General features: G+C 42.6%; 4 protein-coding genes across 8 annotated transcripts in view; 2 read left to right on the top strand and 2 right to left on the bottom strand.

Annotated features, from left to right (window-relative positions):
- PRSS12 (serine protease 12) overlaps nt 1–35,324 on the bottom strand; it is a 51,051-nt gene extending 15,727 nt beyond the window's left edge. Inside the window, exons 1-8 of one of the 2 annotated variants that reach the window (XM_081876783.1) lie at nt 35,282–35,324; nt 22,155–22,293; nt 17,851–18,029; nt 15,097–15,247; nt 11,943–12,121; nt 11,474–11,615; nt 10,320–10,516; nt 5,347–5,488 (exon numbers count right to left, since the gene is read on the bottom strand). In XM_081876783.1, the coding sequence (XP_081732909.1) occupies nt 5,347–5,488; nt 10,320–10,516; nt 11,474–11,615; nt 11,943–12,121; nt 15,097–15,247; nt 17,851–18,029; nt 22,155–22,293; nt 35,282–35,309 (1,157 nt within the window). In that variant the 5' untranslated portion in view covers nt 35,310–35,324. Of the gene's footprint in view, nt 1–5,346; nt 5,489–10,319; nt 10,517–11,473; nt 11,616–11,942; nt 12,122–15,096; nt 15,248–17,850; nt 18,030–22,154; nt 22,294–34,511; nt 34,978–35,281 lie in introns of those variants that run through there. The other variant, XM_081876782.1, reaches the window with a different exon arrangement.
- Nucleotides 35,325–62,579: 27,255 nt separating this feature from the next.
- Nucleotides 62,580–79,937, top strand: METTL14 (methyltransferase 14, N6-adenosine-methyltransferase non-catalytic subunit). 2 transcript variants are annotated; one of them, XM_081877023.1, is made up of 11 exons: nt 62,580–62,740; nt 64,181–64,269; nt 64,893–64,986; nt 65,621–65,701; nt 66,263–66,350; nt 67,482–67,572; nt 68,981–69,122; nt 69,245–69,337; nt 71,566–71,682; nt 76,599–76,809; nt 78,389–79,937. In XM_081877023.1, exons 1-11 carry the CDS (start codon nt 62,675–62,677, stop codon nt 78,691–78,693), a joined length of 1,377 nt encoding a protein of 458 aa, XP_081733149.1. In that variant the 5' UTR covers nt 62,580–62,674; the 3' UTR covers nt 78,694–79,937. The 2 variants fall into 2 exon arrangements, with proteins under 2 accessions (XP_081733149.1, XP_081733150.1); XM_081877024.1 differs by having other exon boundaries at nt 62,581–62,740; nt 64,893–64,980.
- Nucleotides 79,938–80,224: 287 nt separating this feature from the next.
- On the bottom strand, nt 80,225–139,877 carry SEC24D (SEC24 homolog D, COPII coat complex component). Its single transcript, XM_081876720.1, has 23 exons — nt 139,689–139,877; nt 133,428–133,608; nt 132,471–132,597; nt 129,827–129,954; nt 126,793–127,044; nt 124,820–124,941; nt 123,373–123,484; nt 121,246–121,373; nt 108,528–108,666; nt 106,191–106,306; nt 102,951–103,075; nt 100,663–100,854; nt 99,137–99,230; nt 94,333–94,449; nt 92,926–93,096; nt 91,808–91,904; nt 90,683–90,828; nt 89,010–89,148; nt 88,285–88,403; nt 85,747–85,926; nt 84,166–84,357; nt 82,261–82,350; nt 80,225–82,069 (listed from the first exon to the last, which is right to left on the bottom strand). Exons 2-23 carry the CDS (start codon nt 133,576–133,578, stop codon nt 81,929–81,931), a joined length of 3,078 nt encoding a protein of 1,025 aa, XP_081732846.1. The 5' UTR covers nt 133,579–133,608; nt 139,689–139,877; the 3' UTR covers nt 80,225–81,928.
- An 8,876-nt stretch (nt 139,878–148,753) lies between these two features.
- On the top strand, nt 148,754–259,588 carry SYNPO2 (synaptopodin 2). Of its 3 annotated transcripts, XM_081876636.1 has the most exons (5): nt 148,754–149,042; nt 225,077–225,228; nt 229,665–230,437; nt 234,006–236,323; nt 254,095–259,588. In XM_081876636.1, exons 1-5 carry the CDS (start codon nt 148,938–148,940, stop codon nt 254,665–254,667), a joined length of 3,921 nt encoding a protein of 1,306 aa, XP_081732762.1. In that variant the 5' UTR covers nt 148,754–148,937; the 3' UTR covers nt 254,668–259,588. The 3 variants fall into 3 exon arrangements, with proteins under 3 accessions (XP_081732762.1, XP_081732763.1, XP_081732764.1); XM_081876637.1 differs by lacking the exon at nt 254,095–259,588 and having other exon boundaries at nt 148,756–149,042; nt 234,006–239,762; XM_081876638.1 differs by lacking the exons at nt 148,754–149,042; nt 225,077–225,228 and having other exon boundaries at nt 230,327–230,441.
- Nucleotides 259,589–288,358: the final 28,770 nt, after the last annotated feature.

Below are 288,358 nucleotides of genomic sequence, written 5' to 3'. Positions count from 1 at the left end.
TGTTCAGCAACCACTCGCTCAATCACCTTGCCCAAGAATGGGAGGTTTGAGACTGGGCGATAATTGGCCATCGTGGCCGCATCTAAAGATGGTTTTTTAAGAAGCGGTTTAATAACCGCCTCTTTCAGCGGGTCTGGGAAGGCTCCCTCACGGAGGGAAGCATTCACCACCCCACGAAGCCCATCGCCCAGTCCTTCCCGGCTAGCTTTTATAAGCCAGGATGGGCAAGGATCCAGGAGACAGGTGGTTGGCTTCACTCGTCCAAGCAGCCTGTCCACATCCTCGGAGGTAACAGATTGAAATTGATCCCACACAACTTGACCAGACAGGACTCTAGCACTCTCCCGCCCCGGCCCTGCTCCCACGGTGGAGTCTACTTCTTCCCGAATCCGAGCGATTTTATCTGCAAAAAAAATTGCAAAATCATTGCAGGAGAACATGTGGCCCGTACTGGGCCCCGATGTTACAGGTGGTTCCGCTAAATTGCGAACCACCTGAAAGAGTCTCCTGCTGCTGTTTTCTGCAGATGCAATAGAGGCGGTGAAGAAAGTCTTCTTCGCCGTCGCTATCGCCACTTGGTAGGCTCGACGTTGAGCTCTAACCCGTGTCCGGTCAGATTCAGAATGAGTTATCCGCCACCGGCGCTCTAGCCGTCTCAACGATTGTTTCATTGCCCTCAGATCCGTGGAAAACCACGGGGCTCTCCGGGCTTCATGCAATCGGAGAGGGCGCTTCGGAGCCAAACAGTCAATAGCCCTGGTTAACTCCACATTCCAGCGGGCCACCAGGGAATCGGCTGAAAGGCCATCAACATGGGATAAAGCATCCCCAACCACTCTCTGGAAACCATTTGGATCCATTAAGTGGCGGGGGCATGGAGCAGAAGGGGGTCACAAGACACAGAGCTGCTAATTTTCATGGCAGCCGTGCATTTGAGAAAGGCTGTAGCTTAGCTGTAGTGCATATTTTGCATGTGAAAGGTCCCAAGTTCAATTTCTGGCTTCTCCAAGTAGGATTGTGTGGTTCATTCATTAAATGTACTGTAAGTATTTATACATGCTGACAAGTTCTCTGGATTTTTACCAAATAAGTTAATTTCTTCAGTTTAAGTGGCACAAGTGTAAATCAAAGGTATTTAAAGAAACCTCAAGACCCTCTAGGTTTTCCATACATAGCTGTGATTTATATCTGAGCCACCATAAGTAAGGTGAGGAATTTGTTTGCTTTAGATTGTTTTTCTTGGGAAATGTTGAAGCTCCTAGACCACATAAGTGATATATAGTGGAATTTAAAAAGAGAATGAAGTTATTATATGCACATTTCCTCAAAGCTGGGCAAGCTTTTTTTCCATTATTGTATTTAATAAAATGTGGCATGAATAGTAGCATTTTGGACTTTTCAACATTTCATGGCAATACACAATTTGTCTCAACTGAATTTAAGAAAGCCAGTTTTGAAGATACACCAGTCCAATGTTTCAGTGTTCACATGAAAACAGGATTGTCATCAGATGTTTGGCTTAGGTCCCAGCCAGACTTGCACTCTTTTGTGGGAGGGATTCCATTGCATACTGGAGCATATAAGTTTGCTCAATTAAAGTGGCTTAAAGAACTCTGGGCACACATTGGTGCAACAAGCCCACTCTTTGTGTTAAAGAAAGCAATGCGGAAATGCACTAGAAAGTGTGGGATAACTAGGAAGTCATATAACCTGTCCTATAATCTCCACATAAACCAGTCAGGCTTCTCAACTGATTCTCTAGTGGTACTGAATGCTGACCACCAGAGAGATTTGTAAAATAGAACAAATGACACTCTCCAAACTCCTCAGGCACCCTGAATGAAAAGTGAGCAGAATATAAACCCTGAATCCCACCTATGAGATATAAGCACATGTACAATCCCATGCACAGCATTCCTGGGGGAAACTATATAAGCTTGTATCGAGGCACAAGAATATCCAGTCTTTTGCTTCTTCTGCAATTCTCTGGTTCTGTGTATTAAAATATAATATTTTCTACCAACAGTGCAATGCATCTCTGTTGTGGCCCCGCTGCCCAATTTTCCTGAGTATTTAAACACTCAGTTACTCAAACTTTCTACCACATTTAAGAAATTCAGCTAACAGCAACTGATTGCATCAAACTTAAACCCTGCCTGTTTTGTTTATCATATGTTGATGACTGGAGGCATCTGGCCCAGTTCTTCTGAACTAGAAACAGCTGGAAATTGGGGGTGATCCCACTGAACACAAGCTGTGTGAAAGGAAGGAATATATTTGCTAAGCTGGACATTCAGCAAAAATACGTGGAAATAGAAGGAAACTCCTCTCTTTTCCCTTGCAAGAAATATTACTTCCCACAGCATAACTTAGCATGTGTAAACAAAGGGAGGAAAAGTCTTCATCAGGTATTTAATATGGTCCTATGGGAAAGACAAGATAACACAAGGCAAATTCCTTTCCCGAGCAATGTAAATCAAAATGGCACAAAACCTAATAGGGATATCCTGCAACACAAACTCTCTGAACTTTACTAACCATTAAGATGATGTAAGAGAAATTCAGGGTGTTCATTATGGACTAGTATGAGATAAAAATGAGGGTAAATGAGCTGCATAGATGGCAAATGACATGAAATTGCTGAATAGTTGATAAGACTCTCCAACCAGCTGATTGTGCCAAAAAAACAAACCAGATAATTATGTAAGTAATGACATAAATATGTTCACTACTTCAGGTTGGAATTATGTTTTTGGGGTATTTTGAAAGGCATTTGTTTTAATGCAACTTTTTTTCTTTTATTAGAACCGCTATGTGATTATCCTCCCATTGCCGCTACCAGAGGTTTAGTATCTAGTCTTCAGGCTGCTGTCTAGTATGTAAGGTAAAGGTGAAGGTAAAGGGACCCCTGACCATTAGGTCCAGTCGTGGCCGACTCTGGGGTTGTGGCGCTCATCTCGCTTTATTGGCCGAGAGAGCCGGTGTACAGCTTCTGGGTCATGTGGCCAGCATGACTAAGCCGCTTCTGGCGAACTAGAGCAGCGCATGGAAACTCCTTTTACCTTCCTGCCGAAGTGGTACCTATTTATCTACTTGCACTTTGACGTGCTTTTGAACTGCTAGGTTAGCAGGAGCAGGGACCGAGCAACAGGAGCTCACCCCGTTGCGGGGATTTGAACCGTCGACCTTCTGATCGGCAAGTCCTAGCCTCTGTGGTTTAACCCACAGTACCACCCACGGCATGTAGCCTGCAGTTATTTATGCAACTTTTTTCTTACTCAAAAGTTACCATGGGGAGGGGAGGTTTAATCCTCCTTCCTCTGCACATAACTGTTACTGATAGTAAAGAAGTCCCCATGGGCATGAATGGGAGGTGTTTTACTATCCGTAACTGCTGGGCTGGGGACCAGGTGCAGGTAGAAGTTTCCCCTCCACATGCAACCGTGCTTCTGATCTAGACCTGGGCCTCCACACTTACTTTTGACTAAGAAAAATCACGTATGCAGCTGCAGGCTACATGTCCAACATAATGTGCAGTTTGACTGACACACAGGACTTAGGGGAGTGCTGTACCTTGAACAGCAAAATGTAATTTTCCTGCTAAATCACACTTCAAGCTTGTTCAAAGTTTCTGTCATGCATCCTGTGACCATACTCTTGCATTATAGCTATGTCCAAATCAGAAATAAAGGTAGAGACAACTGTGTCACTTGCTATTTTAACAACTTGTTGATGGACTTGTTGTTATGCTTTTTAGGATTTTAGAAGCTCAGTATATATATGTTAAAAGACAAGGCAGTCCTTGCCTGCAGGCTCACAATTTATTGCCATGATACAAAAGGATTTTTATTTTTTTAATAGCAAGAGAAAGGGAATCAGGAGGTGAAAGGAAAGCAGGCATTGAAGTAGCTAATGGATGGGGCAGGAAGCAGGAGAGGCAGCACCCCAATGGTCCAGAGTACCTTGGCTGGTGACAGACATAGATCCCTTGATCTTTGAAGTCCCTGGACAGCTACCAGTTGGAACACAGTATACTTCCTTGCAGGGAAAGGGAAGCATATTCCTTGCAGCTCATTCTCTGAGTGATACATGGGGGCAACTTGGTCTGCTTGCCATGATGAAAATAACAATGCAAATTGTACTACATCTGCTGGTCATTTTTCCTGTGGTTTCAGGCAAAATTACCAGCAATGCCTTCTGGTGTTGTCATGCATGCTACTAAACTTGTCATCTTTTGCTGTTTGGAAATGCCCCATAAATGTTGCTACAGTTTCTGATCAAGCACCAGAAGGCATTGAATCAATCTAATGGGCGGCACATGAGCAACATATAAACTACATTATGCTTCTTTCATATGAAGCCTGTTACACTGATACTCTTGGCAAGTTTCGAAAATCTGTTTATATTGTGCTGGAGAAAAGCTCCTTGGCAGCTCCAGCATGAAAAGTATTTTAACCTCTTCAGGAAGGTTGCTTTATTTTATAACACAATGTAAAGTCCTGTCTTGAAACTGAATGGAGTTTTAAAGGCAAGTTGAAATATGTCATATTTCAAGTGAGGTCTGTTGTTCAAAGAAACAGCCCCACCCCAGATAACTCACCAGAGCTGAGTGCAACTTACTAATAATGGTGTTATAGAATTAAATAAAAACCATGGATTGCAGCAATACTAAATTAGTCATGCTTTATTCCCACTAAAATAAAGGGGGGGGGGTAATATTAGCATTTGATTTCAATAGGACTTAATTGTGATCCAACTAACTGTGATGAAGGGTGGCATATTAAATAAATAAATAAATAAATAAATAAATAAATAAATAAATAAATAAAAAATAAATATTTAACATTAAACATTAACATTAAATATTTAACATTTGACATTAAATGGTCAGTGGTCCCCTCCAGATATACTTTTCATTGCATAATGATTTGTGCTCATGATGCAATTGGGGTGGCCATATGTGATCCTGCTTTCAATACCATTTGAATCTAGTTCCATTTCTAATCAGTGCAAATCCTGCAGCTTGCTGCTGAAATCCCACAAATTTTCGTGCCACAAATGTTCTTAGTTGTTGTTTAAATCCACTTTTGTTGTGCTTCAGCCCCTCCAAACAGCAGTAATGTGTTAGAACTGGGGAAGCATCACAAAACTACTAATAAAGCAGAACAAATCTACTACCAATGTACTATCATTGTGTCAGTAACATGTTGCCGAATACACCCACACCACAATAAACGCCAGTCTGGAGGGGCCCAACATTTAATTCTATGAACTTGCACAATCTATAGACAATAATGTGTGGAAACCAGATAATGTATTTAAGGACTATTAAATAATTTCTCTTACTTGAAGCCAAGTTGTCGACATACCACAGCTGCATCCTTATCGGACCATCCATCATCACAAATTGTCCCCCACTGGCCGTGGATAAAGATCTCCACACGGCCCTCTTTCTTATTTTCACCATCCATCAATCTGATAGGAGGCCCTGGGAATAAGTTACAGCTGTTAACACACAGCAATAGTAGCAAGAACCATTACCCTAGCTAATTTTCATCACATTGAAGGAAAATTGTCAACTGGGGCTCAAGTTCAAGCATTCCAAGTTTGTACACCAGTGATGAAAGCATTTTAGTCTTGTAACTTGTATGACATCAATGCCAACTTGTTCAGCAAATCTAGACTCTAATGTGAAATGAATTTCCTCTCTGGTATCCACAAGAACATATTGTCAGTCTGCTGATTCCCAAATCTATTCCACTTTTCCAAATTTAGAGGTCCCAGGCTGAATGGGAGAAAATGTTACTAAAGAGTCTGTGAAGGATTTAGGAATGTAACACAGGAAGCTAACTTTCCTGCAAAAATTGTGCACCATATTTTGACACGGATGCAAGCAAGGTGTCCAGTTTAAAGAATCTTGTATCAGTGGAGAATGTAATTAAATCCTGATACTAGCTTGATCCAGACTTTATGCTGTCTTGCACCCCCAAATTCATAATAATATGTTGCTATACTGTACCATTTCAGGTGGCAGGTGTGGATCACAGCTTGATTCCTCTCTTTCATGGACAAAGAGAGAATGTCAGCCAGAAGTTTATGCTACAACCTCCTGCTTGGAATTCTAGGGTTTTTTAATGTGCTATGAGCTGCTGTTTTTTATGGGGGTGGCTACTCAAACATACAGTTAGCTACGCACAGTCTAAATCACCCTTCCCCAACCCAGTGCCAGCACATTGTGGTCCAAAATATTGGATGGTCATCTGGTTGGGGAAGGTTGGTGAATATGGCAGAGCCTAGTTGAAGATGCACATTATAATTGCTCTAATCAAACCCCTTTTAGTTCCGTGACTGAGTATAGTTGCTTTGTTTTGTAGTTTGTTTCCTGGCACATATATAGGACACTCCCCTGTTTGAAGCTTTTCTGTAGCACTACTAAACGTTTCTTGGGTGAGAGGGAATTGAAAACCTTGACTGGCTCAGTTACACTTTAATCTTCTCTGAAGAACGGTATGGCAGACTGCCAATTCCCAAAGGCCTTTACAGCCAAAGGCTGATCATCATTACTCGATGAACTCATAAATGCAATCAATACATTTTCTTCTAACCTTACATTTCCTCAAGAGTTTAGCAGCCAGTGTCATAGAAAGGTCTTCTGCTATTAATAATGTATTATTGTTGCACAACAGCTCAAATTACATTTTCCTAATGCACAACAGAGCATTAACAGATGAAAGAAAAGATGAAACTAACAATTGCTCGCATATTGAAATCAAACAAAGCAAATGTCACATTATCCTTGCCTTTGAATTTATTATATATATTTTAACATATGCAAGCTGAGTATATCCAGACTGACTGGAACTCATTCTGTATCATTGCACACCCAGCTCACAGCTCTAACTACACTTGGCCACAGTGCAGCGATCCTGGTTGAAGTTCTAAAGTGACTACAGGGTGAAAAAGTCACACAACAGCTTCAACACAAGAAAGGATCCGTTAATAGCACTTCCTTGGCACATTAAAATGACTCATTTGGAAGCAACCCTGCACGTCGTCTACACGTGATAAATCCCACGGATGAAAGGCTGGGCTTGCTGGCACTTTGTTTGGAAATGGATTGTTGAACTAGATGGGTCCTCTCCTAGGGCCAAAATGCACATTATGCTAAAAGTATAGCTTGCATGCTACTACATTTGGGTTTTCTGGTTTAACCAATTACAAGAGTGGGGAAGCCAGGGCTGGTCCAAGACATTTGGGCACCTGTGGCAGACCCCAAAATGTCATTTCCCACACCCATGATGAAGGGGCGAGGGAAGATCTACACAAGGAACAAAAGGGGAAGAAATATTGACCTTGGGATCAGCTGCCCTAGTGGACCCTGCCACCTGGGGCAGCTGCCTCACCAGGCCCCATTGGAGGGCCAACCCTGAGGGAGGCCCAATTGTGACCAGCATGTAGAGGCAGAAGGTTTATTCCTTCCCTCCCTGGCTGCAATCAGGAAGAAAACAGCCATCCTCCCATGAGGCTGTTGATGTCAATGGAAGGCTTTTCAAGCATCAAAGCTACACTGGGATGTGGGGGTAGATTTTCATTCCAATTGTTGCTGAGAAGGAAGGGAAACCTCCTGCTGGCAATTGTGTTCCTGTGCCATAACTAATTACAGGGGGAGGGAATCCAGATACAGCTTGCATGCCAGGCATTTAGCAGTATGTTTTGCCCTCAGTCTGATCCAGCAAAGCAATCCTTAGGTTCTTAAGAATATTTGCAAAAATCAAGTCTTAATGCTTATTTTTATCTAGCCGCATTGTCTAATTTTTCCATAACTGTACAATTTTTTAAAATCTTTCTTAAACTTCAGAAACTGTTTATGAGATTCATTCCAGCCAAATACCGTATATCACAATAGATATGAAAAGAGTTCATAATCTAATTACTGTAATGTTTGTTTATATCAATGGTTCTTCTGTAGGAGCCTCACCTAGCCTCTTTCAAATTTACGGAGGTTAGGCTGTGCAACATCAGTGCTTATGACTGCATCCAAAATGTCAAAAATTTCACCTCATTTTTGTCATCATCCAGAAATGCTTACTCTACAAGGATATAATTTCAGTTCAGACTTTACTCATATTACCTGGGCAGCAACACGGGATATTAGCTGTAAAATGGAGCAGATTTTATTCTCAACCAGCTTGTTACTACTTGGAAGTTTCATTCACAACTGTTAAATTAATACAATTTTCAGGTACCCAAAGGGAATTTTACCATCTGGCAGTATTTAACCATATTGGACCCTTTCCAGCTCAGGTTAAGTTCCATAGTTTCATGAACAGAGCAGCACAGATGTTCATTTAGTGTCTATGTGAATGGCCACTATGATATGAACCCCAGCTATTCGGGGTTTAAGTGTTCTCATTCTCATTGTCTCACCCACGCAGAAATACTATTTACATTATACTGCTGGTGTAATAAAAGCTTTGGAATATTAAGAAGTGTAAAAGAACAGCAATGAAAAGAGATGAGGGAAAGAGTAATAATATTACTGGAAATTCATTTAGCAAAGCATGCAAGATGGAAAGAAACTCTAGTTCAATAATGCTGTAAACACTATAATTTGTTTAACAGTATGCCTCAAGTTATAAAGTTGGTATGGTACCAAGAGATACTTAATAGAGCTCTTTGTTAAGTTGAAAGACATGATGCAATTCTTAAAGAAATTCCTTATAAGCTGTCTAATCTTCATTACTATGTTTACTTCTCATTTAAATGCTGTTCTTTGGTTCTTTGACTCTGTTTACCATTTCCCAACATAGGATGAAACCTATATTTTTCCTCCTCATAAACAGGGGTGATAAATGAGATCAAGCATTTCCATTCTTGGGGGTTAGGTAGTCAAGGTTCTTTAAACACCTGTAGCTGGCTGTTGAGCTATATTATACAAATGAAGTTCTCTTCATTGGTCCATATTTGCCCAGTACTGTCTCTTGTGATAGAGAGCATCCAAGGCCTCAGGTATGGGGTCTTTCCTAGTCAGGCTATCCATAACACTTTAACTGGAAATGCCAAGGTTTCAACCTAGGACCTTCTGCTTGCCAATCAATTGCTCTGCTCTCTATTGCAGGGGTGGCAAAGAGAGCGGTGAATGGGCTGGCAGAGAGAGTGCACAAGAGCTATGCAGTTCTGCAAACTCCATGGATCTGGCCCTGCCCATCAATAGCATGCATTGCATAGAAGACTGACCCTTGGCAGAAAAAAGATCTCAGCTCCTTGTTCTTTGGAATAACTATAGTTCCTTCCCAGACACTTCTCACGTTCCAATTTTCACTCTGCAAGTTGTCCGAAAACTCATACCTATGGGGAGGATTTATTCACATGCATATTTATATGTCGGGTGGGACGTGGGTGGCACTGTGGGTTAAACCACAGAGCCTAGGACTTGCCGATCAGAAGGTCGGCGGTTCGAATCCCTGCGATGGGGTGAACTCCCGTTGCTCAGTCCCTGCTCCTGCCAACCTAGCAGTTCGAAAGCACGTCAAAGTGCAAACAGATAAATAGGTACCGCTCCAGCAGGAAGGTAAACGGCATTTCCGTGCGCTGCTCTGGTTCACCAGAAGCGGCTTAGTCATGTTGGCCACATGACCCGGAAGCTGTATGCTGGCACCCTCAGCCAATAAAGCGAGATGAGCACCGCAACCCCAGAGTCGGTCACAACTAGACCTAATGGTCAGGGGTCCCTTTACCCTTTACCTTTATTTATATGTCACACTTGGGTATGTGGAGTTCACCATTACAACCATACCAAGGCTTCACTAGAAAAATACTCTAGTTCTCTGTGAAATAAAAAAAACTCAGCAACTCCAGTACTCAACTGCTTCAGAACAAGCCTGTGGTAACCAGATTAAAAATGTCCTCTATTTGCATGACAAATAGCCTGTTCCTGTACTAGGTAGATATTGTTCTGTATTGCTCTTGCAGCTCTCTCCTTCCTTGCCTTTCTAAATTTAACAGATTTACCTTTTTAAAATGGATACTCAGTATAACTATTCTCTGTTTCCAATCTTGAAAGCTGCTTTGTATCTTCTTCTAGCTAGAATGTGGCCAAGATTCAAAGGGCTACTCACTGGCTTCAATATGCCCAGCAAAAGTTCAGACTTTTTGCCTGTAAACAACACATTCCGTGCCATATCAGAAGCAGCCTCAGTTTCCCAAAAAGGTTTGCTATGTGGCATGATGGACTGGTGCTCAAGAACCACAAAACTAAAGGACCTTTGGGGTCCCTTGGTTCTCTGTATCCAAGCTTGCATCTACAGAGAGGAGCTTACCCAGTGAGGCTCTGTGGCTGTCGTTATCTCTATAGCAACTTATCCCAACATCCTCTTTGTGGCTGCAATCATGCTTTCCCCATTCCCTCTTTGAACACTGGAGGATTGCAGACTCCTTTCCTGAGCAGCTGACATCATCCAGCCAGATGGGTCCAATGTTCTCTTCTGGGTAGTGTTCTGAGACACTTTTCCCATTCCTGTTTGCACATAGATAGATTGGCAGTTGTATTGTGAGTGAGGTATTGAACATATGATCAACATAAAAAACAAACAATAATATTTCATGTAATAACAGTTCCAGTGTACACGCCACAATTAAGTTCAACTTCGATTAGCATCCATTTTATTTTGAGTAACATTGTCCAGTGTCCACCACCTTTAAATAAATCTTGTTGCTAGAAATTCATGGATGTTTTACCTTTTAAAGGCCCTGATTCAGCAGAGCATTTAACCACTCATTTGACACAATATGCAGAATTCTATTTCATTCTCTGACACTAAAGGCTGCTATAGACATAATCCTGCTGACCGCTTAGCCTTGTACAAACACTTTCCATGTTTTTTCCTTCTGGAGTGTGAATTCCTCCCTCCCTCCCAGGACTAATCACATTTAAGTCAACAACAATGTTCCTGAGTTCCTTCTTAATACAGCAAATAAAACTTTGAAATACACACAACACAAAAGTTAGATTTGTGGGAAGGAGTGTACAATACCACAGCACTGCTCAGTGCTATGTCTGCACCAGCCCAGATTATCTCAATTCCTATTTTAAAAATTGGCACCTGCCTGCTCTGTTGGCAATTTAAACATTTGTTCCAGTAGGACTGTTTTCAGACATGGGTTGCTGAACTAGAGACTGGTAGCAAACTGATTCAATTGATAAAGTGCACCTCCTTCCCAAACCAAAGACAACTAAGAAATGGGTTTATTTTTTTTTTTACAAAAATAAGATAATTAAGATTCTTAATCTAACCATTTTTCTTTTAAATTGAAGTTTTTCAATAATGTTTTACTGCTGATAAATGCACTCCTGATTAGGACATAACAGTGAAGTTAAGTAGGCACCTGTGAAATTCTGGACAATAGCATTTTGCAGAAAATTATCAGCAGTGATCTGCAAAGTAATTAACCTCCTCACATAAATGGACCTTACTTAAAGCCCAGCTGGCGGCAAACCACATGTGTGTTCAGTTCAGTCCACCCATCATCGCAGATGGTGCCCCACTGTCCGTTGTAAAGCACCTCCAGTCGTCCCTCATGACTGACTTTCCCACCTGCCAGTCTGATGGCACCATCTGTAGCATTAAAAATAAGAGCCAGTAGTGTTTAAGAGGCAACTTCGGGGGAAAGAATCTGTGCTATAAAATGTGCTGCAACAGATTCATTAAACAGCTAGACACTAGTAATTTGCAAGGTTTTATAAAAAAAGGAAAAGGGGAGAGAGCCCTAATACTGGCACATTTCCCATTGTTGCTCTTATCCAACTTCATAATTTAACCCCAAAATGGTTGTACTATATACATTGAAATGTCACCCTGACGTGGCCCCACATCCCATGGCTTCACTCCATCTTGACCCAAAATCTATAGACTTCTAAGACTTCAGCAACCTTTGTTGCCTACCTGCTAGAGGTGTGCAGGAAACTCCTGCATCTTCTTTGTGGCCACAGTTGTGTTCTTGCCAGGAACTCTTTAGACACTGTTCTATAGACAGCTCATTTCCTGTACAACGCACTTCATCCAACAGCACAGGACCTGAGCCTTCTCCAAAATAAGCCTGGCTCCATGCCTTGGCAACCCCCCTGCACAAACATGAACAAACAGAGAATCAATGATGGCAAATGGTCAGAAAGTGCCTCTAAATTAGCTACTGAAATGGTTTGTATTGCTTTGGTACACATGCTACAATCCAAAGCAATATTGATCCAAGTAGATGAACAGAGTGGTTACTTAAGATGCTTATTTCTTAGAAGAACCCTTTGATACATTTTGCAATGCCCATTAAATGTGTACATTTTTATCAGGAAATTAGAGTGGTTCTGTCATAACAGAAGTAAAATAAATATTCCACCCCATGTTCTTCTTTAGTTTAGTCAATTGTATGGAGAAGACAAAAATAAGACTATTTTTGCATTCCCCCCCCCCCCCGCCAAATGAAACAAACAGCTAATAGACAATAGAGGAGATATACCCCAAAAAAGCAGGAAAAACATGGTCATGTGTAAAGAAAACTGGGAGAGTAGAAAGCAAAGCTCATTTTGTATATAAAACGCCAGACACTCATTTACGACATCTATAGTTGAAAAATCCAGCCTTAAACATAACAGTGCTTTGCACACCATGGTTTCTTTTTAGATTACTTTCCCAAAAACTTCTATCTTAATGTCCTTCATGACTCATAAAAATATGCTGTGGTTTTTCAATCTGTTTATAAGACATCTGGCAGTCTCCTTCGCCCACAGCCTAAAGCAGGTTGAGATTATCAAAAGTGAGTATCGTAAACTCAGAGGACCTGGCAGACACAAGGGCTGGTGCTAGATTAAGGGAACAGGATCAGCAAAACAGAGATAAATTAGATAATTCAGCAAGAAAGAATGTACTTCCTGTTGTAACAACACATCAATAATAAAAACTTTAAATGTCTCATAGTGATTTACAAAGAGAAATTAATATAAGGATAATAGATTCTGGTTTTGGAAGAAAGGCTCTTGTTTCTTACAATTTAAAGCAAATACATCAGACTGTTTCCTCAACAGGGGTTTTTTTTTGGGGGGGGGTTGCCTCTTTTGGTAATCAAGGAAGCAACCCTCAGTGTCACACCTGCAGAGTTTATGAATCTCTGAGCAAAACATATGATCCTTTTGCCACCTGCCAGAAAATATGAAACAAACGGGCAAACTAGACATTAAATTAAATTCAAAGACACACTAAATATGCACTTATTTATTTAAAAAACACAGCTAGCAGCTACAGGGGGTGTACTGCAGCAAACAGGAAATGATACTTTAGGTGTTTCCTCCCCTGCTGTGGTCTTGCTGAAAATTGCTCCCCCAAATCTCCTATTTGCAGTAGGAGGAAAGCTACCACTAATGCCAGTGGTTTGTTGTTGTTGTTGTTGTTTAGTTGTTTAGTCGTGTCCTGGGGACTTACATTGCAATGCATCCCTTTTCATTTCTAATTTATAACTCACTTTTCCATACACATTAAAATGTGTGCCCAAAGCAGCTTATATTTTTAAAAAAGAATCAAAACAATAAAACAATGCAGATCAAAACCACACTGTAACACCAACATTTCAAAAAAAAATTCATCTAAATAATTATTATATCAGTGGAATGAAAAAAATATATATCAAAGATGTGTGATGATGTCCAACTAAGTTGGAGGAGACTCAATGATACAAAAAGGACTTAATCTCCACTCGTTACAATAGGTGCATTCTGAGTATGACTAACTCTGGATATTCTACATGCTCTGCTGAAAATATACTTATGCAGTGCCTCACAGGCTGGAAATCCATATGCTATAATGGGGAGGGGTTAGCATACAGAAAGTATTTAATTAGATGAGCAGTATTCTCTTCTTGTCACTGGCAAACTAATCCTGGTGGGTTTTATTGCACAGTAATGCCAAGTGAAAGCTGTGAGAGGATAGGAAGGTCATTGCCAAGAGGCTTTATTTTATAATTTGCAGAACATTTCCAGCTGGATTAACTGAGACGATATACATACACACACAGCTTGGCGTCTCTTCCTAGCCCATCCACCCCCAGCCACTATATATTTCCTCTCATGGTAAATTTCAGTCTAGGAATGATGAGCCTACCTGCTAAGGCATCTTGCTTTTTCTTCTTGAGCTCACTAGTCCTTAGGCTCCCATAAAAGCATATGGCTAGGGAATATTTAATGGCAACTATAATTTACTATACTCATGGGACAGAGGCAATTTAGTCAACCTCAAAGTAACGTAAATGTAACTCTACTTTAGCATGCGGCATATGTTCGAAATTACAAATTACCAATAAACTGTGGCACACTAACTGTTTATTTGGGCTGGGCTCAAAAGAGTGATGCTGCATGTGCACGAACCTTCGTCTCTCTTCACGTCAACACAGATGCAGTCCTCACTCCATATTAGAAACCAAAGATTCCCAATATCAGGAGCAACATGCTAAACATCAGAAGTGGGGGCAGTGTTTAGAAAATGGCCTCAGAAGCTCTATTGAGCGCAAGGGGCTGCTCCCTGTGCAGCTCTCAGGCATGAGTTCAAATCTATCCTCATGTGTGATTTCCACTGATTACTTCCAATATACAACCTACAGCCAACATGAAATTCATGGCGAAACAAATCCGAGAATTGTCATGCAAATAAGCCACACTGGGCTACTGATTTTTCCTAGGTGGTATGTGGATACTCAATACATGGTGTGACATCTTTGCCCTTAATGATGGCAAGGATGATCCTGCAAGTGACATCTGTTGCACCACATCACACACGGACTATCCCTACAAGTTGCATGGGAGAGAAGGAGAACAAAACATGAGATTGCCCTTTTAGCTTAGAGTCTATACATTATCAGCAACGTTTAGTTACACCCTGAGGTGGTCAAAAGACTCTGTTTTGGCTCAAGTGGTGCTGCTTGTTCAACCATGCTAAGTATCAGGTCCATTTCAAACCATGGTGCAGGCATTTGACTTTGCTTTTGCATCTCAGTTCATTGGCAGTGATTAGCTTTCTTTTTCAACTGAACACAATATACTGGGGTGGGAAAACTAACCCAAGGCCAAGCTGCCTGCAGACTACCTCAGCGTCCGCATCATCCCACTGGTCGTCGCAGATGGTTCCCCAGTGGCCAGCATGATACACTTCTACTCTTCCTTCATAAGCACTGCTTCCATCAGCCAGTCGGACTGGGATAAAATCAGGGTCTGAAATGAAACACATAAGGAAGGGAGGGAAATGAAGTTTTCGTTTCCCCGCTATTAGTGATCAGCTGCTACCAAATGGACAGCAAAGGCTTTGTAATTTGAACAGAAACAACCTAGTAATATTGTGGCTCATTTCAGATCACTAACAGCATAACGCAACAGCATGCCTGGAGTATTAATAATTCTTGCAGCTCTAAAGCAGAAATTTCAACAGCAGAAACAGAAACTAAGAATTCCACATCTCCTAAACTTGATGTGAAGGAAACCCCATCAGTAGTGATCCTTTCTTATAACTGAATATAACTGAATAACAATAAAGGAACTTAAGTTTCAAACAGGGGCTAGCCAGTTGCCTCTGCGAAGCATTCTCAACAATGGTTATCACTGAATCACACCTTCTCTGTGATGGTCAAAATGGAAATTTGGAAGTATTGAAAGCATGAAGCCCTTGTGCTTCCTTCTCTGTTTGCAACAAAATAACCAGGGTCTTCCATATGTACATTCTGTTACTTTGGACCATGCGTATTATCCTCAGTCTTCTGCATTATTTGATGATTAAAATTTGGGGTTTCATTTAAAAACATAGTTTTATCCAGTGCTGCAAAAGCCAGGTTCTGGTTGCACAGCAGGACTTCCCCTTCCTTTCTTCTGTCTGTGTATTCCCAAGAACTTAACGGGAGAGTCCTCCAGCCCTCTAGAGCAGATTCTGAGAGTATATTGGGGGCTATAGGAAAGGGGAAGTTCTATTGCACAAGCCAAATGACAAGATTGCATACAATTGTGTCTTACTCGAGAGAGTTGTTACTTCAGTTTGCAACACTGCTGTGTTCAGAGCCATGCAGGCAGCCCCAATCTATGATTTGGCACACACTCACACAGAGCAATGTCCATATACGCCAAAAGGTGCATTTATACAGCTGAAGCAATCCACATGGTGACAGTAACTAGAAAAAGAGCTCTTGACCTGTGGAAATAGTTGCTGGTTGTATATGCATACAGTCCATTTTGTAACTTGTTTCTCCATGGGATTACAAAGCCTGCTTGTAGCTAAGGAAATGTTAGGATTGCTCATAGGTAAAGTAGTTGCAAGAACTAACCTGCAGAATTCTAAGCAAAGCCCAGACTAGCCCTGCTCACATGACTTTTTCAATCCACTGTACTCAACGAGTTCTGTTTTCCCTATACAGTACCTTAGGAAACAATCATTTTCTGCATTACATTTTTGCTCCTGTATATAAATATACTGGAGGCTGGAAAAAGATGCCACTGAGGCTCTTCGTATGATGGTCTGACAAAGAACAAAGCAGCCCTAAAAAAAAATTCTGCATATCTGTGCAGTTCCTATACAGCAACATAATTAAGGGTGTCAGTACTGTACACTCCTCTAGCTGGACAAACTCACTGAGGAGCAGAATGGTTTGAATATCATCAATCATGGTGCTTTATTTGGAAAGAGAAAAAAGTACAGAATGCACTTTTTCAGAAGGTGACAAATTGCAACACCAGCAAGTATTTTTGGCCTAGACAAGTGCATATATGCACACAATGAATTCTGGAGGCATCATTCTCAAAGGGTGAGGCATGCCTTCCCAAGGAGGTGCAGGCAGCTGTTCAGGGAGACATGATGTCATCTTGCAAGCAGCAATGTGAGCCTCATAAGTGTTCCACCTTCCATTGATGAATAGTGCTGTGTGCCATGTGGAATCCCTTATCTTTTTTTACAGGCTTGGGGGTTTGATTCTCTGGCACCTTTAAGGGTCCTGCTTTGAACTACTTTTGTCTAGATCTCAAGAGAGAATGAATTGTGCTGGTCAGCTTAATTTTGTCTTTGCTTTAGTGATGCTCAGAGAACTTCAAAGGTATTAAGGAAGCTCACAGATATTTAGCCATTGTATTACACAGTCAAGAGTGCAGGCAAGTGCCCTGAAACACCACAACACACCTTTAGGTAGAAGGACTCAGACAAGAAGAAGGTGGGCAATCATTACATAGGCCACAGGTGGTCAAACTGCAGCCATAGGGACACAGATAGTCCTCAGCCCAATCTTATGTGGTTCTCAGACCAATTTCATGTGGGTGGTAAAAGAAGGAGGAAAAGTGGTGGAAGGTACAGCCGAAAGAGAGACAGAGAGACAAAGAGAAGGCAGTGGGCCACCAACAGTAGCCTCTGGACCTAGTCACTGTAGAGTCCAGTCCTGCCCACTCTGGCCCTGCCAGAAAACCCCAGAAGGGAATGTTGTTATCAACCTGTCCATCCTTCCGCTGAAGAGTTCCTTAAAAGGCTAGTGAAAACCACCAAAGAACAGAGAAAGGAGTCCTTGAAACTATCATCATTATCCCTGAATACCAAACCTTCTGCATTAATGCTGTGATACTGACTTCAAAATCTCCATTGTGAAATAATTCCAGCTAGTTCAAAGGGTATTTTGGCCTCAATTAAATACGACTTGGAGGAGAATAATGACGCTATTATTTAGCACACCCCTAACTACTTTGCCACCAACTGTTCTCAACAAAACTATTTTAAACTAAATCGTCTCTGAAGATAACTATGCTGTTTACATAAAGCAAAACCAAATTATGTATGTGTACTTGTATTTTACCATGGGAAAAGCCACATGCAACAGCAGCTGCCATATTTTGAGGACACATTCCATCCTGCCAGACACTTTTTTCACAAAGTAAGATGTTTTCTTCATCGCCATGGCAATGTACATCACTCCAGTAAACAGGGATAAGGCCCGGTCCAGAAAATGGGGTGTGCTTCGCTGTGCCTCTCTCCCTGTGGGAAAAGCAACAAACATAGGCAATGAGGAAGGCAACTGAGATAACTAGAAACCCCTTGTTAATGTACTATTCCAAATTAAATAGCACATGCTTCACTGCAGTTTCTGAGGCACAACTAAGCCTTTCAATGGACATTATGTATATGCATGTGTACTGGATCTGAAATTGTTTTCATTTTTTTATTGATGCTTTATGATGTTTTTATGATTCATCACTCTGGGATGTTTTGTGAAGAGTGATTCATAAATTAAATGGGTTGTTTTAAATATTCCCTTATCCGCAGTGAACTCCAATATCGCTTTTAAAATTCTCACATGAGCTGCCAATAGAGACAGACTATTTCTTCAGCAACTTTCCCAACAGGCAACTTTCATGCCAATCCCCCAAGCTGTCTCTTTTAAATGTACATGAATTTTAAAAAACAGCTTAAAGGTTCACTCGGAGCACTCTTAAAATACTACAAGTGCACTGTAGTGCACTGCGCTAGCACACTGCACTGGATCATGCTATAGAAAATTCTAGAAGCCACTGGTAAGCCCCATAAACTGAAGCACAGAATATGAGTTCTAGTTCCAGGAGCTCTAAGTCAGCTCTAAGGTTCTAGATGAATGTACATGAATCAGCATCTCTTCTTCAGTCTTCTCCATACATTGTACCAGGTATTCACACTCGGGTGAAGGTTGCAGCCTAGGAGAGCCCGATGTGTTCCATTTTTATATGGAAATTAGTTGCTCATTTTGAAACCATCCTAATATCAAACAGATAATTCAAGCAGACTCGCTGGCAGCTTATATCGCTCATACCTTGAGAAATCTGGGAGCAAAAACCTTTTTACATGAAAACCAGACAGAGAAATTGCACGTAACACACAGCTAAAACCATAAGCAAAATTGCAACCTCCAGATGGGCAGGACTTTGATCTCATCTAATCCACATATCTGTATAAATTGGTTTGGCATGTGCAGATTAATATTAGACATTACAAAACAGCTCAGAGTCAGTTCAAACTGGCCACTCTTTTAAGAAGAGTAGAATAATCTCTAGTTAACATCACATTGCATGTATTCTAAGCAAACCCAATAAAGCTTTGGTTTGTTTGGTTTTTTTAAAAGGGCCATAACACAAAAGAACAATCAAGGCAGCCTTACTCTGTGGGATGTGACAGGCAATGGAAACTGCTCCATGAGGGCAAATGGGACACTGCCCCACCAACCTCAGTCTGAGCTAGCCTGCTTCCTTATGCACAACCAGTCCAAGGGTGGACCTGGCTGCCAGATTCCCCAATGGTCTCAGGTTTACCTTTGTAGAACTTAACAAGGAGAAAGATGCTGACAAAACTCTGCTTCCACCTACTGTTGGCCTCCCTGTCCTCTGCCCTAGCAGTACCACTACTGGTGACACCATTGTAATATTCAGTATGGGATAGGATTAATAAGAAGCACAGGTGACCTTAGCCAGGAATCATAGCTTGGCTATAGCAAGCCACAGCAGCCCTAGAATTCTCTTCCATCACATAGCACTCTGCCCTGCATTAAATCCAGCACTGTACTTGTCATGCTTTCTGCCATTTAACATTCCCCAGTCTTTTCTTACAACTTGAATTTAGCAGAGTTGCTTTCAGTTGAAAAATACACATATTCAAGCATCACCCTCTTAAAAAATCTTTTTACGATCAAATATGTATTGAAGAGAGGTAAATAACACAGTAGGATTAACAGATGAATACAGCACTTGGGTGTTCATTATTTCCTGAAAAACTCCCTTGAAGTTGCAAATGGTTAATTAATCACTTCTATAATGTATCCATAGCAACCTGCTGATTTTTCATTATTTTGATGACAACCTGTCACATGGCATTAATTAAATATTTATGTTCCAGTCTGTCAGAGAAGGATCAAATGTGAAATGGTGGGCTTAAAGTTTATTCATATAAAATTCCCTACCATTTTACTAAATAATGAGCTTGCTTTAAGAGTTTGTACTCCTGATTCTTTTTTGATGGCATCTGTCTGTCTCGAGAGAGAATGAATGCCCCTACAGGGCTGAGGTCAAACCACTGCGTTAGCAGCACTGAAGTAACCTTCCCAGGGTGCAAGCCTTGGCAGTGTGCATGGAAGTCCTGGGCTACCTAGATGATAAGACTCCTCCCTCAGCCTTGCTGATGTGGTCCAAAGGAAAGCAGAGCAATACATTTGGCACCAGCTTGCTTGTAGGAGTTGCCGGAAGGAGGTATACAAGGTGCCATCCAACCGTTTTAGGCTATGGATTTGTGTAGGGTTTACTCCTTAGACTTTTCTTTTCCCAAATATATCCCACAAGGCAGCAGTGGTTTTTTTCTCCTAGATGGGCTGCCTTCCCAGGTTGACGAGCCCCATCTGCCCCTCACATCCTTCTACAGTACATGCTGTAACCAGCTTCTTGACTGTTGGACCCACAATGTAGAACAATTCTTCAACTGTGGGATTTTTTTCCCCATAGCATATATGAAAATGCAACTCTCTGGGTAGAACTTCATGTGGGAAGCAGTTCTCTACATGGTTAAGGAAGATGTTAAAGCAATGTATGGTTCAATAAACTCAAACCAAGTTGAGAACGATTCAAATGCATAGTTTATATTTACAGTATAATTGTTAGTTTCATCAACAACAAGGAATTTCACAGAGTACAGTGAGGCTGGATCTGGGCTAGGTTGGGCCTGGGCAAGTGTTGGCCTATCCCAGTTGAACAGAACAACAGTCCTTAACATGCTTCTTTTGTGTTCAGTGGTGTGTGTTTTCATCCACCCTCAAGATTTCATCGTCTTCTTTGTCGTCAGATTCTCTTCTTATTCTAAAACCACCACCTGCTATGTCAAGGCAAGAACTGGTGTTACAAATTATTCTAGGGAGAACCAGTTCCACTGCACGAGATACAACAGGCAATCACCCAAGACCATAAATACAAAGTTATATAACAATCTTTGTGCAATCCCGCCATAAGTTATTTGCAGGTCAGTGCGATTGATTAAACTGGGACTTGTGCATGAATAATATAGGACCACTTATATCCAAACATTATGGGTTTCCTACATGCGGATCATATCCACGTAGGTAATTGTAGGCAATGCAAGTATAGATTGTCATGCTCCCAACGTGGTATTTTGCCTCAGTTTATGAAATGAAAAAAATAATAATGTTGCAACAATCTATATGCTAATTTAATGCTATTTCGTATTCTGTGCAGAAAATCTGTAATGCATGCAGGACTGTAGCATCAATACAGATTCCATAGACCTAATAATTCTTTTCTGTTTTTCAGTGTTCCTGCTTTAAGCATCACCTTTCACTTTTTTAGAAAACTGTTCGAAATGAAGCCGAAAAGAAGATTAGTGGCATAGAGTACAGAGAGAGAGACTATGTGAACACCAGAGGCAAGGGCACAGAAACAAGGCAAGTTGCTATTTACGGGGTGCTGAGATGGCAGCAGCTGAACTCCACAGATTTCTAGGCTGTCTCTGAAACCAATACAGCTGGAGAATTAAAAAAAAGAAAAAAAGATGGAGAATGGCAATTACTCTGAAATGCTTCATCAGGAGTCTGATCCTGTATTCCATTATACAGCTGCAACACAGAGCTTTTCAATCACCTATATAAAATATTGTTTGTTTGTTGTTGTTGTTGTTGTTGTTGTTGTTGTTGTTGTTGTTGTTGTGTTTTTTTAAAATAGGGCATATTTCCCTCAAAAAAGGATTCCATTACTAGTGTTTTGCTTTGTTTTAAAAAAGAAACTATGAACAGTTTCATAGTTATGATTAAGATTTTGTCCTTATTTTAGAGTGCCTTGAGAAAACTAGTATCCCAATTTTATATCTTCCTTCTAGAACCAGAGCACAGAAACTGTTTTTTATATTAAAGTGAAATTTTCAGAACTTTCTTGTTTTGATTACTTAGTTATTTAAATGATTTCTAAAGCCACTGGCTTTCTACTGAAGTCAATGACTACATACATTCTATTATTTCAAGCAATTGTGACATCCGCTAATACAGACAACTGAGAACTGACCTCCATTTTACTCTTACAATGTGTAGGAGTAAGGTACCATTTATAACCCAATGTGAATTAAGAGCTATATAGCACTTACCCAAGTTCAAGCTGCTGACATATCACTGATGCATCAGTATCATCCCAATGATTGCTGCAGATCGTTCCCCATATTCCATTCAGATAAACTTCAACTGTGCCTTCAAACTCATTTTTGCCACCTTTAAGTCTCACAGAACCTATATATTAAAAAATAATAATGATAAGCTATGTGTCTCTGTGTTAGAATCCTTCTCATATATGAAATATTGGCAATGTCTACAGCAACCATTTAAAAAACAATAACCCTGTATCCTACAGGAAAAACCTTCTCAATAGCATTTGCTGTATTTGGGGTAATGGCAAGTTCCTCATGGAGACAGATAGCAGTAGATTAAGGAAGAGGAGGAAGAAAAGATGCAGTGTTCATATTACTTTGGTATTAAAGGTATCCATATCCTAGTTCCATAATGTTTTCAGTGTTTTCTCCACTGGCATTCTTTGATATATTCAGCCAAGAAACTACTTTATTTGGGTGGTGTTTGATTGGTGTTGGAATTGTATGTTAAGTTTAAGGCAAATTTGTAAAAGTGTTTGCTGTTGTTTACCAACCTTGAAATAGTCTTTCAATGGAAATCTACATGGAATGTATTAATATGGTGAACAAATTTGTGTTTTGCTAACCCCACTTCTAAACTTGCTGCTAGGCATGCCAGAGGCTAGCGATGAGGGAGCAGAGTAACAGAGGTTACCAGTACTTCCAAGTTGCATACAGCCAACCTGATATACTATTTCTCTACAAATGAAATGAACGGTGACAATACCATTTCTTCCTTGGAAGCTCAGTGTCTATATAGGCACAGAAATATCAGCTTTACAGAATTTGCAGTTCCTTTTTAAAAAGGCATTAAAACATACACACACACACCACAAAATATAGCCAGGGATGAATACCTCTCATTTAATTCCATCATGTTAAAAGGCATTAGAAAACAATCACATAGATTACATAGCTTTTTCAGTGACCCATATAATATTATACATGACAGAGATGCCAGGAGTTTATTTCAGGCCAAAGAATGCATTTGTTCATACTTGACCACAACCAAACACCACTTCACAAAGCTCATGTGAATTTATGGTCTGTACTTCCTCAAGTCTAGCAATGAAATAAGAAAACACCCCCACCCTTAAAACACCCCCATGGTTGGGTAGCAAAACAACACACGCATGGCAGATATGGAAAAATGAGAAAATAGTTTATACAAATGAGAAACTTGTTATCTTGTTCAACGAAGCTGAAGCATTTTATATATCACCATTGGGCATTTATGTAACTGTTGTAAAAGCCACTATAAATACAGGTTGCACGTTATATCCTGGGCAGAAGTGTATTCCATGTGAGCTTTGGCTAAATTTAAAGGACGTAAAGGGCTGGAGTTTATGGATTTCGTTAAAGGTCCCTTACTCTTTCCCTCTATAATTTGACCACTCTCGGCCAAATAGGATTACATTTTGTACCAGCCTGAATAGCCAATATTACATACAATGAATTTATTCATTTGCTCTGCTCTTTAGCCACCAACATATTTGTCCTAATTAGAGCCACAGTCCTCAGTATAACCTTCAGCTAGGCTTAGTATTGATCTGTGGGCTGATCTCTTTTTTTCTAGAGGGACCATTGACCATTCTTCTCTACAAACAGCACATCAGGAAGGCAGGCCACTGCCTTGTTCACTATGTTCAGAACAGGGAAGCTGAACTCCTCCATATATTGTTGGACCACAACTCTCACTTTCTCTGATCATTGGCCATGCCAGAAGAGGCTGATGAGAGCTGGAATCCAACAACATCTGAAGGATTACGGGTTCCTCATCAAAAGGAAAGGAAGATGCCACGGCACATAGTTGAGGTCAGAGAAGGAGAGATATGGATCCCATGTAATTGCGACACTAAAAATTCCTGACTGCATTATCCTAGCCCTGAGGACTTGTTTACACAATCAAGATCCATAGATTATTTCAGGTTATACTGAGATAGCTAGCCCTTAAATCCACAAGCAGTTTCAAAACATTCTAGCTACACACCCATGCAAACTATTCAGTTCTATGCAGAACATTATATGGGTTGTTTCACATGAAACACAAAGTTAACCCTGGCTATGGTGCACATGAGGGTTCCCTGAGAGGACATGATAGCTGCTTTGGATGTCTTCTGGTCCCGTTACTGCTGGAACTAAATGATGAATGTCTAAAAAAGTGTGTCACCAACATGAAAAGTTTGGAAAGCTCTGGCGTAAGGGATAAAATCAAGCCTGGAGAAACCCCACATTGAAGGCTCCACCGGGCCAAACATTCTCCAAGCATCACTCCCTTGGAAATGTCCATCCAATTAGGGCTGGAACCACCACAAAGCACTGCTACTCACCCCCCCCAACTCAGGCAGCCACTCCAGAAAGATACCATGGTTGATGGTATTGAAAGCTGCTGAGAGGTCAAGGAGAATGAACAAGGTAACATTTTCCCTGCGTCACGGCGCTGTGGGTAAAACCTCAGCGCCTAGGACTTGCCGATTGTATGGTCAGTGGTTTGAATCCCCGCGGCGGGGTAAGCTCCCGTCGTTTGGTCCCAGCTCCTGCCCACCTAGCAGTTCGAAAGCACACTTAAGTGCAAGTAGATAAATAGGTACTGCTTTATAGCGGGAAGGTAAATGGCGTTTCATTGCGCTGCGCTGCGCTGGTGCTGGCTCGCCAGAGCAGCTTCGTCACCCTGGCCACGTGACCCAGAAGTGTCTCCGGACAGCGCTGGCCCCTGGCCTCTTAAGTGAGATGGGCGCGCAACCCTAGAGTTGGACACGACTAGCCCGTACGGGCAGGGGTACCTTTACCTTTACTATAATAAAGGGAATAGTCATTCTAGCTGCAATGTAAGGAAATTTAGTTGTGTTTAAGCCCACTAAAATCAAAAGTATTTCAGTGGGACCAGCAGATGCACTCAGTTAACAACCTGATTCTATACATTGTTCCTTGCAATTGATTCCTATTATTTACTTTATATAACATAATAGAAGAATATGGCACCTTACATAGAATAGACTTAACAAACCTCTAACCCAAGAGGCTTACTAAACAAATAGATACAAGAAGAAAATAATAAGGGGGAAATGGAGACAGGAGTTAACAGGTAAAGAATAATACATGTTATACAGTGGTACCTCTGCTTATGAACTTAATTCGTTCCAGAGGCCCGTTCTTAAGCTGAAACCGTTCTTATCCTGAGGCGTGCTTTCGCTAATGGGGCCTCCGGCGTGCAACTTCTGTTCACATCCTGGGGCAAAGTTAGCAGCCAGGAGCAGCTACTTCCAGGTTAGCGGAGTTTGTAACCCAAAGTGTTTGTAACCAGAGGTACCACTGTATTTCAGTTACACCATTTCAGCTTAGTTACAATAGAGTGTTGGGACAAGGAGTTGCTCCAAATGCTTCAACGAATGAAAGACCGTGCTTTAAGCAGCCATGCTTTGGATTCCAATCAGTTAAGTTTCAGTGATTTCAGTGGGTATTCTGATGTGCCTTTCTCTGGACTCCACCCAAACCTTTAAACTTGAAGTCACCAAGAGTCAGTTCACGCTGTTTATATTCAGCCTGGCAATTAGAGCTCCTTTGGAATGGCCCCAAGCAGAAGTATTTGATACCTCCTGTTACCCTTTAGAGAAGATTGTGTTACATTTTCCAGTGCAAGCTGGAAAGGGGAATTCAGACTAGCATGGATGAGATTTACTTGGTTAACACTTGTCACGGGCTCTGCATGAGGCAAGACCAAGCATAGAACGTAGATGAAAGAGGGCAGACAAGAAGAAACTCTCAGCTGATTCCAACCTGTTTTACTGCTGCTGAAAATCAATGTCCTTTATGCATACAATATAGCTCTATCAACCTCCCAGCGCGCGCGCACACACACACACTCACACACACAAATGAGGGTTTCTGAATTCCTATACATTTATCGCTCCTGAAATCTGAAAGTCCCAAAGCAATGTGTGCATTGGCTGTGTACTTGTCTGCAATAGTTCCTTCACAGTGCTACAGCTCATTGATCAATGATCTAAGATTCCATGGAAATAAAAGACATGCAATGGCCTGTGACCTAATTGTCTCATGTGCTATTGAGCTGGAAATAATTAAAGTAGGGGAGGGAGTTAGGGGTATAATGAGAATGGCTCCCAAGGAGCCATCTCACTTTCAGGAAAAAAAGTAAAATACAAATACTTCCATATTAAGTTGGCCTTCACCCTGTACTCTTTTAAATTTGTTCAACGATTTCTGGATTAGAGAAAGAATAGGAAAATAATTCTACTTTGTTAGGTTTTTAGAAGATCAGCAAAGGTTTATTTGACAGGCCTTTGAGACCAGACCACTGAGAGCTGAGAAATAGTTTTAGATACTGCTGTTGCTTTCACGATGAGCATATTCCTGTTGTTCTATTATTTTGTTATAAAGAATGTGTACATTTCATTGTTATTTTTAACAGGCTAATGTTAGCCACTTTCATTACCAAAACTTCAATATGAGATTGGAAAGTATTTCCAAAAAGTATAAAAAAATTCCTAGTTACATAATTGCAGATAAATAATAGAATTATTCCTCCAGAAAGAGTCATCTATCATTCATCCAGCAACTTCTAGCTTGAATGACACTATATTCCAGAATCAATTTTGTAACAGATCTAAAATTACATGCATTTACATTCCTAGATGATCTCAAGGGGAAAACACTTATATTGTATTGTTATGTGCTGCAGGGTAAATACATGAAGGTGGAAATTCCAGGCTGCAGGGGTTATTCTTTCTTATTCTGCCCTGGCCAGTTTGCATGACACATTAGACCATAATTAAAAATAAACTATGGTTAAATGCAAACAAGCAGCATGCTGGTGCATGCTGCTGAAAATCCCTGCTTTGCTCCTTGCTTTGGTGCAAGACAGAGGAAACAGAAACAAGAAGATGGTTTCATATTACATGTAAATCAGCAATCATAGTTTGTTTCCTTCACACAGACCATGAGTGGTGAACAAACCACAACGATAATGTTCACACATAATGTGAAGTCATCCTCTGGGTTGCTTCCACCCTGCAGCGCCAAAGCATTCTAGAGCGAAGCGGAACATAAGAGGTGACCTTTGAGCCACATGAACTAGCATGCAGCTCATTAAGCCAGGAGTGGCTAACTTGTTTGGCCTTTGGTCAACCTCCAGGGGCTGCACCATCAACATCATCATCTGTCACCCACCCTTCACCATAATGTCCCAGTGGCCGTGCCCGCCTCACGCTCGTAGCTCTCACATTTATACAGGATAAACACAAGCAGACACAGTCACACACGACCCATGAGCTGTCCTGTGCTGATCCAGCTGAGGAGGAAGGATTACTGCTCTCTCTCCACTTATCAAATAATCAAATTGACGATGAGGTAGGGAGAAACTGATATCTCCATCAGGGCACTGGCCCCCAGTACTGTGTTCACATTATTTTCTTTCCTTTTTGCTCCCACCAAAATTGGTGGTGCTGGGGGGGGGGGGCAGAGCATTCAGAAAAAATTGCTTGTGGGACTGAATCGGGCCCCTCAACTGAGGGCTAGCCACCCATGCTTTAAACCATAGTTTATTTTTCATGTGATGTGTGGACCAGGCTATTATCTCCCAAGCATTCTAAGGAACAGTGTTCTCCCTTAATAGTAATCGTGTTGCAATCCATTTCTCGAAGATCGGAGGTAAGAGGTATGACCTTTGGCCTTACGATAGATTATTAATCTGTAGTATATGCATATCTGTAGCAAAGATATACCCATCACAGCTGCCAACTAGCTACTGGGCTAAGTTGAAGGTGCTGGAAATGGTCTTAAAGCCCTAAACTGCTTGAGACCAGCATACCTAAAAGATCAACTCATCTCCAATATATTCATCCAATCCTGCAGATGCAATCTTTTGAATGGGTCCATTTCCCACAATGTCAAAATCAGATGTTTGGTGTAGCAGCACCTACCCATTGGAACTCCCTCCCATTATATATCAGACAAGCATCATCTATATGCCACTTTAGGTGCTTATTGAAGACTTTCTTCTTTCAACAAGCCTTCTAAGTAGAGATTGTTGTCCTAGTCAGTATCTGTATTGGATTTGAAATTGATCTTATTTATGCGATAGTTGTTGCTTAATTGTTTTATATGTAATTGCTTTAACCATTTTATTTATTTATATTTTATTTTTATTTAAGAACCACTTACGGTAGTTTATGAACAACTTGGATTAAGAACGCTGCAAACCCGGAAGCAGGTGTTTTGGTTTGTGAACTTTGCCTTGGAATAAGAACATGTTTCACTTCCTGTTGAGTGTAACTGAGTCCCCCGCTGCTATGTAAAAGCACGCCTTGGTTTAAGAACGCTTTGGTTTAAGATCAGACTTCCTGAACGAATTAAGTTTGTAAACCAAGCTACCACTGTATAATTGTTTTGTGTTTGTTTTTGTTGTATTGTACCTCACTTTAAGATGACTCACAGGAAGAGGTTCATAAATGAAATTAAATAATAACTAACTAAATAATATAGAATATGTTCCAGTTCAAAACCACATTCTTGCTTCCTAAAGTACCCTGGGAAATACCATGTTACTCTTCAAGAATATGTTCAAGCATGGATCTATCCACATGTTTATATCAAGATGCATATGGAGAAGTGCTTCATGCTTCATGCTACAAGTCTGTTGTGGAAGGAAATGTTTACACCTAGCGTGACAGTGCTTACCACAAATAAATGTAATGCCATGGAACACAGCCAGACTGACGAAACATACAGCTGGTTTGCTCCTGATGGACTCTGAAGAGTCTTGAAGAACTGGCTCACAAAGAAGCCGATGAAAAAGGCTCCATATGGAAATAAGCCTCAAATGACTGTAGCAGTTATTTGTTCCAGTAGCTACCAACGAACACTGTAATGTAAAAGAACTCATTTCCAACCCTCTCTTAGTGCCTCCCACTGAGATCCTCCCTCTGACATCAACCAGCATCTTTTTGGATAAGAAGCAACAAGCAAGTCTCAGCAAGCAGCTATGTCCTTGTTCTTCTCTGATGCTCTAAGCCCAAAAAGAACCCGGGTGCTGCGAGAGGAAAGATGAGTGAGCCTAGCTATCAGAACTACTAGCTACAACAGTCACTCAGAAGCTTCTTACTAACTAAATGGAGCTTCATTTGTGGGTTTCTGTGTGACATGGGGCATGATCTAGCAAAACAAGAGTATGCAGTGGGTGCTGCAAGTGATATATAAGAACAGCACTACTGGATCAGGCCAGTAGCCTATCTAGTACAGCAACTTGTTCTCACAGTGACAAACCAGATGCCCACAAGCCATTCCTGAGGACAACAACACTCTCCTCTCGAGCAGTTTCCAGGAACTGGTATTTAGAATGATACTGCCTCTGACTGTGAGGGCATGTGGAGGAACACTCCTAGACAGGTTCAGGAGATTTGGCTGCAAAATATGAGCCTGGCCAACATACCTTCCCCACCTTTCTGTACTGACCTGTCAACAACAAAGTCAAACCAAGGTATGAGGGCAGGGCTGTGAATCTTACCTTGGATTTTACTTGTGGAGTGCAAGAGATTGGCCACCTCTGCTCTAAAGTACAGTAAACTGTAGCATGGAAATGTAGTTGCTGGTGAGTGCAAGCTAAATTGCCCAGCCGTATCAATAAACCTCTCTCATCTTTAGTATCTCAAAAACTTTGTAAATGATTATGCTGAAGAAAGGCAAGGAGAACTTCAAATGACGTGGCATCTGTCAGATATATGAACAGTATATTATTACTAAAATAATAACAGTTTAACCTTAGTGGTGATGAAACCACATATATCAGTACATCTGTTGCACTATTTCTGATAGGTTCTTTTTATTAATATAATTTTTCACCCCATCGCCTGCTTATGAAACTACCTGGGAGACTTATTGAAAATGAGATCCAACTTAGTTTAACATTTACTACAGTCAATACATTATACATCCAAAGGATTTGTATATTAATAGACGTCACTACAAAAATTACATTTTCTTTTAAAATGGATAAATTTAGACACCGTCTCATAATTATTTTGAAAAATGAAGGTACAGTACACCTGTATATATGGAAGACATCATAGCTCCTGTATGTGATACAAATGAATAACCCTGCTGGATCACAAATTATGCAGCTGAGTTTCCCACATTTGGAGAAATCACTGGGATTAACAAATTTAAGGGTTATCTACACTTACCTTTGCCGCCGCCCCACTCTTTCCAGGCACAGGTCCACACTTAAAAGGCCTGTGTCCAAACATTTCATTTCATTGCCCTGGAGCTTTCCCCATGAAAACCTACCCTTTAGCACTCAATCGGAACAAGCATCAATTCAGGTTTTCCGTGGGTTGCAGTTTGGTCCACTGAGCTTTAAAGAGCAAGTTTTCATGGGGACTGCTGCACAGCAAAAAAGAAAAGGGGGTGGGGGAGCTGCTTGGACATGCAGCCTTAAAGCATGGACCCTGCCCGGAAAGGGTGGAGGAAAGGTTAGTTTGGATAAGCCCTTACTTAGAGTGCAGTGGATGAGCCTCACCTTGGAAAAACCACATTTGTGATCATGATTTGTCCCTTGCCAGGTACTGTAATTATGCTGTCCTCAATGCCAACTGTCAGAAACCATAGGAGGGAAGAGTTCTCTTGCGCTTGGGTTCTGTTGGCAGACTTCTCATGGGGCCAGCTAGATGCCTATGGGTACAAGATGTCAGACTACATAGGCCACTGGCCTGCTGTAGCAGGTCCTACTTATGTACTTACATGTTGTTACACCCTCTTTAGTGTGGACCCATAAAACAATTAAAGGGAGTGGAGAAAGAGAGAAGAAAGGCAGGGCTAACAGAAGAACCTTTTCATTTATCCTTTTATTTTTTTTCCAGCCTGCACATTACCCTATGCTGAATCTTTTTTGGTTCAAGATCTGCAGGGTTAAGATGGATCCATGTTAGAGCTGTAACTAGTGATTACAACTAGGATGAGCATTTGGATGTGTGCCTAGAGTGCACACCCCCTTGAAAGCAATGTTGTGCAGATTCCTGCTTGAGCAGAGGAGCTCAAACTGGTTGTCAATGCAGAGAAGGAAAACCTGGCCCGTTGGGTGTCAATTCCTTCCCACTTTTCAGGCATACAAACTGCAAGGTTGGAGTCAGCCTTCCAGTTTAAATAATTCTGGAAGAAATTGGCTTGGAAAACACACAGATCACCTTTCCACTGGCACTTTAAACAACAGGAGACATTCTGTCGTACACTTGAAGTTTACATGATCTGATTCCTGGGGGGACATTGGAGTCAGAGAGTGCTTGCCCTGTGGAATCAGGCCGACCCCTTGTTCCCTAACAACTTAAGTTTAATGTGCATAAGCAGCCTTCACTGTGTCCACCTGGGAGGCTTACTTTCTCCAAACCTTTTGGCAAATTCTCCTCAGTATGCAAGACTGCTGTCCAGCCCTCCCCCTCTTCCAGCTTTACGGTACTTACAGGGCATCACTACATGGCATTGTCTGAAGGGACATGATGCAGCAGCCTAACCAAATCTGGCTCTGGTCAGTGTCTCAGTGGGAGATCACCTGAGAACCCTATTTGCATTAGCTTGGGTTCTACAATGGAAAGGTAAGTTATAAATGAAATAATAACCCATGTAAAAGTGAAGGGGATAGCTGGTAGCAGTCCATTTGCATAAACACAAGTAACTAAGACTGAAACCCTATTCACACTTACATTGGCTTAAGTCCCATTGGACTTACTTCCACATAAACATGTGTGGAATTGTACTGTAAAAAAGAATACCAACCAACACACATATTTCACACATTACCAGTACACAATATGCTGCCCCCCCCCCGAAGATCACAACTAACTACTGTATGCTGCAATCAGTCAATATACATTACAGTAAATAATTCATTAGCCATGCAATCTAGTTGTAGGGTTTGGTGCCTTTTTTTTTTTTTGCAAAAACTCACTAGCTAACACATACATCATGGCTGAGAGCTTAAGCAAGATATTGAAACAAATACAAGAAGTAAAAGTGAAGTAAAAGGTAAAGGTAAAGGTACCCCTGCCTGTACGGGCCAGTTGTGTCCGACTCTAGGGTTGTGCGCCCAACTCACTTAAGAGGCCGGGGGCCAGCGCTGTCCGAAGACACTTCCGGGTCACGTGGCCAGCGTGACAAGCTGCATCTGGCGAGCCAGCGCAGCACACAGAAACGCTGTTTACCTTCCCGCTAGTAAGCGGTCCCTATTTATCTACTTGCACCCGGGGGTGCTTTCGAACTGCTAGGTTGGCAGGCGCTGGGACCGAGCAACGGGAGCGCACCCCGCCGCGGGGATTCGAACCGCCGACCTGACGATCGGCAAGTCCACCCGCGTCCCTAAAAGTGAAGTAGTCAACAATAAACATACCACTAGGGTATTGTATAACAAATGGCATCTTCAAAGCAGTATTGTAAATCACATAGAGACTATTAATATTAGGTGATTATTAAGTTTAATATTGTAATGAAAAGTCGTAAATGAAGGCACACAACTCAACAGTCAATACACATCAATTAGTACAGGCAACATGTACATGAGCCAAACTTAAAGCATGTCATCAGAGCACACATAAATTCCAGTAGCCAATGCACAAAACACCACAGCGGGTATCCTCCCAACCCTGGGGCAACCAATATGCATACATCCAACAGTCACAACTTGAATTATCTGCAAGCTGCCTTAAAGGTTCATTTTTTAATTCAAAGGTGGGATATAAATGTTTAAATAAATGCATACTGCAGGCCATACACACAAACCTCACAACACAAATCCATGCCCCCCCCCCGAAACACAGGAACTTTCAGTCTCCAGACATAATTTTTAAAAACAATATACATTCGAATGTATTCATCTGAATGCATTTCATCAGCCATTTAGAAATCCACATATCATTCAGAAAGAAACAATGCATTCTAATAGACTTTCAGCATTCGTCTTTAGCATCTCTCTCTCATACATAAATCGCAACAGCTGACACACATACACAACACCACTACACAGTACATGCTGGAATATAAACAGTTTCAAAAATCAACCAACACGTACTTCCCAACAACTAACAAGGGCAACAAGCACACAGAGACCTCAGCATCCAAGCAACCAACTCGCCTAACCAACTCAGCCCTTCTTCCAGAATTAACCTTGTCCCATTAGAGCAAGCTAATGAATACCAGCTCAGCAGTGCCCACCTGAGCAATTGTTCTCATAGCCTGAAGGATGCAGGGCTATGCTTGGTAGCCAGAGAGCATCCACCACAACAGTCTCACAAACTTCCAAAGTTCCACAGGGATGAAAAAAGGGGTAGTCTTGTAGACTTGCAACAACCCTATTCTCACACCAAAGATTATCACACAAAAGTTTACTACCCCACACTTTATGGCTTCACTATGCAGGTTTTGAACAATTTAAATAGCAGCAGCTGTGATGGTTGTGCGTTGTTGTTCTCCTAACTATTGAGATTGGGGCAGATGTATAGAGAGACACTGGTGTCCTTGGGAGAAAAAACACTGCTCTGAGTCTGCAATTTGCTTTGGGCCAGGGGTGAGGGACCTCTCCAGCTGTTTATGGAGCCCAACATCCATTTGCGCCAGTCAAGATTGCCATTGGTCAGGGATGATAACAACTGCAGTCCAGCAACATCTGGAGGCCTGCAGGATCCCCACCCTGGCATGGGAGGGGGAATCCCACATTGGTGCCAATGGGAATCCTCACCCCACCCCAATTCAAATATTAGCTTTGAAGGAAGGTGGGTTTCTCTTCCCCCTCCTCACTCTGGCTACTTCCTTGCCTGCTGTTGAGTGCCCTTCTACACCTCAATCCTTCCTCATTTACTATCTAGTTTGGCCCTGGAAACGAGGAAGAGACAGTTGCAGTGATTGTATCAAACAGAAGGAGCCACTTGACTGTCTGGTTATAGGGAAATCAGAGGCAGTGTGGCGTAGGGGTTAGTGCCAGATAAGGACCCCAGAAATCTGGGTTTGAATCCCCGTTGTCCTTGGGACAGCTTGGGACAGTATCAGTTTCTCAGCCTAACTTATCTCCCAGGAATGTTGTGGAGGAGAGGGGGGGGGGAGAATCATGTATACTACCTGGAGCTCCTTGAAGTACATACCTGTATTTCATCATCATCATCATCAATGCACAATTACACTCCAAAAATGGGCGGGGGGAGAGAAATAGACGCAGGGGGAGGTAGCAGAATACAGAAGCAAATAGGTCCCTTGTTGGAGGGTCCCTTCTCGCTCTCCCTCCTGTCACCTGCCCCCCCCCTCCGCCTTCCTCTTCCTCTTCCTCACCTTGCCTGCAATCACAGTAGCCCCAGTCGACCCTGCCGCGGCTGTTCCTGAAGAAGCACCAGGGCCTGCTCCTGCCGTCGGGGTTCCTGCAGAAGTTGCGCTGCCCTCGCAGCCCTCTGCCCTGAGGCGTCTTCTCCAGGAAGGTGGGCACGTCCGCCCAGGGCAGGCACTCGGCGCCGGACTCGGTGACGTTGACGAAGCGCCCGCCGCCTCGCGGGCAGCCGCCGGCGGGCTGGTGGTGCTGGAGCGGCAGAGGCGGCGGCGGCGGCGGGGAGCGCGCCTGAGGCGGCTGGCGGGCAGAGCCCCGCGGGGCGAAAGGGAGAGGCGAGCGAGCCGGCTCCGAAGCGCCCGGCTCAGCGAGCGTCCCCAGAGCCGCCGCCGCCGCCGCCAGGAAGAGGCGCGCGAATGTCATGGTGCCAGTCGCGCTCGCTTTGGTCCATCGCCCCTCGGCTCTCGCGCCCTGGCTGAGGGGAAGGAGAGGGCGGGGCCGCGCGGCCTCCCATTAATCCTCCCCCACCCCCACCCCGGCCGGGGAGCGCGCGACGCCTTCCCCCCGCCCCACACGCTCCCGGCGCCCCGGCCCGGCCCGCGCCCACCGAGCTGCCTCACAGCAAGCTGCCGTCGTCCGCCCAAGGACATGGACGACGACGTGGTTAATAATAATAATAATAATAATAATAATAATAATGTTGCTTTTTAAGGTATTCGATTTAGACATAGTCGGAGTAAACCCACAGAAAGCAGTGAGACTTAAGTTAGTCGTGACTAACTTGATTTCAGGGGTTCTCCTCTGTGCATGATTAAGTCTGGATCCAACCCATCATCATCATCATCATCTGTATCTTCCCATTTGGCCTCCAGACGTAGTCATAGAGGGAAGCCACGGGAATCAATAAGCCTTGCTGGTCAGGATTCCATTATGCCAGTTGGCTTCAAGGGGGTCTCCTTCAAGTCTGGATCCAACCATCGTCTCGCCCTCGTTGTTCATATTTTGAATCCAGACTTCCGTCATACTCGGGGGTAAATCCGCGGAAATCAATGGGGCTTAAGTAAGTCATAACAAACCCATTGATTTCCGGGGGGGGGGGTCTCCTCTGAGAATGACGAAGGCTCGATCTTCGCATCGCCATCTGTGTAACGTGCGAGCTGCCCCCATGGGAATGTTCTTTGCCGCCCACGACGACGCCCCTTCCCAGTCCCAGTCTGGGAGATTCACATATGCCTTTCACAGCTATACCAGCATCTGCAGAAATGCCACTGGTCAAGCGTTTCCCCCTCCTATGCTGGCAGGAAAGCCGCACCATTTGCATCTCTGCCTGTCCGGGAACTATTCAGGATCCTTTCTGGAGGCTGGGCGAGCTGACAAGCCCATCTTCGGAGATGGATCGTCTTCCCCAAAAAGTCAGGCACATACGGAGAAGGGGGCTGTGATGATTACTGAAGGAGGGCAAGCGCTTTGTACGTGCACAAGAGACGGAGTACAGGACTGTCTTCGGAGAGCCCTGATGTTGCCGGGCGAGGGAAACTAAGCCCTCGAGGCTCTTCTGGTTCCAGCTGAACCCTGAAAAATCACCCGGGCGCAGAGAGATGAGAAGGGCAAACTCAGGCTGCGGGCAGAGCTGGAGAACAGCGGAGAAGCTCACAGTCTCCATCTGGGACAAGGCACCCAAAGTCGAGTGGGAGGTGGAGGGAAGATCTCGGCCACCCGGAGAGATTTCCGCGAGCCTGCTAAGGAATCGGGGCGCACCATGGCCCGTTGCGATCCGACGCAAAAGCATCGATACCAACCAGAAAGAAGAGCGAGGCGAGAGGCATCTGCTGGCAGTAGCGTCCTCCTTATGCGGGGAAAAGTTAGGCAGAATAAGGCAAACGGGAGCCCCCCTCCCCCTGTGGACCAGATTTGAGAGAAACTGGGGAAATTGATTAGTGGAGGCGGCAGGTAGGGCCGCCGGTTTCCTTTCTATCCTTTTGCGCAAAACCAACCGGCCCCTGCGCCCAAGTCCGCTAAACCGACGCACGTGACTCGCGCTCCGTTACCTCCTGTTCTGCTTTGGAATGCGGGAATCCTGGCGCGCGCCTGCGCGTCGTGAGCAAAACATCCCGGGAGCCAAGTTGGTTTAGGCAGGGGAGGGGGAGTGTCTGCTCGGCCTTTCCCTTGCTGTGCCTCGTGCCAGTTCCCAGAGATGTGCCAGTTTACCAGTGACGCTCTCTTGAGCTTGTTGAAGAACGGCCTGGCCACGCTAGGAAACTGCTGACCACTGTTAGCACCACAAGGGAATCGGAAGGGCTGTCTAGTAAGAGTGGGCCAGCCTCCCTAGTTATTATTTAGAGTAGCTTGCATTAAATTCACCAGAAAACCAACTGAAAGAGTTAGAAATAAAAATTCCAGGAACATTTATTTTCCATACATGGGCAGATTCACGGACTACAGCAGGTTCCAAAACACCTGCCACATATGTAAAAGGTAAAGGGGACCCCTGACCATTAGGTCCAGTCGTGGCCGACTCTGGGGTTGTGGCACTCATCTCACTTTATTGGCCGAGGGAGCCGGCGTACAGCTTCCGGGTCATGGGGCCAGCATGACTAAGCCGCTTCTGGCAAACCAGAGCAGTGCACGGAAACGCCGTTTACCTTCCCACCAAAGCAGTACCTATTTATCTACTTGCACTTTGGCGTGCTTTCGAACTGCTAGGTTGGCAGGAGCAGGGACCGAACAATGGGAGCTCACCCTGTCGCGGGGGTTCAAACCGCCGACCTTCTGATCGGGAAGTCCTAGGCTCTGTGATTTAGACCACAGTGCCACCCGCGTCCCACATATGTATAGGCATACATATACATGCACCTGTTCTTTGGTTCACCTCATATCCTGAGTACTGAAAGCTGAATGGTGGTTTACACAGAGCCACAATTTTATGTATAATGTTCAGCAGCTCAAATAAGGGGTGCAATGGGGTGTCTGTCTTCTACTTGGGTTATAATTCCACCCCTGCTCATACCATTAGACACATTAGATGGGAAATCCATTGGTGTCAACAGAAACTGTAATGTATTTAGGATCACAGCATAAAAAGTTTTAGTCCCCCAAGCCACTTGCTCCACAGTAAATAAACAAAGACCCACTGGAGTTAATACGATTACACCATACAAAGCAGTTTCATGGTTTGCCTTTGTAATGTAATTCATTCCCATTCATACCTATGTCATTCAGTTTCTCTCTCCCTTTTTTTCAGAGACAATTCCAGATGCTTGCCTAGCTTTCAATTGCCCTGTTGTTTTTATGCCATTCTGTTTCATCTATGGGTGTGTTCCCCACATTCCAAGATTCTTACTTCAGATTCCACACTGCCTGATGATGCCTGGATCCAAGACAACTCTACCATGTGCTCATCTCTGTTTACTATATTAGAGAAGCTTTAAATGTGCCATTTTTAACTGCTTTATAAAGTTAGGCATTCACATTAAGCTTTCACAGCTGGCCTCTGTTCCTTCATAGGAAGTGGCTTCAACCCAATTACTTGTTGTTGCTTAGTCGTTTAGTCGTGTCCGACTCTTCGTGACCCCATGGACCAGAGCACGCCAGGCACTCCTGTCTTCCACTGCCTCCCGCAGTTTGGTCAGACTCATGTTTGTGGCTTCGAGAACACTGTCCAACCATCTCGTCCTCTGCCGTCCCCTTCTCCTTGTGCCCTCCATCTTTCCCAACATCAGGGTCTTTTCCAGGGAGTCTTCTCTTCTCATGAGGTGACCAAAGTATTGGAGCCTCAGCTTCACAATCTGTCCTTCCAATGAGCGGTCAGTAATGGTGCAACCCAATTACTATCTATGACTAAATCCTATTGAAAGCAATTGAATGTTAGTTGTTTCAGTGGGATTTACAGCACATTTATGTTAAATGGCACATACTCCAAAGTAGTGCATGCATAGGATTGCAGCCTTACAGCAGAAGCCTATACATGTTTACTTAAAAGTAAGTGCCACTTTGTTCAATGGGGCATACTCCCTGGTAATTGTACATTGAATTTAAACTAGAGTCATGACTAACTTTTTCAAATTTTGAGTATGAATGTATCAATTGTTTTCCTTGCCTCTAGAGCTGATTTGAATTTTTTAACACCAACATGCCTTACAAATGAACTTTTAAAAGTATCCCACTGCAACTAACTAAATTGCTTCAGCCTCCAAAAATTATAGGGTGTACAACAATATTCAGCTTTGTGCAAATTTGTTTCCCATAAACATATCCAGATTTGTGGAGAACCCAGATTCACAGGCCAGCAATTTTTAGTTTCATTTGACCTGGCTGTATGCCATCACCGTTTATAATGGAGATAAACTGCAAGCAGCCAACAGTTACTGCTTTCCTTCCAAGATTAATGGTGCAGCTAGGTAACCTTAGTTTTTCTGAACTCAATGGTCCTACAGGTGTTCTCCTTCTTAGATGGTCATGTATATTAATTCAAAATGTGCTAGGTTTTGTGGCTTTCCTGTTCATTCCTCTGAATGGACCCCTGGACCTCTGCCCTGATAGCACCATTGACCAAGGTTTCATCTGAAAAGAAAAAGCTAAAATATTCTGCAGAAGCACCGCTGTGGAAAAAAACCTACAACTTGCAGGCCTCTAGCTTCTTGCTCGATGCATCTAGCTTGAAAATAAATAGAGTTGTGTGTGACTATGCAGAAAGTATCCCTGCGGTTCTTGTCCCATCATTTCCATCGCAGGATCATATGAATTTAGTGTGTTTGTTTTAGGAGTTGTTTTTTAAATCTTTTGTATAAACAGGCTAAAATTAAACTTAGGTCAGGCAGCCCTCTTCTCTTTTCTGGGAAATATTTGTATATTTATAATAAAGCTAATGTGTCGTACACAAATAAATACACATAAACATGTAGGCATACACCACACTTACACAGAGGCAATGAATTTCTTCATCTCAATGCTGAGCTGAGCAATTTCCTAGTGCTGCAATGGGTCCTACTTTTCGAAGGTGCCCCTTGTAAAGTGGAGAAGAGGTGCCTGATTTTGTCACAGACTGGTGGGCCACTAGCAAACTAGATGCAGCCTGCATGGGCCATGGGTTCTTCAACCTTGATAAATATGTTAAAAAACATGAGTGGGGCAGAAGGGATTGAACCATGCAGGATCAAAAGGGTTACATTCCACCTACCTTTCTTTCAACAGAGGTCATCCCTCAGAACAATCAAGGCTGCATCAGATTGAAATGGATCTTGCATCTGAATTAGGGGTATCCAACAAGGTGTCTCCCAGACGTCATGGACAACTCCCATAATTCTGGACCAATGGCCATGCTGGTTGTGGCATTGCAGGTTCAAGTCCAAAATATCTAGAAGGTACCATGTTAGCTTCCCCTGATCTAGATAATTAAGGACATCCAAGAGAAAATGGAGTTGACAACAGCCACTCATTTGGACAGGTTGCCCACACTAGTGAGCAAATCTCATGGAATACAGTGGGACTTACTTCCAAGTAAACATTCATAGAATTGCAGTCCAAGTGAATGATGGAAAGTAACATGATCATAACATTAGCAAGAGCAAGTATTAAAAGCTTTTCAGTAAATTATTTATTTGGGAAACTTTTAAAAAATATTTTATTAAACACAGATTGGCATGATCCCCTCACAAAAGAACTTTATATTAGAGCTAAGCATGGTGGGGTCTCTCGGGGCACTGCAAATAGCAGTTTCATCTAATGTAAAGTTCAGTTCTTTTATAATTGAAATGTTCTTTTACGTAGAATAAAGAAAACCACTGTTTGCTTCATTACATTACTGAGTCTAAGCTAAAAGGATATTTGAAGACTTTACCATGCATTGAAACACATTGACAATTCTTTTATGAGAAATTTAGAGTAAGTAATAGACACATTAGAAAATAATTGCTGAAAAGATCTGCTAATTATATATTCTGGGCAACATTCCAGAACGTCAAGAATGTAATTTGTCGCTCACCAAGAATATAATTTGGTGTTCAATAAGGATTGCAACAATGCATGAAGACAAAAGATTTGCTTTTTAAGAACCAAGACAAAGAAACTCTACTAAGAATAATAGATTTGAGTAGTATTCAAGGAGCTCTGTCTCCCACAGATACCAGTGAAATCCACATATTCAGCAAACAGTGCAAGCCTATTCTTCAGATCTTCTGACTGAGAAGCTATACTATATTCACGTTGGGATTTTGCCTGGGCAATAATAATCTGTCTTGTCCTATTCTCTGGCTCTGACCTTCTGACGTGGTTCCCACTCCTGCCTGATGCCTGCCTGTGGTTCAGCTCTGACACAGATGCAGTTATGTAAAAAGAAAGCACGTTGAAAATGGCACGAAGGCAACAGCTCATTCCCAGATTATCTATTTACTGAGTGCTCATTCTGATTTGTCTGCAGGGAAGGATGTCATTGCCTCATGCAATTGTTATCTCACACTTTCCAGTCATTTCCCTGTCACTTTCCTAACTTCAGATAGTCCTATGTTTTTGAAGAAACAGCTATGTTGCTCCAGAGTGCCAAATCCACTTTTACTGAGCAATGTATATTTGCCAGTGTGCAACTGAATCCCACCCAGAAACAGTCTGGAAGCACCCTTGGATTCAAAGGGTTCACACTGACTCATTCGTTCATTCACACCTGCACCATGCATTTAAAGCACAAGGCTTCCCACAAAGGATCCTGGGAACTGTAGTTTGTTAAGGGTGCTTGGAAATATAACTCTGTGAGGCCTTAAGAGAGAATATTATGAAAATGATATACAGGTGGTACATGACACCAGTCAAGCTTGCAAAAATATATCATTTGCCTGACAATAAATGTTGGAAATGTAAAGAGACTGAAGGTACATTCTTTCACCTTTGGTGGACGTGCCCAAGGATTAAGGCTTTCTGGGAGATGATCTATAATGAAATGAAAAAGGTATTTAAATATACCTTCCTGAAGAAACCAGAGGCCTTTCTCCTGGGCATGGTCGGCCAATTGGTGCTAAAGAAGGACAGAACTTTCTTTATGTATGCAACAACAGCAGCAAGAATACTCATTGCGAAGTACTGGAAGACACAAGATCTACCCACCCGGGAAGAATGGCAGATGAAGGTGATGGAGTACATGGAACTGGCGGAAATGACTGGCAGAATCCGAGACCAGGGAGAAGAGTTGGTAGAAGAAGACTGGAAGAAATTTAAAGACTATTTACAGAAACACTGTAAAATTAAGGAATGTTAGAAGGATGCGGGAATGAAGTTATGTGGGTTTAGCAGTAATGTTATAGAATTAGGTAAAACTGGATTATGAATAGGTGAGAATGTAAAGTTACAATATATTAAGATAAATTACTAAGATAAAAGCAAAAATGGAAAGGATTTGCTGAAATTGCTAATTGAATTAGAATACAAAAAAGGGAGGTGTGAGGAGGTCAGGGAAACAAGTAAATGAAAGACATGACATAGAAAGATTGAAATGTTTTTAATTGTTTTTATTTTTTTGTACTTTGTATTTTTTTATTTTCTTTTTCTTTTTCACTTCTGTAACGTTTTTGAAACTTTAATAAATATATATTTTTTTTAAAAAAAGGAAATATAACTCTGTGAGGAGTAAACTACAGTTCCCAGGAGTCTTTGGGGAAAACCTTATGCTTTAAGTGTACTTTAAATATATGGCATGGATGATCCCTACCAATACCCTTTTTTGCTGGAAAAAATAATGGGAACTGCTAAAGTCTGGAGATGGGGCTCACCTAGTCCTCTCCACTGTGGTATCTGCCATGTAGAATGCTGATATTAAAAAGGTAAAGGTAAAGGATCCCTGACAGTTAAGTTCAGTCACGAACGACTCAGGGGTTGTGATGCTCATCTCGCTTTACTGGCCGAGGAAGCCAGCGTACAGCTTCCGGTTCATGTGGCCAGCATGACTAAGCTGCTTTTGGTGAAACCAGAGCAGCGCACGGAAACGCCGTTTCCCTTCCTGCCGGAGCGGTACCTATTTGTCTACTTGCACTTTGACGTGCTTTCAAACTGCTAGGTTGGCAGGAGCAGGGACCAAGCAACAGGAGCTCACCCCATTGTGCGGATTCGAACCACTAACCTTCCAATCGGCAAGCCCTAGGTTCAGTGGTTTAGACCACAGTGCCACCCACATCCCTATGCTGAGATTATGCAAGCACAAACCCAAGGGTGTTGATGCTACCAAATGAAGACATACTTGTTCCCCCAGGCTTGCCCTGACCTTTATTATTATTATTACCGGCCACTATGATCGTTTTAGTGAATTTATTGTTGTTGTTGTTAGATTCATTATGTTTTATTACTGTATGAAGCATTTTGGTGTTTCTCTAAATGCAAAGCAGTGTAGAAATACTTCAATGAATGAATGAATAACTGGAACCTTTTTCACCCCTGGTATTTTTTTTTTTAATGAAATACCAAATCCTTGTTAGCAATAGTGATACTAAGGCATTTCTGATATTTCCTGCAGGAATTTTTAAGGAATCTTTTAGGAAACCTGATAGCAATTCAGATACAAAATGTAAAAGGGGGATTAAATATCTCCCAGGGCACTGCAACGGCCCGGAGGAATATAAGAATTAATTTAGCTGTAATCTGTGCCTGGATATGAAACGCCTTCTTGGATATTCTATTAATCATGGTTTTGTCAAGTTACTATATTACCGAGGTCAAGAAAGACTATACATTGGTTCCAAAATATGTATTTGAGTATTCAGGGGCAACTATTTGAAACACAGTCTCTTTCCTGTGAGCCGTAACATAAGTAGGTCAATACAAATCAGTAGTGGGCAAACAAGATCATATATATTAATAAGTAATAACAAAGAGCAATGTGGAAAATATTTCTATCCAAGCGCAGACAAGAGACATAAACGTGTGTCCAAAATGAACTGTGAAAAGAACGAATTTTGTTAAAGACTGTATCTGATTCACTATGGCTAATACATTCTGCTGAATTAAATGCCTTGTTATTGCCTGATATGTAGGAATGCACTTCAAGTCCTTTGGAGCCAGAAGAGGACTCTGAAAGTGCAAATGGAGCTGGGAACCTCTGCATTGTTTCATCAGCACCTGTGTTGGATATATGTGGAACCTCCATCACATGTTATGTCCATACCTGAGGAGGTGGTAAGGGCAGGGCCTGAACTCAAAACATCTGAGTACAGGGCAATCCTTTCATGCAGGTGCTTCTACTTCAAATGAGTAGTGGGCCTGAACTCAAGGAAAAACATAAAGGTGTCATCCCATGTTAAATGTGAGGGTTTTTAAAAGTTATTTTTAAAAACGGTTATTATGCCTGAAGCTGGCAAGACAATAAAAATAAAAAATAAAACAGCCTCTCACTTTCCAACCTGGCTTGTTCAAACTGTCAGGGCATCAGCTGCAGGCTGGTGGAGCTGCCGTTCCATGTTTCTGCTGTTTAAGGATTGTTCATCAAGAAGAATCTCCTTACATAGACCATCCTTGAAGATGCCCTGCAATTACAGACACATTAAAAACTGTGATGTGGCAGGGGTGGGGATCCATCTTGCTCTGACTGATTTGACCTATGTCAGCTAAGTCAAATGAGTGCTTAACATTTCTCCAGATTAAATACTGAGTATTGAAACTACAGATCCTGCATAGAAAAATAACTCAAAAGATTTTTATGAAACATGGCAATTTGAACTTGCTGGCTGCAAATGGGAATGCAAAGGAAAATGAGGCTTAATGAAAAACGTATTTATAGATTTTTAAGGAAAGGGTTACGGCAGCTGCATTCTATAAGCGTTAGCAATGGCGTTGACAGATCCCATTGTCTTAAAACCATATTGAAAGGACATTGCGTTCCCCAAGGAATCCTGGGAACTGTAGCCCTGAGAGGTATAAACTACAGTTCCCAGGATTCTTTGCAGGAAACCACATGCTTTGAATGTATGGAGTGGATATTAGCAGTTTTCTATTTGAGGAGAACCGTAAAACTATTTGAATTGCTTTCTTTTAGGGGCTATTGCCCCCTCCTCATATATCTTTTGTTTACAGTTTTCAAATCTGTTACCAAAAATTATAACAATTAAAATTCATCTCAAACAGCAGACAAAATATATTAACAACTTTTAGTATTTAGAAGTAACTATATTGTTGTTGTTTATCTTTTAGTCGTGTCCGACTCTTTGTGACCCCATGGACCAGAGCACGCCAGGCACTCCTGTCTTCCACTGCCTCCTGCAGTTTGGTCAAACTCATGCTGGTAGCTTCGAGAACACTATCCAACCATCTCTGTCATCCCCTTCTCCTTGTGCCCTCAATCTTTCCCAACATCAGGGTCTTTTCCAGGGAGTCTTCTCTTCTCATGAGGTGGCCAAAGTATTGGAGCCTCAGCTTCACTATATAGACTTGCCTTTTTATTTCTTGCAGGGCCATTTGTGGCATTTTCTAAGGAACCATAGGAGAAGGGGTAGCAGATGCCTACAAGCTATGACTCCTTCTGGACTATCCCTCAACTAAGAGATCTTGGGTTGTGATAACCAACTTGCCCTCCAACTTTGTGATGCTGTTACTAAACACCAGGTCTGTGTACAGTAAAACCTCTCAAAATCATGATACTGCTTTTAAGGAACACCTCACAAATGAGGAAGACACCCTGGTGTTTATTATAGAATGGGAGGGATTGCAGCTGGGTTAGAGAGGAAGAGCAGGGATTTTTGCGTACTGCCGAACAATCTCCCTGACTGAGCTGGTGGAGATGGTGTCGAGAATGGTGCTCTAACTTTATCATCCATGTGGGGTCCAACTTATCTGGTCTGACACATCAGTTGCTACACCTGGAGCTGGCAATTCTTTTTATATGCTTGCTTGCTGTAGCATTTCCTAGCCTGAGATACTTTGATATCAGTAGCTCATGCTCTGGTGACTTCGCATTTGGATTATTGGTATGTGCTCTACGTGGAGCTACCTTGGAGGTGGAGCTAGTGAAGAATTAATCTGCCATGTTCTGAACAGAGGCAGCAAGTTAGGATAATGTAACATTGCATCTTAAAGCACTCCACTGCCTACCGACCCTGATTCAAGTACCCTAAAGCTTTTTAGTTTTTTAAATGTGAATCTAGGATCCTAGCCTTCTCCTCTGTTCAGTTTTCCTAGTGTCTGCATGCTACTGTTTTCAATACAAGTACACATACAACCCGCTGGCACTTACGCATACCCCATTTTCGTGTGGTCACAAACTAGATAGATAGATAGATAGATAGATAGATAGATAGATAGGCATGCAGGTGTCATAGTGCCCACAATGTTCTGCCAAGGTCCCCTCTGCCCCCTCCTGCCCCCATTTCAGGATTCAAAGCCTAAGCTTGAGGAAGCTGCCCCAGTTTCTCCTTTTATTAGTGTTGCCAGACTCCCAGAAATGACCTGAAGCCTCCAGGTTTGCTCCCATCCAATGGAAGGGCTTGGATCTCTAGGTGGGTGTCAGCAGCCAACTGCAGTTCTTAAGAATGGCAGGGTTGGTCCTCTTTTCACAGCTTCCAAGACAATTTGTGGCGAGGGGACTCATAGAAGGGCCTTCTCCCAAGGGGGGCTGCTGGGACTCTGGAATGATCTCCCCCTGGAGTTGCACCTGTTTCTTTGTTGGGATTTAGACGTCAGCAAAGACACTTCTGTTTGCCTAGGCTTTTTCAATCTGATATGACAATGTTTGTATTGAATAGCAATGTGTGGATTATGTTTTTAATTATGGTTACTTTGTGAATATATTCATATTGTATTTGTTCTAATTTTGTTGTACAGCCACCTGGTCCTGTATGAGGAAGGGTGATTCCTAAAGGCAATCAATACTAAATAGTAGTAGTAATAAAAATAAAAATACCATATTTTTCGCTCTATAAGACGCACTGGAACACAAGACGCACCTACCGTAGTTTTTGGAGGAGGAAAACAAGAAAAAATATATTCTGAATCTCAGAAGCCAGAACAGCAAGAGGGATCGCTGTGCAGTGAAAGCAGCAATCCCTCTTGCTGTTCTGGCTTCTGGGATAGCTGCGCAGCCTGCATTCGCTCCGTAAGACGCACACACATTTCCCCTTACTTTTTAGGAGGGAAAAAGTGAGTCTTATAGAGCAAAAAATATGGTATTTATCAGATTGCATTATTATTTATTTCATTTATGAACCACTTCCTATGAGGCATCCCAAAGTGGGTTTTATTATAATAAAAACATAAATAAAAGTGTTACATATATCAAAACAGTTAAAACGATTGCATATAGTAAAACAATTTAAACAGCACATACATTAAATCAATTCAAACTGAATTCATATACCAACAGGGATGAAGATCTCCATTTCAAAAGCTTGGTGAAAGAGGAATGTCTTTAACAGGCCCATAAAAGATACTATTGCAAAAGCCATTTTCAAATTGGGCCAATTATAATTTTAAAAATTGGAAGCATTATTATAGATTATAATTTGTTGAGATCTTTTGTTTGGCAAAATGTAGTGTAAATATAGCTAATTTCGGAGAAAAGAAAAACCCGCATGTAGGGGTCAAACCAACTGGGGATATATTTTTGGGAACAACTGGGTGTGCGGGAAGTATTGTATGTGTTTAATTTCCCTCAAACACATCAATCTCCATTCTGAAATTACCCCCCACTCCTGTATTCATTTAAACAAGGACATTTTCCACCCCTCCCCCAGAAACCCATGTCTGCAAGCATGAGAATGTCCTGGCTTTACACTTGCATGTTAATATAATGTTTCATATGTCTGTGTACTAATCTTCGCTTCTACAGCATTCTCAAGAACTGATAAAGCTGCTGCGAGCATAAAAGTGCTATAGACGTAACAAAAGTCAAGAATGCACACAAAGCTGTTCTTCTGATTCTGCAATACAGATATGCTTTTCCATGTTTGTTTCCAAGGGTGCATGAATGTACAGGTAAACAATTTCCCTTGGGAGCTCTGCTATAAAATGTTCTGCTTAAGGGTCCACTCAAGGCACTTTCCTGCGCTTGGTGTTCTTTTCAGTGTGTGTACTGAAATTCCTAAATGAAACGACAGTGTTGAAATTAATGTGCTGAGGTTATTATCTGGGTTGGAAGGGAAGAAAGTTCACTGTTGAACCAGCCTTTTGGAGCGGAAACAATACTGGCATTTTGCCAGATGCATTACCACAGAAAACTTTAAATGCTCATTGGGGTTCTTTGAAAAGCCAAGAGTCAGCGGGTAAAAAACAAAAACAGAGGAAGATTTACTACCATTGCCCTAAGTGTGAGACATAGTAGTTCTTAAATCTTTCTGGTTTTCTGAATAAACTCTCTTTTCGCTGGCTAACTTGATGACTGCTGCTTCATATGTGCAATACAATTCTGGATACTACCAATGTCAGTGAACACAATGCACATCTTATGGGCATCCCGCTTCTGTTCAAGCCTGTAATCTACGGAGTAAATTCATTTCACACAATTAAGTTTTTCATATGATTTCAGCTATTCCGTGGTCATTTCAAAGCCCCAACAAGTGTCTGCCATTATGAATAGATCATTTTCTATTCATCTACAAGCCGTTGAGGGAAGTTCACTGCTCTAAAAGCTTGTCAAATGATAGCAGCAATGCCAACGGGTTGTGTGAGGTCATCCTTGCAGACCTTCAACAGCAGACAAGAGATAAAAGGAGATCTCCATCACAGTGTCCTATAGACTGGATTGGATGCCTGGCTGAGTTCAAATCTCTGCTAGCTGTAAACTCTGCAAGTAGAGTGCAAAGATGAACTTGCAGGTGCAGGGCTTAATTGGGCATGCTGCAGAAGTAGGACAGGGGCAGGAGGAAGGGAGTAGACTACTGAAGAAAAATCTCATGTGTTCAGAGGCACCCTGTTACTGAATGGTGGGGTTTGGGTGTGTCATCCTTACGCTAGCTTTTTGGTATCTTCAAACCCAACAGGAAAAACTGTGATTGATGAAGTCTGAAGATTGTGGCTGTGCCTAATGGGGCTATATATGGGCCACTTTGGGAGGGTGGGGTATACATTCAATAATACTAATAATAAAAGTGAGCTTCGGGCTGGGAAACACTATCACTTTGCAATCAGGCTGTGGCTTACAGTTTATCTGCCTTCATGCCTCGATTGCTGGATTCTTAATAAGTAGTCTCTTGTGTCAACTGCAGCCTAGCAGTGAAGTCCAATGGATGTGTACTCAGACCTGGGGATGGAGGAGAAATTTGATCCAGTTAGCATTTAAAGGTGAACCTCAATGAGACTTATCTTGGAATAACAGTGTATAGGACTCTAGAGTGAGAGCAAGTGTTTGCTTGCTTAGGAGAAATCCACATTGAACACAGGCCCTCTTCGGGGGTTATGATCCTCACAAGATAAGGACAGCAGGGTGAGCATGCTAGCTTAGCCTCTTCTGCAGCATCAGCATGTCTGTCTCCACCACTCTCCATGGGCTGGTTAGAGGACAAATGTTTACAGCAGGGAGCCTGCTGTACTCATGTAGACCTCCCCAGCATGATTTAGAATAAGGATGGGAATGTTGTAGCCCTTCAAATGTGGATAAACTACCATTCCCATCATCCCCAGCAACAAAGCCAATGGTCAGGAATGTTTGGCGTTCTGGTCCAACAGCATCTGGTGGGCCACAGGTTCCTCACCATTGATTTAGAACTTCAAATGATCATGCAAGAGCACGGCTGGCTCCTGGTCTCCAGCACTGTGATTCCACAGAGATAAAGCAAAATAAAAAAATTCTTTCCAGTAGCACCTTAAAGACCAACTAAGTTAGTTCTTGGTATGAGCTTTCGTGTGCATGCACACTTCTTCAGATACAGAGAGATAGTTGAGTTAACAAGCTTGTCCCTTCTCTAATTGCATGAGGAAGACCATGGGTAGGCAAACTAAGGCCCAGGGGCCGGATCCAGCCCAATCACCTTCTAAATCTGACCCACGGACGGTCCGGGAATCAACGTGTTTTTACAAGAGTAGAATGTGTCCTTTTATTTAAAATGCATCTCTGGGTTAATTGTGCGGCATAGGAATTTGTTCATTCCCCTCCCCCCAAATATAGTCTGGCCCCCCACAAGGTCTGAGGGACAGTGGACCGGCCCCCTGCTGAAAAAGTTTGCAGAGCCCTGGAACACTAACAGTCAAAATGTGATAGAGATAGACATCTTTCTGAATCAACGTGCATAAGATTGTAGTGCAGGATTGTCATCCTAGGCACACTTGCTTTAGGAATAAATGCCATTGAACTCGGTATGATTTACTTGTGAGTAAAATGCTTTGGCTCGTGCTGAAAGTGTAGAGGGAAAACATGGCATTAAGTTGCATGACTGCTGTAAACTAAACAGGGTTGCATATGACAAAGATAGGCACACAAAAATAAAACAATAAAATGACTTTCCAGGTGCCTTGTGCAAGGAGATAACTCTGAATTATAGCATGCAGTCTATTCAATTATAATAAGCTCGCTTCAAATCAAAATAATATAGGCAGCAGATGTGATGTTATTATGTTTGAATTACCCTTGAGAGAAGATAAAAGTGTGGTCTCAGTATCAGTTGTGTACATATGGAGTAACTCTTGCAAAATCTATGTAGGTTTGTTTTTTGAGATGTGCAGCTTTAAAATTAGAAAGAAAATTTGGCCAAAGAACACAAAGTCAACAAAATCTGTCTGAAACCTGTTCTCCTAATTTTTCAATGCAATTCTCCAACCAAACAATGTGTACAAAAATGCATTATATTATGGGAAATTGATTACTCAATAAGATAATATGTCTTCCTAAGCTTCACAAAATGTTAGTGTCCCTTCCACGAGAACATGCACAGCACCAATGAGGATGACAGGTCACCCTAAGACACCTTTCCAATAAAGAATGGTATGAAACAGGACAATGTTCTCACCCCAACTATCTTTGGCATATTTTTCTCCCTGGTCCTTTCATATGCTTTCAGCTCAACTGTTCAACTGCACATCTCCATGCTAAGACAAAAGTGTGACGGGTCTTTACCTGAGAGATGTTGTTTCCAGATGTTGTTTCTAATCTGAGAAAGCTCTACAGGGACTCATCAACCATTTTGCCCAAGCCTGCAGGGAGTTCAGCCTTGCCATCAGCCTGAAGAAGACCAACATTCTGGGTCAGGATGTCACCAGCACTCCACGCATCAGCATTCGTGACCACCTGTTTGAGGTGGTAGACAATGTTGTCTACATGAATTCCACCATTACAAGCAACCTCTTCATTGACGCTGAGCTGGACAAGCATATTGGCAAGGCAGCTATGGCAATGGCTCATCTCTCCAAAAGGGTATAGGAGAATTTCCATTCCACCTTTAGTTGCAGATATGTGGTTATTGTGAAGCTGAACTCAATGCATTGTCATATTCACTTATGGATTGTGAATGGTTGTTGCAACTGTTTCAGAATGTCAGGGTTAATATGAAATGTCCTATATGGGTGTATCAAGACAACAGGTCCTGTTTGGCTTTGTGTCAGGGAATTGCAGGCAGCGAGGGAGGAAAGGATTAGAGGATACAGGGAACGATCTCCACTGCTCAGTACTGAGTCCTCCTCAGAAGACAGAGAAGAGGACAGTGAGTCTGGGGAGAAAGGGGTGCTTCAGAGAGAGGGGGATCCACGTCACAGGGAAAAACGGAAGGGGCTGAGCCGTTGGTTGTGTTGGTCTCGAGGGAGAGGGAAAAGAGAAACTAGTCAGAGCAACGCGTCATGAGAGACGAACCGCTTTGTTTATTCTGCCTGTAATCTTGTCAGAAGGAAATAAAGAAAGGAATTTATGGCTGGCTGCCGGGAGTGTTTTCTCTGCTAAGTGCAGCAACGCATGCAGCTGGCTAGCTGACAGTTTGCTAGCTTCAGAGAATTGCAAGCAAAGAACCAAGTACTTGCAGATAAAGTTACATCGTGCAAGGGAGTGTCTTCGGAAAGGACTCATTCAGGTGTCCCACATGACAGGAAACGAAATTCCTGCAGATCTGTTGTCTAAAGTTGTTAAGGTTTATGTACAGCGGTTGCAGTTGGGTTGAAATACTGCATCACAGGTTACATGGAAAGGGGGAGGTTGTTGGGAAATTTCCATTCCACCCTTAGTTGCAGACATGGGTTTATTATTTGTAACATTATTGTGACGCTGAACTCAATGCACTGTTTGCTGGCGTAAGCGGAACTTCCACTGTATTGCTTTTGCCTCTCTCCGAGGAGACGACAGGAGAGACAACATGTTTCTTTGTCTTGATTTATATTTAAGAAATCTGTAGTTCGTAGTATGTATTCACAGTCTCAGTCTCACCTGCTGTTGCAGTTTACACAAAGTATAGTGTGCCCAAGTCTGGGAGGCCTGGGTCGCTGATTTATGTTGCAGCAGAGGTCAATGGATCTTCGCAGCGGAACAACTGGAAGGAGACGACCCAGATGGGGGCTAGCCAGCTGGCCGATCGACCCCCGCATGCTGATAGCTTCAGGCCCATTGGCAGACCAACTCTGCATTACAAAAATGTCTGCAAACAATACATGAAGGCTGGTAGCAACAACCCTGCCATGTGAGAATCCGTTGCAGAAGACTGCAGTGCCTGGAGACAGACCGTCAGGTTGTGTATCCACAGCAGTGACCAGAGGAGGAATGACCACCAGGAGGAGTGCAGAGAGAAGCAACACCATGATGCATTTGCAGCAACAGAAACAGACGCCTTCACTTGCCCCAGCTGGAACAAAACACATATCTCCCATTTTGGGCTCTACAGCCACAGCAGGCGTTGTAACTCTCCAGTGGTTTGACTTAAAACCCAAAGGCGCATTCCTCCATTGCTTCCCAAGACAGACAGATTCCAACGACAAGTGATTATCATTAGTGGCATAAACATCTTAGGTTTTCAATCATATGTCCCTTCCACTTTTGTTTCTTTCATTGAAGTGTTCCCACAGTATTAGCATTAGTATTAGTGCATATATATTATAGCAACTGTCACATGATTAAAAGGTAAAATTGCCAGCAAAGCATGCCACAAGATTATCTAGCAAATGTTCTAATGCAAGATCATTGTGAAGCCTGAAAGGTACTGGAGATTGTCCTGACTGCTTGTCCTGCAGTTGAACCTAACCAGAAGATTGCTGTGCGATTTGGACGAAAATATGCGATTTTCTCTACACTGGTGGTTTCAGTGGAAAATTATACTTGCAAAAAGAAGGGCTGACGGTCCTGACAGATCTTTTACCATGTACTGTAAAGCCAACACATTTGGTTTCATTTAGATCTGGCGTACATGTTTTTGCAATTATTTTTAATATGCAGAGTGCCCGGTAGGTATAAAATACTGCTGTGAAATTTGAGGAAAACTAAAGCTCTTAGGTTGCCTAGACACTTTGCTCAACCACCTGGCTTTGCAGGTACACAAGAAACTGCCCTAGGCTCCGTATACACTTGCCTGTTTGTGGTATCAAAATGTAGTTTTTCTCAACCTGGATTCATGCTCATCCTCAACATGCTGCTTTCAATCTAGACTGATTGTAGCTCCATCATCCAGATTTGTGGGTGTAGTTACTTGGTATGTGTTAGAACTGTCCCCTCGATCGGATTACACATTCGAAAACCCTCCCCTTGCAATCTTGGTATACCACAACATCATTGGGCATGCATAGAGAGACCCCTCATTGCTGCGACCACCTATATCTGTTTTCAGATCGACACACTGTCAGGTAATGCAGAAACAATCTGCAGTGGGCTTTTACTTTCAGAATGAAACCAGTTCACCGAGAAGCATTTTTCAGGGGAATAATAATAAATGAGTGTGTGGACTAGGTAGAAGTAGAAAAAAACATCTCCCCCAGTACAGTGGTACCTTGGGTTACATACGCTTCAGGTTACATACGCTTCAGGTTACAGACTCCGCTAACCCAGAAATAGTACCTCGGGTTAAGAACTTTGCTTCAGGATGAGAACAGAAATCGTGCTCCGGCAGCGCACCAGCAGCAGGAGGCCACATTAGCTAAAGTGGTGCTTCAGGTTAAGAACAGTTTCAGGTTAAGAACGGACCTCCCAAACGAATTAAGTACTTAACCCGAGGTACCACTGTATGGCCTACAGTGCTGACAGCTGCTCTCCAGGGTTTCAGACAGAAGTCTCTGCCAGCTCTACTCTTTTCCATGCAAAGCGTGTCCTCTGCCACCCAGATTCCTCCAACCTCCAACATACCCATGGAATTTGACTGGCTGCAATGCTTTCCTCATTGAGTCACATGGAGAAAGTAAATCAAACCATGTGTTTGCCTAAATTTTCATTCATCTGCATGTGAAATTGTGGAGTACAACACGAGTCTCAAATATGCAGCACATTCATAGTGCAGCTGCAAATTATGTTAGTTATTTTATTCATTTTTTCTTACGTTTATATTTCACTCACTTTTCGGGTCAGCTTATAATTAAAACCTCACAAAAAGTACAGCATAGAAGAGTTAAGCGAAGTACATACGGCAACCTTTCCTTAGGGATGGCTCCAGCTTTGAGGGGGTCCTGGCAAGGTGCCAAGTACTGGGGTCCTGAACCCAACAGCACCTGGGCCTGAACCTTCCTACCACCATATCATAGGTTGCTCTTGAAAGCCAGGGGGTTTCCAAAGCATTGTTCCACAAGGCAGGAAAGAGAGAATCCAAGCGCAAATCACCCGTGAGCAATTAAAAGGTCTGTCAATAGGCCAGTGCAGTTGTGTCTTTAGCAGCAGCTTGATGTGTAGACATTAGCAGGTGATAATAGGACAGTTTGCGTGTTAATTTGAGTACAAATGAACACATGGAAGGAGAGGAGTGGGGCAGCACCTTCACTCAAAGCTGTGAACTGAGCCTATTATACACCTTTAGATGAGTGGTGTGATCATAATGCTCAGCTGATTTGTGCTGGGAAGATCTGTTCCAGAGAGATGTAAGCTGAGCTGTTTTGTCTTGGAGAAGGAGACTTCACCATGCTAGGGTGGGAGACTGGATGGGGTAGGAGAGGGATGTGATAGTTCAGAACTTAACTGGTTAAGTGTTCTGAGGTGTGCATCACTTTCTGACGTCAGCTTTAGAAGCTAAGGAGGAGCTTGTTTCCTGTACTTTCTGTTCTCTCTGTGTGTTTGAGAGAGAGACATGGCTGAAAGAAGCCCCGGTCTTTGTTGCTGAAATGTTTCAATAAAGAGCTGTAAATAGACGAACCTGTCTGTGTATGCTTGCATGGAGAAAAGGAGAAAAAGACTGCTTTACACCGCTGTATGCTACTCTGCTAAGCCGTGGCTAAAGAGACAGCAGAATTTGTTGCGCAGCTAGAAGGAAGCGGCTGGACGGCGGAAGCTGTAAACGACTGATTGGGATCGTAAAGCTATCAGAGGCCACGGCTCATCGATCGAGCTCCAAAGATCGATATCTCCACAGGTTATGGAGGTCAGTCAACGCTCGTAAAGCTGTCGGCTTTGAGCTACTGGAAATGCTTTGAAGCTGGCCGGAGGTTGGAAGCTGCGTTCCGTGAGTCTAGCCTGATGCCGGAAAGCAGAGGGAGTTTTTGCCTGCTTCTGAGAGGCAAGAGAGCTGCTGAGAGACAGAGCTAAAAGCTGAAAGCAGCTAAAATCGTTTCTCCACTGAAGGGAGAGCCGGAGCAGCTGGTACGGAGTGAGTACAGCTTGGGGCCCCTTGGGAGAACGGGAGAAGATGGCAGAGAGCCAGGATATACCGGTGGAAAAGCTCACTTTAAAAAGTTGGGCAACTTGGAGCAGAAGCATAAGGGGATGGTTCCTAGTTTCTGGGCTTTGGGAAGGAAGCCAGAGGGAGCCAAAAGCACCACCCCTTAGCTGGGAAGATAGCCAGCAGAAAATGCAACAAGAGCTGGATATGCTCAGAGCATGCGTTCATGCATCGCTGAGGCCTCATTTGGAGGGTGTACAGACAGCAAGGGCTGCCTGGGATGTGCTGAAGGGCTTGTGTGAAGCTTCAGCAGAAGGCCAGAGCCCTGGAGACGCTGGACTGGCAGGCCCATTTCCCGATGTATCGGCCTCTAGGAGCGCTGGTGAGCAGATCGGAGGGGCGAAGAGTTCCAAAGGCAAGTTTAAGAAACTTTCCACAGGAAGTGCTGGAGCGGAGAGGAGCTTCAGAGGGGGCGAGGCTGGTGGGAGGCGCCGTTCCAGAAGAAGGAAGGCCAGGCCAGCTGGGAGGAGCCCCGGGCAGTGTTTTTCCACTGGAGTTCAACATCTGCGTTGCAGTTGCCCCCACCGGAGCAGAGAGCCGAGGCAGGATGGTGGCAAGGTCACTTCCCATGGGAACCAGGCGGGTTTCCATGGCAACCAGCCTGGCCAGGCAGGCAGGCGTGGAGGTGGACGTGCTAAACGGGAGGAAGAGTCGTATCAGCTTTCTGCAAGCATGACCGTGTTTGAGAACAGCTGTGTGAGAAACTCTGAGCTGAGCTTTGTTATTGACTCTGCAGCTAACCGCAACATGGTTCCAGAGACCCCTGCAGTCGAGATGTGGAATTGCAAGGCAGTTCCACGTGGACAGACTATTTTATTCGCAAATGGTCAAAGAACAAATGTTTCTAAGTTTGCTAATGCCTATATTTCTGTTTTGCAGGAACAGATGGAGTTTTGTGTCATTCCAGGGGTGCATCACTGTTTGTTATCTGTGCCTTATTTGTTGAAAAAAGGGTTTCAGGTTTGTTTCCAGGGGGATGTCTGCACAATCTCCAAAGGGGAGAGGGTACTTGCCAAGGTTAAGAAGGGGCAGAATGATCTTTTCATTCTTAAAACGTCTCTTGAGGGTGAGGGGAAGGTTGAGAAAGCACAAGCGTTGCGTGCTACAGTTCCCAATAAGCGTACTACAATTCCCGCTCATGTTACTTGTGCTTGTGTATGGCATCAGAGGACAATTCATGGTTCTCTAGAAGAACTGCAAGTACTTCCTGAGGTTACCAAAGGGTGTAAGATTAAAGATTGTGGACGTGCCATTAGTTGCGCCACTTGCAGACAGGCAAAGGTAAGAAGATGCAGTTACCCAAAGGTGGAACGGGTAACCACTAAACCTTTTGAGCTGGTACACATAGATCTGTTCAATCCTGTCAAGGAACAGAGTCTAGGGGGGGCCAGGTATCTGCTAACGATTCAGGACAGTTTTTCGCAGAACACCTGGACTCATGGTCTCAAATCCAGGGAGGATGCAGCACAGCTGATCAGGAGCTGGATTGAGGAGGTAGAACAGAGATTCTCCACCAGAGTGAGAGCGGTCACCAGTGACAGAAATGCTAAGTACACTGGTTCTGCTTTGCAGCAGTTCTTTCACAAAAAAAGGATACGTCACACAGTTACTTCTCCCCAGCAGGGGGGGGGGTAGCAGAGCTTAGAAGTGAAGCTCTGGTTAAGGCTGCACAGGTGATGCTGACAGAAGCTAGGTTACCTCCAAGGTTTTGGCTGGAGGCAACTAGGTGTGCATGTTTCACCTGGAATCGTGTCTACAACTCACTGGTAGGTGACACACCATATTCTTTGTTGAATGGCAGAAAACCCCAGGTTCACTTTCTGCGCAAGTTTGGATCTCCTGCGGTTGTCCCTGTGCCTAAGGCTTTGCAAGGGCCAGATGGAGCCAAGTTCCGGAAAATGATCTTCTGTGGGTATGAGCCAGAAGCTCGTGCATGGCGATTTGCTTACCCGTCAGGTGATCAGAGTAAGGTGCTGATCAGTAAACACGCTGAGTTCTTTGAGCAGGATGAAAGGCCAAAGATTTCTGCACAGCGTGATGTTCTCTCAGAATGTCTCTCTGATCCAGAGGACAGTTCTGATGAGGAGGAAGGAGAGGCTGAGTCTGCTGGTGACGATCAGGTCACTGACCAAGGTCAGGAGCAGGATGGGGCGTCTCCACGAGTTGTTAGAAAAGGACAGCCCAAGAGTGAGCCTAGTTCTCCTGTGAGTGTAATGGAGAGGATTCGAAGACGCTTTAAGTCAGAGGGGGAATCCCGTGATGCAGAGGACACACCTGCTGGTGACAGTGAGCCAGAGGAAACACCAGAGTTTGTGCCTAGGCGATCCAGTCGCACAACCAAGGGTATTCCACCTGAGAGGTACCAGGCCACGGGTGCGTGGGTAAGTTTCGCACAGTGCGATTCTGAGAGTTGTGAGATGATTCCACAGATGCCTAACCGGTACTCCAAGGGAGGGCACGAGGCATTGGGGAAGGGATTGATCTCACAAGGTGTTACTGAAGATGTTCCACAGGTGTCAGACAGGGACGCAAGGGGGGGTGTGATAGTTCAGAACTTAACTGGTTAAGTGTTCTGAGGTGTGCGTCACTTTCTGACGTCAGCTTTAGAAGCTAAGGAGGAGCTTGTTTCCTGTACTTTCTGTTCTCTCTGTGTGTTTGAGAGAGAGACATGGCTGAAAGAAGCCCCGGTCTTTGTTGCTGAAATGTTTCAATAAAGAGCTGTAAATAGACGAACCTGTCTGTGTATGCTTGCATGGAGAAAAGGAGAAAAAGACTGCTTTACACCGCTGTATGCTACTCTGCTAAGCCGTGGCTAAAGAGACAGCAGAATTTGTTGCGCAGCTAGAAGGAAGCGGCTGGACGCCGGAAGCTGTAAACGACTGATTGGGATCGTAAAGCTATCAGAGGCCACGGCTCATCGATCGAGCTCCAAAGATCGATATCTCACAAGGGAGACTTCCACCCCATCCAATCCCCCACCCTAGCATGGTGGGTGAGGAGTTTGGCTTGCAACTTAAGTCTCTTAAAGCAGTGCCCTAGCTAGGGGAGGAAGGGAGTGCCAAGCTGGGTCTTTGACCCAGGTGAAATAAAGCCTAGTTTCGCCCCCTACTTATGGTTATTTAACTGGCTATTGTGCTCTAAGTATGCCCTACTGTTGGACAAGAAATTACATCCCATGAATTTCAAAAGGAGAGAGGGTTAAGCAGGAGCTCAAGTTTCCCGCTTAAATAATCTGAGCCTCAAAGTATTCAGCTGTGCCTGGGCTCTACCCTCCCCCGCTCCAATTAAAATGTGAATAAGGGCCACCCTAGCTGACTGGACATGGGCAAAGTTCAGCTCAGCATTTATTTAAAACAAAAAATAATGCAGTGCAGATTTCCTATAAGGTATATACTTTTGAAAACTCCAATAACTTAGTATTTTTCACTCAGATGCAGTGTGATCCTCCCCTGTGCCACAGCCAGCATTGAGAGTGTTATAAAATTACCTTGTCTTACGAGACAGTCCTAAAAATAGAATACTCCTGCACACAAATCTCTGTTCATCATTTCGGTGGATATATATATTTGGGAAGTCTGAATATCCAAGAGGAAGTGATTCAGTTACTGCGTAGGGACTTCCACCATATTCATTACAGCTAACGGTACAAGAGAGATGTAGTTTGAGATGAAGTTTCTCTATGAAGTTTCCATCTACAGGGTGGTAAAAGTAGTAAGCTGGTAACTCAGGAAGTACTAAATCACAAAATGGCATTTTTTAAAAAAAGAACAACAACAGAAGATATCCATTATGTTGTTAACATTATAAATAAGTAATGCATACCTTTCTATTTAGTGAGTGAACACATGCACCCCAAATTAGTTGCCAGGAGCACTTGATTTTATATACAAATCTACATTGGATCTCATGTATGTTGTTGTTATTATTATTATTCCCTGTTGGGCTCTAATCCAGGTTCTAGGCAGGCCAAATCTGCTTAGCCTTTGTCCCATGGTGTGTTACTCAATGCCAATAGCACAATATCTGGTTCAAATGTGATGGAGAAAGAATAAGCTTGCTACTGGAAGATAGCCGTATTTCAGTCTCCCACCTTTTTCAAAAAAAGAAGTATCAGTAGGAGTGCACAGTCTTCTAAGAATGAAATAAAAAGCAATTTCAAAGCAAACATTAACGAAATTGTTAGCAATGGTGCAGCAGAATGGGTATTTTTGATTAAGTTCGCTACCGGACAGGCTAAGTTTTCCAGTGCAGAAATTGCACAAGGAAGGAATGCTGAACTTCTGAAATATGAAAAAAAATAACATGTCACAAAACTATTAACCCAAGGTTGAAGAAAGAGATTGATCTGTGCTTCACACAACACAGGGATAATTGCTATGATGAGGTATCAGCCACAAGATAACTAAAGCTGTTTGGTTTGCATTTTTGTTCAATCAAAGATATCATTTTGCTACTTGAGCTACTTGTGCTAATCATGCAATCTATAAGAAAGTGGTTTGGAAGTGCCATTATTCTGTCCATTCAAGGTGATGTAGCATCTCAACTTTCTGTAGTGACCCTTGAAATTAATTTTCCCTATCTGTCTTCCAGTAGTCAAATGCATTCTGATGAGCATAACTCTTGGGGGGGGGGGAGCAGGCAGGCAGGGGGGGATAAAACCAAGGAGGAAGCTTAGCCTCACACACAGCAGGAATGTCCTGACTACTTCCTTATAATGTGGATCAAGTGACAAAATAGCATTTCCTACTAGAAAAGTAACCAAACATCCTGTGCTAATATGTCTAGCTGCTCCTTGATATGACTGTGCATATCTATTTCAAAATTAGGTTTGCTATTTGATACTTTATTTTACTTTTTAGCCAGCTCATGTTTTCCAGAACTTAAAAATGCATTTCTCCTTAGAAAAACTGTTCCTAATCTTTCCATGTAAAATGATATTAATAGTTAAGCACCGTTCACTTCAAAACATAATTGTGCAGTTTTGGGAACAGATACTGTGGTAGCTATAAGACTGGGACAGTTTGGCAGTTCACTAAAGCATTATTTTTTCAATGTTAAGGGTGGGAGATCCAGTTTAATAAAAGAAAATCACATATTCATACAGCTTAGCAACAATCAACAAATATCCTTGTTTGTGTTAAGCCTTTGCAATAAGCTGTCCTAGATAATAATATTAATAATGAACATGATCATCCATTCCACTGAAATGGATACTGCCAAATTGTATTTATGTAGCTCCATGTGCTTGAGTTGGGGGAGACTGACAAAATGAAGTAGAATGCATTTGTTCTCCAGGCAGTTATTTGATATAACAGAAATCTATAAAACCACATCAAATATTGAGCACTGGGATATAAAAGCTCATAGAGGGCAATTTCCGAGTGGTCCGGATAATACTTTGGGGGGATACAAAGTCTATTTTTGGATGCAGAAGTGGTGAAACTAATTCCTTTTTTGAATTTATGTTTCCAAGGTGAGGTATGAGGATACCCACCCAGACCACTTTTGGAATGTGCAGTAGTATGCAGCTGCTCACAGGGAGCAGTCTCCTGGTGGTCTGGTTCTATGATTTGAGGTGGGTCAAAATGTATTAGGGGATGCACAGCTGTTCAAATTCCATTTCCCTATTAATATTTTGTTACTGCGAGGGATGAATGTACCCCACTTGTGCCATGAAGCCCACAAGTGTGTTTTTGAATGAGGTTCTCAGCAGCTCTACCAGAGAGAGCTCCATCACACGACCCAGAATAATTTAATTTATACGTTCTTGAAGTTCACAGCTAGCGAAATGCTGGTTCCTAATTTCTATATCATTTCCAATGTGAGAGACGGAGAACCTGCTTGAGAGCATATTGTGTATAAATGAACTTTTTCCATCATCCCTAACCACATTCTTACAGTGGTCTGGTCGTATGATCTGATGTGCTTCAAAGTTACTGTGACAGTTAACAGCAGACTAATTCAATTGCTGTCATTTATTCAAGATGCATTATTGAATTGACTCGATCACACACAAAGCTGTATAGGGCACAGGTACTATTCAATTATTATATCATTGTCAATAAAAAAATACATTAAATAAATAATGCCAGATACCTGTTTTTAAAAGTCCTAATTTTAATTATTTTGTTTCACTTCCATTATTATTTATAGGTATTCTTATAAATAATGAAAAATCTTAATAAATTAGTGGTGTGGGGTTATAAGCTGTATCATGTCCAGGGTTCCCCTTGGGGAAAACCATGAAGAATTTTACAACACAATACTTTTCAAATTTACATAGGAATAACCAGGGCTTTTTTCCAGCCGGAACTCACCTCTCAGGTGGGCACCATTGCCATTATTCTGGCACCTCTTTTTCTAGAAAAACAGCACTAGGAATGACAATAATGAACATAGTGGAGCTTATTTCCAAATACTGTCAACCTGCTTATACCTGTGCAGCAAAGGTTTTTGAAACAACCCTGCCTCATAATGGTATATTTGGCTGTGCACATGCCATACATCTAAACCACATGACTTCCCCAAAAGAACCCTGTGAACTACAGTCTGTTAAGAGTCCTGGGAATCGTAGCTCTGTGATGGCTAAATTAGTTTCCAGGATTCTCTGTGGGGAAGGGAGAAAGCAATACACTTTAAATGTATGGTGCATCTACAGCCCAATAAAGCAAGCCTACATACACCCAGTAGTATGTAGGGATCTTCAACTGGTGGGCCTGGACCCACCACTAAGCCACAACCTGGTCCAAGGTCACAATAGCAGTACTATCACCATGATGAAAATTTAAGAAATGAATCCTCAAATCCATGTTTGGGTTAAAGGCGGGTCCCAGGTCTGAAAAGGCGGAAGACTCCTGTACAGTACACTCCAGTTAAGCCAGGGGAAGATGTGTCACAGCTGCAGCATCATATGGATGCTGTATTCAAGGTAGTGAAAGGCACACCACACAAAAATACAAAAATAAGGTGAAAGCGGTAGACACCAACAACGTCCATATGCCAATTACACACAGATATTTGTTTTAAAAAATAAAATAAGAATGGCAATGAACCTGCTTTTGTCTGGAAAAATAAACTGTTTGCCTGATTTTTTTCAATAATGAAACAACAATTTGCATCGATTGGTTTATGTGGCATATTTCTAATGCGCTTTTTAGCAACTTTCACTGAAACGGTTAATTAAAAGGCAAACCAAAGCAAACCCCACACTAAAGCAGCCAAGCCAGAGCGTTTCCGCTTGCCCTCAACAAAAATGGCCGCTCACAGCTACCGGAACGAGAGCGGCCGCACAGGTTCCATTCACTTCTGCACATTATATTCCATTCATTCCTACGAAAGTACTGGCAAAACTCCTTACCGTCGATGGTGCCGGCTATAGAGGAAGGCGGAAGTGTCGTTTTAGGTGGGCGCCAAGTAGGCGACGACAGTTCTTTCGCCCGCGAATCCGTCGGACGAGGATGAACAGCCGCCTGCAGGAGATCAGAGAGCGGCAAAAACTGCGCCGGCAGCTCCTCGCTCAGCAGGTAGAGGCGGCTTGGACACCCGAGTCGATTATCTCTAGGCGGCAGCTGTCTTTCGGGAAGCGACGACGGCGCGTGCGTGTTCCCCGGGGTGGGGTGGGGGCAGAGTGGCTTGTCTCCCGTCTCCTAATGAGTCTCATAATTAGCGCACTGCTGTGACGTACAGCCCGAGTCTCCCCTTAGTGGGGAGGGAGGGGGGTTGCCGTCGCCATGGAGACGAGGGCGGGAGGTCGAGGGGGCTGTATAGGAATAGTTCAGTCTCCTGTCTCTGGGACCTTTGGGAGGGGTGGTGTGTTTCCTGGTACATCTGTTTGGTGGTGTTATTTATAAATAATGATGATAAATGACGGTGGTGTTTTTATTGCCTTTAAAGGAGCAAGTAATTCAGAGTTTCTGTTAACAGTGTGCTTTCCAGGGCTCTTTTCCAAGTGATAATACAATACAGTGGTACCTCGGGTTACATACGCTTCAGGTTACAGACTCCACTAACCCAGAAATAGTTTTGTTGTTGTTTAGTCGTGTCCGACTCTTCGTGACCCCATGAACCAGAGCACGCCAGGCACTCCTGTCTTCCACTGCTTCCTGCGGTTTGGTCAAACTCATGCTGGTAGTTTTGAGAACACTGTCCAACCATCTCGTCCTCTGTCATCCCCTTCTTGTGCCCTCCATCTTTCCCAACATCAGGGTGTTTTCCAGGGAGTCTTCTCTTCTCATGAGGTGGCCAAAGTATTGGAGCCTCAGCTTCACGATCTGTCCTTCCAGTGAGCACTCAGGGCTGATTTCCTTAAGAATGGATAGGTTTGATCTTCTTGCAGTCCATGGGACTCTCAAGAGTCTCCTCCAGCACCATAATTCAAAAGCATCAATTCTTCAGCGGTCAGCCTTCTTTATGGTCCAGCTCTCACTTCCATACATCACTATTGGGAAAATTATTATTAATTTGGGTTATTAATTTTGCTTCAGGATGAGAACAGAAATCGTGCTCCGGTGGCGCGGCAGCAGCAGGTGGCCCCATTAGCTAAAGGTAAGCTGTTTAGGTTAAGAACAGTTTCAGGTTAAGAACAGACCTCTGGAACGAATTAAGTACTTAACCCGAGGTACCACTGTACATTGAGAGAGCCTGTGTTGGAAGACAGCCCCCCCCCCAGCCCGGAGGTCTCCAGGTGTTTGGGGCTGCAGCCAGGCTGGGGAAGGCAAGACTTTATGGGAGACGCAGGTTAAAAACCCTACTCAGGTATAAAGCTTGCTCAGGTGCCCTTGGAACCATTACATACTCAGCACAACTTATTCAGAGGTGAATTCAGTGGGGTTTAATTATTCAAACAAAGCCACTGGAAATGGTGAAAATGTGTTATGTTTATAGCAAACCTTTCATCTCTGGCTTTTTCGTTGGGTACTAAGTGTGTTGTTTATGGTGTTCTTCGTTTTTTGCTTTTCTTCCAGCTTGGGGCTGAAAGTGCTGATAGCATTGGTGCAGTATTGAATAGCAAGGATGAGCAGAGGGAAATCGCTGAAACGAGGGAAGCATGCAGGTTTGTACTAAAAGAGGTTGGTTGCATTTCTCATACCGTAAGCAGTTCAGAGGGAGAAGGGAGATCGTGTCAACTGCTGTGTCACTAAGGAGCTCGAGTTCTTTTTGATCTTGACTAATGCAGACTGCTCAGTTTGTCAGCAAAAAGCTGGAAACGCATTTCATTGTAAAGGACAAAAGAGTTTGTCAAATAGTAGTATATTAATCACTGTGGTCTTATTTGTAAATGCATATATTGTCTCTAGTAAGCTCTCTAATAGTGCCTGAATTTACAGTTTATCTGGGGTATGACTTTATGTCAAGCAGGAGTTTCTTTGCACTTCTGATGTCCAACATAATATGAAAATAAGCTTATTCAGGAGCCTTTCCCACTTCTAGAGAGGCTTTTCCTGGCCTGCAGAGTGGAGGTTGGGGAACGTTTATTTCATGGACTTCCTTAAGTGAATTAATCTTTGAATCCATGCCACTGTTTCTCCAGTAAGCTTTAAATTGGGAGAGTCCTGATTTGCCATAGAAGTAAAGATGGTGCCATATCCAATGAGATAAGAACCAGAAATAAGTGAAACTGCTGTTCAAATCATGTTAATTAGATGTGTTCTAGACTGTTTTCTTCCACATTTGCAGGGCCGCTTATGATACATCTGCACCAAATGCCAAACGCAGATATCCAGATGAGGGAGAAGCTGATGAAGAAGAAATAGAAGAATATAAGGTTAAAGTGTGTCGCAGTAATCCCTCTTCTTATAATAGAAGCATATGTCTGTCATTCTTTCTAATGGAGTTATATGAAATGCAGAGGTCTGAAACATTACTTTGCAAGACATTAATATAATAAGGTTTGCTTTTTCAAAGCACCTTGACGTTACGTATTTTAATAATTAAGGCCGCAATTTATCATGTAGTGGTTTTTAAGACTTGAAGAATTGTCTTTGGATCTGTTCCTGTTTTAATACTGGTGCACAAATAGTTTGATAGCTATCTCAATGGAGAAACCATTTTGGTGCCTTAAACAGCATACTACTATATGATGATATACATATAGCCAGTCAACATCAAAAAGCTTATCTTTCCTCTTTAGTGAAATAATAGTGTAATATAGGAGATTGTTTAGTTTGTAATGTAATTTGTAAGGTGTAATTGGTTCCGTAATGACAGAGAGGGGCCTTTCTGGCACCATTAGATTTTATTCTCCTCCCTGCCCCCCAAAAACATCTGTCATTGGAACCACTCATGATCTGCTGTTGCAGGAAGCTAATGTTCATAGACAGTCTTCTTTCATCCAGAAGTGGAAGGATAATGAGAAGAGAAACATCCTGTCTCTACATTCATATAAAATGTGCTTTCTTCCAAAGGATGAAGTAGAATTGCAACAAGATGAAGAGAACCTGCCTTATGAAGAGGAAATTTACAAAGATTCCAGTACTTTTCTTAAGGTAACCAATTCATATATCGCAGTGTTGCCATTGTTCTCCTATCTTACATCATTATTGCACCTGAAATAACTGGAAATACAAATTTAGGACTTTAATTTAGGATTGTTATACCTGCGGGTATAGGGCGGTATATAAATTCAATAAATAAATAATACTGAATTAACAAAAGCATACTCCTAGATATAGTTTTGACCAGTGTTAAACACTAAAGCTGCAGCATTCCACAACATTGAAGCTTCTGTTATGCACAATGATGACAAGGTTGAAAGGTGGCAAAGTTGGTTGCCTAAAATGGTGGTTATACTGTTCTATTTGCTATATGCCTCATGTCATTAAAAAGGGATGAGCAGGATACGCTGTGCATTAGAATTGAAGCATGTTAGGATAATAGCGAGCAGGGAGATAATGGATCACTTGTCTGCAAGCGATATCAAGATAATTGAGCCAAACCCTGTGCATAGTGTTGGGTTCCTTCGTGTGCAAACGGCATGATAAAACCAGTGTATCTCTGATGTGCATCATTTTGCTAATCTATGTTCCTGGGTGTTTTTCTTCCTATAGGGGACCCAGAGCTTAAATCCTCATAACGATTATTGCCAACACTTTGTGGATACTGGACATAGGCCTCAGAACTTCATCAGAGATGTGGGTATGTCAGAATAACATGAATGAATTTATGAAGTGGTTTTTCATGTTTGCCATATGCTTTCTGCATGCAAGAGTTGTAGGAGTTATTATTCACTATTATCCTGAGAAAACAGGATATCAGATGTTTCCAGATCTGCCTTAGAGAGTTGTGTCAGCAAAATTAGTGGTCTATGTGGAAGGCTTTATTGAATGGTGTTTAGCTGTATACCAGTTTACTTATGGTACAGAGGGCAGGGGTGGAGAAGAGGGTAGGAATCACTGCTTTTTCCTGTCTTGGCTGAAGAATCCTATCTCAAATATTTGTGATCTATCTTCCAAATGCAATGGCATTTCTTTTGCAGAAATTATTTTTTTATATGTTTTAAAAGTTTGAATTCCTCTAAGTATGTAATACAAAAATTAGATTTCAGGTAGCCATGCCTAAAAGTAAAAATAGCAGGCTTCAACCAAACATCTGTAAAAAGACTTTAGACACTTCTTAGACTGGTTCACATGTCACATAATTTGACTTTTCAGCATTTAATGATGTTTTTAATTATGCTTTTTATTTTAGTTGAGTCTATTCTTGTATGTTGTATTCTGCTGTATTATGAAAGCGTGGATTATCACTTCATATATAAATAAATGACATTTCTGGCAGGTTGCCTGGGGCATAGGAGTAGGAGGACATAATCAGAGTATATCCTTGTTAGTGTAAATGGGTTGGATTCCTCTGTGTCCGGCTGACATGGGGAAATCTCAGTGTCATCTCCACAGCTACTGGCTACTGGCAGGGTTGACATGGTTGTTGGGGAAAGTAGCTGATGCTGCATTTACAGAGCAGTGTGTGTGTTCCCCTCCTGTTCTAGGGTGGATTAGTGCAGGGTATTCTGCCCCAAAAGATGGCATTTGTAATCTATTGAAATATTACATTCAATGGTGCACTGAAACTACTGGCGTTTGGCAAGGTCGGGTAGAAATTTGGGTTGTAACACAAAGTGATTCTATGCTTGACTAAGTCATGGCATCTAGCTCAAGTTCAATGAAAGTGTTTGTGCCAGAGAGTCTGTGTCAAATTAAACTTCTTCACTTGTGACCACCTGTTTATGAAAACGTAATTCTGTAGCATAAAAATGGCATGTTTTTCTCTTAGGCTTAGCAGACAGGTTTGAAGAATATCCAAAGCTTCGAGAGCTTATCAGACTGAAGGATGAGCTAATATCTAAATCAAACACTCCCCCTATGTAAGTACATTAATGAGCTGGATTCTGTTCTTCAGACTGGCTTAACATTGGTTATTGTTAGACTTCTAACTAAACCCCTTTCAGCACCTGTTTAAGATTTGCATGTTTTATTTTTGGGTTGTATTTATGAAATAAGCAAGGTGAACTTCAAAGATTACTAGGGCTGATGGGAGTTGTAGTTCAGCAGGATCTGCAGAGCCAAAGGTCCCCCACCCCGATCTAGAATGACATGAAAAGAGGATTAAATGTATGGAGGATAAAGCTCTCAGAGGTTGCTAGTCATGATGGCAGTATGCCTCTGAATACCAGTTGCTGGGAAAGTTGTATTGCACTTGAATCCTGCTTTTGGGCTTCCTGTAAGCATTTGTTATCTGTTACTCCAGGGAGTAAGACTTGAACCAACAGGTTCAAATTGCATGAAAAAGACTAACCTGCTGGGAAGAAATTTATGCAGTGGAATACACTGCTTCTTGAAGCAAGTGCTTCTTCACTACAGGTTTTTAAGCAAGCTGGAAGGTCACCTATCAGGGATGCTGTAGTAGTGGGCTTTCTGCATCGACAGGGGGGTTGGGCAGAATGACCTCTGAAGTTCCTTCCAACTCATATGATTCTGTCCAGTTACCTGTTTCGTATTAACTGGTGGCTTAATTAGTGTGTTTAAATCAGATTTTCTCCAGGACTATGGTTGCTTATGAAAGCTAACCCCCGATTCTCCCTTCTATATTTGCGCTATGAACCAATCGTGGTTTGAAACTGGTTAGTAAATTTGTATCAAAGAGGAGACTGTTACACTGTATAAACCAGCTGTAGTAATAATCATTTTTATGATTGCTGACAGTGCTTTTTTCAAAAACTACCTTGCTTGTAGGTCAATAACTATCCAAGAAGAGGCCCTAGAAAAATCTTTGAAGAGAATTTTAAAGTAAAGTTGGACATCAGTCTTTTAAGTAGAATTAAAGTTGTGCTGATTTAAAAACAACCACAGTGCTCTGAGCCTAATTTTTCATCTACCTAGGAGTGCAATTTGGTAGCAATATTTGTAAAATTTAATAGAATATTGGTGGCCAGATCTGATTTCAGACATCAGTTTCTATATAATGAGGTGTCTGGTGGTCAACAATTGTTTGTGGTTTTCCAAATTAGAAGTGATTCACTCAAACCAAGAATATTAAAATTTTTGCAGCTTCACCATAGGAATTGGGTTCTCAGAGATTGCGTGTTACTTTTCATGTATGTAAATAATAGATATTTAGTCGGAAATACCATTCATCTGTACATATTTTGTTCATTCCATGAACATTGTGTGAGATATGTATCACTGTCAGTAACTGCTGAGAAATTTTCAACTTAATTGGAAAATCCTGCACTAATTCATCCAAGCAACATTGTATTTTGTCTGTGAATATAGGTATTTACAAGCTGACTTGGAGGCTTTTGATATGCGTGAACTCAAGTTCAAGTTTGATGTGATTCTTTTGGAGCCGCCATTGGAAGAATACTATAGGGAGACTGGCATTACAGCTAATGAGAAGTGCTGGAATTGGGATGAAGTGAGTTTGCTTTTTGGAAAAACCTTTACAGGATGAATGCTTGTTATATTTTTAGCTTTCCATGAGCCTGTTGTGTGTATTGCTCTATTTGCTTAAAATGTTTTTTGTTCTGTCTTTTTTAGATTATGAAGCTAGATATAGAGGAGCTAGCTTCCCCGCGTTCTTTTGTCTTTCTTTGGTGTGGTTCTGGAGAGGGCCTTGATCTTGGAAGAATGGTAAGATCCTGCTCCAGTACACTGGGCCACATACTTTCTCAAACCTTACAGTATCACTTTGTCTCTGTTTCTTGTCACTTTAAATGCAGAATAATTCTTACTATTTCTCTAGATAATGGGCTGAGGCAGATATGAAATCAATCAAATGTTAATCCTTATTTTCCATATGGGCACCCATGAAAAATACCATGCACTGTTTCAAGAGATCATATTTCTCTTTGTAGCTTTGGTATCTCTAAAGTTCTTCAGCACTAGGGTGCCTTCTTCTGGCAGTTTGCTATGCCTTTGATTGAAAGAGCCATGGAGGCACTGGTATCCTAAATATTCTTCTCATTAAACCAATAATGTTTCTCCACTCCACTGCCTACCTTTGCTAAGAGGGAGCTAACATGTTCAATTTTATGCATGGTCTTTAAAACAGTTATTGTTTTCATTTACTGCAGTTTCAGGCAGCCATTCATTTCTTAGAATCACAGGGCAGTATGCAAAAACAAACAAAACTCTCTTCCATACTCAGTAACATTTCTAAAACAACATTACTGTAAAGCCAACAGCATTCAAATACACAATCAGGTTAGCAGATCAGCACCAGACATAAAAAATACAGATCACTGAACTTTACACTCCTACCCCAAAAGCCAAGGCAAAAAAAATGCATCTCGCTCTGACCCTGGAATGTCATTTACTGTAGGAGAGAAGCATATCTCCAGTGGAAATGAGCTGCGCCGGCAGGGTGCCACCACAGACAATGCTGGGTTTTGTGTCACTGCACAACAAGCTTCACTATGAGAAGGGACCTTCCTGAAGAAGTCAAAACCTAGGGCAGCAGGTGTATGCGCTTCTCCAAGTTTGGGTCCCAGGTTATTTAAGGCTTTGCACATTAAAGTAATGCCCTGAATAGTTTTTTTTTTTTTTATAGCAAATTGATGGTTGGTACGCCATCAGGTTGGTACACCTGAAGAATCAGTATTGCATAATGGCTCTCAAAGTGTCAGTATTGTATAATGACTCTTGCAGGGACATTCTGTATAAGCTGCAGCTTCTGAATCATCCTTGAGGATAGAGTGCATTACAGTAGACTAACCGGGAACTTACCAGGGCACGGAGAACTGTGGCAGGTTGTCTCAGTCAAGGAAAGGCCACAGGTGGCAAATCACTTATAACTGGAAATTGACACTACTAGCCATTGCAGTCATCTGGACCTCAAGTGACAGAACTGGATCAAGCAGTACCCGCCCAGCTACATAACTGCTTCTTAAGCAATTACATCCATAATAGACCTTCTTCCTAATTCCTGGACGTGTGAACCACCCACCAACAGCTTCAGTTTGGTGGGTGGTTCACACATCCAGGAATTAGGAAGATGGTCTATTATGGATGTATTTGGCCCTTACACCCAGGCCATTACTGTGTCTATCAGTGGTTCAGCACCTGCACAGCCTTTCTTGATTCAGATAGTATATAGAGAAGAGTTGGATATCATCACCTGCTGGTTTAGTCAGCCCTTTTAGCGAGCTGTTGTCAGCCAAGAATCGCAAGGGTCAAGAGATGTGGTTGGTCACACCCCTTAAAGTACCTTGTTCTCATCCCTGGGCCACAATATCTGGCCAGATAGTCTTTCAAACCACTGTTAGAGGTTCTATCCCAGCTATGGCATCAACTGCCAAGCAAATGCAAGTATTGACAGCTTCATAGTTGTCATGGCAGCCATTGAAGTCCTGAGCTGACCTAGATTGGTGTACATGTTGAAATTCCCCAGTACAATTGACTGGAGGTTTTCCAGCACTACATCTGAGACCTTGTCTGGCCATACTTCCCTCTATCAATATAGGTATCTGCCTGCAATCATAAACAGGCTTTCAAGGGTGTATGCCCTTTTAAGCACAATGGGACTTGCTTCCAAGCAACCATGCATAGGATTGCACCGTATGTATGCTTAGTGTCATGCCAATGCATCTCCACCATGGTAGGCAAATGTTTAAGCATACACTCCTTCACAAGAAATAATGTTGTGCATAAATAAATATTTAGTAGAGTTGCTAGAATAACCACAGTGGAAATTTCAAGGTGGCTTTTGCTTTAACATTTGGAATTTGATCTGATTCTGAAAAATGTACAGGAGAGGAAGAAGCTTTTAGGCATGCCAGAAGTGAAATATATTATTCTACTTCTGTGTATTGTACATAGTGATTGTCTAATTTTATTCCCCTTTTGTTGAAATGTTTCAGTGTTTGCGTAAATGGGGCTATAGAAGATGTGAAGACATCTGTTGGATTAAAACCAACAAAAACAATCCTGGGAAGACCAAGACTCTGGACCCTAAGGCTGTCTTTCAAAGAACAAAGGTACGTCTTTGTCTGAATTTCTTCATCTCCTCTTAATTTAGTAGTTCCACAAAAACCACCAGATGTTCTGTTGTTGTTGGTAGCTGTTGTAATTTTAGGAAAGGAGTTACAGAGCAGCTTACTTCTTTTGCTTTCAAATGTAAGTTTATCGGATAATGATTTTAGAAAATGAGTGACCAATTTTTAACATTTGTGGACTCTTAGCTTCATCTGAGTAAATATTGAAATCCTCTCTTGTCTTCATCTAACAGCTTCATAAAGTTCTTTTTGGGAAACTTTTGAATGCTCTTATTCAGTCATTCTTATTGAAATGCAGATCAGATAGGATAAGGCGTCTTAGAAATACTTTACCCTTCTGTCACCCTTCAGGAGATGATGTAAGAGGGGGTAGAATGCCTTGTATAGTTTTCTTTGTGCTAGTCTGTTGCTATAGATGGGAATGCAGTGTGATTGACTTTCATTTTGTCAACTATTAAGACTCCTACATTGAAATGTAAATAAAATATATTGGTAGCAAGGGGTTCTCTTTTGGTTTTCTCAAGAGCCGTTTGGGATTGCTATCACTACCCTACAATGCTAAATGCATTGTAGAACTGGAGCCACACCAGTTCCTTAAGGCAACTGTGCCTCTTACTAGAGCAGATTTCTTGGATATTACTTTGTGTTTGATAGGATGTCGTTGAGAAGTGATAGAGCAGAAAAAATAAGTTAGTGTAGAGTTAAATTGTTTAAGACTTTCCACCCTTGGAAAAATGTCAGTAGGATTACCTGGAGAAATTTAAGATGTGCTTAGCAAAAGCCTGATAGCTGCTTTCCCTAGATAAAAGCAATGTTGGGTGGCAGCAGTTGGAGAGTGGTTCAATATCCTCTCCTCTCAAATTGCCTTTTCTTGAGATTGCTGCTTTTCCTGAAGCAAGCAGTATGAGGAATTGGTTGCATATGTATGTAGTTTACTCTATGACATTTGTTCTGTTAGTTTCCCTAATTATAGCAGCATCAAGGAAACTGTCACTAAACACATTTTAAGGTCTGTGTCTAACTCAATATTTGCAGAGCATTATTGATATACACAATAAAGGTAAAGGTAAAGGTACCCCTGCCCGTACGGGCCAGTCGTGTCCGACTCTAGGGTTGTGCGCCCATCTCACTTAAGAGGCCGGGGGCCAGCGCTGTCTGAAGACACTTCCGGGTCACGTGGCCAGCGTGACGAAGCTGCTCTGGCGAGCCAGCGCAGCACATGGAAACGCCGTTTACCTTCCCGCTAGTAAGCGGTACCTATTTATCTACTTGCACTTAGGGGTGCTTTCGAACTGCTAGGTTGGCAGGCGCTGGGACCGAGCAGCGGGAGCGCACCCCGCCGCAGGGATTCGAACCGCCGACCATACGATCGGCAAGTCCTAGGCGCTGTGGTTTTACCCACAGTGCCACCCACGTCCCGATATACACAATACTTTATGTAAATTGAGATGGGCTCACTACTGTGATGAGGTTGCGGTCTGTAAAGATGATACAGCAGCTTGGAGAAGGACTGAAGGAAAAGAAGTGATTGAATGCATTCATTTGCATATGGGTGCAATCTATTAAGGGCTTGAAAGTATTCGTAGTACTTTCTCAAACAACTGTTTTTCTTTGTGATGAATGACTAAGGTTATTTACAGCAGCAGCCAAGAGATTTGTTTAATTGTATAGCACAGGTTTCTCCAAAAACGATCCTACCAGCATTTCCTCACTTGTCTAGTTCGATCTGAAATGGTGGGTGGGAGGAGAACGGAGCCTAACTCTTCATGTTATACATTACGTGCTGTGGTGATGAAGGGGAGAGGACCACAAAAATGTTGATTCTTAAGAAAAAACTATGAAGTCCACAGTCAGGAATGTTTCTTGTGGCTAAACAAAATGCACAAAATTTTGAACAAGCTTTTAGGTTATCCAAAACTCTTCATCAGGCTAGATGTTAAGCCAAGCTAGAGAGTAGGTTGCGGTGACTTGCTAAAGGATACCTGGTGACTAGTTGTTATTATAGACCAGGCTTCCTCAACCTCGGCCCTCCAGATGTTTTGAGACTACAGTTCCCATCATCCCTGACTACTGGTCCTGCTAGCTAGGGATCAATAGAGTTGTAGGTCAAAAACATCTGGAAGGCCGAGGTTGAGGAAGCCTGTTATGGGCTTTATATGGCATCTTACAAAGTAAGCGTCTTGAATTTGTCATATTTAATTGTATATTTAGCTTAAAGCAGTTTTTTGTTATCCCTGTGTGTGTCTTAAACTATGTGGTCACTACAAGTCTTGAAATACTCATGAGAAATAACACATGATGAAAGTGTGAGAAGTTGATTCATGTCTACAATGGACATTTACTTATATTCTGCTTTTATACAATGCTGACTGGTTCTTTCTCCCCAATTAGCGGCTTTAGTGTCTTTGGGTGCCTTGAGTATTGCTTTGTTGCTTTCAGTACTGAGGTAGAAGCACTAGCACTAGTTTAGAGAAGTTCCTCATCTGTTTAAACCTCAGTGCTGTTTTACCAGAGACAGTTACACTGAAGTTTTGAGAATTGCAGTACTCGTCCAAGTGGTCATTTTTCTTTCTCTGCTTTTTCAAAATGTGAACCCCTACAGCTTGCGCCAGAGATCTGGAAATGATTATTCATTCATGTCTGCAATTTTGTGAAAACCATCTGGCAACTTCAGTAAATCAGCATTTTATGATCTGGGGGAAATTGCCCATTTGGGTGGTGGTCTTCAAAACCAGATTAATCTGCAGAACCTGCAAGTAATTTTAAATCAGTTATGTAGACTATCTGTGTGAACAGCCACTTGCATTCATCTTTAACATTAGAATAGAGTAGACATTGAGTGTCACCGTCCATTTAATTGACACAGGGCAGTTCTTGGGGTTATCTAAGTCAATTGGTACTGATTCCATAGCATACTGCAATGAACTTCTATTGAGCATTTGAATTTGTGGAAAGAAGCTGCATAAAACTGACACTGTTTAGTTTTGGGGTTTTTTGGAAATTATTTATTTTTGTCTATAATTGCAAATATCACTGCATAAAAATAATAAGTAACTGTGTAAAACACAGAACCAATGGGCACCATGTTGATTAAATCCACAGCCTTAACACTAGGAGGACAGGGGTTAATCAAAGAGGAGCAAATCTGAGGACCCACATAGTTCACCTTATTAGGCAGTCAGCCAAAATTTCAATTTATTTCAGAGGGATAGATAGGTAGCCGTGTTGGTCTGCCATGGTCAAAACAAAATAAAAAAAATTCCTTCCAGTAGCACCTTAAAGACCAACTGAGTTAGTTCTAGGTATGAGCTTTCGTGTGCATGCACACAGAGGAAGCAGCATCAGCAATGCTCCCTCAGCAGCTCTCAGCTCAGGCAGAGTGTAGAGCAGGCCATAGGCAAACTCGGCTCTCCAGATGTTTTGGGACTACAACTCCCATTATCTGAAGAAGTGTGCATGCACACGAAAGCTCATACCTAGAACTAACTCAGTTGGTCTTTAAGGTGCTACTGGAAGGAATTTTTTTTATTTTGTTTTCAGAGGGATGTTATACTTAACTGTGGACATATGGGAAAATCCCCCATCCCTTCTGCGAACTCCAGAGAATATTTCTGTTGTGAAACATGCTTGGGAGAGATGCAGATTCATACAGAAGATCCCCAACCTCTACACCAGGCATAGGCAAACTCGGCCCTCCAGATGTTTTGGGACAACAACTCCCATCATCCCTAGCTAACAGGACCAGTGGTCAGGGATGATGGGAGTTGTAGTCCCAAAACATCTGGAGAGCCGAGTTTGCCTATGGCCTGCTCTACACTCTGCCTGAGCTGAGAGCTGCTGAGGGAGCATTGCTGATGCTGCTTCCTCTGTCTGCCCATCTCTGCTGCTCTCATCACCATAGCTACCTCCTCCTTTCTCATCCTGTACCATAGGAGCCAACTCCTAGGGCCCAAGGTCCCTTTGGCCCCCCATAAAATGTTTGAGGGGGCTAGGACCCCCAAAGTTGATGGTCATTGCCATTGAAATGGGGTGTGTGTGGTTGATTGCACTGGACAGGGCTTACCTGGACCCCGATACTTTATCCAAGTTGATATCCCTGTCCTGTACCTTTCCAGTGCTAGTACTTTCTTATTTTAGATATTTTTTCTGTGCTCTTCAGCCAACAGGACTTATATAATACTAACACAACCAGTCTATATGGTCAATAAAAACACAGCTGTTAACTCGCAGTTGAGAGCAGCATTAAAACTCAGCGTAAGGCAAATATGTGCTGAGCATACAGGTCACCTGCAGCTCTTCTTTGCGCCAATAGTCAGTGCCCAGAACACAAGCCATCTCTGCTCTTTGTATAGTGCCTGTCTACTTCATTTGGTTTGGACTGGAAGAGGCAGGTCAGTTTAGGCGGAGGACAAAGCCATCCTCTGAGCACTGACTAGTGATAAGAGGTGCTGGGAAAGATGGCAGCTTTGGTAACCACTTCAGGAGGGCTTATAAAATACGCTTCTTCAGTTGCTCAATCTTTTATCTTCCATAATGTGGGGCAGATTTAACCTTGCTATTCATAACATATCTCTGTTGTGCACTTTGCACACTTTTATAACAATCACTTCCATTTTACAAACACTTTCTGAGGACTTGGTCACGCTCTTTAGAATAATGATTTTCGTGCTTTTGATGCTCAATTTTAAAAAGATATCTGCAGCTGAGAAAGTAGAATTTCTCCATTCATTGTCTTGGTCTCTGGCTAGTTAGATGGATCTTCAAAAGAAGTGGCATGCTGTGTTCTGTCTCCCATAAGCAGTTGTATATATGTGACATGCGGATTTGCTGGGTTGGCATTTTCTTGTGTGCGTCTGATATACTTCCAAAAACTTTCTCTTTGGTTTTGTTCTACCTAGGAACACTGCCTTATGGGCATTAAAGGAACAGTCCGTCGTAGTACGGATGGAGACTTTATCCATGCTAATGTCGACATAGATTTAATTATCACAGAAGAGCCTGAAATTGGCAATATAGAGAAACCAGTGGAAATATTTCACATCATTGAACATTTTTGCCTTGGAAGACGACGGCTTCACCTCTTTGGCCGGGATAGCACAATCCGACCAGGTTAGTGTTAGTCTGATTCTGATACTTAATCATTATTTCAAAGTTTTTCCAGGAGAGGTGGACCTTTTATAAAGATTAATGGTGTGCATGAGTGGGAGAAAGAAACTCTTTAGAGAGTAGTTACATTAATCTGTTGCAGCCAAATACAAAATCTACTTATACTCCTAGACTAACTGATTCATTAGAGCATGAGCTTTCATAGGCAAGAGACTATTTTTTTCAATAAAGTGGACTGAGAACATGATGGGAACATAAATATTTCACTTGGGGGTGGGGAGGAAATGAGAATGAGAATGCAAGAATCTGAGTTCTGCTATCTGCAGTGTAAGATGTGAATTGAAGAATTATTTGTGCTGGGATCTTCAATGCACAAATGCTAAGTAATTTCTGTTATTAATGAAGGAAAGATAATTGTTATGCAGATTCTTATTCTAACTCCTTTTTGAACATTTTTTTTACTAAGGTCAGAGAGAAAACAATATTCAGCGAAATGGTCCACTGTTTTCATGTATAGTTGGGTTGATCTTAGAAGAGTTCAGATGCGGTGTATTCTATCTTGGTGCAGAGGGCAGTGACTAGATGGTATTCTGGTTCATTCCAGCTGTTTGGTTGATTGAGTTTGAGAAAACATGTTCTCCCACAAGAGGAACTTATTAGCCCTTATACTCCTACCCTGATCCTAAACATTTGCATCAGAATAAATGCATCTCCTTTGATATCAGCAGACTGTCATGGGTTGCCATGTTGTGCTGAAACCTAGGTTAGGGCTCCCCATTTCTACCCTTTGTTGAGATATTCCCCAGTTAAATAAGTGGGGATAAAATGGGGGGAGCAATAACCAGAGCTACTGATGTCATCTGGAACTGAGCAAAAATTGAATTCCTTTTACAAAGAGACCATGCAACTTTTATGTGCAAAATTTCTCCACTTAAGTACTGGAGTGAGTGGAGGATTTCCCCAATGCTGAGTATCACAACGGTGAATAAAGTTTTCTGAAGAGAGGCATGTACGAATAAAGATTTGTGCGTAGTATATCTTGTTTGGTTACCGCATTGTAGAGAGTTTCGTTCTGGCACTAGAATGTTGGATTTATAGGCTCTCCTCTCTCGAGTCATGGATCATGCATTTTCTAACAATGATAAATGCATACTTCTTGAGAGCTCACTTTCTAAGCAGAACTGATGAAAGGATTCTAAAAACAAAGGAAAGGAAGTGTAAGAATACTGGCCAATTATTGCTTCTTTCTTGACCACCTTAGAAATTAATCAATCCCGAAAGTTTCTTCTGCAAATGTGGTGGTGTATTTGCCTGCCTCTCTTCGCTTTCCACCGAGCAGGTAATCTGACCTTCGTCTATGAACCTCCCTAGCAGCACTTCAGCAATGGGAGTTCAGATTCTGCTTTTAGCATCTGATTACCAAGCCTAGTAGGGGTTTTTTTTGTGTGTGTAACAATGGTTTGCTTCCATTTCTACAATATCTATAACTTTATGTAGTGTTACAGTAATCCAGTCTGGTGGTAACCAAGGCACTGAACTCTGCTCGCATCTCACTGATTGCTGCTTTTCTTTCTCCTCTTAGGCTGGCTAACCGTGGGACCCACTCTCACAAACAGCAACTTCAACGCAGAAACATATACGTCCTATTTCACAGCTCCAAATTCCAACCTAACTGGCTGTACAGAAGAGATTGAGAGACTCAGGCCTAAATCGCCGCCGCCAAAAGACCGAGGCGGTGGCGCACCGAGGGGTGGAGGAAGAGGCGGGACTTCAGCTGGCCGAGGAGAAAGGGGCAGAGAGAGAAACAGAACAAATTTTCGGGGGGAAAGGGGAGGGTTCCGGGGAGGACGGGGTGGTACCCACCGGGGTGGCTTTCCTCCTCGTTGAACGTATCAAAGTCTCAATCTTTCCCTGCCTTAATACCACTGCTTTTCCTTTGTTTGAAGTCTTCGTTCTGCTGAGGTTGTCCTTATTAGCGACGGAGTCCAGTATTTTAGTACCGACTGTATTCTTTCTTTTTTATATACATGCTGCTTGAGCCAGCCCATTTAGAGCACATCAGCTTCCTTGATGAGTAACATCCAGTGCTTGTGCCAGATCTCATTCACAAAAGTTGAAATCAAAGCAGAAACACCTCTCAGTGGTTTCAGTTGTGGTTTCAAGAGCTTTCATCAACTCTCGGTCTTCCCGATTTGCAAATCATTTTATTTACTGTTAATCTTGACTCATAAACCGAACAAAAATCCTTGCTTGCCTCCTCTAAACACTATTTATTCTCAGGCTAATGAAATGCAACTCTAGTTCCCATTGCAATACTAGAAAATTGGTGCTGATGTAAACAGAAATTATTTGGCATTTTAATTAACAACTTGTGTCAAATAAGTTAATTTTTCTTTTAAGAGGTGATTGACTTTGAGACTAATGATTGATAGGAAGCACAGAGAACCTATTATCAGTATTCTGTTGATACCTCATATCTGTATGTCAGCACATAGTCCATATATGTGTGTAATCAGGGAATGATGCAAAGTGGTGGTGATGGCTGCCTTTTTTTAAAAAGAAAAAAAAGTTTAAATCTTGCTAATACCTATAACAATTTACCATATTCATTGGCTGAAAAATTAAAGTTTAGATTTACTTGCAGAAGGCTCAAAACACTTAAGAATATGGTCCAACTAAACTGAAGCAATTTAGTGGAAGAAATTCAGGTATTCTGAATTTCCTGTTGAAGCTGTTGGAACTTCAGAAGGTGCCAGGCTGGATTGTGCTGTAAGTATGTATAATACCAAAATGATAGGAAATTACTTCTAAAATACTGCTTGTAAATATGAATTCATTTGCTCTTTTATTGCAGCCAGGTGCTTTGATCCACATAAACAACAGAGTGGGGGCTACAGGCTGTACTCCCTTTCTCTCCCCCCCCCTCATGATCATTTGAATTTTGTGTGCTTATTTTAAAAAAAACCTGATGTTATGGATTAGTTGTGTATGATGAAATCTGATGAAATTTCAGCTCATCTTGTAAGGACTCAAAATTTCTTGTACTTTGGTTCCTGAAAGCCAGCTTTTAAATGTTTTTTTAAGTGATGGAATGTATTTTTACTATTTTTGATAAATGTATAATTATTTTATTGGATGCTTGCCTTTATTTTATATATTTATTTTCATTGGCGGGTTCGTGTCAGTTTTCACGTTCAGCTTTGCAGGTTTAAACCCTAATTTACTGTAGTAATACATTTTTTCCATAGAACTGTGATTTTATGCAAGTCTGTAAATGAGAACTCAGCTGTGAAACTGTTTATGCAGTATCCAAGACAAATGTGTGACTCGGGTTAACCTTTTTGGTTTGATTAGGTAGAGTTGCCACCTAGTGGAACGCTAACGAAATTCTAAAGTCAGTTTATTGTGCAACCTATGAGAAGACCACTGTATTTCCACATCCTACATGAGAGAAGGCACCACTGGATGAGATTGATTGTATCCTGTATAATACCAACTCCAAGAAAATTGGGGATGTAAAATATGTTTTTAAAATGGTCTCAGTTAAGTAAAGATAAGAGCTACTGTAGGACTAAAGTAATAGTTTATTTCTCAAGGTAGTAATTTCCAGCTTCTGAAGAATATTATGTTCTACAAATTTAGATGGCTTTTTAAAAGAATCAGACATTCATATACATCCATCAACAGCTGAACGAAAACGCATAATCAGAGACAATATACTTTCAAACACCAGAAGCTTGGGATGAACACCAGGAGATGGCTTGATGTCCTTTACGCACTTTCTAGAGGCACTTATGGAAACATGAAGGTGGACTACATCATGGACACTTAAGTCTGGTCAGGTAGGGTCTTTTTGCAAGAACAGTGTAGTATAGCGATAGTGGCTTCTTGTAATAAAAGACTATGAAATACTGTTTGTTATGATGCAACAGAACACAGGATAGACCGAGATGAAGATGGAAAATTAAACAAGCTAGGACACTTTTTCTTAACAAACAGTTTAATGTAGTGGTTCCCAATTGGGGGCCCACATAGCCCACCCGGTGAGTCCATGGCACATACCTGTCAATTGTCCGGCACAGCCTGCTTTTGGGGGCTGTGCTTTCGCCCCCAAACATATCAGATTGCAGCTTTGCTTTCATGTGGGTAATGTGATTCATGTGGGAGTGCAGCACAGAAGACGGCATCCCAGTTTTGCACTGGGACATGTTGGAGGGTATCGTGGCACCATTCACAAAACAAAAACTACTCCAGATATATCAACATTTTTCAAAAGTAGGAGGTCCAGAGCTTGGCTTCAGAAAAACAAGAGGACTGCAATACTTAGCTAATTGGGAACCACTGGTTTAGTGCATAAGTAGCACCCTGCTGGCTGAAACAAAGACCTACCTAGTTACAGCAGCCATTCATGGAGCTACTAAAAGTTCTAATGTTACAAGAGGGAGAAAAGCTTTTGCCTACTTTCTCTGTTTTATCCGCCACAAATGCTTTAAGCAACAGGAACAGGCAGTATGGTCTCCAGATGTTGGCCTACAACTCCCATCAGTCTCAGCCAACATGGCCAATGGTCAGGGATGGGAATTACAATGTCTGGAAGACACACTGTCTGTTACCCCTGTTTTTAAGCCTTTCATCCTAAGGAAAGTGCTCCAACTCCTTGATATTTTGGTTACCATGGTGCATCACAGCACACAAAATGAAAAGAACAGTTACTTAAATGTATATCAACTTGAAACTGTAAATAGACCAAAACATAACAGGGCTGAGAACAAAACGATCAGTTCATGAGCACTAAAAATCAAAGGTAACAACTTTCTAATGCTTTGCAATTTATTGAAAGTTTATGAAATGAAAACCACACGCTTTAAGCATTGAAAGATTCCAGGATTCCAGATCTTGCCATAAGAAATATTTTTCCTTTTAAAGAACAATAAATGCTCTCCCATGGGAGTTATACCTGAGCGCAGACTTGCCTATGCTACATTATTATGAAAAGGGGCACTAGTGTATGAAATTAGAAACTGTACAAAAAAGTAGCGTTAAAAAGCACCTTCTGGTGGTTGGTCACTTAAGAATAGTCCTTTTTGACAAAATGCAGAGAGAATTAATATTCAAGCATCCATTAGTTGAGCAGCTGACAGATCTCTTTATGAACACAACACAAGAAATCCACGTAAGAAGCTCCTCCATAAATACTCTTGTCTTCAACCAGGAATTGTTTGAAAGCCATTTCTGCTTGCTCCCTTTGCTTCACAATCAGGATCTGAAAAGAAAAGTTGTGATCCAGGTGTTAAGAATTCAAAAATACTGCCTTGAGTCTATTTTACCTTTCAACAAACTCAACACACAGCAGAAAAGGTTTGAAAGAAGTTCTGTTTGCTATCCCCATGTCAAAACTGCACAGTTCAGCAAGCATTTTAAAAAGAGCATTACAAGGAAAATTTAATCTGTTACCTTCATGGAATAAGGTGTTTTGCTCTGCAGATGATCAATCATTGATCTCAGTTTCTTAGAGTAGGGATTGTCCACTTCAGGAAGAAGTGTCTGCATGATAAAAACGCACAAATTACCAAATTACATTGGATTTTAATCTGGATTACTATTATTATTTGCAACTGTGGATTTATTTTGATTATAATTGTTCATGGGTTTGGACATTGTATTTGTTGCAGTAAGCAGCCCTGGTTACTTACTTTGGCCAGCCTCATTTTCTTTTCCAGATTCTGGGGTAATAGGGGATTAAAACCATTGCCCCTACCCATATTCCCAATCCAGATCTTCTACAGTATGTCGCTAGTATTTGGTGTCAATTGTAACTTTCTTCTGGAGCAAATAGCAGTGGTGTGTGTGTGGTCCAGACTGGGACCATAGAAGGAATAAAGTGTTAAATCTATTCTCTTAATATGGGTCTTAATCACCCATATTAAGTTGCAACTTAGATATTACAAAAAGCAAAGAAATTTTATATAGGCTGCTATGCCAAAAGCTGCAACTTAGCTCTCTGTAACATGAAAACCCAGTTAAATACATGCACCACAACAATTTCCATAAATGGGGGCTACCACTGCAACTTAATACCATGTGAATTCTGATTTTCTTCTATAAATGACATTTTGCTTTTCAATTGCATATAGCATTTTGCGTGTTTCCTTTCTGCTTCCCATGTTATGTTAACTTACTTATTTCCCAAGTCGCAGAAAGTACTAGAGTTTTAAAGAGGATTTCAATAATATTTATTTCATTCATTCATTCCTACCCATCTGGTTTGGTTTCCCTAGCCACTCTGGGCAGCTCCCAACATAATTAATGATGATGATTATGATGATGATGATAAAGCAATAAAACATCAGACATAAAAAACTTCCCTACACAGGGCTGCCATCAGATGTCTTCTAAAAGTCAGATAGTTGTTTATTTCCTCGACATTTGATGGGAGGGCGTTCCACAGGGCGGGCACCACGACCGAGAAGGCCCTCTGCCTGTTTCCCTGCAACCTCACTTCTCGCAGTGAGGGAACCACAAGAAGGCCCTCAGAGCTGGACCTCAGTGTCAGGGCTGAACGGCGGGGGTGGAGATGCTCCTTCAGGTATAGTGGAACCTCGGGTTAAGAACTTAATTCATTCTGGAGGTCTGTTTTTAACCTGAGGTACCACTTTAGCTAATGGGGCCTCCCGCTTCTGCTGCGCTGTCGCCACACAATTTCTGTTCTCATTCTGAAGCAAAGTTCTTAACCCGAGGAACTATTTCTGGGTTAGCAGAGTCTGTAACCTGAAGCGTCTGTAACCCAAGGTACCACTGTATACTGAAGTCTCTGGAGGTGTGCAGAATTGCTGTGTGTGATTTTTTTTTTTTTAATTTGGGACATTTCAAGCCCTATGAATGGGCTGGGTGTAGGACAGAAAGAAAATCTGTTTGCACATCCAATTTATACTACAGCTCTTTAGCTGTAAAGGGTTGGGCTTCTCTTGAATTAAAGAACGCTGACCCACATGTTACTCTCTGCTGGGGTGCAGTTCTAATGCAGCCAGAGAACAACAGCTGGGTAGCTATTAACCTGAGCAGATGAGGAGGGGAGTTAATATTCGTAGTGAGAAACTTAGTATTTTCCTTTCATGTAGAATAGCCCTCAGCTGCAGAAACCCACCCCTGGTTCTTTACCACTGGCTGCTTGTTAACTGGCAGAGTGTTTGTACTTTCAGCTCCCTTGACTAGTAAGGGGGTGTGTGTGTGATGATCTTAAAGTTGTACTTGCCAGTGGACATTTTATCATTAAACAGAAGTTAAAGCTGGAGATTGCATTTCAAGGCAAGCATGCAACACCTCTCCCCACCCCCATCTTACACCACCCTGTGTACTCACAGCCTCTGTGCTGACATGTGCAAAGGAGGGCACATTAAATATCCCCTGGATAAGCTCTGGTGGGGCACTGACTCCCAGCCACAAGAACATGTGTACCCCATTTGCCAGCAAGAATAGTCCTCCTTCAGACAGACGTTCTTCGGAGCAGCGAACAGCAGAGGGGAACACGTCGCTTTTTACATCCATAGAGTGCTGTAATGATAATGTTACATTGTTTAGCACATAGTCCTTTTCTTTATAGTATGTTCACTGTAAGTAAGTAGTGCAAATATTGTTGCTGGGTGAATAGAGTGGTAGAAAGCTGTTCTAGTTGCTTATCATGCACCTTTCCAAATATTTTTTGAACCTAAACAATTTTATTTTCCATCTGCCAACTAACTCAGTTGGTCTTTAAGGTGCTACTGGAAGGAATTTTTTTATTTTGTTTCAACTGCAGGCTGTTGAACTGACATCTCCTTCCACTGCCCCCAGTAACACTGGATAGACTAAATTCAATCCTTTTATTATGGGGTCATTTTCTGACTATATAAAGCAAATATTCCAGCACATGTGAGTTCAGGACAGATTGCAAAAGAAGTGGCCGCAGAACATCCCAATGTTGCAGTATTGCAGCCTTGCAAGTGGTTCTGTAACCAGTTGGGAAGGACAGGAAAATCTTCCTGGATTCAATCTCCAGCATCTCTGGATAGGGTTGAAGAAGACCCATCTTAAAACTGTGGAAGTAACTGCCAGTCATTGCAGACAATAATGAGCTAGATAGATCCATGGTCCACTTGGTGCAAGGCTGTTTCCCATGTTCCCGGGTTGAGGAATGACCAGGGTTTGTCACATTGCCACAACAGTGGATTGTGGTACCAGAATGGTACAAAGTTATTGCAAGTACAGAAATACGCAGGTGGAATAAGGGGCTCAAAGATGGACATTAAGGGGCACAATTTTTTTCCCTATTTGACTCATGTATGAAAATGTACCTACCAACAACAATGCCTCCTTTGCATGGCTCAGAGTAAACTGCCCTCAGTGCCCATCTCCAGAGTCTGATGTTTCCAGGCTGCCTCCTGCAACTGCTGTGAGCCACTCATCTGCCCTCAGAGATGGCTGAGGGGTTGTGTGTGTTGGGGGAGGTTGCAAGAAAGTGGTTTTGGGTACAGTGTCCAGGTCTGTGCACATGCACTCACCAGAACCAATGTCTTACTTACACTGGCTCTACCAGTGGTGTAGCTAGAAATGGCGGTGATGGCAACTCAAGTCCAGTGGGATATGCCTAGCTGTTGGCTCAGCTCTGCTACTGGGCTGCTCCTGTGGGCAAACAGACAAGCAGTCTGTCCACCCAGCAGAGAGCTGGGACTGTATGCCTGCTCTGAGTTATTTGGGCTGGTGTATGTAAAATTATGCTGTCCGTTTTGGTGTGTGAGCATGGAAGCATGGTGGCTTCAAGGTGGTGGTCACTGTCTGGTAGCAAAATCAGCAGTCAGGTGATGAAGTAAGGCTTTCTCAGCACCCTAGCACTTCCCGGAGGATGTCCGTGATGGCGCCAGCCCTGATACCTGCTGTTGTACCGCTCCTCTCTCAACAACTTACAATTGGCAGAAGCTGTGGATAGAATAGAAGTTGGGTGCCAGCAACGTCCATTGACATGACTAGTTGTCGGTGAAAAGTTCTTTCATCCGTGGGAATCTCGGGTTTGCCTATCAGCACGCAGCTTTTCAGGAGACAGTTCATGTAGACTGGGAGCACCTTCATTGCATCCGGAAGGATAAGCTGGAAGACAAGAAAGTAGGTAAAGTCAAACTACTGCACCATTTGTTCATTCAGCATTGAATGTTTGATTTTTAGATGAGCATTTCACCAGACAGGTGCCAAAGGAAACAAACCAAAGGCTGACATTTATTGTTTGTTCAGTCACTATTTTCACATACAAGCAACGACTGATTTACATGGGGGGACGGGGCACACTGGGTGCCACACGGGGGGGGGGGGGCAGCACTTACCATGGGGCCTGCAGCCACATGTCTCTCCTGGGAGTGACACGGTGGCTCGGGCACCTGCAGGCTCTGCGCTGCCTGAAATGGCAGTATGTCAGGGACCGTGATGAGGAGGGCTACACAGATGAGAAATGGTGGGAGCCTCCCCTTCTCTCTGCTCCTGATCAGGATCCTGAATCTTCCCAGGAGCAGTGGGACAGTATAGATTTGGAACAGTGGTTTGCAGAGGGACATACTTCAGAAGACAAAAGTTGTGAAGAACTGGGTGGTGAACAGCTAGGAGATGAACTGGAAGAGAGAGAGTTAATAGACTCTCTCTCACTGGTAAGCCTACATCTGCCCAGCCCAAAGTCACAATGAGCAGATAATCATAGAATCATAGAGTTGGAAGAGACCACAAGGGCCATCGAGTCCAACCCCCTGCCAAGCAGGAAACACCATCAGAGCACTCCTGACATATGGTTGTCAAGCCTCTGCTTAAAGACCTCCAAAGAAGGAGACTCCACCACACTCCTTGGCAGCAAATTCCACTGTCGAACAGCTCTTACTGTCAGGAAGTTCTTCCTAATGTTTAGGTGGAATCTTTTTTCTTGTAGTTTGGAACCATTGCTCCGTGTCCGCTTCTCTGGAGCAGCAGAAAACAACCTTTCTCCCTCCTCTATGTGACATCCTTTTATATATTTGAACATGGCTATCATATCACCCCTTAACCTCCTCTTCTCCAGGCTAAACATGCCCAGCTCCCTTAGTCGTTCTTCATAAGGCATCGTTTCCAGGCCTTTGACCATTTTGGTTGCCCTCCTCTGGACACGTTCCAGTTTGTCCGTGTCCTTCTTGAACTGTGGTGCCCAGAACTTGACACAGTACTCAAGGTGAGGTCTGACCAGATAATCTGGCAGCACAGAAAGCAAAGTGGTTGTAAGATCAGGTTGCAAGACAACGAAGTGATGAGGGTGACTCGGGGGGGTGTGTGTAAACCTTAATTGGGAGCACCTTTACTCTTTGTTCTTTCGCCCTAGAGCTGATGGGGAGGCAGTGGGCAGACTCCTTGGAAGCCCTGCAGCGAGCCCTACCTCGGCTCACCCCGCCCCATGGGTGGCTTGCTCCACCCCATGGGCAGCTTGCCCTGCTCCTGGGTTCAGGGTGCACCTCCCCGGGCACCCGAGCAGCTAGCTACACCGCTGTTTACATGCATTTGATATGTGCACAACGGCACATGGTGCAGAACAGACTTGTGCTCACTCTGCTGCCACGCATGATGACCCAGAATGTAACCCTGGCACAAATCAGGGGTTGCCTGTAGCTGAAAATTGCCTTTGACTGTCCAAATTCTAGGTGACGTAAGGGCTGATTTTGTGGTAAACATATAAAGTAAGTACAGTACATGCCAATATGATGATTAAGCAGGAAAGCGGTTTGTGATGGGATACAATATCCAGTGGAAACTGCACCAAAATTCACCACATACCTTGCCCTTTTCTTTTTCTATGCCCTTTTCTATGTGTGGGCACACATAGCACAAAAATAAAGATTTGCCTAGAACAACCTGGGGGCAATACGGTCACGAAAAAGATAATTAAAGCTGAAAATATCTTTGGCTGGAAAAGTCCACGAGAGGGAATTAACTTTGTCAAAGTTTTGTTTTGGTGTTTTTTATGCCAAGATAGCAGGTAGTGCTTACCTCCCATGGTTTTAAGGTGATGATGTAACTGGTGAAAAATGTACAATGTTTATCTTACTGATTAATTAGGCAATGAGCAAAGTGATATTTTTGCATTCTTCATTACCTCATGCTTAACCCCCAGTGCTAAAAAAGTAACAGAGTGAGAAAGGGTTCCACACCTACATATGAAGGACCAGTGCTGGCATTTACACTGGCATGATAATTTTTTTTTTGGGGGGGGGGGAGAGTTGCCATCTGTTGGCCTTACAATCTAGGCTGCAATGGCAAAACTCGTTAGATGACGTGGTGGAAATCAAAACTGCATACTAAAAATCATGGATGGTCAATATTTTCTTAGAAGGTACAGCTTTCTGTCAAACTCCCATGCTCAAAACTGGGATTTCAGAGCTAAACCCCATCAGCCAACATTGCATAAAACTCAAACATTTGGAGCTGAAAAAAATAAAATACCTGGCTCACTGCAGATGGGCTAGCACAGTTCTTTCTGTAGCATGCCAACATGCGAGCTGTCTGGTTCACCAGGATCTCACGGACAGTCTTCAATGGCTGGCTGATAATGGCTTTGTAAGCTATAATGGTATGAAAGTGAGGTGAAACTGAAGTTGTTTCTTTCGCTCCTCCATACCACCTTTCCACAGACAGCTGAGTAAAGCAACATCCTTTTATTTTATTTACTGAATTAAGAAGAAGTCAACTACTAACCAGAGTTTTATTTGATCAACTTCTTAATAACACATTTCAGACCTTTTTAAAGCAGATCCAAGTCCAATAAATTGCACCTGCCCAGAGAGATATCTTCTTGGTTTAAAATGTGAATCATATGAAAGTGAAAACAGTACTCAGAATGGGTTTCTATCATACATCCAAGACACAATGTGGCTTATAATCAGCATGCCCCTGGGATGTGACGTAAATATGCCAATATTCTTACTTACAATTTGTGGAATTAAACTATGAGATTGTGATTTGCGTAAGAACCTAGCAAATACATAAGAAGTTGACTTAAGAGGATGACCAGCTACATGCAACACCTAGGACATTTTATTCATGCATCCAATAAGTTAATGTGTCTCTGACGTGCCATCTCTGATTTATAATACTTGGCATTACTCAAGAAGTTAGGCTCCACAGCCACCCTCAAATTCCCCTCCCCAAATAATACATCCAAATCTTACCTGTTTTAACAAAGAAATTTATAAGCGCATCGGTCTCACAGCTCTTGTAGACCTCAGCTAACTGGGAGCTACAGTTAAGGCCAATATTATGTACACGCAGTCGTCTTTGACCACTCATGGATGTGTAAAGAACTGCACACTGCAATTAACATAAAAGGGAAATTCACTTCTCAGAAACCGTAATTTCATCTCTTACTATCGGTATTAATATATTTATTACAAGGTCCCAGGGCTGGTCACAACTATGTGAAATACCACATTTTAAACAGTATAAAAAATTTCAGTCACAACTACAGTGGGTCTTGTGACACCCCACCCCCAAACCTGGTGATATTCTATCCCATCTTAAAGGGAGCCTCAGGTGCTAAAACCAGAACCATATGGTTCTGATTCAGCTCTTCATGTGGTACCAAGACAGACACCCTCTATTTCCCTTTGATATACAAGGGCTTAGGGCGGAGATGTGTTTTCCTAAGGAACGCCTTCATCCTTGCCAAGGCTCATTATATTTTATTGTACCACATTTACAACAAGGATTTGTGGCTGACTCATGGACTATATTTCAAGACGGATGACTAACTGTACTAAAAGTGAAGGGTTTAGGTCATTTTGAGAACCAGATTTGCAACCTGCACCAAAAAGAGAGAGAGGAAGCAGTCATGACAAAATAAAAAGTCTTCACCTCATGTGGAAGTTTATAGCACGTCTAGGTTTTAAAGAATTACTGCATCAACTCTTTTGAGGCAGAAAAGCCGGGGGCGGGGTGAAATACTCAGCTTTTCACTTCTCTCTAATAGGACACTGGGAAGCAAAACTGCTGTAGTTTCATTGCAGTAGATTTGCATCCATTCTGTTCTAATAACAATCCACATGTCTCCTTGCAATTCTTTTCTCTCGTCCTGCTATGAGAGGAGCACTGGATCGTGCTCACCAATATGATCAGTAAGGGAGAGTGCCTTCAGGGCTGGCTCTACCATTAGGCATAGTGAGGCAGCTACTTCAGGTGGCAGGTGCTGAGGGACTATTCAGCAGTCCTCTGTTCCCCCTGTACAACCTAAAGCTAGCCAGCTGCCCTCAAGTGTATGGGAGGTCACTATCCCATTGCCAATGTGGAAGTCCAAGATGGAAAGTAGAATGTGGCTTTGCAGGTGTCATGGATAACCATTGGATGCTTGATATTGCTAGTGATATTTCTCCTTCCAGCATTGTCTTTCTTATGGTGTAGAAACCATCTTTGTAATAAATTGACCCTCTCATGAACAGAAAGATGGTGTAATGTTATGCTTATGCTGGGAGGAGCTTCCATCCAGATCCAAACCTATTTCTCATTAGAAGAGCAAGGTTTCCTTAGGTTGCTGCTTCAACTTTGTGGATATTTCCTTTTATTTAGTGCCCTCAGGATGGTTGCTAGCTCACATGATGGAGAAAGGAAAGGGCCCATTTTGCTGCCTGAGGCAAAAGACAAGATGGTGCCTTCCCATTCCACATTTGCAGTAACCATGGCAAAAGGATCTTATTTCCCTAGTGGGAAAATATCAGTGTCTGGAATGCTGGAAAACTCTTATAACACAAGACTTACTTTAGGAGGAAATGTCTGGAATGCTGTACACATTTATCAATCACAGAGAGAGACCCTGAACAGACCAAGCACATGAACCTATATAACTTGTTACCTGGATTAAAGCTCCATTGTCTTCATTCAACTTGTCATCATGCTTGAACTCCACTGTCACTGCTTTGTCACAATCTACTGCTGCCATTTCGACATCCGTGGTGTTGTTCATGTAAACAGCTCCCAAAAAGTCTGTAGCCCTGAAACCTAGAGCAGGTTGCAAAATAATCTCATGTATGGCCTGCCGGCTATCAGCAGCATCAGCACCAGAGCTGAAAGACTGTCAGAGGTGGCATTCCTCCTCTGCCCTCCTTCCATCCTCAGGACTGAGGTGCAAGTTACTTGATGTGGAAGGGCAACCACAGATTTCTGTTATCTTGTCAGTTTCACATGGCTAACATTTCACTCGAAAATTGCTCTGTGTGGCAACAGTTGGTATTTATTATGTTAATTCTCAAACCTTTGCCCTTGTGCGATGAATGCCATGACACTATGCTGCGGAACATTCATACGAAATGTTAAAATGAATCTGACAAAAAGATTAAATCACTGTGTGATGGTATTTTCAACTCGAGAAGCAATGTGTTAATTGACCTTCAGAAACACACCATTGCTAGAGATGAATGGGGCCAACCATAACATCAGTCCAGATTATCCATGACTACTAGATTTGGGAAGCTGCCAGCAGTTGCTAATGTATTCTAAACTATGGGATTCAAAGACTTATTAAATCCTGGGACACTGGCAGTTTCTCATTTGGAAAGCATGCATGGCTTGTTCACATATGTTTACATATGACCTAACCCTGTTCCTCTGCTTTTGCTGGATTCCCAATGCCACACTAAGACTGTTCCACTAAAAGTGTGGAGAATTACAACTAAGAAAGCCGAATAGTAGTTGGGCCAGAAAAAAACCTTCTCTCTCTATCTCTGGTTCAGGCAGTCAATTACAGTATGCAGTTACAACAGCACCAGCATCAAGGACCTATCAGAAACCTTAAGGGAACCCCGAGGTACAAAAAAGTGGGAGGAATGTAGAGGGAACCCAAAAAAACAGCTGACTGAGGAATGAGTATGCTTAATGACTACAAAATGCTGACTAACTGTTGAAGGGATTGGAGAATTGAACTGAGTACAGCACATTGCAATTTCTACCGCAGGCACCACTTGTAATTTCTAGTTGTTACCTGTGCTAGTACGAACCCTCATGATAGCATCAAATCCCATCCTTTTTTCTATACTCTTCTTGAGATCATTCAGAAATTGGGGGCTGTCAGAATGGACCTAAATGAAAATATAGAGATCTCTTAAGCAAATTGTAGACCTGCCACTGGATGGCAGCAACATGCTGAAAGTTGTTCCAGGACTTGAACAGAATTGCAGACACTTAAATTCAGTGGTATTCAACTTTTTATAACTTTTTATATTAAAAGGTACTCCTTTTAATAAGGAGTACAGTGAAAAAACTTTCATAGGGCTCTCAGACTCACCAATGTTCCAGCAGACTTTTTATAAAAAAAAGCTCAACCTGCTTGTTAACTTCTCAGACATAATACTAGTAACGAAAGCCCACATCTTTCAAATGAATCCAAGAATCAATAATGGATGTTTAACAAACGAAATGCCTGTTTTCTAAATTAATAACTGGAGCAAGCATACATTTGAAAGCTAGTGATCTGAAATTCTTTTCTCAGAAACTGTTTTCCTTGATCAAGACAGAGCTTGCTTTTAACCACATTCACTGCTTCCATGTTGTGCCAATGGCTTTATTTTTAATACTGATGTAGAGTAGCAGATATTTCATTAAAAAGATTCAGGGGTTTGCAAGAACTCAGTTCAGTAGAAGATTAGCATGCATTTGCACTTTTCCCTCAACACTTACCTTTTAAGATTAGAGTTGTAGTATCAGCTCTGCTCTAGTTCATATTGCATAAATAAGCAATGCTTTTTCACAAACTCTGGATACAACCAGTGGCGTAGCGTGGGTTGTCAGCACCCGGGGCAAGGCAAGTAATTTGCGCCCCCTAACCCGTGGATTTGCGCCCCCTAACCCGTGGATTTGCCCTAACCCCAGATGTTGCGCCCGGTGCGGCCGGCCCCCCCTGCACCCCCCACGCTACGCCACTGGATACAACAGTAAGTATCTAACCTAGACATGCTGTGACTTATCTCCAAATCTACATTTGGTCCATCAGAGGACACCATTAGATCCTTACTATTTCGTTTGCAGGTGAAACAGCAGCATATTATGCACGTCAAATTCCATGCATCCAAATGGACAGAAAGAGAACCTTCTGACATTTACCTGAAAATTGTTGTATTTGTACAGGGTTCCTCCAGTGTGCATTGTTACAAGGCCCATGGAGGCTACATCAACATACTGGTTTGGGAAAAGGAACAGATCCACGCAGCAGCCACTAGCGACACAGTCTCTGGCCAGGGTCTCATAAATATTTGTCTGGGGTTGAAACAGTGTCTGGAGAGTTTAAAGGCAAATACTGAGCAATGCACAAACAAAACACCATTCATGAGAACAACCTGACATAATTCAATATGAATTAGCAGAAAAAATAGGAAAGCAAACACATTGAAAACATTTAAAAGGTCTACTGTACCCATATCCGATATATTTCACATAGAGTTGTTTGTTCACCATGTATTTGGATACCTCTTAAGATATTGTAACTAAATTTTGCATGGTGGTTACAGAGATCAAAGGAGCCCATTTTAGTCTATGTTTGGATGCAGTTTTGAGTCAAGATGTATAAAGAAGCTTTCAAAATGGCACTTTTTGTTTTGTTTCTTAGAATACTCAAGCAGCACTGCGTATGAAGCTGCTAATGTTAACATAGCATGTCAACTTTAAGGGCAAATGCATATTTTATTTTACTTTATCTCACATATTTTAAACCCATTTTCAAAGACTATTATCTTCCCAAGGTTGTTTACATTAATTAAAAATATACTATTTCATTAGTAGCAGTCATTTAAACATACACTCTGGTTAACAATAGAAAGAATCAGTTTAAATAAACCCAATATATTAAATGCAGTAGTTAACAGCAAAACTCAAGGAAAATGCCAGCAGTAACTTATGCAATAAATGTTTAGTAGAAAGGCACCCTTAAACAATGACAAGAATCACCAAACGAATTCCTGGGTGGGAAAGACAATTAACAAAAACTGATATTCAGTTTAGAGATATGATTGCTGCTGTATTAAATATCTACTAAGCATAACTCTTTACTTATTAATCATTTTACCATAGGAGCCAAACTACATGCTATGCTTAATAAACCTCCAATCCTGATCGCATACCTTCACACTGTACATTAAGCAGAGCATGTAGTTTGGGCTCTTATGGTAAAATGAAGAATAAGTAAAGTGTTATCTCCATGCCTCCAGCTGCAAAAAGAGCTAAAATCAGTGTAGTCCCCCGCACAGGTAGAGATGTTTTTTAAAAAGGTTCCCACGGGCACCAATTGGAACTTTTTTTATGACCCTTGTAGTGATTCAGGGTGATGCTATTTTAGTCCTGAGGAACGAAGGGAAAATCTCCTTTTCCCAGAACACTGCATTCCCAATAACAATCCCCCTGAATCCGAAATTAATTGAAGTAAAAAACAGATCTATAGCTTCACGTTACCCATTGAGAGTAACATATATTTCTGTACTAAGTTGCGTACAAAAAAACAAACCAACACTGAAATACCTTTTCTTTTTCTGTATTGACCAATTTTCTATCATCTCTGCTTTTCAGCTTCCCTGGTGCTTCTGCAGTCGGCAGGGAAGAATGGAAGATAAACAGCTTTCCAGCACACTCTGCTGCCTGTTGCAAAGACACAAGAAATGACCTTTTTTCAAGCTGGCATTATAAATATTTGAGCCAGATCTCCATACAATTTTAGCCAAGTCTCAAATGCCAGCATAAACTACTTTGGAAACTTTGGAAACTACATAGTGCGTTTGTTTAGAGTTTGAACTTTTGGTGACACCTTGAAAAAAATAACTGGGAAGTTCAGAATTTTAAATAACCACAAATAATCTAACACAAACACCTCAATATATCAGTGCTAATATACACATATAAATGAGAAAACTAGTGCTATGGGCAGTTCATGCTAACAGTATGCCAGGAATTATTAAATGGCACAAAACAAATTAAAAACACATTTCAGTGCACTAGAAAAATCAATAAATTGTCCACTTGCAATGCGTAATCAAACTAGGCCCTACTCCAGAACATGTAGTTCTTGGACTGACCTTTAGGGATCAACCAAAACAAGCACATTATACTTAGGGGGATGGAAACAATATGCAGATTCTAAGTGCAGGTGTGTGCCAGCACTAACCTGCTCATGAGGCTCAAATGCAAGAGGAAGAATGATGCTATTCTTGCTATATTAAGACCATGACCAAGAAATTAGCCATGCAATTACGGAAGGGTGATGTGGGTTCAGTACAGGATACAGCTTGGGCTGGAATGGTCATGGATCCTCTGATGCTGCACTCTGGTGCATGCCTACCTTGGCAGAGTACACAATACTGTAGCCTATGCAGCTTTTTGCTTTGCTATTCCTACATGAGTGACTTCAGGACTAGACCAGGGCGGGCATGTGTTTGTACAATGCTCTTGGACTGCTGTACTGTGCTATTCAAGCTGTTTGTTGATCCAGTCTAAAAAAACAGCGAATCAGCTTCAAAAGACACCTGTGATGGGAAAACTCCCCAAACTCAATAATCTAGGGTTTAGATGACTTAAGGATGAAAGCAAATACCAGAAGGTTTGCATTCTAGATAAGGGTTACCAGCGAAGTCTGTTAGATGCAGTACAAAAACACTTATAATATGGCAAATGCTGAGCTGCCACTGTTTGTGCTTTTTACCACCAAACATAGTTGAAACATAGCAGCAGAAGAGGTTTTCCCAACTTTTACTTTGGCCAAAAGGCACAGGTACATCAAAAACACTCCCCTATCAATGACAATCAAATTTTACTTTGTCCTCCAATTTTACCCATAATAAAAAGAGCTTGGGCACGGGGGAGTGTTTGCTTTTAGGCAACCTGAAGCTTTTCCAGTAGGAAAATGTCTGCTGTGGACCCCTCTTATCTGGGATGAAACACAAAGATTAGTGGCTTTGCATCAAATCCCTCAGCTGGTGGGGAATTGGCAGAATTGAGTTAGACTTCTGGACACTTTACTTCTAACACTTTACTCTCAGAATCACCATCTATTTATGCTACAATAAATCTGCTAGTATTTAAGCCACAACAAGACTCTGGTATGTGTATGTTTACTATCCCAGTCTAACAGAATAGCCACTGCAGCTGTTTTTTAAAAAGGGATGTTTGAACTCCAAATGAAACTCTGACCAGAAATCTGGTGGGTGCATTTTGGACCAGTTGAAGGTTTCTGAATCATCTTCAAGAAGAGCCCCATGTAGATCAAATAAAGGGCATAATATTCATCTGGCAAGTTTTGCAGCTGAGCAGAGATGGGAAACCAGCTGAAGCCAAAATTCTGTTCACTGCTTTGAGACAGTTAGCAAGAACTCTGAGCATCTTCAAAAGACAAATTCCATATTTTTTTGTAATTGCTTCAGAGATGCCTAAAATGACCTAGCTGCTCAAATAATTCTCAGAACAGTTATCTACATGTATTCCCAGTATAAATCAAGGAAAGGAGGAAAAGAAACAGTGGAAAGTGTACTTTTATATGTCAGAGATCATAAGGCTCATAGCTACCACTTGAGGGGGCTTATAGATGGGGACTGAATTTCCAAGCTGGTCACTGAGATATTGCAATCATGCTCCTCATATATTTATTGTTACTATTTTTTGCAGCACCCACACAGAACTGTTGGCATCAAAATACCATTTACATCCCCCCCCTCCCCATTTAATCTGGAAAGGGTAAATCTGGTTTAAATCGGGGGATGGGCGGGCTGGTATTTTGATGGCATCATGCACCAGCATCGTCAGTCCCAGAATAAACACACCTCTGGTAGCTACCAGAAACAGAACATAGTCGTTACAGGGGGTGAGGGTGGGGAGTATGATGGGCAGTTTAGGATCCAGAAATGGAATATGTCTTATTTGTAGCCTTTATATCCCACCTATTTCTCCAAGGAGTTCAAGGTAGTGTACATGGTTTTTTTCCTCCTCATTTCATCTCCACGACAACCCTGCTCACTGATTTCCCAGAGGCATCTGACTGGCCACTGTGAAAACAGAAAGCTGGACTAGATGGGCCATTGGCCTAATCCAGCAGGCTATTCTTATGTTCTTATGCTAGACTGAGAGGCAGAGACTGGTCCAATGTCACACAGTGAGCTTCATGGCCAAGTAGGGATTAGAACCCTGGTTGTCCGGGTCCTAGTCCAACAGTAACCACTGCACCACACTGGCTCTCATACTGGTCTTGACCGTCAATTCACACAAGGAGTGAGTTTAATGTACAGCCCACACACTGGAGCCTTAGCAGTTTGCTAATGTGCCCCTAGTGACCTACCCAAGGTACACCCCCCCAACTCCCCAATATAAATGTGTATTTAAAGTTTTCAAATAGCACCCATTTTACTCGATCACCAATTTCCTTTCCCCAGGAAGATGGTGAAAGAAAGGAAAAATACTGAGAAGATTTGATTTATGCTGTAGCATAAGATGTTTGACTGTATTTGCTCACAGTTGGCATCATGCGGAAAAGAAACAAAGGAAAATAAATGCAGAGACGAGAAGTCTGCACGGCCACCGAGATCACTTTCATGGTAAATATACACAAAAAATATTCCAGATGGACTCAGATTGCCCCCTTTGAAGTTGTCATGTATTCATTTTATGGGTTTTGGTTTTAATTTCCCTGTGTGTCTGCTTCCAGCATATTTGTTTATTTCTTTCATTCATGACAGATGCCATTTGGCATTTATATAAATTTATAAAAAAATAAATACATTTTCCTGAAAACTGAAATGTGCTTCAGCTTTCTTACCCTCTCCAGAAACTTGCCGATATTTAATACAAAAAGAGCCAAGGCACCAGCCATATTGCTTTTCTCTGAGAATGACACCAAAATTGTTAATGCCTGGCATCAAAACAGGATTACATCATGACAACTCAGCAAATAAGCCACACAATTATTATTTTTTAAAAAAATAAAAAAAATTCCACGAAAGCTCCATGCACACGAAAGCTCATACCAATAACCAACTTAGTTGGTCTCTAAGGTGCTACTGGAAGGAATTGGTTCGTTTGTTTCGACTACAGCAGACCAACATGGCTACCTACCTGTAATTATGTTTAAAACTGTGGTAAGAACCAAACCTATAACCAATACTGAGTCAGACCACAGAGCCATCAAACTTTACTGGGCTCCCCAATGTGGTTCTCATGGGTACCACAATACCCCACAACACCTACCAAGGCCTCTTTTTAAAGACTGAATATTTCTCACTTTTTTATAGGGTGGTTTGGTGTGGGGACTGCTTGTTTTTGGAGGCAGGGTTGTAGTAGGAACTTTGCCTGGTGTTTGGCATGTGGTTTCTTAGATGTCCAAATGTGCCACCAAGTTTGTAATACACACTGTGTGGCAGTGGCTATTGAGGGTTTGAGACAAGAGTCATTCCCAGTCCTAGTGGGTGATATGAAGGACTGAACCTGGAGCCGTTCCCAAAGCCTTTCGGCCACTGAGCTACAGCCCTTCCAGATTGACTCCTGTGTGAAGAAAAGCTAAATTCTGTGATATGTACCACCTCACTTCCTTTCCTCTCCTACCGCTGTAATTTGAACACTGATTCTTTCTATGTTTTGGACTCTAGACTAGCACCGCAGTGGACACAATATAACCTCAGCCACTTGGGGAACCTTCCAACAAATCATAAAACCACAGTGAAACATTAAAAAATTCCCTTTACAGGGCTGCCTTCAGATGACTTCTAAAAATTGTGTAGTTTTTATCTCCTTGACATCTGATGGGAGGGCGTTCCACAGGGCGGGCGCAGCTACCAAGAAAGCCCTCTGTCCAGTTCCCTGTCCCCTCACTTCTCACAGTGAGGGAACTACCAGAAGGCCCTCAGAGCTGGATCTCAGTGCCTGGGCTGAACGATGGGAGTGGAGAAACTCCTTCAGGAATACAGGGCCTGTGTAAATGGGCAGTGGAATCATGTGCTGTTTTATATATTTAACAAATATGACTTAAAACAACAACAACAGAGTATTGTCCATATCTGTTTTGCATACACTGGAAAGTTAAGATTGACAGCTGGTTCCCAGTGTTGTGTGTGTGCTATGAAGTAGATGACTTCAATTTATAATCTGTATAATTTGAAGGATTTATTGTTTTGCACCTGTGTGCAGTATGCCTGAATTCTGAGTTATATTACAAAGTACTATGGTTGGTGCTTCCTTTTGCTTCCTGCTGTGACCTGTGAGAAAGGCTAGCCTTCCTCCAGAAGAGCTTTCGTGGCTTATAAAGTCAGTCCTAATAAAGACTTTGTTGCACAGAAAAGAACATTCTAACCTTTAGCGCTTCCATGCCAGCCTGGATAACAGGAGCAAAGACAGTCTCACTCTCATTAGTGTCTGTAAACATCTCTGGAATCTGGTCCAGCAAGCTATGACAGGGGGGAAAGATCAGTGTTTCAACAGGTTGGAATGGACAGGATAATCCTTCAAAGAAAATAAATCATATAGACACCAGGCCCCTTTGCTGAAAGATTTAAACTCTGCATTAAAAAAAGAAAAGAAATGTTGCTGGTGCATTAGCCTCTACAAGACTATGCACAGTTCCCTGTTTTGCAGAAGAAACTGCTTTCTAATTTATTTAGAAGTTTTGTATGCAGTGAAAAGATTTTAAAAGCTACAAAATACTTTTCAAGTAAATTATAAGCCATTTGTTGAATACTGCACAAAAACATTAATTCCTCAATCAAAAGGCAGATTTGTAATGCTGTAAGGCAACTTTCGTTTGACTGCACCGATATACCAAAATAAATTACAGCTCTTGTGTACGCACTCTATAAATAGTGTATTTTTAGCAGTGCAATCTCAGTTATATTATTTATTTGCAAACAGAAAGCTGGTGACTTAAGTGCATTTAAGTTCTGTACATTCAGCTTTACAAACTTGGAATATATATAAAACGGGTCAGCATCCCGGAAAAAAGACTTTGGCAACCCCACCTGCTATTGCATCCAGTGTGTTGTGATAAATGCCATTTTGGCTTTAGGCATAGTGCCTGGAAGGTAACCCTCATGTAACCCTCATGTAAGTTTGTGGGCCTACTGTTTAAAGTTCTTGTCTTTACTTGCATCGGCTTTTGCATTGTTGTAATAATTCCCATCAGCTCCAGACATCAGGTCAGGGGTGATGGGAGTTGTAGTCCAACAACACTGAGGGACTCATGATTAGGTTGGTCTACGGACATTATGTACCCATGGAAGCACACATACAATCAAGTTTTACATGCATATCTCTCTAGGTCATAACCATGGTCTTTAAATATGTGATTGTCAATTTTTGTAGGTTGAAAATTGATGAAATCACCCAAGGTAATTTTTCTTTTCAGCCAGAATGTAATGATATTTTCTTTTTTCATCAAGATAAGAGGGCTCTAGTTTGGTGCGATTATTTTTAAATGTTTGGCGCAGTTTTCTTTTTAGCTGGAAACATTCATCATCAAACCAAGGGCTAGCGGTATGTTTAAGTACCCAAACTTTAGGTGGAGTACTAAGCTCTACAAACATTTGGAAGATTTCATTATAAATTTTCGGAATATCACTGTAGAAATTAGTGATCTTTAAGTTGGATAATACTTGTTTTCTCAGGTTGGCTGTAAGTTTTTGCCCCACTGCTACACTCATTTCCTGGGACCATTTTAATTGGGTCATTTGTTTGTATTGAGAAGGTTCTATGGTATTGTACTTAGTTATTTTGGTTTCGTCCTTTAAGTTAATAGACAACGATAATGGCTGATGGTCGCTTCCAAGGTAATTGCTATTGAAGATATTCACACATGAGCATAAAAAGCATAATTTATATGTTTACTTGTTTATGACAGCTTTTGACTCCTGAAAGTTGACGAGGAAACCATCCAGTAAAGGGACAAACACTTCACTGACATCAGTGACCACCATCATCTGAGGCTGGCCAAGATTGCGTTTTACATTGAAGAAATGGAGGACTTTGTTGTAGGTGACAAATCCAACCCGAATAGTTGAAGCCTCTTCTTGCTCCTCCCTGGAAGAGAAATGGTTTTAGAAAACACAGCTGCAGGTTAAATTTCAAAAGCATTATTTTGCATGGAGGAGGGGGGAAAGAGAGCTTTATTAATTACCATATTAATATTAATTAACGGTCATATCACGAGTGTCTAAACTGTACAACAAGAAACAATCTTTATGAAAGACTTAGATTTTAGCCTGAGACAAAGTGAATGAAAGGCCATATCTGAGCATCAATAGGATATGTACACACATATCTTGGGAACTGTAGTTTAAGGGTGCAGGGAACTGTAGCTCTGTGAGGGGTAAACAACAGTTCCGGGGATTATTTGGGGGAAGATCTGTGCCTTAAATGTATGGTGTGCATGCAGCCTTAGTGTTACTAGTGAGCCCACTATGAATTTGTACTCACACTTTTCTTGGCCACATTTCTTTCAGAAAACAGCACAAGGGCAGCTGTCCCCCCCCCCCCCATGGCTTCAGCAAAACCTAGATGTGAACAGTGTTGCTGAGCTGTCCTTATGACAGTCATAAGGTCAGTCCTTTCTGCCCATCCATGAGGCAGGGTGAAGCAGCTACCTCAGGCAGTGGAAGCCCCCAAGGCTGTGACACCATGGAAGCTCCATCAGCTCCACCACTGGAACTGGTGCCAATTTCCTGTGAGATCTTGCAAGCTCTCATGAGATTTCACAGTGTGAGAGAGATGTTGCGAGATTTCGGCAAGATCTCACCAGAAATCAGCGCTGATGGCGGCTTGACTTCTCTGTCAGCAGTGGAGGTGGCGTGGTGCTGCTGCTGGTATAGGTGGGCAGAGCTGCGGCAGAGATGGCACAGCAGAGCAGCAGAGTGGGGTGGCACATCCCACTTTGCCTCAAGCAGGAAAATGCTGTGTGGTACCCCTGCCCCCCACTCTGCCCTCTGAAGTACAGTACTACTGTATTTCAAATTGGAGGGTTGGGGAAAAGCCAGGTAAACATTTAAACAGATGAACGTAGACTACCGGGAGCCTGAAGCGTTACGGCACTATTTTATTTTAAGCTAAATGCCTGTTTGAAGCTTAGGGGGCAGGAGTGAAGAGAAAAAGGAAATACATCCAGAATAACCAGATGAGTCAAGGGAGCGAAAAGCAAATCTCACTTCTGCCAACCACCACCCAAGTCCTGTACCAGTTCCTGTCCAGTATGTAAGTACCTTGGGTTGCGAATGTGATCCGTGTGGGAGGCACATTTGCAACCCGCCGCGCCACATCTGCGCACACGTGTGAGGAAATTAAGCACTTCTGTGCATGTACATGACATCATTTTGCACTTCTGCACATGCGCCGAAACCCAGAAGTAACGTGTTCCGGTACTTCTGGGTTCGCCATGGTCTGCAACCCAAAAACGTGCAACCACCAGCATTCGTAACCCGAGGTATGACTGTAGCCCAATGTATATAAATTAAACACTAGCATTTGCACACAACACGGAGGCAAAAATCCTGGTTTAGTTCTACAAGCCAATGATATGCACAAGTGGAAAAAGATTCAACATGTAACCATAGAAAACCCAGAAACCAGGGTTAGTGGCTTCAAATCAAGCCAACATTTGAAGCCATGGCTTAAAGTCGGCTTGTTTTCCCACTCGCAACAAGGGAGAAGTGTAGACACCGGTACATCAATATGCACTGGTTAATTGTGGCTCCCTTGTCTCACGTGCCATTGTTGAAACATGCTAGAGAGCATGCATCTCAAACAGTATTGGAATGCTTGCCTTCTTGAGGGACACAGGAAGGCATTAATTATTTGAACAAGCTGAGCAGAACTGAAGGAGTTTGACCTTCCTACAGCACAGCAAAACCAGTGGATGGAGTACATATGGATTCTGCAGTCACAACATGGAGGAGGAGGGAGCAAACCAAGACATTCCGTGCCATTCATGTCATGGCTGCAGTGCTTGATGAGGAGTAGAATCTTTCAAACCAACAAAACTGGGAACCCCAAGAAAGTGATATCCAGAAGGAAAAAAAGAGCATGGAGCAAATTCTATGCAAAGACCAAAGAATTTTTACCTGGCAGTTACTACATCTTCACCAAGGATGCTAACTGTACTAGAAGTTTACTGTTGTCTTTACCTTGGAAGCCTATCCAATACAGTCTTCAGTTCCTCACAGATAAGTTTAACAAGGCCACTCTTTATGTTATTGTAGGAAACATCAATCATGAAGATATAGGCTGGCGGCTGTGGAGGCTTGTTGTTCTACAAAAAAAGGAAGAAGAAAAAAGAAATCAGCCACAAAAATCAGGAAAAATAAAATACCTAACAAAGATTCATAATCCACCCAAATATTTCCACAGACTACCCTAATAATTGTTGGGCACTCATTTTGCTTATTTATTTGCACAGGTAAGGATAATGTTTTTTACTGACAAAAGTCGTGTTTCAGTAAAACTGTTAAGAATTGGACAAATATTTTTTTCCCTCACACAATATTTATACCTAGGTGTTTAACAAGTAGCTCCCCCATTTTTATTTTTCAGCGTTCTAATCATTCAGTCATTCGTTCATTCATTCTGTATGAAGCTTTTATTTATCCAATTTAAAAGCTTCAAAAATATATACCTTCAGATGACTGTAGCAGTCAGAAAACAGAGTTCAGATTTTCAGCATTTACTGATGAATAACCCCAAGAAGACAATAGGTTAAATGCGTGTAATTGCATGTACCTTGTTTTTATTTTTTAAAAAACCAAAGTTGGCAGGGAGAAAGGGACACTGGGATCGGCACACATAGGTGGCCCCCATGCACTGTGGTTCCACTGAAATCTCTCTCTCTGTCACACACACACACACACAGAGAGAGAGAGAGAGAGAGAGAGAGAGAGAGAGAGAGAGAGAGAATTTCACCCTAAGAGACAGCTTCCCAGATGAAAAAGCAGCTTCAGAATGCTTGTGAATGTGGGGAGGATGCTCACTGGGACCATGGCAAAAAGAAGAAGGGCTATGTCCCCGTGCACTATGATTCTGGATCTGCCTGTTATTTGTAATGGTAAAATGAGGCACATTAAATGAATGCACCCATTTAATGCAACATGTGCCTGGTCCTCAACAGACCAGCCACATGTTGCATTTTATCCTTTAACAAGTGTCATATATGTAACCAAGAGGCACAACTACTGCAGAAACCTACAGACTTCTGCATGCTGCTGCTTCTCTTGTGAAGCGTCATATAACACACACACACACCCCAAATTTGAATCAAATACATTGATACCTCCACTATTTATACTCAATGCTCAGCAATTTTCGGAAGACTAATTACTTTAGAAATGTAAAGTATAAGCAAATACTCAAAGAAACAGACACAAATGTTTCTCAGAGCTCTTTTAAAAAAAGCCGCAGCGCCAAGGCAATTTATGAGAGTCAACTGAGATATCAGGTATCCGTTGCAATCAGTTGCAGTCTTACCTTTGCTCCAAGAACGTAAAGATGATAAACAACATACTTTCCACCCCAACCCCAGCACTGCAGACTCCTGGTTTCAGAATGTACACACAAGAGGCTCCCCTAACATTTCCATTATCAAACAAACAATCAGCCTGAGCGCTTGCACGTGTTAAGTGTTTTGTGAAAGTCACTTCCTGGCCTATAATTTACTTGTTAAAGTTCATCGAAACATTCACGGGTTAATCATGGATATGGCAAGATGGAAGTACATATCAGCAACAAAGGTGATAACGAGTGCAGGATTTTTGTCAGCATACTTTAAGGCTAGCCATAACAACCCTTATTTTCCTTTCATTCATTTCCAAGTGACTCCAAAGCAACACCCGGCAGTAAAATAGCTACAGCAATGTAAGTGGAGATCTGAGGTTTTCAAAAGCTGTTCCAGTTTCTGCATTTGCAGCAGGCTGACAAACATTCTCATACCTCATGTAAATTCTATAGCACTTTATGAAAAGACCTTGGAGAGATTCATGACACATCACAGGTACCAACTCCCAGGGTGCCCAAGCACCCACAAAAATCCCCATGAAGGGGCCAGGCACCCAGAAATTTTGGTGCCAGAGCTATTCACACTGCATGGCACCCACAGCTCCAGGCACCCCTGGTCACAGGGCTAAGCTGGCACTCTTGTGAGACATTTATTGAAAAAGCAAAAATTTTGCATTTACTAAATCCATTCCAAATAATTGCAACACTACTCAACAGCTGTTATTTGTTAATGTTTTTCTAGCTGTTCATCCTCACTGTTATTCAATAGGGCAAAGAAAAATTGTGGTTTTCCTTCAATGTAGGAGGGAAATACATCATTATGCTTTTGTTGTTTTCGATACACTCTCCCCAAATCATGAATGTACCATTCTAGTGAAAGACTTTACAATGTGGAGCGTCAACAGTAAAAAGGGACTGTCAACAGTTAAATTAAAACCTTGTGTAAAATGAAAATAGCTTAACCCCATACAACCTGACTGAGAGGTCTGTGCAATTTTGTACGTGTACAAATAGTTGCCTTGAAATGTACAAGATGTCCAGTCAGTTTAACCGAGGGACACATTCTGTAATCGCAAAAGGAAAGGGTATGGACAGAGTGCCTTTACTGAAATTAATGGAAATGCTCTTACAGAGTATGCACTGTGCACACATAACAGTTTTTGCAACAGTAAACAACTCTATGTCACACTTAAATCAGGTCAGAGGCTCATCTAGTCCAGCATTCTATTCTCACAATAGCCAAGCAGACGCCTATGAGTACCCACATTAAAATCAATGTGAACTTATGTGACATTTAACTTTATTTGGATTTCACCTAATGCATTTAGAACTGGGTATAATCACTGCGGGAGGCAGTGGAAGATAGGAGTGCCTGGCGTGCTCTGGTCCATGGGGTTATTAAGAGTCGGACACGACTAAACAACTAAACAACAACATAATAACCTTGACTTTGGTGCAGACTAAAACTAGATACTACGCTTAAACCAGTAACAGACCCTCAAAGTTTTCCTATTTCCCAGGAACAGTCCCAGATTTACAGAAGCAGTCCTGGTTTCTTATTTGAACCTGGAATGTCCCAGTTTTCCTTAGGACATCCCTATTTACTCGGAGAAATGCTGGAGAGTATACATTAAGGCTGCAGCCCTAAGGACACTTACCTAGTAGTAAGCCTCACTGATCAAAGGGACCTAATTCCTCAACAAATAGTTAATAAGTATCTGCAGAGCTCTTTCCTCCCTCTATAATCCATGCAAGTGAGTCTCTCGCTTCCTCTTTCATTTCTTTCTTTCATTTTGTGTGTGTGTGTTTTACAAATGTAATGGGTTCTCCTTGATTTAGCACAAAGTTTACAAACTGTTTTCCAGGCTGAACAGACTTACCTTGCAATAATCCGAAGTAGCAATGTATTCATATGATCCTAGAGATAACTCTGGCCTTTCGTAGTGGTCTATTCTTCTGCCAATGTGATCCAGATGTTGAAAATAGAATGGAGGAACTAAAGAAAAACAAAATCAGGAAGCTGATTTCTCCCCTTTTGCTCTGGTTCACTATAGTTCTGTAAGTGGCTTTTACATCATGGGAAAGCTCAAATATATTGTGGAAATTAAGAGGTAGGGTAACATCATGAAAGGAGAATAAACTACCATGTGAATTCATAATCTGGCCCCATATAAGGCAGCTTCAAATGCAATATGAGCTAGAAATTTGCTAATTCATACTTTTCAACAAAGCACTTATCTTGTTTAAGTTTATAAAAGTGGGTGGCAAGGAATGGCAAATAGCACTAGGTTCAACCTCCTTCTCCACTCCGCTGCCTATTATGAATATCATGATAGTTCAGGGAAGACTTGGTACTACTGAACAAGAAAATGACAAAATTCTTAAAAATAAGCTGGAAACATTTTGGGTGACTGTGGATAAGCCCTTGCTCAGCTGTTAGGGTGCTCGGTTGCTTATTTACTTCAAATGTTTATGCACCCCCTTTCAAGTGAATGTTCTCCAAGGCAGTTTAGAATAGATTGCAACAATAAAACACACACCCTGGGGCCCTTGCTCCGCAAGCCAGGGACAAAGCTCGGTGTCTTTTTTCATACTTCTGCAATCTCAGGGTAGGTATAAATAGGATAAACATGAGTCTTATTTGGTGGCTCTTTTAAGACTCCCAGTGCCCTTCCTTCTCCAACGTTGAAACAAAAGTTTGCATTACAAGTTTAGCTCAGAGTCCCCGATGCAAAGCAACTCACTAGTGTCTCAGTGTTGCCAGTCACCTATTCAGCAAGACTGGACAATTTTCTCTTAATCCCTCTGCTTATGATGAGTACTTGAAGCTTTAATTACAGTGCATGAAAGGATACAGATGAAAAGGCCCTGCAAAAGTGCAAATGATTCTATTTTTACTGCAATATCAGTTTAAATAATAATTTGGTAGCTTATTGCTATGCAAATAGTAGGCATTTGTGAGAACTTCATGCTGAGTTAACAGCCCATGATGCCGACGGCCCTCTCTCTCTATTTCATTCTGCAGATTAAGGTCTGAGACAAACAAGAGTTGGCATAAGTCTTTCGAGGTTCATGTTTCAGAGTTGAAAAGATTACTGTATTAGGGAAAGCTCTCTGCTGCCACTTTGATCCAGCTGAGGAAATCCAACTAGATACAAACGTCTCGAAAGACTCATTCTGGCAAAGTCTTGGGAACCAGCCAAAAGCTCAGGAACTCGTACTTATGAGTCACATGCAACTGCACTTGGACAAATATGGCATGGCATCTTGTGTTCAAAGCAACTCCCATCACAGGAAAATTAATGGATGATTTAACCATTAAAATCCTCTGTCATAAAGGGAGGCAACAACCTAAACATTTGCTCTTTTCTGGGCAGTTAAAATATGTTTCCCCCTTTGAAACACATTTTCAGCCTGCTCAGAAAATAATCTCATATAATGGCATAACCTCCTCTGCATGCCTATTCAATCTAATGAAATTGCAGACAAGACGTAAATCATTACAGCAGCCATATTATTTTACAGAACTTTTCAGAACAAAGGATTCAGGTACATTTTCTCATAATAGTTTGATCATCCTTGTTGAGTGCATACATATGCATTCCCTAGGGAAAGCCAGTGAAAAGCTCAACACAGGTTTTGCTCTTAAAGTTTATTCTGCATGCCAAAATGCCTATGCCTTTCCCATTCCAGATGATTGCATCATGGAAGGAGAATTTTCTTAATGCAAGAATTTCTAACTCTTCGCAGCTTTCAGGCTAGAGAAAACAAGAGCTTTGTTTTGTGCTCTTCCCAGCGACATCTATTTTCCTGGATCAAATGGTAAGTAATTCCATTCTGATATCCAGGATGACACAAGGAAAGTCCATAGCAAAATTAGGTCTAAAAGAGCATGAAGACCACATATAAAAATTCTGATGTACGAGTCATTCAGCAATTCAGGTTCACACAAAGTTAAGCATTTAGTATAGATATATTTTAAAATCCATCATGTAGTTTTAGCAAGATTCAGATCCTTACTTTGGAATGCAACCTTGAGCTCACCTACTTTCTTAGGTATCTAAATTAATGTGACTTTCAAGTCAATGCAGATTGGTCTGAGAATGAAACAAAGTCTTCAAAAACTTACTTTAAAAAATAAAAATAAAGACCTAAGTAGTTTCACATTTGCTTAGAAAATGGCTTCCATTATTTCAAAATAAATAAGTACTACTTACCATCGTTCACACAGTTACAAAATCCACACTGATATCGTCTTCCACCCTCAATGAACTGCATGAAGGGGCACATATAAGCCTTGCACCTGTTGCATCGAATAGGTCCCGTTTCACCATGATTTACCACATAAAGGGGTGTCTACGGAGAATTAAGAAAACCACTTAGCTGCAGATTAAACAAGATCACTAAACTACCAAGGCACCAATCAATTTCGAATTGTTGCTGGTTTCGTATTCTTATTTGGAGGTAGCCCTTAAACCACAGTTTCTCAGGCTGGATGTACACAGATATAAAAAAACACTATGAAAATGCTACAAAAAGCCCCACTATAAAATATATATGCAATTTGCCATTGAGCTCCACAGGGTCATCTGGTGTCACATTTTTATAACACATTTGTAACGTTATCATTGCAGCTGTGTAGCTGAGTCCTCAGTTTGGATCGCCTGGGAAACTGTGGTTTGAGAAACCAGGATTTCTTTGCCAAAACCTGCTGCGCAATGAGAGTATGAAAGGGAAATGGTAAAGGAGCACCTGGATCATTCTCAACAAGGATTTTTATGTTAGAGCCAAGCCAGAGCGTTGATTCATAAATACATCTTCTTCACATCCTGACTGTGTGAAGAAAATGGTGTTCTCACTAATTCACAAACCGTGCTTATCTTTTTCCTGTTACTTAACTGAAGCAAGTGAAAGGAAATCTAAGATCACCGCATGCTAACTCTTTACAATGGAGAAGTTCTAGATTACCAATCAAGTTTACTGAAGCATTATGTATAATTACTAGGGAACAATACAGTTAGCTAAGCACGTGCGACTCAAAGTTACCTTATTTTAATGGCAGCATTAAGCACAAATCTCTCCCACTGAAACAAGTGGGATTTAAAAATGCTTAACTTTGGCTGGATCATACCTACTGTAAACAAACATTTAAGCCACTAACCCCACATAATTGTGTAGGATAAGAGTGATAATATATAGTTGGAAGTAAGTTCCATTGATTATAGGGTCTCTTCTAAGAAATGTGCATGGCCCACACAAAATGTTTTGTTTTTTTAATTAATTTGCTTTCTTTTACTGTTGAGAATGCTTTGTCTAATTTATTTTTTCCTAGTTCACACAAGTTTTCAGTCTTCCCAAAAACCTTTTTGCAAAATATGATTGCATGTGTGCTAAATACTATCTCCTCTACCAAAGTGTTAAAACAGAAGAGCTTCCTTTTGTATGTTGTTGGGCTCCAACTCTCATCGGCTCCAGAGAGCATAGCCAAGATCAATAATGATGGGAATTATAGTCCAACATCCAAAGAACATGTTGGCTACCCCTGTTTTAAAATGCTACTTTGATATGACAATTCACCAAGAATGTCACACTACAATGAACATTTCTTCATTTTTGAAAACATAACCTGTTACCAGTAAACCAAATTGAACAATCCAACAAAAAGTATGCTTAACATTTTGCTATTTAACAAGATACATTCTGGGGTGGGAGAAGAAGAATGGCTCTTGAAATGTTTTGATCGTGTAATGGGAATTTAGCAGTAAAACTTCTGCCGGCGAAAGACAAATTTCTGCGCTTTGATATAAAATGTCAAAGAGCAATTTTTCCAGACCAATGCTACAATCCAGATTAGATAGTATATATGGATCTCTCTTTGACGCTGAAAAAACAAGCCTCTTTTAAACTGACGAAAGTTTGCCTTTTCAGCATTGGGAGTCACAAATATTATGTCTCTGAACCATTGCCCAAAGAATTAAGCATTCATGATGGATAGCCTTCATATATTTCAGTGGCAGAATGGAAACAGAAGTTAATAAGGATATAAATAATTTGAAATGAATGGAGCAGAGGTTTGCAACAGCAATATTTAGTAGCCCCCACCCCCAATCTTCCAGAGAAGATTTTATGGGTGCCCAGGGGACTGCAAGCAGGGGAGGGGCAAGCCTTACTGCTTAGCAAGCCTTACTGCTAATTGGTATGACAGATTTGGACAGGGTTAAGTATTTATTTTGTGCTGGATTGTGCCCAACACACAAATAGTTTGGTTAGAGGTGATGAGGGTTGTTTCATTAATTTCCTTATACATGCAAATATGTATTTTTCCCATACATATTTTCTTGTTGGGATACTGCTTTGCAATGGACAATGAACCTCAGTGAACTTGTAAAGGTGAAAAGGGAAACTGTAATAAACACATCATCTTAAAAGTGTCTCCAGAAACCAGAAGGCTCAACATACAAATAAGAATGCTCATAAAAGTCGTTGGTTAAGGTTAGGAACTTGCAGACATATTTTTTTCCTTGCCTGTATCCAATTTATTGCTACAGACAGGTTTAGTAAAAGGAAAACAAATCAGCTTGGTTTTTTATCATCATATTTGGAGTGGGTTGCCCCACTTTCCTTTCTTGCTGTTTCCCTAAAGAGGCAAAATTAGCACTGTGTGTTTTTAAATAGTTTTGTATTCAGTTTCTTCCTTTTTTAGATGTCAGCAGTACTAAATTAGAATACAGGCATTCAAAGGAAACACCCACACTGTCTTTCTATGGCGCAACCAGAGTACAACTAGAAGCAATAGGGGGTTTTTTGTGTGAGTGGGAGTGTTATCATATAATCAGAGCTGCCACAGCATCACCCATTTAAACTAAGTTAAATGTGTAAATACATGCAAGCTGCTCTGCAATAAGATTAAAATGCCACTCATTGCAGTAATTATCTAGTTACCCCCAAAATAGTACCGTTCAACTTTCATGTTTTTAGGAAATCACTTACTCTAGTAATGTCCTATTCATTTTAAATCTACACTCCTCAATGTTAGATTGCCATCATGGTTGTTAGAAGCAATTATTTTGGTTGAGTTTTATGGTTCCTTGAAGTCATCCCCTTCTGGATTTTAAACTAAGGCTTTTTGCTTCAATATTTCCAATGACAACACAAGTAACACAAAATCAACAACCTGTATAAAAACGTTTTCTACGAATTCAGATCTATGGCCAGCAGCTTCTTTTTTGATGATTACATATGAGATTTAAAATTAATTTTAAGCCTACAGTAATAAGGCAACAATTTTGCATGCATGATTGTCATTTCACTCATCCTAGTAAATTGATAACAATGCACACATATCTTATTGAATTGACTAAAATGTGGTACACACATTGTACTCATACTGGGGTGGGGTGGGGTGAGGAGATAATTTCATTCTCCTATGAGAATAAAAGTAATGTGTAGATTTTGGAACACACACTTTTTAATCCACCATACTCTCTGTAGGTGGCACTGTGTACTAGGAGATATTGAGGGCTTGTGCTTATTCTTAAATCTTAAACAACCAGTAAAATTTGTAGTGCCCCCAGAGTAAAGTAGGATACTTTTTTCCTAATCAGATTGGTAAATGCTAGACATGTACTGCCAATTTCTCTCATATTTATATTGTATACAAATGCTCATCCTAGAACAGTTAAAGTGCATTTACAACTGATACTATTTACACAATTTTGTATCTAATTAACATTAAAAACAAGTTATGGTTCCAGACACACCATACATTTAAAGTACATTGCTTCCACCATATAATCCCTCGCAATGCTACAATTTGCAGAAGCCTTCACAAATTACAGTTCCCAGGATTCTCTGGAGGAATGAGGCATATATGGCTCTGGTTAACAATTTGTGTGGCATTGTTCCTACATGTATCATATAAGATGAAGGCCATCAAACTTGGATTCACAGCTTCTTCTGCCTTAGAATTCTGAGGCAAATGGTGGTGACGAGAGGAAATTCTAGGCCGAAAAGGCAAAATAAAAACCAGCAAATTGCCAGGTCTGAATTATATTCACCTGAAATTTCTCAACAAATTCAAATGTGAAATTGAGGGAAGAAACAAGATTTACCCACCCGGGAAGAATGGCAGATGAAGTTGATGGACTACATGGAATTGGCGGAAATGACTGGCAGAATCCGAGACCAGGGAGAAGAGTCGGTGGAAGAAGACTGGAAAAAGTTTAAAGACTATTTACAGAAATACTGTAAAATTAATGAATGTTAGGAAAATGTTGGGATGAAGTTATATGGCTTTAGTAGAAATGTTATGAGGAATCAAGGATAAACAGATTAATAGAGTATTAAAGGGAAAATAAGGTTAGAATGTGTTAAGATAATTATAGGATTAAAAACAGAGGAAGATGGAAAGGAATTGCTGGAAAAATTAATAGAAGTGGAATACAAAAAGGGAGGTGCGAGGAGGTCGCGGAAAGAAGTGAATGAAAGATAAGACATTGAAACTATTTGATGTGTTTTAAATTGTGTTTATTTTGTTTTGTTAGTTTAATGTTAGTGTTTTGTTAGTGTAATGTAGTGTTTTTTGTTTGTTTGTTTTTGTATTGTATTGTATTGTATTGTTTTTATTTTTTGTAGTGTTTAAATTGTTGGAAAAGGTAATAAACATTATTTTTTTAAAAAACAAATGTGAAATTGAGGCTCCTCTAGCAAAAGTATGTAACTTGCCCCTAAGAGCAGCCTTCATATATGAAGACTATAAAGTGGCCAAAGTAACACCAATTTTAAAAAAGAAATCTAGGAGGGATTATAGAAATTACAGTCTAGTTAACTTAATGTCTGGAAAACTGGTGGAAAGTGTTGTTAAAGATAAAATAATGAAGCATATAGAAGAACAAGCCTTGCTAAAGCAAAACCAGCATTACTTCTTCAAGGATAAGTCCTGTCTGACTAAGGTATTTTAGTTCTTTGAAAGTGTTAACAACCATATAGATAGAGGTGAACTTGTTGGCACAGTGTACTTGGACTTTCAAAGAGCTTTGAAAAAAGTACCTCACCAAAGACTCTTGAGTAAGCTTAGCAGTCATAGGATAAAGGGAAAGGTCCTTTAATGGATCAGAAACTGGTTACTTAAGAGGATGCAAAACAAAGGAATAAATGGGTAGTTCTCTCAATGAAGGAATATAGAAAGCGGAGTCCCCAAGGGTTGATATTGAGACCCATGTTTTTTAACGTATTCATAAATGATCCAGGGTTAGGAGTAAGCAGTAAGGTGTCGAGGCTTGCTGGTGATACTAATTTGTTCAGGGCTATTAAAACAGTCACACGGCCTCTAGAGCGAGATGAGCACGCAACCCTAGAGTCGGACACGACTGGCCCGTACAGGCAGGGGTACCTTTACCTTTACCTATTAAAACAGTAGCAGCAGCAGCAATAGCATATTGTGGCAAACTCCCCTTAATTTCACATATACACACAGTGTGGTCTGAACTGGCAGTGGCTGACAAGGAATACTACATTGGGATCAAAGTAGCTAGCTTGATGAAGATGTTGAGCACCCAGTGCTCAAAGCTGTGAGAAAGGCAAATTCCATTAAGAAAAGGAACTGAAGCCACCAACTTGGATGACTAAAAGAAGTTTAGATATATTCACAGAGATAAAGGCTATCAGTGGCTACTAGCCATGATGGCTATTGCTCTGGCTTCTCATTAGAATAATAGAATCATAGAGTTGGAAGAGACCACAAGGGCCATCGAGTCCAACCCCCTGCCAAGCAGGAAACACCATCAGAGCACTCCTGACATATGGTCGTCAAGCCTCTGCTTAAAGACCTCCAAAGAAGGAGACTCCACCACACTCCTTGGCAGCAAATTCCACTGTCGAACAGCTCTTACTGTCAGGAAGTTCTTCCTAATGTTTAGGTGGAATCTTTTTTCTTGTAGTTTGGAACCATTGCTCCGTGTCCGCTTCTCTGGAGCAGCAGAAAATACCAGCTACTAGAAACTGCAGGAGGGGAGAGTACTATTGCGCTTGACTCCTGCTTATGGGCTTCCCATAGGCATGTGTGTGGCCACTGGGAGAACAGGATCCTGAACTAGATGGGCCATTGGACTGATCCAGCAGGCTCTTATGTTCTTAGAATATGGTAGCATTGGTCAGAATGACATCATCATATATGTGACATCATGTGACATTTATAAATTAGATGAAGTGATTCTGGTGAAAACTGCCTTAGTGGTCAAAGATTTTCTTACTGTATGTTGCAACTTAATAATGTGTGCATGCTGTTAAGACAAAGATGACCCCATCCCAAGAACAGCCAACACAAATTTTCCTCACATCCATCATTTGAGGTAAGAAGTAACAGAGGCATGCCTGGGCGGTCAACATGTTCACAGATGTCAAGTGATAATGTCACTTTCTATGTCACCCGCCTAGCATGAAATAAAAAAGGCAAATAAAACCCTTTTACCTTAAATCCACAGAACAAAGCCAAGGGAACCAAGACAACATTGGCCAAATCATGAAACTGAAGATTTATTATCACATTCCATTGTCAAAGACACCATTTTAATTAGGATTGTGGCATCTATAGAATTGGCGCCATAAGCCAGATGTGAGTGACCTTCGGTATTTTTTTTTAAGAAGTTGCACGGCTATGTAATTATGCAAAATTTGTCATTTTTGAAGATCCATGCAACTAAAACCTTCAAAATCATCTGGATCTGGCTGTTTTTAGATAATGGGATGAGACAATACATTGAACCAACAATTGGTTGTACTATGACAGAGCAGGGAATACATGTAATAAAGTCATTAACAATATTCTAGTATTACAACTTTTCTTTAAGTAGATATTGCAAATGCACTGTACAATGCATGATTAACAAATACAAAGTCCATTTTCAAAAAAGAATTAAAACAGGCCAAGTCCTCTGCTTTCTACAATATCTTATATGTGTACATCTTCACAAGACAATGTTTTTATTTTTGTAATTCTGTGTAGTTCTCTCTCTCTCTCTCTCTCTCTCTCTCTCTCTCTCACACACACACACACACACACACACACACTTACAAATGTATGATGTGCTTGGTATTGACAGCAGAGTAGAATACCACAAATTCTAGTGATTGTGGAGTCCAAGGGGAGAGCGCCTGAATTAACAAGACAAAGTACATGCAACTACTTCTCAGCTTTGAAGTGCTGAACTGTTATTTGGATGATAGGCCACACTGTTTATCAAGGGAAGGTCAGTAGTCAGGATTAACCAATGATGGAAGCAGAAACATGAAATGGAATGCACGATGATAATCAAGAAACTGTACTTAGACAACATGTCTCCAAAATGTCAGTGAACAGAAGCAATCAGAATGCAGGAACTGAAAGGAAAGAAATTTAACAAAGCTTGTATGCAGAACTGATGGGTAATTGCTACTTTAATAAGAGAGTTATAGTTTTAACTTTGTATCAGAAGGTCATGACAACAATTTACAGCAAAGTCTCTGCTTCCATACCAAGCATTTGCCTTCCATGGCTTTCACTCAGGGCTGAACTGATGTGGTTGGATTACTGACATTTGCAGCCGTCCATATAGAACTAACAGAATACCATGTATCTGTGATTTTGTACAAACCACTACACAAGGGTTCTGAGAAAATTTGCAAGGAAGTTTCTAATTTCTGCTCCAAGCACCATCACTGTTTGTTTCCCACTGGCAAAAAGGATATTTTCTGTTAACTAAAAGCTTATTCTGTACCCTTCATTTTTTGCATCCATTCAAGGCAGCCCAGCAAAAGAGCCCAATATTAATTTGGTTTTCTTGATGCTTTAAACACATTCAGGAAATAATTCCTATGCCTATAATGGGACATACATGCAGTAAGGCTAACTAATTACACACACCCCAAATTGCTAACTTCAGTTTTCAAAAACAGATGTCTTGTAGAAAAAATATAAGTAAAATATTATCAGAAATTTATAAGATATAACAAAAACTTATCTGTATAAATCTGGGCCTCTCAAAGGTCAGTAGTGTGCCCTCTGAGGTCTGGGCCATAGGCAGCTGCCTAGTTGGTCTAATGATAGCACCACCCCTGCATATATGGTGCCCAAAATAGTATTTTCATATTGAAAGTGGAGTTCATAGATTCAAAATTCTGTTCTATCATATAACAAACTCATACTCTCTTCTCCCATTAAGAAAACAGGATTAGTGACTAGATATACAGGAAAGTGTCTGAGAACAGGAAGCGTTGATCACTTTGCAGATCTAAAGTGTCAACTTTATATTTTATCATAAATAAATCAAAATTAAGAAGCAGAAGCCTATGCAGAGCAGTCAGGACTGGTGAATTATATTCAACATTAACCAGTGGGAAGGAGAGAATCATTTGGGCCTGAATAAAAGCAACAACAGCAACCCAGACAGCTATCTAGTTATTTCCCAGGAAGGCTCCTTCAGTTCCATGGAAATTAATCTTGAAATGAAACATCACCCTCAAAATGCTGAGAAGTAGGGCGTTTTAAATAAAAATGTGCTTATGTAAAGTCAGTTAAGGAGATATTTCCTTTGCACATGTAAACTCCATAAAACTTTGTATGATTCCTTGAAAACCAGTGCCTTAAATCTTCATCCGATTCAGTTTTATAAAATGTGCAAAGTCCCTCAAGGCTTGAAGCAGGGTTTACACTCTTTAATTTATGACTGCTCTTATGATCCATTTTGGCAGCAAAAGAGTGGAACAGAGTTTCCATTTCAGAATATGGACTCGTCCATACTTCTCCTTGTCCTGTGCCTAGAAAGCAGGGATCTAAGTGCTTTTCTGCTTGTCTCTTGCTTCCTAGGCACAGGTCCAAGAGGTTTTGTGTTAGCCACACAGCTTTCCCCTGGAAAATATGCTGTTTACCACTGAATTGGAACCAACAGCAATCCTCAGAAAACCTGACTGCCGTATGTTCCAGTCCAGATGCAAACTGCGGGTTTTCCTGAGGAAAAGTGGTAGGGCAAATGGAGGTGCAGACAAGCACACTAAAATAAAGGACAAAAAAACCCACACAAAAACATTGTCATATAATTGCCAGAGCAAAAAACAAAGAAATGAAAAGCACAGGGCCTGTTCTGTATTTGCTGAGTGGGAAGCAAGACCTTTTGCCAACTTGCTTTCCCCGGGTGCAGAATTGCAATTGCTACCTTTAAGTTAGTTTTGAAGGGTGACACATTGACACTTGGCCATTCAATGAGTCCTTAAATAGAACTGTATAGCTGAACTGAAATACTGCATACACATTTGATGCAGCCAGTGGTGGGGCAGAGCTGTCTTCCTGCCACTGGTGGTGTTTGCAACTTACCAGGATAGGGTGGAGCAGCGGTGAGGTGCCCCCCCCACTTTAGTGGCTAGGTTAGGGAATGTAGAGCAGGTTGCACAGCGGACAGTTCTGTTGTCCAACACCTCACTGCCACTCTGTGCCCCCAGCATCCACTGCCTAATACGACTAGCTCATTCTGCCCAATGGTAAAGCCTGTCCTTGTGACTAAGACCACAGCCCTTACCTACTCATTTTACCCCAAAGAGAGCTAAAACCCAGCCTGCATGCTTTTACTTTCTTTAGATTCACACATGAAACAAGATCTTGACCAGCTCAAAGATAACAGAACCAGGGTTTCCAAAGTGCTATTTAGTTCAGCGCTCAGATGCAAGGCGTTCCAACCATCAATCAACCTAAGCAATTCAGATGAGCCACAGTGTACTAGAAACAGAGAGCAGGTGCACTGCAGAAAGCCCTGGCCCACAAAAATGAAAAAGAACAACAACCACAAAATAAACACTGAGGTTTGTCACTAATATGATCAACTTTCCACCACAAAATTTCCTTCCTGTTGCAAGTTTAGCAGCTCTGTATATGAGCAAAGACAATTTAGTGAAGGTCTGTACACACAACAAGGGAGCCGATGTTTGTCCACAGACAGTTTTTCTGGGTCATGTGGCCAGCATGACTAAGCCGCTTCTGGCGAAACCAGAGCAGCGCTCAGAAACACAGTTTACCTTCCCGCCGGAGCGGTACCTATTTATCTACTTGCACTTTGACGTGCTTTCGAACTGTTAGGTTGGCAGGAGCTGGGACCAAGCAACGGGAGCTCACCCTGTCATGGGGATTCGAACCGCCGACCTTCCAATCAGCAAGCCCTAGGCTCGGTGGTTTAGACCACAGCACCACCTGCATCATCATCATCATCATCATCATCATCATCATCATAGCAGCAACTGCTTCCTCCACCACATCCTGACTCATCCTGGTCCACATATTGGATGAAACTTTTAACTGGAGTCTACATCTAGGAGTTAAACATGTGCAGGTTGAGTCTAGATTCTTACCTCTCAAAGTACATCCAAAGCATAGACATATTTCTGTGACCCATTGCAAAAGAAAACCATGTTTGGTGCAATTCCATGCCACTCACATTCTGCCTCTATCAAGCAATTTCTAGATGAATTTGGAAATAAAAAAAAATAAAAGATGGCAGCAGCTTTCTTTTTAGTTCTGATTCTGCAATCACACAAAATGATTTCTCCATCATCAAGAGAAAAAAAGGGGGTCAGCTTTGAGAAAACCCAGATAGGCAACCCCCTATGTTTTCAAAGAAACCTATGAAAATACAGTGTCTGAAAAACAGACTACAGCCAAGAGTCTTGATTCTCTGCCATCAGTAATCTGAAAGGTCTGGACTACTAAATGCTAATAGGTATGGGAGTAAAGGTCAGAATAGGAGTGGAAAATCCTATGAAATGGGGTGCTTTCAAAGATCACTGCACTGTTCAGACCAGCCTCAGCTACAGAATGCTATGTCTCTTCAAACTCTGGTATTATGCTAGTGAAACCTGCAGTATGTAACAGGTACTGGGGCTTATGACAATTTACACTATGAACCACTTAAGTTCCAAGACCTTCTCTTATTCTATTTACTTCCCACTTTTGAAATTTCATCCTCTATTAGAGAAATCTTACACAAATAATGAAATCTAATCTATAGGAATATATTTATGTTACTTATATGTAATCCACACCCTAAATGTCCCAGGTGGTACACATAATAAACATGAAAACCAATAACAATACCCACTTAACTTTCAACTTACCAGTGTCTCCTGCCAAAGTACATTTTACCAATTGTAATAAGATCACGGGGCGCGGGGGGGGGGAATCATTTGCTAGCAATCCAAGCTCTTTTTAGACATTTTAAACAAACATACATATATTATCTGGAATTGGAATAAGATTTTTTAATTTGTAGAATGTTACCTCTAGCCAAGATAATATTAGTGGCAAGTAACATAAAATGTTAAACAAAGATCATCTGGTTTATCCAGGCTTGGCAAATAGTCATACATCTCCAAAACAAACTTGCAGAACGCCTGGCCTAGCATGATAGCTGCTGGCTTTTATTTTTATAGTCTGTTGCTAAAGCAGTGGTCGGCTAAAAATATATTCTGTCAAACAATGATATCGTATTCTCAAAGAAATACCCTATAAATACCCCTGATAGGTCATCCCTATTGGAGCGAGGAAAACGAAAAGAAATTCTGTTGATGAATATAGAAGGAATCTGTATAGACAAGGTTCTGAAATACAGAACTACAGACAGCAATATAGTTATAAGTGTTTGAGTAGAAATTATTTCTTCAAAGAATTCTTCACACCCAACACATCCTTGTACACCCAAAATTGGATCCATAAGATGGTTGCCACAATCCAATGCTGTTGTTTTTTGTATGGAGTTCTGATAAACATGGAGAGCTATAATGTTTATTTCAGTTGAACCTCAACTTCATTTATTTGAAATGAACAGAACAGCCTGGATCCACAAGTGTTCTGTGTGGACGTCTTTATCTAAATATTCATCAATACATAATTCAATTAAAAAAACCCAACTTTTAGAATTTGTGTGTGAAGAGCCAAGGAATTACAGATCAAAGTCTCTTAATGGTTCACATGTGGAAAATTCATGTACATGGACTATATAGAAAACTGATAGCATCTGAAACAGCTCTTCACACTTGCCAAACCCCTCAGGTTAAAGATCAGTAGTAGATGCTTTTAATCTTCTCTTGTGGTTTGTAAATGAGAAGAGGAGGGAACCCAAGGCTCATGCAGGCTCATTCACGTAGCAGGAAACCATAATTTCATCAAGAAGACTAAACTTAGGAAACTGAGGTTTATTTAAATCAGGTTTCCCCAACATGGTGCCCTCCAGATGTTGTTGGACTACAACCATCATAAGCTACAGTCAACATGACCAGTGGTTAGAGATAAAAACTATGGTTTAGCAAGAACAAGTCAGGATAAAACTGTCCATGTAGCTTCGTTCATGCAGTTTGAAAGTATTCTCCCTATTATATCTAAACATTAAGGCCATAGAATCTTTTTTTAAGTTTTCTATTTTCCTCATCTTTTCTTCCTTCTGACTTTGTTCTCTTATAGACTAAGTAGTTGTTTCATCTTAGTATATTATAAAAAGACACATTGTAATGGGTATGCATTTTTTTATATCTTTGAATAAGTATAAATAAATAAGATCCTGTTAAAGTTCAAAGATGGCTCTCCTTGACAATTGCATCTCAAGACATTTATTGTGATAATAGGTTACGAGAATTCAACAGATCCTCCTTGATGATACCATGAACTTAAAATTTGTAAAACAAGAGGCTCAGTTTCATAGATACTTTCTCCACACAGATTGTTCTTTCCTGTCAAAGGATGATCATTCCCCCAGACCAAGGGTCAATCCCAGCTGAATTCAAAGCCATTGAAAACCTTAACTTGTGCTTTTTCTTTCTTTTTGTAATCTTTAAACTCTTAATAAATATTATTTTTTTAAAAAAGAAAACCTTAACTTGTGAACAAAAACATTTCCTCTCAGAGCTTCAGTTTTATTCTTTTACCTCATTTGATGGAACATTGGCAAATGGTTTGATGATAGCAGCTAACGGAATTTGAGCCTGTTTCGCCAGATCTGAAGATGAAGGAAAGCAGTATGTGGTACATCGAATGAAGCGAGGGCTGGCATTACCTAGGACAATCAAAACAATGAGAAGATTTGATGAAGTAAAAAAAATTAAAATAGCATGTTTAGGGCTAATTAAAAGCAACTTATAATTCTTATAATGAGACAGAAGTTCATCACATAACATTTTAGAGCAGGTAAAGGAGAGATTGCAGGGTGGGAAAGTTTCTCAAAACTGCTTCCTCAACTTTTTCCACCAATACCACTTGTTTTGTGGTCTGAGCTGTAATAACTGCATTCCATGCTCCCTGGCTGATGTTTTAAATCCACAAGTTTCCAGAGTGAGAGCAGGAAGCATTATGGTCACTTGGCCTTGGCTTCAGGCCAAAGCCATGTCATCACTTTGTGTTGCCAGGAAGCCAAATCAGAGAGGGGGCAACGCATCCTGCTCTCTCTGGAAAACTTGTGGATCAAAAAAGGTGTGCAGTCACGGCTGCTGGCAAGTTTGCATCACTTGCATCACCATCAATAACCTTCAGAAACTCACATCTCACAATAAGTATAGAGATTGAAGAAGAAGAGAAGAAGAGTTTGGATTTGATATCCCGCTTTATCACTGCCCGAAGGAGTCTCAAAGCGGCTAACGTTCTCCTTTCCCTTCCTCCCCCACAACAAACACTCTGTGGGGTGAGTGGGGCTGAGAGACTTCAGAGAAGTGTGACTAGCCCAAGGTCACCCAGCAGCTGCATGTGGAGGAGCAGGGAATCGAACCCGGTTCACCAGATTATGAGTCTATCGCTCTTAACCACTACACCAAGCTGGCTCTAAGGCTTAGCACTACTTAAATACAACATCTTGCTCCTTCCACTGAACTCCTTAGTAATTTCTTATAAACCTTTTGATTTTTATTACGTTCTATGAAAAAGAAAATCAGGATTGGTTATGATTTAACAGCTCAAAGCATTGTCAGTTTAATGATCAAACAGTAAACACAACAGTATCATCAAATTCCAGTCAATCCTAAACAAAGAAAATCCCAGTCAATCCTAAACAAAGAACCAACACAAACCCAGTCACTAAAAGTAATTTCAAGCAAAAAGGTTTATACAGCACCCGCCTTACATGCATCCCACTCATGCATGACCGCCTTTACATGTATTAAATACATAAATAGATTGGCCTCCCCTTGTTCGGGGCTGCTGCCCAGACAAGGAAATGTAGCCTTCAATCAACCAGTGGTATGGGGCAAGAGGTGCCTTCTCCCCCCTCCACCACATCTTTTCACCCTCATCCTGATGCCAGTATTGCTGGGTACCCTTCTCACCCCTTGCCCTCTGTGGCCAGCCTCTTCAGCCCTGTGCTCACTGTAGGCAGGCAGGCTCAAAATAGGCCAGCAGTGGCCCCGAGTGATTTCCAGGGTGCGCCCCCCAATCTCTCTTTCCTTCTCACACACCCTCCGTATTACAGTGGGGTGCTCCCCACTTTACAATATGTCACTTATGCACAGAGGGGCCTGGAACGTAACCTTCACATAAGTGGGGGGGCTGCCTGTAGTCAGACGATGCTTAAAGTCAGCCTTGTCAAGGAAGATGAATTCCACAATTGTGACCATTCACCAAGAACCCATTTCTATATACAGTGGTACCTCAGGTTAAGTACTTAATTCGTTCCAGAGGTCCGTTCTTAACCTGAAACTGTTCTTAACCTGAAGCACCACTTGGGGCCTTCTGATGCCACTGCGCCGCTGCGCCGCTGGAGCACGATTTCTGCTCTCATCCTGAAGCAAAGTTCTTAACCTGAGGTACTATTTCTGGGTTAGCGGAGTCTGTAACCTGAAGCGTATGTAACCTGAAGCGTATGTAACCTGAGGTACCACTGTATTGTTGCCCTGTCCACTTGACAAACAGAGGCAACCCGCCAAAATATCTTCCTGGCCAATTTAAAAAGGCATCATAGAAATTAATCATGAACATTCCTATCAAAAGAGAAAGAGAAAGAGAAAGAGAAAGGGGGAGGGAATTCAATTTCTCATAGGAAATGAAGCCAAAAATGGTTTCCTATTTACCTTGATCTTGGATCACACAATCTGTAGTAACTAGAGGAGGAACTTGACCCCGGATGTTGGTAGCATAGATTTGACCTCCCCGGGACACTTTGTCATTTTCGATAACCTGGATCTTATGGATAAAATGTTTAAAATTGTAAGAAATGTGAGCTTTATAGTGGTTCAAGAATAAGGGCTTCTATGTATACAGGACAATTTCTATATCCAGCATTTATGGACATAGATGAGGAACCTTTGGCCCTCCAGGTGTTGCTGAACTAACTCCCATAATCTCTGGCTATTGGTCATGCTTCCTAAGATTGATAGGAGATGGAGTTCAGGAACATCTGGAGGGTAAGTAGTTCCCTGCTTCTGATATAAGAGATAGGAATCCCAGGAGCCACACCCTTGTCTACTGAAATATATTGGGGGTGCTTTGCTCAGAGCTCCACACTTCTCAAGAGATTTGAGGATGTACCGGAACTCTGTGTGTGGACCAAAATTGAAAAACCATACACAATTAAACTTGTTTGGAATGGTAACAGAATGTGCCTTAACTGGATTCTCCCTCAGATTTTGCAGCTTGGTTCTTCTGGAAAGATTTCTGGATCAAAACTTGGAGCGAAAGGATTCAGCTGCATTCCAGAGGAGTGCCTCAGAATTTTTCTAGGAGGAAACTGAATGGGTAAAACTAAAATAACTATTATTTTGTTTTCCTCCTATTTGAGATATTGTGCTATGGTCTCGATTACACTATTTCATCATTTCATCACACCGTTTGCATATTAAAAAATGGGGTGGGGGATATGCATAAGATTGTAGATTATAAACTGATCATGTGGATCCTTTCTGAAACAGACTTTGATCTGCAACAATTTTGTTATTTGTTAAAGTGTCTAAAGACTTCATTGTTCTTTGGAGGAACCTACATTTCTGGGTTTTTACTGAGCCCTTTTCATTTACAGAGGTAAAATATAAATTATTTATGGACATTTGGTTGCTTTATACTGCTAAAATCCATTGAGAAAACATGCAACTTGAACTTGAACCTTAGCCTGAGGAACTGGCTTAGCCACGAAAAGTTTCACATTTCAAAGCTACATCTTTAAGCGCTAGATTAACCACAGTGGAAAGTATCCAACAAAATGCTTCCATTTTGTTGGAAGGATGCTTGTGCAATTGAACTTCTCTTCCCTCTCCTCTCCCTCTCCCTCTGCCCATTCCCACTCCCCTCAAACTCCAGAAGGTTGTAGGAATCCCAGAACCAATTTCAAGGGAGCATGGGCAGAGGAGAGGGAGGGGAACTTCATTTCACAGCCCAAAGTCCTAGAGCTAGCAGAAGCACTTCATTGGATACCAACCAATATTCTGTTATGCCTTACTATAATGTGGAATTGCTTGAAAGCTCCCCATTTTCCCTCTCATGCTGTTGTTTTAGTCACATTTCCTACAAGAAGCTCTTACTCACCGGGCTTGGAATGGAATCAGGATCTAGTTTCTTCTGCTGTGGTCCAGCCAATTGTGCTGGACCTGATTGGAGCCCCCCTGGATAAGACAACTGTGCACCTGCCATTGGAGGACCAAAATTTCCTGGAAAAGAAATAAAATAAAATAAAACAATCAGCCAAATTAAAGTTTTGGGGGGAGGGTGTTGTTTAATATATCCTGCCAGAAGCCTTACTTCCTAAGTGATACTTGTCCAAGTTCTATTTATTGAAGGAGTCTTTTGCTGGCTAGTTCAACACTGCCAGTTTGAAATTTCTACTCCAACCAAGTCCTGTGCATTGTCTTCTTTATATAAATGGAGTACACATATGAACAGGGGCCCAGCAGGAGAGTTTCAGGGGGCCAGATGTAAAAGAGAGAGGGGACGCTGCTTTCACACCTAACACTTTCCACCATCACTGTGTTGAGAATACTTGTTAACTGACCTTGTTGAAGCTCACAGGCAATTGTTGATGCAGCAGTGAGATTAGAGTTGGATGTCAAACTGGACACGCTGCTCTGGATTTTTTTTAAGGACAAACTTAATTCCAACCTATAAATACACAACCCTATTGTGCTGTATTACATTTTCATATTATCCTTCCTCCAAGGAACTCATGGCGGCCCACATGGTTCACCACCGCCCAAGACATCTTCACAATAACCCTCTGAGGTAGGGTTTGGCTGCAAAATTATAGCTGAGCAGGGATTTGAACCTGAGGTCACCTTGGTCTCAGTCTGACACTCAGCCACTACATTAGCTCTCATTGCTATTTTGATATTGTGGATGCTGGATTCTTCGTGTGTATTATTTAGTATAACATATGCAGCCTATCAGCCTTGGGCAATATTATGCCCCAAGCAGGAGCATTTCGGCTGGTCAGAGCCTAGCATTCTCTTCACACTTCTTCCTGTTTCTTTCTAGGCATTATGTTCTAAAGGAAGAAAGAAAAAGGTTTATATGTTCGTATTGGATTCATTTGCTATTTCTGCCCAAGCAGTTGTGTGCTATCAGCTTTTAGCTTCTTCTTCAAACCTGCCCTGGTTAACTATTGGAATAAGCCGCAAGACACAAAAGAACAAACAGGTGTTTGTTATTAATCAAGGACACATTTACATGGCAGAGAAAAATCTCCCTATACAGGGATGCCTCATTCTTTCACAATGATCAAGAAATAGAACTAGCAATACACAGAGAGCTTTGAAAACTTGGCAAGCGATTTTGGTCTAGGATTCCTGCAATGTTCCAAAGTGGTTCAAGGTATAACACTGCCATAGTAACCCCGCAAGCCACAGGGGCAACCTACATGTTACACACAGTTCAATGTAATTTGACCCTAACTTTTCTATCTTAAAAGGAAAGAAAAAAGCCATCACTGGAGAATAGAATTAGGAGTGGAGAAAGAACGGGGGGGGGGGGGATACTTAAGTGCATTCCTGCTTGCAATTTTCCTCTCAAAAATGTTCCTCTCCAATTTGCTCCACAGACATGTGTGGTCAAAAGAGCTGCCGTCAGAAGGTGAAGTTTGGAATTTAATGTTGAAGTGCAGGAAAACTGCACTTAGGGCACTTCCAGGATGCTCACCGCTCATCCTTTCTTCAGTTCCTAATCCAACTGAAGCAACACTTTGGGCACTTCCAGATACCCTGATTGCTGAGCATTCATTCTGATTTGCTTGCAGGGAGGTTAGACGACATTACATCAAAGCAAGCACAGCCCCACACTTTCCATTGTATTTCCCCCATCTCTTTCCTTCTTCCAAAAGTCTGATCTTCTGAGGCATTGGGTTTTTTGCACAAGAACTTCAACTGTGCAACCTGAATTAGAATTGAATCCCACCTGAAAATAGTGGCAAATCATGCTTGTAGTTCCTTCTCTCTCCACTCCCATCCCTCTGGATTCAAAGCACATGTTGCAACCTGGCAATCTTATGTAAACTAGGTAGCTGCACTTACCATACTGGGGAGGAAACCCAGGGCCTGTGGGTTGGCTTGTGAGTTGTGGTGGCAAATTGGTGTTCGGTGGGTTTGAGCCAGGGATCCCCTCCTGTCTGGCCATTGAAGGTGGAGCGCAGTGACCGGTCAAATTATTTGCTGGTGAAGAAGAAATCTGAAGACCAGACGACAAGGCCATTTGATGTGGTCGAGGTGGTGGAGCTTGCAAAGGTGATGGGAGGCCAGAAGGCAAGCAAGGAGGTGTGTTTGGACCTGAACAAGAGTATCACCATTATGCATTCATTTGAAAAAACCCTTTAGAATAATAATCACAGTGGAATGCAGGTATGTCTTAAGACACCTGCTGTTGTAGATCTTTACATTCATTTTAAATGGAATTAAATAATATAAATGATATTCATATCAAACCAATTGCTCTTCTCTAAAATCTTAAAATTGAAACATAATTATAGAAATAACTTTGAATATTAGAAATATTAACTTTAAATATTCACTGTAATACTTTCACAACTAAATCTGTTCTATACTAAAAACAAGTCTTCATTTGGGTGCTTAAATCTTATGAGAACAATGGATTGTGAAGGCTGCAAATGTATCAAGCATCTATTTTACTGCCAGTACAAAGTACAGTATATTGTAAACTGTTTGGCATTTTGTTAAAACAGTTTAAGGAGGAATTTCTCCTCCCCTCTTTTAAAACAGAAACATTTTATTATTGGGACCAATTTATTTGCTGGATCTTATATATGTCCTATATATATATCCTATATATGTCCACCTGGACACTTCAATCTGTGGAACTGGCACTGTTACGGGTGCCACATAATAAACATTGTAATACATTGTAATACATATTGTAAGAAATCCATATTTTAGTGTTGCAGTACCTATTGACATCAGACATGCACCTTTGCTGTATTATTTTTGGTGCTTGGTTTAAACATTTTTGCTTAGGCAAACCTATCCCACCATGTAACAATTACCTGTAGCTCTTTTTGGCTACTGTTGATTTTAATAATTTTTGAATGCTTTTAAATAGTTGGTTTTATTGAGAATTTTACTGCTTTCTTTTATCTTTTTGTAAACTGCTTAACAGGTTTTCTCACAATCAAGTAGTATATAAATTTTGCTAGATAATTTCTTTTAAAAATAGTTGTGTGAAAGGTGAATTATATATGCACTCATGCTGGAGCCTATGATTGTGGTCCAAGGACCCGATCCCCGCAAAGTGGAATGAAAACACAAGGGCATGTGATATAAGGTTAATGGGCAAGAAAAGGCCACAACTTTATTGATTACAACAAGTGAAAAGGTATTGGCTTAGGCAATAAGCCAATCAGAGAGGGGTGAGTCTAAAACAAGGGGGTTTATTCACCAGTAGGTGGAGCCTGTTGATGCTAATCCAACAATAAGCTCTCCCCTGATGTCACCGAGGGTCGTGCCATGGCCTCCTGCCACGCAGACATTGGACAGAATACACGACCGCCGGATTCCTTTAACGGAATACCCAAAAATTGAAGGCGTAGGCGATGGCCACACCTAGCCCTTCGACACCACAACACATTATTCCAATGCCTAACCTACCCACTAATACCACGAAAGTGTGACGATTGCTACGAGGTAGGCGAAAAAACCAAAAAGCCTAATGCCAAATGGAAAAATTCCTACCAGCCCCCCCCGGACAACCAGGATGACCAACCTAAGGTCCATAGCAAGGCCAAAAGAAAATGAGACCCTGAGCTCTAAGGGAGTGGAGGGTGGGTGACTCGCGACGGGACGATGAAGAGTGAGGCCGGGAGGCTGGCGCCGCAGCAATTTAGGCTGCTGTACATGCCCCCTCGAAGGCACCTGGTTGGGTGCCTGCCCGTGGACGTGGGCGTGGGCGCCAGCCAGGTGAGTGGGAGGCAGGGGGCTAACGCCCCCTGCTTGAGGCGGATACCGGCTCCTGCCCACAACCACTCCCCTCTCTTGCAGCAGGAGAGTCTTTCCTTTGAATATACAAGAACCACCAGGAGCTTTCTAATATCAAAGGTTTTTCCATCCCATTCAAAAAAGAGAGCAAATATAAATACATGAGTTGAATTATGCTCTTTGTGGAAATAAATAGAAAAGCCTGACCCATGTGTGCACTGTGGCTTGTATAATATTCAGGGGAACCTCTGGACTGGGGTGTGTTTATGTGAATCTTTGACCTGCCAAGGCATCAAATTTGGCCCATGAGGTCATTATTTAAAAACCACACCCACGTGCAAATCAACTCACATCATTTCTATGTGGGGCAATGTCAGCTGATCGGTGGGGCGGGATAGGAGTATGGCAGCTCCCCTGCTGGGAACTAGTCCATGCAGGATTTAACTGCCACTCAGCAGCTGATATCCTGCTAAGTTTTCCTGTGTGTGGCAGTTCACTTCCATGCTTGATTTGGCCATGCACACATGTTCCCTTGCTGGGGACAAAGGGCAGTGCAGGGTTGTTTGAAAGTCCCTATTGCTTTGTGCTGCATTTTGAAGACCCAACAGTCAGGGCTTCAAAGTGCAGCATCACCTGACATCAAATGACTGACAAGTGAGGGGAAAAATAAGGATCTGGCCACTAGCCAGGAAAAGTTCCCTATCCCTTTTCCAAGAGACCATGTTGGACAATATACTTGAAAAAGGAAACATCTTTTCCAGCTGAAACATACAGTTATTATGTTATTATTATTTTATTTTAGTAAAACAGCCGGTCTACAAAGCTTTTTTTTTTTAAAAAAAAATACATTTTTTAAAGAGCTGCCAGTTTAAAAGCATAAACATGATGTTCAAAGTCATGATCCTTTTATATCCCAGTACTTTGGTTAACATGCTAAAACCTGGAGAACTCCAACAAGATTTAGAACAGTCCCATTAGAATTCAATCTTTCTTATCAAAATCTTCCAGTAGATTTAGACCTCTTGAACTTGTGAGCATTTGTTTTCTCTGGAACCAACCCAAGCTAAAATAAAAATGCATGTGATCTCTCAGAAGCTTTTATGGAAGACTATGTAGTCCTTACCATAATTATTTATTTGCATGTTGCCAAGCTGATTGGCCAGCTGTGCCGAAGAAGGGGGTGGACTGTTTGGATAGGAGGACGGGGATGGATGGCTATACGGGGGGAAGGAAGGTGCAGAAGGTGGAAACCTGAAGAGAAAAAGAAGTGTTACCAAAAAAACACCAAACAGCTGACAATATTATATCCACTCCACAAACAACTTCTAGAATTCAAAGTCTAAACAACATGGTTTGTAAACCTATGGAAGAAAACCCAGGCAAGCCTCAGGATCACAGGATACTCCTCCTTTCCCTCTACTGTACTTCTCCAGAGCAGCCACAAGGAGTTCAGAAATGTTTACTTCAGTCCTTCACTATCCAGTTTTGTGTTTTCCAGACCAGACAAAATGCATAATTAATTATGGTATATTTTCATTTGTAATTATTATTATTATTAAATCACCTTACACACACACACACATTTGAATTTGTTCAGAGATAGAAAACAACACCAACTCAAAAATGATTAACATGCAGACAAACCTAAGCACTAGGGCTTGCATTAATAACCTGTGGTTTTGATAAAATGTAGCATTACTAATTCTTGCCCGGCACATTCAGATGGTAGGGTAGAAGAAACAAAGAGAACTGAAATAGGACTAAACCTCATCTTATGGCTCATGGACCTTCTGCTTTGATCTTTTAAAATCAGGCATGGAGGTCAAAGGCTATTCTCTGCCCATAGAATACACTCCATATTGTAACTGCACTAAACATATGGATCAAATTAGGCTCTGGACTCTAATCTAAACAACTGCTTGATCCAGGAAGAAAGAGTCGGGCTTTTCCCCTTGATTAATCTGATTTATACAGACGTTTCTTAATAAGCATTCCAGTGAACAGCACTAAAAAGTAGTGCTTTATTTGTTTGAAAGGAAGCACTAAGTTCTATCCATAGGGTATGCCACCTACACAAATGTTTAAGGAATGAGAGGACTCTACAGGATGCGCAGTAATGAAGTTAGGATTTGAGTGCAAAGGACTGTGGCCTCATCAACAGCACAAACCAAACTGGCAATAGACCTTAGTGCTCCAGGAATGGGATGCTTTTGGTACACACACACATATCTGGGAGTAAATCTAATGGAACTCAGTGGCACTTCTGAGTAGAAATGTACAATAGTTATTATTTATAATTTATTTTCTCCAAGGAGCTCAAGGAGACATACATAGTTCTTTCCCGCCCCCCATATCATTTAATCCCCACAACAACCCTGTGAGGCAGTCGGAACAAAATAAAAAAAATTCCTTCCAGTAGCACCTTAGAGACCAACTAAGTTTGTTATTGGTATGAGCTTTCATGTTCATGCACACTTCTTCAGATACCATGCATGCACACGAAAGCTCATACCAATAACAAACTTAGTTGGTCTCTAAGGTGCTACTGGAAGGATTTTTTTTATTTTGTTTCAACTATGGCAGACCAACACGGCTACCTACCTGTAACTAGAACCTGTGAGGTAGGTTAGGCTGAAAGGCAGTGACTGGCCCAGGGTCACCCAGTGAGCTTCATGGCTGAGTGTGGATTTGAACCCTGGTACCCCAGGTTCAAATCCACACTCAGCCATGAAGCTCACTGGGTGACCCTGGGCCAGTCACTGCCTTTCAGCCTAACTGCGATGGGGTGAGCTCCCGTTGCTCGGTCCCTGCTCCTGCCAACCTAGCAGTTCGAAAGCATGTCAAAGTGCAAGTAGATAAATAGGTACCACTCCGGTGGGAAGGTAAACGGTGTTTCCGTGTGCTGCTCTGGTCCGCCAGAAGCGGCTTAGTCATGCTGGCCACATGACCCGGAAGCTGTACGCCGGCTCCCTCGGCCAATAAAGCGAGATGAGCACCGCAACCCCAGAGTCGGCCACGACTGAACCTAATAGTCAGGGGTCCCTTTACCTTTACCTCAGATCCTAATCCTAGTCTGACACTAACCACTACACCAAACTGGCTTTGGCTTGCCATGTGTCCATTCAGCATATATCTGGGAATGTAGGATATTGTTATACTCTAGCCCTGTGGAGGCATCCTACTTCTGTGTTTCATCAACATGTGAAGAGGGAGAGCAATGATGCACATGATAGCTCCACTGCCACATCACCGATAATCATTATCATCCATCTGTTGGAGGAACAGCTTCTGCAATGGGAGCCTTTTCTACTCATGTACATTCCACATGCAATGTCAAAACCTATATGGTACAGGGAACCTATGTGAATAGGAAAGATTCCCCAATGCAGAAGTTATCCCTCCAACTCATGGAAAGCAATCAGAATGAAGATGAAAGCTGGAGCTAGAGCTGTCTAATTGCTCTCTCCACACATGTGGGGATTAAACACAGGCGTAAAATGCCCAGAGAGAGAGACTATTCTGTACACTATATACTGTATTTGATGGGAAGAAATAATTGAGATAAGTGCTAGCCACTACCTGAGTTCTGCTAATGGACCCAGAATATTATTTTACTCAGTTTTGGTATGGATTAGTGCTATGACAAAAAAGCTCTGGACAAGTTTAAAATTGCTTTCAATGGTATGTGCACTAGATATTTGAGCAGATAAACAGAAATTCTAAGCATAAATACATTTATTGCTTTGCTTTAAAAAAATAAAAATCACCTCTGTGATTGTTGTGCTGTAGCGCTGGGCCCATTCTGGATATTGGTTTGGTTAAATTGGTGAGCACTAGGAGATGGTGAACCAATGGGAGCAGTGGACCCGAAAGGCACATTAGGTTTCAACATAGCTAAAGTAAAACACAGGCATGAACATAGTGGATAACGATAGAAAATCACTGCATAAATGAGGTGCACATTACCAGCAGTTAAAGCAAAATAAGTATGGAATTCATTTATGGACCTCAAAAAAAGGAAGTCTAAACTGCTCAGGAAGTTATATTATGCTCTAGTATTTACTGTAAATTCTAGATAGCAGATCACTCACAGAATATGCACAGTCTACATAATACCAAGACCAAGCATTTTTCATTGCTCATGGTCTTCCCATTGTAATACCTTATTAAACCAGCAACTTTTCTTTTCACTAATAGTGCAAAATAAATATAAACAAGTACAGTGGTACCTTAGTTGTCGAATGGCTTGGCTCCCAAACAAATCAGCTCCAGAACGCCGCAAACCTGAAAGTGAGCGTTCTGGTTTGTGAACATTTTTCGGGAGCTGAACGTCTGATGTGGCTTCTGCAGCTTCCTATTGTGTGCAGGAAGCTCCTGCAGTCAGTGGCGTAGCGTGGGTTGTCAGCACCCGGGGCAAGGCAAGTGATTTGCGCCCCCTAACCCATGGATTTGCGTCCCCTAACCCGTGGATTTGCCCTAACCCCAGAAGTTGCGCCCGGTGCGGCCGGCCCCCCCTGCACCCCCCACGCTACCCCACTGCCTGCAGTCAATCAGAAGCTGCGCCTTGATTTTCAAATGGTTCCAGGAGTCGAACGGACTCCTGGAACAGATTAAGTTCAACAACCAAGGTACCACTGAACAGTAATGTAATGATATGGATAATGACATAACATGCACTAGCATAGTGGAGACATCAACCTCTATATGCCTTGATGTTACTTTACCTGATTGAGATGCAGAAGAAGATGAGTTTACATCACCATAGTGTCCATACATATGTGAAGAAGCAGGTTGCCCCAAACCAACAGAGAATCCTCCCATTCCTGGCTGGGGCTGAGAATATGGAGGTGTTGCAACATATCCTTGCTGATTCATTTTAGCAGTGATTTATTTCTGATGGAAAACCTGTCATAGAAATTAGAATAAGTAATAAAATCAGCAATACTTCACTGATACATAGTGCAGGTAAAGCACAGAATGAGCTTTATGACCCAAAAGCAATGTTACAAGGCAAGAGGACAGCATCCTACTTATTAGTTCGATGGCATAATGGCTACCAGATTATTTATTTGATCTGGACAAAACGCACAACAAACGTTCTGTTGTAGCAAAGGCACTGATACAAACACTTAAAAAAAAAATCAGCTAGAATAGGTGGATAACATTAATCACAGACTAAACCACTGTTACTTGTTGCAAAAACAACCAGGTTTTGCCCCCAGTGGTTGTCTGGTAGGACGGCCCAATTTCCTGATTTGTAGGAAAAAATAGGTATGACTGCGGATGATTCCAAACATATTTTGACAACCCATATGGTTTTGACACGATAATATTATCTTTAGCACCTGAAAATATTATACAGATGACTTTCCAGACAGATCCAACCACTGGGTAGAAAGGGCCATTGCCTTTCCAGCTCCATGGAAAATGCAAACAGGAAAGCAGATACCAGTAGGCAGTGGTGGATGATGCCCATTGGGGCTGAAAGGACAGAAGACAAGAGAGCCTAAGAGATGGTGGAGCCAAAACCAATGACAGGTGGAGACTCCCCATGACTGGTTGTATGTAAGAAGACAGGTTAGTGGGGCATTACCCCATCCACACTAATGGGCCACCCTCTACTCACAGTAGGCACACCAAGCTTCCCCTACTTTGCACTTTTTGGTATTTCCATTGCACATTCTGAACCAAAAGCTATCCTTTTCACAAGTAAAACAAAATCTAGTGATTGACCTTGCCAGGGGCACTTTATTAAGTGGGTCCAGCCCTGCTTACATTTTGTTGGAATTTGTGACACATGTGCATGGCACACACAGATTTTTCTAAGTATTTGCCCTAAAATGAGGCCAGTTTCCATAGTCACTGAGCACACAGTAGCCGCTGATATTCCTCACTCAGGTCATTTTTCCTGCCTTTGGCACCTTCATTTACACACTGCTGCAAAATCTGTCTTTTCAAACAGTTGCCACCACAAGATGCAAAAGGCATGGTCACATCCATGGCAGTTGCTTCACACAACTAAGTGGTCATCGGTAGGTAACCAACACACACAGAGAGACAGAGTTCAAGAGCCACACACCAACAGTCATGAGATCTGGCCCATAACTGGGAACTGTGGCAGCCAATAATTATTATGTATACTGTGTTTTGACTGGGAGTTGGAGACTAGTTTGTGGTAGTCTCAAACTAGTCTCCAACTCCCAGTCAAAACTAGTCTCAAACTCCCAGTCAAAACACACACAAAAACCAACCATATCAGGAGTTATATAGTCCTGCAAGTGTAATCCAGACCTGTTTTTCCAGTTGTGTAACTCAGGCGGTAACCTCTTGAGGGCTGCAATGGTTTGCCCCTTTACTTTATTTATTGCATTTATTTCCCACCTTTTCTCCCACGAGCCCAAGGCGGTATACACACACTTCCCATCTCCATTTTACCTTCTCAACAACCCTGTGAGGTAGGCTAGGCTGAGAGTGTGTGACTGGCCCAAATTCACCAAGTGGGTTTCATGTCTGAGTGAGGATTTGAACTCTGGTCTCCCAAGTCCTAGTCCAGCACTCTAACCACTACTCACATTGGCTCTTGGTTAAGCCCCACTGAGCATGACAAGGCTTACTTTTGACCGCGTACACAGTGCCTTTAAAGCACATTCGAAGCACATTTGTTCCTTCAAAAGATTCTGGGCACTGAGGATCATCCCTCACAGAGCTACAGTTCCTGGCAACCCTTAACAAACAATGCTAACAAACAATTATTTGAGGGAAAGAAGGTGCTTTAAAGGTATGGTGTGTATACAGCATATTGAGTAAATGCAGATGGGGTCATGCTGGGTGACTCAGTAAACATGACAGAGTACATTACAATGGTGGTTACAGTGACAGAAAGCAGTAATGATGACAAATGTGACCTAATGGTTCAAGCCTATGCAAGTTTACTCAGAAGCAAGTCCCACAGATTTCAATGAGGCTACAGAAGAACTGCAGCCAAAGAAATCACCTGCCCAATAACATCTCCTACTTATGTTTTAGCTCTTCAGAGTGAAACTAGAAGTACAGAGGGGAAATTCCATATAATAAAGTAAGTATGATGACGTGGCATTAGAAAAAACTGTACCAGGGTTGCAATTATCACTTTCAGTCCCTATAACTACAGCCATTATCTACTTCCAACTAATCTGTACATTAGACAAGATAAAAATTAAGGTAGCAAGATCACGCAGGCCTAGCTACCATATTCAATTGCCATTTGTCAGGATTGAGTATCTCTCTGTGTGTGAAATCAACATGGGTGTATTTGGGGTGCACACATCTTGTAATAATTCAATGTGCTCAAAGAGTATATCAACTTTTTTGGAAGAAATATTACCTATATTATATATATGCAGAAACACCACTAGTACAAAGTGTTAGGGTGGAACCGCATTAAAAAATGATTTATATCTGCTCTGCTTTTTAAAAAAACCAAACTCTTCTGTGGATAGTGTGTGTGTGTATATATGCTTATGCTGCTAACTTTCAGGTGTGCATAAGGAAAGGTATCAACAAATCTTTACCAAATTCAATGGAGATAGCTCACTGAATATTAATATAGGATGCACGGCAAGAGTGTTACTTTATGAATGTTATCATTCTGGATTATGAATGCTAATGTGGAGGTCTGGTGTGCAATGTCCACTACTTTTCCCCCTGGTTGAAATATTTGTTTTGTTTTGTCTATACTGAATGTTTCTATTAACTGAACAAATTCCAGTTAAAAAAATTCCCAAGCCTCTCAAGTTTCATGCATATATAAAATTGCAAATCCTTTCCTGGAAACTTTTTAATCTACAAGATTTAGAAAACGAAATAGGAAAGAAAGCACATAGGCACATCAGGTTTCTCCCAGTGCCAGTGTGTTTTCCCTCCTTCTGGTTAGACTGAAACGTGGCAGTCTAAGCCCTGGTCACTTCAGCAAGTTTAGTTAGCAGCCAGTATTAAAGCACCTACACTACATTTTCATTGTCAATATAAAGAATGAAGTTCAGGGCAATTGTTGTAGGACTTGGTAATGCTCTTAGCTTTGATAGTATCTAAAGGAAACAACTTCCTGCACAGTTCAGTAGGAGGGAAAGACAGTGTGCCACGTCAGACTTCCTATGCACAACTAAATAGACTCTAAACTCTTAGAAATACAAACATAGTACTGCTGACTTAGTGGCCTACATCCACTTCCAAACACATTACAGATAACATAGGTGGTTTAATAAACCACACCCTTTCCCCCAAAACAAATACGATACAAAGTACAAGTAAAACCCTATTTTGCAAAGTACATCAGATTTCAGTACAATTAACCCATTCCTCATAATCAGAAAGGGCACACAAAACAGTACTAAAACCATATACCATATTTTTTGCTCTATAAGACTCATTTTTTCCCTCCTAAAAAGTAAGGGGAAATGTGTGTGTGTCTTATGGAGCGAATGCAGGCTGCACAGCTATCCCAGAAGCCAGAACAGCAAGAGGGATTGCTGCTTTCACTGCACAGCGATCCCTCTTGCTGTTCTGGCTTCTGAGATTCAGAATATTTTTTTTCTTGTTTTCCTCCTCCAAAAACTAGGTGCGTCTTATAGAGTGAAAAATACGGTATTTGGTTTTGGCCACTTGAGATAGGAACCTTAGGAAGCTGCTTTATGTGGAGTAGGCCATTGGCTTAGTAATGTCTACACTGACTGGCAGTGGCTCTCCAAGGGTTTCAGACAGGGGACATTCCCTACTGGAGGTGGCAGAGATTGAACTTGGGACCTTCTGCACACAAAGCAGATGCTCCACCATCGAGTTACTGCCCTTCCCTAAAGAGACAGAAGTTCCCTATTCCAAGGTGTCCAAAAACATGTGTCACAAACTCTTTCTACACCTATATAATTTGTTGGGCCAACCGAAAGTACTCTTTGCCATTTCATCTACCTCCAGGATAAAGTTATTAGGGATTCTAGTCCTACCAGTGCGGTTGTATGATTGGACTCAGGCAGACTTCCCAAAGTCATGCTGAAATAGGTGACTGACCGCAAACCATAGAAGGAACTAGTCACGCTTAGGCCAGGTTTAGATATCACAGCTAAATCACCTTGTGATCTGGCCCATACCTGGAGCTTGGATACTTCCATCTTCCTCTCCATGTGCACCCCAGTGACCTCGCCTACTCCTCATTTTCTTCCACATCCAAATCAAGGAAAATATGATTACCGCCAAAAACAGATGATCACAAAACTGTTTTAGAAACCCAGTTCAAGCCATAGTTTTGTGGCAATTCTGGTAGTGTGGTAAACTATAGCTTGCAGTAACTACGGTACTTTGGCTGATTTGGACATCACAGCAAACTGTAAGTACTACCAACCAGGAAGTGAAGGATAGAGTGGGGCTTTGTGAGTCCAAGGCATGGCCCAAATGACAGATCTTTGGTTTAGCAGTCACATCTGACCCATGTCATGATTTTCCACAAACACACTAGGAAGAGCCTTTTTTCATAAGCATATCACACATGTTGTATAGGCTGGAATGGTGAGCAAGGAGGAAGGAAGATCTAAAAATCAACAAAAATGATTAACAAAGGTTATATCAACAAACCACTCAGCCATGAAGCTCACTGGGTGACCTTGGGCCAGTCACCATCTCTTAGTCTAGCCTACCTCACAGGGTTGTTGTGAGGATGAAATGAAAAGGAGAACCACGTGACCACCTTGAGATCCTTGAAAAATTAAGGTGGCAAATAAATGTAATAAGGAATAATAATAAATAATAAATGCTACAACTGTTTGGGATAGCTCCGTAGGTAGAGCATGAGACTCTTTATCTCAGGGTTGTGGGTTCAAGTCCCATGTTGAGCAAAAGATTCTTGCATTGCCCAGGGTTGGACTAGATGACCCTTGTGGTCCCTTCCAACTCTATGATTCTCCTCCTCTTCTTATGCCAGAAGAATTAATCCAAAGGTTATACTAGAAGTAAATCCAAAGGAGATTATTGGGGACAGTGGCGGTTTCTGAAATTCACATCAGTTTCCCATGATCAACAAGTGAGATGTTTTGTAGTTGTGTTGTATTCTACAATGATTGGTGCATGCTGAAGGTGAAGTAGTTGTGCAATCTCTTTCCAGTGCCCCTAGTATTTAAGATGCTTACCAAAAGACTACACAACCCATCATAAAGAGCAACCCAAGATTATAAAAAGGAAGGGAAGAAGCATGCAACTTTTACGGTGATTAGGCTGATTTGCCCAACCCTGATGTGCATGGCAAGAACAGTCTCCCAATATGCCAAGGTGCCAACATCACACTTTTGACTCATCACACACAGAAAATCTTGCGCCCTCCTAAACAGCCCGGATGCATTCTGTCAAAATTCAACACCTATACAATCAACTCTAGAAAAACCACGGAAGCCTTGCAATATTAGGTGCTAGTTAGACAGGTGGTGTGTGTATTTTTTTAAGCACCTTAGCATTGTACTAATGGAGGCAACTTTCTAAAAAAAAAAAGTTAAGCACATTTAAAACTGACCGTAAGGATACAGCAAATCCCTAAACCAAAACCTTCCCAAATCTCAAAGAAGAGCTGAACACTTCTGCAATTTACATCGACTTATGCCAGTCCCTAGAAGACTGGAGGTGCCCCCTTGGTGCTGCTCAGATCCTGCGTCTGGCGACCACCCCCCACAACTGCACCCAACTTGCTGTGGGAGAAGGATAAACTCTCCCCAGTCCCCTCTCGTGCTGGGACACCCCTCTCCTCCTCCCCATAGAACTCCCCCTATGCCAAATCTACAAAATTCGTGGCTCATCCTGGGATCCGTCCAGCCGTTGTGCTGCTCCTTCTTTTGGGATGCTCCCCTCCCTCCTGCTCCCTGGAGGACAGGAGCTCCACTCACTGAGCAAAACATCCAGGATGCGCCCCCCCCCCCATCGCAGGACGCTCGCCTCTCCCTCCCCCACCTGGGCACAGGTGGCCCCCTCACCTGGCCAGTCTCCCGCGCTCCCGTCCGCCCTTCTCGCCGCGCGGAGGCTCCGCGGGTCGCGCCGTTCCAAGCGGGTCCAGCAGGCGCTTGTCAGAGGGAGGGAGAGCGTGGCAGCCGGCTCCAGGCTCCCGCCTCTCCCGCTCGCTCGCTCTCCCCGCCCGGCAGCGCTCAGTGAACTGCCACGTCTAACAGTGCTCGCGGGAGCGCGCGGCGAGGCCCCAGCTGGCCCGGAGGAGAGCGCGCACCGCCGCCGACAAGCGTCAGAGAAGCAGCGCATCCTTGGCGAAAGTGGGAGAAGAGTCGAGCATGCGCGGTGCCTCTGGCGAAGCCTTTTGCCCTGGCGCGCTCTTCCAGTCGTTGCTCCCAAAGAGGAAGGAAGAATTGATGAACGGGGGGAAGGCAGAACTGCTAAAAGGGGAGGATCGGGGTTCTTAAGGAAGCGGGGACGGAATGGAAGAATCGCATAAGCTTCATTCATCATCATCAAACCTTTTATTGGCATCACATACAAACATCCATAACATAACAGTACAGAGTTACCGCTTCCCCCGTGGCACAAAACATTTACCAAAAAAAAAAAAAAAAAAAAAAGGAGAGGCAGAGCAGACTATTGTCACAGTAAGCTTTATTAGAAAGCTTTCCTTGAGGGACAATACATGCCTGAAGGGTAGCACAGCAGCAGCTATTATTATTGAAACAAAATAAAAAAAAATTCCTTCCAGTAGCACCTTAGAGACCAACTAAGTTTGTTCTGGGTATGAGCTTTCATGTGCATGCACACTTCTTCAGATAGCATGCATGCACACGAAAGCTCATACCAATTACAAACTTAGTTGGTGCTACTGGAAGGAATTTGTTGTTGTTGTTTCAACTACGGCAGACCAACACATGCAACTATTATTATTATTATTATTCCCCACCCATGTGGCTGGGTTGCCTCAGCCAAAAATAAGAGAAGCTCATGGCTTCTCAAAGATTACTGTTGTCACCACTGTCTGCTGTTGTGACTTTTAACAGTGCTTGTTTTGCATGCATTTGTCACTCCACCTATAGAGAAAGTTTGCAGCATTCAGGACGTTTTAGTTCAGAGAAGAGGTGGCACAACAGAAGTTTATAAAATTATGCATGGAGAAAGTGGATAGGGATCACTCTCTAATGCTAGTACTTGTGGGCATCCAATGAAGGTGAATTCTTGGAGGATTCAGAACACAGAAAGAGGAAGTACTTTTTTTACATAGCTTGAACTATGGAACTTGTTCCCACAGGAGGCAGTGATGTCCACCAAGTGGATGGCTTCAAAAGAGGGTTGGACAAATTCATGGAGGAGAGAGCTATGGATGGCTGCTTGCCATGATGGCTATGATCTGCCAGCCATAGCTGGAGGAAGCAATGCTACTGAATACCAGTTGCTGGGAACCACAGGAGGGAGAATACTTTCCCCTCAAATCCTGCTTGTTAGCCTCCCATTATGGGGCTGATGGGAGTTGTAGTTCAAAACATCTGGAGGGCAGCAGGCACATGAAGGCTGGGCTATCTTGTCATGCATCCCCTTTCTTGCACTGGCTAAATAAATAAATATGCAGTTGCTGATTCCTCATCTCTGGAAATACTGTTAACCAGGTGTGTCTGCATCCTGAAGTAAAACATACAGGTTCTTTGATAGGCGAGAAAGAGAGCTAAAGGGAAAGTAGAAAATCCATAGTTATTTTACTTAACAAACTTTGCATACTACTTGATTGTAAATAGAACCTATAAACTGTTTTTAAAAAAGCAAACACTTTGTCCGGACTTACCTCAGCCTTAGTTGAGCCATTTTTGAGATGGAGGATTTACACTGATGTCTCACTGGCTGAGCCAGAATGGGGAACTTCAGCTCAGGTGGAGATCTGCCTATATCCCCTTCATTCTGTCTGATATCATGTTTGGATTTCTCTCTCTAATCGTAGCAGTATATATTATCACCATCCTCACCACCCCATTATTTGCACACTGCTTGTCCACAGACAACATATCGTCAAAGCAGCAAACAATTAGAACACACAAAACCAACAATTACAGGAGTAATTTCATAACAACAGCAATACAGTATATAACAAATGTAACAGCGAACAATCCCCACCCCACAACTTTTCAGTACTATAAATATAGCAACATTACGCCTCCAGGCAGTAGCAAAACAATTGAGTTTAAAGATTTTGTCCTTGATGTTTCTGTTACTGCTGCTTTGCTTGCTACAAATTAGCCAAGAATCAAGTTAGTCTGATCAAATACTGTATCTAGGCCTCAGCTTCCACAAAGTATCACTACCCCATTCACTTTGCCATTCAGGCAGCTGCTGAAGTCATGCTGTAACTCAGTGTTCCCCAACCTTGGGCCTCCAGCTGTTTTTGGACTACAACTCCCATCATCCCTCGCTTGCAAGACCAGTGATCAAGGATAATGGGAATTGTAGTCCAAAAACAGCTGGAGGCCCAAGGTTGGGGAACACTGCTGTAACTCACAGTCCCTCTCCTACTGAATCTTCTTACAGGGAACCTTTCACCTTCCAGATGTTGTTGAACTACGGCTCCCATCTGCCCTAGTAAGCATGGCCAAGCCTGATGGGAGTTGTAGTTCATCAACATCTGGAAGGCCAAAGGTTCCCACACCCATTATAAGGTTTCCAAACGCAAGGAGTGTGCAGCTGGAAACAATTTTCCCATCGTGGTATATATTTGATGATATAAATTTATAATCACAGTAATTAAGTTATTTAACAAAAATGTTGAAGATCCATGAAGGTTAAGCTGAACGCTTGCTTTGCAAAACCATTACAAAATTATGCCATGTAAACAGTGATTTAATAGGCACCAATTTCCAACAGGTTCATAGTCTGCTTTGGAAAGCTTTCTATCTGTACAGACAGAATGTTTTAAATTCTCTTCTGGCTATTCTGGATTACATATTTTACTCTTTTCTTCTTTTGTAGCTAAGCACAACTGTCAAGCCGATATGCTAGTTTACGGGAGATAACATAAAAGAAAAGTGACACGGTCTGCTGATAATACCACATCTGTTAAGGTTTTGTCCTACAGTTATTCCCAATTGACAACACAGAAGAGGAATGCAAGCTATTTAAGTAATTGCTCTAAGGATTAAAGGTGTGTTCCACAGGTGTTCCACATGTGAAGCTGAATTAGGGGAGTTGTTTCATGTTGTGGGGGGAAGGGGGAGAGATTTTAGTGAGGGAAGGAAAGATGCGTACCAAGGTTCCGAGGCCTGTTCTTTGATATAAGAAGTTCATTTTAAGAGCATTTTTGTGGTTATGTTTTATACTCCACAATATCCACAGATTTAGGAGGTAAAGTCACATGTGATTTGAAATGCAGGTATGTGGGCAAGACTGCCCCTTAATGCTGCAACTGAGCTAAATTTCAGAAGAACCAGTTTAAAACACACACACACATGCAGAGAGAGAGAGAGAGAGAGAGAGAGAGAGAGAGAGAATATCATAGAACTGTAGAGTTGGAAGAGACCACGAGGGTCATCTAGTCCAACCCCCTGTAATGCAGGAATCTTTTGCCCAACATGGGACTCAAACCCAGGCCCCTGAGATTAAGAGCGTCCTGCTCCACCAACTGAGCTATCCCAGGTCAGGGTAAAGAGGCATTGTTGTTGTTTAGTCATTGAGTTGTGTCCGCCTCTTCATGACCCCATGGACCAGAGCACGCCAGGCACTCCTGTCTTCCACTGCCTCCCACAGTTTGGTAAAACTCATGCTGGTAGCTTCAAGAACACTGTCCAACCACCTCGTCCTCTGTCATCCCCTTCTCCTTGTGCCCTCCATCTTTCCCAACATCGGGGTCTTTTCCAGGGAGTCCTCTCTTCTCATGAGGTGGCCAAAGTATTGGAGCCTCAGCTTTAGGATCTGTCCTTCCAGTGAGCATTCAGGGCTCATTTCCTTAAGAATGGAAAGAGGCATATCTTCAACCTCTTATTATTTACATTTATTACTTGCCTTCCACCAGCTGGTCCCAGGGTGGCTTATAACCATTTCAAATTAAGAATCAAAAACAGTTAAAACAGATTACAATCACAAAAATAGGGGAAGTCCTCAAAACACACATCTCAGGTTTCAAAGGCCAGGGTAAAGAAGTGAGTCTTCAACATTTGCTAAAAGCGGTATAATTTAAAAGCTAGATGGGGAGGGAATTCCACAACTCATGACAAAAAAACTATACAATGAAGGTGTCAGATGCACTTCCATGGTGGTGGGGAATGAACAGTGGCAGAACCACCTTTTTACAGTGTGCCACCAAATGCCCATAAAGTGCATGTGAGAGACAAATATGTGACACTAAGCAGAGAAAAAGCTGGCAAGAAGCAGACACAAGATCTTCTGCCACTTATGACTCCCCCCCCCAATCCTCAACCCCCCGACTTCTCTCAGCCCAGGGCCAACGCTACCAAGCAGCACTCTGGAAGGGACAGCAGATTTGGCTGGGGGGGGGGGCTTTACCTGCTCCTCTATCTCCTGTTTGCTTGCTCACAGTGGTGATGCATCCTCCTTCACATGGCAGCCACACACACACACACACACTGTGTGTGTGCATTGACCTCTGCTTTTGCACAATCAGAAACTGTCACCAGACTATAATGGGACTCCAGGACAAGGAATGGCAGCCTCTGGGGTCTTTGCATGCCAGGTAGGAATGGATCAGCTGCAGTTTCCAAGCAGCCTTTCTGTTCTCCACTGTGAGGGGCAGCACCGTTTTGTTATAGCTCCCACCCCTCCTGCTCTGACTAGTTAGCCAAGGAGTGTGTGCCTTGAGAGAGTCACAAAAAAGGCCAATTCTTATTTAATATATCGACCAGAAATCCACTCATGCAATGAGTTAACCAGCTTTCTTGTGTCTCATTCAGCACAGATCCCGGCTCAGATCTCATAAGCCTAAATTGCAGGCCAAGACTGCAGCCAAAATTAATTGCAGATACTTGCCTCAAACTTCAGTTTCTCAGAGCACATGACAAGATTCGGAAAACAAACTCAAGTGTGTGGATAAAGGGCCTGAATCATAATCAAAACAAAAAGCATCACACATTATAAATTTTAAAGAGATTTTGTGATGTGTGTGTTTTTAAAAGCAATTCAGTTTATCTTTGAAGAGTCAGTTTATGACTTTAAACTCTAGAAAGTTGAAACAGTCATTGAAACAGTCCCTCACAGGTCTCTGGATGGATGATTATGACACATAGAATCATAGAGTTGGAAGAGACCCAGAGGATTATCTAGCCAAGAGTAGGGATCTTCAGACTTGGGGTTCAAATATGGACCTCCAACCTCCTTTGTTTGGCCCTCTGGGTTCTCCCAGTGGCCTTGCTGCATGTCCTCAGGTGCTTCCACCTGGCTGAAATGTGTCCTTGAACTGTGAAAAAGTAATGCCTCTTGTTTGGGTGCATAAAAACCTCTAGACTTGTGCATGGCTGGCTGCTGGAATATAACACTGTGTACAAAGGTAAGATCTACATCAATTAGTCTCCTCACTTTTTGCTTCTGGCCCTTCCCACGACTAGCAAGTACCTCCTGGAAAGTTGATCATTGGGGAATGAGGCCTTCAGACTGAAAAAAGTTTCCCATTCTGGTATAAAAGGTAAAAAGCAGCAGAATTTTGTTTCTTGAGAATCTTAATCTGTGTTTCTTAACTGGTAGAAGAGCCTCTTTTCTATTGCACAAGTCACTGAAATACTGTATTTCCTCAGTAATTTGTTTAACATACATTTTGATCTCTGTTTTAGCTTTTACAGTAAGACAGCTGTTGATGCTTTTGCAATGAAGCATTTTCCAATTTATGTACAGTAATGCATAAATCCCAAAAGAATCCTGCAAAGAATGTGGAAAGAGATAAAGATAGCATTAAAAGCAAGATATACCAATAAATAAAAAAATTAGATAGTCATATATGGTAACTGGAATTATGGATGCTCAATAAGAAGTAATTCGTACAGATAATAAGGCTATGAGAACTACTTTTTAAACCCCTCTTGTGGGACTCACATTCTTAGAATGAATATTTCTCTGCAAGTTGTGTCCTTATGTGACAAATGGCCTCACATTTTGATGAAGTGCATGGGTGTGATTCACCAATCTCCATGCTGAATCTCAGAAATCCCTGTGTTGGGGTCACTAGGCATGGATTTAGTAATTTGGAAAAGAAATGGGAGTGTGCTGTGTAGCCTGGAATTGCCATCTGTTAAAACTCACTTTTTATACTAACCAGACAATGGTTTGGATCCAGAATGAATTAATTGCATAGTTCCCTTTTGAAATAAATGAAATTTTAGTCATGACTAATTTTACCCATTGATTTTGATCAGAATTAAGATAAATTAACTTAGTCTGGATGAAAGGCAATGTCATCACTAGTCTAGTCTAGAATTGTCTGTGTTGCCCTCTTATTCCCCCAGTCCCAAGATATAGTTTGTAGCTGCCACCCTCCCCACCAAAAAAATATGCAATTGTAGGCACAAGCCTGTCCAATGTAAAACGGTGAATTTGTGTTGATGCTTTAAAGTGCTTCTGTGCATTTAATTAGAAGTTTCCTTTCTGGAAGGCATAGCGTTCTCTTTTTCTTATTGCCTCCTCCAGCACAGCTAGCATTTCTAATAAGTAACTGCTGAATTTCCCCTTAAGGTTCCCATTTTCTTGTTCCTCACAGTGTTAAACTACTGGTTTCATTTCACTTTGCCTTTTTTCTTATCTTTATAGTAAAACAGCACAATTTCACATTGATTCTATTTTACATTAGCTACTAAGTATTAACACACTATGTGTTAATACTCAGTAGTGGTGCCCACTCAAGCATATGAGTGATTATATAACCTTTAGGAGACATCTGAAGGCAGCCCTGTATAGGGAAGCTTTTTAAGGTTTAATGTTTTACTATGTTTTAATATATTGTGTCAACTGCCCAGAGTGGCTGGGGAAACCCAGTCAGATGGACGGGGTACAAAGAATAAAATTATTATTATTATTATTATTATTATTATTATTATTATTATTATTATTAAGACTGTAAAATTTCCTCCCTTTGCCTTATTTTTATAGTAAAATAGTACTTTCCCACAAAAAATATTTTTAAAAAGTGAAAAGAAATCAGTAATTAACGCACACTCCTCCTGGCAGGAGTTGGTTAATAACAGGACAATTAAGGAACAATTCATCAGTAGTAAGGAGTAGTTTATCAGAAAAGCAATGCTTAAGCAGCCATATAGGGCCCCAGTGCATAAGGAAACCCAGAAGCAGCCATAGCACTCCTTCTTTCACAAACATAAGCCCTATTCAGACATTGTCATACCTTCCAACATTCCTCAGGATTTTTTTCACTCTCCCCAACTAAACCTCTTTGACCCATCATCGTTTTGTCGCATCCCCGCCCCCCCCAACCGGAGCATTTCCTATCAGGAGGAGGGTGAGTGCCACAAATGAGACACAGCACACATGCTCTACACTGTCCTGAGAAAACCCCTTAACCCTGATTTAAATTTATTTTATTATTTAGTAGATTTACGAAAAGAGAAAACACACACAGCAATTAATACATTTTAGAAAGTGGCAAGATTAGACACAGACGCACAAAGTATTTTTTTTTTATAAAAAAAAAAATCAAGACTCCTTGCACTCCAATCTCCCTTTCTTCCTACTTGCATCAGCAACTCATTTTGCTAAAGGACCACTTTGATAACAGGCCAATACAGTGGTACCTCGAGTTACAAATGCCTCAGGTTACAAACATTTTAGGTTAAAAACTCCAGTAACCTGGAAGAGTAACATCGAGTTGAGAACTTTGCCCCAGGATGAGAACGGAAACCATGTGCTGGAGCGCTTAGCAAAAGCACCCTTCTAGTTAAGAACAGTTTCAGGTTAAGAACGGACCTCTGGAACCAAGTACGGTAAGTTCGTAACTAGAGGTACCACTGTACATGGTCAGATAGTCATCCGTCAAATCCTGCTCCTGTAAATGCCATTTCACTACATCCCTTTGTAGGCCCAGTTTCTGTTACAGTCCTAGGTATCCCCTGAGTCTGATACACTTGCACAAAAGGATAGGTGTTTAAATCTTACAATTGCCTTCAAAACATGAGAATTTTAAAATAATGCATTTGAGATATTGTTTCTGTCTGGGCTCTGAGGATTTGTGTGGGTCACCATGGCTTATGCATGAAACTTATTCAGTGCATGAAACTGACTGAGGCGACACTTCCCCTGTCTGTGCTCATCTTGCCCTTAGATCCCCTGAACACCCACCAAGGTTACATATTAGCATGACACCTTTGTGTGTGGGATTTCCCGTCCCTCCCTTCCACTGTGAGATCCTCCTCCCAATTGGTTCATCACCACCTCTTCTGAAACCTTGATGTCACATGCCAAGCAAACCCAGTGTTTATGACCTGCCTGTTTGGAGAGCATTCATCACGGAGCAAAATGCATTTGGTACCCTTCTTCGGTAGGAGAAAATCCATTATGGCAACCTTAAATGTTTTCTGGTTAGAAATCCTGTAAAGTCTTTAATGGAGAGAGAAGGCCACATGTGCTAAAACCTTCGGAAGACTAGGGTGCTGCTTAATCATTGCAATAACCCCATGAATGTGAATAGCATTGTTGCTAATCCATTCTCAGTGGGACATTTCAATATAGTGTATATAAGAGAAGAGGGCAGTGGGGGTGAACCCATCTCTTCCCAATATATATACACACTTTGTTTGGATTAGGAGAATACAAAACGTGCTGCAATTGTAACTTAACAAGTCTGGTAACATTTACAAAAGTAAACTCTCTGTCTGGGGGAGATTTACAAGTCCTCGTCTCTGCTGTTTTGATTTAGTTGTCATGGGCAATTGCTCTTGGGTTTAAATATAGCCTTTTCTGCCTCATGGTCAAATAGTCCCTTTCGTTTGTGCTTCCTTGACATCATTTTGCTTTGCCATGAAGGTGGGCTGAGCAGAGCCAACTGACGAAAGAGTGGGCTGTTCCCTTGATCCGGGAAAACTCCCTCGCTCTCAGTCAATGACTTTGCTACAAAGTGCAGTGTGCAGGCAGTGTCAGCAGGAGCGAGCTTGCGCCTCTTTCTCTCTCTCCCTTTCTAACACCAAACGGGAAAGCAAGCTTCAAGTTCAGTGAACATCCACAGCATCTAGGATTTCTCTCTCTTTCCCCCCACCTCAAATTACTTCTGCAAATGAATACTGCCTAACCTCCCCAAGGAAAGAAAAATGGGCACTGGGGATTATATCTGCATCACCATGACTGGAGGAGCACCCTGGGGCTTTAGACTTCAAGGTGGCAAGGAAGAAAAGCAGCCTTTGCAGATTGCCAAGGTAGGACATTGAGAATGTCTTTATCAGTGTTTTGTGAAAAGGAAAGTATCTGCAGGATGTTTTGTTTCCTTGGGAGAGGGGTTAGTATGTCTAGTTGAGAAATCCTGATGAAGGTTATATTCCAGCTCCAGATTTAGATTTGGGTTAATGGAATTCTCAAGTGTATTCTTAAGCAGTTGAGTTTAATTTTAAAAAGCTAACATTTCTGAAAGATTCTTATGTTGATCAAAGTACAAAGGTTTCCCCCTGCCTTGTACAAAAATACTCAAGTCCTATGAGATGCTGATTTCTTTTAGCTCCTGTTGAACTTGTTGAATGGTGTTGAAAGAACTCTGTACAATTAGGACTCTGGGACTTCAACTAGCAAGCCCTCCTTTGATGAGAGATTTGTGACACTTTCCTTCTAGTCTTCTTGGCAAAGGAACGAATGTATGGGTGCGAGAGAGAAAATGTGGTTACCGTTTTGAGGAATCTTGGAAAGCATGTTGATGAAACTGTTGCTTAATATTTATCAGCCTCACACCAGCTTGAATTGCTTTTATGAGATGCTGCTTATGTCCTGATGTATCTATAATAATTTGTAGGAGATTTGTGATCTGCATTATGGATCATATGAGAAGTTACTCTGAAATCTTCTGCATTTTCAGGAGTTTTGTATGGGGGTGGGAATCATGTTTTAGAACTCTTTTAAAAAAAGAATCTGAGAATTAATTAGGGTGCCATTTTATTGTGTTTGGGGAGCAACTTGTGTTTACCATTGAATATGACACTTCTATGTCCATAATGCTTGAGAGAGTAAGTTTTAGGTTTAATTTTGGATTACTTACTATAAATCAGAACATCTTAACTTGAAGAAATAGGTAGGCTGAGGCAGCCCTACCCTATGCATATTTACTTAGAAGGAAATGACAGTGCTATCTAAACTAATTTTGGAGCAAGTTGAGTGAATTCAGTGAGACAAATATTTTGCATTAATTCACTTAGGATCAAGCATTATTTAATTCAATCAAATTCACTTCTGAGTAAACATGCATAAGATCATGTTTCAATAAGGAAAAGAGATTGAGGAACTTTCATTGTCTCCTAGTTCTTCAAAACAGGTAACTAAGAATATGATGCCTGTTTAAAATGGATGCGATGCTCAAGTCAACTTTGTTCAGCCCTGTTAGGCCAGTTTGTTTTTTCAAATAGTTAAGCAAGATAACTTGGAAGTATAAGATTACAAATATGTTTTAAAAGTTATCCTGTGTTTGTAAAAGAACATTGCCTCATTCTATATGAAAAAAGACACTAGCTTTTTTTCTAGGCAGTTCATATGTACAAATATCATATGCATGTATCATGATATTTGATTATTAAACATTCTGGAAACTCTCTTTTTGAGAGAGAAAAGCTTCCCATGTTTCGAATGTAGCTGTTGCTTTGCAAGAGATAGCAGAATCCTGCCACCTAGTGAAACTTTTGTGAGAGAAAGCAATAGAAACTATTTAACTAAAATAGATTGTGGTGGGGGACCACAGTCTAAAAGTGAAACAAGAGTCTATGCAACGGGATAATCAGATCTGAGGGATAAGAAACAAAGATATTGCATCCTTGGGACTTCATTATGAGGTAGGCAGTTGCATACATTCAATTTTATCCAATGCAAGCATAACTGGTAATTTTGTGTTCTATTATTCCTATCACTAGGGATGTAACAATTGCCATTCTGGATCAAACCATTATCCATTTAGACCAGCATTTATTTTCTGATAGCAGCCTTGTGGGAACTCACAAGGTAGCCACTCTCTGTTCTTTCCCTTTGCTTTCTGGATTTTGGAGGCAATATTGCTTCTTTACATGGACGTGTTTCTTAGTGAGCACACCTAATAGTCTTTTCAAGGACGATTCTTCATATGTACACCAAATCCCCAAAAATAAAATATTTAAATAGAAATCTAAGCTAATGTCTTAGATGACCACAAATTGTGGCAGTGAATTCCATAGAATCATGTACCTATTGCATGAAAAAGTGTTTCAAAAGTATATTTGGAGAAAACACTCTGAAATGAATGGGAGGCTACTCAGCTACTGTACTTGGTGGTATCATTTCATTGAAAACGGTGGAATGAACAGTTGAGTGAAATAAACTATAGCACACTAAAGCTTAGACCATAATAAACGTCTTAGTCTTCAAGGTGCATTCAGTTTTGGATTGGGCTCAAACTAGTGTTGATTGAGAAATAAGATGCATTTCACATTCACAGGTGAGTTTAGCAAATCTGCACTTTCTGAAACACTAAGCAAACTGAAACACAACCATCCCTCGAAAGTTACGATTTCCCCAATTTGGCAATCTCTAGCCAAGAAAATGTACAAAAATGTGAAAATAACATGCAGAAATGCAAAGCATTATGGAAAATTGCTTGCAAAACTGCATATTTGTTAAAAAACCGCATACAAGTGTATTTACTAGGAGAAATCCACACTAAAATACTGAAGAATTTAAATAAGATTTTTTTAAAATTTAAGATTGGGAAAATGAAAAAAAAAGAGAGAACAGAAAACTGATAGGTTCATCCACTCTAGTCCAAAATGGCTGCTGATCTGAAGGCACTGAGATCTAGCAGAGGCTCCTCACTGGAAGAAGGGAGTAGGGAGGTGCTTCTTGCTAATGTGAGCCAGTGGAGTATGGTGGTTAAGGCTTTGGACTAGGACCTCTTCAACTCCCCACTTGCCCATGAAGCTCACTGGGTGACCTTGGGCCAGTCACTGCTTCTCATCTCATCCTAACCTACTTCACAGGATTGTTGCGGGGATCAAATGTGGTGGGGCAGAACCGTGTATTCCACCTTGAGTTCCTTAGATTTAAAAGTTTGTTATAAACACAGTAAATAAATTGCAATCTCCCCTTCCCTCTGCAGAGTCCCAGAGCTGCTCTAGAGCATCTCCCAGCCCTCTGGAAATTTTTTTCCAGAGGGGTGCAGAGGGAAGAAGAAATTGACACACACAAAAAAGAGCCTCCAGTAAAAGATAACTCCACCAAAAGCGCAACTCTGGATCCAACCCTTTGTCATTTTTGGCTTCATGCAAATGAAGAAATAAAAGCAAGAAAAAAGGGAGAATAGGCCCGTGATAGAATATTAGAATCTCCTCAAGCGATTCCCAGCTCCACTCCAGTTCAGTGCTTCAGTTTGCTGTCCCCTTGCTGTCAACTGATCTAAACACTTTTTGGCCTGACTGTAATATAAAACAAATGAGATGAAATGCTTTTAATTTCTTGTTTAAAAAATAGCAAGCTTGGGAAAAGGGGGCTTGTTTGAAGCAACCCTCTCACACACAAAAATCCATGATAGTCATGGGACTCTCTTGGGTTCTAATCTTTCCCAGCATACTATTTGCCTATGAGGGAGAGGGAAGACTGCCAGACTTCCAGTATGTTCTGATATCGAGATTTCCCAAGAGAACTAGTGACTCAGCAAACCTTCTAAGTATCCTGTTCTAACATCTAGGCTGTTGTATGGAATTATAGGGTCCCAGGCATGCCCGGCACTGAAAACTTCTTGAAGTGCTTCAATCTGTTTTTCTCTACCCTCTTCTGACCTTCTGGATATATGCACACTGGGATAAGGACCCAAGCATTTGATTTAGACCAGGGTTTGGGAAGCTGTGCCCTTTCAAATGTTGATCCCATCCCAGCCATCATGGATAATGGTCAGAACCTGATAGACCATTAAACTGATAGACCCACATGATCCAACCCACCCTCGTGACTAGAATATACATGTGCCCTCCTGTGATGAGGTTAAATCATGGGAAAGTGGCTTCCACTCAGGCGGTAGTATGTATGCAAAGGAGGCAAGAGTGTAGCAAAGTTCTAACTCACAGGTCTAAATAATATTCCCCAGGGTTGTACCTACTCTGAAGGTCTTTAAAAGTTTATTTGAAGAAATTACAAGCCATGTAAGAATAAAAGATAAATAAATGAAAGAGCAGTTTTATATGAACAATAGTGTTCCTATGACAGTTTGTGCATATCATATTGAGGGTTTTTTGTTTTTTTTGACAGCCATTATCTAATCTCTGTGTTACCCTTAACAATGAGCAGTTTTTCTTCTTCTCATGTAAACTCATCTGTCTTTTGGGCATTGTACCAAATAAGCAATCATACTAATGCAATGCTAGTTAACTGTGCGGCAGCCAATGGAAATATATTTGTATCCAAACAGACATGTGAGAGTGTGAAGAAATAAAATAAAGGCTATATAAACTTTTAAAAAGGTGCACATAGCAATCAAAGATAGAGTCTTAATAGGGCCAAATCTATTCAATGTGTGTAGTAAATATACCTAGTTAGGAACAGGACTAGAGTTGAAATAGCCAGGAAGCTCACTGAGTGACCTTTGACCAGGCCTCCTCTCACACCCTAACTTTCCTCTCAGGCTTGTTATGAGAGCTGTCCAAACTGAGTCATAGTGTCAAGATGGCAGCAACTACTGGCCTTTCTAAATGAATATTGTCCTACTTTGTCTTTGCATTCAAACATCGCAGTCCATAATGGAGTAAATCCAAAGTATTCAGACTCCACAATATTTGGGCCAGCTGAGGTCACTAAATCAATGGGGTAAATGTGGATTAAATCCATTCATTCTAGTTTAATGTGCATGGACTAGATTGGAATAAACCTTTCTGGTTAGGCCAGTCTATTATTCTGAACCAGGATTGAAGATTTACAGTCCAAATTTGGGTAACTGAAATGATTCATGTTCGTCATTACATTTGCTGGGTTCTTTTTTCTGCATGACATTCACTTTTGTATCACTTGCTTCAAAGGCTAGCTGCCAAATTTAATTGGCCCGGTTTTTAAAAGCATATGGAAATAATCTGGAAGGCAAGAATAATTTCATGGCTAATGAAACTAGGAGGGAAATCAAGTCCCAGGCAAGAAAATAATAATAATTTAGCTGTCTTCTAGGACAGTAGTAAAAAGATGGCACTAGATCAGTATACGAGTGTACATTTTAGCTTGCTATTACATAAGAACAAATGCAATGAACAAGCTGTAATTTGAAGTCTGTATCTTATGCATAAGCAAGGGTAAAGTAACTTCTGAAAACACCTGGGTCATGATTCATCTCCATGATTCATGAGACCACATCCTTGGGAATGTTGGTCGGCAAAGTGCCCAGCAGAGTTCTATTCTATTGTGTCCATCCTGATGGACTACTTCATCATTCATTCATCTTTTGGGGATGGATCATATGCCTTGTGATTAAGGTTTTGAATGTGAAGACTTGTGAAAATATACTGTAAGTTGCAATATACTGTAGGTCAATTCCTTCTGTAGTTAGCTCTGGTTTCACTACAACAAGGCTAGTGAACCGATGGCCTTCCAAATGTTGTTAGACTACTGTTCCTCTCATCCTTGACCATTGGCCATGGAACCCACAGTATAATGTTTAGCCACCCCTACACTACAATATAAAGACCACATTTGGAAGTCACATGGTTTAGGGCAACATAAAGAAACCAAGCCTTCTCCTGGGCATAAGAGCTCCACCTTCCCTTCATCCCTTCCCACGTAGCCGAGAGAGTTTGGAATGTTGCATTTCCACTTTTAGTTAACTGTGTAGTCTGAACTGAGAACTGTGGTTAGCACACTGTGGTTCAGCAAGCCAGCTTTGGAAACTACTGTTTGACGAAAACTTGCTTGAAATTAGCCAGTTATTTTATTTGTCCAAAGGTGAAGTTGGTGTTAATCAGATGATGCTGTTAACTGCTAGATGTGAAAGCAAAGGCTCTTTAAATTTTTTCCCCAGCTACTTGTAGGAAGGGTGAGTTCCTTTCAGGGAAAATAGTGGGGTATAAATAAATAGAACCATGGATCAACATAATGTTTTAATCCAACCAAGTGTACACCCTTAACTGAGGGTTGGATATCTCAAGTCCACATTTAATAACTCCTGGAATAACTTCCCTGTTAGCATTACAGATGGAATTTAAGGATGGAATACTCAAGCAGACTGAGTACTGAAGTAGTAATACTTGTGATTGATTGATTGAATGTTTGCTTGCAGTTTCAGTTTTTAATGGTCAAACAGCATTACCTAATCTGGTGCCCTTCAGATGCTTTGGACTCCCAACTCCCATCAGCTCCAGCTACTGTGGCCTATAGCTGGAGATTCTGGGAGCTGTAGTCCAAACTATCTGAAGAGTATCCCGCCAGGGAAGGCTGCTGTAAATAATATCAACAATAGGAAAAGAACTTGGATGGATTGGCTGCTGAGTGGCTCTTGTGGTTTTCAGTGTCTCATGGGAACAATTTTGGCTAAAAGAGTGGTTTGAAATTCAGACCTACATTACTCTTCAGTGGAGAAAGCATAACAGCCTTCCTCTATTGTGGCCATTGTTAAAACCAACTTGGGTGCATTATAAAATAATCTAATGAGAAGTGACGTGTTGAAATCTTTAGAGAGAACCGGGCACAGTGCAATAATTAGTTTGAGGTTTGGGGGAGACACTAATCCTTGTCCTTTATTTGAACAAACAAGGCATTGAAATAGTAACTGAGAACAAAGACATATTGCATGCATCTCTTGTTTGCCCCTCACTTGCTGTTTTCATCAGATTTTGATTTGCATAGCTGGCCTAGAAAAAAGCCCTCTTGAACACAATTAACAAAAACATACAGTTGGTACCACTAGGTGACACTAAAAATAAAGCATCAGCCGACTGCTTAAATCAGATCAAACACTTGGCTTTCACCATTGTCGCTCGGTTAGGTCATACGATCAGAGACAGAGGACTCTTCTGTAGATGAAAATTGTGGCAGAATTCAGCTGAATTTGGGACTTCTAGGTGAAGTCTTTGTTGAACTTGAAAACTACACAAACACAATTGCCAAATCCCAGTCCTAGGCATATACATATCTATAGAGCCTTTGGGCATAATATGTCCTATAAATTATAGTAGAAGATAGCAAAGAAAGCATTCCCTACCTCACGGGTTTGTTGAAGGAAGAATAAAATTGGATAGGTGGGGGGGATGGTCCTATGAAGAGCAAGATAAAAAAAAAGGGATTAATAAAATAAGCAATAAACCTGTAGTGATTTTTAAACTTAAACCAATAGTTTTGAAGTAATATCACAATATCACAATAAATCCCCTTCATTTCACATATCATTGGTTGGTTGGTTTACTGCTTGATTGTAATGAAACCTCAAACCAGTTTACAAAAAGAGTAATAATAATCAAAATCAGTAAGAAAAACCCAACTGTTTAAAAGTGGCTGGGGCATCCCAGCCAGATGGGTTGGATGATGAATGAATGAAACAAATGACAAGCTAAAAACAAGATTACAACATATGCCAGCATGCAACATGCTTGGATAGTCTTGCCTAGACAAAGATATTTCTAGCAGGCACCAAAAAGAGATAGTGAAAGCACCTGCCTGGTGTCAATAGACAGGGAGTTCCAATGCAATACTAAAAAGGACACAATTTCTTATAAAAGCAGAACATTTACGTGGTCCTTCTTGAGCAATGGTCACATGTTTTGTGTACTGTATAAAATGCTAATGGACCATACCAATAGTTTTGAGGTTCCAATAAGATAAGTATACCCACGCAACCATGACCTTGTCACTGCCAGCCATGCCTTAGGCCCATCCTGGTAAACTGCAGCAATGCCATCATTAGGAGAGTGACTCCACAGTGACTCCATCATTAGGAGAGTGACTCCTTGAACACGCTGGTTGTTGCTGAGCTAGTGCCTATCCCCTCTGATTGGTTCATGTGATCATGGGAAACAGGACAACCATGGAGCCTGTTTATTCATGTACGCTAGCTAAAATCTACAGCCCTGATAGCAAAATCCAGGATAGCTACCTCAGGACAGGAGCAACAGTCAGCACAATTTGGAACAATGCCATTCAGACCCATGGGGATTTAGTGAGAGACTGGTGGAGTGTCCATTTGGGAAGGTCACCTAACTGGTTGGAACACCTGACAGTTCTTAGGTTACAAGAATCATAAACCAGCCATTTTCCATCCATTTCCTTGTATGCCATCAAGCAGAGTAACACTAGAATTAGCAGTCCTGAGTCTCGGACAACTACTCGTAAAGAAGCAGAAGGTTTATAAGAACTGAGTTATAGAAGATTGATTATTATACATTGGCGGCACATAAACTTTTGGAAAAGAATTCCCTTGTTGAACACAAATATTTTATTAATGATTCTATGCAGCTCTATAAGGGAAAGGTAAGTTTCAGGTCAAAATAATAAAAGGAACAGGAAACGGCACACATCTTAACTTTATTTTCATTTACAATGGTAATTACTTCTGACATCTGTTTAAAGGCTATCCAGTCCTTTAAAGTCTGTTTCCTGGAGAAAGCTGAGCTGACTTTTGTAGTTTTTACAGCTGAGAGTGTTGGAATGGACTGTTCCTCAGAATTAGATTAATGAAGATAATGCCACAACAGTTGAGGCCATTTATGAAAGCATACATGACTGGTAATCTGGAGACAAAAAGTGACACCATACGTTAGATTCCTACTTAGAAATTTGATACTTTGAACACAACAGCAAGGGTAATGGTTGCTGTCATCAGACCAGTTTTTGCGAAAATCATTAATAAAATGAAACATAACTTTGACTGATAAATACCATTTAACTTTAGGATACCACTTTATGGCTTTAAATATGTTTGTTGCCTGTTGTTCATTGCCTGGTTCTATTGACATTGCTCTCATAAATTTACGACTTATTCAGAAATGTTCCAGTGTGTGTTGAAATGTTTTATGAATCGTTCATATGCTCTAAGTTCTATTTGGATTCTAAAATATGGGTCTAGCTACCACTTTTATTTCCCATGGTAGCCTCAGTACAATCCCATGTTGGGGCATTGTGAGATATTAAAATTAAAGCTTAATCCAGCTGCCTGGTACCGATTGGAGTGTTTGACTAGAGCAGGCTTCCTCAACCTCGGCTCTCAGGATGTTTTTGAGACTACAATTCCCATCATCCCTGACCACTGGTCCTGCTAGGTAGGGATCATGGGAGTTGTAGGCCAAAAACATCTGGAGGGCCGAGGTTGAGGAAGCTTGGACTAGTGGGGGAAATGTATAGAAGGGCCAGGACAAACTTCAGCAATGGGTCATGGCGAAGAATCCTAGGTACTCACCCTGGCCCTGCATAAAGATGGTGCAAGATTGTAATATACTAGATGAATGTCCTCAGTCTAATATATCTGATAATGCTGTGGCTGTGTTAAAAGGGAAGGAAAAACAAACACATCTGTAAATAAATCTAAACTAAGGCTGCAATTTGAAGTTCTAGGATGTAAGTCCCATTGAACTAAGTAAGACATACCTCTGAGTAAACGTGCTTAGGACTGCCCTGCAAAGAAATACAGTGATACCCAAAATTTTGGCTTAGGGATTTGAACGCATGGATTTTGAACTATCCCAGCCCACCAGTGCCACCATATTAAGCCTACGTGGACCCATGGACGGAGGATGAACCCCACTAAAGAAAACTTTGTGTAGGATCTCCTCAAACCCAGATTTATGTCAATTTAACTGCCATGGTGCCCACCAAATAAGTTGATTCTGGGGTTGATAGTTTGGTAAAGTATTGAGAATTGTGTTAGAAATCCTTTGCCACCAACCCCCCCCCCCTCTCAGGACTAGCACCTCCAGTCTTCCTAGAAAGTAGGTATTACAGTGCAAAGCTACACATGTCTACTCAAAAAACTGTAAGTCCCTTTGGGTGCAATGGGACTTAATCACAGATAACATGCACAGGGTTGCAACCTTTAACTGAAGTCTGCATGTAGAGTGAGTTAAGCTCCTTCAGATATTTGGAGTTGGAGACTGACAATATATAGGGATGGATTGGCAAGATCTGTCTCCCATGCGCTCCACTGCACATTATTATTATTTTTTAGACCAGCAAAGTGGCTTTATCACTAGTTTTTTAATTGCATTCGCAATGTGCCTAGGGGTGAGCGAATCTGTCAATCTCAGTTTCTCCTTTCCCCCATATTAACTTCAGTTCTCCATATTTCCACATCAGCTAGTGATGTATTAAAAAAACTAAGTCCTCATGAAAATTTGTCAGTACTTTAATGCAAATTTCTCCTAATACACACACTTTTGCATGTGAAACATATTTTACTGAATTGAATGGATTTTTCTACACTGCTTTCAGTAACATATGCATTTATATGCTCACTTTACATTAGTATGTGTATTTTGTACACATGACATGGCTGAAAAAATCCCACTGCAAAATTCAAATGTGTCGAAAGATAGCTGTACATATTGCTTCAGAAAGTGCAAACTAGGTAGGTTTGCCTTTAAATGCAAACTGACTCTAATTTCTCCCCCACCCCTAAATTTGCCCATGTGCATATTAGTGGGATTAGGAAACCTGGCGTACAAGGAGAGGGGCATTTACATGTAGGCCTGTTGCAGAGTTGTGAAGAGATGTATGCTGCATAGGGAACAGATCCCGCCAAACAATTCCTCCATCATGGCCTACATGCATTCATTGAAAACATAGTTATCCCTCCAGTACATCCTAAAGGGGCTTATGTGACTTGCCAAAAGCCACATAGTAATTGTCATGAATTAGCAGGATTTGAACCAATGATCCCCATATTCATATCCAATGACCACAGACCTCTTTGATTTACCTGCTTCCGTGAAGTTTGATACCAGTTCTCCTCTTTTCCTTTTAATTCTCTTCATAGTTATTCCTACTTTGTTGTATTAAAAAAACAAGCAAACTTTAAAAAATAAAAATAAAAAACTAACTGACTAGCCAGTGTCAGACATTATTCCCAAGACAAATACCTTGTGTCAATGTCGGCCTTTTTCTCTGGATTATTTTTCTTTCTCACCAAGTATATTGTGAGGTAGCCCTGTGTATGTGACAGGGAGCAGATGTAGCCAAATCCATTTCCTGTTCAATTCCATTCTGATGTATTTGACCTCCTCCTGGGGGTTGGTGTGCCCTGTGGAGCTCAGATCTAAAGGGAAATACTACAAGGGGTTTTGTTTTGTTTTGTTTTGTTTTTATAGCTGCTATTTCCTTAATCTCTGATAGTGAAACGCCTTGTAGAGGACTGTGTTTTAGCAGTTCTAAAAATGAAGCAAGCTTTCAGCTTGTTTTGTTCATCCTTAATCTTGATGATCTGGCATATAGAAGGATACACACAAAGGAAATATTCATGACTACCTTCACCAGAGTTAACTTGAGATGCAAGTAATGATGATGGCATGCAATAACACACCGATGGAGAGAGAGATGCACTCTTCACTCAGCAAAGTTGCTTTCAGACAACTTTTTAAACCATTTTTGTTGTTGTTTGCAGGGAGATTAAGCAACGTTGACTAATTAATTAGCATGCTGCAGGTTGGTGTGCAAGAATTTAATTATTTGCCAAAGCAGAAAAGTAGATAAAAAGAAAAAGAAAAAACTAAGTACCTTAGGCTGTTTCAAATCATTTTACATATTTAATGATTGTAACTCTAACAAAAAAACACACATTCCAATATAGTAAATATTAAAGTTAGTGCTGAAGGAAACAATCACTGTTCATTTTGTGGCTCTGCAGTGTCCTGGTTTCCAGCAGTGGGACACTGACTTTCCTGGGTGTGAAGGCAGGTTCATTATTTTTAATGGAACCAGGCCAAGGAGAGAAGGAAGTTCCATAGTAGTTGCCCATCTCCTTGTGACAACTAGAAGTGAACTCCAGCAATTTTCCACCAGTTATGTCACATGGGGGAGGGGGAGCCACAAATATTTATACAGCTCCAGGGAGATTCTGTTTTAAACAATGAAGCTATGTGCCAGCAGTGGTGCCAGGTATGAGGATGCCCTGGACTACACCATCCTATGGAGTTCCCTGCAAGTTTGCAAGGGACAGTAGGGTTGGCAGCAGTAGTGATCAACAGCAGGGATGGACAGTGGCTTGCAGCTGGACATGCCAAAGAGAAGCACTGGTGTGAGGAAGCTGAAGCCACTGAGAGCCAGTGTGGTGTAGTGGTTAAGAGCGGTAGTCTCGTAATCTGGTGAACCAGGTTCGCGTCTCCACTCCTCCACATGCAGCTGCTGGGTGACCTTGGGCCAGTCACACTTCTTTGAAGTCTCTCAGCCCCACTCACCTCACAGAGTGTTCGTTGTGGGGGAGGAAGGGAAAGGAGAATGTTAGCGGCTTTGAGACTCCTTAAAGGGAGTGAAAGGCGGGATATCAAATCCAAACTCTTCTTCTTCCACTGTCATATTAGTTTCACCAGAATTCCCTTGGTCCCTCAGTTGGGACTCAGAGAGATTATGGGAAACTATGATGATGCCACACTCTGGGAGATGCCCTCAGAAGCAAGACTCCCAGTTGCAGGAGTACTTACCTAAGTACTCACCAAGGTGATCACAGCCCAAAGAAATCAAGGGTCAAGCAGAAAGAATCAGTCTATGATTCAAAGACAAAATCAGGCAACAGTTCAAGGTCAATGTCACAGAGATTCTAGTAGGTTGCAACGTAGCAAGGTAACAAAACTAGACTCCCATACCCTCCAAGAATTCTCCAATAAAAATAGGGACATCTTAAGAAAAAGCAGGACATTCTGGGATCAAATCAGAAACTGGGATGGCTTCTGTAAATCTGGGACAGTCCCTGGAAAATAGGGACACTTGAAGGGTCTGGAGACCTTATATACTCTGGCCTCCAAAATTACAGCTGTTGGCAGTGAACAGTGAACATTGCTCACAAGTAGGCCCCTTACTCATGAGAAGAATACTCTCAATCCTCTACTTGCCATCTGGAGACTCCACGTCACCCCTGAAGGTCTGGCAACCTTACCCCTCAAGGGAATCCTCAACATTCAGAGGGCCCTGGAGCTGTAGGGTGTCTGATTCATCATTTGAGGACTCTGTGCCTGATACCAGCTGAGGTGTAGGTAAGGCAGATGACGGCTGCTGCCTTGTCAGAAGCTTCCCTTCAGGAGGCTATTTTTTTAAGTCTTTAAAAACCAAGTAAGCTGGAATCAACAGAGATGTACACTATCAAGCTCATGGCCTTGATGCCAGGAAAGCTGGGATAGCGCTTGTTACTGAATGACAAAGCCATGATATTGGGGAAAAGCTAGAAGTGGAGCCTCACTCCATGGTCCACATAATTAGGCCCTACACACGAGTAATGCATGAACAGGACTCTTGTGCTGCAGACAACATCATGTGTGTGTGTGAACTTGGAACGTTATTTGCTTTTTAAAGTTTTCAAGTGGCTAAAACAAACTTTCCAGGTTATGTCCTGATTTCTATAACGCTATATAATATGTAGCACTCTCGTATCGGTCATTGCATAGATATACATGGTAGCGTAGCATGTTCAGCAAAGCTCTCTGCTCCTAATGCATGTTTATCTTCCAAATAAAAGGAGGTTGGTGGTTTTGTAACTATCAGTTCTTGGGCTATGGAGAATGTCTTCAAATAGGACTGGAGAGAAGTTTATCACAGCAAACAGATCTGATTCCCTTAAAAGGAAACAGCTTCGTTTTTCTTCTGCCTCTCTGGAGAACTGGCTACAAACTGGGAATTGTTATTGTATGACTCATTTGAGGACCATAGCTGCACAGAGTTCAGATAGGATTTTAATAAAACAGACCCCAGATTACTGGAAGGCAGCTCTTTCTCCAAGGAGGAAAATCTCAAACTGTTTTAAGGCAACATGGTAATATGAACTTCTCTGTAAAGCAGCAACAGCCAAGGTGGAGTAAATGTTCCAGATACCGGTCTTAGCTGTGCTGGGGAAAATTCTGCTCCTTCTCAAATGAAATCCTGCATTCATTTATTTTTATTTTTTTAACAGCTCTGCTGATCAAGGGGGTGAGACAAGCTTTTAGAAGCCCAGGCGTGTAAAACTACAGAGAGCAGCAAATAAGCACACAATGTTTACAGTTACACATCCAGCTGAGCTAAGATATTGCAGCATGCATCTGCCCTTGCCCCGTGGCTTTCTTAGACCCTCAGTGTAAAACACTACATGTCATGTTCTGCATTTGATTCCCACCCGTGATAATATATTTACGTCATGCTAATGCACTCTGTTGACAAAATTGTACAGTAAGATTTGTGATGCATCTTCCGAAGAGCCAGTTGTCTTCATGAGGAGTGCAGAATAAAGGCATAGAAAAAGAAATTCAATCGCGCAACGTATGTTACTGTTGCATATGAGGAAAGATAAGCATCCTAGCCACACATTATTCATGTAATGCAAATTAGGCACGCCATGCAATTGGGACAGCCAGGAAATTCCAAATCATGTGACTTACCTCTGCACTGAGCAGCAGCTCGTGCCTTCGGGATTCATTGCAAACAAACCTGTGCAACATGTATACGTTGGAGGAAGAAGAACGGGTGCTGGAGCAGCACAGCCCACCTGGACTAAACATGGCAATGCCCTACATGCAAGTAACAGATAATAGTCCATGGGTTAGGTGCATAGTTGAATTGTTAAACTGTGGCTTTAAAAGAGGCTTAGGCAAATTTGGGGAGGAGATGGCTATTGATGGTTACTAGCCACAATGGCTATGCTCTACCTCCATAGCTAGAGTCAACAATGCTTCTGAATACCAGCTTCTGGGAACTAAGGGAGGGGAGAGTGTTTCTTGTGCTGAAGCTTGTTGGCTTCTCAGAGGCAACTTGTGTGAGAACAGGATACTGGACTAGACAAGCCATTGGCCTGAGGTTCATCTTATGTTTAAATTCAGTGTTGAATACAAGCCCTGCAGGGACTGGGTCCACTCTAGAGCTCCTTTTCAAGGTGGAAGGAATATGTGCATTCAGTTCTGTATGCAAGTCCCAATTCTAGCAGGAATCTTTGCAGCTGCAAATTGAATTCAAGCTGCAACTGCAAAAAAAGAAGCTTCCTTTGCAGCCCTGACTTAAATTAAAGCTGGGACTGCAAAGGAAAGATTGGGAGCACACTTAGCATGTATGCTCAGTTCTTCCTTTAATGTTTTGTCCCCTGACGTTGTCAAAAGTGGGTCTTTGAGGGCAGGCCAGTTCTGGGCCCATGCCACCAGCTGGATCCAATTCCCCACCTCAGACTGTGTTATCTTCTAATACAGTAACAACCTTAGCTAGATAGATCCAACTAGATCCCAGGTGGCTTTGGTGGAGTTTCCTGTTGCCATGACTTGCGCTTCCCTCAAAACCCCGGTTAATCTCAGGAATGGGGAAATGTTCCAGACTCAGGCAGCTGACACAGTTACTCTTAAACAACCTCTCACACTTGTAAGAGCTTCTGTGTTTTCTGGTGGTGATAAAACCGTCGGGATAAAACTGACAGAGGAAAAAATCTCATGACCAGCCCAAACAAACTAGACCCATGCACAAATGGTGTCTTGAAATTCTTCACATACTTGTAGGCAGAGAAACAGAATGGGCCATCCCAATGAATTTCCATAGAGGGATGGCTTCTCGGAGTTGGGGCTTACTATTAGCAGTAGTAGCTGCAACAGCACAACTTCTTTTTTCCTTCCTAAGGTGGGGAATAGCTTTGCTGGCAACATGGCCACCCTTTTGCATCCTCCAGAATCAGCATTGTTCAAGAGAATTATGGAGGGGAAATGGTGGCTGTCACACCCACAAAACAGTGCTTTAAGCATTGGGTGAGCATCAATCAACCAACCCAACTGCTGGTTGATTTGGCAAAGTCCTGCGCACTACCCTTGGACAGCCCAGAAACATAAAGAGTGTGTGTGGGGGGGGGAGGAATCCAACAATGGCTGAGGCCAAGGCCTGGGTGTGGCTGGCTTTTACATCCAGAGACTGGACCCAAACACGCCCCATAGCTCACCCGTGATGGGCTGCAATTACAGGTGAGCCCCAGCAATCAGTTCAGCCAGTGGAGGAGGAAGCAGCATCCCCCAGTCACACCAAAGCTAGGAGGATGTCTCAACCTGCTGTGGCCATGGTGGACCACAACCATTACTCCCCACCATCTGGCGGTATGTGGTCTCTTCTGTCCATCTTGTTCCTATGATTATCTTTCATCTTTAGCTTGTTGAAAAGATCCCTGGAGGTGTGGCTCTTGGTCATAGAATCATAGAATCATAGAGATGGAAGAGACCACAAGGGCCATCGAGTCCAACCCCCTGCCAAGCAGGAAACACCATCAGAGCACTCCTGACATATGGTCGTCAAGCCTCTGCTTAAAGACCTCCAAAGAAGGAGACTCCACCACACTCCTTGGCAGCAAATTCCACTGTCGAACAGCTCTCACTGTCAGGAAGTTCCTCCTAATGTTTAGGTGGAATCTTTTTTCTTGTAGTTTGGAACCATTGCTCCGTGTCCGCTTCTCTGGAGCAGCAGAAAACAACCTTTCTCCCTCCTCTATGTGACATCCTTTTATATATTTGAACATGGCTATCATATCACCCCTTAACCTCCTCTTCTCCAGGCTAAACATGCCCAGTTCCCTTAGCCGTTCCTCATAAGGCATAGTTTCCAGGCCTTTGACCATTTTGGTTGCCCTCCTCTAGACACGTTCCAGTTTGTCATTCTGACAGTTGGTCATTCTGGTTTATTGAAGTAATCAGAGACAGAATAGCTGGATGGGTAGAGGAGATTATGAATGCTTCTGCAGAGAAAACCAAGATACAAACTTTCTGAAGGAAGTTTGGTAAGGAATTCTCTCAAAGAAGTCTTCTTTACCTCCTGGAGAATTACTGACCTGTGTCTAACATACAGTTTTTGGGCAAAGTGGTTGTTAAGCATATGGCAGTAATCAGCTCCAGATATAGCTGGATGATACTGATGTTCTTGATCCTTAATAAACTATCTTTGAACCTGGCTTTAGGGATGGCATTGTCTTGACCAGCCTGGTGGACAACTTGTTCTGAAGCTAGACAGGGAAAGCATTACCCAGCTGGCTTTGTTAGTGGTGTTGGAGGGCTACAATTCAGTCCCATGGCTATTAGCTTATGAATTCCCACAGGGTTTTATCTTGTTTTCCGTGCCGTTTAACATCTACATGAAACTGCTGGGGGTGTTTGTTCAGAGATTTGGAGTACAATTCTTCAGTATGCTTGCGATACTGAACTCTCCTGCTCCTTTCCATCCAACTCCATGGATGCAGTAGAGACCCTGAACTAGTGTCTGAAGTCTGTGATTGCTGGATGTGGTCTAATAAAGTGAGATTTAATCCAGATGAGACAGAGGTGGTTTTGTTAAGTAAGGAAACTGATACTTTGTTGTTGTTTTAAAACTGAGTGCATAACTGCTTGAACTGGTTATTGTTACTATGAGATATAAAGAAAATAATCACAACTCATATCCTGAAAGTACATGGGTTTCCCCAGAATTTTAATTTGTAATGCATTTGGACATTGCACCTCTTCCCCACCCACACAGAAAATCTGAAATTGTATCTCTGTGTGATGGATTTTATGTATGTAGTGAAAGAAAGTCAAAATATTGAGGTGTCTGACGGATCTGAAATGATTGGTACATCCTGAATGAGAGACTAAGGCTTCCTTCAGAAATATTAGACTCTGTTCCCAGAAAGCAACAATTGCATCTCACTTGCACTCATTATTATTCTGTGAATGCCTGCTAAATTACGCTTGCTGGTAAATTATTTTAAAAGTACCTGGTGTCTTCCGGATGTTGTTGGACTACAATACCCATCATCCATGACCATTGGTCATGCTTGCTGGGTTGATGGGAATTATGGTCCAACAATATGCAGAGGGTGATGGGCTTCCCATTTTTGCTCTACCATAATAGTCCCCCCCTGCATGTTACTTTCTTAGATCAGCTTGCCATTCAGGCAATCTTAGGCACAATGCATTGGGAATCCCATTGAAGTAAAAAGGAGAGTAAATGTACTTGTGTACATCACCTTTCCATTTCAGTGGGGAAATGGAAAAGGATTGTGCCTATGGCTTGTCCTTGCTATTGATTCACATGTACTTGGGTGGGATACTGTGTTTATTGTAAGAAACATCCTAGTTAAATATCTGCTAAGCTTAATAATTTCCAAAAACCTTGGATACTTTTGCTCTGTTTTGTTTAAACTGTTTGAGATTGGAGGAGCAACAGACACTAATGTTGAGAGTATAACTGCCAACAACTTGGGAGTAGTCATCTGGAAAGAAATATAGTATACTGGAAAAAAATCACTTTAAATAAAGAGCTTGCAAAGCAAAATCAGAGAGATATATGGGACATAACTGGGCATGCTTTTTGCTATGCATTCCACTCTATCTCTGGTGTTTGTATTTGGGGTTGTAGTTTCAGAATCCATTTATCTGAAGGGTGGCCTTAGATTTTTAACTTTTCCTTTCTTTTCTATATTTGGGGAGGTTCACATTGGCCAAACTACATATGCTCTGGGTGAGCATGCTTTATGAGAGCTGGGGTGAGGATTTTCATCAGGAAATTGTATCAGCTCTATAAGGATTTTAAAAAAACCAACAACAACTTTAAGGTGGCCATGAACATCTATTGATTGGGATAGCAGGGAGATGTTGAACTGTTTCTGCTGTGACCTTTTCCTGACCTATAATCTCCTCTTCCAAAGCTGTACTGGAGGCTGATGGCACTGGCATGGGAAGTAAACACACCATCCATCCTTATGTCTATTGCATACATTGCCAGAGTAGCATGGGAAGCAGTTCATGGAAACCTCAGTGCTACTACCCTGGCAACACAGGAACAAGGGCCAAAGGCTGTTTTATTTCTGGTATGTTCCTGGATTTGCATTTATATCCCACCCTTTACGGAGCACAAGGTCTCTATTCTAATTTAATTCCCATAACAACTCTGTGAAGTAGATTAGACTAAGTGGCAGTGACTGGCCCAAGGTCACCCAGTGAGTTTCATAGCTGAGTAGGGATTGGAACCCTGGTCTGCCAGGTAGTCTGACACTCTAACCACTACACCCTCACTGGCTCTGATTCACTAGTTTCCTAAAGCATCATTTGCTTTTTAACTTTGTGAGGATTACATCCCTTTCTTGTTCACAATAAACATGCATGCATAACATAATGGGAGGGTTACTTTTTGCCCAGCTGTGTTGTGTTCAACTAGTGCAGCTGGTTTTGATGTGCAGGCAGCGGACCAGAGTGAAGACTTCTGCACCACGGTCTGCCACCCTGGCTCCACCTAGCAGCTTGCCCCTGATTGGGCAGTTTGAATTTATGGGTTTTGGTAGGCTACCCTTCCATCCACTGTGGCTAGCTGGGGAATGATCTAATGACCAGCCAAGAAAAAAGGATTTCACTTCCTGGAGTATGGCAGGTAGCCATGAGGAGCTACAACTGCTGCTCACTCAGGATCAGGGTAAGTGGCCATTCTGGGATTTCCTGTTAAACTTCTTAAAATACTTGCTCTTCATATTGTTTCTGATTTGTAGTGTGAAGATTAGAAACCAAGACACAAGTATGATGAGCAGACTCCCAACAAGCTGTGCTGTACCATATGAGATTATAAAAATGCCAGAGAATCGTTAGATAATACATCACACAGATTAAACACACCTGGCAACAACCCCAAATTTGCAGGTGTTTAGAGTATCATTCTCAGCAGCAGTCTTTTTATGATGCCCTTCTTCCAGTCTTCTTATGTGCCTTTAACCCATGCCAATTCTTAGCTGACCTCTATGGCCACTGAGCAGTTGTGCAATAAGAGATGCCCTCTTGTGAATCAGGAATCCGTTTTAAATAGCACGAAGCAGAGAGTACAAATAAATGGACGGTTCTCTGAATGAAGAGATGTAGAAAGTCGATTCCCCCAAGGATCAGTATTGTGACCTGCACATTTTAACTCCTATCATCCCCACATTCATAGCATAGGCTGGCAAAAGCATACATTTAGGGACATATGGTAGCCACGTTGCTGTGTTGGGAGATACTGATTTCATCATCCCACTTGCTCCTCTTAAAACTGAGCAAAAAGCCTAACCTGCTTCAGATGATATTTAAATAGGAATCCTGGTGGCAAGTTCAAAAGAAGTATCACCGCAGGAAAGTGGGAGGAAAAATCCTCATGTGGTGACTTTTTCAGCCATAAACGTCCATAGGTCCATGCTAACATTAATAGGTAGATGCTGCAGACTTATTCTTGTGAGCAAGACAAATTGATGTGCACTCCCTTCTGTTACTCCAGCTGTTGGCCTGCCTAGTGTCAGTTCTATAATATGGTCAGTATCTCATTATTTCCGAGAAAGCAGAATGAGTTCATCCCATGGAAAACATTGTCCCCTTAGGGTATTATGTTCTACTTGTTAAAACCAATTGCATAGTTCCTGTTGGTTTTTAAGACAGATGTATGCTGAGGAAGAATTGGGTCGAAGAACACAGGACTTGGCCCTGCATCTTTTATAACCGCTTGTTACTACTTTTTATATATACTGAAAGCAATTATTTGGAGAAAACTCTGCTAGCTCCTAGCAGTGAACAACTCTAAATTGCCTTCTGGACAGCTTCCATGGTAAAAATACGCCTGTTTTGATTCCTGTAAAACACTAAGGCAGTGTTTCCCAACCGGTGTTCCGCGGCACACTAGTGTGCCGCGAGACATTGCCTGGTGTGCCGTGGGAGGGAGGCGGGCGAGTCGGGCGGCGAGAGGCGGGGCCCTTCGGAGGCCGCCCCGTGCTCCGCGCTGGTGGTGGCCAGCCTTGCGCACCCGGGGGATCTCCCCCCGAGAGCGCAAGGCTTGCGGGTGGCAGCTGGCAGCGCGGAGCACGGGGCGCCCTTTGGAGGACGCCCCGTGCTCGGCGCTGGTGTTGGCCAGCCTTGCGCACCCGGGGGATCTCCCCCCGAGAGCGCAAGGCTTGCGGGCGGCAGCTGGCAGTGCGGAGCACGGGGCGCCCTTTGGAGGACGCCCCGTGCTCAGCGCTGGTGTTGGCCAGCCTTGCGCACCCGGGGGATTTCCCCCTGAGAGCGCAAGGCTTGCGAGCGGCAGCTGGCAGCGCGGAGCACGGGGCGCCCTTCGGAGGCCATTCCATGCTCCGCGCTGGTGTTGGCCAGCCTTGCGCACCCGGGGGATCTCCCCCCGAGAGCGCAAGGCTTGCGAGCGGCAGCTGGCAGCGCGGAGCACGGGGCGCCCTTCGGAGGACGCCCCGTGCTCCGCGCTCGTGTTGGCAAGCCTTGCGCACCCGGGGGATCTCCGCAAGGCTTGCGGGAGGCAGCTGGCAGCGCGGAGCACGGGGCGCCCTTCGGAGGACGCCCCGTGCTCCGCGCTCGTGTTGGCAAGCCTTGCGCACCCGGGGGGCGCGTGGGGCGCCCTGAAACAGAGGGTTCCCCATGCTGCGGACTGTAGCCTACCGCCCGACGTGCGGGGCGCCCTGAAGCAGAGCGCCCCTCTCGCCAGGCAGACATGGGCCAGCCCCACAAGCTCGGGGGACAGCGGGGAGGCGCAGCACCGCCATCCCACTGTTCCCCGACCTGGTTTTTTTTGGGGGGGGGAAATAAAGGGAAAAAAAATTTCCTTTATTTCCCCCCCCCAAAAAAGTAGGTGCGTCCTATGGGACGGAGCGTCCTATGGGACGAAAAATACGGTACTTACTATTTCATAATAAAGTAATTATAAAATACTTTCTTTGTGTTTATTTGATGCCTATTAAAGAGAGTTACTTTATATATAGTCAATATAGGCACAGAGTTAATTTTTTAAACATTTTCTAATGGTGGTGTGCCTCGAGATTTTTGTCATGAAACAAGTGTGCCTTTGCCCAAAAAAGGTTGGGAAACACTGCACTAAGGTTCTTGACTCTACAGAAGCCAGAATCTAGCACGAAAAAAGTATTACAACTGATTCAAGAGTTTGGTCGGGTGGCGGGATTTAATTTAAACAAGCAGAAAACCAAGGTATTGGGGAAAAAAATTGACAGTTACAGAGTCAGAATGGTTTCAGAAAGAGACAGAGTTAAACGTGGTAAAAAAAGTAAAATACCTAGGGGTAAACATAACATCAAAAAACCTGAGTCTATTTAAGGATAATTATGAGAAATGCTGGTCAGAAATTAAGAGAGACCTAGAAAGTTGGACAAGATTGAAACTTTCCTTGTTAGGCCGAATCGCTGCTGTAAAGATGAATGTATTGCCAAAGATGCTGTTTTCGTTTCAAACATTACAGATTGTGGATAAAACAGAGTGTTTCCGGAAGTGGCAGAGAGACATCTCCAAATTTGTCTGGCAGGGCAAAAAGCCCAGAATTAAGTTTAAGATATTAACCGATGCGAAAGAAAGAGGGGGCTTTGCCCTGCCAGACCTAAGGTTGTATTATGAATCAGCAGCCTGCTGCTGGTTAAAAGACTGGCTACTTCTAGAGGACACTGATGTATTAGATTTGGAAGGTTTTGACAATGCGTTTGGCTGGCATGCTTACTTATGGTATGACAAGGTTAAGATTCATAAGGCTTTCAAGAACCATATTGTCAGAAAAGCAGTGTTTAATGTCTGGATAAAATACAAAGACTTATTGGAAAATAAAACTCCAAGGTGGCTTTCACCATTGGAAGCTAAGGCCCGGAAAAGACTCAATATGGAGGCCAAATGGCCAAAGTATTGGGAAATATTAGAAAAGGATGGAGACAATTGGAAACTGCAGAGTCAGGAGAAAATGAAAGACAAAGTCCGAGATTGGTTACATTACGCTCAGATTAAAGAAGTTTTTAAACTTGACAAAAAGTTAGGTTTCCAGGTGGAAAAATCGAAGTTAGAAACAGAACTGTTAGAGCCTAAGACTAAGATACTTTCAAGAATGTATAACTTGCTGTTAAAATGGAACACACAAGATGAGACGGTTAAATCGGCCATGATAAAGTGGGCACAGGGCATTGGGTATAATATTATGTTTGAGGACTGGGAAAAGTTGTGGACTACTGGACTGAATTTCACTGCATGTAATGCTTTGAAAGAAAATGTAATGAAAATGATATATAGATGGTACATGACCCCAGTCAAACTTGCAAAAATATACCACTTGTCTGATAACAAATGTTGGAAATGTAAGGAAAATGAAGGAACGTTCTTTCACCTTTGGTGGACTTGCCCTAGAGTGAAGGCTTTCTGGGAAATGATATATAATGAGCTGAAAAAGGTATTTAAGTATACCTTTCTTAAGAAACCAGAGGCCTTCCTTATGGGCATTGTTGGCCAAGGGGTGTTAAAGAAGGATCGGACATTTTTTATGTACGCAACAACAGCAGCAAGGATACTCGTCGCTAAGCATTGGAAAACTCAAGATTTACCCACTCTGGAAGAATGGCAGATGCAACTGATAGACTACATGGAATTGGCTGAGATGACTGGCAGAATCCGAGACCTGGGAGAGGAGACGGTAGAAGAAGATTGGAAAAAATTCAAGATTTATTTGCAAAAGTATTGTAAAATGTATGAATGTTAAGCAGGATGCTTGATCAGAAACAATTGGGCATCATTAAAATAGATGAAGTGAATTATGAAAAGAAGGCAAATTTAAAGAAAACAAACTTTTAGATAATAATTAGGTTAAGTTCAAATTTTCAAGAGGTGGAATAAGTGTATCTAAAATTTGAGATATGATATTGAAAATTAGAAAGTAAGGATGGAGATAAGGTGATAAATTGCTGGTTAAATTTTCTATAATCCGGAACGCAGGAGCGGGAGATGTGAGGAAGTCCAAAGGAGATAAGAAAATATGTTATGATATGTAATATTTTTGTTTGTTTATTTATATTGTAATTAAAAAACCTTTAATAAAAAAATATATATAAAAAAAACCACTAAGGTTTCAGCCCTGAATTGCAATGGCTTAGGATGTAATTCCAGGTACTAGGTGATATCCAACATTAGTCATGCACATAGTAGAGCCATTGGAATCAGTGGATTTAAGTCACTTAAATGCATTTATTTTAATGGGTCTTCTTTCATCTCCAACCAAACTTTGTGACTCCTGAATCTGGGATGAAGTTGGCAAGGGAAGAAAGTGTGCCACAGACTCGTTCCATGTGTCCTAGTCCAGTGCAACAGCTCCAGTACCACGCAGGTAATATCAGAATGGGCCCACAGCTGACAGTCATTCATAGCAGCATCTATTGAAGAGAGTTTCAAGCCGTACAATACACAGACACTGAAGTTGGGAGATTTGACTCCAAACCCCTAAGATTTCTATCTTCAAAGAATAAAAACATTCATTTCAAGGTGCTTCCAAGTGGGAGTTTAAGTTTACAGTGGTACCTCGGGTTACATACGCTTCAGGTTACAGACTCTGCTAACCCAGAAATAGTGCTTCAGGTTAAGAACTTTGCTTCAGGATGAGAACAGAAATCGTGCTTCGGCGGCGCGGCAGCAGCAGGAGGCCCCATTAGCTAAAGTGGTGCTTCAGGTTAAGAACAGTTTCAGGTTAAGAACGGACCTCTGGAACGAATTAAGTACTTAACCTGAGGTACCACTGTATTGTGGAACTGATGCTCCTTGTGCATGCATCTTTTTCACAAAATAAACCAGCTCACTCTGGCCTCAAAGTAAGAGCCCATATTTTCCCCTGTTTAAACCAGATTTACCCTTTCTGGGGGAAATGCAGTAAGTTAAAAACAACAGCAACAATCAAGAACACTGTTGCCTATGTCTCATTTGCAGTATCTGAACAACCTTTCTGTAATACTAATGCTAATGAACTCTGCAGTCGCTCATTCTCAGCTCAGGTCATACCATTTAAAAAATAGTTTAGTTTTCCCAAGAGTGCATCATGCACCCACCCACCCACCCACGCACGCCACATTGCCAGTAACCCAATTATGGTATGTTCGGGTATCCATGTGGGGTTGGCAAAGCCCAGAGAAAACAAAAGTTCTGTGTATTCACAGGCACAGCTGGTCTGATGCTATGGCAATGCTCTTGCCCTATTTAGGAAATCATTGTGTTGGTTTTTGTGCTTCATTTGGATGTGAACTCGCAATGTAGCTAGCAACGTGGTGATAAAAAATGGCAACAAGATTTATTCATTCTAAATGGAGAAGCAAAATGGTCTCAAAGATAGCCCTTGGCAATAGGTCAAATTGTCTGACCATTGGCAAGGATGTTCAAGACAGCAAGGGCTGGCTAGGTTTTGTCTTAAATCTCTGCTTCTTTTGCATGCAATGCATTGATAGGGATTTAAGAAGACAGCTTCAAGTTTCTCCATAGCATCTTCATTCTGATACCAAGGGCCAAATTGCGTGTTACCCATTAGACATGTGGAACAGTCTCTGGATTATTATTTTTTTAATGAAAAACAGCTGTAAGAGGCTGATAATTTGAGCATAGAAATGGACCTCAGAAGCCCTCTTTCATTTGCTTCAGGTATGATGAGCAATATTTCATCTCATCCTTAATTTACTCAGGTCTCTGTTTCAGCCAGAACTCTCCAGAACTCATTTCCAGCACCTATCAAGTGGGTTATGGCACCATTGCCATTCTAAGACAGCAAGGTAGGTGCTCATGGTGAGATCTGGCACCTCTTTTTCTAGAAAAACAGCACTCAATTCACTGTACGCGGCACTTTTCATAGGAACATCGTAAAACAGCACCCCCCAAAAAAGTTGTTACTAAAATACAGTGGTACCTCAGGTTAAGTACTTAATTCGTTTCAGAGGTCCGTTCTTAACCTGAAACTGTTCTTAACCTGAAGCACCACTTTAGCTAATGGGGCCTCCTGCTGCCGCTGTGCCGCCGGAGAAAGATTTCTGTTCTCTTCCTGAAGCAAAGTTCTTAACCCGAGGTAATATTTCTGGGTTAGCAGAGTCTGTAACCTGAAGCGTATGTAACCTGAAGCATATGTAACCCGAGGTACCACTGTATATGAAATATGGAGAACATTCAGAGACTACAAAGTTTAGAATGATGATAGTCTTTTACTTTTTTGAATATTCCCTACCATGTGTTTGTTAGAATTTGTCGTCAGGACATCTCTATCACAATTTCATTTTGGCAACAGCACTTAAAAAGAAGACGGTTGGATTAAGAGCACCACATCTGATTTCTTCTGTTACTCGTTAGACTACATTTAGCATTACTTCATCCTGTATTACTTCACACTTGTCTCACGGAGCCATTAACCAACTTTATAAGAATATACTAAAAGTGTTTAAAATGTCTCAGGCACTTCAGCAGACGAAGGCTTTATAGAAGAGGAATATAACCTCTGTAGCACATTAAACTTGGGTCCAAATGGATAATCTTTTCCTGTCTGCATGTAATGGAAATAGATCCTTGCAGAGTCACAGTAGCCACAGATTCTGTGGTCACCAATAGTCTAAGCTGCATGAGGCTGCAGAAGTGGAAGGAAGCATTCTATAGACAGTCTTTCTCACTGGACTGATTCCATACCCTCCAATGTAAGGCAGCTCAAATCATAGAACACCATCTTTCAGGTTTGCACTCCCATGAGAGTCATGTGACCTGCATGAGATTGCAGACCTAGACAAAGCCCTTTTTCAGGCAGGGCACCCCAAAATATGTGTTTTGGAGTGTCACATTAAATCATGCCCCCCCAAATGCGCCCAAAATGGCTGTTGTGCTCTGGGGGTGGGGGTGGGGAAATGGAATGTCCCATTTTTTTTATGGGGCAGTTAACATGTATGTGATTCTAGAAGGTTGTAATGTTTGATCTACTCATTATAACCAATAAATAAATAAATGGTAAGAGTATTATTAGTGGCCCACAATAATATATTGAAGAAAGTAAATTTATTTCCACTATGGACCACTTTTAAAACTTCGATTTAGAGTGGGGTGGGGAACCATGCATTCAAATGTAAGAAAGATCTTCAGACTGACGAGTAGTGGATGGTGTTTGTCTGTCCAGCCTTGCAATATAAATCTCTTTGCCACCCATAAGGGCTCACTGGATCAACTTTTGTTATCCATCTGTTGTCCCGAGACCACAGGGCTGAAATTATGAGTGTATGAACGTCCACAAATAGTAATGGTTTTTCTGATCACTATACAGTAAGCCCTCAACTGATGTGGGGGTTACGTTCCAGGGATCACACCTAAAGCCCAAATTGTGTATAGTCAAAACCAGGCACCCCCAAACTTGGCCCTCCAGATGTTTTGGGACTACAGCTCCCATCATCCCTGGCTAACAGGATCAGTGGTCAGGGATGATGGGAATTGTAGTCCCAAAACATCTGGAGGGCCAAGTTTGGGGATGCCTAGTCAAAACACATAGTGTGCAAAGGCAGGTGGTGCTGCCAAAGTTTTTTTTTTCTGGATGCCTCTCCCCTTTTAATTGTTTGTTAAAATGCCAAGCATGTAGAGCTGAATGCACAGAAATTAAATGTGAGTTTAGTTGCGAGCTTACTGTACTTTAAACAGAAATATAAAACATTTTACCATCTCAACATCATGGGGAAGCCTGAGACCAGGTGACTTGTGTGCCCAGGTGCTAATGTTTGAAGGGCATCGTCAGGGCCCCTGATGCTCTCCCTTCTTAACATTCTTTAAACCAGACTTCCACTGGACAGCCCTTCTAGTTAAGGTAAAGGTAAAGGGACCCCTGACCATTAGGTCCAGTTGTGATTGACTCTGGGGTTGCAGTGCTCATCTCGCTTTACTGGCCGAGGGAGCTTCTGGGTCATATGGCCAGCATGACTAAGCCACTTCTGGCGAACCAGAGCAGCACACGGAAACGCCGTTTACCTTCCCGCTGGAGCGGTACCTATTTATCTACTTGCACTTTGATGTGCTTTCGAACTGCTAGGTTGGCAGGAGCAGGGACTAAACAACGGGAGCTCACCCCGGACCTTCAAACAGATGACATTTGGACAGCTCCTTCAAACAAGGGACAGTCAGCTGTATGACTCAGACCCACCTGGTTTCCAGCCTTTGGTGACCCTTCCAGTAAAAATGCGTACATCAGTCAAAACTGCAGACAAAAATATGTTCATTAGGATAAATCTGCACTAAAAGACTGAAACATTTTTGTGTTCTTGTTTTTCAAAAAAATCTCAAATTGCTGCAGAAACCTGGAGAACTGAATTTAAGATTGGAAAAGGAAGAACTGGAGAGAGCCCACATTTTAGTAATGCGGCTTTTGGAACTTTTTCTTAAGGGTCAAAACAGCTACCTTTGCTTTTTGGTAAGAGTGAGAAAGCACATATAAGAAAAAACTGCCTATGTGAACATGAAAGGACTGGCATATATATATTTAGCACAGACCAACTACTGAACTACTTTCCTACCAACAGCAATGGAAACAGCGCTAGCAACCATAACAGATCTGTTGCAGGAAGACATTCTGGAGTTCTTACCAATTTAGGAAAAGGACAAGATATAAGAATAATGGACCTGCTTAATGCAGAGAGCATGTAACTCTAGTAACATGAATGTTGTTTTAGAAGGACTGCAGAATTAAGTCCTATGACATAAAATGCTGCTTGGACCCTCTTTCATCACCTACAGGCACTGCTTGTTTTTCATTTTGATTTTGAAACTAGAGACAAGAACAATTTTCATCCCTATCCATTCCCCGCTTCGGGGTCTCTTTTGTCAATCTTAATCACAAAGTATTTTAATGACCCTTGTTTTATCATTTTTGGTAGAAGCGTCTCCCTTTGGTCTATAATTTGGACGCTTTGTAAGAAATTCTGACACAACAGATACCGTGTGAATTACACATTCTGGACTCCCACTGATGGGAAATTAATCAAACTGAACACTTGGACAACTCAATTAATTAATTTTTTTAACCCACATTTTGAAACCCCCCTCCTCTCCTGAGAAAACAGTACTATTAGCTCCAACTTTGAACAGATAAAGGAATGAAGTATTTCCAGCAGGGTTTTTTCTTCTTCTTCTTCAGAAAATAAACATACCTTCAACACACAGTTTTCCATGCTAGAATGTGCATTTTCCAAGATGAAAACAAAGAAAGTGTAAAATGGTTGAAGAGGTGCTTAATCGATCCTCCAATGGGCCTGGGAAGGCTAATCTCTTACAGTTGTTGTTTCTGGCATTTCCCTTCATGTGAATAATGCTGAATGCTATTTTCTTGCTTCAGCTCCCCAGATAACTGCACTAAAATGTAATACCAAAAAAATACAAATAAACTAATTTCATTGCAAGAAATCAATCAGTAATTAAACTTACGCATCCAGATAACCGTCACTTAGCAAGCTACATGTTAGATGGGGTTAGAAGCAGGGGCCTTGCTAGGTGCTTACAAGGACTTGGGGCACTGAACCAGCACATAAATATGCAAATATGAATTTACATATGTTAATTTGTGGCTATTACTGGCACCGAGGGACGCGGGTGGCGCTGTGGGTAAAACCTCAGTGCCTAGGACTTGCCGATCGCATGGTCAGCGGTTCGAATCCCCGCGGCAGAGTGAGCTCCCGTCGTTCAGTCCCAGCTCCTGCCCACCTAGCAGTTCGAAAGCACCCCTAAGTGCAAGTATATAAATAGGGACTGCTTTCTAGTGGGAAGGTAAACGGCGTTTCTGTGTGCGGCGCTGGTGCTGGCTCGCCAGATGCAGCTTCGTCACGCTAGCCACGTGACCCGGAAGTGTCTTCGGACAGCGCTGGCTCCCGGCCTCTTGAGCGAGATGAGTGCGCAACCCTAGAGTCGGACACGACTGGCCCGTACGGGCAGGGGTACCTTTACCTTTATTACTGGCACCTGTCTGTCTTGATAGACAATGGAGTGTGCTGCCAGAGGTGAAGTCAATGTGCTGGAGAATCACAACGCCTGCTGTGGCTGCAGAGACCAACTGCTGCCTTTGTGTTGTTTTTGTTGCATTAGCAGCACCCAAGTGACCTCTCTGGGGTGCAAGCCTCAACTGCCCCAATACGCACCTTTTATTTTAAGCAGAAATACCAGTGTGGTTCATTTACATGTATAGATGCCTCTGGAATAATTAAGATGGTGGGTAGTTGAGTTTTTAACCAGTCCTGCACTTTGCACTTCCTCAGTTGCCCAGTAGGCAGTTTAAATAAAATTAAGGAAAGGGAGGAGATGGTCAATAGATCCAGACACCACTAGGAAAACCCTAAGGCTCTTTCCCCCACGGTCAGCCACTCTGCAATAATGCCAATTGGTAGAAGGACTGGATTAACTTGTTTGGGGTTCTAGCCTTCAGCTGGTAGATAAGGGCCGATAAGTGAATCCTGCCCTCCTGATCTTGGATGGGATGCACTAGTGGCACCAACAGTGTGGTACACTAGTTGTGAGAATAGGGCCTGGGAGACCAGGGTTCAAATACCCACTCAGCCATGGAGCTCCATAGGTGGCCATGGGCCAGTTGTCAGCTTTTAGGCTAATCTACCTCACAGGTTTTGTGAGGATAATATGGAGAGTTGGAGAACATCAAACACCACCTTGAGCTCCTTGGTGGAAATGTGGAATATAAGTGTAAGAAAAAACAAAATTGGTCTTTGCTGTTATGTAGCTCTAACACACACACACGCCACATAGTGAGAATAAAGGAATTACCAGATGCAAAGGAAGGTCCTGTGTCTCTTATGGATGTGCGCTGAGGTGATTTCAAGAAGCGCAGCTTTTCTCACCAGCAAACTGATGAAATCTCCTTTGCTTTGAAGACAGTGGCTTGCCTCTCCTCTCTCCCCCCCCTTCCTTTTGTTCTTTTGTGTGTGTGCCTTTGCCATGTTGGTTAAACAGCTCACTATTATGTGCCTTAGCTTAGGTGGGAGGGATAAGGAATTTTGTTGCTGCTATGTTGGAAAAACCCTCAATAAGACATAAAAGTCAGCAAAAACCTGTTCTCCATTGCAACAGTCCCTCCTAGGGAATATAGTTAAGAAACAAGATATATGCACGAAATCACTTAAGCTGGTATCTTGTGCAGTGGTTGGGTCCTCGAGCAGACAGGGTGGAGGACTAAGATTCCAAAATCTACTGAAGACAGGGGAGGCAGGAAGTTTAATAATCGGTCTTATCTTCTCTGGCAGTACATAGACACAGAGGAAAACAATCATCTCACACCTGAAATCCACAGTGCAGAATCCTTCCCCCACTACAGAGAATGCCTCCTATAGGCCACTTCATATGGCTGAGTTTCCACATGTGCACTAAGGATGGATCCATACTGGGACGGTCTTGTATAAACTGACCTCTCAACAGATACAGCTGCCAATCTGGGGAGGGGGAATTCTTATGATTTCAGGGGCTAAGAAACAAAAATACATCCTCAGAGACACTTGGGAGACTCAAGCAGAGACAACATTGATGCTGTTTCCACCCTAAACTGGGACTATCTTCTTTTGCAATGCGATGACAGAACAAAAAACAAACAAACAGAGGCGGAGCTTTTCACATCTGCAGGAAATCATGAAGCTGGAAGGGGCTAAAAGCTCTTTGCTTTTGGATTCTCTCCATGTAACAAAATAACAGGGAAATCCTACACGTGTTAACTTGAAAGTCTGTCACACTGAGATCAATGGGACTTTTTCTCAGTTTAAATGTGCATAAGACTGTAACCTAGGCCATATTTTTTCCAAATAGGGTCTGAAACAATAGAGACACAGGCTCCTAGTAGTCTACAGGAGCTCCTGTTCAACTGGAATCTCACTACAATTCTGTAGCAAGCACACCCCAATGAAACACACAGGAACAGCAGAGCTGTATTCTGAGAAAATAAATGAATAAAGAAAATAGAAGAAAATGGAGAGAGAAACAATATGAAGGGTTATTTATGGAACATCCAGCTATGACAAAGAAGGAATGTGTGACCAGAAATAGCTGTCTTAGTATTCTTTGAAAAATTAAATTACAACTCCCAGCAATCCTTCCACCTATCACCCAAGCCTATCTAGAGTGCAATGACTCAGTAGGATACATACTTCCTTGTGCGTATCAAATATTGTTCCAAAATAAGTATAAAAAGCAGCATCTGTAACTCATAAGCAACATAAGCCATCTGTATTTCCAGCCTAAGTAAGTACAGACTGATCAGGGTCCTGTTCTTCCAGCTAATTAATCTTAAACCAGTTTCTAAATGGTTCACAAACTCTTAGATGCCCTTCTCTTTGTTGCCTATGGCATTGTCAGTGATTAGTTACATTGTTCAGCTCAGAGTGAGATTGGGGCATCTGCAGAAGCCAAGGTATAGTTGGAGAAATAAATCCATTCGCACAAATGGATCAACTTTGCCTAGTCATCTGAGGGTATGTTCTTAGTATCCTTTTCTGTGCCAGTGATGACAATTGCTACAGTCCTCTACACAGCCGACAAACTGAGGCCCCTTCATTCTGCAAAGCAGACACAGCTTGAATCCTTAATGTAACTTAGAACTTTGTTGTAATATCTAAGGAATTTGCTAAATCATTTTCAGGTGCCTTGAGACCTGTGTGGCCTCTGAAATGAAACTGAGCCCGCTCAGAGGAGTATAGGGTTACTGTTTTGTTTTGTCATAAAAGGCAAGTCTTTTTCTCCACAGGGCTCCTTGCCTGAACTGTAGGTGGCTACCCCCAAGGATCCAAACTTGAAGAAAGACAGTTGCACATGCAGAATGGTTTCTAGGGCTCCCCCCCCCCACTCCTCTGTGCCCACCATGCTAGAATGTGAAAAATAGGGGTCCTGTTGCATATTGCTACTTTGACTGACATATGTTTGCAAAGTGGTTGGCTTTACAGCTAAGCAGATTTGGGGCTAAGTACCGGTATGTATCTCTCCCCCTTTCAAGTGGCATGAAGACTCAAATTTGAGGCACATGGTTGAGATGGGGGGGGCAGTTGTGGAGGGCAAGGGGACTACAAGGAAGTTATCACGTCAGCGTTGATGGTGGGTGGGGAAATGCTAGCTTCCAAGCTGTAATCATCGCACAGACACTCAGTGAAGGAAGGTGAGAAGTTTATTGGAACTGGGGCAACTCTTGGCTCATGCTTGGAGCAATAATAAAACCAACAGTGAAACTGGCCAAAGTAGCACCTGCGTCCCCAAGGGAAGAAAGACACGTGATATTACATGCATCATTACATTTAACCTGCGGTTTCTTAAAAATGCAAGCAGCATCAATTTGCAGGGGGATTATAATGATCAGAATTGCTGCAGGTGTGCAGGGGAAATTTCACATTTTTCTCTCCCACTGTGGACAATCCCACCTTTTAGTTACAAGGGAATCCCCTATTGGTGCCAATGAAAACTACCAGCTTCAGAAAAGAGTTTTTTCCCTAAGGCCTGCAGTAGGAGAGGAAAGGTTTATATTCCCACTTGCAACTCATGCTATTTGATTTTTTTAAAATCTACAAAGACAGTGTGGTACAGTGGTTAGAGTATTGGATTAGGACCTGGGAGACCAGAGTTCAAATCTCCACTCAGCCCTGCAGTTCATTAGGCGACCTTGGGCTAGTCACTATCTCTCAGCCTAGCCTACCTCACAAGAATATTGTGAGGCTAACAGCAGGACAAAAGTGGGGAGAAGCTACCTTGAGCTCTTTGGGGAAAAGTTGAGACATAAATGTAATGAATGAAGACTCGTTTAGCAGCAGGCTTCATTTGGACTTCAGAGTCTACCCACACATCAACAAAGGAAAGATCACCCAATTTCCAACTGTCCACAGCAACCCCTGAAATGACACAGGAGCCTGTTGGGATATAGTTCCGTTCCACCTTAAAAGGGAACAGGCATGACTATTGTATGTCACATGCCTGTTTACTTCCAGCACTTGCTGGGAACTTCCATTTGTATATAGCTTTTGTGTTTCTGCTGTTTTGCTGGAGACAAAGGGAAGCAGACATGTTTTCCTCTGTTCATGAACTATGCTGAATAAATGCTGAACATTATGCTGACACATTTCTCTGTCCGCCTCTTCTGCTGTGAGAAGAGTTACACACTCTGCTGACAGGGCGTGCACAGGTCTCTAAACGTATCTGAGGCTCGTGTCACTGATTGATGCTGTTCCAAGGGAGACCAGCTGCCAGCCAGTGGCTGGAGCCAGCTGGGGACTTGCCTGATGCCTGCCTGATGCCCCCGTCTTCCTGGCAGCATCCCAACAGTGACCAATATACTAAATGTTTTGAGGGTGAGCAAGAAGGGTTGTGGTGGCAGGCTCCTCCGCTGACCGCCCGGTCTGCTTTGCCTCTTATGCACGGAGTCTACATGCAAAGAAAGCGTGAGCCTGTGGGCTCTGCTTGTACAATCAGAAACAGTGACTGAGGCAGGGTTCGTGATCATGTGGACTCATGGGGATCATTGAACAGCATTTGCCACAGCAAAATACTGCCCACAATGCCTCATTCAAGGAAGGACCCTTTCTCAGATTGGTGTACAGTATAGGTAGCCACTGAGAGAGCATTTTAGGAGCACTGCTGCCATTGTAGGCAGCAGCTACTGCTGGCCACTCCACAATAGAAGTGTGGACAGGTTGGAGAAGAAGAAGAATAGAAGAGTTTGGAAGGGGTCTCAAAAGCGGCTAACATTCTCCTTCCCCTTCCTCCCCCACAACAACCACTCTGTGAGGTGAGTGGGGCTGAGAGACTTCAGAGAAGTGTGACTAGCTCAAGGTCACCCAGCAGCTGCATGTGGAGGAGCAGAGAGGTGAACCCGGTTCCCCAGATTACGAGTCTACTGCTCTTAACCACTACACCACACTAGCACACTGGAGGGTAGCCTGCTGTGGTGGCAGCAGCAAGAGGGAGGAAGTGGTGGCAGCTGGTATCACTGCAGGTGAGTGGATGCCTTGACAGATTAGAGAACTGGGCCAAAACAAACAAGATGAATTTTAACAGGGAGAAATGTAAAGTATTGCACTTAGGCAAAAAAAAAAATGAGAGGCACAAATACAAGATGGGTGACACCTGGCTTGAGAGCAGTACATGCAAAAAGGATTTAGGAGTCTTGGTTGACCACAAACTTGACATGAGCCAACAGTGTGACGCGGCAGCTAAAAAAGCCAATGCAATTCTGGGCTGCATCAATAGGAGGATAGCATCTAGATCAAGGGAAGTAATAGTGCCCCTGTATTCTGCTCTGGTCAGACCTCACCTGGAGTACTGTGCCCAGTTCTGGGCACCACAGTTCAAGAAGGACACTGACAAACTGGAACGTGTCCAGAGGAGGGCAACCAAAATGGTCAAAGGCCTGGAAACGATGCCTTATGAGGAACGGCTAAGGGAGCTGGGCATGTTTAGCCTGGAGAAGAGGAGGTTAAGGGGTGATATGATAGCCATGTTCAAATATATAAAAGGATGTCACATAGAGGAGGGAGAAAGGTTGTTTTCTGCTGCTCCAGAGAAGCGGACACGGAGCAATGGTTCCAAACTACAAGAAAAAAGATTCCACCTAAACATTAGGAAGAACTTCCTGACAGTAAGAGCTGTTCGACAGTGGAATTTGCTGCCAAGGAGTGTGGTGGAGTCTCCTTCTTTGGAGGTCTTTAAGCAGAGGCTTGACAACCATATGTCAGGAGTGCTCTGATGGTGTTTCCTGCTTGGCAGGGGGTTGGACTCGATGGCCCTTGTGGTCTTTTCCAACTCTATGATTCTATGATTCTATGATTCTAGATGGGCCAAGGACCACCAGTCCATTGCTTCTCTTGAGGAAAGGTGCTCCCCTTGCCTAACAAGAGGGCTGGTCCTGGCCCATACATGCACTTTCCCAGTGAACATAAAGTGTGAGAGTCACCACTACATTCAGACTTTACTGCCTCAAAAGCAAAGAAGTGGATTGTCATGTGGCAAGTTTGCATGTGCTTCTAGGGCCTTTCCTCTTCCTTGGGGCAAGGGAGGGATCCTTTACACCCACACAGGAGAAACGCATGCAAAGAAAAGAGAGCAGGATTTTGTTTCTGTTTCCCGTCTGCGTAATAAGCCTGTGAAAAAGCAAGGAATTCTAAAAAAGAGAAATTCATTTAAAAAAAAAAGAGGCCTCAGTATCCCCTTTCATACATGCATCTGTGGTGGGGAGCACCGAGCTTAGAGAGACAGAGAGAGAACCTGGGAATGCCTGTGAGGTGCTGCCCCAAGTTGTGGTATTGAAGAAATATGAGCCCATTTTAGATTATTAGCTTTCTGTGGCAAAGCAACTAAAGAATGAGAATTAAGGTTTCCCTGTGCTGATAGTTTAAAATATTATCTTCTGAGTGATAGCAAAAGAAGGCGAGGGAGGGAGTGAGAGAGAGCATTTAGTCAGTTCCCTTTAAGGTAAAGGATGGGAAATGCAGCTCACAAGAGGACAGCATGTCCTTCTGACCTGACACAGAGTTTAATGAACAAAGCAAGTTAAAACAATTCCTTCTGCACAAAGTACTAATCTGTAGTTTGTTGAGAACTGGTGCCCACCAGGGGAGAGACAGACTTTCTGAGCTAATTTACCTCACCTAAATTCACCTGATGAGGGATGGAGAATCTGTGACCCTCCAGATGTTAAGAACATAAGAAGAGCCTGCTGGATCAGGCCAATGGCCCATCTGGTCCAGCATCCTGTTCTCACAATGGCCAACCAGATCCCTGTGGGAAACCTGCAAGTAGGACCCGAGTACAAGAACACTCTTCCCTTCTTGTAGTTTCCAGCAATTTATATTCAGAAGCGTTGTTGCCTCTGACCATGGAGGCAGAGGACAGTCATCATGGCTGGTAGCCATTGAAAGCCTTCTCCTCCATGAATCCTTCCTATCGTCTTTTAAACCCATCCAAGTTGGTGATCACCATGGCCTCCTATGGGAGCAAGTTCCATAATTTAACCATGCTGTTGGACTTCAACTCCTATCCGCACTGACCAGCATGGCCAATAGTCGGGGGATGATGGGACGTATAGTCTTTCAACTTCTGGAGGGTTGCAGGTTCTCCACCCCTGCCTAGATAGATTCTGCTTCATGCAATCCTACACCTACTTACTTGCCTGGCAGTAAGCCCCATTGGACTTACTTCTGAGTAAACATGTACAGATTTCCACTGTTGATGATGAACTGGCTAGATGAAGCAATGAAATCTATTTTGATAGACTAGAAAGTGCCTGTGGGTAGTCTTTTGGGCAAATTATTTTAAATATAAATGCCTCCATGTTGCGACACATCCACACTCATATCATCATCGAAAATAAAATATTCTTTCTTTTGAACTATTTTTCTCATATGCAAATTTACATGGATTTGATTGATAACTTCATGAATGGACTTATACTGCACTTTTACTCCCCTTTTCCTGGGAGTAAGCCCTACTGAACTCAATGGAACTTACTTCTGATTTTTACAGGATTGCACTCTGAAATTTATGTGATTGATTTGAGCACAATCTTGAAGGTTCCTTAGGCAAGATTAACCAGGGAGCTGCCTCTGTTAGTGTGTCCATTTTCTCCTTTCCAGTGTCACCATTGCTCATTCGTTTGCTTCTGTCCCTGGGCCCAATCTGTTGATGTCCCCAGAGGAAAAGAGCGGGGCAAGTGAATGATAGGTTCCAACACATCCAAACACATTCCTATCATTAGGCAGAGTGAGGCAGTCACCTCAGGTGACAGGTGTTGAGAGGGCCATTAATTCCCCTTAGTTGTCACATAGCTCCTCCTCGACCCTCTAATCTGTTCTGCTGCCTTGGATTTGGTAGAGGACACTCTATCACCAGGATAGTAAGACTGAATGGTCAGTACATTCAGTTACATTAAATAGAATGGGGCGCCATCTTGTCCTTTGCTTGAGGTAGGACAACGCCTTGGTTCAGTGCTGATCTCGTCACCCATGCACTTAAATTCTCAGAGAGGGCAAGTAAACAGTGACAGGAAAGAGAAGCAGCAGCATTAGTACTAGGATCAGTGGGCCCTCTGTAGGGGTCCTGCGAAAGTCTTGGCAAATGCCTGATCGTGCTAACCTCCGATGCCAGCTTTGCACCTGGCCCTAAAAGGGCCTTCACATCACACCTTAAAAACCTGATATTCTGTTTTGCTAAATGGAAGCTATAAAGATTCTGTGGTGATAAGAGTGTGGCTGTTGCCAAAGTTTCTCTTCCTCACGTTGTTAAGAATTACTATAATGTTATTATCTGCAGTGCATTTGAAAGCATTTTCTGGCTAGGGAGAAGAGAGGGAGAAATCTATCTGCTATATAAATCCAAATGTGGAGAAAGATGTGGGGGTTCCCCTCTTGGGTTGAATGGAATTGATATGTGTGTAAGGTAGTGAAAGAATTGGGGGAGGACAGATGTACCTAGCACTTTCTACTCCTTAACTGCCTGCTGATGTCAACCATTCATTTACAGATGCAAGAAAGAAATAGAGAGGGACATTAATTCTACATGCAAGTGCAATGCTAATAGTGTGCCAGAACTGGTGACTGGGGGCGAGACCACATAACACCGGTCTTGAAAGACCTACATTGGCTCCCAGTACGTTTCCGAGCACAATTCAAAGTGCTGGTGTTGACCGGGCAAAGCGGCATAGGTTTTCATAAAAACCCTATAAGATGTTCTTGAGGCTCCGTCACGGGCACCCCGCCATACTCGCTCTAGCCGTCTGAGGTCCCGCTTCATTTTCCGGAGCTCCTCGGTAAACCAGGGAGCCCGGTTTCTGCGGGGTCGCAGAGGGCGCTTAGGTGCGATCTCATTGATGGCTGCCAGGAGCTGGGTATTCCAGGCCTCAACAAGCTCAGTCAATGAGTCGCCAGGGGGAGAAAGGTCCCGCAAGGCTTGACGGAATCTATCAGGGTCCATCAGCCTTTGCGGGCGAGCCCAAATTGGCTCGCCACCCAAGCAGGGTGGGGGTGGAACGTCAATCCTGGCTTTCAGGGCATAGTGATCAGACCATGGCACCTTCATCGAAGGAAACATGATCACATCTATACCGATGCCAAAGATCAGATCCAGCGTGTGGCCTGCTTGATGTGTGGGGCCCGAAACAAACTGGGAGAGCCCTAGTGTCGCCATGGAAGACACCAGGTCCAGAGCCTGCGAGGAGGGAGTGGCATCAGCATGGATGTTGAAGTCCCCCAATACCAATAGGTTAGGGAACTCCAAGGCCCAGCCGGCCACCGCCTCCAGCAGGCCTGACAGGGTGGCTGCTGGTGCGCTGGGTGGCCGGTACACCAGCCAGACAGCCAAGCTCACCTCGGAGCCCCACACTAGGCCAACACATTCAATGCCGGGGATCGATGGCGATGGTAGAGCCCTGAAAGGACAATCTTCCCGGATTAATAACGCCACCCCTCCCCCCCGGCCCACAGTCCGCGACTGGTGGAGGACGGAGAAACCCGGGGGCGCCATCTCTCGTAAGGTAACAGTATCCCCTTCGCGCACCCAGGTCTCAGTCACACATGCCAGGTCAACCCCCTGCGAGGTGAAGAAATCTCGCAGGGTGGCGGTTTTGTTGCCTATAGACCTGGCATTGCACAACACCAGTGACGGAGGTGAGTAATCCTTGCTCACCCTACCCTCGTCTCTCGGGATTGGGCGCAGATTGGAAGGGGTACGAGCATATCCGTATCTCGATCCCCTTCGCCTATGACATCTGCCCCCACCGCCATACCTCCCTTGCCCCTCCACAGTAGGAATCCCAAGCCTCAGGCTCACCTCCATTTACAGAATATAAAAGCAAACAAACAAAAACAATTATACGAAAATAAAGCCAATCCCCACCTCACTCCACAACCACCCCACCCCAACCCAAAATAGACCAAAACAAAATAAAAATACATGGATAAAAATCACCGCTTATGGTGGTACAACAAAGCAAAACAAAACAAAAAACCCACACAGTTTAAAACATATAAAAACACTTCAAACAACCGCTGCCGCAGCACCAATGTCCCCAAAGGGTGATGAGCGTAGGCCCTGCCCCAAGGCCTGATGGAGAGTGGGCCTGCAGGGGGAAGCCCTCCCCACACGCACGGCGAAGCGGCAGCAGTGGTGTTCCGAGGCCTCCTTGAAGCCTTATATGCTGAGGTGGAGTCTGGGGCCCGCCCCCAGGCCCAAGGTGGAGAATGGGCTTGCAGGGGGAGCGGTCCTCCCCAAGACTCACCGGCAAAGCGGCAGCAGCAGTGTCCCGGGCCTACTTGGAGTCTTTTATGCTGAGGTGGAGTCTGGGGCCCGTCCCCAAGCCCAAGATGGAGAATGGGCTAGCAGGGGGAAGCCCTCCCCACACGCACGGCAAAGCGGCAGCAGTGGTGTTCCAAGGCCTCCTTGAAGCCTTATATGCTGAGGTGGAGTCTGGGGCCCGCCCCCAGGCCCAAGGTGGAGAATGGGCTTGCAGGGGGAGCGGTCCTCCCCAAGACTCACCGGCAAAGCGGCAGCAGCAGTGTCCCGGGCCTACTTGGAGTCTTTTATGCTGAGGTGGAGTCTGGGGCCCGTCCCCAAGCCCAAGATGGAGAATGGGCTAGCAGGGGGAAGCCCTCCCCACACGCACGGCAAAGCGGCAGCAGTGGTGTTCCAAGGCCTCCTTGAAGCCTTATATGCTGAGATGGAGTCTGGGGCCCGCCCCCAAGCCCAAGATGGAGAATGGGCTTGCAGGGGGAGCGGTCCTCCCCAAGACTCACCGGCAAAGCGGCAGCAGCAGTGTCCCGGGCCTACTTGGAGTCTTTTATGCTGAGGTGGAGTCTGGGGCCCGTCCCCAAGCCCAAGATGGAGAATGGGCTAGCAGGGGGAAGCCCTCCCCACACGCACGGCAAAGCGGTTTTTATGAAAACCTATGAGATGGCAGTGAAGGCCGCTAAGAAGTCTTACTTCTCGGCCTCCATTGCATCCGCTAGCTCTCGCCCGGCTCTCGCCCGGCGCAATTATTTAGTATAATTCGGTCTTTAACGTCCCTCGAAGGACAGCCAAATTTAAATAACAATTTGACACACAGCTGTGAGGCATTTGCGAGCTTTTTTGCGGAGAAGGTCTTGTTGCTCCGCCATGACCTCCCTGCCAATTTGGATACAATAAAGGAACTGGAGGCCCCTCGACTGCCCTCGGGTTCAGTATTGGACCACTTTGACCGGATATCCCCAGCCGATGTGGACAGACTCCTCCGAGCTGGAAAAGCCCACCACATGTCCTCTCGACCCGTGCCCGTCCTGGCTGATTAGAGCGTGTCCAGACGAGGTGCGGGCCCCCCTGGGGGATATCATCAATCTGTCCCTTGGCACCGGGACATTCCCAGGGGAACTGAAGGAGGCAGTGGTGCGCCCGCTCTTAAAGAAAACATCATTAGATCCCTTAGATCTATCCAATTACCGCCCGGTTTCGAATCTTCCATTCCTGGGTAAGGTGATTGAGAGAGCGGTTGCTGAACAGCTTGGTAGGTTTCTGGATGAAACATCGGCTCTGGATCCATTCCAGTCCGGCTTCCGCGCTGGTCATGGGACTGAGACGGCTCTGGTCGCCCTAACAGATGATCTCCGCAGGCGGCTGGATCGAGGCGGGTCGGGGCTGCTGATTCTTCTAGACCTGTCAGCAGCCTTCGACATGGTCGATCACGAACTCCTGGACCACCGCCTTGCCGACGTGGGGATCCAGGGCACAGTCCTTCAATGGCTGCGCTCGTTTCTCTCCGGTCGGGGACAGAGGGTGGCGCTTGGGGGGGAATTGTCATCCCGCCACTCCTTGGTGTGTGGTGTGCCCCAGGGTGCAATACTCTCCCCAATGCTTTTTAACATCTTTATGCGCCCCCTCGCCCAGCTTGTCCGGAGTTTTGGGCTGGGCTGCCATCAGTATGCTGATGACACCCAACTCTATCTGTTGATGGACGGCCACCCGGACTCTGCCCCAGACACACTGATCAGATGCTTGGAGGCTGTGGCTGGATGGTTACGTGGGAGCCGGCTGAAGTTAAATCCTTCGAAGACAGAGGTCCTCTGGCTGGGACGGGACGACAGGGGGCTGAGGGGGCAACTCCCATCTCTTGCGGGGGTGCAATTAGTGCCAGCAGCGTCCGTTAAGAGTTTGGGTGTAATCTTCGATACCTCCCTCTCCATGGAGGCGCAGATTGCAGCTATAACAAAGGCGGCATTCTTTCATCTCCGCCAAGCTAAGCAGTTGGCTCCTTACCTCTCACGCCCTGACCTAGCCACTGTGATCCACGCGACGGTCACCTCCAGACTGGATTATTGTAACTCGCTCTACGTGGGGCTGCCCTTGAGACTGACCCAGAAACTCCAGCGGGTGCAAAATGCTGCAGCGAGACTCCTTACGGGGTCTTCGCTTAGAGATCACATTCATCCGGTGCTATACCAGCTGCACTGGCTCCCGGTGGAGTACAGGATCAGGTTTAAGGTGCTGGTTTTAACCTTCAAAGCCCTATACGGCCTAGGGCCCTCGTACCTACGGGACCGCCTCTCCTGGTATGCCCCACAGAGGAACTTACGATCTTCAAATAAAAACATCTTGAAGGTCCCAAGCCACAGAGAGGTTAGGCTGGCCTCAACTAGAGCCAGGGCTTTTTCGGCTGCGGCTCCAACCTGGTGGAACGCTCTCTCACAAGAGACAAGGGCCCTGCAGGACTTGACATCTTTCCGCAGGGCCTGCAAGACAGAGCTGTTCCACCTGGCCTTTGGTCAGGGCGCAGCCTGACTCCCTCCTCTGGCAATCTTTACAAAACTTTAGTTTATGGTTGCCATCAATTTTGATTTTAATTCATTTTAATCCATTTTTATAATGTTTTATAATGTTGTACTGTTTTAGTGTTGTTAGCCGCCCTGAGCCCGACTTCGGCTGGGGAGGGCGGGATATAAATAAAATTTATTATTATTATTATTATTAAAGCCCTAAATGGCCTCGGCCCGGTATACCTGAAGGAGCGTCTCCACCCCCATCGTTCTGCCCAGATGCTGAGGTCCAGCGCCGAGGGCCTTCTGGTGGTTCCCTCATTGCGAGAAGCCAAGTTACAGGGAACCAGGCAGAGGGCCTTCTCGGTAGTGGCGCCCACCCTGTGGAACGCCCTCCCATCAGATGTCAAAGCGATAAACAACTACCTGACATTCAGAAGACAGCTTAAGGCAGCCCTGTTCAGGGAAGTTTTTAATGTGTGATATTTTAGTGTTTTTTTGTTTTTATGGAAGCCGCCAAGAGTGGCTGGGGAAACCCAGCCAGATGGGCAGGGTACAAATAAATTATTATTATTATTATTATTATCTTAGATTCAGTTGTCCATATTTCCGCATCAGTTTACACACACACACAGAGAGAGAGAGAGAGAGAAACAAATAAAGGTAAAGGTAAAGGTACCCCTGCCCGTTTGGGCCAGTCTTGCCAGACTCTAGGGTTGTGCACTCATCTCACTCTATAGGCCGGGAGCCAGCGCTGTCCGCAGACACTTCCGGGTCACATGGCCAGCGTGACAAGCTGCATCTGGCGAGCCAGCGCAGCGCATGGAACGCCGTTTACCTTCCCGCTGGTAAGCGGTCCCTATTTATCTACTTGCACCCAGAGGTGCTTTCGAACTGCTAGGTTGGCAGGCGCTGGGACCGAACGACAGGAGCGCACCCCGCCGCGGGGATTCGAACTGCCGACCATGCGATCGGCAAGTCCTAGGCGCTGAGGTTTTACCCACAGCGCCACCCGTGTCCCTATAGAAAAATGTCCCTATAGAAATGTGTGTGTATTTGTTTGTGAGAAACAAACACACACACACAAATTCATCACCATTTGGATGAGAATTTCTCCAAGTACAAATTTCACATTTGTATTCAATTTTGTACAATAGACACATATTTGCAATGCAATTTTCCTGAAACTAATGCATTTTTGTATGTTATTTTCACTAATATATGCATTTTGATGGACACTTTACTCCAAATATGTGTTGTTGTTGTTGTTTTTTTAAAAAAATTACTTGGCTCAAGAACTGTATTACAGCATTCAAAGAAGTGTAAATTTTGAAGGATGACTGCACTTTGGTTCTTGTATTGTCTTGGAAAGTCAGAATTAGGTAGGTTCACCTTTAAATGTGAATCAAATGAATTGAATGAATTCTCCCCGCTACCTCGATAAAAATAGGGCCAAGGATACACTATGTTGACGTAGCTACATTGGCCATAAGGCACATGCTTTGGAATTATTTGTTTTAAGAATAGTATGAATCAGAACATGTTTTTAGAACATGACCACTTGAAGAGAGGTTTTGGGAGTGGCAAAGCAAGATAAGTGTTCCTTAGCCATTGTCAGGGAACTGCCATCGGAGAGACAGGTGGTGGACAGGCTACAGGAGAATAGGAGAGAATCTGCAGTAGAAGAGGGAACCAGCAGGGGGAGTGCAGGAGTCACAGCGGAGGGGAGGCTCTGGGATGCTTCCAGTGAGAGTAGTGGAGAGGTAACGGGACCCCCGTTGGGAACGCCCACCCTTCGCCGGAAACTGTCACGCAGAGAGTCTCGAAAGCGCATGTCTGTCAAAGAGCTTTTATGTTGGCGTAAATTCCGTAGACGCCCACTGTCAGATTCTACCAGCGACTGACGGAGTCATGCTTTGGGGGCTCCGTTAGTGCATCGGTTTGGATGACCAGCCAAACCCCAGAGGGATCAAGCTTTTACGCACAAGCAGCTCACTATCCCATCACAGCAATCTGACAGTCCTTGAAAGCAGCTTGTGCAAGCAGAAGGCATCATGAGCGAACCATCCGGAACCGGAGGAGCAGGAGCGGGAGCTGGCGCAGATCCAAGCCTGGAACAAAGGTACAGGGCGTTGGAGGTCCAGCTGGCACTGCAAACGGCGAGGCTCGAGGAGAGGAGGGCTCAAGATGCAGATAAGGGGAAGACCACCCCACTTGCCAGACGGGTGCCTGGACTGGTGCAGAAATTTGGGGGGGATCCCCGGAACTATCAAGCCTTTAGGACAGAGATGCAATATGCTCTCAATCTACTGTTTGATGACTTCCCCGACGAGAACTCTAGAGTGGCGTACGTGATTGGCCATCTAGAGGGAGGGGCGAGGGACTGGGTTCGGCCCCTGATGGCAGCCAATAATGAAATCTTAAAGGACACAATGAAGTTTTTCCGCGCCATGGACTTGATGTTTTCCAGCGAGATCGAGCAGGGAGTGGTGCGCAGGCAGTTAATGGCGTGTAAACAGGGGAGCCGATCTGTACGTGAGTACTGGACTGAGTTCACCATGCTGATTCATAGACTTGGGTGGGACCTTGCTAGTGAACCTATTCAAATGCTGTTTGAAGAAGGTCTCTCTCCGGCAGTGAAAGATGAACTTTCCCGGGCGCCTAGGGCGGAGTCTATGGATCAGCTGACTAAATCAGCGCTGTCCATTGGGGCACGCCAGGAAGCTAGAGCTATGGAAAAGCGGGAAGGAAAGGGGGAACGTTGGAAGGACTTCCGCATTCCAGAGATTCCGGAGCAGCCTTTCCCGCCAGCAGAGCCGATGGAACTTGGAACAGCGCGCGCGCGCGCAGTTTCAAACACCAGTGAAGGGCGGAAGAAGGAGGGAAAGAGCGGCAAGCGATGCTATCTCTGCCAACAGCCAGGTCACTTTGCCAGAGTCTGTCCGCAAAGGAAGGAATGGCAAGGGATGGCGGGAACTGTTGGGGGGAAGGAGGAAGAAGAAATCACGGAGCCAGTAAAAGCCAACGCCTGGTTGCCAACATCAGGGCACAGCAGCCAGGCCAGGGAGTAATGAATGTGCCCACGCCGGAACCTCCAAGACCAGCGCTTGTGATAGAGGTGTTGCTGGAACTGGCAAACGGACACCCACTGAAGATAAAGGCGCTATTGGATTCAGGTAGCTCATGTAATTTCATGAGCAAAGAGTTTGCAGCTGCACACCAAATACAGACTATCCCATTGAGTAAGCCTTTGCAGGTTACCACGATTGATGGGAGGGAGCTGTTGGGAGGAGAAGTGAGCCAACAGACTGTACCAATGATAATGAGGGTGGCACGACACACCGAACTGATAGCGTTTAACGTAGCCACCTTGGGAGGAGCTCCTATTATCTTGGGTATGAGCTGGCTGGCGCTACACGATCCGCTAGTAGGCTGGCATCAGAGAGTGGTTTCCTTTGGATCAGCACATTGCCTAGAACACTGCAAGGAGGGAGAGGCTCAGGCAGGCACCAGGGGCACTCTAGCAGTGATGGAAGTGATGGACAAAGGGAGGGTGCCACCACAATACGCTGACTTGCTTGACGTATTCAGCGAAAAAGAAGCAGATAAACTGCCCCCGCACAGACCCTTTGATTGTCAAATTACCTTACTCCCAGGAGCACAATTGCCAGTGGGCAAGCTGTATGCAATGTCAGACAGTGAGATGCAGGAGTTAAGGGAGTTCATTGACAAGAATCTCAAGCGAGGTTTCATCAGAGAGTCACGAGCGGTGGGGGGCAGCCCAGTGTTCTTTGTGGACAAAAAAAACACAGGCAAGCCCAGGCTTGTATGTGATTTCAGGGCCCTAAATGCAGTGTCAGAACCAGTGACTTTCCCTATGCCCAGAATTGATGACATTCTAACACGGGTGAGAAAAGGGAAAATTTTTACCAAGCTGGACCTTAGGGGGGCATATAACTTGATACGTGTGAGAAAGGGGGATGAGTGGAAGACCACTATGTTCACCCCCTTGGGGGCCTTTGAGTACACCGTTATGCCTTTCGGATTACAAGGGGGCTCCGCCTGTTTTCAATCATTCATGAATCACGTCCTGGGGCCACTGCTCTACAAGAACTGCGTAGCGTTCTTAGATGACGTTCTGGTGTACTCAGACAATGAGGAGCAGCATGTGCGAGATGTAAGAGAGGTACTGAGCAAGCTGCGAGAAAACCGGCTGTGGGTGAAACTGGAGAAGTGTCAGTTTCATACCAAGGAGGTGGAATTCCTGGGGTACCGGTTGTCTGACAAGGGATTGGCCATGGATCCCAGCAAGGTTCAAGCGGTACTGGAATGGAAAACACCAAAGACCAAGAAGGACGTGCAAAGGTTCCTGGGCTTCGGAAACTTCTATAGGAAGTTCATCAAAAACTTTGCCCATTTAACAGCGCCCATCACGGATTGTCTTAGTAGCAAAAAGAAATTTGTTTGGACGGGAGAAGCGCAACAAGCGTTCGAACGCTTAAAGCAGGCGTTTGCGTCGGAAGAGCAACTCTTGCACGTGGATCTACAACAACCAATGAGAGTGGAGACTGACGCGTCAGACCGAGCGGTGGGGGCCGTTCTTCTCCAGCCGGGAAAAGATACGTCTGAATGGAGACCGTGTGCATTCTTCTCGCGGAAGTTGAACAAATCAGAGAGGAACTACACAGTGTACGACCGAGAACTGCTCGCCATTCATGAAGCATTCCGGAAATGGCGGCACTTGCTGATTGGGGCGCAGCACAAGGTTCAAGTCCGAACTGACCACAAAAATCTGGAATACTGGAGAACAGCCCGAGTGCTGAACCAGAGACAAGTGAGATGGGCCCAGGAGTTCTCCAAATTCCACTTTGAGATTCGTTACGTGCCCGGCTCCGAGAACGTGAGGGCGGACGCTCTTTCCAGGAAACCTGAGTACTTAGAGGGGGAGGGAGCGCCTGAGGCAAGGCATGTAATCTCTGAAGACCGCTGGGTGTGTGGGGCGGCATTGGTGGGGCAGAGGGAACTGATAGAGGGTACGGAGAAAGATGAATACGCCCAAGAGAAACTCAGAGAGCTCCGGAGGACAGAGGAGAACACAGGGGGGTTCGAAGAAAAGAACGGGGCGTTGTATTACAAAGGGGCACTGTACATACCCGACGGGGAACTGAGGGGGAGAGTACTCAAGCAGTTGCATGACAGCCCCACAGCGGGACATTTTGGACAGCACAAAACCATGTGGTTGGTTACCAGGGAGTTTTGGTGGCCCAAGGTGAGGGAGGACGTACGGGAATATGTCAGGGGTTGCGACAGGTGCCAGCGAGCGAAAGGAGAGAGGGTGGCGCCAGCGGGGCTATTACAACCCTTACCCACGCCCGAAAGGCCATGGGAGGCAGTATCCATAGATTTTATGACGGACCTGCCAAAATCCAAAGGCAAAACAGCTGTCATGGTGGTGGTAGATCAATTAACCAAGATGTGTCATTTTATAGCTTGTTCACATGCAGTCACAGCGGAGGAAACCGCCAAGTTGTTTGTAGAACATATTTTCAAGTTGCATGGCGCCCCCTTGAGGGTGGTCAGCGACAGAGGGAAACAATTTACTTCCAGGTTCTGGAGGAAACTTATGAGCTTACTGCACGTAGAACTCAATTTCTCAACTGCCCGGCACCCAGAAACCAATGGGCAAGCGGAAAGGGCAAATGGGGTTTTACAACAATACCTGAGGTGTTATGTAAAAGACAGAGAAAATGATTGGGTGGATAAGTTACCTCTAGCAGAATTTGCCTACAACAACGCGGAGAACGTGTCCACAGGGATGAGTCCCTTCCTGGCAAATTATGGGTGTCACCCCCGGGCATTCCCAGGAGAGGGAGGGGAGAGGTGGAGCGTGCCGGCGGCGGAATATTTTTTTGAAGAGATGGAGGCGATCCACCGTCAGCTTCAACTTAACTTAGAGAAAGCCAAGGAAGAATATAAGAAGCAAGCAGACAGAAATAGGAGGGAAGGTGAAACTATAAGGGTGGGGGACCGGGTGTGGTTGTCCACCCAAGGGCTACCGTTCAAGGGCGGGAGTAAGAAATTGAGGCCCAAAAGATTGGGACCCTTTGAGGTCATACAGCAGGTCAACCCAGTGGCATTCAAACTCAGGCTGCCCAGTCACATGAAATTACACCCAGTATTTCACAGGTCATTACTGTCGCCGTACCGAGAGGGACGCGAGTGGGGGGAGCGTGAGAGAGAGGCCACCCAAACGCCCGTGATAGAAGAGAGAGAGCGCGACATGAACGTGGCAGGAATCATTGATTCCAGGTGGAAGGGGAATCAGGTGGAATATCTGGTAGAATGGGAGGGGGAAGCAGAGTCGGAAAACACTTGGGTACCAGCAGAGGTAGTCAATGACGAGGTTTTAATAGAAACATTTCATCAGCGTTTCCCAAGAAAACCGCAACCCGTGGCTCGATTTAGAAGGGAACACTTTGGGACCACCGATGAGGAAGGAGAGTTTGAAGGGTTCCCAGAGTCAGGGGTGGGTGAAGAAGCCGACTCCGACGAAGAAGAGGAAGACGGGGAGAGAGACGGTACGCCGTGGCTGGAAGTGTTAGAATCCTCGGACGACGAGGAGAGTTCCTTCAGGGGCTTTCCGCCCTCACCGCCAGTGGGAGAGGAGGCGGGCGGGGGTGAAGGGGGCCCTGGGGGGGAGGTGGATGTCAGGGAACTGCCATCGGAGAGACAGGTGGTGGACAGGCTACAGGAGAATAGGAGAGAATCTGCAGTAGAAGAGGGAACCAGCAGGGGGAGTGCAGGAGTCACAGCGGAGGGGAGGCTCTGGGATGCTTCCAGTGAGAGTAGTGGAGAGGTAACGGGACCCCCGTTGGGAACGCCCACCCTTCGCCGGAAACTGTCACGCAGAGAGTCTCGAAAGCGCATGTCTGTCAAAGAGCTTTTATGTTGGCGTAAATTCCGTAGACGCCCACTGTCAGATTCTACCAGCGACTGACGGAGTCATGCTTTGGGGGCTCCGTTAGTGCATCGGTTTGGATGACCAGCCAAACCCCAGAGGGATCAAGCTTTTACGCACAAGCAGCTCACTATCCCATCACAGCCATCTTATCCATAGTTGGCAAAACACCATGAGATGTGACAGCCATGATAGGAGGAATGGAAACAAATCCAACATGCACAGAAACTTTCTCAAGAAAGTACAGGCATCTTCCCACATTTGACTTGTGTGCAACAGCATATACATGCAGTGCAGTGAAATAAATAAATGCATTGATTTAAACTGCAAAAATGGCATGAAAAGAGTGGGGAAACAGTTTGGAATCCCTGCAGCCTTTTCACCAACCTTTGAGGCCCATGGAAAGTTGGACTTTGAGAAAGGAGGTTTGGAGGGAGCGATTGTGGTGGAGCTTGGCAATTTTTGTGTGGATTTTTAGCAGAGTTTAGTGGAGAGTGGATTTACAGGCCTTTTTAGATGGTATTCCCCACTATACTCAATTTCACGTATACGCACAGTACTCGGGAACATAACCTGCATGTAAGAGGGGAGACGCCTGTACTTCTTTACACAACATTTCATGAATTTATGCAGAGCACAGTCGTAAGAAGTGGCAACAATGGCCATTAGTTTAGATTATTTCACAAGTGGATTGGACAAACACTTGGGGTATAAGCCAACTTTCTCCATAATGCCTTCATGGCAACTCCATGTTCATACCAGTGTGCCTCTCAATTCCACTTGCTGGCAGAGGGCTGTGGCTGTCATTTCCTGATTGTGGGTTTCCCCAGCAGGATGTCGAGGCAGATGAATTTTAGTGAGATCCAGCCAGGTTTCTCAGGCGTGAGAAAGAAAAGACATGAATGCCGCCAACCGCATATTAACGGATATCATAAATATATGTAATAAACATTGCTCTTTGTGCACATTCATTATTTTGAAGCAGCTATTTGATTCAAACCAGAGAATCCTTTCATTCCTCCAGCCTGAATCAAATTGGCATATTTCCTTCAGGAGAACAAGGCCTCTTGCTAAAGATTCTTCGTTCTAATCAAGACACCTTCCAAGTACTGAGCAGATCATCTGTTTCTTCTTCGAAGTGTTGGCTTGGGAGCCAATGGTATGATTTCATATCAACTGTGAGAAAGAAGATAGAGGCATACGGGGAGAGTAGCTCTGCCAAAAAATATCAACTGGATGTTGCATTGGGGGGTCTTGTCTAGTTATTCACATATCTGAGCAAGCAACAATGATCCATCATTGTCTAAATATTCTTCCAGTATTGCGCTGAAGGAGAGGGGGACTGCATTCTTATCCCATCTCTGGGAGAACTCACAAAACTGGAGAGCACAACTCATCTTGAGAAGAGGGTGAATTGAAAATGTTGCACAAGAGGGGATGGGAGCCAAGCATACACAAGCATATGAAGGTTAGCTGGCCAGGCAGTAGCATTTCTGGGAAGTCTTGTGAAGTTATTATGGCCAATGAATTGAACATGAATCAACAATGTGGTACTTCAGCAGAAAAAGCCAATGACATGTTGGATGCAGTCCTTATGCTAATGCAGTCTAAGAGTCAGGAACTAATAGCCCTGTTCCCCTCTATATATCAAGTTGCAGGGAAATATAACTGGTATCTTTCCAGTATTTAAAAGGATGGAGCCCAGTTTCAGCTCCTGGCATGCTTGAGCAGTTGCCAGGATTGCTCTAGTGGGAATCAGCAATGATGCCTGCCCTTTGAAAAAGTGTCCTGCCATTACAAGTCCCATATTGCCCCGGGGTGGCTTTACATTGTGGGCATTGCAGGCAACTTCAATAGTGACTCCATCTGGTTCTGCTAGGAAGAACTATGTTTTCCCTTGAGATATATTCTCTGGTTCAGAATTTTCTTCAGACTCCTTTGTTTCTCTGACAGTTTTTTGAATCCCATTCAATGTGTGTTGTTGGTAAGGCTGAGGTTACCAGAAGGCATCAACCTTTTTCTGCAAGTTTGTCCATTTTCCTAGAGATCTGATCCTTGTAGAAGACTCATATCAACTTGACTAGACTTGTGCAAGGTTTAGATTGATACAGGCTCTTCATGAGGCAAAAGATCAGGGAGACTTCCAGACTGAAGAAGGGCCTTAGCGAGGCCCAACAGACTGTGAGGCTTCACAAATTGAAATAGGTCTGTGAAGAGGCAAAAGGCTTCCAACAAACTGAAGAACAGTCAGATATATACATAGTTAAGTTTGTGTCCTGGATCTGGTTCAAGACTGGTATAAATTAATACAAGCAACAACTATGCAGCTTTTGAGCCACAATTTTGCAAAGAGCTGCCATTAACCCTAGTACAGTGGAACCTCGAGTTACAAATGCCTCAGGTTACAAACACTTCAGGTTACAAACTCCACTAACCTGGAAGAGTTACCTTGAGTTGAGAACCTTGCCCTAGGATGAGAACAGAAATTGTGTGCCAGCGGCACAGCGTCAGCAAGAGGCCCCATTAGCAAAAGCACAAGTTAAGAACAATTTCAGGTTAAGAAGAGACCTCTGGAATGAATTAAGTTCGTAACTAGAGGTAGTGCTGTATATCAAAATAGGAATTATAAACAGTACCTTATACATATTTTTCAGGGGGGTATTATTTTGATACAGAGGGCAAATCCTAGTAACCACAGTTATAACTAGGGTAGGGGACACAGTTCAGTTATGCTTGGAGATGGGAGTCTCAGTACCCATCTATGTGTAATGCAGATGATCTCATCCCCAAGTCGCTTTTGGGTAGTATTTCACTCCCCCTTGTCTCCCCTCTTTTCCTTTCTCCCTCATTTCCTCATCCTTTCCATTCTCCTTCCTTTCTTCCTTACTGTCTTTGTTCATTCTTTTTTTTTCCTGGTTCCCAAAAGCATTGGGAGAGGGGTGTCGGCTTCTTGTGAATTGAGAAAGAGAGAGAGAGAGAGAGAGAGAGAGAGAGAGAGAGAGAGAGAGAGAGAGAGATCACTTCAAATAAATAATCCCCAGCACTCCCTGTTCAGGGTTCCAGTCACCACAGTCAGTCAGCATTCCATGGCCACTTATGATATTCAGTCCTTATTGGGCTGTTTTGGGTGGGTTCCCCCCATTAAGGCTTTCCCTCATGGATATTTTGTTATACTTCTGCAAACTGGAGCATTCCTCCAAGCCTGCTGATATCTTCCTCTCGAATATTAGACTACACAAGCATCAGTGCTCACTACTGGTACATCAGAAATAGAAGAATGGTGCTGATGATGACTGTTGTCGTCAATATTTCCAATACCGCCTTAACTCAAATAACTGATTTTTTCCCCCTATTTCAACAAGAAACCCAGGCATTAATATATAAAGTACTTTCTCATTTCCAGGCATATATACTCTAGCTTTTAAAGTGGTATTTGAATAGTGATAATTAAAGTAGCTATTCAACTTATATGGGAAACTTGGGGAGTGTATTTTTGTCTCTAGCATAATGAAAACCTGTAAAATAATATTTTGCCTGTCAAATGTGAAATTCAAGTCAAGCCTTAACTACACTTTTGCTATCATTCCAGCATAGCGGTATAATTTCCTCCAGCGAATCATATTTTCCCCCTCTTCAGTGAGTTCAGTGCCCCCTGCTGCCAAGAACAATGAACACATAGAATCTGTTGATTTCAGAGAAAACGGTTAACAATATCAATTTAGGAAGGCCTGTTATTGTTGAACTGCCAAGTGAAACATTATCTGACCTGGACACATTGTCACAGAGAAATAACCAGCGATAAATCTAGCAATTTTTTGTTAACAGAAAAAGCCCCTGTGGCATGAAAGGAGCTTTCATTTAAAATTACCAGGGAGATATTTCACTGATGACCTTTGGGTATTCTTTCATAAAAACTGCTTGTGTTTGTTTATACTGTGTTCAACAAGCATGCACCTAGTGACATTCTAAAAAAGTAGATTTGTGGTTCATGCTAATGCTGAAGGTTTGTCTGAACTTGTGGTTTTCACCACAGTTCCCCCATCCTCAGAAACAGCAGAGTCAATAAAGAGGAGCGCTGCATGGGTCAATTGCCTGGCTCCTACACAGGTCAGCCAATCCTTTTGGCCCACTCCTTCCCTGGCAAACAATTTGACCGATCCCCTGCCTATTTCCCCCCCAATAGGCCAGCCTCATCATCCCTCCCATCAATCCCTCCCTGTCCTCCTTTTTCCCCACAACTGACCACCTCATACATGCTGGCAGCATCCTTTTTTTTCACAGGGCCCAACCAGATGCCTGTGGGAACCTGGGCCTGAGCATATCAGCAGTCTCCACACTTGTGAGTCCTAGCTACTGACAAAGGCAGTTCAGACAAGATACGTGGTGAAGGGGTTCAGTTAGCTGCAGAAGTTCTGCTTTGTAGCATGGTTGCTCCTTTGACTTGCTTTTTTGGTGCAGTATGCACCCGTATGGAGTAGGAGTTGCTGTTGGGTGTCTCTACCAAGGTCAAGTACCTATTGGAGTTCGAGGAAGAGACATCTTAGCAATGCGCCCTTAGGAATGTTCTGGAGAAAATCTGCTTGCACAGAGTGATCCTTTTAGGTCAGGCATGGCCAAACTTGGCCCTCCAGGTGTTTTGGGACTACAATCCTCATCATCCCTGACCACTGGTCCTGTTAGCTAGGGATGATGGGAGTTGTAGTTCCAAAACATCTGAAGGGCTGAGTTTGCCTATGCCTGTTTTAGGTAAATAAAGGGCTCGTTCTTCCTGCTTCTCATCACCAAAGTTACCAGAGCTCTAAGTATGATGGATGATAGATTTTTGTGATTCCTAATGCCACCCTTTCCTCATCTAATCAACACCCCAAGACACAATTTCCATGTGGTAATTAAATGTATTAGGCACAGGTTGGCCTCATTAAAACATATTTTGTTGATTCTCTGTCAGCGCTGCCATAATGCCATCTTGTTGTTACTCAAATCCATTAAGCTATTGAGGAAACCATATAAAATTGACTTCAAACAGTGCTGGCACAGTTATTCAAGCACTAGTGACTGAAATCCAACAACTTCCTGAAGCTTTTAATGAGTAACCAAGGCAAATTGTTGGCTGAGGGGAAAACAGCAGACACTACTTAAAGTGAATTATTAATTCCCTGGAAATACCTTGCTGTGAGACATATTTAAAGATATACTTTCACAATAAGAAATGAATATCATATGCTGCAACAGGCTCATCAACAGGCTCATCACAGCTATCTGCCAATCACCCTTTCCCACCACCCTTCTGAGTAATACCCCTCCCCACCTTCCCACTATTTAGAAGGGTCTGGTGACGTCTGTTTCAGTGTATCTGAAGAAGTGTGCATGCACACGAAAGCTCATACCTAGAACTAACTTAGTTGGTCTTTAAGGTGCTACTGGAAGGAATTTTTTTATTTTGTTTTGACTATGGCAGACCAACACGGCTACCTATCTATAACTGATCATATGCTGCACTTTAAGATGTTTATATTATGCAAACTTTGAACTAAGATTCTGAAATCAGGTCTTTTATTTTCTGTACAGGTTCTCTGATAGCATTCGAGAGCTCACTATACTTTCTATGAAGTAACAGGATAAATATCTTCCATTTTTTCCCAAAGTGGGTCTCAAATCAGGAAAAAATGAGTTGCTAAGAGAATGGAGGGATTATGAAAAAGGTGCTAATATAGTTTCTGCACAAATAAAAAAAAAATGTATTGGCCATAAATGGCAGCAACCAATTGAAGTCAGGAGAGTCACAAATCCACAAAACTGCATACACATGGAGGTGGGAGAGGCTGTGAGCACATATCTCATTCCTGTTTAGTGAAAGTTTCAAAACCTATGACACATACCTTCACATGTTGGCTGGGGAAATCCAGATAGATGGCTGGGGTATAAATAATAAAATAATACTGTTGTTGTTGTTGTTGTTGTTGTTGTTGTTACTACTACTACAACTACTGTTGTTGTTGTTGTTTATGTTGTTGTTTAGTCGTTTAGTTGTGTCTGACTCGTCGTAACCCCATGGACCCCATGGATCTTTCCCAACACCAGGGTCTTTTCCAGGGAGTCTTCTCTTCTCATGAGGTGGCCAAAGTATTGGAGCCTCAGCTTCAGGATCTGTCCTTCCAGTGAGCACTCAGGGCTGATTTCCTTAAGAATGGATAGGTTTGATCTTCTTGCAGTCCACGGGACTCTCAAGAGTCTCCTCCAGCACCATAATTCAAAAGCATCAGTTCTTCAAAAGCAGCCTTCTTTATGGTCCAGCTCTCACTGTTGTTGTTCTATTATTATTATTATGCAAAAATGTTTATATGAGAATATTCTTTGTTAGTTTGTAGTGTTGGACAAAAGCTGGCATTTGCTAAACAATAAACCAAGAGGAACTGCATTTCTGTCTGTGAATAGAGATGGACAACTCTTTTGGAAAAATAACCTGTAAAAGCCCCTTCCATGCAGTTCCTTATTGCGTTCTAAGGAAAAACTTATTTTACCCAAAACAGGCTCCAGTATCCATTTTGCTAGGTTGATTTGGGGTCCAACATGTAAACGCTGCCATTGTGTTTCTGTAAAACACAGAGATAGTAAGCCACATGAATTCTCTTTTAAGAAAAACTGATCAAAGGGCCTGTAGAGTTTTGCCAGAGAACATGATTTAAAAACAAAATCCTTGGGAGCTCTCCAATGACCTATGTCAGTGGCTTCATTCCAGTTCTGAGGAAAAAGATGTTCATATCACCATGAAAACAAGCATTTAATTAGAAACACAGGCAGGCAATAGGCCAAAAACTGGATGGGCATGGACAATGAACCTTCCTTAAAGATGCTCCCTTCAGGCCAGGAATGGTCACACTGGCTGAAAACCTAAATATGTGATCGGGCCTTACTATCTTTCATCTTGAATGGAATTTACCCACAAAGCAGAGGATTGGAGACTTTACAATATGGGGAAGAAGCAACCCTGTGTAAAATCCTGTTGTGAGTTGGGGAGCGGGGTAGGCTATATGCCCGAGTCCCTTCTAATTCTTGGATCCAGCAAAGGTTAAAATCTAATGGAGGATTCAATTGCTGGGATAGCCAGGTCAGCTTCTTGGTAATGCCCCCTAAGTATAAGTCATTGAGGAAACAAAGGAAGTGGCTCTGTGCCAGGGAGCAAATGGGTGCCCCCCATATTGTCTGATAGTTAGAAGCCAGAGTTGAGGTGTGTGTACTAGAAGCTAATACCAGGAAGCAAGTTGGGCAGCTGAGAGCCAGAGCCATGCCTGATTTCTGCTGGGATCCAAGCCTGTGGCTATGGAAGAGGCAAGACCTTCTTGGGGTGCTAATGCTGTGAGCCCCTCCATCATAGGCTAAGGTTGTATATTATTAGTCATTTAGTCGTGTCCAACTCTTCGTGACTCCATGGACCAAAGCATGCCAGACACTCCTGTCTTCCACTGCCTCCCGCAGTTTGGTCAAACTCATAAGGTTGTATATATGTGTAAATAAACCATATATCATAAAAACACAGTCTTCACTGTCCCTGATTCCAAGGAAACCGTACCCTGGGTAAGCAGCTGGAACTTCTGTGATCTTGCACTAAGAGATTGGGGTGGCATGCAACAATACTGAGTTTGCCCATGTTTCCAACAGGAAAGGGAGATAGCAGGAGGAGGAGCCTTCAGGCATAGTGCTGTCACAGGCTTCGTTCTAGACAGCCCTTAGCTATGTAAGATACACAGCTGTGTAAAGAGACACAGCTGCTGCTGCTGCCATGTAAAGGGAAGTGACCCTCTTCAAACAGCACAGTGAGGAGGAGGAGATGAAGGCAGGAATCGGTGTGTGGTAGAACAAGATTTGTTGAAGAGTTGACCCTTGGCAGGAGAACAGAGTTAGGGAGGGCACTTTGGCACCACTTCAGACAGCCAAAGTGGACAACCCAACCCCCTGATGGGCACCAGCAGAACTTAATGGAGCACTGGAGTCGCTGCCATATCTGGAGTGTGGCTGCTCATGTCAGCCAGGACAGAAAGGCGGGGAGCAAAATTACAGTTATTTCTTGCAGCAGTTCCAGACTGGCAGAGCAGAGAGGGCAGGCATGTTCCTGCAACTTGGTGAATCAGGGGACTGGGGTGCTCTGTCTGGGCACTGTTTCAAAGAGATGTGCAGGATCCAATGCAAGAGTGTGAAATCCATACACCACCAAAGTTAAAGTTGTAAAAGCTTCTACAAATACTTGTCAGGGAAGGAGAAGACTACAGAAAATATGGAACTGCTGGTTGAGAAGGTTGGCATTTGAGGAAGATATAAGAGAAACTAAACTACCCAATGTCTACATTGCTTTTATTTTATTCCCCACCCCCTCAATGACTAGTGTGATCGCATATCCTACTTTGCAGAGGACATCTATTCAAAGTGATATGATTGGACTGGCCTCTGTTTTAAGGTATTCTCTCTTTGAAGGGCTGTCCAATCCAAGTCTAGTTTATTTTAAGCATAATGAACCATAAGAAAGGGGCCTTGAAGTTGCCCAAGAACAGTTGAGCACCTGGGCATCAGACTGAGAAGAACACAAGCCACTTGGTTGTAGTCTTCTTCTCCACTATGGTGAGATGTATTTCTAATTAAAATATTTTCCCCAAATTTGCATCTATATGTATAAATGAACATATGCAAAAATGGTGCAAATTTATGCTCTCTTTTCTCCTCTTTTTTCTGGTGATGTGTAAATGACCATTCTAATAGCGTACTGAATTCTACACCAGCTATTTATTTATTTTTTAAAAACCAGCAGTCCTATGCTGGTATTCTGTTCTAAGTCCTGTGCACAAGATGGACATTATATCCTTGTCATAAAGCTTAAATCTACATTCCAAAGCCAAGTTAGGGAGGTGGAGATAGTCTAGGTCTGTATATTGAGCAATCCAATCCAGCTACGTTATTTCATGTGTAGGAAATCATTACATTTCACAGAGATTCATAAAATTTGTGGTATCACCTATCCTTTGTGTAACTGCAGCTGAAGAGATATCTGAATGACTCATTGCAAGACTATTCAGTCGTCTAAAAATGGGCAGCTAACCTTTGCATAACATTGTTGTTATAACATTGCTGGGGGGCTTCCTGCAATCACCTGAGGCTAGTCCACATTAGCATGTTCTCTATAAGAACAGCATCGCTTGGCTCCCCATCAACCGAAAATAACGATCCACATATTTATAAATTGTTCCCAATTCTGATCCTTAATTAAATTCAGTTTCTTGTATAACTATCTGCAGCTGCTTTTAACAATTTAGGATAATTTTTGTTCTGCTGATTTAACCTCTGTCTGCTCAATCATCAAGGGTCTGTTGAAATTATTGTTGAAACCAGATGACTGCTTTTAAGAAGGAGTACTTCCTTTATAAGTTAATGTCTGGATTCCAAAGCCAAGTTAGGGAGGTGGGGGTAGAATAGGTCTCTATACTGAACAACAAAGTCTATTATGCTTGGGGCAGCCTCTGATGATAACTGAGCCTAGTGTCCCGTCGTGGGCATGGGGAAGGTCTGTAGCTCAGTGATAGAGCATCTGTTTTGCATGTACAGTAGAAGTTCCTGCGTTCAGTCCCCAGCATCTTCAGTTAAGGCTGGGAGAGATCCCCTGAGCTGGAGGGACCAATGGCCTGAGTCTGCATAACGCAGATTCCAGTGTTCCTGTGACATTCCAGTTGACCAAGAAGCAGTGAGATCACAATGTTTGCAGGGGAGACTCTGAAGAATCTCCATAGTGCTCAGGGCAGTAATGACCTCCCAAATACTGTTGGACTCCAATGCTTCTTCATGCCAGGCAGCATAAAGTCTATTGAATCTGAATCTGGTGACTTTGCCACGAGATGGCAGCATTGTCTTATTTTAAGGTTGTTGTTTTTCCAGAACTGAATGAATGTAGTTCCAAGCATTTCTCTGCCTTGCCTTGTATACTTGCGAACTTGTATGCAGTGTGGCGCTGAAGGCTGCATTAACCTTACAGGCTCTTCTCTCTTTCCCACCCCTAGCTAGTGAACTGAATTGCAAACTGCTCACATTCTGTCTACTAATTAAGGTTACCGGATTTTTTTCAATGAATCCGGGGACACTTTTCAACTTCAATGGATTTTGTAAATTCGGGGACCGTCCCCAGGAAACGGGGACGTCTGGTAACCTTAGTCTACTTGCACAAAACCTGGAGAGGGAGGTATTATATCCATAGCTGTCAACTTTCCCCTTTTCTTGCAAGGAATCCTATTAGGAATAAGAGAATTTCCCTTTAAAAAAGGGAAACGTTGACAGCTATGATTATATCTTCTAATCATAAAAAGCCATTTATGATATCCATTTCCAACTTTCCAAAACAAATGAGCTTCCCAGTTCAGGCATATCTGGCCATATATGCTTGAGCAATCTTAAGTTTAGTTATGATCTTCCACTAGGATGAACGGACTTTCAACAGCAACAGTGGTGAGTGTTTTTCTGTGAGATCACAGTTTTACTGTCATAATTTCAGTTCCACACAATTTTCTCCCCATTCACACAACACATGCAAGACCAGCTGACAGGCCAAAAGTGATTGGTAGCAAAAAAAATCCCGAGAATCCTGACCACCGTTTGCTATTTCTATATATGATTTGTACAATGCTTTCTAGCCTTTGATGTTTGGGATCACTCAGCAATCTATAAGTTAGCTCATTATTATTTCCATTTCCAATCTATACATTAGCTCATTATTATTTCCATTTTACAGGTGAGGCTGAGAGCTGGTGAAGTGCCAATGGCCATAAAATGATCCCTACTATGCAATCATTTGCGTATCTTCTCAGAATTAAGTCCTATTGTGTTCACTGAGACTCTCTTCATGGCAAGTGTTGTATAGGATTGCAGCCTTACTCTCTATAACGCAAGACCAAAACTCAGCTGAATCATGCAGGCTGACCATATTTTCATTTAAAAACCTCTACCTATTGAAGCTATTGATATTAATTAGGAAAAAAATAACATTGGATCTGGCTATCCATTCATCCTACTCTCAGAGAAGCACATAGCAGTTGTTTTAAATGTTGATAGTTCTCTTCATGTGGGATGATGATGATGATGATTTCTAAAGATGGTTTGGGAGAGGCCAAGTAAAATAAAACTGACATTGTAAATAGAAAACAATCCCTACTAATGCATCATAACCAACCAGTCCAAAGGACAGTGTTTCCTGCAGGCAGCCACCTCTTATGTGTATTTGTTAAAGAGTTGCTGAAGATTTGAACTGGCTGGTCAAGGAGCAGTTATGGTGGTAATAGTTTCTCTGGAGCTGTGCCCAGGAAGTCGATGAACCTTCATTCTCACACTCTGGAATGCTCTACCTCTCCGGCTATAGCACCTCCTGTTTGTGATGGTTGGAAAAGGCACATTCAGTCCCAGGGGGTGATGATTTCTCTGGAGGTGTGCTCAGGAGTTGGATGGATCTACTAGGTCCTGGGATTCAAAAGTAATTCTGAGGTTTTAAAAGCCTCTCAGTTTCATTGTGTATCCATATGAATGATTCCTAAGCTCATTTTCTTATTATGGCAGAATATACTTCACATCTGTTCCAACTATCAGTTCCAACATGCCCAGCAGAATAATATCAACTAAAAGAGATGGAATGATAAAAATATTACATATATGCTGTTAGTAACACACCAGTAGATATTCAAATATGATGTTGAATTCAGGTCACACATCTTTGCAAAATATGGCGCTTCTGGTTCAGTGAGAATAAAATAAATAGGGGAAATGTTTAATCTAGCTAAGTACAGATTCAGTTGTATTTAATATCAAGGCTTTGAACCCAAAAACTCATGTTTTTCTGACTCCTTCAGGCTGGTAACTTTCAGCAGCCCCAATAATGCCACTGGGCCTCAAATTGTTCCTTTCCCCACTCTCAGCAACCCTGAAGCTGCTCCTGATATAACTTCTGTGTGAGGCATGGACTTGGTGTCCTTAATTTAGCCTTGATATCTCATCTAACCCTGACAGTTGAAGGCCACAGTGGCCTTCTGAAAGCCTGCTGTGTGAACATTGTGTTTTGCAGCAGTAGCAGCTGCTAGTGCTTAGCATGCCCCTTCCTCTTGTGAAGTTTTTACATAGGTACTAGAGCTGAGCCAAAATTGCTCAGAAGGCATTTTGCAGAATTTCCTCCAGATAGTTTTTGCTGTCTTTTTTTGCGGTAGCTACCACATCTACCCTGCAATGTGCTGGACTGAACATAGGCGAACAGCATTCTAGAAGATTACTTGGAGTGGGGCTTTTAGTGGGGCTGCCCCTGTTCTGTCAGAGGCGTTTTTCGGGGAGCGCAAACGGTTCAGTTGCACTGGGAACGGAGCCTTGGGTGCACTGCAGGGGGTGTCGCAACTATGAAGTGCACTGAAAGGAAAGAGCTAGTAAAGGTAAAGGGACCCCTGACCACTCTGACTCACTCTGAGGTTGCGGCGCTCATCTCGCTTTATTGGCCAAGGGAAAATGATGGGGAGGATGGGATGTGCGCATTTGAGAGAAAGAACATGGAGCATGTAGATATTAAAGCACTGAGAGTGCTATGATCTCATTTGTGCTTATTTCACACTGGTATCAGTAGCATTTCTTCTAATCTACATTAATTTTCCTGAGAACAGAATCAGTCCTTTTCTTCTTCTTGGAATAGCTGCCACTTTGATGTATTATACAAAAGCAGCAACCTCTCCAGCACAGCCTTATATAGATGGTTGAATGGAACATCCCTCTAAAAATAGTGTTCTCTTTGACTTTGAGGTGCCAGGCAATATGGAAACTGTTATATTTTGAGCCAACGTTTTGGAAAATGGATCCAACAGCCCTTTAATTGTCTGGCAGCACTGTAAAATACATGAACTGACCCACCAAGCTCTATGAAAATGGGACACTGCAAGCAGAAGCATTTTTGTGTGTGTGTGTGTGTAGGAATAATAAGATATAGAATGCCTTTGGTTTGATGCAGCTCAAGTTACACTTTTGGAGACTTACGTCTTGTCTTAGGGTGTCACCCATACTATCTGGTGATTGGTTGGGAAGGTGCAACTGATTTTAAAGGATATGCTTGGAACACTTGTGCCTAAACCCAAACATGTTTAGGATCAGGCTGCATGCCTCCAAACACAGTGCAGTGACGCAGGATGCTGGCATTATCAAACTCAGTGCCCTGCTGTTGCAACTCAGTGCTGGTGTAGAATACAAAATCTTCCTGCAGGTTGCAAAGGTGGCTTTATGAACTGCAGCACGAGCACCTCTATAATAGCACAGGGGAGTCAAAGGGAGTCAAAATTTATTCAACGGTTGGGAATGTAATAGCTATAAGAAAACCACGTGAAAATCTGTGCATGCTGGTTTCAAGCCTGTGGCCAGCCATGTACAAGTCAGGGCAAACAAACTGAGAGCAGTCAAAGCAGGTGAGATCCAGGGAGACACAAGGAGGAGCAAGACAAAGGCAGCCAAAGAAAGCACTGACCAATGAGCTCTAACCAGAGTGGTTGAGCAACATGCCAGCAGCCTCTCCAGCTTCCTTTTATAGGGGATAGTCTTTGAGACCAAAGCAGAGTAGCTTCATGTAAACCAGCATTCCAAAGGAGAAGCAGGACTGTTCTTGATAGGAGACCCACCCTACCCCACATAGCATGCAAAGCAAGTATGGTTAGTTTTTCCTTTTTTCTAAACCCCCCCCCCCAAAAAAAAAAAAAAATTCTGAAGAGAACACAGGATGCACATGGCAACATACATGTGACTATCCCAGGGCTACTGCAAAACAATGTCTCTGTGCCCAGGTAGTTAATCTCTGTATGAAAAGGGCAACATATTCTAGAGGTCTCCCTACATGATTTCTGCCCTGGGCCTACTCCCAATTTTAATCAGGTGCTGGAAAATGGGAAGGAGATCTTTAATGCACCAATCAAACAGGTTAAAAGTCCAAAACCGAGAAGTGATACCACTCTGAACAAATGGGAATGCATTGTGTCCCGCGAAGCTACAATATTTTTTAAATAGAAAATGCATTATGTCAATTGAAAGTGGATCCGAAACTCTTTATCACACAGTTTTTGAAACTCAGCAAATGTGTAAAAAAATGAAACTTGCTCTTTCAACAACAGTTCACTTTGTCTAGAGCAGGGGTCGGCAACCCGCGGTTCCGGAGCCGCATGTGGCTCTTTTACACCTTTGCCGCGGCTCCGGGGCGGATACTAGCGAGGGGAGGAGGTGCATTGTGTGCCCCGACACTCCCCACTGTGGCGGGCACTGTACTGGCTGTGACGTCGCATGGGGGTGGTGCGTGCGTTAGTCACGCACCGTCCCGACGTCACCTTCCCGCCCGCCCGCCCGCCCGCCCGCTACATTGTAAGGGGCATGTACGCTGGTCACTGTTTTGAAGGGGAGTGAAGAACACACACACACAAAAAGGTAACTTCTTAATTTAACATTTATTTCTATGAGGAGGAGTAATTCTGAGGGGTCAAACAAAGAAATAATAAAAAGTGACAAAAAAATTATTTTTATAATGACGAATTTTGCGGCTCTCAGTGTTTTTTTCTTCGGAAACGGGTCCAAGTGGCTCTTTTTGTCTTAAAGGTTGCAGACCCCTGGCCTAGAGTATTCTCAGTGAATTTAATAGCACAATTGTAAATCTAATCGGTTTTTTTGTTTTGTTTTAAACTAAGCATTCAGATGATGAGAGGAAAGTAGTGGGAGGCCTTTAAAGGGACCCCAAAACTCTAGCCATTACCCTCTGCAATTCTGTTTGAATCCTGCCTACCATGCAGCCTTCTAAAAACAGAATCTAAAGGAACTGTCACAAAAGGTAAGGAGCCAAAGACCTATCCCTCCCGTCACCCTTGGTAATTTGAGCACTGTTTTAACTCCAGCTACAGTTGCCTTACTTTCAGGGCTGAGGAGAAGCTGCCCTTCTATATGTTTTGTGGCTCTTGGTGTTGACTGGTAGGCTGCCCAAGCAATGAGTCAAGTAGCAAAAAATATATTACATTTCAATATTACCCAGTGACATCACCGAGAGTGATAATTGCATGCTGGGTGGAAAAGAGGCCTATAAAACACCCCTGATTCTTTTCGTGTTGCTTCCAGTATTCCTGCTGGGCAGAGTCACACATGCCTTCCTCATTTATTTATGTCATCGAGTGCAGGAAAGCAATAAACTAGACCAGTTGGAAGAAACAGATACAGGCAATAAAAGGGCAATTAGCTGCTGTAGCTGCTATGAGGCTTGCTTTTGCTAGGGTTATGGCCAAAGATGACTTGTAATGGGCATTGTTCTCTATCAGGAAAATCTGGAGAGAAAGTAAAACTTTATTCTAAGCACAGATGGGAGCGAACGGGATGCGGATGTCATTTGCTGTGTAGTGAAGTACATCCTTACTTGGGGAAAGACAAGAAAACTGTGATTAGGTGGAAACAGACACCACAAACTTTGCATAAGGTGTCTGGAGCAAGAAGCCCTCTAGCAGACATACAAGGACATCATTTTCCTCCTTTGCAAAGATGTTCACTGGAATCTATAAACATTCCCTGGTTCTATTCCGGCTGCCAGGTCATATTTTGATGTTGCTTCTTGTTATAGCATCCTTAAGATCTGTGTGAACAGAAAAGCTGGGAGAAAATGGCTGAAAACTTAAGTCACTTCCAGAAGACCTTTTTAATAAGCATTCAGTTCTGATTTGTTTGCAGAAAAAAATGTGGGGAGATTATACACCATCTGCTGCTTATTGAGCTTTCATTCTGATTAGCTTGTGGGGAGGTCATAGGTTATCCCAAACTTTCCAGTGCATTTCCTCATTATTTACTGAAGAAAAAGCCCTCTCTTAGTTTTGTTTCTTTGGAAGCAGGCTTGTCGCGCAAGAATGTCAGATCCACTTTAACTGAACTGTGTGGAAGGGTGGTGTACAAATTTAATCGATAATAATGATAATAATAACTCTGCACCCTGAGTTTGCCAGCATGCTGCTGAATCCATCTGTGATGCAATGGATCTGTACATCTGGCTGTTAACCAGAAGGCCATCCAGGGACATCTGTGGGCAGGGGTTCTGCACTGCAGAGTTGGACTAGATGACCCTTAGGGCCTCTTCCAACTCTATGATTCTCTGAATCCCATCTGTAAAGTTGGAAGCAGCCTTGCACTATTGTGTCAGTTAAAAACAGCAACAGGATTTCAGGAGGAATTAAAAGCAAAGCAGATGACAGATTCTGGTGCCAGTAAGAAGTAAAGGAACTTCAGTGCACATAGAAGAGAATAGGTAGTGATACCACTCTAAGCAATTATTTGCCCCTTTCGTTATTCCAGGGATGGAGCAACTGTGCTTCTCTAGCTGTTTTTTGAACTCTAGCTCCCAGTTAGCATGGTTCATTCATTCATTCATTTGGCATTTTCCCACAAGATTGTGCCCAACATGACTCACAACACATCAAATAAACATCAAAAGAATGTAAGAGCCTATGCAAATAATCAAAGCGTCAATAAGTAAATACATTTTTCACAAAACCAATTCATACAACATTGCACAAAGCCATACAAATAAACTAACCTGATTTAAGAGATTAAAACGAAATAAAAATGGTAGCAAGCAAGGTGAAAAAGATCCCAGTTATAAAGAATTACCATAATTAACATGCACAGATTGGAGGGGAGTCACATCTCTCATTCATAGCATCATTCCTCCCAGCTTTCAACAGCATCTCTTCTCTTACTACATTTCCCATCTCCATGGAAGTAGAGAGTTCTACTCCTCTTTCACCCTCCCATAGACTCACAGTCAGGGATGATGGGAGTTGTAGTCCAACAATATCTGGAGGTTCCATCTCCCTGCCTTATTCTTTCCCCAGCCTCACATACTTTAAGCTAAAACAAGCATTAGCAGGGAAAGTGACATAAGAGCCAGTCCCGTAAGACGAGAAGTTTGAGAGCTCAGACAAAATGCTGTGTTGCCGGGGGAAACGGAGACTTGCACAATATTCTCTGATGGAACGTGGAGCTCCAATGTGATGCACAGGGCTCACTCTTTGAAAATGTGCTGTGTCGTCAGCTTGCCAGGTTAACATTTTGGTGAGCGTTACCTCACCCCTGCTTAGGTTGCTCACCTTGGACTTTGGCCAGGGGGAGGAGTAGGGAAAGGCAGTCCATTAGCACGATGATAAGACTAGCCCCTTTAGGTACTGCTTTGGAAACCCAAGCAAGCTTTTCCTTCCACTGAACTCAACTGGTTATTTGGATGCAGACAGCAAGAGGGGCCTTTGCTCTATGTGGTGGAATGGTCCGTCTCTTGCAGCCATTCATTTATTGTGGGTAACGAAACTGAAATGTACCCTCAAAGGTGGCATTTATTCGACTCTATATTTGAAACCTGTGTATCTAAACAAGCTCCACTGATGTCAGTGTTTTGGACTGGGTGGATGTGTGGAGGAGACAAACCTCATATGCAGTATATAGCATGACTGGGGAGGAGAGCTTATTCTGGAGCACAGGAAAATTGGTGGACTTCAGTACAGAACAAACTCTCCGGGGGGGGGGGGCAGAAGAAAGATCAGAACTGGCTGGCAGAACCACTAGGGTTTCCTGTCTCCCAGTTGTTTTAACAGCAGCAGCAGCAACAACAACAACAACATCTTAATCGTAATCGTAATCGTAATGTCAGTCCCCCACATTTCCAGGTCTTTTTGCTGTTTGTTTGTTTTTAAATTAATCATGAAAATTAATTCACACTATAGTGCAATTTCTCCTTATATATATATGTATAACATATACATTTTTTATTCAATGTTGGCTAACATTTTTGCAAAGAGATTTCCCTTACAACAATGCATTTTGTTTGTTATTTTCACTAATACATGCATTTTAATGTAAACTTTACCATAGAATATGCATTTTTTTAGCATTACTAGAAGTGCATGGCAAAATTCAGAAAAGTGAAAATTTCAAAGGATTCACACATTGTTTGGGAATGTTTACCTTAAATGCAAACTAAAGCAGATTTCTCCCTCATCCCTGATACCAGCCAAGCACTCATACTCAAACCAGTCACACACAACAATGTTACAGACCTCTCCACTAGCTTCACCCTCATACCTTTCTTACAAAGGCTTGCTGCCAAAAATATCTGCATATATCTGCAGCTCTAATGGGCATATGCTCCACACCCACTAAAACATTATCTGATTGGCTGAGACATATGTGTGTCTGTGTCCCCACTCTGATATGGGAAACTTGTAATAACTCATGATATGAAATCTCACAACCTGTAGCCTTTGTTGTTTAATGTCACCTATGTCCATCACAGACATTAAGGAGACCATCTTAAAAACTTAGGTTAGTGCTTGCTGATAAGCTCCTTCCCTACAGCTAAACCTCTCTTGCATCCCCAAGCTCAGCTTTTGGGATGAGTCCAGAATACTGTTTCATGCTCCTCTTTTCAAGATGCTCCAAGCCTGTGGATCACTGTGGGATCCAGATTCTCTTTTTCTTTAGCCAGTATCTGTCTCATGTTGCTCAACTCTGTTCCCTTGCCTTTGTTTTCTTCAAACTAGTCAGGGTTACCTTGCACAGGACACCAGCCATTCCGTTTCTACAAGTGAAATGCAATGAAATCTAGAGGAGAATAAAACTAGCTTATTCAACAGAGGAGAGAGAGAAATTAAAAACCAGCTGAAAGCTGGGCAAAACAAGGGAGTTCCACAACTTGGGTGCCACAACAAAAAAGGCCCTGAAAGGCATGAAACCAAGGAAGCCTTCAAGGATGTTGGGACAAACAAAGTATCTGATGTTGAGTGCAGTGTGTAAGCAGGAGCATATGGGAGGAGGCAGCCATTCAGCTACCTCACCCTAAACAAATAAGGGCTTTCTATGTAAGAACCAGTGTTTTAAATTGTGCCCAGAAATGACATTGGACTCAGTGGAGAGAAATCGCTTTTGGAATAATCCAAAAGCAGACTCCGGAAATGGCTCTGGCTGCCATGGAGTGAATTCTGGAGTTCTTCTGCTGCTATATCTGTTTTGAACTCTTGCAGCTATCAGTTTGTATTCAGTGACTTGTAATATAGTGTTGGGGTCAGTAAGGTTAAGCTCTCCAATTTAAGTTCAGGTTTGGGGTGCATGTGGACCTATATAACTAAATCACTAAATTCAGGAAACATGCTTCTAACACAATCAAAATGCAAATCTGAATTTCTCATAGTGTCAACTTGAAAAATTCAGATTTGCATTTTGATTGTGTTTTCTTCCTGTGTGCAGTTCCAACCAGCAGATGGCACACTATTGAACTTACCTTAGAGGGAGAGCTGTATATTATGGAACACATCTTTCAACAGGAGCAATGCTCTGCACCAGGGGGAAGGAAAGGGAGACTTTTGAATGTTCCAGTAAGGCAGCTGTTGTCTAGACGTATTCAACATAAGGTAGTTCAAGGCTGTAGAAAATGACTGCAGAAGGCCAGAATGGATTTCTGCTGTTGGAGAACGGATGGCATATTTAAACCAAGCAACTTTAACAACTACTGTATCTTAGAGTCAAATAAGCTAAAGACAGTCTTCATTAACCTCCTATGTGGCAGGAGCAGTGGATTAAATGCCCCAATGGTGACTAGAGAGTTTGTTTCCTCTATATTTAAAACCCAACTTCCACCAATAATGACTAACAGCTTCAGCTAGATTGAAATTGGAAACTGCTGTATTTTCTCTTGACATCACTGACAACTTTTATTTTCAGCAACCAAATATTTCCCTGGAATATGCATTGTTCTTTGCTATAAGAATGCAGGCTCCCATACACTACCAAATATTAGCACCAAGGGTTACTGAAAATAATAATAATAATAATGGGAAAGCCCTAGATTCTGTATTGCGTGCAAAAACAAGGCATTTAATTCTTAGAGGGGCATCCCAAAGGTTCGAGACCAGGGTTCTTCCAAACTTGCAAGGGTGTTTATATATTCCTTCAAGGGAAAGATGTGCACAGCATACCACACCATATTTGTAAATGTTTATCATCTCTACAAGGAGCAATTAGGCTATGGAGGGTGTGCTTTGATATTGTTCAAATGAGTGCCAAGTATTCTCAACAGTGAAGATGTCCACAGCTATGCCTAGGATTACCCTACTGATGGTTATCTTCAAGGCATTCTGTCAGTTAGTTTCTTCAGATGACAGGCCCAAATGAGAAGCATTAAGGGAAAATGTTGAGCCAAGTATACTCTGCTCTGAGTGAGGGTGCGCTAGGAATTATTGTTTGTAACCAATAAGAAGTTGTAAGAAGCTTTAATGTGATGCTACAAAATTCACCATAAGGAAGATGCATTTGTTAGGGCAGAGACAGCAAATAAATACATCTCAAGAACTCTGGAAGGAAGAAGAAGAGTTTGGATTTGATATCCCACTTTATCACTACCCAAAGGAGTCGCAAAGCGTCTAACATTCTCCTTTCCCTTCCTCCCCCACAACAAACACTCTGTGAGGTGAGTGGGGCTGAGAGACTTCAGAGAAGTGTGACTGGCCCAAGGTCACCCAGCAGCTGCATGTGGAGGAGCGGGGACATGAACCCGGTTCCCCAGATTGCAAGACTACCGCTCTTAACCACTACACCACACTGGCTCTCAACCTTATTTGAGGAGGTCAAATGATGCAGAGATTATTGATCCACTTTGAAATGGCATCTGGCTTTTTGGTTCTCCTGCCCTGTTCTCTGACACCAAAAGCATATTTGAAGATTGCCATGTACTGTACTGTAGTGCTTTGTGGTCATGGATTAGAGCCAGATAGGGACGTGGGTGGTGCTGTGGGTAAAACCTCAGTGCCTAGGACTTGCTGATCGTAAGGTCAGCGGTTCAAATCTCCGCGGCAGGGTGAGCTCCCGTCGTTCGGTCCCAGCTCCTGCCCACCCTTAGTCCTGGAACTCATAAAATACTAACAATTTGTCTTGCTAGTACTTCCAAGTATTAGCTGCCAGTTCCAACAATGTAAGATTCTATTTATGGCCTCTGGTGCTTTACGTGACTTGAGTCATAGATATCCCAGACCTGTTTCTTCTACCCTTAAGTGCAAGTAGATAAATAGGTACCGCTTTATAGTGGGAAGGTAACGGCATTTCTGTGTGCTGCGCTGGTGCTGGCTCGCCAGCTGCAGCTTCGTCACGCTGGCCACGTGACCCGGAAGTGTCTTTGGACAGCGCCGGCTCCCGGCCTCTTAAGCGAGATGAGCACGCAACCCTAGAGTCGGACACGACTGGCCCGTACGGGCTGGGGTACCTTTACCTTTTTATTCACTGATTGCTAATATTAAAAGCCATTTACTGGAAAGGGCACTAGACCAGCATTCTATTCAACAGAGAATGTTAACCAGCTTCATAAGCATGTTTCATCCCTGCCATTCCCCGTTTCAGGCATCTCTTTTTATCCATAGATCTGTGCAGTGCCAAGAATTCTATAAACAAGAGTGCTTGGGTGTACTGCTGGGCACTTCTGAGCCCATTTCCCCTTCTCTTTGCAGAGATGTCCTTATTTGCTGTTGCATTGGCTAATATAATTGAGTGCTTAGATGCCCACCTGGTTAATGTCACTGCACATCTCAGAATATTATATTATTTCATAGTCCATGTGAACTATAACAGAAAGTAGATATCTTATGTTAGTCTTGAAACTCATAAAATACTAACAATTTGTCTTGCTAGTACTTCCAAGTATTAGCTGCCAGTTCCAACAATGTAAGATTCTATTTATGGCCTCTGGTGCTTTACGTGACTTGAGTCATAGATATCCCAGACCTGTTTCTTCTACCCATGCAATCTGAGATAATCCAAGGAATGCAGACTTGCTTTCATTCATGGAACAGTTGTGTTTGGACTAAAAACCCAAGGGCCACACTTCACATCTGAGGATAAAAATGAGGACCCCTTTTCCTGTCGTGTTCATTCATCCCTGAACAGAACTGGTCGGTTTGAAATAGTTTGCAGACTAAAGAATATCTCAGTCAACTTGCACAATTATCAATTACGCATTTTGTAATTTTGTTTCTTACAAATTCACGTATAAAAGTAAAGCTCTGGCATAATCCAAGTGGAGAAAGTCACCAAAAATTATCAGTCCTATCAAGGTATGGACTTGTCTTGGAATCTACTAACAGGTGCCCCATAACAGGTGCACCATAAAGTCACCATGCTTCAATTCCGAATCCATTTTATTGAAAAAATCCGCTAGGATAGCCACTTCAGATTTTTGTTTAGAAGGAAAATGTTTTGACAGAGCTTTCTCTTTACTTAATCCAACTGAATACCATGATGCCACAGTGGCAGCTAGGTTCACTGTGTGTCACTAGTTTGGGTTTTAAAGTTAGTTTTATTGCAGCTAAGTATGACTCAGGAAGCATGAGGGGTGGTGAATCTTGGAGTCTCAGAAGGTATCACATTTTGAAGACATTTCTTCTCACCTCAGCATGGAGAGTGATGTATTTTCTTTCAATGAATTTTGCATTAATGGCAAAGGCAACCAAGCTCTGACCTTGGTCTATATATGCCACGTAATTAAGTGAGCTAAGGTGCCAGTCTTGTAAGTACACACTTACCTGGGAATATGCTCCAATGAACTTAATGGAGTGGGCATGCCTAGGAATGCACTGTATGCTAATGAAAGGCTGGATCACACCACTTCAGACTACACATGGGAGCGCGATTTCAGAATGCTTCCTAGTATTAAGCATGTGCTATATGTGGCAAGCTTTCTACATAGGGAATAATTTTCAAAATGTGCCCCTCCCTACCAGCTTGCAACCTGAAGCAATTCTGGTCATCCTGCCACCTCATAATACTTCATTCTGCTCCATGAGTCAACCAAACCAAAAAAGCGAATGTGACTGACCAGTTTATGTGAATCATTTTGAATACTGATTCTCTTGACCATCTAACCCCACTGCAACCACATTTTTTATTATAGGGATGATTATGATTCTTCATGTTGTTACTGTTGTTATGCAAGCTTTTTTTATGCATAGGAGCAGCACATGTGCAACTTAGTGTATAGAAAACAAACCCTGTCTCAGTTGAGTGGTTGGTGGCTCGCAGCAGGTGACTTCCAGGACCATCTCAAACCATGAGATGGTCATCACAGACACAACTCAGATGGGGAGTAGCTAGGCTACAGCAAGTGTGAGGAACTGGATCCAGTCAGAGGGCTAAATCCAGAAGTGGCAACCCCTCCATGGGCCACTTTGACAAGTGAGTGGGGTCACCCATCGGTCTGTCACTTGCCATCATGTGACATTATGTCACTGAAGTTTCAAGATTCATCATTTTCAGCCTTGGTTTGAATTCAAGCCATGCTTGCAAAGGAAAAATCAGGATTGTGCTCCCAATTTTTTTTCTTGCAACCAAAATTGAGCACTTTTTAAAAAAATTGATGCCTTCTTTTTGTTAGTGTGCAGGAGTGGGCTCCTGGTTCATCCTTTTTTGCAGCCACATCATTATAGAATCATAGAATCATAGAATCATAGAATCATAGAGTTGGAAGAGACCACGAGGGCCATCGAGTCCAACCCACTGCCAAGCAGGAAACACCATCAGAGCGCTCCTGACATATGGTTGTCAAGCCTCTGCTAAAAGACCTCCAAAGAAGGAGACTCCACCACACTCCTTGGCAACAAATTCCACTGTCGAACAGCTCTTACTGTCAGGAAGTTCTTCCTAATGTTTAGGTGGAATCTTCTTTCTTGTAGTATGGAACCATTGCTCCATGTCCGCTTCTCTGGAGCAGCAGAAAACAACCTTTCTCCCTCCTCTATGTGACATCCTTTTATATATTTGAACATGGCTATCATATCACCCCTTAATCTCCTCTTCTCCAGGCTAAACATGCCCAGCTCCCTTAGCCGTTCCTCATAAGGCATCGTTTCCAGGCCTTTGACCATTTTGGTTGCCTTCCTCTGGACACGTTCCAGTTTGTCAGTGTCCTTCTTGAACTGTGGTGCCCAGAACTGGACACAGTACTCCAGGTGAGATCTGACCAGAGCAGAATACAGTGGCACTATTACTTCCCTTAATCTAGATGCTATCCTCCTATTGATGCAGCCCAGAATTGCATTGGCTTTTTTAGCTGCCGCGTCACACTGTTGGCTCATGTCAAGTTTGTGGTCAACCAAGACTCCTAGATCCTTTTCACATGTACTGCTCTCAAGCCAGGTGTCACCCATCTTGTATTTGTGCCTCTCTTTTTTTTGCCCAAGTGCAATACTTTACATTTCTCCCTGTTAAAATTCATCTTGTTTGTTTTGGCCCAGTTCTCTAATCTGTCAAGGTCGTTTTGAAGTGTGATCCTGTCCTCTGGGGTGTTAGCCACCCCTCCCAGTTTGGTATCATCTGCAAATTTGACCAGGATGCCCTTGAGTCCATCATCCAAGTCATTGATAAAGATGTTGAATAAGACCAGGCCCAAGACAGAACCCTGTGGCACCCCACTAGTCACTCTTCTAAGTGTGGGGAAGGTGGGCATGGTTCATCCAAAATAGCCTGGTGGGCCAGCCCCTGGGTCCTTGCAGGCCTAATTACAACCCCAGGCCACAGGTGCCCAACCAGTGAATTACCAGCTCAAACCACTGTGTAAGGAGCTGTAATGTTCATGTATCTGTGTTCTGTTGAGGCACTGTTGAGTCTGCGTCACATTGCTTTATATCATTTCCATTCACTTATTCTCATTTCAAATCTAGATTATACATATGCAGAAAAAGTAACTCTGTGATAGTGTATCAAGACTTCAGCAATTTCAGCATTAAACTTGCATACCATCCAACATTTTTCTGATGAAAATAGGGATATCCCATTCCATACCTTACAATAATTTTCTGATGAAAATCAGGATGTCCTAAAGAAAAGTGGGACATTTCTGGGATCAAATCAGAAAATCTGTAAATCTCAGACTGACCCTGGAAAATAAAGAGACTTGGAGGATCTGAACCTGCTGTAGAAGCAGATGCAACCGATTCTTGTCTTAAGAACTGAGTTCAATGGAATTTCATTCTTCCGCTTTGCAGCAGTAGACAGCTCTATGTAGCACTGACTGCCTGGTTCCTTGTGATGTCACAAGTAATAATAATAATAATAATAATAATAATAATAATAATAATTTTATTATTTTTATCCCACACATCTGGCTGGGTTTCCCCAGCCACTCTGGAGGGCTTACAGCACATATAAAAATTGTAAAACACCAAACACTAAAAATATCCTAATACAGGGCTGCCTTCAGATGTCTTCTAAAAGATAGTTGTTTATTTCCTTGACATCTGATGGGAGGGCATTCCACAGAGCTGGCACCACTACCAAGACGGCCCTCTGTCTGGTTTCCTGTAACCTCACTGCGAGAGGTCCGCCAGAAGGACCTCGGAGCTGAACCTCAGTGTCCGGGCTGAAGGACTGGGGTGGAGATGTTCTTTCAGGTATACTGGGCCGAGGTCATTTAGGGCCTTAAAGGTCAGCACCAACACTTTGAATTGTACTTAGAAACGTACTGGGAGCCAATGTAGGTGTTTCAGGACCAGTGTTATATGGTTTCAGCAGCCACTCCCAGTCACCAGTCTAGCTGCCACATTCTGGATTAGTTGTAGTTTCCAAGTCACCTTCAAAGGTAGCCCCACAAAGAGCACATTGCAGTAGTCCAAGCGGGAGATAACTAGAGCATGCACCACTCTGGCAAGACAGTCTGCAGGCAGGTAGGGTCTCAGCCTGTGTATCAGATGGAGCTGGTGGACAGCTGCCCTGGACACAGAATTAACCTGTGCCTCCACAGACAGCTGTGAGTCCAAAATGACTCCAAGGCTGTGCACCTGGTCCTTCAGGAACACAGTTACCCCATTCGGGACCAGGCAGTCCTCCACACCTGCCTGCCTCCTGTCCCCCCAAAACAGTACTTCTATCTTTTCGGGATTCAACCTCAATCCGTTAGCCAGATTGAGTCTACTTCCCTCCTATTCTCTAGAGCAGGTTTTCAATATTGAAAAAACCACGGAACAAAATAAATGCTAAGTTATAAAAATAACCATTGAAATGTGAATGACCCTGTGAAAGAGCAAGGGAAATGATTGAGTATTCAAGTGGTACCTCATTGGCATTTTGAAAGTGGAAGAAGCTAGGCGCATCCCACTGTAGAAATACATTCTAAGGTGCCTGGTCTTTGTTTTTGTTCTGATACATCTATACAACCCGCTTTATTATGTTTTTCAACCATTCTCTATCAATCAAGAAAATTATCGAGGGTTTTTTGTTGCAGCTAGCCTGCTTCTGAGGTGGCAGACGAGTTTTAGTGAGTGTCCTTTTTTCATTCTACAAACCATCACTCTGGTAATCTGCACATTATAGCCTTCCGGGGCACCCATCCTTTGATTGAAATCAAGGGGCATGAGCTGGTGATATGTGGTCAGCAGTAAGAGAGAGAGAGAAATTGAAAATGTAAGTAGATGAAATGTAGAAGAATTTGATAAATTACTGCAATCATTTACTGAATTAAAACAATGGATAAATACAGCTTTCTTATGGCATTTTGTTGCCCCATACGAATGAAATGAACTTTTTCCCCCTGCCACTATCTGAATAGATGCCTTACTGTTTATTTCTTTCAGATTCGCAATAAAAGCAAAGCATCCAAGGCTGGGCTGTGTGAAGGGGATGAGGTGATATCTATCAATGGCAACCCTTGTGTTGACTTGACCTATTCTGAAGTTATCGCTCTGATGGAAGGCTTGGCTGACACTCTCCAGATGCTTATCAAGAGGTAAAGGAAACTCAGCTTGGCTACTTATACTGATAAGGTCCATGTTATAGTCCCATGGGAATTTTGGGAACCAACTTTGCACTTTCTATGCCACTTTGCACTTTCTATGCCACTTTGCACAATTTTTAATATACCATTTTAAGAACACCTATTTTCACAATCACAATGCCTGGTTCTTTGCGCTTCCTAATTGCACCAAGAAAGTGCAAATTACCGTATTTTTCGCTCTATAAGTCTCACCAGACCACAAGACGCACCTAGTTTTTAGAGGAGGAAAACAAGAAAAAAAATATTCTGAAACTCAGAAGCCAGGACAGCAAGAGGGATCGCTGCGCAGTGAAAGCAGCAATCCCTCTTGCTGTTCTGGCTTCTGGGATAGCTGCACAGCCTGCATTCGCTCCATAAGACGCACACACATTTCCCCTTACTTTTTAGGAGGGAAAAAGTGAGTCTTATAGAGCAAAAAATACAGAAATTACATTATTTCATTGGAAAACTGAGCCTTCAACCCTGAACAATTTACTAAGGATTAATTCCCATGGAAGTAGGTATAGGATCATTCTGACAGTCATAACATAAAATTATCTAAACTTTCAGAGGGATCAGAGTAGTGTTCACTTTTAAACAGCATCAGCCTGTTGAAGTTCATATAGTGGTGTGATAGGAGTTGTACCACTTATCATTTATATAATAGAAAATGCATTTGCCCAGTAAGAGTGAAGATTAAATCCCACAGACCAGATACAAATACTGAAATTTAAGTCCTAGAGGGAACAATGCACTTTGTATCTTGTGGTCAGTCTCCCCACAACAGAAGTGCAACTTGGTTAATTGTAATCATCATCAGACTTTAAAGAAAGATGTTTACTCCTGCACAGCAAATGGCAAACATGTACTGCTGGGGACAGGAGATGGTGTATAAAGACTTCAAGTATATCCATAGGCAGAGAGCCTTTTAAGGGGGGAATTCTTTGTGGCTCTGTTTCTGTCTCTCCCTCTTTCCCTCCCTCCCTCATTCCCTCCCTCCCTCCTGTCCTCACATAAACAGAAATCCAGACACACTAAGCTACCAATAAAGGCTAACGTTTATCTGGCTCACTCCCAGTCTTCCTTCCTACAAGGAAATGTTTACAGATTCATAGTTTATTAAGCACCACAATTGATTGTCCAAATAACACAACATGATGGAAACCAGCTACATTCACAGGGATGCATAAATTAAGATGCTTGACCTTTTGGGAGCTCCGTCCATGGTTTGATAGATATTATGGACCAGCCCTGTGTCCAGGTACTGTTTCCAGCAACTGATACAGATGTGCAAGACAGAGACAGAGTGGGACTGAGATTTGCCAGAACAGATGGCTTTTTAAGCATGTCTTTTAATTTACCAGTTTCCCCTAAAATCTTCAGCCAACAGTGCCAGATCCTGCATAATTTATTCATGCTTTTTATTGAGTATACTGAACTTTTGCTTCCTCAAAGCCAGATAGAAAATTCATGGTATATCACTTGGATGTACAGTGGTACCTCGGGTTAAGTACTTAATTCGTTCCGGAGGTCCATTCTTAACCTGAAACTGTTCTTAACCTGAAGCACCACTTTAGCTAATGGGGCCTCCTGCTGCCGCTGCACCACCGAAGCACGATTTCTGTTCTCATCCTGAAGCAAAGTTCTTAACCTGAAGCACTATTTCTGGGTTAGCAGAGTCTGTAACCTGAAGCGTATGTAATCTGAAGCGTATGTAACCTGAGGTACCACTGTATGGTTGTGGGGTCTGAGGGAACTAAGGACTTACATTTCCCCCCCTTTCCTTTAAGATGTGACGCCTTGGGTCCATATTAGACCCCTTTAGTGCTACTGAGACACCATTCTGCAATTTGCTGGATTAAAAGAGAGATCTCCATATGGCACAATGCTGTATGTTTTTATTTGTTAACTTTATATTTCACCCTTTGTCCCAAAAAGGTGGCATTGATATTAACACACTTAACAGCTATATTAACTAGCAGTGCCCTTTCCCAATGGCCAAGTGGGTTATCAATAAGACCCACAAGTAAGTTCCATTCAACAAAAGCCCCCAATGACTTCAAATGGAAATGTACTGCTCACAAATTCAATACATTTTACTGCTTCTTATTGATCCTGCCTGTGGAATTTGTGAGTAACTTCCCATTAAACAGCCATTCTGTGAAGTACAATATTATTTAACTAATAGAAGAATTAGAGGGAATCATTAATTAGACTCTCACCATCCCAGAAACAAAAAATGACTTGTCATCTCTCCTGACCAGGAGCACCTCTGTTTTGCCTTTTCATATATAGTCCATTGCATAGGCGCCGACTCCATGGGGCCTGAGGGGGCCCGAGCCCCCTCAAAAATTCGTTTGGGGGGGCTCTGCCCCCCCAATAATTTAAGAAAATTATTAGTTATATTATGCTTTGTAAAATCACAAAATTATGTTGGTATTTTTTATTTTCCTTGTTTGACGATAGTTACCTTTTAAAATACATTCAGTAATGAGTTAAAACAAAGCCACTCCCGATCTAGAGAGGGGGTGGGGTTGCGGGCTATCGACCCATCAACAATCTCGCGGGGCTGGCGTCAGCCCCGCGAGAAGCGGGGATTCCCCCTAGCTCATTAATATTCACCGCCCACGGCGGCAGCCAATCGGCTGCCGCAAAGGGCGGGCCCTCACAGGTTCACTTAAGGTCGGGGCAGCCCGGGGCTTGCCCCTTTCGTTCCCCCAGCAGCAGCGGTTTGGAGGTCTTGGGCCCCCCCCAATATTTTTTATAAGTCGGTATGGGCCCCCGCCCCCCCAATATTTTTTATAAGTCGGCGCCCCTGGTCCATTGCTGCCTCTAGGCAGTAACAAAGGGGTGAATAGTTCTCTGATGACAATACTATGACTTTCATATTGTAGAATCTGGCTTCTAGGAGCCAAGAAAAGAGAGAAAAGTCATTTTTAGATGCTTTTGAAAAGCTTGTTTAAAATGTGGGACACATTGGGCTTGCCCTAAAAATCAACTGGGCTTTGAATGCTCAAAAACCCAAAGGATTGGTTCACACATTCACTGCCAATTTTCCCCACATTCTCACAGTAAAAGATCTTGCCTTTGAGAAGGGATAGGGTATCCAATGGCAGACAGCAAACCTCGATACCACAAAGCATTCCCTTAGCTGGAAGTCACATGTGGCCTGATCCTGCTGGGGACCAAGGGGATTGCCATTTGCAATTAAGGACAGACCTTGTGAAGCCTGTCTTGTTTTGAAGTCAGCTTTCCCCCATGTATTATGCCATCATTCCTCAAAGGTAAAGGTACTTTTCTCAGGGAAATTGGAGCAAAATCGAAGGGTAGCAGGGCAGAGCTTGGCCTTCCCTCAAAGACTCACCCCATCTCCAGTTTCAGTGCTAAAGGCTAAAATCCTCCAACCCTGTTCTTTAGAATAGTTCCACTCAGTTGTGTGGCATATACGCTAAATGAAGAACAAACCTTGGTGACAGCTCACTGTATGTCCAGAGTGAGACAAACCATGAGCGTGGGTGTTGATGATACACGAAGCCAAACTATGGCTTATTCCCAGTTAGTATGGCAGCAGAACCACAGGAGTTGTGTGGCAGCCACAACCCTCTCCAATAATCTGCACATTTGAACATGCACACTAAGCTATGGTTTGATCTAGTGAAAAGAATGCCATCTTTAACATGTTCTTCTTCATAATACATGGAAATACATGGAAATATGTTTGAGGCTCATCAATATACTGGAAGACCAGGACAGAAAGATGCATTGGCATCAATGTCAACACTTGTTCAGGTGTCTACGTTTCTTACTGTTAGTAAAAAAAACCCCAAAACTTTACTAGTTTTGTCCTACAAAGCAAATTATGTGATAGATTTAGATACTAACTAGGAAGGAACTAGGAAGCCACCTCACATATGGCTGGCAGCAGTGGAACTTAATGAAGCAGGATACCCAGTGCCACATCCACAGCCCTGCCACTGATGCTGGCCCGGGCAGAAGGTTGAAACTGATTGTTTGCTTTGCCAGCTCCTAGTCTGGTGCAGTGAAAAGGCCTGAATGAGGCTTGTTGACATCACACAACAGCAGCTGGGTTGACTTGGGATCCAGAGGATTTCTTGCTTGGCCAAACTCCATTCTGAGATTCATTTGTAAACTCTTGGTTCTCCCCAGCTTAAGTCCAATACTGCATACACCAGGGGTAGCTGTGGTGTGCTGTTGTTGGACTATAACTCCCATCATCCCTGACCATTGAGCATGCTAGCCGGGGCTGATGGTAGTTGTACTCCAAAAGTCTGGAGGGCAACACATTGACTACTTGTGCAATGCACTGTATTGATGATGTGAACTTTTTAAAAAGTAGCTTGATACACAATTAGATTTACAACTCAGATTTGCTATTTGTGTCTCCACAGATCTTCCAGTGGAGTAAATGAGTCCTTCAGTCCTGAAACAGAAAATGGCAGTGACATTAAAAATGAGGAATATAAAGAGAGCACTACCCTGCAAATCAGAACAGCAGCCCCCAGACCTCACCAACAACTGCAGATCATAGGGGCAACTCATGAAATACTCCAGAAAGAGCAGCAAAGCGATGCCGAAAGAGATATCACCCCTTCTCACAAAATCCTTCCCAAAGTGATAGAAGCCCCTAAAACACAATTCATAGAGGTGCCTGCTTTCACCGGGGAAAAGCCAGGACCAACAGTTGAGCTCCAGTTGTCCCTCTTGCATGGCAAACACAAAGGCAGCAGTGTTCCCAGCCTGACTGTCCTGGGAGCTGAACAGCACAAGTCCTCAGAAGCAGGAGCCACCCTACCGCAAGATGGGACTAGCTGGCTGACTGCAGGTCCCGCGGCTGAAAAAGACCACGCTGTCCAGTGGTCAAGCAGAACATTCCAGGCTGCTGGCGGCAAAGAGGTCAAAGCAGCCCTCAGAGCTGAGACAAAGGAGCCGTCTCTCACCAAGGTAGAGGTGATCCTAGACTGCTCTGACAGGGCAAAGGAAGAGTTTGGGTCTCTGGCCGAAAAGGGGTGTGTGGATTCTCAAGTGGAAGGAGGGCAGTCAGAAGCACCTCCTTCTGTAGTCTCCTTCGGCATCTCGTCAGAAGGCACAGAGCAGGGAGAAGACGACCAGCACTCTGAAAGGGAACATAGCAGACCTCACAAACACAGGGCAAGGCACGCCAGTGAGTATGTTATCGCTAAGCGGGTGGCTTTGCTTGAGACTTACATTTTGCAACGTAGAACATTTCAAAGTGCAATTGCCTCCATGTGCTTAGAATTAATATAAACTTTAAAAGGGGGTTTCTTAATATCTCCCCCTCACTTTTCTAAATGCCATTCAGTTTCTGTTGTTTTGATATGTAGTTTTTGTAAGCCCTGTAGTAATAATTTTTTAAAAAAATCAGTAGGAATTGAATGTTCTTCATAGCACTGACTAGAAAGCTCGCTTTGAAACATTATCTAGGTCTGCTAACTTTCTACTGCTAAAAATACTTGCTGGTACAGACAGCCTGTGGGGCTTCTTAACAAAGACGTAAAAGGCAATTTGACAGAGATTGTCCCAGAAGAGAGAAATGTTGTCAGGCATACCGTTTCTTGCTTGTAGGTTTCACCATGTACAAAGAAAGGCTGTGTTTTGTCTAGAATTGGCATACTTATGATGCTACTTCTATTAAAAGTCGAGAAGGATTTTTTTTTAAAAAAGGAAAAGTGGTGAAGTAGTGAAGCTTGATGATGCTTGCAGAAAGTCGCTTTGACAGACACCAGCATGTGTATTTTTGGCCAGTTATATGATCCCTTTCAGTTTTGCAAGGCTTCTCTACACTGTAAAGTGAACTTACTATTCCTTCTGCCTCCCATACCTAGAGGTCAGTGCAAAATCTACACAAGGTCTTTAATTGGAAGTAAACTAGTTGACCAATAGTACGACAGCTAAAAAAGACTAACTCAGATGCAGCTTTTCTCAAAGCATCCATTTATTGATTCACTTCTGTTCCTGGCAGTTGTGCATTCACTGTGGACTATTTCAAGAATTCCGTCAAGCGATTTTTCATTGCAAAATGACAAAGGCTTGATGCTATACTGTAGCATTGAGCTGTCTTGCACAGGCTGAGCATGATAACCCATTACTAATTCCCCTGCAAGCATATTTTTAGAATTATAGCCGTTTGCATCAGTGTGTAAATTAAGCCGTTGCTTATGCTTGAAGTTCCCAGCTGTAATCCACATATTTATGTCATATTTAACAGAGTATAAAAGAACAGCATGCATGCTTTGCATTTTGGCAGTGAAGCCAGCAGCAACTGTGGGGTTGTGCTTGTCAGATTACACCATCGGTTTAGTTAGAAAGGGGTTTGTCTAAATACCCATAATTAAGCCATTCAAGATAGGAATGTTTTGCATGCTTCAAGTACCATTGCAGTGAATACAAATCAGGGAGTCGTATTTCCTTTCTTAAAGAAGAAAATACATTCCTTTCTAAACACATAAACATAGGCTGGTATCAAAAGAGTCACTATAGGCTTAGGTACCATATACACAAGGGCTAACGTGCGCCCAATATGATTTTTGTCTCCCCCGCTCTTTGAATAGTAGGCTCCCACACTCGTGTCATATCATAAACTGCTTTAGAAACAGCTTCAAATGTGTTTTACAATGAGATATGGGAGATTTCTGTTTGATAACACCCAAATCTAAAGTCTTTTGGGGTGTGCATCTCTAGTTCCAGGGCTCTTTGGCTCCCAACAAGTAGCTACTATGGAAGTCTCCATGAAAACCATGTTCCCTGGATTCGGCTATCTACAGCCTAAAATATTATGTAACATTGTTGTGTTAAAATGGATGCTGTTTGCGATGCATCAAAAGGAAAATGGGGTAGTATATCCCACATTGAAATATAAGCTAGCCTGTAAAGCAACAGGGCTCCATATTATAATATCAATATATTCTAATCTGTGCCAATCTTCCCCAACCAAGTACTCTCCTGAGATTGCTGGACTCTTCTCTCCCACCATTCCTAGGCAGTGATGTAAAATGTCAGGGATAATGGGATTTATGGTCTAAAACATTTGGAAGGCACCAGGTTGGGAATTCTGTTCTATGCTTTAGTACTCACACTGCAGCCTGCTTATCTTGTAGCATGTGCCTGCCGATGTTTAAGATCTCATGTCTTATACAACCATCTATTTCCCCTTTTTGCCCAATACATGCTTCTGGAAGTGGGCAACCCAACCCTATGCCTATTTATTCAGAAGTATGTCCTCCTCTGATTGATGGGGCTTACTCTCAAATAAGCGTGCATAGGATTGCTGTGATACTGGTGGAAGCATTTTTTACATTACAATGCTTACGCTCAGGCGCAGACCTACATGTGTAAAAGATGAAATATGAGATGAAATATGAATAGAAGGAAATGCTGTTTATCTCAGGATAGCAAAATGTGAGCATTCGATAGCAGTTCATTCAAGGTGAAAAGTTTATATCCTCCAGAGCTTCTTTTTAAATAAAAACTAGAGACATTAACAGAAATTAGTTATTAAAGTAGAGTTATAACATGTTTTTTAAAAAATAAAAATAAATGTAAATTAATACCACTGATTTAGGTCTGCTTACCGAGTCTGCTTTATTTTTTTTCACTCCCCAGAGGAAGTACTTTCCCTATTAACAGTCTGGTTACATTTAATTAAAGTATTTATTTCATATTGTTTTTAAAAAAATCCAATTCTGAATAGCATGATTCAATACCATGGTTACAATTATTCACATTCAAAATGGTTTTCAGGGTATAGGGAATCAAACTTATTTTCCTGTGGATATAAATCTTGGATGATCACACCACAAGTATTGTCTTTTCCTTTTTGTAGAAGAACTTGTGATTTGTCTTGCCCTGTAATTCAGCAGCAAAATTGGGCTGCCTTCCATAGGACCAGATATGGCACTGTTGGGAGAGTTCCCAATAGCTACTTTGGGCATGATAGCACAGACACCTCCAGTGGGATCCTTTTCTTTTTCTTTTACTCTCCTCTCCTTTGAACAGAAGGCTATCCATGCCTTATCATATAATCTGCTTATAAAAGCCTACTACATTGCAACCATGGTTTCCTATGCCGCATAGAAGGCTCAGGATAGAGAAATACAAGGGCTAGTTGTGTCGCAGTAGGACTGTGTGTGTATGTGTATATAAAATATTCCTGGTTTTATTCAAACTCCTATTCCTTACACCATAACTTACAGACATGTGGGTAGAGGGAGATCGCTGGACAAGTTGAACCATTTAACTATTTCAGAGGAATTGATCTTGTTTAAGTTAATAAACACATTCTCCAAGCTTCTCCAGGAGTATGTGTGGCCAACTCAGCATCCATAGTATATGTACGTCTATCTGACACTTCTGATTTATCTTCTATATTATACTGGCTTATATATATGTACACAGACAGAAGCAAATATGTGACATCAAAAGCTCTTGAAAGTGGAGCTAGCAAATCCATAAGAAAAAAAAAATTGTGCAATGAATGTCAGCCAGGGAGGAATGATTGCTATGGAATTTTTATCATGGCTGGAACTGTGGGAAAAGATTAATCTTAATGCCTTTCCTATGCATCTTTACATAAGGGGGAACATTCCAGCTCTAGAGAAAGAAAGATTAGGACTGCACTCTTGCACCCCAAATAGCTATTGTGCAGCTTATGGTTAAAATGGCTCTCATGTTACGCTGTTGCCTTAGATGTGTTCTTTAATCCTTTTCTGCAGGGCTCAGACGGAGTGAGAGTCAGTCAGAGAAGCAGGTGAAAGAAGCCAAGTCTAAATGTAAGAGCATCGCCCTCTTGCTGACAGGAGCTCCAAATCCCAATTCCAAGGGGGTGTTGATGTTCAAGAAGCGTCGCCAAAGAGCTAGGAAATATACGTTGGTCAGCTACGGGACTGGGGAGCTAGAGCGTTACGAGGACGAGGGCGAAGAAGACGAAGGTGAAGAAGGTGAGAAAGAGAACGCTTTTGAAATTACCTTGCTAGGCACGAGCGAGTCGGAAATCGATGAAGATTTCTTCTCCGACATTGACAAGGAAGACCGGATTGTGACATTTGACTGGGATACTGGACTGCTTGAGGTTGAAAAGAAACCAAAAAGTGGGGACGAGATGTCTCAGCTGCTTCCAGAAAGCAAGGGCAAGGGGGCAGTCATGTTTGCCAAAAGGCGTCAACGGTTGGACCAGATCACGGCTGAGCAAGAGGCAATGAGGATGCAGGCAGGGCACAGCTCCTCTGAGGAACACCAGGCAAGCACAGCAACCGAGAGCACCTACAAAATGAGCTCCTCCTCATATCAGGCAAAACAGGAAGAATCTTCCAGGGTGAAAAGCCATGTTAGCAAAAGCTACATAGAAGTGAGCCACAGTCATGGTGCAGCAATTCAGCAAAATGGCATCGGGATCACTCCTGAAGCAAACCTGATGTACCCATCCTCAGAAACCCTTAAAACTGCTGCTTCCAACAGAACAGCCAAGCCTTTCCCTGGTGTACAAAACAGAGCAGCGGCTCCGTTTTCTCCCACCAGAAGCATGACGAGCCCTCTGTCAGATCTCCCTGCGCCACCGCCTTACACTTCTGTCAGCCCACCCCCTGAAACCTTATACAGAACTGTTTTGTCTCCAGTTGCCGCCAGTCCAGCGCAGCCGGCGATCTGGTCTCCAACAGAGTCAACAGAACAGATCGCATCCAGGGATGAAAGGATCGCGGTGCCTGCCAAAAGAACTGGAATATTGCAAGAGGCAAAGAGAAGAAGCACCGCAAAGCCAATGTTTACTTTCAAAGACACCCCCAAGCTGAGCCCTAACCCTGCCCTTCTGTCCCTTGTACAGAATACAGAAGGCAAAAAAGGTGGTGCTGCAGGCTTTGAATCAGGGCCTGAAGAAGACTACCTCAGCTTGGGAGCAGAGGCCTGCAATTTCATGCAAATCCAGGCAGCCAAGCAAAAGGTCCCACCTCCAGTTGCTCCCAAACCCTCATTAAAGGTTTCTCCCACTGCCGCAACGCCTGCTTCACCAGTCTGGTCACCTCCAGCTGTGGCTGTTACTCAGCCTCCTATCTTTCCAGCTCCAAACTCACCTGAAATGGCAGCTCCAGCACCTGTCAAAACAGCACAACCTGCTTATCCCCCTCCCCAACCTGTCAACGTAGCACAACCTGCTTATCCCCCTCCTCAATCTGTCAACATAGCACAACCTGCTTACCCTCCTCCCCAGCCTGCTTATTCCCCTCCACAGCCCCCAAGTACTCTTAAGCTAGCCAGTCCTTTTAAAGGGCCTCAAACAGCAGTGCCACACCAAAATTATACACCCAAAACAACACCCACCACCCCAGTAGGAAACGCTGTGCTTGCTGGAGGGGTGGGACCAGCTTTTGAGATGCCCCCAGCTTTGAGTGGGAAAGGAGCCCAGCTCTTTGCCAAAAGGCAGTCGCGGATGGAAAAATATGTGGTAGACTCAGAAACTGTGCAGGCCAATATGGCGCGGGCCGGATCACCAACTCCGTCTTTACCAGCATCTTGGAAATATTCGTCGAATGTTCGAGCACCACCACCTGTGGGCTATAACCCCATCTACACTCCATCTTATCCTCTCGCTGCTACCAAGCCACAGTCAAAGTCCCCTGCTGCTGCCAAAACTACCAAGAAAAAGCCTAAGAAAGCACTTAGTTCTTTGGAAGTTATGAAGCACCAACCATACCAGCTTAATTCATCCTTATTTACTTTCCAACCTCCCTCTGATAATAAGGAAAGTGCACTTCCTAAGCAGCCCGCGAAGTTTGACTCAGCGTCTGCCTCAAAGCAAGCTCTACCTTCAAGATCGCTCAACGCTGGTTCTCCTTCTAATGTCCGGGAATCTTCAGTGTACTCTGTACCAGCCTACACTTCACAACCTTTCTTCCAGTCGAATGCCTCTAGCCCTGTCATTGAGTCCTGTGTGTCGACAGGCTACCCTTCTTTTTCGAAGCAAGAACCAGCAGCATCTTCTATGTTTACTGCTCCCAGGCCAAAGTTCTCAGCCAAGAAAGTTGGTGTCTCAGCACAGGTGTGGAAACCCTCGGCCATTGAAGAGTAAAGCATAGATACAACTCAGTATCCACTCAGCTCGCAATGAATTGTTTGCAGTGGTAATCTGGCACTCAAGTGATCCTTGGCTTACTTAATATTTTTTTTCAGATATATCACATGAAATCTGGGTCCAAAAAAAAGCAAAAAAAAGGTTCAGGCTGAAATCCTATGCACACTTACCTGGGAGTAAGTCCCACTGAAAATGGTGAGGCTTTTTTCTGAGTAAACATGCATAGGATGGCACAGTGAATGATTTTTAAATGAATCAAATGAATATTAATTTGCAATGACACACATTTATGTATGCAGTCCTCTTTTATGGCTATGCATGCACAGTGTCCTAAGATGGGCACGTGCCACTTCATATTAAGTAAGCAGGATGCTAGGTGTTAGTGCTTCAGTACACAAATACACAGGGAACCCTGTTCCTGTAATTCATCTGTTAGAACATAGGTTTCACAGAAGGTTTTTGGGGTGGGGGGTGGAGGAGACTGGCGGCCAAAGCGTCTGAGCACAATCAAAATAACAATGATATTAGATTTATTTCTGAAAAGTGCCTTCAAATGTTATGTCTCTTATGAATGTTGAGTATAAAAATAGGTATAGAGTCTTGGCCCAACTCTGCAGTTGAATCCCTATTATGAGGCATCTTCAGCGCCCATTGCTACTATCACTGCAACCATATGTGGGGGGGGGGGGGAATGAATTAATTCCTTTTTGTATAGCCACTGGGCATGCAAAGTGGTGTATTCGCCAGCAACATTTCCTTGATTCTCAGCTTAAGGTGACACACCACCACAACAGATCCATGACAGCTTAGCTCACATAAGCACTATAATAACGTGGCTGTGTTACACCTGATCCCGTGACCCCATAACTACAGGGAAATGATTTATACAAAACAGCACTGGTCAGTTTCATTCACTGGAGGTTCAATTGCAGACTTGGGTCATTAGAGAGCAAACTGGTGATCCGGAATCATGAATTACCTCTTCAATTTCCCCCTTCCCCTGGTTAAGGGTAAATAATATTACTAGATTTGGAAGAAGAAAGCCATAGGCTGGAGAGGCTATTCAAACTTTTCCCATTTGGGGGGGAAATGTTGACCTCCTCAGGCCTAGCATTTTGTTCTGTTTTTGACAAGTAGAAAATTACAGGAGCCAGGAGGATGAGCTGGGTCCTACAGCTGTGGACGTGGTGCAATATGTTCACGTGAAAGCATAGCGACTATAAACTGAAGGGACACGTCCTTGAATACCAGTTTTGCACCCAGAGCAGTATGTGCCTTATAAATACTTGTCTAATGACATGCCATGATTCCTGACCTCATATTTCTGCGGATCGCTGAGGCACATTCTCGTTTTCACCTTGGGCTTTCCAGTCCTGCTTCTTCCACTGGTGTTTCTTTTCACTCTGCTCTTGTGCTTTCACCCTACTCTCGAGTAATAATACACTGTGGACCAGGAGGATCAAGACACTGTTACCACACCATGTTTGCTGGGTTGAATATCCAGGGTTAGGTTCTGCCAATTTTATTTATGGTTGTGATACAAAAGAACAATATTTGACATCTCCAGTAACGCTTGACTGTCTAGGCTGTATTCACTCTAGACAGACTGAATTCCATTGAATACCATTTGAGTGCACACACGGAGGTGATTAAAAAAGGGGTTAAGGGATAGACTTTCCCCACTCTTCTAGCTAAACCAACACCACAAAATGAATGACAATAATTAATTTAGGTTTGGCGAAATTATTTAGATGGATTTTGGACATACAGCCATAATGGGAAAGTGCCTGAGTAGGGACAGTTCATGTGAATGTACTGACTGCTGATTAACAGATCCAACCAAGTCAGGTATGAAAATAGTTTGAATTTCTATAAATGAACATACAAAGCTTCTGTGTGGCCCTTATAGCCCAGTGTTATCTAGTCTGACTAGCACTTGCTCTTTGGAGTCTAAAGCCCCCATTTCTTGTTATCTACTCCTTTTACCAGGAGATGCCAGGGATTGAACTTGGGACCTTCTACATGCAAATCATGTGATCTACAGAGTTACAGTCCCTCCCCATTGTAGCATACTAATTTCTGGAGGCCCTCAAAAACCTACTGTGGCTGTAATGCCATTTCATTCCCATTTGCATTGCCTGAATGGTGCATTGCCAAGGCAGTGGGAGAAGTTGGCCCATTGTCTAGTGCTGAAATTGATGCTCACCTTCACATCACTGAATCCCTCTGAAACAGAGCTGTGCCTTGCCTACAGTCCAATTCACACAAACAGCTACTACTTGAATTTCCAAGGTTTCAGCAATGTGTGAAGGGCACATGCTGCAACACTTCCTATACCACTAAAATAATGTTGCAAGCAGTCAAAATTACTTCAATTTAATATGTCTTGACTGCCTTTGAAGATGCATTCCATAGAAAACACCATGTGCAGCCTGCAGGGCTGGGGGGATACACCAATGGGTAGTTTCTTGGTTCCAGTTTCCACTATTGTGGCTTGATGTCACAATTACAGAAATTTATGGAAGGAAGCCTTACCTATCTGTGTGAACAGACTAGGTCACACAGTGAACAAGCCTCCCTTGTTGCTACCCCCTCCCTTGGTGGTATACATTAAAGTAGTTCCATTAGCACAAGGATATTGGAGCGCACAACAGAACTTCCCCTCCCTCTCTTCTTTCTGTTTGCCTTCTATGGAACCCCTAAATCTGCTCTGAGGTTTCTTCCAAACTTCTGGAGCAGCTTTGGAGGGGGAATGGGGGCACACAGGAGATGGGAGAGGGAGCCAGTTCTATTGTGTAGATGGAAACTTTTGTGCTGATGGATACCGCCCCATGTGATTACGTTCAGTGGGCAGGCAATTGAGAACAGCTTTTCTCCAGTCATATGGAAGGCATTTTGACTATAATATTGAAAGAACAGCCATGTACTATATAAGTAGACCAATCACCATCCAAAAATGAAAAAGTGTGAAATGTGCCACACTTAGGAAACATTTGAGGCATATATATCATACTTCACACATAAAAGGAGCATTCCCTAACATGTAGGACATATCCAAAGTCCATAGAGCAAATGGAATAATTCTTTTTGACCAGCTAGAACATATTTAGTCATAAGAAGTTCTTTTGACTACAGTGGGGTTCTTGTCCAAAGCTCAACATATTTAGGGTAGGCTTTGTTAGCTGCAGTAGTCTATACTGGAAATCAAATGTGGCTGTATTAATTTTAAGTAAACAGCCCATGTTACATAGAAATATGTACACAAAGGATTCTTTTGCAACACAACATATTTAAGATTATGCGGTACCAATATTTTAATCCTCTTGGGATCTTCTTTCTGTTCATTTTCCAATTACAATCTGCTGTATTTTTTCCTCTACCATTAAAATTGTTCCTTTCTTCTTTATCTGTATTTTTTGCTTTTTCTTTGATGTCACATGTTTTTATCTGCAGTTGAAAAAGAATTTCAAGGTCTTTCTTTCCTTCTTTTCCTTTCTCTCCTTCCTTCTGCCAAAATTGCTCAAAATGCCATTCAGTTTCTGGTGGAATGAATTCAGTCTGATCAACAACTCAATTAAATCCAAGCGCTTAAATCTGAATAGGGTGTGAATTGAGTAGGACATCAATAGAACTGAAGTGTCATAAATTTGTTGTGCAGAATTGGTGCCAAGATGGTTATGAGGGTGATTCTACAGCTGATGACTCTGCAGTCATATAGGTTGGTCTTTGCTGTAACTATCAGAGGGAGGAAAGTGAAAGAAGCCTGGTGATGTCTTTCTATAATCACTCACCAGGCTCATACTGAACCATCTCATGAAGGGGAAGATTAAATTAAAGCTTCATTGCACAGCCCCTACAGTGCTCTTCCTTTTCTTCTCCCTTCTGCTTGTTGCTCACGTTCCTAAATTCTGAACAGAGAAAATAATCAATACTGCTGCCCTGTGAATTTGAGATGATCTGAGAAATGTGCTATCATTCTTCTCTGGTCGGGCCCTCAAAATGTTGGCCACATTTTGGCATTTCAAAGTTGCTGTCTGCTTCTCAGGGTCTGCCTTTTGGGAATCCTGCTTCGGGTAAGGTGAGTAGACCTCATCATATCTGTTAGAAATGGATTATAAATTGGGTTGAGAGGCCCAGGTTCCTATAACCATTCTGCTAGAAGTTTGTACAGGAATAAATTATTCCAGTCTGGTTTCCCCAACTATTTTAAATGTGTTGAATCAACATGAGCTGCCTTTTCAGTGGTGAGTAGACTTGTGACTGCTTCAAAATCTAAGTTTGAACTAAGACACAGTGAATTGCAATTTGGATATGTGCTGAAGCATTTCACAACCATGATCCACCCTCTGGGCACCCACAAGAGTAAATATGTGTTGACTAATTAAAAATATTTGTTTGAATCAGAGACAAATAAATGTGTTAGGTGTTTGAATACACAAAACAATATCCTGAATGAAAACATTAGACTTGCAGTTACTGGGTTAAAAAATGCGCCTATCAAAATAGCTGCCCAATTTGGCTTTTTTAGGAAGAGGGCTCATAGATTAATGCAATGTGCTATTCCATCTTTGCTCTGAAAGGATATTTCTGAGAATTGTACTGCTGCCCCTATCTATTGCAATGACACGGGGAAAGCCTGCCCTCTTCCTGAGTTGAGACTAAAGTTTTAGATGCTTTTCATTTTTAACTCCACAGGGAATGGGTTGCAAAGGGGACTGGTAATAGAATACAGCGCCTCTCACCTCTTGTTCAAATATGGCCTAGGGCAGGAATGACTGAAAGCCATGCCCAGCTGCTGAGTCGTCTGAGTGACATCAGTGGATGGTGACTCTCAGTCCAGTTTAAGCAGAGTGATTTGCCTCACACCCAACCACAACCCAAAGAAGCATTAGCTGGCATTCTTACTGGAAAACTCAGAAAGAAAGATGTGAGCAGATGTGAAGATCAGTCTACACTCATGGCTGCACAGCACACACCCAGAAATCTGAATTATCTGTCAAGGGAATGCAATGTTTTTTCAAGCACTCGTGTTTTCAAATTCTTTGGAATTTTGTGGCAAAGATTGCTAAGGCAGAGGCTGCAGCGGTATGAAACAGGCAGGGGATAGACAACTATGGAGAGCTGTGGAAGGTATTTAAAGTTTTCCGAAATTGCCAGTTACTAAGCTTTTGCTGGTGGGTTAGAAATGTGTTTTTCTACAGACAGAAGCTAATGTTCTCTGGATTCTAACTTCCATAGTAAACCTACACACATGTGCCCTATGCGTCATCCCCTTCTAATAAAAGCCACAATGAGGTTGGTTAAGGCAACTCACCAGGCGGGAGTTTCATGTCATGCAGGCAAAGGCAACTTCCCTGCCCCATGTTTGCTGAATTACATGAATGTACATGGTGAAGAGGAATCTGTAGGGGAGTAGCCGTGTGTACTTAATCCTTGACTGCCCACCCTTTTCCCCACTGCAGTGCCTCCTTTGCCCCAATTGCTTTCCCTGCTTTTGCTCCCAGCCAGGTTTCAGAAACAAGAAAGAAGCTCAGCTGGGGGACATGATCAGGGAAGAGCAACAGCAGAGGGAAAGCAGCAGGTGATTAAGGATTATGTACCCTCACCTGACCGGCAGGTGTCCCAACCCGCCCCCATCATGTTATCTTGTAAACGTAAGATGTGGAAAACATGTTTGCCCATGTAATGGACAATTCTATTTGGGGCAGAGTGGGAGCACTTTTTCACTGGTAACACAAAAGGTTGGGCACTGCTAATTGCTCTTCCCTGAGAAGTGAGTTCATGTCTTTGAAAGCAGGGTCTTTGCTTTTTCCACTCATTAATATTCTAGTGAAATCCAGCTTAGACAATGAGTCAGATGGAATTTGCTAGTGAGGTGCCTCTACAGTGTGGTCCCCTTGAAGCCCCTCATCCCAAGAGACCCAAGTGTTTTGTAGTAAGCCTTCATGACACCATTCAGTGGCCAACCTCACAATGCCCATAAACACTGAAAGAGTTCACATATGGGAACTTCACAATGTTGTACAGACCATGTTAGACTAGGGCTGAGAAACCTGCAGGTTTCAAGAGCTCTATGTGCACCAGTGACCCAGGACATGGAATGTATATGCCTTCTGAGGCTCCAGTAAGCTCAGGTCTTCAAAGCATTTAACAAAGGTACCTTCTCTGGAAGTACAGTGACAGGCTTTGAGCCCAAAGTTGTGTTGCTCTCATGAAGGCATAGGTGATGCTCCATTTTTCTGGATCAGTGGTTCCCAATTAGCTATTACCAAGGACCCCCTATTTTTCAAAAGCCAAGCCACAGACCCCTTATGGAACACCTCCTTCCATGTGTGTCTCCATGATCTTTGCTCCACAGTCTGTCAGTGTGAGCGTATGGAGCATGTTAATTTCTATTGTGGCATCTATCCTGTGGCATCCTAATCCTGGCAGCATGGATTCATTGCCTCTTTATATAGCTCCTTCTTCAATTGTTCATGGATTTTGCTAAATGTACTAGTATAGAATTGGTTTTTTTATTGCCAGGTTTGAGCTTTGTTATTCTATTGGGGGTTTTTTTATCATGGTGTTAGAAAGATAGTACATTGTCTTCAGGACAAAAAGGTGCCGTATCCTTTCCTTACACAAAGCACTTGATGCACCTTACTCTATTCTGTTTTGATTTTTGATTTGTACATAAGCTTTTTCAAATTGTGGCTCACAATCACAACACAAAGAAATTACAAAATAATATAACAAAATCCACATGCTGTAACAAGTCAGTCCAAAGTCCTAGTGAAGATTATAACAAAAACCAAACAATTCAATTATCATGCAAGTCATATATAACATAATGATAACGATAATGATAATTTTATTATTTATACCCCTCCCATCTGGCTGGGTTTCCCAGCCTCTATGGACGGCTTCCAGCACATATAAAAACATAATAAAACATCAAACATTAAAAGCTACCAAATACAGCGCTGCCTTCAGATGTCTTCTAAAAGTTGTCTAGTTCTTTATCTTCTTGACATCTGATTGGAGGGCTTTCCACAAGGAGAATTTCACTTCTTGCAGTGAGGGAACAGCCTGAAGACACCCCCCCCCCAATAGCAGCAAATATATGATATTTAAAATACCACAGACCATGCAAAAAATTGATAATGTAGCTGCCAGGTCCCATACCTTACTAAATTACAAATACACAAATATCGCTGACAAGATTTCTAGCAATGGTGAAGACAAAATAAAGCCAGTTATAAAACAAGTATTTGGTGAGGTAAAATGGCTATAAATGAGGAATCATGCAGCCTTTGCAAGTACAATAGGTTCCAAAGAGGTAGCTCCTCTGCCTGGTGAGAGAGACATGCTCATGTTGTTTGGGAAGGTCTCCACCAAGAAGACTGTTCTTGAAGATGCACGAGTGACAATCTCTAAGCAAGAAAGAACAGAATCAGGGCCCCTTGCAGGAGTGGGGAAGGAGAGCCCTATAAGAGCAAGCCTGGCAGTATCCAGCCCTTTGCTTGAGCGCGCTCTCCAGATTACAGGGATGCTCAGCTGCTCCAGCTTTTCAGTGTGGAATCTCCCTGTAAGTTCTGAAAAGGTGTGAGTGCCAGGGTATGAGACAATGGGGCTGATTCTGGTAGCAACATTGGAAGATCATTTTCCTTCATGTGTTTCAATATTTTTCTTTCAGTGGCTTAACTCTAGGGACAGATGATCCTACCAACTCTGGATTTAGGGTGGTGCAGGCAGTTCCTCTGCACAAGGCGCCAAGCCGTGGGGTGCAAAATAATAATAAATAACAAAGGAAGGAGCTATTGTGAAAATAAATATTTTGGGGGGAGTCGCCAAATTTTGTTCTCAGGATTCCATATTACCAAAGTCCGTCCCTAATCCTACTGTTACCAGTATAGATAAGCAGACAGGCTTGTTGATCTTAAGCAGATATCTGCAACATTGTATTCCCCCCCCCCCCCCTTTAGGTCCATGATAGTCAACTCCAAATTCTAGCAAACCAATCCAACAACTTCTGGAAGACACCATATTGACTGCTTCTGCTTTACAGAGCAATCTTAAGTATTAGGAAGCTGACGGAAGTTAAATTAAGCCAGTGTGGTATTACAGACTTTGTTCAAAAGCAGAAATCATGCTGGTTCAGCTGTCCTAAGCCTGAGAGAGGGAGAGCTAAGCTTTAAAATAGAGTTTGACTTACACTATCCATTTTACCAGAGTATGTTGCTCTGGCTTATCAGGTCATGTGACTAAGCCAAATTGAGTTAGGATCCAGTGGTAAATGCAACCCCCACTTGATCTCACCATGTCACTCCCCTGGAATACCTGCTTTTCAGCAATTACAGTGCTGTAAGATCCACCATTCTCAGCTCAGCTGGCTGAACACTGGTTGAGCCAGAATGAAGGAGTTATGCCATGCTGTCTCTAGCAGAGCTAAGATGTGGGGCTTATGCCATTTTAGCATGGCTGCACCAGGAATCAGTTGGCTGAGCTAGAGATGTGCTGGATCATAACTTGCTCATACCAACAGATCTTGGCTTTGGGTTAGGGACTCCCAGGATTCAATTCCCCCCCCCCCCTCTACAGTGTTTGAGGACTTTGCCAATCAACTATCTAACTTTACTTTGTATAGCAGAACAAACCCAAATGTAGCATTACATGCTTCATTTATACAACCTCTAATATGAATTCATAACTTGGCAGTGTGCAAACATGTGCAAACATAACTTGACAGTGTGCAAACATCTTACCCCAGCCCCAAATTCACAGGGGTGGAGTTGTTATTTACTCAAGAGGCATATGTGACAACAACTTTCTATAAAAGAAGTTTGCTTCCTTGAGCTGGGAAAAAACAATTGTGGCCCAATACAGCATTTGAAATGCACGCAGAGCAACCGTAAATGTTATAGTCTGGCAACAGCTCCAGAATCCCAAGGTCTTCCTATGATTCATTGGATGCAATAAGAGCTGCCGTGTCGCTCTTAACAGCCCTCCCCCTCCCTCTGTAAATAGTTTAGAGGACAGTAGGGGCAAATTACATGCCTACATAACAATGCCCCCCTCTGCCCCCCAATGAACTTCTGTTTCCAAGTTTAGTGTTCCTTTGCACAGGATTCCATTCTGTCGTACCTACTGACGATGAGTTATGCACGTAGTTGGTAGGTCAGGATGTGTCACCAAGCCTATGGAATGTTTCCATTATTATTTACAGAGCACTATACTGTAGTTATTATTCAAAGTGCATTGAAGTCTTCATTGATTCTCAACTGTAATGTGAGATAGATGAGGCACTAAGATTATTTATGACTAAAGTAGCACTGTAATTCAAGGGCTGAGATAAGATGTGATTATTCTTAGGAGCTGTTCCATCTTCTTCTTTTTTTTATAATAATATTTATTAAATTTTCCAATAAAACATACAAATACAAAACAACTACAATAAAGACAAACACAAACAACAACAAAAAACAACAAGAATAATTTCAAAACCTTATTTCTTAACCTTATTTCCCCGACTTCCTCATACCTCACCATTTTGTATTCTAGTTTCATTATTCCATCAGCAAGTCCCTTCCCTTATTTCACCATATAATTTTACTAGTTCCATTTCTTTTCTTACGCTATTGTCTCTGAAAACCAATATATTTTTTAAATCCTTGTCAAACTAACATTCTTCAATCTTATAGTATTTATTTAAATAGTCCTTGAATTTCTTCCAATCTTCTTCCACTGTCTCCTTCTCCTGGTCTCGGATTCTGCCCGTCATCTCTGCGAGTCCCATGTAGTCCGTCATCTTCATCTGCCATTCTTCCAGAGTGGGTAGATCTGGCGTCTTCCAATACTTTGCGATAAGGATTCTTGCTGCTGTTGTAGCATACAAAAACAACGTTCTGTCCTTTTTTAACACCACATGGCTTACCATACCCAGGAGGAAGGCCTCTGGTTTCTTCAGGAAAGTGTATTTAAACATCTTTTTCATTTCATTATATATCATTTCCCAGAAAGCCTTAATCCTTGGGCATGTCCACCAAAGGTGAAAAAAAGTACCTTCATTCTCTTTACATTTCCAACATTTGTTATCTGACAAGTGGTTAATTTTTGCAAGCTTGACTGGGGTCATGTACCACCTATATATCATTTTCATAATATTTTCTCTCAAGGCATTACATGCCGTAAATTTGATGCCTGTGGTCCACAACCTTTCCCAGTCAGCAAACATAATATTGTGACCTATATCTTGCGCCCACTTGATCATAGCTGATTTAACAATTTCATCTTCCGTATTCCATTTCAACAGCAAGTTGTACGTTTTAGATAAATTCTTAGTATTGGATTCTAACAGTTCTGTCTCCAATTTAGATTTCTCCACCTGGAAGCCAATTTTCTTATCCATCTTATAAGCCTCCATTATTTGAAAATAATGAAGCCAATCTCTGACTTTATCCTTTAATTTCTCAAAACTCTTCAATTTAACATTGCTACCCTCCTGTTCTAAAATTTCCCAGTACCTCGGCCATGTGGACTCCATATTGAGTTTTTTCAAAGCTTTTGCCTCCATTGGCGAAAGCCATCTTGGAGTTTTATTCTCCAATAGATCTTTATATCTGATCCACACATTAAACAATGCTTTCCTGACAATATGACTTTTAAAACCTTTATGAACCTTAACTTTGTCGTACCACAAATATGCATGCCACCCAAAAAAGTTGTTAAAACCTTCCAAATCTAAAATGTCTGTGTTTGTGAGAAGCAGCCAATCCTTCAGCCAGCAGAAAGCTGCTGTTCCATCTTCTATCCAATGAATACCACCACAGACCCTCTAGGGCCTACAGGTGCATGTATTTATGTTGCACATGGACTGATTCATTGGGTGCAAGTTTGTCATATGTGTTTGAAAGTTTGTAATAAGTGGTTTTTTAAGGGAGCGGGTAGCGCTGTGGTCTAAACCACTGAGCCTCTTGTGCTTGCCGGTCGGAAGGTTGGCAGTTTGAATCCACACGATGGAGTGAGCTCCTGTTGCTCGGTCCCAACTTAGCAGTTCAAAAGCACACCAGTGTGAGTAGATAAATAGGTGGCGGGAAGGTAAACGGTAAAAGTTGTCATGAAAATGTTGGAGAATGTTGGTGTACATGAGCAAAAGTGAGGTGAAATAGTCAAGTCAGATTTGCTGCATAGTGCCATAATATATTCACTACATGGTCTGTAAATGGCTAGGACCATGCAGTGAAGAAAGAAGCCTTAAAATAGCTTTGCTTATGGGGGCTCCACAGTAGTGTGGAGAAATGCAAAGGTGGGGGGGGCTAGCTAGCTAGGTTTTTACATCCCTCAAAAGCCTACTTCCTGCATTAAAAATAACTGAACCCCATTAAATTCAGTGTGGTGCTGAATTTATTTTCCAAAAGTCAGGTAGGGATTTGAATTCTGCAGAGAGCTGGCAGTAAGTGTGGTTGGTGGAGCATTGTGTTAAAAATAAATTTTAAATGTCATTGGGAAAGGATGCAACTGTATGTGTGTGTTTTGAGAGGATAGGCTTCATACTCTGAAAGATGAATTGTTGGATTTGGAAAATACTGGTGAATACATGCATGTATTTATGAGTATTTGTTCTGTGGCTGTGTTCACACATGATGCTAAAACCATAGTACGCTGTCCAACGTTTGTCAAAATAAACCCCATGAAATCAGTGGACCTGCATAATTTAAGTTCATTTATTCAATGGTTATCAGTGCCTTCACCCCACTGCCCTGCGGAGGCTTTGCGCAGCCATCCCCAAGCTAGAACAGCGAGATGGAGTGCTGCACAGCGCTCCGTCTCCCTGTTCTGGCTTTGGGCTTAGCCGTGCAGCCTGCATTCACTCTATAGGACGTACACACATTTCCCCTTAATTTTTGGAGGGGAAGAAGTGCGTCCTATAGAGCAAAAAATACGGTACTTCCTGGTTTGCCGTGTTTGCAAGCTGAAAAGATGCAACATGAACCTAACGCAACACGAGGTATGACTGTAATTATACAGTTCTTCATGCAAGTATTAACAGACTTGAATGGCCAATTGATTTTTAGCTAAACTCTGAAGTAATGACAGGCTCATACACTGCACCTGTTAACAAATGTCCTTAGTGTCGTGCTCTGGTAGTTAACCATGTGTGATTTTACTCTTGATCTCCAGAAGGTGGCAGTAGTGAATGCCTTCTTAGTACATGAAATGTTTTTTTTAAGGAGATGTGAAACTGTGAGCTGTACTGACTTAGCACAAAGTGTATTCATTATGACAACTCAAAAGCTTGTAGGAACCAAACGACAGACAAAATCAAAGCAATCACTTTAAGCTGGCAATGAGTGCAGTACAGTGTGGTTTATGGTTACATGAATGGGCCGTGGGATTGTGTCTTCATCACTACCCAGTCGTCTTCTGGCATGGATGTGTGGAGATTAGAAACTTCTACTTCCATTTTGATTTAACTGCAATTTAGTGTCCTAACCAAACCCCCAAACTGTGCAAAACTATGGTTTAGGGAAACAAGCCAGGATTGTAAACCACGGTTTGAGGTTGACTTGTTTTTCTAAGATTTGTCCAGGTTTGTACATAATGATAAACTGTAGTTAGTTAAAAATAGAAGTGAAAGCTTCCAGTTTTCTCCCTGTGACTATAGCGAAGTAGGGAAAAAGAAACTGAAAACCCCAAGACCTATTCAAATAATGCTAAACCATAGTTTAATTTAATGCTACATCCAATTGAGACCACAAAGTAGTCAAAGCTATGACAGAAAACTGTTAATATTGTTGGGTGTGAAGGTAAAGGTAAAGGGACCCCTGACCCTTAGGTCCAGTCGTGACCGACTCTGGAGTTGCGGTGTTTATTTCGCTTTATTGGCCAAGGGAGCCGGCATACAGCTTCCGGGTCATGTGACCAGCATGACTAAGCCACTTCTGGCGAACTAGAGCAGCGCACGGAAACACCGTTTACCTTCCTGCCAGAGCGGTACCTATTTATCTATTTGCACTTTGACGTGCTTTCGAACTGCTAGGTGGGCAGGAGCTGGGAGCTCACCCCATCGTGAGGATTCGAACCACCGACCTTCTGATCAGTAAGTCCTAGGCTCTGTGGTTTAACCCACAGTGCCACTTGTTTCCCTTTTGTTGGGTGTACTGTCAAACAAAAAAGGCAAAGACTGGTATTATTCCCATCATGAACCACTTGCTCACCTCCTTCCTACTGTTTCAAAGCACTGAAGTGCATCTCTGCATCCTGTAGATAATGCTGTCAATTTTTTAACCTTGTCGCATTGCCTTTAGCTGTTGACTTGTCCTCACATGGAGAAGAATGTCATCATCTACTAATTGCTGCAGAACATGTTGCTGTTAAAGGCACAGCTACAAAAATGAGTTGAAAAGTTGGCGTACCTCATTGTGGGTATCCACTTACTCTTCTCTTGCCGGTGATCCTTGGATGACACCTCATTCCAATAACTCCAATTACTAGAGTTGCTCCTCTACCCATTTATAACAACACTGCTTCATCCTAGACAGTCTCCGCTCAGAGAAATTTCCACAGTTATGAAGAACCAGGTCAGCAATGAAGATATGAATCTTGGTATGTGACTGCAGGCAAGATTTAGAATAGCTCACAGGACTTTGAAAGCAGGGTATGTTAGTAAACAGATTGTGTCTGCTTCTTTTTGATGCTTGGTTTACTAACATTGTAGAAGGAAAGCTGGTAGTGTTTTATAGCATCCTCAAAAGACAGAGGCAAAATAAGGGGACAAGTATAAGAAAATAGTTATTGTCCTTGGTAAAAGGTAAAGGTAAAGGGACCCCTGACCATTAGGTCCAGGCGTGACTGACTCTGGGGTTGAGGCGCTCATCTTGCTTTATTGGTCGAGGGAGCTGGTGTACAGCTTCCAGGTCATGTGGCCAGCATGACTAAGCTGCTTTCTGGCGAATCAGAGCAGTGCACGGAAACGCCATTTACCTTCCCACCGGAGCGGTAGCTATTTATCTACCTGCACTTTGATGTGCTTTCAAACTACTAAGTTGGCAGGAGCAGGGATCGAGCAATGGGAGCTCACCCCATCAGGGGGATTCAAACTGCCGACCTTCTGATTGGCAAATCCTAGGCTCTGTGGTTTAACCCACAGCACCACCCGCGTCCCAATTGTCCTTGGTAGGTAAGGACTTTTTGAGGATCTTTATTCTATGTAATCCATCTATCATCTATATCGCCAGGATTGTAAGGATTGTAAGGATTGATAGTATTTATTATGATAGGATATTGTGTTTTAACTTCTTTTTACTTACTTTACTCCTTGGGACAGATGGGCTAGGCAGCAGGGAAATGCAAGGACATTTCTCTGTAGCCCAGGTTTTCACCTTTTCTACTTATAGGAAATTAGCCATGATGGGTAAGGCTTCTGTGATGGGTTGAACTATTCCCAACATATTCCCGCACTATATTAGTGTAACATGAATGGAAAATGTTGTCTTGTTGTGTGTGTGTTCAGTGGCAGGTGGAATGCAAATTTGGGGTGTTTCTTAAAAAATAAAATCTTGCCTGAGTATGTGAGACTGAACAACACGGTTTGGCTGTTGCATTCTAGGAAGCCAGAACGAGCTGTATAAGTCTATTTAAGGAATAAGCAAATACAAAGAAAAAAGGAAAGCCACAAACCCCAGCAACAAAGTAGGAAGAAGAGAGTGATGTAACCTGACTAGACAGTCAGAAGGAAAGAGGAAGGAAAACCTTCCTGAGGAAGGAAAACCACGTTGCTTGAAATGCCAAGTTGTAGAGAGCGAAGTACTTAGAATGTTGCACAATCGTAGTTTTGTGTCAGTGTAACAGGAGGAATTTAACACAAGGTCAGTGTGACACAGTAACCTTGCGTTATGTTTCAGCAGAAGCATTGCACCAACACAAAGCTATGATTGTGTAATGTTGTAGGTCAAAATGCAGATGGTAGTTAACTTCCTGCATTGACTTTTCTAGATAAAGGGCATGGTTATTTAGGATGTGTGTAGTAGGTAGCTAGAAACCTTCCAGTTTCTAAGGTTGCCAAGATTGATGCAGCCATTACATGAGAAAGCCCATTTCTTCTCTTCTCCACTATGCAAAAAACACTTTGTGTAAAGCGGATGTTCCATGTAAAGGCACACTTATTTAGAAGACCTGTTTGCATTACTCATTCCCCTCCAAATAGTGGTGGGAAGACAGCACAAATGCAGACCATAAACTATCTGCAATTTACTTCCATACTCAGAATATTCATGTTGGGCAGTATTCAACTAAACAGTTTGGCACAACAGCTTTTAGCCGCACAGCTTAACTTCCTCACCCACTCCTTCCCCCATTGTGCCCCTACATCCCCCCTAAAACTGTTGCAATGTCACATGAAAAGCAATGCCTTCTGTTCATGCAACAGCACCTGTGGATCCAAGCTATATATAGTATTGGCCCAAATTTATGCCGCACTCCCCCCCCAAAAAAAATTCCGGCCGTGAAAAGTTAAAGTGCAGCTTAAATTTGCAACCTTACAGAAATTGGCTTTTATGATATTGCTGTAGGATTTTCTTCTATGTTAGCCATTTATGGGTGTGAGTACCTGCGGAATTTTAAGGGAGTGGCTTATATTTGGGTATTGTCTTTTTTTCTCCCCCACCCTTTGAATTTTAAAGGTGCGGCTTATTTGCGCGTGTGGCTTATATTCAGGCCAATACGGTACCTGGAAGTAAACGCCAGTGGTTTGAACAGACCTGAGGCCACCTGTATGTACTTAGGGTGGTATAACTCACAAATTTAAGAAATATTTCTTTCAATTTTCATTGCATTCCACCCATGTGTCCCAAAACCTTTTGTCTTTGTGCAGCCTAACAAGTCCTCTTTGTACAGCTGAATAGCCTAATAGGCAGTGTTTGTAGAGTAAGGGCATGTTGTATATGAAAGAAGATTGCGGTGGCAGTGCACTGGATTTATGAATGAAAGCGCTCATTACCTAAGCAGATTAGGATTTGTGAACTATGAATGGATTGCTCCTATAAATGGGTCAGAGTGTTCTGAAATTATCAGGGCAAAGCTTTATTTTGATTTTAAAGGAGCAGGGTTAAGTAGAGTATCATAATGGTGGAATACAAACATTTGCAATTAGGTTCAGTCAGATGCTTTGATTTTAATTTTGGCCTTCCTAACCATATTGAACGTAATCATTGGGAGGGAGAGGGATATAAGTATGTTAGAATGAGTGACAAGCATAATCATTCTCTTGAATATAATATTTGATACTGAATAGCTAAAACATAGTAGCACAGGTTGACAGAGGAGGTACGGTATTCTGAAGGGTACACAGGTTATCCTCTCACCTTTTCTCTTTCAATTCCAAATATGGGCCACCCTCTGGAACTGCCAGCACAGGCTCCCTGAGATGAACAGGGGGTGCACAGCAGCAATGATTGGTGGGTTGTAACCGTCCTTCATAGAAGAGCATGCTTGAGATTTTAAGTTAAGAAGAGATAACAGATGGGGAACCTGTGGCCCTCCAGATGTTGTTGGACTTCACCTCAAATCAGCCCCTGTCGGCATGATTCGTGGTCAAGATGATGGGAACTGTAGTCCGACAAAATCTGGATTGAGACAGTTGCCTCATCCCTAAACCGTTCAATGAGTTAATTTATTCACAGTTATCTCTCTAATTCTATCTAATTCATCCTCTCTCCCTCACTGTCAAATGGGTCAATCAAAAGCAAGGAGCTTAAAAGCTTAGGGTTGGGAGTGCCTTCTGCGGCCTGCACAAGCTACATGAATGTATCACATGTGGATTGAGTTTGGCTAGTCTGGTCAAGGATCGTTACACCCAAGGAACTGAAAAGTCACACAAAATTCTCCTTGAATTTGTCTTCCTTCACTCTTTGAGAACTATGATTTCTTCTCGCTGTTTGCCCTTTCATATCTTTCTCCTTGATTCTGTTCCATTCCATGAAGTCCACCATAGATGTGCTTGATTTGATCACCCCCTTAACTGTTTGCTCTGGTATTCCTGGCCATGAACCTGCTGTGTCGCAATCCTTCTCCAGACCTGATCACCTACTGCAAGCCTGCAAACAGGTTGGGCTGGTGATTGCTGCTAATTGATCTCCTATGTTTCTAGAACTTTCTTGTGTGCAATAATAGTAGATTCTCAAAATTCCCTTGAGAAAAAAAATGTTTTATCAATATATCTAAGACAGGGGACAGCAACCTTTTTCAGCTGTGGGCTGGTCCACCGTCCCTCAGACCATGTGGGGGGCCGGACTATATTTTGAAAACATAAATGAATGAATGAATTCCTAAGCCCCACAAATAACCCAGACATGCATTTTAAATAAAAGGACACATTCTACTCATGTAAAAACACGCTGATTCCCGGACCGTCTGCAGGCCGGATTGAGAAGGTGATTGGGCCGCATCCAGCCCCTGGGCCTTAGGTTGTCTACCCCTGATCTAAAAAAAGATATCTGAAATCTCAGATGGCAATGGTAATGAAACTTAGAGGATTTTCCCCTCTACAATTTTCCAGCAAATTCCATCTTTTTCTTTTCTAATGCTATTGCTCATACTTTGTTCTTTTTTTATAAAATTGGGAGCTACTTACCGGTACTTACTGTATAGCACAGTATAGTAGATCACTAGACAAAAACAACTATCTGTTGTTTCATTTGGAAGTCTCTGTCATTGCTATTCAGTGATTGTCATTATATTTAAGGTTTTGTTGTTTCTAGGAAAGAGGTGGAGAACGGTCTTTATCACTCCCTGGATGGCCACCTTCAGCCACTTCACGATCCATGTCCCCTGTCTCTCCTGTGGTGTTTCAACCTGCTCCTGATTATTTTAGCAAACCAACTCCTGCAGCTGATAAGCCTGGGAAGAGGCTGACTCCTTGGGAAGCAGCCGCCAAGTCCCCTCTTGGCTTGGTGGATGATGCCTTTGGCCCACAGACCATTCAAGAGTCGATCGCTGCAAATGTTGTGTCTGCTGCTCGCCGGAAAACACTGCCTGCGCCGCCAGATGAGTGGAAACAAAAAGTGGCTTACGAGCATCCTGCTCCCAGTGCCCATGCAAAATTAGCTTCGTTTGGAAGGAGCCAGTCAGCGGCATTTTTCCCTGCAAAGAGCACAGTGTCTGCCCCGAGCTCCACTGCCCCCTGCAGCTCTCGTCTACAGTATGCATACTATGGCCAACGTGCCCAGACAGATCCTGACATGGTCTCCATGGATTCCAGGTCTGATTACTACCTGTCACTAGCTGACTCCAACTATAATCCACTTCCAAAGGGATGGAGACGCCAAACATGAGAAGCGGAAGGCCCTGTTTTAGCTTCTCTTCTTGAAGTTCTACAAGTCTTAGATTCGAGGGTGAATTGAAAATGTGAAGAAGTGTGTGGGACAGGTGTTTGCTGGCCTGAGAAGATATTGACAAAAGATCCATAAGGCTCTCAGTAGCACGACAGCTTTTGATCCCAGCTTCAAAGCTTTCCTTTGTCTTTGGGTGCATGTGTGTGTGTGTTAAAAGGAAATCAAATCTGTGGAAGAATGAAATTCAAAGGTGAAAGCTTCAGCTGGGAAGAGTGCAACAATTGTGAGATTTGAATGTTTGTAAATTAACCAATGAGCCTTTATCAAGGACATATCCTTGGGTCTTTTGAAAAGCTGTCTTTCTGTTTTCCATCCTAACTTGCTTGTGGCTGGTTAAATGTCCACCTCTTATTTGCTGACCAGTCTGTGGTTTTAAAGAAACTCCTTGGTCTCTGTTCAGTGTAAATGTCACCACTGACTTAAAACAGTTTCACAGGGTTGGAGTTTTGACTAAGTCAAATGGGGCTTTCCCTAGCAAATCATGGATTAGGGAAGGGCAGGAGCAAGCAAAGATTTCCTAAGTGAGGGATAGCCTCTTAATGTTGTTGGGCTCCAGCTCCCATCAGCATGGCCAATGGTCAGGGATAAGAGGAGTTGTAGTCCAGCCAATCAGAGTTGACAATGCTGAACCAGGTGAACAAATAGTCTAATGGTATATGGCAGCCTCCTAAATTCATGCACAACTTGTTGTTGAGCTCTGCTCCTACTTATAAATATCAAAAGCATATTTGCATGCAAATTGCAGGTACAGTAGACCTTTCTAAAGGGATGAACTGTGACAAATTTCCGGAAGATAGTTGCAAGGAGAGACTTTAGCATTTTGAGGGAGGGTGGAAATTGTTCCTCTAAGGGTGTGGTTTTTTTATGACAGGGCAATCAGGTTGAAAGCTGGAGACAGGAGGGAGGTTCCCCTGAGTAAGAAACCTGTTAAAGCTCAGGCAAACAGTTCCCAAAGTTGTATGTTACTGGCTTTTTTTAAAAAAAAAAAAAAAAGCAAAGCTGGGAAATCACAATTTTTAATCGTCACCCCCAACCCCTGTTCTAAAAGTGGACTCCAGAAGGGGTGAGTACAGCTGCCGTCATCCTTCATCATGCTGCTTTGGCCTGATTGAAGTTGGAATCAGACAACATCTAGAAGACCGCAAGTTCCCCACCTCTGCCTTAGAGCAACAAGCTTGCTGTCTGATGCTACTCCAAAATATTGAAAACCTGCAATTCATCCTGATAAACTTCCTCATCCTGTTTACCAGTTCAAAATTGGCAGCTATGCTGGGGAATAGCCTTCTTTGAAGGTTATTCAGCTTGAAATGCAGAGAGGTGAATAAGATGTGATACTACTTTTCACAGACATTCAAAGTCTAGCAAATTAGATGGTAAGGGAATAAGATGGCCTGAAGAAATGTGGCAATGGTTTGGTTGTTTTTTGTTGTGGTTGTTTTTGATAGGGTGGGGGGAAAGAAACAAAATGTTCTGTTTTCTGCCAGATCTCTAGAACTATTTAATAGTCTCTCTACAGGCATACATGTTGTGGACAGTGAGCCTATTGTGGCTCATTGCATTTTCGATAGCTGTGCCACCTTCTTAAAATAACCAAACGCCTGTTTCCAGCCCAAGCTGGCTTGCAGAATCCGGATTGGTTGCTCCTGTGGCAATTACAAAGTCATTCCCTCTTCTCCACCACCAGCTGGGGCAAAGTTTATAGTGAAATAAACAGCAGGATTGACACTGAATAAACCTTTTATCAGATATACAAGCTGAGTATTAGCAAAAATAGCAATTGAAAAGGATCATAGGGTATGAAGTGCAAAGCCATGCAGGATTTGAAAGCAGATAAATGTGTTGCAAAAGGGGTGGGTGTCCATTTTGGTATCTCTCAGTTTCATATTTCTCCAATCTAAAAACATCTTATTACATGGTATAGAGGCTGACCAAACAATTGTTTTAAAATGGCCATGCGACAACTCTGATTTTATCCATTTTGGAATGGGTTGTTAAGAGAGCTGATTCATTATACTGTGCATTCCCAAGAGATTGCCCAGCACAACCCAAAATGTGTACTCCAGGATCCCTTGAGATGTCATTGTGCATGTGCTTCAAATCTGCAGTCATATTCAGCCGTGTGCAATGCCACAAATAGTACCCCGGAATTCTCTTCAGATCTGAAATGGACCCTGTGATATATGCACAGTTGTCAATAGGGATGAGCAAATCTGTCAGTTTCAATGTCTCTCAGTTTCTCATTTTTCCACTCTTAAATTCAGTTCTCTTCATTTCCATATCAACCCCCCACTGCAGAAAAACCCACCACATTGAAAATTCACTAGCATTTAGTACATAATTCTCTTTATATACACATTTTGTTATCCACTTTTGCTTAATATACGTATTTTGCAAAGCAGATTTCTGAAATCTAATGCAACTTCGTGTGGTGTTTTTGCCAATATGTGCATACTTGTGCATAGCCTAGTATGTGCATGTGCAGACCGACAGACAGGCATAGATTCCCCAACCCTCCACTCTTTTGAACAGCAACCCTGTGAGTTTCATGGCTAAATTTGGTAAGCTGGTCTCACACGACCATCTGTTTGAAGACGTGTGGCAAAGTCTGGTGCATGAAGAAATTATTCCTAGCATTTGAACACCACAGGGATAAGGATGACCTCAAAATCACAGGGTAGATAAGGTAAGTGGGAAGTAATGCCTTAGATTTTGTTCAGAATGAGTTGGAGGCACATGTCTCCTTTGGGGCTTCAGAAGTTGCATATGTTTGTGACATGTGAACCTTACCACCCCTTCAGTGGCTCACATTCTCTTGTGTCACTAGCAGATGAGTATTTGTCATGGAACTTTTGATTTATCAAGGTATCAAAACATAGATATAGTGCAGCTTTCGCCCAACCAGTTGCCTCTAGGCATTTTGGACAAGCTTTTAAAACATCTGGAATGCAAAAGGTTAGGAAAAGCTGCTATAGATCAACAATGTAGAAAGTCAGTTTTGTATAGAAGTAGATTTCTGATAAGTGTTCAGTGGTTTGAGCCTAGTTTAAGGGAAGCTGTATAGAGACATGCATTAATTCAATTTAGCAATATCCAACCTGGCGGCCTCCAGGTGTTGTTCAACTTCAACTCCCATGATCCCTCACAATTGGCCATGCTGTTTAAAGGCACTGGAAGTTTTGGTTCACATCATCTGGAAAGTATTACATTGGCTGTCCCTGGCTTAACCAAAGTTAAGGCCAGTCCAAGACATTTTATTGCCTGAGGCAAAAGGCAATATGAAACTCCACGTTGTGGATTTGTGACTCATGTGCTGGTTTATTGGGGGCCAGAATATGTCCCAAGGGATCAGGTTTCTGTTTTGAAATGCTTTGCCTTTCTATCTGGACCATGATTAATTAGCTTCCCCCAAACATAAATGTAGCCAAATGCAGCTACACACACACCCTGCCCTTTCTCAGTATTGAAAAAACAACCATGTATGTTTTCTTTCTGAATATTTGTACGAAACCTAATATGGCACGGATAAAAGCATGAAATCATATCTGATCAGAGCATGGATACTTGAGGCCCCCTTCAAATAATTTTCCCATCACAAGAAGGACTGTAAAGAGGACGTGTGTCTTTCTGTCTGGGATGTTCTCTGCTCCCTGAGAATCCTGAGAACAGTAACCCTGAGGATTGTCCTCGATGCACCCATCATGACACACCTGACCACAGGGATGCTGTGAGATAACCAGGGGATTGTGTATGGCTAGGTAGCACATGATGGAACTTACATGGAATGTTACAAACCCTTAGCCCTGCCTATCATGGTGAGGGTGACTCTAACTACTCTGGTTTTAGGCTTCAAGCCACAGGCTCACTGAATTCAATGGGAGTCTTTGCTTCCCATGGTCCAAAGGTTTTAAGAATTAACCATATCCAAAGACATTAAGCTAGTTGTGCCGACAAGGTCATGACATGAAATCCTGCTTGGAAGAGACTCTGCCTTGTATTTTTTTCTGTTGAGTCAAACCAGACTAACAGGGTATTATATAGAGCCCGTTTTCCTTTTGGCCTTGTTCACACTGTGGCATTATGTACCAGAGGATTTTAAAAAGAGAATTAAACTATACATGGACAAAGTGGCTGCATGTCCTGTTTCAAACTAAGGGCTGCCTGGTCCAAGTTTGGTTTTAAAGCCAAAGAACCCCTAAGAGGGGGTGGGGGGAGTGCTTTGAGGTTGTCTCTCAACAGTTAGCAGCACCTGGACAGCAGGCTAGGCAGGCACAAAGTCACTAGGTGGACAAAAGCAGGGCAGTGATATTGTCCTTGTGTCATGTTTATAGAATACCCATAGGATGGTGGACTAGATAGCGTCATCTTAAGTTAGGCTCAATTGTGGGTGAAGTTTGGTATGGACAGTGTGTCTTCCTCCACCCCGCCCCAGTTGTTTCTCAATGAAAACAAACCAGAGAAAGTCAAGGGTATTAATGTCTCATTGAATTCAGTAGAATTTGAGCATGCTTAACTTTCTCTGGATACATTAACATGGGTGATTAGACCCCTCTAAGGCTGTAAACCTAAGCAAACTCCTCTGGGACACCAACGGGACTTGCTTCAAGTAGACATGCATAAAATTGCACTCACACATGTAATGCTCCATAAGAAGAATTTGTCTATATCATATTGATGACTGATTAGTCTTTCTAATTGATTGCAGGTGTGATTTTTACACCGAGTTCCTAATCCAGTCCTTTTGGCTTTAGCAGAATTGCCACCTTCTTGTTCTTTCTGCATGGTTCTTTTTTCTCTCTCTCTCCTGAAAATTTAAATCCCATCTATCTCCAGTACATGACACATGAAAAAAGTAAGACAAGGAGACAAAGGGTAAATACTTAAAAATGTGCATTGATTCAGATGATATTCCGAAAATGTATGCTAAGCCTACAAACGAAAATCTACTGCTGTGCTTTACAATAGAAGGAGAGTGAATTTAAATTCTGCTCTGAAAAACCTAATCTGGATTTGCCATTTCACTCGACATGCAGGGATGTCTGCTTGGGTGTTTTAAGAAAACGTTATTAATGTGCAGAGGGGATGCCTTATGATTTAGGAGTTCAGATTTTGCAAGGTTTATCATAACTAACTTGGTGAAGAATGGCCACATGCTTTGCTACAATCTATTCAACTCAGCTTCTCTTAAATGCCATTGCTTTGTTTAGAAAACAACAGTGGAAGAAGAGATATTGTGCTTTGTAAGATTAAACTGATGGGGCAAAAAGCAAAGTTTCAGGAGATCAGATGAGACAGCAGAAAAGGGAGTACAGACTCAGATGGGGCATGAATGCCACTTAAAAACTTGATGGGTTTAGTGGTTTGTGGCAACACTGGTGGTGTACTTCTCATTTTTGCAGTGTGATTCACTGACCATACTTATAGTGATCAACTGCATTACGCCAATGTGTGTGGCCCTGAAATCACTACAGGCTGATAAGAATTTTGACTGTCATAGACTATGAAAGTAAAGGTTTCAGAGGAGGCTTAATATAAAGAAAATCTTTGGAAGTTTGGACAGGTATTGCTTAAAATGCTGGAAACTAACTGATGCACATTTGTTGCATTGCTGAATGGATCAATAGAAGCTCAGCTTTCTTGAAATTACTCTTAGGATCCCATTTATTACTGAAATAACTGTGGCACATCAGAAGGACTGAAGTAGCTTGTGTTGTGCAGTGCACAGTTTGGTTTAGTATTACATCTGAAGCTGACTCCTGGTTTGTTTTCCTCTAACAAACCATGGGGGGTAAGAAAAATCACATTCTTTCGCTTTGCTTTCACTGTACACTTTCCTCCAGCCCCACTTCTTTTATTGAAATAGGTATGTGCAAGTTTTGTGTGAGTTCTGAACATTCACTCAAGTACTTTTTTTCTGTGCCTGTGTGTAAAGGAACAGATCCTATCTGCTGAAGGAAGAACATACTCTGGCAGTATTAAGTAGCTGTTACTGACATTCCAACAGATTCTTACATCACAGAGATTTCTGCATAAAAGATGCCAGAGACTCTGAATATGTGACTGAAAGTGAATTTTCCATGTTTATACTAGAAGAAAAATATCTTACTTTTGTGATTATTTTGTTTTGCTTCCATGCAAGTTAGTACCTATTACCACTGCCTTTGCATAACAGGTAAGATTTGTACTCTTAAGTTTTTTTTCACTTTCACCAGCTGTTAGGTTGCCAGGGAATGACACTTTTGTTAGAATGCATGAGAGAGTTGTAAAATGGTATCATCTAATAAAAAAGATTTTACCAATCAGATGAAAGACTTAACTTTATTTTCTCCCCATTTGTGTGTGCCCAGACATAATCTGACTCATAAAAAAAACCTTACTTCCTCAGTCTGTGTCACACTGTCTGATCACCACCACACCAGTTCTACAAACTTAAATAAATCTTTTTATTACTGTTGTTTATTAAATTTGTATACCGCCCTATACCCGCAAGTCCCCTGGTAATATATCCAATACAACAGGTTTCATCTACAGACTACAGAGAACAGATAGCATTACAATTTCTGCAGCACTATTAAGTCCTTTTTCATCTTTTTTTCTGCTCCCCTGCCAACAGTTTAAGGGTCACTTTTGAAACCACCACCTGACTTTTTGCAGAATCGTTTCATGTGCAGTCTTTGCACATATTCCAAAGAGCCCAGGGAATGTCAAGAAAGCCTCATCACACTAGTGGCTGCACTCCCTGGTATTTCCCTCCACTGTGTACATGTGATATATAGATACACAGTTGGGATAGCTGATTTTCACAGATTGTCCCGTATGGGAGTTCCCTCTCCCTTCCAGTGGCTCACCAATCAGAATTAATAAGCATTTGGTAGATTTGTAGTCCTTTTATTCCAGCATTCTGTTACAAACACAAACAGGCAACCCTCCGCAAGGATATCAGTTGCCTACTCTGATTCCTCCCCACTTCCGCAGCAAGAAGTGCACCAATGAGAAGTTCCTCCCCCCCCCATGTTTCCTTTGTTCTCTGACACACTCAGACCTCTGAGTTCAGGGGGAGGGAGGGGGTCCCCCCCCCCACTCTCAATTGATGCATCGCCCAGCTGCTCCCTCCCTTCTGGTTGCTTAGCTACTATCTCATAGCTTGGTAGCTCCTCTCTCAACTGTGCAGCTTCTGTGTCTGCCTGTCTCTCTGCTTCTGGAAACACTGGAAGCGGTGTGCGTGTGTGTGTGTGTGTGAATATTTCCCCTCCTCTTCTGTTAGGAACTGACCTTCCTGCAATTGCATTCCCCAATCTTCCGATCCAAACCAGCCCCTGACACAGATAACACAGGATTCCATTTTTAATGCCTATGTGTCATCTGTGAAATAGTGATGCCTCAGTGGTAGAACACATGTTTTGCATGCAGAAGTACCCCAGTTCAACCCCTGCCACCTTAGTCCTCTGCCTGGAATTCTGGAGACCTGCTGCCGCTCATTGTAGACAGTGGCTTTGTACATCTTTTTAAACCATCGTTAAACTAACCTATGGTTTAAAAGTGAGCATTCAGAGTACTGGTGCACCAGGCTGTCACTTTGCTCCACCCCCACTCACGTTGCTCCTGCCAAAATTTTCAGAAGCATGTAAAAATGTCCCCTGAATTCCAAAGAGGTCTTTAGATAATTTGGGCCTGCATGTCAATGAGCTGAACAGTAATTCACATACCAGAATTCTCTCTTATCCAAGCTTGTCCTGCATATGATAAACTATCTTTAATTAATGTAATCTAGGTGCATATTTATGGTCATTGCTGATTGCATAGACACACAGTAAATTACCGCTGAAGTGGGAAATTACATTTCTTGGTTCCGCAGACAGCAAAATATCCACAGAACATTGTTTATTTGAGCTGGGTTTTTTTTAATGTACTCTAGTTTTCTTTAGTCAGGAGTGCGGGGGGGGGGGGGAGGAAAGAAAGAAGAAGAGTGCTCTTAGTCCATGTCAGTCTTCATACATCAGCAAGATTAATACAAATGGCCTGAAATAAAAGAAAATAGTGTAATTTAATCAATAATGCACAGGTTAACATACTTTCACTTCCATCAATAAACACACAGGACTGTCAAAACCAATAAAAAATGTATAGTTTTTAATGTAGTTAATAAGATGCTAATCCCTTTTAGATTTAATCTGTTATTTCCTGATATTAATAGCCAGCTTTAGTATAATCAGAGCAGATCACCCTGTGTTTGCTGGAAAACATCGTATTTGAAAGAAAGCCAATGTGCTTATCCCCAAAGCATTTCTAATGCACTTTGTCTCAAGGGACAGATAAAAGATGGAAGCAATATCTGTAGGTCCAATAATTTAACCATATAAATTATGATGCACAATGCTTCTGGTATCATGACATGTGGATCACAAGTTTTGTTTTAAATGTAACCTAAAATCCAGAATGACAGTGTCATTTGCAGGGATGCTGGTTTTCTCTGTGGTCGGGTACACTTTCAATCACAGTAGATGGCTTCGAGTGTGGAATCTAGTAGATCAAGTTGTCATTCTGCAAGCAAAGCAATTTTCTAAGTTGTAAAGATAAGCTTTGCTATGTGAAAACTAAAGATTTGACATAAAACAAAAATTAGGTGACTTATAGGGCGTGATGAATTTTTCAGCTTTCAAATTCTAAAAATGAGGGGAGCTAAATAGTTGAAACATGACTTAGAATCATAGAATCATAGAATCATAGAGTTGGAAGAGACCACAAGGGCCATCGAGTCCAACCCCCTGCCAAGCAGGAAACACCATCAGAGCACTCCTGACATATGGTTGTCAAGCCTCTGCTTAAAGACCTCCAAAGAAGGAGACTCCACCACACTCCTTGGCAGCAAATTCCACTGTCAAACAGCTCTTACTGTCAGGAAGTTCTTCCTAATGTTTAGGTGGAATCTTCTTTCTTGTAGTTTGGATCCATTGCTCCGTTTCCGCTTCTCTGGAGCAGCAGAAAACAACCTTTCTCCCTCCTCTATGTGACATCCTTTTATATATTTGAACATGGTTATCATATCACCCCTTAACCTCCTCTTCTCCAGGCTAAACATGCCCTTAGCCGTTCCTCATAAGGCATCGTTTCCAGGCCTTTGACCATTTTGGTTGCCCTCCTCTGGACACGTTCCAGTTTGTCAGTGTCCTTCTTGAACTGTGGTGCCCAGAACTGGACACAGTACTCCAGGTGAGGTCTGACCAGAGCAGAATACAGTGGCACTATTACTTCCCTTGATCTAGATGCTATACTCCTATTGATGCAGCCCAGAATTGTATTGGCTTTTTTAGCTGCCGCGTCACACTGTTGGCTCATGTCAAGTTTGTGGTCAACCAAGACTCCTAGATCCTTTTCACATGTACTGCTCTCAAGCCAGGTGTCACCCATCTTGTATTTGTGCCTCTCATTTTTTTTGCCCAAGTGCAATACTTTACATTTCTCCCTGTTAAAATTCATCTTGGGAAACTTGTCGTTTGCATTTCTTCTTAACTGGTGTCATTACTTTCTAATGTTGTTTTACGATTACAAGGTAATGTTGTATGCTTCGTAGTATATATCTTATGCAGAGAAATAAAAATTCATATAACATTACCTGACATATTCAGAAGGTAAAATTAAAATTCTTTGGTTTTCCAAGAGCAGTTTATGTGTGTTTTAATCAAATGTAGATTGACCAAGCTAAACGTTGTCCAATCACAAAACTTACAATCAAATTAAATTCCTCACATCCCACAATCTATTTTTAAGACCACTCATTGAATAAATTCACAAAAATTTAAGTTTCACCCCCTAAAAAGACATTCCCTGAGATCTCGACTCACGGTTGAAGTCAACTGCTTTGATCCAGGAGCTGCTTCCATATATGGGGACCTTGAGAGACTCAGGTGCAGTCGCATTCCTGGTACAGTACAGTCCAAGACTGATGTACAAATAAAGAAGCCAGTACAAATATGGAGCTCTTGGTGGTGATGCAAAAAACTTAGAATTTGGTTTGGGGGCCCAAAGGGGTCTGCTGTGGTTGGAGAAGACGGGTAATGTCCAACCAAGGAGAGAAAGAAGCAAGAGGCTTTTTATTCTGTTGCAAACGGGTTCCCTACGCAAAGGTGACAAACGGTATGTGGAACCCTGCCCAAAGGTAAGTCCAGAAATTTATACAATCGCAATTGTGGGTGGTCTTGTTTGTCAGTTTACAAGGTAAGGCGGAGGTACATGGGTGCAGGGTGCAAAAGGGAGGTTTGGATGAAAGATACAAGGTGGGGTCCAAATCCTATCTACATGAGTAAGGTAATACCTAGAAATCCAGGGAGAGATGGCAAATGATGTGGTTACCCGGTTTTCTATAATAATAATAATAATAATAATAATAATAATAATAATAATTTTTATTTATATCCCACCCTCCCCAGCCAAAGCCGGGCTCAGGGCGGCTAACAACAATAAAATAATACAACATTCTAAAATCATTTCATTATAAAATTAATTCAAATCAAATTGATGGCAACCATTGGGCTAGAGTTCTGTGAGGATTGCCAAAGGAGGGAGTCAGGCTGTGCCCTGGCCAAAGGCCTGGTGGAATAGCTCTGTCTTGCAGGCCCTGCGGAAAGATGTCAAGTCCTGCAGGGCCCTAGTCTCTTGTGACACAGTGTTCCATCAGATCGGAGCCACAGCCGAAAAAGCCCTGGCTCTGGTTGAGGCCAGCCTAACCTCTCTGTGGCCTGGGACCTCCAAGATGTTTTTGTTTGAAGACCGTAAGTTCCTCTGTGGGTCATACCACATACCAGGAGAGGTGGTCCCGCAGGTACGAGGGTCCTAGGCCGTATAGGGCTTTAAAGGTTAAAACTAGCACCTTAAACCTGATCCTGTACTCCACCGGGAGCCAGTGCAGCTGGTATAGCACCAGGTGAATGTGATCCCATGGTGAGGACCCCATAAGGAGTCTCACCGCAGCATTCTGCACCTGCTGGAGTTTCTGGGTCAGTCTCAAGGGCAGCCCCATGTAGAGCGAGTTACAATAATCCAATCTGGAGGTGGCCGTCGCGTGGATCACAGTGGCTAGGTCAGGGCGAGAGAGGTAAGGAGCCAACTGCTTAGCTTGGCGGAGATGAAAAAATGCCGCCTTTGTTATAGCTGCAATCTGCGCCTCCATGGAATCTGCCCATGGAATAACAATAGGGATGAGAGTTTCATCTAACAGTTGAAATCCTCTTCCCGCAGGGTCAAAGGAAATGGATCTGGTCATCTGGCACTTTACGGAAGAAGGAAGGGGAGCTGAGTGGAAGTGATTAGGTTGAGGCTAAAAATAACGTTTATACTTTCATTGTTACAATAAAGCGATGCAATTTGAATACATGGGTTCCAATTCTTATTTTCCTGAAAGTAGTTACAATCATTGAGAAGTTGAACAAACACTGATAAGGCACAAGGATACAAAGGAGTCCATTTCCATTGCAAAGACCCCAAATGTAACAATTGCATAAGGGTCACAGTAGGGATTCACATTTACAAGTAGTAAAGACACAATTACAAGAAAAATACCTAGATACAATTTAGAATTACCTGGATATAATTACAAAGGAATGCTTGGATACAATTATAAAAAATACTTGGATACAATTACAAAAATAGAGATAGGGTAAATTCAGGAAATGGGGTTAAAAGGGAGGAAAGAAAAATGCTTTATTTGACAGAAAGGAAAGAAGGGATTCGAAAGAGGGGAATAACGGCAGAAGCAAATTAAAAGGAGAGCGATTAAAAAGCAAAATTGAGGAAAAGGTTCATATATCTCTTAGGTTGTCTTCATTTGGTTTATTTGGTCTTGGTTTTCAGCTTCTTTAGCTATTTTTCCTACGTCAATGGCAACTGGATAGGAGCAAAAGCACATTTTATTTTATCCAAATTTATACAGAAATGGCACTGTGTTTGTAAATATGAACATTCGATATTTATATGTGCCAAACAGGATTTTAATATATTTTGTAATGGATGCAGAACACTACTTGAGAAAGTGTGATGCAGAAGTAATTTAACAAACAGCAGGCCAGAAAAGTGGTGCAATTCTGGTTCTGCCCATTAGAGGGCAGAGAGACCTAGTAGCAAAAGCCAACGGATTATTTGGTGCATTTTATATATGTACTGTTTAGAAAAGTCCCTACTAAAGAGGACACAATTGTACTCATATCAAATTCAGGGAGCCATTGTGTCAGCTCATATTTATCTCCTTTGATGTGGCCACTGAAGATATATGCACCCTTTCCAGCAGGCATAATATATGGATGAAGGATTGGATAAAACTGCCTGCCCCCCTTTTCACCTCCTTCCTCTCTTCCCCCTGTCTTGGCTTTCCTCCAACCCATTTTTGATACCTGACAATCTACTGGCTGGGTCATTACAATCACAATATAGTCCCACTCCTCTGCACACATTACAGCAAAATCATTATACCACTTTGGGCAGTAAGGAAGAGAGACAGTTTAAATTGTTTACAGACTAGGAGACTATTGGAAAAAGTATAACTTGGGGACAGAGTGCTACCTCTGCTGTTGCGCTATGCACTGCTAGTAAACAGATGCTGTGCCTGATTGAGGGATTGCGTCCCTGAAAATCTAGGGGAATGCGCATATTCATATGTTCCCCTTAAAGCTCTTGTTCTAGTCTCATTTTCCATATTGATTGATGCTTTTAAAAAGTGTTTAGAGAACTAAAACAAAAGTAGGGAGGACCACAGAAGTGATGTCAACAAACAAAGTGAATTTTGTGAGTTTTTACTGGGAAACCTTTGAGAGTGCAGGTCTAAGGCCTGTGTGCACACCATCCATTTGAGAGACACCCTTTCCCCAAAATATTCCTAGGAATTTCCCCCTTAGGCAAAGGTAAAGGGACCCCTGACCATTAGGTCCAGTTGTGGACGACTCTGGGGTTGTGGCGCTCATCTTGCTTTATTGGCCAAGGGAGCCAGCGTACAGCTTCCGGGTCATGTGGCCAACATGACTAAGCCACTTCTGGCGAACCAGAGCAGTGCACAGAAATGCCATTTACCTTCCCGCCAGAGTGGTACCTATTTATCTACTTGCACTTTGACAGGCTTTCGAACTGCTAAGTTGGCAGGAGCAGGGACCAAGCAACGTTTTCCCCTTACATAGCTGCAATTCCCAGCACTCTTAACAAATTACAGTTCCTGAACAATAGGGATTTTGAAAAAGAGTGGGAACCTTTTATATCATAATCATAATCATAATCATAATCATAATCATAATCATAATCATAATCATAATCATAATCATAATTTATTTGTACCCCGCCCATCTGGCTGGGTTTCCCCAGCCACTCTGGGCGGCTTCCATAGAAACCAAAAATACACTAAAATATCACAGATTAAAAACTTCCCTGAACAGGGCTGCCTTAAGATGTCTTCTGAATGTCAGGTAGTTATTTATCGCTTTGACATCTGATGGGAGGGCGTTCCACAGGGCGGGTGCCACTACCGAGAAGGCCCTCTGCCTGGTTCCCTGTAGCTTTCCTTCTCGCAATGAGGGAGCCGCCAGAAGGCCCTCGGCGCTGGACCTCAGCGTCCGGGCAGAATGATGGGGGTGGAGGCACTCCTTTAGGTATACTGGGCCGAGGCCATTTAGGGCTTTAAAGGTCAACATCAGCACTTTGAATTGTGCTTGGAAACGTACTGGGAGCCAATGTAGGTCTTTTAAGACCGGTGTTATATGGTCTCGGTGGCCGCCCCCAGTCACCAGTCTAGCTGCCGCATTCTGGAGTAGCTGTAGTTTCCAAGTCACCTTCAAAGGTAGCCCCACGTAGAGCGCATTGCAGTAGTTCAAGCAGGAGATAACTAGAGCATGCACCACTCTGGCGAGACAGTCCGCGGGCAGGTAGGGTCTCAGCCTGCGTACCATGTGGAGTTGGTAAACAGCTGCCCTGGATACAGAATTGACCTGCGCCTCCATGGACAGCTGTGAGTCCAAAATGACTCCCATGCTGCGCACCTGGTCCTTCAGGGGCACAGTTACCCTATTCAGGACCAGGGAGTCCTCCACACCAGCCTGCCCCCTGTCCCCCAAAAACAGTACTTCTGTCTTGTCAGGATTCAACTTCAATCCATAAGCTGCCATCCATCCTCCAACCGCCTCCAGGCACTCACACAGGACCTTCACTGCCTTCACTGGTTCTGATTTGAATATTATATTATATTTGCTGAAACAAAGAAAGAATATTGACTTGATGGTAGGATTTAAATAAACATCCACAACTTTATGGATAGGGAATAGATAATGTAATAAAAGGAAAAATATGATATTGGTAGAAAATAGCAGAATATACTAATGAGGTTAACAAACCAGAAATGTAAGTTGAGGGAAGTGCAAAAGGGGGGAGGGAGAGATGTTATGTAAGTTGTATGTTATATTTGTAATGAGAGAAAAGAAAATTAAAAAAATAAAGAAACAAAACAAATTACAGTTCCCAGTATTCTTAGGAGAAAACGGTGTACCTTAAATATATGGTATATAGGCAGTTAAATGAAGAAACCCCTGCTGTGGCCACAATGACCGCTCCCCACTTAAAACGGGGGGCGCCCTTTGCGTGGACGCGTGCAGCCCCTAGATCTGGAGCAGCCCCAACAGCATAGGCTTGGCTTTGCCTCCCCCCAGGTGGGATACCTGGAGGTCTCCGCCTACCTCAGTCAGTTGTCCAATCCCACCTGGGGGAAGTGTTGCCAAGGAGACCAGGCCAGGTAGGGAGGGATTACCTGCCCACACAATAGAGGGAGGATCTTACCTGGGAATCCTCACTTCTGATCAAAACAGCGATCGCGGACATGGAAAGTGTACATGCCGCTCACCCCAACATCACGATTTTCTGGTCCGAACTTCTGCCACGCTTGCATTGGCGCAGCAACATCAAACCCACTAGACTTAATTACACCGTTGAAAAAATCAATAGGGCAGTGCGCTCTGCAATCACTCGCATGGGAGGTCGGATCGCGAAACACCCCAACATTAAAGTCTACATGAAGGAGCTATTTCGGCCCGATGGCGTGCACCTATCGGACCGTGGTAACGAGCGTTGGCTGAGCAACATCAGGCATGGCCTGATTGACTGGTTGGAGGAGGGCAAAGGGGATTTTCAGATGTAGGTAGTCTTGGCGGCGAGACCGCAATCTTTGTGGTCTCGGGTGGCGGTATCAGGCCTTGGGCGGAATCCTTTAGTCCATCTTCCTCTTTGCGGCGGCGATACCAGGGTTCCCCGTTAAAGGGGTTTTTGAAGGGAGGCTTGGCCGTACGCCGAAAGGTCGTCATTGCTCTCCCCTGCAGCGGCGTAACGGGGGCGGCTATCTCTGCTTGAACATATGTTCTCCAGAGCCGGCCCATCCCCCCCCCACACTGGATAACCCTGATGCTCCCTAGGTCCCCGGCTGGGGACTGGGGAGGGAGAACGCCCAATGCCTGAGCCAAGGTCTACCCACATTTGAAATTTAATAAAGTTGTGGCCAATTTAATCCCATAGCACGTTGTCTTGAGTCGTTATTCCACATGACAGGGGGACCGTGCGGGATCTGGGGACTCCGCCTGTCCACGCAACAGTCTCCTCTAGACAGAGATTTGTGGTTCGGCTCTTTAGTGCTGTAAATTTTAATAATGTGGGGGTGAGGTTCTTATAGTTACCCTTTGAATATGTTAAAACAAGCTATTTGAGAAGCACCGCAACCCCAGAGTCCGTAAAGGGACCCCTGACCATTAGGTCCAGTTGTGGCTGACTCTGGGGTTGCGGCGCTCATCTCGCTTTATTGGCCAAGGGAGCTGGCGTACAGCTTCTGGGTCATGTGGCCAGCATGACTAAGCCGCTTCTGGTGAACCAAAGCAGCACACGGAAACGCCGTTTACCTTCCCGCTGGAGTGGTACCTATTTATCTACTTGCACTTTGACGTGCTTTTGAACTGCTAGGTTGGCAGGAGCTGGGACTGAGCAACGGGAGCTCACCCCGTCACAGGGATTCCAACCACCGACCTTCTGATTGGCAAGTCCTAGGCTCTGTGGTTTAACCCACAGTGCCACCCGCATCCCTTACCTTTATCCTTACCAACATGTAAAGAGGCAAGCATTAACTGTGACAATGAGTCAGGAACTATGGCTTCTCTGACACTGGTGCATTGTTTGGCATTGGGCAATCGCTTTGACCTAGCTGCATGACTGCTGGGAGATTTCCTTAGCTAATAGTTATTTTGCAGGAGGTGATCCAGGCATGTCTAACATATTCTACAGAACACCTGTGACTGTGAATCAGAAGTCACAGTCATAAGTTTAGGCAAGAACTAGGAACAAATTGTTTCCTCTTCAGCAACCTGTCAATGAGAGCCTCAGATCACTTGACAAACTGAACGTGCTGTCACAAATCGAAAATGTACCTTCTGGCGGTTTAAGACCAGCCCTATCATTAGGCAGAGTGAGGTAGCTGCTTTAGGCAGCAGGTGTTGGAGGAGAGGTCATAGGAAGCAGCAACAAGGTGTTGGAAGAGAGGGGTGGGTGTGTTCTGAGTGGCCTGCCGGTGTCCTCATGTGCTGTAGATATGAAATTGGCAGGCGACTCCATCTTGTGCTCTGCCTCAGGCAGCAAAATGTGTTGGGCCCGCCCAGTGCTAGGATGTGGGTATGGAAAGCAGTATGTCAAACAGCTATGCACACCTACTGTTGCTTGTGTGCACCTTCAACCCATACAGGTCCATGACCAGGCTCTAGTAGTCTGGTCTGAGCAACTGGCATTCTTGCAACTGAAAATGTCAGATTTCTACAGTTTATTCACATGTGTACAGACTACCTTAATTATTTGTCTTTCTGGAAAGCCTTGCACTGGGGCTTGGAGCTTCAAGAGAGCTGGAGCTTCAAAGAAGCTGGGAGCATTTGAAATTATTTACATCAGGCTGAGAGCTTATAAAGGAGCAGAGACCCTATCTAGTCATCCCCATGCTTAGATGCTAGGCCACACTGTGCTAGGCCAAGACCTTTTGCTGCCTAAATTTCCCCAATGCCCTCCACACCACCAGGACCAACACATTAAAAAAGTCTTGCTGCACCATTCAGAGACTGATTCCTGCCTTAATCTAAGCCACCTGAAGCATGTTGCATCACCCTACTGCATACCCCACAAGTGTTCCGGAAAAACAGGACGTCCGAATTTTTTCTTGCAAGAGAAAGGCGGCCATTTTGGACATAGTGATCACGTGTGATTTCACACCGCCAAAAGCCCCGGGTCTGCAATCTCATGTGACACCCCAAAATGTGCATTGTTAGGCACCATACCCAAAAAGTGTGGGGTTGTGTGTGTGGAATCACAGTTCAAAAGCACGTGAAATCACAATGTCCAAAATGACTGCCTTTTTTTCAAGAAAAAACAGAAAATTGGTGTCACAGATGGTAGTGTCCCAAATTTTGCTGCCAGAGTGTTGGGGGGTATGATGATACAGTGGTATCCCTCATTGGGGCCAGGATACAGTGGGGCAAGGTGGTGGTGAAGCTGTGGGGAGCAAGCTCTGGGTTGGCAGTGACCCCAACCTCACCCACCACCTTTCCCTACAGCAAATCTTTCCCAATTAGCTCAGCATTGGCACCAGAACTCCACTGCTTCTTATCTGCAGACTGTCCTATCTTTATCGCTTGGTAGCATAATGAATGCCATTAAGGCCAGAATATTGAAAGAGCAAAAACAAAACAGAGTTAGCAACAAAACTCACTTCCAATCTATTACATTTTGCAATGGCTTTTAGTGAGCAGGGTTGCATAAGAGAATTTAATCCTGTCTTGAGTCCTCCAAGATGACCGATTGAGTACGGTATATTTTGGGGTTTGCTTTTGTGTTTTGGTTTTTAAATACCCTGTGACGCACCCTGTACTTTCAGAGCAGAAACCTAAATAATTACGCAAGAAATAAACTAAAATAGTACATGCTTTAGGCAAGGAGTGGCCTAAGAATATGTGGGAGTAGGAAAAGAATGCAAAGCACACCCATTCCTAATGAGTCTTTCTTAATAGCAAAACAGAGCAGCGTGCCAGCAGAGAGTCAACTTCAGATATGGGAAAAAACTGCTCAAAGTATTTGTTAACTCAACAGGCATCTTCATATGTTCTGTAAACCACAGCAGTCCATCCATGGGCATATGGAAAGAATGATCAGGTGCAGAGGTCACATTTCCTTTGACTAAATGGAAAATGGTCAGTGGCTTCATGAATATGGGAGAAGAAATAACAAAACTGTCACCACCACATGGTCACAAATGGGTCGATTCAAAGCTCTTCTCCCTCACTGTCAACATCTAACAGATTTCTAGTTGCCCAGTATATATTAGAGCCACCCACAGTCCGGTGGTTCCAATTTGGGGCCCAAGCCAATGCTTGGAAGTGGTCACAATCTGACCAGGGATGCTTCATCATCATCATCATCATCATCATCATCAAATTTGCCCATCATCTGTAGGTCTCAGGGAAGTTGCCAACCCAGATCCAAGCCCTGAACTGATCGGGATGGGTGGATTGCAAAGTGCTTAATTAGGATTAAAAACCATAGAATTGTAGCATTGGGAGGGGCCCTAATTAAACATGCAGTTAGGAGACAGAGATACATAGGTCTCTTCTCCCCTGTTATCTTCACCATCAGAACGTTTGCCCTCCCCCTTTGACAGCCCCAGATTGTGCCGTGTAGACCAAATCTGACCCAGGGCTGTTTCAACCATCTCCAGTCAAATCCCAGTTTCACCTGAATTTATCTGAGGGGAGAGAAAAAGAAAATCAAGATGTGGCCCGGGGTGGGGGGGGGGAGAGATTTTGTTCAGTTTACATTTAGAAGCAAACCTCCTAAATTTGCAGTTTCCTGAACAGTATGTGAACATCCATTGAAACTTGCACTTCTCCAAATTTTGCAATGCAATTCTCCAGACAAGCAATGTGTGCAAAAAAACACATATATTGGTGAAAGTACCATGCAAAAACTGGTATATTCGCAAAAAATGCTTTTTACTAGAGGAAGTTGCTTTGCAAAAAAAAAAAAAAAATGTTTACATTAGACAAAATTTGCATACAAATGCGTTTATTTGGAGAAATTTGCACTGAGCTGATGATGAATTTTCATGAGGTTAGGCTTTTTAAATTGCAAATTGCTTGAGAAATGTGGAGAATTCAAGGCTAGAAAAAAATAGAAAGGGGGGAGAAGTGAAACTGACAAGTTCATCCATAGCTACTTGTGGGGGAATGGTATGAAGTCTACTGGAAAATGGCACGGATGATTTTACTCTTAACCCTCAGATGTTGTTGGACCAGAACTCCACTTGTGCCGTGCTGGCAGGGGATGATGTTCCACAACATCCAGAGGGCACCAGGTTGGCAAAGGGTGGTCTACAGGAGCACACCGCAGTGAACCATTTTGTTACAGGCCCCATTTGCATCATATAACCCTTGAATAGATTGATGAAGGACTTTTCCTTACACAAGTTGGAACAAAATCTATCTGACTGACAGCTTTTATGTCGACGTGCAAGAGAAGAGAGAAAGAAGTCCATGACGTGGCTAATGAGAAAGAAGATAGCAAGCTGAAGAGAACACCACAGTTAATGGCAGATAAGAATGTGCCCCATATTCCTGCTGCAAATGTATGTCAGCTTAATTACGTTTCATTTCCAGTCAAGATAATGACGCTGATGCTATCTCAATGTTTTCATTTCATTTCTAATTGCACAGTAAATATAGCTGCACAGCTAATCTCATAACAAGCCAAGTTGTAATGTATGTTCTTTTTTCCCTGCATGACCCAAAGCCTCTTTGTGTGAGTAGACATAATCATCATATTTTAAGGCTATAAATGTACAAGCAAGCTTTTGTTGAAATGTCAACTTGACATTCTGCACTTCATGTGGATCCTATGTAATTTGGGGCGCTGTCCTTGCTTGATGATGAACTGGCACCAATTCAAATGGTTTTCTGCCCATCGGTACGCAAAGGGAGTTGACCCAAACTTCTGTTGCTGGGTAGAAAGCTATATTCTGTCTTCCAGAGGCAACATTTCTCCTCCATCTTTAGGCTATCTAATGAAAAGCAGCATTGAAATGTTATAAATAAATAGGTTGATTAAACAATTGGTACACCATAGTTTAACTAACGGGACGCGAGTGGCGCTGTGGGTTAAACCACAGAGCCTAGGACTTGCCGATCAGAAGGTCGGCGGTTCTAATCCCTGTGACGCGGTGAGCTCCCTTTGCTCGGTCCCTTCTCCTGCCAACCTAGCAGTTCAAAAGCACGTCAAAGTGCAAGTAGATAAATAGGTACCGCTCCGGTGGGAAGGTAAACGGCGTTTCCGTGTGCTACTCTGGCTCACCAGAAGTGGCTTAGTCATGCTGGCCACATGACCCGGAAGCTGTACGCCAGCTCCCTCGGCCAATAAAGCGAGATGAGCGCCGCAACCCCAGAGTCAGCTATGACTGGACCTAATGGTCAGGGGGCCCTTTACCTTACCTAGTTTTACTAACATTATCAGTCCAAAGTCCATTACATCCCATGGCCTGTTGCTGCTCAGTATCGAAACATGGAATTCCTTGTACAGTGCAGTTGTACTGGTGCAGCTGTGGTGTTGAAAGTATACCTCCTAAATCCCTAGTGCAGATGCCAGATCCAGTGCAAGATCAGAGCTTTGTGACGGCACTAGTTCAAAGGGCTACTTCACCATGTGACCAGTTCAAAATGACTTAGGAACAAATACTCTTGCTTTATGCATTTTTGACACAGGATAGTCTCAGGTTTTTATGAAACTGCACACTCTAATAACTGGCATGAACTTCAAAGTTCTTGAAGCTGGTTTAATTCCACAACTGTAGAGAACTGCAGTTTGGTATGGAAGATATTTGTGGCATGCCTGGATTGATGTAAAGTGGAAAGCATGTGCTAGTTGGAGGGTTGTTTTCTGTTAATCATCTAAAAAGGACATGGCTGTGAATAGTGAAGTCTCTCTAAACTGATTTCACCAGGTCTTTTCTATGGGGGGGAAAGGGGTGGGGGAGAGAAACAAAGACAAAAAATAAGCAGATTAAGCAGGGAGAAGGGCCATATTCCATACCACAAAAAATCTGGAAAAATAGAAAGCAGAAATGAATTTATGGAACAGATTGCATTAGGGTGCATTAAGCCACTAGCCATTCAGGAAAATGCACTTCAGACACTAGCAGATAGCCGCTGGTTCACTTTATTTTTCTATACAGAGACAGAAGCAGTGGAAGAGATTATGTGATGCTTGGCATATTACTGCTCTCTCTCGCTCTCTCTCGCTCTCCCTCTTTCTTTTCTTTTCTTTTCTTTTCTTTTCTTTTCTTTTCTTTTCTTTTCTTTTCTTTTCTTTTCTTTTCTTTTCTTTTCTTTTTCTTTCTCTCTCATTACAAACGAGGCACCTACCTGGATACGTTTTCCTCACTAATTGTATCAGAGCTAAACCTAGAAGATGTTCCATCCAGAGGAATCTGAGTGTTGCTGGGAGAATTTTATCAGTGCTGGCCCCGTTGCCCCAGAAAGTGTGTGATTGTGAAAGGGCTGTTCATTACAGAGCTCATCTAAATTCCCCAAGTACCTACTTTTCCGTTTGCAGCTCATACAAAAGTGGAAGGAAATGAATTCAAAGATCTATTATGTATCCAGCCAGTAACAAAAAGCTAAGCAGATATGTTATGTTTTACCTTTCAGGAAAGGGTCTTCTGGTGTGGCATTATAAATGATTATTGTTTCAGCTGCCGTATTAGGTGTATTAGTTTGACTTTTGCAGCAAATGAAGGGGAAAGGGGTGTGAGAGATTGCTGCTCACAGATGACAGGCTGGGTATTCTATCCATATTCAGTTTTTGGCTGGGAAATTAATTATATACTATTTATTACCATTATACCACCTTTTGAAATAAAATCCTTCCAAGGCAGCTTACAAGTAACAAAGGTCACAGGCACACCATACATTCAGAGCACTCATACAAGTCATAGGTTCTCCCAAAGAATTCTGGGAACTGTCATTTGTTCAGTGCATTAAGAGTTAATGGTATGGTCAACATGGGGCTCCCTTCTTTGCCTATAGTTCAATTATTTCGAACCACAAAGAGAAATTGTTCACAGGCACCAGCTGGAAAATAAGGCTGTGTAAACACCATGCATTTAAAGCACATTTCTCCCGCCAGGAAAAAAATCCTGTGAACTGTCATCTACCCCTCTCAGAGCCGCAGTTCCCAGCACCCTTCACAAATAACAGTTCCCATGATTCTTAGGGTGGGGGGATATGGTTTAAATGTATGCTGTGGGTGTTATATGATGCAAGGGGACCTTAATTTAATGAGAACTGGATCTTCTTTTGCAGCCTCTGTCTCAAAATGCATATGGTTTACTCATTCTTGCTGTACTGCAGCCCAGGGTGCACACACAAGACTTTGTTTTCCTCTTCCCACATCAACCCAACCTCACCATTCCTATTCTTCAAATTGTCCCTCCCTGGATCGACCATTGTATTTGCTTTCCATAAAGTGTTTTCTCACTTGGGAAGGGTACAGAGTAAATTATTCACAAGGGAAAGGGGGTGGTGGAGAAGCCAGGATGATTAATGCATGTGTTTTTCTAAAAACCACACACCCAACAACTATGTGGCTGTTCTAAAAGGAGGAAGGCATTTATTGCTCGCTTCTTGCTGGTGCAATGTGTACCTTGTCCATGTTGGGGACACTGGAATATAAAAGAGTCCGGGAACTTCCTTTGCCAAGTAAAAGGGAGTAGAGCTAAACAATATCTGTTTGAACAATAGAAGTGTTTTTGCTCCCAAATTGCCCTTCCAAAATTATATAATAAGAGGAGGGAGTTGGAAGATTAATAAAGTAGAAGCATGTCTGTTTTGTTCAGTTGGCAATGGAGTTACTCATTAATTAACCATTGATAATTACCGGTATGCATTTTTTCATAAATATATTTAAGGGCCAAGAGAAGGTGAGATCAGTCAGCCCTGAGCTGGGCAAAAATCCCTCCTTGTAGCTTGCCACTGTGAGAAGAGAACGCTGGAGCAGATAGGACTCAACATGGCTCTTCTTAAGAGGCAGAATTTTCAATACTTGTAAATATCCCAAAAGAAATACCACATGTAAGCATACTTCTCTCATGATTCTAGTTTCATCCTCCACATACCTGTTTCATCCCATTTCCTCCTCAACAACCTCTCCAAGGGTTTCATAACAACCTACAGTCTGTGGTGCCCTCAATACAATAGCATGTCTCTCGCACAATCTCTCCCTGTGACCTTTAACTTCCACAGCACCTCAGAAGAGAGTTTGCATACACAGTCGTTGCAAGCTGAGTTATTTGGCTGTTCCTGCCAAAGAGAAGCACGAAGTCTTGGCAGAACATGTTGAATCTGAGAAACTTTACTTTGAACTTACGCATCCCTCGGGGAATGAGGGAACGGAAAAACTAACATGAAACGGAAATATTTCTTCGCAACAAAAAAATGCTACAAGAAAACCGAATATCTAAAGCTGGTGCATATTAAACAGGTATTTGACTCCTTCAGAGCTACCTTCCTTTATTTTTACTGGGGATAGTGTGACAGAAAGGCAATGTTAAATAGAGCACTAAGCATACTAATTTCAAAACCTAGGTTCATACCCAATGGTGTGTTTATGTGAGCGGAAAAGGTAAGTGCTCGCACAAGCAAAGGCACACAATTTTTGCCAATATACAGCAGCCCTAAGGAGCATATCAAATGCCATTGCGGAGGGCTATCCAATTCAAGGTGTATAGGGGAGTGCTGCAGTGGGTAGCAGCGACTGGCAAAAACTGACTGCCACATCTTATGCAAGTGCTTTTCATTAGTGGTCACCACTGGATGCAGCTGGGCCAGACTATGTGACAGCCAAGGGAAGTCACAAAACCCTCATATTTGGGCCTTTTTGTTATACAGTGATAATTTCACTTCTATTGGTGGCACAGAGTCCTAAATGCAACATGGAAATTCCGTAAAATTTAGGTTCAAAATGTATTTTTAAAAAGTTCAAAGCAAGCTCAGACACATTCGTAAGAGATAACAACACAATTCATTTTGTCAAGAGTAACCCAGTGATATGATCTAAGAGTGCTGTTGTTAGGTGGTGACTCAGGGGTAGGGATGGGTGAGACATTTTATTGTCTCATTGTCTTCACATTTAAAGGCAAACTTTCCTAACGCATGCTCTCCAAAGTGATACAAGAACCATAACACAGCCATCCTTCCAAATTTGCACTTCGCTGAGTTGCAAAGCTGTTCTCCAACCAAGCAATGTGTATCAAAATGCATACAATGTTGCAGAGTGCACCAAGAAATGCATGTGTTCAAGAAAATAACATACAAAAATGCATTACGGTAGGAAAAATTGTAAAACCGGTATATGTTTACTTTGCAAACAGGGTGGCTCTCTCTCTCCATGCTGTATGACACAATGCTAGTGAAACCCCAGCTATGTACCATCCTAATTTGCTCAGAGGCCTAAATTTGCATCTGTATATTATAAATTAGCATGTGTAAATTGTATGCAAATGTGCATCATGGGCTTGTACTCTGAGTCTTTTAAGTACCGAGCAACACTCCATCACCTAAGCATTTTGTGATTATAGAACATGAGTACAGCAAGGGCTAGCTAATAATGCACACATATCCTTAATTGCCCTGCGATTCCTTGTATGTTTTTGTGGAGATTAACACTCTTTGCCAGGATATTCAATGGATCAAAAATCCCAAAACCAGGATATTCTTATATTACAACATTTATTAATGGTACAAATAAAGCAAACAAATATAATACACAGAAGAAATCTAGGAAAATACATATTAATAAAATGTTCTGATTACTCAAAAAGTGAGAGGGGAAAGAATAATGAAAGACAAGGTGGGAATTAGCATACCACACCAAAAGCAATGAAATTTAAGAGTAAATGCACAACATTTTTATATTAAGGGACACATTTTGAAAGGAGGTAAATCCAAATGCGGAAATGCAAAATAGTGTGTAAATGTTATGGCAGTAACAAAGATAAGAAGGATCTTGACATTTATGTATATGGAGCCTATGGTAAAATGTCAGTAACTGCTGACTGCTCTAGAAATGGGAATATTGACAATACCAAAAGGTTGCCAAGATGAGTGAGGAGTAAATGGTCTTACTGGCATGGATGAAGGGAAAGGGCAACCAGCCTTGAACAGAGCCACGCTATCAGGGTGGCAGACTGAGATTAGCAAATCATCATGACCATAACCATGATTGGGTTAAAGGAAAAGTTGTGGAACCTGTTTCCCTGGAGTTAGTGCAAGTGAGACTAAACAAACACTGGAGTACAGATAAGGTAAGATTGCTGTTTTATGTGTTATGTACAGTCTTATACAGCATTGAAGTAGCCTGAATATCTGTCACGTTTACCCTGGCATGAGGCAGATCACTGAAAGCCGCATATTGATTTACCCAAGGCAATCTATTGCATCCAATCTCCACATATCTGTCACATGGAAGATGGATCAAGATGGATTCCAACTAAACATTAGTATAGGGCTGCCATACATCCAGATTTTGGGGTCTTCCTAAAGAAAAGCTCACCTTTCTGATGGTAAGAGCTGTTTGACCGTGGAACAGTCTACTCTTCCAGGCCTCCAAAATCTGCCCAGGATTTTCTCTACTGGACCATAAAAACCAACAGTCCTTAAGTGACACAGCTCCATTTAACTTTGACATCCTACCATTGCCCAATAACAATGAGAAGTTTGTTTTTAAAAGACTGTTCTTGTAAGCTCCTGCAAGGAAAACGAAAACAGTGGTGCCAGTCTATCCACTTTGAATCCCTTTAAAGAGGAAAATGAAAATCTTAGTGCCTTTCATGTTGAGAAAACCAAACTTAATACATCTAGGTCATGCTAAATTTGTGCCAGGAAAGCTTGCAGATATTCTAACAGCCAAAGTAATTGTTAAAGAAAATGATTTAAGAGATTTGAGAACAAAAAGGAGATGGAAAAAACTGTGAAAGCCTCTGTTACTGACACCTCCATCTTCAACGTGCTACAGTGAAGCAGGTACTGGTATGGCTGCTTACCCTATTAGAATTGTCTTTTTATTACCTAATTATTATTGGTTTGAATATTGAAATATGTATGCATTAGCCTCTCTTTGAATCAACCCACCAAGACTCAGGGGCTGATAAATATGAGCAATGTAGGCATGACTGCTGAAGGTAGCTATACCACGCAAGAATGAGTTTTTTTGAATTAATATATATTTATTTTGATTAATTAAAAAAATAAAGCTATGGCCTGACTCATAATACATATATACTTTGCTCTAATCCAAGGGCAATTCTAAAAAATTAAAATAATATATAAAAATTAAAGGAAACAGAGCAGCTACTGGGGCAAAATAATTTCACTTTACAGGCTGACAGCTCATTTCTTAATATGTGGCCTACAACGTTCTTCGGGTCTCTCTACAGAACATAGTTTCTTTTCTTTTTATGAATGCAGTATGTGGCTTTGGGGCAACGAAGGCATGCCAGTAGTGGAGTTGGTGTGGGCAGCAGGCATAGGAACATTTTCGTTGTTGGTGTCTTAAATTTAATAGTACGCTGCTGGGAGGATGCACTGGCAATAACTACATACATAGGCATTTTCTGTTGTCAGATGAAACATAAATTTCACTTATGACTCCATACAGAATGTTATGTTTTAAAATTCTTTCAATACCGTCTATTTTTTGTCCAAGTGGATTTGCTTAAACAATGGATGAGAACTGCCCGGTACATGGAAATGCATATAACAAAACAATGACAGCCACTTCTCTTAGGGAAAAGAAACTGAGGTGGGAGCTGTGATGATTTGATGCAGAGATGTGGCTGAGACTGCATAACACTTTCCTGCCCTGCCAGGTTTCTGTCACAAATCATTCGCTGGTACTTCCAGATGCATGCTTGTAAAGGGAAGCACATGTCTGGGATCAAGGCCAAACCAAGACATATTTGGTGCCTGGGGCAGAGGGAAAGATGGTGCCCATCCTCCCATTCCATGTATAAAAGCTAGCAGTTGAATCTTACCATAACGCTGGGGACAGGACACCATTCTCCACTACCTCTTAGGGCATGGGTAGGCAAACTAAGGCCCAAGGGCCAGATCTGGCCCAATCACCTTCTAAATCCAGCCCACGGATAGTCCAGGAATCAGCATGCTTTTACATGAGTAGAATGTGTCCTTTTATTTAAAATGCATCTCTGGGTTATTTGTGGGGGGCCCCTGGTGTTTTGACATGAGTAGAATGTGTGCTTTTATTTAAAATGCATCTCTGGGTTATTTGTGGGGGGCCCCTAGTGTTTTTACATGAGTAGAATGTGTGCTTTTATTTGTGGGGCATAGGAATTCGTTCATTTCCCTCCAAAAAATATAGTCCGGCCCTCCACAAGGTCTGAGGGACAGTGGACCGGCCCCCTGCTGAAAAAGTTTGCTGACCCCTGTCTTAGGGCAATAGGCTAGCTTAAGGGGCAGTCAGCAGACCATGTGACACACACAGCTCTGTCCTCTAACAGCTTGCCAGTAATTGATCTTCTCCACGCACACCAGCGTCTGATGTCTGAGGCAGCACTGTCTAAGAGTAGGACTGGCCCTATCTAGGATTGTGCACAGGCAGAGAGGGAGCACGTGAAAATGTGGTGGGGAGAAAAGAGTTAAGGACTCCTCTTTCTGCTGATAGAAACCATAAAAATGTCATCATTTTGGATTGGGAACATGTGTTTGCTGAGACGCTGCCTAATTTGCCCTGCAATCTGAACATTGTGCTTAGTGCCACAAAAAAGAGACGAATCCTAATGAGGCAAAAAAAATAAAAAAATAAAAGTCACCCTCAAAGGTTCCCTCCTCCCATGAGTTATGAAAGAACTAAAGGACAAGCTTAAAGTCTTGCTGAGCAGATGCATCCAGGGGTTTAAAATGTATTTATATTCTGCTGTGAAAGCTGAACATGTTCCTATGACATGGCTGAAAAAGAAATCTGGAAATTGCATTAATGGAGAAAACTGGATTATATGACTTGGTTCCACCCTGCCGCTCCAGCTCCATCTTCAAGTTTGCTCTTCCGTTCTGGTCAGCTGTGCAAACTAGAGGAAACTGCGTGATTAACATGAACAATCCCATGAGGAATAAGAACAAACATGGAAAGCATTGGCTCACTCAGCCCATAACTGCTAGAGGAAGAACTGAGGTCAGTATTGCCCTGGCCTCTGGGTAACCAAATGTCTGCCATTCATTCAAAAATATTTCCTTTCACTGTAATCCAGTTGGTTTATGGTTGTGTTCTGCTGTGGGAAAGAATGAGAGCTTTGGGAAGGGGGTGTGATGTTTCACTACAGCAGCCATGTCTAACCAGATCATGATGGCCTCTTTTCTCAAAAAGAGGTGATTTGCCTCAGAGAAGGGACAATAGAGAAAGAAGCACTTAACCCTTCTCCTGCCTGAACTCTCTTCCCTACCTGCTTTTATCCCAGTGTCATTCCACAGTATGTTTGAGAGTTAAACGTGAGTCTGGAACACTGGCAGAAGTGGGAAAGAATTTGAGAGTTTGTTTTTTTACAAAAAGCAACCGGCAGGAGAAAGATGAAGCAGTCCCTTCTCCCTGGTCCCTTTCATAGTGCTCAGCAAGACCATGGCTACAGCTCATTGTTAGTGAGGAGAGACTTAAACCGTTAAGTCCTGGTCTGAATGGAATGCTAAGCCAGACCTTAGCTTACCATGGCACAGTAGCAAAGGGGGCAGTGGAGGAGTAAAGGGGATGCAAGCTCCTTTCCAAGAGTCCCCACGTTAGTGAAGTCCAGTAAACCATGGTTTGGCTTACTGTGTTGTGAGAAGAAGCCCTGGCCTGTGAGGAACTAACATCCAGGCAAGGATATTCAGCTGCAGAGTGGCAGCTGAAACATCTGGAGACTAGGGGAAGCCTTCACCTGAAATCTCCTGCATCTGCCACCAGAGCTGTGAGCTGTGAGAGACTGTGCTAGTCCAATGAAGAAACCCTGGCCTGCCAGGGACATAACCCCTGGTTTAGTGTGCCACGTGAACCAGGCCTTTAAGTGAATTGCTAAAACTTAAGACTGGAGCAGCATGAAGCTTGAGTACAGAACATTCACTAGTAGACTTGACGTATAAATGGTTATCATTAAATAATCTCTGGTGAAAGGCCTTCAGACTTTCTGCTGTAGTTTTTATGATTCCAATAAAACCTAATCAAAACATTTTCTCAACTCTGCTAGATGTTGATTTTTTTTACCTCATATAGACATCTGCTGCGGAATGAGGTGGTAGAATGGACTGTACCACTTAAGACTGCACACAGCTAGAGTAATACTTGTGAATGGTTCCTTATCTTAATAAAAAAAAGTCACTGCAATAAGAAAACAAATACAGCAAAGAGAGGGTTGGGATAGCACTTTCCCCCCTGAAAAGACTAGTCTGATTTAATTGTAGTGATCACCTGCTTGTTTTTTTATATAGGAGAGCATTCAAAAAATAGCTCCCCATCTGCAACGCAAATATTCTACTCCACCAAGGCCCTTTTGTTCCTCCATTGAAGTTCATGAAATGGGGTCATATTGAGCAAATCACTGCTATGTGTACATTTGCAAAAATATGTGTTTGTTTCCTTCATGTTGCACCTTTTAAAATATGGCTTTGGGCACCCACTTTTTATGCAGTTGAAGATCTAGGTCCAATAGTATCGCATGAAGCAGTGTGGCAGTAGGAAGTGTCTAGCCCAAGCCAACACAGGGATACCCAACAAATCTACACTACCAACTTCTTAGCAGTGATGAAACTGGAACAAATGTCTTGAAGGAGCTGCAGTAGTCAGATGTTGCTTTTATGGGGGGGAAAACAAAGATATCCACAACATTCACAACTGAAAATTCAGATGAAGAAAGTAGGTCTGTGCTACTGCTTGAAAAAAAATGAGGACCAAAATTCTGTACCAAAGCATTGCAATGTCAGGTGGCTTTTATAACAGCACAAGTCAGAGATAGTCAATACTGTTTCCAGAGGCAACTCCCACCAGCTCCAGCCAGCATGGCCAATGGTCAGGGATTATGGAAACTGCAGTCCAATATGTGGATGATACCATATTAGCTTGACATAAGCTAATGTCAAGGTTGGTGATCTGGAGGCCTGCTGATGGTTCCACAGGTAATCAGGAAGATAATGTTGCATCTCAGTAAGTTGTGCAGACTGGTGAGCCAGGCGAGATAGCTTTATATGACCAGATATGAATCTATTGCTTCTTTGTATCACTTGTAAAACTCACTTCTTTTGAACTTGGCTCTGTGAGCCCCCAGAGATCTTCAAGCCTTGCTCAGGAGAACTCTGCTGGTATATCTATGTGACATTGTGTCTAGTCAGGGGCTGTGTAGGGGAAGTGCTGCCCTGCACTTTGAGAGAATTCACGTGGTTTAAACGTGCATAGAATACTGTATGTTTTTAATGTATGGTGTGAACCTGCCCTGTCATTCATGGTGTAGTTATTCAAAATCACTTAGGTCATTTTCTTCCTTTCTTTGATTTGAACAGCTCTTATATTTAATGCCAAATGACTGCGCAAAGATAAATTTCATCATTTATCATAGCTGGCTGGCTAAAATATCAAACTTCATGTAAATAATTTGGCTTTGTGAAGCAGATCTTGTGAAAACTGGTCTGCTTGCTTAAGAAAAGAAAGATTCTCTTACATTTTTTTTTTAAAAAAAACACCACATTTTATTTAAAATAAAGAACAACCAGTATTGTACACTTTGGAATCAAATTCTTTTTTATGTTATAAGGCCGCATTGCACTTTCCAATTGGTCCTTGTGTTTAGCTGCATGGACAGAATATTTTGTCTTATACAGCAACTTTTTCTTTTGCGCTAGCTTAATTTCATCCTCTTATCAGGTGCTGCACTGTTCTACGAAAAGGCAGTGGCATTACTGCTGAGTCATAGCAGCAGATGGCTTCTTATGGTCTTTTCAGATGACCGGAAAAAATAGATTTTAGTTCAGTAGCAGTAACCCTGCCAGCATTAGTAAGTGCATTATCCTGACCTCACAAAATGAATCAAGTGTATCTTTGCTGCAGCGGGGGGATGCTGTTGCAGTCATGGCAAATAATCTGTTTGGAGGGGGAAGAACGCACTCCTCATTGGAGAGAAGTGGTATATTGTTATTTCCTAAAGGGGGGGAGAAAAAAATAAATCCTTTAAAAACATTTATAAAATGGTGCAGTCATGGAGATGTTGCCCATTGCTAAAAATGTTTTGGACATTATCCGGTTGACACAAGAGATATTTGAAGAACCATTTGTTGTGTTCCAGACTCCACTAGGAGACTCAAAAATAACACATAGCCAGACCTGAGATCTTCAAAAGTGAACACAGTCCAGAGATTTGTAGATTGCTTCTACACTAATTGTTTTCTTTGGAATGTACATAACTCATTCTCTCAGGTTTTATGGAGAACCTAGAGGTCATTCCTAACAAACTATTGCAATCCGCTGTGTCTGAGTTGCTCCTATCCTTTTTCACACCTGATTTGTGGTAAAAAAATATTTTAAAAAATTAATTTCAAAAGGCAATTGTAAAGGTAAGGTAAAAGGTAAGGTAAAGGACTCCAGTCAACGGTGACTATGGGACTGTGGCGTTCATCTCGCTTCAGGCTGATGGTGCCGGCATTTGTCCACAGATAGCTTTCCGGGTCATGTGGCCAGCATGACTAAACCGCTTCTGGTGCAACACTGTGATGGAAGCCAGAGCGCAACGAAATGCTGTTTACCTTCCCACTGCAGCGGTACCTATTTATCTACTTGCATTGGCGTGCTTTCGAACTGCTAGGTTGGCAGGAGCTGGGACAGAGTAAAGGGAGCTCACCCCGTCACGGGGATTTGAACCGCTGACATTCCAATCAGCAAGCCCAAGAGGCTCAGTGGTTTAGACCACAATGCCACCCGCTTCCATAAAAAGCAATTGTAACACTCGCTTGTCAAGTGTGGCCTCTTAAAGAGCTGTTGCGGCTTTTCTCTCTTCAATTGGTCACTTAATACATAGTTTCCTGGTTATCTATTTTGGCTTCTGCCCATTAAATTAGTTTCTTCCTGTTCACTCTTATGGCATTGGCATTCCTGAAGTGGCCATACATTAATCAATGAGTTAATTACTGGTTTCCTTTTTGCAGCTAGAACAATTGCTAATGATTCCCCTCCCTATTTTAAAATTCCAGCTGTTTAATAAACATTACACCACTTTGGATGCAGCATTCCAAAGAAGGGCTTACTAGGAGGAAGACCCCTGGAGTATCCCACAACAGCTAAGAATTGAACGTCTATTATAAGCATATAATTTATTTGCTCTACTAATTGTATAGTTCTACATTAAACATAATAAAATTTATCTATGGAATTTTTCTGGGAAAGGGACCATTAAGACCTTAATAACAAGAGGTACAGATGGTCAAAACAGATTTTTAAATATTCTTAACCCATTCCCTCAATAGAGTATGGTGAGAGTTCTATTGTTTTAAAAATGCCCAGTGTAATATAACAAACATATACTCAAAATAAGCTAAAATAACACCAAAGCTGCTTACTGTAAATTTGCTCAACACCACCCCCAGGGTAATTATCACCTTGTAAAGAATATCAGTTAAGAGACCATAGTCGAGGGGCAGTCCCCAAGAAGACCATAATTTCAAAACCCTCAAAATCCTGGGAACTGTAGTTCATTAAGAGTACAGGGAATCATGGCTTTGTGAGGGGCAAACTACAGTTCCCAGGGTTATTTGGTGGGGAGGATATGTCCTTTAAATATGCTCTAAATGGATGGTGTGCGTATGACCTTCATGTGACGTTGTTGATCAAATTCAACACACGAATTATACAATTAAAGTGAGTTCTTTGTTAAGCTTAAAGGGCTGAATCAAAACACAAGGATGGAAGCTGCCTTTAAGGGCTTCAGAGCTTTATCGGTCAACACAACAACTTGGAATTATATGGAATTATACACACCAAAAGCTGAAGTAGACACTGGAGTAATGGTATAAGACGCTTTCAGTGGGAAGGCATTAACTGGTGATTTATCTGAAGGTAAAGGCCAGTTTCATGACTAGTGAATATAAAATGGTCAATCGTGTGATGTCTAAAAGCATTTCATTTTTATTCAACACGAGAGGGTACTTCACAGGTCAGTTGCTCTAGGAAAGTGTAGAGGAACACTAAGTAGATTTCGTTATATAATTGTTGTGTGTTTATCAGTAGGATAGGCTTTCAGTCATTAAGCTATCACTCTAGAACTGCCCGTTTTTAAAGAATAAAGACAGACAGAGGCTGATTTGTTCATCTCCAAAACTATAGCTGCATGATAACTGGGTACAGCTTGCTTGGGATATCTGAGAAACTACTTCCCATTTCATTCCTCTGGAACAACTCACTATGAGATGTCAAGTATGGAGTATGCTGTCTTATCAAGCAACAATAGCTACAAAAAAGCAAGCATAACCACTTTAACATGGTAAAACTAGCTGTATGCAAATAATCAAGTGTTCCTTTAGCCTGAGCA

Source organism: Podarcis erhardii, assembly GCF_964252035.2.
Source record: "Podarcis erhardii genome assembly, chromosome: 9".
Classification (NCBI taxonomy): Eukaryota; Metazoa; Chordata; class Lepidosauria; order Squamata; family Lacertidae; genus Podarcis; species Podarcis erhardii.
The sequence above is the reverse complement of the archived record's forward strand: the minus strand, read 5'-3'. Positions and strand labels throughout refer to the sequence as shown.

Bases quoted from the DNA above. Each gene is read 5' to 3' on its own strand.
- METTL14 (XM_081877023.1), top strand. From the start codon at position 62,675: ATGAACAGCCGCCTGCAGGAGATCAGAGAGCGGCAAAAACTGCGCCGG. The intron at 64,270-64,892 runs GTTTGTACTAAA...CCACATTTGCAG, and splicing joins GAAACGAGGGAAGCATGCAG to GGCCGCTTATGATACATCTG. The intron at 76,810-78,388 runs GTTAGTGTTAGT...TTCTCCTCTTAG, and splicing joins GGATAGCACAATCCGACCAG to GCTGGCTAACCGTGGGACCC.
- SEC24D (XM_081876720.1), bottom strand. From the start codon at position 133,578: ATGAATCAGCAAGGATATGTTGCAACACCTCCATATTCTCAGCCCCAG. The intron at 106,307-108,527 runs GTAAGTAGTACT...GTTTTTCTTTAG, and splicing joins TTGTAACTGTGTGAACGATG to TTCCTCCATTCTATTTTCAA. The intron at 103,076-106,190 runs GTAAGTCTGTTC...CTTTTTTTGTAG, and splicing joins CTACTTCGGATTATTGCAAG to AACAACAAGCCTCCACAGCC.
- SYNPO2 (XM_081876636.1), top strand. From the start codon at position 148,938: ATGGGCACTGGGGATTATATCTGCATCACCATGACTGGAGGAGCACCC. The intron at 149,043-225,076 runs GTAGGACATTGA...TATTTCTTTCAG, and splicing joins AGCCTTTGCAGATTGCCAAG to ATTCGCAATAAAAGCAAAGC. The intron at 236,324-254,094 runs GTGTGGAAACCC...TGTTGTTTCTAG, and splicing joins AAGTTGGTGTCTCAGCACAG to GAAAGAGGTGGAGAACGGTC.